The sequence below is a fragment of the Phycodurus eques genome, chromosome 6 (assembly GCF_024500275.1).
Source record: "Phycodurus eques isolate BA_2022a chromosome 6, UOR_Pequ_1.1, whole genome shotgun sequence".
NCBI lineage: Eukaryota > Metazoa > Chordata > Actinopteri > Syngnathiformes > Syngnathidae > Phycodurus > Phycodurus eques.
Genome location: NC_084530.1, coordinates 31,050,448 through 31,334,908, shown reverse-complemented (window position 1 = coordinate 31,334,908; position 284,461 = coordinate 31,050,448). Strand labels below are relative to the sequence as shown.

At 47.5% G+C, this 284,461-nt stretch overlaps 13 protein-coding genes and 1 long non-coding RNA gene across 44 annotated transcripts in view; 7 read left to right on the top strand and 7 right to left on the bottom strand.

Moving 5' to 3' along the window:
* The window catches only part of doc2d (double C2-like domains, delta), a 36,513-nt gene extending 690 nt beyond the window's left edge, over positions 1–35,823 (top strand). Inside the window, exons 2-11 of one of the 2 annotated variants that reach the window (XM_061679731.1) lie at positions 1,660–2,038; positions 2,429–2,508; positions 3,921–3,995; positions 8,899–9,008; positions 15,673–15,799; positions 16,532–16,588; positions 16,882–17,006; positions 23,342–23,423; positions 24,531–24,627; positions 32,961–35,823. In XM_061679731.1, coding sequence (XP_061535715.1) covers positions 1,660–2,038; positions 2,429–2,508; positions 3,921–3,995; positions 8,899–9,008; positions 15,673–15,799; positions 16,532–16,588; positions 16,882–17,006; positions 23,342–23,423; positions 24,531–24,627; positions 32,961–33,100 — 1,272 coding nt within the window. In that variant the 3' untranslated portion in view covers positions 33,101–35,823. The remainder of the gene's footprint in view (positions 1–1,659; positions 2,039–2,428; positions 2,509–3,920; positions 3,996–8,898; positions 9,009–15,672; positions 15,800–16,531; positions 16,589–16,881; positions 17,007–23,341; positions 23,424–24,530; positions 24,628–32,960) is intronic. The other variant, XM_061679733.1, reaches the window with a different exon arrangement.
* A 6,196-nt stretch (positions 35,824–42,019) lies between these two features.
* Positions 42,020–49,492, top strand: tmem134 (transmembrane protein 134). 5 transcript variants are annotated; one of them, XM_061679263.1, is made up of 8 exons: positions 42,020–42,451; positions 42,742–42,977; positions 45,706–45,773; positions 46,564–46,650; positions 46,763–46,839; positions 48,076–48,120; positions 49,031–49,084; positions 49,171–49,492. In XM_061679263.1, exons 2-8 carry the CDS (start codon positions 42,786–42,788, stop codon positions 49,251–49,253), a joined length of 606 nt encoding a protein of 201 aa, XP_061535247.1. In that variant the 5' UTR covers positions 42,020–42,451; positions 42,742–42,785; the 3' UTR covers positions 49,254–49,492. The 5 variants fall into 5 exon arrangements, with proteins under 5 accessions (XP_061535247.1, XP_061535249.1, XP_061535244.1 ...); XM_061679265.1 differs by having other exon boundaries at positions 42,020–42,647; XM_061679260.1 differs by lacking the exon at positions 42,020–42,451 and having other exon boundaries at positions 42,659–42,977.
* A 1,894-nt stretch (positions 49,493–51,386) lies between these two features.
* On the top strand, positions 51,387–58,337 carry aip (aryl hydrocarbon receptor interacting protein). 2 transcript variants are annotated; one of them, XR_009768753.1, is made up of 8 exons: positions 51,387–51,545; positions 52,998–53,180; positions 53,253–53,441; positions 54,648–54,824; positions 54,902–55,043; positions 57,441–57,670; positions 57,749–57,976; positions 58,071–58,337. XR_009768753.1 is itself a non-coding variant. In XM_061679259.1 (7 exons), exons 1-7 carry the CDS (start codon positions 51,447–51,449, stop codon positions 57,752–57,754), a joined length of 1,026 nt encoding a protein of 341 aa, XP_061535243.1. In that variant the 5' UTR covers positions 51,387–51,446; the 3' UTR covers positions 57,755–58,337. The 2 variants fall into 2 exon arrangements, 1 of the variants encoding a protein (XP_061535243.1); XM_061679259.1 differs by having other exon boundaries at positions 57,749–58,337.
* Positions 58,338–58,430: 93 nt separating this feature from the next.
* Positions 58,431–63,913, bottom strand: cdk2ap2 (cyclin dependent kinase 2 associated protein 2). Its single transcript, XM_061679266.1, has 5 exons — positions 63,851–63,913; positions 62,221–62,367; positions 60,121–60,212; positions 59,219–59,339; positions 58,431–58,948 (listed from the first exon to the last, which is right to left on the bottom strand). The coding sequence occupies exons 2-5, from the start codon at positions 62,273–62,275 to the stop codon at positions 58,881–58,883; spliced, it is 336 nt and encodes a 111-aa protein (XP_061535250.1). The 5' UTR covers positions 62,276–62,367; positions 63,851–63,913; the 3' UTR covers positions 58,431–58,880.
* A 3,850-nt stretch (positions 63,914–67,763) lies between these two features.
* ankrd49 (ankyrin repeat domain 49) lies at positions 67,764–74,675 on the top strand. Its single transcript, XM_061679556.1, has 3 exons — positions 67,764–67,799; positions 69,561–69,786; positions 73,555–74,675. The coding sequence occupies exons 2-3, from the start codon at positions 69,571–69,573 to the stop codon at positions 74,029–74,031; spliced, it is 693 nt and encodes a 230-aa protein (XP_061535540.1). The 5' UTR covers positions 67,764–67,799; positions 69,561–69,570; the 3' UTR covers positions 74,032–74,675.
* Positions 74,676–75,936: 1,261 nt separating this feature from the next.
* si:dkey-117m1.4 (serine/arginine repetitive matrix protein 1) lies at positions 75,937–93,703 on the bottom strand. The gene is made up of 9 exons (XM_061679249.1): positions 93,392–93,703; positions 86,732–86,826; positions 86,405–86,486; positions 84,837–85,164; positions 83,491–83,559; positions 81,523–82,589; positions 79,183–80,009; positions 78,484–78,729; positions 75,937–77,788 (listed from the first exon to the last, which is right to left on the bottom strand). Exons 1-9 carry the CDS (start codon positions 93,490–93,492, stop codon positions 77,535–77,537), a joined length of 3,069 nt encoding a protein of 1,022 aa, XP_061535233.1. The 5' UTR covers positions 93,493–93,703; the 3' UTR covers positions 75,937–77,534.
* A 7,087-nt stretch (positions 93,704–100,790) lies between these two features.
* Positions 100,791–109,773, bottom strand: cntf (ciliary neurotrophic factor). Of its 5 annotated transcripts, none has more exons than XR_009768751.1 (5): positions 109,110–109,181; positions 107,342–107,492; positions 104,825–105,139; positions 101,670–103,714; positions 100,791–101,592 (listed from the first exon to the last, which is right to left on the bottom strand). XR_009768751.1 is itself a non-coding variant. In XM_061679253.1 (4 exons), exons 2-4 carry the CDS (start codon positions 107,444–107,446, stop codon positions 103,571–103,573), a joined length of 564 nt encoding a protein of 187 aa, XP_061535237.1. In that variant the 5' UTR covers positions 107,447–107,492; positions 109,110–109,181; the 3' UTR covers positions 100,791–103,570. The 5 variants fall into 5 exon arrangements, 2 of the variants coding, with proteins under 2 accessions (XP_061535237.1, XP_061535238.1); XR_009768752.1 differs by having other exon boundaries at positions 100,791–100,960; XR_009768750.1 differs by having other exon boundaries at positions 100,791–103,366; positions 103,453–103,714.
* si:ch211-113e8.11 (uncharacterized) lies at positions 108,868–111,732 on the top strand. Its single transcript, XM_061679252.1, has 2 exons — positions 108,868–109,137; positions 109,281–111,732. Exons 1-2 carry the CDS (start codon positions 109,052–109,054, stop codon positions 109,888–109,890), a joined length of 696 nt encoding a protein of 231 aa, XP_061535236.1. The 5' UTR covers positions 108,868–109,051; the 3' UTR covers positions 109,891–111,732.
* On the bottom strand, positions 109,959–118,520 carry zfp91 (ZFP91 zinc finger protein, atypical E3 ubiquitin ligase). Of its 2 annotated transcripts, none has more exons than XM_061679250.1 (12): positions 117,883–118,520; positions 117,613–117,653; positions 114,328–114,462; positions 114,115–114,154; positions 113,708–113,821; positions 113,534–113,632; positions 113,264–113,446; positions 113,132–113,182; positions 112,930–113,008; positions 111,788–111,902; positions 111,600–111,699; positions 109,959–111,513 (listed from the first exon to the last, which is right to left on the bottom strand). In XM_061679250.1, the coding sequence occupies exons 1-12, from the start codon at positions 118,290–118,292 to the stop codon at positions 110,640–110,642; spliced, it is 2,241 nt and encodes a 746-aa protein (XP_061535234.1). In that variant the 5' UTR covers positions 118,293–118,520; the 3' UTR covers positions 109,959–110,639. The 2 variants fall into 2 exon arrangements, with proteins under 2 accessions (XP_061535234.1, XP_061535235.1); XM_061679251.1 differs by having other exon boundaries at positions 114,115–114,145.
* Positions 118,521–121,191: 2,671 nt separating this feature from the next.
* Positions 121,192–161,460, bottom strand: rbm47 (RNA binding motif protein 47). 7 transcript variants are annotated; one of them, XM_061679236.1, is made up of 7 exons: positions 160,653–161,460; positions 131,240–132,107; positions 130,820–131,147; positions 130,467–130,490; positions 129,904–130,113; positions 127,149–127,330; positions 121,192–123,883 (listed from the first exon to the last, which is right to left on the bottom strand). In XM_061679236.1, exons 2-7 carry the CDS (start codon positions 132,074–132,076, stop codon positions 123,635–123,637), a joined length of 1,830 nt encoding a protein of 609 aa, XP_061535220.1. In that variant the 5' UTR covers positions 132,077–132,107; positions 160,653–161,460; the 3' UTR covers positions 121,192–123,634. The 7 variants fall into 7 exon arrangements, with proteins under 7 accessions (XP_061535220.1, XP_061535221.1, XP_061535223.1 ...); XM_061679237.1 differs by lacking the exon at positions 160,653–161,460 and adding an exon at positions 160,006–160,096; XM_061679239.1 differs by lacking the exon at positions 160,653–161,460 and adding an exon at positions 143,525–143,638.
* On the bottom strand, positions 160,040–237,366 carry LOC133403871 (amyloid beta precursor protein binding family B member 2-like). 9 transcript variants are annotated; one of them, XR_009768743.1, is made up of 22 exons: positions 237,281–237,366; positions 222,686–222,918; positions 221,691–221,757; positions 216,829–217,822; positions 207,530–207,777; positions 205,408–205,533; positions 204,255–204,326; positions 203,900–203,950; positions 201,154–201,239; positions 200,784–200,844; positions 196,045–196,191; positions 194,754–194,881; positions 185,812–185,926; positions 185,210–185,297; positions 185,055–185,135; positions 183,278–183,393; positions 182,890–183,069; positions 182,287–182,516; positions 178,815–178,967; positions 172,162–172,621; positions 163,026–163,156; positions 160,040–160,126 (listed from the first exon to the last, which is right to left on the bottom strand). XR_009768743.1 is itself a non-coding variant. In XM_061679235.1 (18 exons), exons 4-18 carry the CDS (start codon positions 217,799–217,801, stop codon positions 182,346–182,348), a joined length of 2,643 nt encoding a protein of 880 aa, XP_061535219.1. In that variant the 5' UTR covers positions 217,802–217,822; positions 221,691–221,757; positions 222,686–222,918; positions 237,281–237,366; the 3' UTR covers positions 179,517–182,345. The 9 variants fall into 9 exon arrangements, 1 of the variants encoding a protein (XP_061535219.1); XR_009768741.1 differs by having other exon boundaries at positions 178,815–178,964; XR_009768744.1 differs by having other exon boundaries at positions 178,815–178,923.
* LOC133403874 (uncharacterized) lies at positions 160,889–168,819 on the top strand. Its single transcript, XR_009768749.1, has 2 exons — positions 160,889–161,676; positions 168,038–168,819. It is a non-coding gene; the product is annotated as an uncharacterized LOC133403874 (long non-coding RNA).
* A 1,522-nt stretch (positions 237,367–238,888) lies between the features above and the next one.
* Positions 238,889–254,734, top strand: haspin (histone H3 associated protein kinase). 4 transcript variants are annotated; one of them, XM_061679585.1, is made up of 15 exons: positions 238,890–239,506; positions 243,425–243,562; positions 244,080–244,202; positions 244,383–246,111; positions 246,810–246,948; positions 247,035–247,087; positions 247,196–247,381; positions 248,657–248,742; positions 248,854–248,916; positions 248,987–249,078; positions 250,917–250,996; positions 251,184–251,272; positions 252,762–252,904; positions 253,009–253,111; positions 254,305–254,734. In XM_061679585.1, the coding sequence occupies exons 1-15, from the start codon at positions 239,343–239,345 to the stop codon at positions 254,495–254,497; spliced, it is 3,381 nt and encodes a 1,126-aa protein (XP_061535569.1). In that variant the 5' UTR covers positions 238,890–239,342; the 3' UTR covers positions 254,498–254,734. The 4 variants fall into 4 exon arrangements, with proteins under 4 accessions (XP_061535570.1, XP_061535569.1, XP_061535567.1 ...); XM_061679583.1 differs by having other exon boundaries at positions 247,193–247,381; XM_061679584.1 differs by having other exon boundaries at positions 238,891–239,506; positions 244,083–244,202; positions 247,193–247,381.
* A 5,383-nt stretch (positions 254,735–260,117) lies between these two features.
* fam184b (family with sequence similarity 184 member B) lies at positions 260,118–283,666 on the bottom strand. 3 transcript variants are annotated; one of them, XM_061679579.1, is made up of 18 exons: positions 283,262–283,666; positions 278,691–278,879; positions 276,993–277,616; positions 276,089–276,224; positions 274,132–274,280; positions 272,035–272,580; positions 269,711–269,818; positions 268,948–269,249; positions 268,316–268,439; positions 267,152–267,259; positions 266,039–266,165; positions 265,690–265,820; positions 265,512–265,627; positions 264,321–264,683; positions 264,114–264,231; positions 263,284–263,394; positions 261,827–262,191; positions 260,118–260,855 (listed from the first exon to the last, which is right to left on the bottom strand). In XM_061679579.1, the coding sequence occupies exons 1-18, from the start codon at positions 283,409–283,411 to the stop codon at positions 260,783–260,785; spliced, it is 3,840 nt and encodes a 1,279-aa protein (XP_061535563.1). In that variant the 5' UTR covers positions 283,412–283,666; the 3' UTR covers positions 260,118–260,782. The 3 variants fall into 3 exon arrangements, with proteins under 3 accessions (XP_061535563.1, XP_061535564.1, XP_061535565.1); XM_061679580.1 differs by having other exon boundaries at positions 274,132–274,277; XM_061679581.1 differs by lacking the exons at positions 260,118–260,855; positions 261,827–262,191; positions 263,284–263,394 and adding an exon at positions 263,461–263,528.
* Between the last annotated feature and the right edge of the window lie 795 nt (positions 283,667–284,461).

Below are 284,461 nucleotides of genomic sequence, written 5' to 3'. Positions count from 1 at the left end.
TCCCGACGACGTAGGGAGAAAAGGACTCGGCTACCCGGCGTGAACTGCGCCCATCGTTCCACCAATCACAATCGTACCTTGAATGGTGCTCACAAAACATTCTCCCCGAATAAGAGGCAAAATGTTATCCTCCTCAAAATAAGCAAAGTTCGGGCTTTCTTTCCCAACAACGCCAAATAGATATCGGCGATTTGCAGTCCACTCAGCCGGGGGGAAGCCTCCCGACTTGCTCGGAGGCTGTTGCGTCACCACTTCCAGGTATGGGACGGCCGCCGCGTCGGTGCGAAGGGCCCTTAAGAGTGATCCGATCTTGAGATTTTCGATTTGCCACCGCAAAGATCGCATCGGGACACCCCGACTTTGAACACCTTTCCCAAAAAGTGTTTTGTTTTGAAACGTGCAAATGCTGCCTTTATTATGCCTCCTGTTCCCCACGTCAGTTGTAGTTTAGCAGAATTACACAGATGCTCTGTATTGAGTGAAAGCACTCAATTATCGTCTTTACACGCGATTTGTACACGGACTAATGAATGGCATCGCATCGAACTCGAGCTTGAAAAAAAACATCGGTTTGATGTCACTGACGCGGACGCATCTCCGTCTTTGACCGTCTTCCGCTCTGTTAAAAGTCCCGCGAGACATAACCGCCGTTACGTCAAATAGCACGTCATCCCGGACCGGGACGGGATTCACAACGGCCCGGCAAGTTGAAAGTCCGAAGTGCGGAAGCAATCGGGATTTCAAATCGAATCGAACCGTATCGAAGGCAATCGTAAGCCCGCCGAACGGAACCCGTTCGCGTCGGTCCATTTAAAATGCACCGGCCTCGCGTACGGTCTGGCATGTATAGCGATCCGTACGGAATCGTCTTTTATCGGAGAGATGCGCGGCCCGATATATCTTTTGTCTCTCTTGTCTCTCGGCGTTTGCTGTGGAAGAAGGCTTCGGAAATGCCTCATCATCGGCTGGCCGGTCTACTACCGCACGCGTCGCCGTCCTTATTACGCCTCCGAAACCCCCACGCGCTGACGTGCCGCACTTACGGCGCCGTTTGATCATGCAATGCGCTGAGGGCCAAAAGGGCGACAGGTGTAAATGTCGCCTTCGCAGAAAATGGAAGGGGTTGAACTTGGCACAGCAGGGAAATGCTGTGTTTCATCCTCAACATGTTGTCGGTCAATGTTTCTAAGTTGGACTTCATCACTGAACATCAACCGTAATTGCGAGGTTTTCTCGAAGCATGAAGAAATCAAACGCTGTGATGGCACTGAGGAAACGAGGAAACGAGGCAGACATGCTAATGACTCAGTTGGACTCGCTGGAGCGCTGTTTTGTAAATATGGCTGAGGGGAGGCCCCTGCAAGCGAGAGGACTTTCCGGTCAGTCCGACTTGGCGGTATTCCTTCAAAGTGTGAGTCACGCTTGAAGTGGCAAACGTCCTCTTTTGGCATTGGAGAGCTCACAGTTGCATCGCCAGATGAAAACCCAAACATATTTCTCTCTCTTTTCTTTCCTGGTGGGTGTGGAAGATGCGCTTTGAATTTCAATGTCGCGTCCTACAAAGTCGCTCGCTGCGAAACGTCGGCGTTGTTTTGTTCGGGTCTTCCGGGGCCGATCCCGGACTCCCCGTCGATTCATTCGTCTTCCTCTCGATTTCAGCCCCGTTCGGCAGCCCGCATGAACGTCTCCAAACCGCCTTCCGCCTCCCACCTCACCATCCCTCCTTCCTCCGCTTCCACGCCCTCCTCGTCCGCCTCCTCCCCGTCGGCCCCGCCCCCTCCCTCGCCCGTTAAGATTTCTATGCAGGAGCACTTCGCCATCAACGTGTGCCCGGGCCCCATCCTCCCCATCCCGCAAATCTCAGATTTCTTCCCCCGTTTCCACGACTACCCCTGCACGCCGCCGCCTCCGCGGGAGAAGAAGATCCTGAGGGAGGAGACTTTCAACGGGGACATGGGCGGCGGCTTCCGAGAAGGCGAGAGGCGAGGGGACGACAGCGCCGACGGGGACGGAGTCGCTGACTCCGACGATGACGACAGTGAGTTTCTTTGGAGTGTGTGTGTGTGTTTGTTCATTTATATGGAAATTAAAAAGCACTGCAGCAGAAAAACAACACAGCTAGCTCTAAAACTTCCAAATGGAGAGTCATCTTTTTCTCCTCAAGATCACGTTTTCCTCTTGAGAAAACAACATGTGCTCGCGGCGTCATTTGGGGGGAAGCATTTCCCCTGCAAAGCGTGTGCCCGTCTCGCCGTGCGGCCCCGCAGCGCAAAGCTGAAAAAGTGGCAATTTCTTTCCGCTCGTTTCCAAAACAGCGAGCGACCAGACGGGCCAATTCGTATTTAGCGCAATGTGACTGAGAGCTTTTCATGACGGCTCAGTGCGTCGAAGTCCCGCCGGTAATTGCTGTCGTCTTTGTGGTTTGCAGCCTATTTGGGGACGTTGGAGTTCACGCTGCTCTTTGATCAGGAGAATAACTGTCTTCATTGCACCATTCACAAGGCAAAGGTAACCGCAACTTCCAGTGGGTGCATCTTCCTCCTCCTCCGAACCTCCCCCCCCCCCCCCAAAACGCGCTAACCCCAATTCCAACGACGTCGGGACATTGAGCGTACAATACAATGAGTTGCCGATCCTTTTCGACCCATATGAAATTGAATACACTACAAAGACAAGATATTTCACGTTCGAACTGATAAACGTTATTGTTTTTCATTTCTCGATGTAACATTGAGAAATGACCTTCGACACCTCAGGCGGCACTGCATTAAAATCCGGCACTTTAGAAAACCAGTGTCAGTGAACACATCTACAAATGCAAGTTCAAACTCTACCACGCAAAGCGACAGCCGCATCTCAACAACAGCCAGAAACGGCGCCGACCAGCTTCTCTGGCCCCGAGCTCGTCTGAGATGGACTGCGGATGCATAGTGGAAAGGTGCGCTGCGGTCTGACCGGTCCACGTTTCAAATTGTTTTGGGAAATCATGGACGTGGTGTCCTCCGGCCCGAAGAGGAAAAGGACCGGCGTCAACTTCGAAAGCCAGCATCTGTGATGCTACGGGGTGTGTGTTAGTGGCTATGCCAAGGGTAATCTGTGAAGGGACACGTTTCGGAGCAACATATGCTGCCATCCAAGCGAGGTTTTTTTCAGGGACCTCCCTGCTTATTTCAGTAAGACGATTTCCAAGCCACATTCTGCACGGGTTACAACAGCGTGGCTCGCTAGTAAAAGACAGCGCGTACTAGACTGGCCTGCCAGCAGTCCAAAGCCGTCTCCCGTTGAAAACGCGTGCGGGCGCAAAATACCACAACGGAGACCCTGCCCGGACTCTTGAGCAATGCAAGTTGTACATGAACCAAGAATGGGGAAACACTGACTTCCCGAAAAGCTTCTTGAGTCCTGTTAAGAGGAAAGGTGACGCAACGCGGTGGTCGACGTGCCCCTGGCCCGCATTGAACAACGACAGCTTGCAGGCATCACATGCAAAAGGAGAGCATATTTGCGAAAAACAAAGTAGTGTATTCAATGGGATACAGCTGGAAAAGGATTTGCTCATCAATGTATTTACACAACGTCCCAACTTCTTTGGAATGAGGGTTTGTATGAAAAATATCACGCTCCATAGCTCTGTCGACGCATTTGGAACAAGGACGCCAGACTCCGATGTCGCGTACTGTCGCACGAGTTGAATTATGTAAATCCCTTTGAACGAGTCCCTCGAGGACAACACCATGGAGTCGAGCGCCGTCACAAACGGTGGCACGCAACGGCAGCGCCCACCAGCGCTATTGCGATGTTTGCTGTCTTTTTCCGACCCCGTCGTTTGCGCGTCGTGTCCGAGGGCACGATGACGTCGCATCCGTCGCTACGGTACAGTACGGTGATGTCTTTGTGTGTGTGTGTGTGTGTGTTGCCAGGGACTGAAAGCCATGGACTCCAATGGGCTGGCTGATCCGTACGTCAAGCTTCATCTTCTTCCCGGGGCTAGCAAGGTCACTGCTCCAACCTCAGCTCATAACACGCGAACATGTTCCACAAACAAAAAAGGTGACACGAGCGTGTGATTTGACCTTCGCCAAAGCGTCACACGGCGGCAGGCAAATTTTTCGCTCTGCGCTCGGCTCTTCCTTGTGGCGCGTTGTGGGATACGTCGCCTTCGCGAGCGCAAGCGCGTTTCGTTTCGTCTCCGGCTCAAGCCGGCGGGAAGTTACGGCGTGGCGCGCTTTTGCCAACCTGTTGTCGGCTATTTGAGCTCAACGTGGACACGAATGAAGTCGGGCCACGATAAGAAGGAATGAGATCTGAGGCGCCGACCGTCGCGAGGTCCGCACGAGGCGTCCCTGTCCTCCGCGCTCTCCCGCGTCGGCTCTCGCGTCCTATCGCCGTCCACGTCTCGCCGTAGCGCTGTGACCTTCTTTGACCTTGAAATACAAACTGCGTGAGGCGAGAAGGGGAGAGGGAGGGAAAGGGGGAGAGCGAGAGAAGGCATGCAGCGGCGGGTGGTTGTCATGGAAACAGGGAGGATCGTCCCACGGCTCACGTCGACGGGAGCGGAGCGGCGGGCGGGCGGGATGCGGAGAATGCGTCAACGAGGAGTTAAGTACCCGCGGCCCGCCGTTAGTCGAATATCCAGCGGACGGCGGACTCACGCCGACTCGCGCCATCCCCGGCGTAAGTCGGCCACAACCCGTTGGCGCGTGTTCGCCGCCTCGCGGTTCGCTTCGCTCCCGTCCTTCGGCCGGCGTCGCCCCCCTCGAGCGAGTTACCGCGCCGCCCGTCGTCGGCCTGTTTGTGCTAATCTGTAGATATCGTTTCGTCGGTCGGAACGGATCCGTGTCGACCGCTAACTGTGAGATAAAGATACGAGAAGTGCCCCGAAACACACACAGATAGAATTCATTCCAAATGAAATGAACGTCAGAAGAAGGGCGTTGATGTTTTGCATCTCGCCCCGCCCGACACGTCGCGTGTGAGCCGACCGCTTTCGGTGCAGCAGGAGCCCACGTGAAGAAAGCCCACAGAGCGCAACGAGTGGAAGGACGCTCGACTCTTCTGTGGCTGAGATGCGTTTGGTTCACCGGATGCCCCCCTCGAATGCGTCTTTTAGAACAATTACTGTTGAATTTGCGTGTGCGTGTGTGAGTGTTACAATGTGCGCCCCCCGCCCCCTGCCCACCCGTCGGACGCTTATGCTCCTGACGCCGTATGACCCTCCTCAAGTGGGGGAGTTTTTCAAGGATTTATTTGAAGACCCTGTAAAGTCGATTCAGAGATTTGTTCTGAAATGCATGATACACGCTTGCTGATAATTGGTGAAAATGGGAAAAATTACGTACTACTGAATGTCAAATCGTTTTTCACCTGATTTCAGTTCCTGATTTTTTGGGGGCGCGTACAAAACAGCTGCCCCTCGGGCGTAGTTGGCTGACCGGCATTTAGTTTTGTTTCATGTTTTGTCTTGTTTTTGTCCCTTGGCGGGGCTGCAACAAACTATTATTTTAATAATTGATTAATCTGTCGGCGGCACGGTGGGCGACTGGTTAGAGCGTCTGCCTCACAGTTCTGAGGACCCGGGTTCAATCCCCGGCCCCGCCTGTGTGGAGTTTGCATGTTCTCCCCGTGCCTGCGTGGCTTTTCTCCGGGCGCTCCGCTTTCCTCCCACGTCCCAAAAACACGCGCGCTAGGTTGATTGACGACTCTAAATTGCCCGTAGGTGTGAATGTGAGTGCCAATGGTTGTTTGTTTCTATGTGCCCTGCGATTGGCTGGCAACCGGTTCAGGGTGTGCCCCGCCTCCTGCCCGATGATAGCCGGGATAGGCTCTGGCGCTCCCGCGAACCGCGCGAGGAGAAGCGGCTCAGAAAATGGATGGATGGATGGATGGATTAATCTGTCAATTATTTTGGGGATTAATCCATGAATCAGATCTTTTTTTTTTTGGTACGTTTCCTTCCTTTTATCGTACGTGCAAATCAGTCGCCTTTTGGCGAAATTCACCGTTTTGAACTCAAAATTGGCCATTTACGTGAATCGTATAGATCCGATGAGTTTTTCCTGGGGGGGTCGTCAGAGGCTGTTTCGGACTCCTTGAACGCTGGCAGCGACATTCGTTCCACGCATCCACCATCCACACACACACACACGTAATTGTGAATATTATTCTCCGGCGGACTGTGCGCTCGGGACCTGCTTTGGATGCGTCACCGGAGTTGCCGAGACCAGAAAAAACACTTCCGCCGCTTCTGCTGTTAAGAAGCAACGGTACTTTCACTCTGTTACAACGATGTAAATGTCGCTCGCTACTTTTATTTTTCAATTATTGCTTATTTATCAACTATTTCGTGCGCGACACTACGACTGCGACTTCCGCATTTGCGCCAATCCAATGTAAGCGCTAGTGACGTTTACGTTTATCACGAATCAAACGACACAAGAAAGTCACGTGACCGAACGCAACGTCTTCTATTGGGCTTCCCGGGCATCGGTATTCACGCGAGATAAGCCAGCCCGGCCGACGGTCGTGCCTGCGGGGCGGCCACGTTGGGAAGGTCGTCGTTACCGCGAAGGCGACGGCGAGCGGCTCCCGTTTACATTTAGACGAGCAAGAACAACAGCTTGCGTGTATTGTTCGTGATTTTCAGGCGCGGCCTCGTAACCTCGGCACCGCTCGGCTCGCAATCGCATTCTCGCTCTTCGCCTCTTATGCCTTCCATTTAGATCGAAGAAGTATACATTTCAAAATGTGCCTCTTATCATGCTACTCATTATCTCAATTTAATGAGTCAAGTCCAGATAACTCTCCATTTACCAAATGTTGAAGGAAATCTTAAAAATAAATACATAATCATGAATAAATAAATGGTGACGTCATTCTTTACCGATGAAAAACATCCGTATTTTGTTAATATACTCCCAATAAAGTGAATAAACGGATAAAAGCTGCTATCCTGCCTTTTCACGGATGTCCACTGGGTGCCCGATACTTTCTTTGCGCGTCATCATCATCATCATCATCGCGCGCATTGGTCACACCGTGGAATCTGCTGCGATGTTGGTGTGCTGTACTATACAGTCAATCAACTGTAATATTAAAAGTGACCAGCAGAGGGACTTGTTTGGCCGTGCAGCATTTCCTATTTAGTGCGCGAGGTCCGTTCAGGGACACTGCGTAAATAGGAGTGAATATGTTCTTTTGTATTACAGTACATAATTGTAAAAACGGATTACTCGGAAACTTTGTATTTGTACGAGAATGCTTTAGTTAAAACGCTGCATGATCACACGGTGATCATATGCAATATATTTTGTTTTGTAATATAAGAATAGATTCAATCATTTTGTCAGCCAGCGCTGCGAGGAATGCAAAGTTATCAACGCCCATTCCCCATCGTTCCCGTCCTAGTGTGACAAAAGTTCTGTTTTTATCGTAATTCCTCATTTTAAACAAGACCATTCAAGGAACACATTTTTTTTGGAGCTTGTAGGCTGAAAGATGCAGCCGGCTACTCGCGTGGACTGAATGGTGGCGACGTTCCGTCATCTGAGTGTCCCGAAAAGGCCCCTCTGACGGCTCTTTCTGTTTGAGCCACTTTTGTGTCCGCTTGGTCCATATTTGGCCGAGACCGCCCCCTTTCCTCTGATCGCTTGCTTCCCGGTCTGTTATGTCGACAGCGCTGGAGAGGCGCATTCTGATCTTCGCTCGCGATGTAGATAAGCTCGAGAAACCCCTCTCGGCTTCGGGCCTCTCGGCAGAAAAGCGTCGGAGCGGAGCGTAAGCGAGGGGAAACCCAAGCAATTGGCATATTGCCAAGTTATCTGTCGCAGTGAGTGAGTGAGTGAGTGAGCGGGTGGCCCAGACCCGGCGACGTCGTCTCAAGGGCGCGTCTGCGGACACACGCCACTGAATTGACACCGTTCCGCCTGCGCAATAACCGTCATTTGATTCGTACGACGCTTTGCGGGTGCCGGTTCGATTGTAGGACAATATTGGGCCATCTCGAAGGATACGATCCGAAATCGATTCAGTACTTTTTTCGGGCCAAACGTTCAACCGGTGTGACTGAAATCAATTCGTGGATACTTGACATTGCAAGTGAAATGTCCTAAATTCCTGTTGCTTCTTGTAAGGGGGAGGAATGATGCGGGAGGAAGCCCCCGCATCATTTGGTCTGGGCTTCATCTTCATCTAAATCACAAGGATAAACAAACAAGAGTCTGCTAAAACGAATACAACACAAACAAGTTGAGCTTTTTTCCATAATTTGCGATATTAAACGATTCAAACGTGTCACATAACGTGCGAGATAGTATCTTGTCCGATACGAAGGATTGCACTCCGTTACGTAGGCGGAGGAGACAACCTTTTGAAATTCAAATCTGCCAAATATAAAGTGGGGACAGCCTTAACTGATTCGGCTCAAATGGAAGCTGCGAAGACGAAGAAAATCGTTCTGATAATCCGAGCCGAGGTTTCGACAAATACTTCGGTTTGGAACGTCCCCGAAAACATATTTTTCCGCGTTGTCGGCGTCGATTGCGCAGCGAACTCGTCAGCTGGATGAAAACATCCCGAAGGCAAGCGTGGGAAATGAGGCCGATCGACTGGGCGACAAGCTCGGAATGTTCGTCGTGATTGCGCCGCTCGTCAGGCTCTCCGCCTCGCGACTTTGCCGGGGCGGCGGACGGACAGGTGGGAAGAGGGCGGCCTCCTGGCCTCTCACGCTCGCTCAACAGCTGTCCCGCATCTCCTCCGGCGTCCAGACAAATTATTCCCATGCGCTCATGTTTTGTTTTCAATCCCTCGTCCTTCTTTTCCTCTGAACTGATGAATTAGCGAGCCCGCCCTTTGCACCTTCCTCTCGTTCCCCTTCACACTCAAATTGCTCTCTTTCTACAGGCGAACAAACTTCGCACAAAGACTCTGAAGAACACGCTGAACCCGGTGTGGAACGAGACTCTGGTGTATCACGGGATCACAGCGGCCGACATGACCACCAAAACGCTCAGGTAGGCGCTCGGCTCGCGATCAGCGCCGCCGCCCGGGCGGACCGCCGTCCGTTTGCGCGCGGAGGCCGGGGTGAGATTCCCGCCGTTGTTCACGCCGGCTCCGAGATCGTCTGCGTGTGGGCTGCCCGAGGTCAAAGGTTGACCTCAAAACTCCAAAACACTTTTCAGAGACTTTGCCTCATGCAACATTCCCGTATTTGCGATGACTTTTTTCACTCACGCGCCGTGCTTCCGTCTCCACGCGACACACAAACGCAGCCGGTCAAGTGTGTGCGCGTGTGCGATCCGCGGAAGGACTGCACATGCACGGCTCCTCCTCTGGATCCAGACAAAACGCACACACCCAAACAAAGCTCATCTCCCGCAGTCAAAAGCATCGCCGCGCCGCACACACGCACGCACGCCAACAGCAGCGGGAACAGAAATCCCTCCAACTGGAGAAAGCCCATCTGACCTCTATCCAAGGACACAGACACAAACAGCATGGTGGTGCTGGCTCCAAAAAACAGGAGGAGGGGGAGGGGGAGGGGCGTGTCCACGGTCAAGCGACAGACGAAGAGAGAGAGACGCGTGCTTCCAGAGACCAACAAAGTGGGCGGGCCCAGTCTGACTGATGGGAAGTGACAGATGCGGCCTCCTGGAAGAAGAACGTCAGGATGCGCCGGTACGACGGGGGGAGGCCGCCGGTGTTGCCACGGTGACCTTGAAAAATCACTTGGCTACTTTGCTGATTTCTTGATTGCAAAAGTCACAAAGATCACAAGTCACTTTTCGAGTTACTTTCAGCAGCTGCCGAGTGGCAGGAATGTGACTTATCCACAGCACGAAAAGAGGGTTAGCTTCACTGTACCTCGTTACTTGGTAATATACGCCACGCGGGTTACACAATGATGTCATCAACATGAGCCCATTCAGTGGATACGGAAAGTATTCAGACCCTCTTCAATTGTTCAGTCTTTGTTATATTGCAGCCATTTGCTAAAATCATTGAAGTTCATTCTTTTCCTCATTAATGCACACGCACAGCACTCCATATCGACAGAAAAAAACGGAATTGTTGACATTTTGGCTGATTGATTCAAAAAGAAAAACTGAAATATCAAACAGCAACACATAAGTATTCAGAGCCTTTGTTGTGACACTCATACATTGAACTCGGGTGCTGTCCATTTCTTCTGAGATGGTTCTACACCTTCATTGGAGTCCAGCTGCGTTTGATGGTACTGATTGGACTTGATTAGGAAAGCCACACAAGACCTTGCAGCTCACAGTGCATGTCAGAGCAAAGGAGAACCGTGAGGTCAAAGGAACTGCCTGAAGAGCTCAGAGACAGAATTGTGGCAAGGCACAGATCTGGCCAAGGTTACAAAAACAAAAAGATTTGCTGCACTTAAGGTTCCCAAGAGCACAGCGGCCTTCTTAATCCTGAAATGGAAGACGTTTGGGTCGATCATTAACCTTCCTCGAGCTGGCCGTCCGGGCAAACTGAGCCGTCGGGGGAGAAGAGCCTCGGTGAGAGAGGTCAAGAAGGAACCCAAAGATCACCGTGGCCGAGCTCCAGAGGTGCAGTCGGGAGATGGGAGAAGGTTCTAGAAAGTCAACCGTCACTGCAGCCCCCCCACCGGTCGGGGCTTTATGGCGGAGTGGCCCGACGGAAGGAAGCCTCTCCTCGGCGCGAGACGCGCGAAAGTCCGCGTGGAGTTTGCTAAAAAACGATGATGCGGCCAAGTACGGGGATATCCTGGACCAAAACCTTCTCCAGAGTGCTCAGGACCTCAGACTGAGCCGAAGGGTCACCTTCCAATAAGACAATGACCCGAAGCACACAGCTAAAATACCGAAGGGAGTGGCTTCAGAACAACTCCGTGACTGTTCCTGAATGGCCCGGCCAGATCCCTGACTTCAACCCAATTGAGCATCTCTGGAAAGACCTGAAAATGGCTGCCCAGCAACATTCACCATCCAACCAGACAGAACTGGAGAGGATCTGCGAGGAAGAACGGCAGAGCATCCCCAAATCCAGGTGGGAAAAAGACTGGTGGCTGTATGAGCTCAAAAGGTGCTACTGCTAAATACTCAGCAAAGGCTCTGTGTGATTTGTCAGTTTTTCTTTTTTCATAAACCTGCCAAAATGTCAGCAATTCATTTTTTTTTATGTCAATATGGGGTGCTGTGTGTACATTAATGTGGGGGGGGGAATGAACTGAAATGATTTTAGCAAATGGCTGCAATATGACAAAGAGTGAAAAATTGAAGGGGGTCCGAATAGTTTCCGTACCCGCTGTAAGTTAAATATTCGTATAGTTGAAGCCACATTAAATGAGCTCCTTAGTGCAGACTTGACCTGCCAAATACAGGAGATACCGAAACATGTAAACAAGACTCTGAACTGGCACGAAATAGGGTGACTTTAAAAATGGATTCCCACACAGTGACAAGACACCTTTTAATAAAATGGAGTAAGTAACGTAATTCAAGTCCCTTAATCTTAATGTACCTTGATTCCTTTCAATAACTTTTGCATTAATCAAACACCAAATATGCTAATAAAGACAAAAGAAAGTTGGTGTATTCGCATGTATTTGTCTGATCTTTCCGTATTATGAATGTGTAAAATTGGAGGAAGCCAGAGTACAAAACCTCAGAACCGCCAGGCAGACGTGTTAACCACTTGTTGACGGACGGACGGGCGGACGGGCGGACGGGCAGAGTGCAGCAAGCCAGCATTTGCGATGTTGTGCTCAGGGGAAAGTGCGCCTCGCTCATTTTGTTGTCTTAAAAGCGGGACCGACGCCGCTCGGCCGGTTTGCACTCGAGAGTTTGTCGGTGGCTTTTCCTGGCTCCGTCCCCCCGTCGACGCACATGAGCGTGTACGCGCACACTTGCTCCCACCCGTACCCGTCGCCGCGGGCGGGCCCGCCCGCCAAGATGCCCGCGCCCCTCCGCTTGCGACCCGTCAGTCTGACGGGGATCTGACGAGGTTCGGGGCGGAAGGAGCTTCGGAAGCGCGCGTGCGCCTCGGCGATGCCCGTCCCTCGGCCCCTCGGGATCGCGTGATAAACGACGAGCTCCCGGTCGGGTTCGCCGAAGCGTGAGAAAGGCAGCCAGCGGCTTGCCCGTCTGACAAAAAACGCAGCTGGACGGATGGTTTGCTTCTTCAAGACTTAAGAAACCACGAGGGCTTGCAAAGAGTCATTCGTTCATTCGTTCGTTCGTTCATCCATCTGCCTTTGGGCTTATCCTCGTGCGCCTATCCAAGGTGACTTTGGGCGAGAGGCGGGGTACGCCCTGAACCGGTCGCCAGCCGATCGCGGGCCACATAGAAACAAACGACCCTTCGCACCTACGGGCAATTTCTTTCCAGTCTTCGATCCACCTGGCACGCGTGTTTTTGGGATGCCGGCAGGCACGCGGAGAACATGCAAACGCCACGCAGGCGCGGCCGGATTTGAACCCGCAACCTCACAACTGTGAGGCAGATGTGCTAACCGGTCGTCCGCCCGCATTGTTGACTCAATAGTAACTATCATTGGTTTAATGAAGTAACTGTAATCTGACCACTTTCGCAGATGCAGTAACGAACGCGTGGCATCGCTCATTCATCAAGAAGGCGGCCATTTTGGGGTTTTGACCCACATCGCTGGAGATGACGCCGTCGATGGAGAGAATCGCGCTTGCGGGACCGACGTGACTCGGACTTCGATCCGCTCGAGGGCCGCATGAGATGTTTTTTTCCTCAAGTTTAGATTGGCCACGTCACTTATGAATACAGTTCCCCCCCCCCCAAAAAAAGTTAAATATCTTATTTGAATCCTACACTAATTAGTTCTTTTAATGCTATTATTTATAGTGAATTGAATTCTAATGAGCCAACTACGTGTATGATAGCTGGGATTGGCTCCAGCCCTGCTGAGGATGAAGCGCTACGGAAAATGGATGGATGGATATGCATTGCTATGTATATATATATATATATATATATATATATAAAACACAGTAAATATGAAGCACGGGACTTTGTTTGGAAAAGGTATTTTTTGCGACGACGTCATTTCCAGATCAGATCCGAATGCAATTCAATCCGCGTCAGTCACCGCAACTTCGAAATGATTCCGACAGCCGTGACAGTGATCGCGTGGAGTTGAAATCATTCCTCTCACAGCAATTTCTGCGTGTCCCGATGCGCGAGGTGAATTCGGGGGCTTTCGTTGCTAAAATGACCATCGGGAACGCCAAGGTGCTTTGACCAAGCGCGCTTGTGTTTGGTCTTTCTCTTGCTCTCTTTCCTCCCTTTCTTCTATCTTTCCACCTCTCCGTCAGACTTCCTCAGAGACTCGTACTGTCCCCTGGCACGGGGCGACGGAGGCAATGTTAATACTCGATTTGGTGTCCAAATTGGCCGGTGAGACATTGGGTCGTGTCCCGCGCAGATAGGGGCTGGAGGTTAGTTGGATCTTTGGTCGGGTGCTTGAGAAAGACCACTACCGCTTGGTTTTGGCGGCTTTAAAAAAGACAAAAACAAAATGAAGAATTGATGTTTGTCGGCAGGTTCGGGAGCTTTGGGTTCCCGCGCTTTTTGAGGATGTCGCTGCGGAATAATAAATAAATAACTTGCGATTGGCTCTTTCCAAGCCTTCGAAGCCAGACAAAAAAAGGCAAAAGGAAAAGGAACTCTCATATCCAGTTTCAAGGTAAACTTTCAGCCTTTATATATTTCGGATTGCTGCAGAAACCCTGAAACGCTGTCTTGCTCAAAGCTACAGCGGGGTCCCGCCAATGTTTCCCTGGAATCCGTCCCTGTTTGTACGTTTTCCGATAGCGGAAAAGCAAATGTATATTCCCAAGCCGTAAAATAAAAATGTCTCATCCGGCGTTCCCGTTTCAGATGAGCCTTACCGACTGTTCCCGGGTTTTACATTCATATTCATTTGCCTTCCCTGACTCGAACCCTCTTTATTTACGATATTCTGATATTCCCGCTCGGGACCAGCACCGGCACTGGTGAGCTGGGCACGATAGGTTCAAAGTTTGAATTTGAATAATTCGGAAAAGCTGCATCATTTTTGGGGTGCCAGGGAATTTGTTAGGGGGAGGGCTGCTGATGCCCCGCAAAACGACGACAAACGTGACAAAACACCGTAATAACTCGCAGCCATACGACCCTGAAAACACGCGGTCTCGTCTGATCTCGGAAGCTAGCGGCTGAGCAAAATGACCGTGCCTCTTCGTCAGAAATGGAATCGGCCGCAACGTACTTCCATTTGCGTATCACCGTCACGCCGCCGTGAAAGACGCGTTCGGTCTCGCGGGTTTTCGAATCACGTTCCTCTCCGGTTTTTGGGCCTAATTGCTTCATCGTCCGAGCGTGGTCGCTAACTAATGGCGCGGCCGCTCACGCGCATCGTCACAAAAGAGCCCGGATAATCAGTAGCCCGTGGCGCCAGGCGGACAACGGGCAGCGCGGGGAGCACTGGGAGGCATGGAGCGCTTTTGAGAGAAAAACAACAAAGCTTGAAAATAAATGGTTTTGATCGTCGACACGGCCGTGCCTCGTTGACTCATGGTGGCAGCCCTAATTCAAAGATGTGACTTCATGTGAGTAGGTTGGGTAAAATCGCAAAAGCAGTGTTGATGACGTAAAAGCAAATCTGTTTGGCTTTCAGATGAAATATGTGGGGGAGAAGGCGTGAGGATATTCATGGAGGCGCTCTGCCCGGAACTGGTGTGACATTGCGCCGCGATCTTCATCTGGAGGCATATAAATCAGCAGAGCCGCCGTCATGAGTCAGAGTTATTCCGGGGCTCACGGAGCCACACGGCCGAGCGTCCGAGTCGGAAGGGGAGACCTGTAGGCGTGTGTTTGTACGAATATGAAAGCGCCGCCTCCATCAGCACGAAAAGGAGTGCTTGGTGAACCAAAACCAGCTAGGAGGAGTTTAAAAGCTCATCCCAAATGACTCTGGCCGAGTCGCGACTCGCTGCATGGACGTTGGCTCGACAATCGCCTCGGTTTGCTACGTATGCTTCTCAAAATAACTTGTAAGACTGTGACTAAATGTGAAAATCAGAACCTGCGAGAGGGTTTTCGTGCGCCCTACAACGGCCTTCCGTCGGGGTACCAATTGCCACGGTACCGATTGGGTCGAGCCCGACACGCAACATTCGATCGGTCGAAAAAAGACCGTCGGGTAGGAACCGCGAAGAATTCTCCTTTTCTAGAGCGACGGTCGGCAAGTCGACGGGAAGATGATGCATGGATTTCCTCCATTGTTCTCGGTTTACTGTGTCACATTCATTTTCTTGATTATTTCCAAAGCCTTTGCCAGTAGACCAGATGGCGCGTCGCCCTTCCGCAGCTGTGATGAGCTGAACTGAAATGTTTCACGTTTCGTACTAAACCTGTGAAGCCTGATTCGATTGGCTGTTTGAATTGAAATGGCTTTTGAACAAGCAAACTTGTCCCCTCAAAAGCTCCGAGCAGAAGCCCACCACGAGACAGCTGGCGCAAGCGTGCGAATTTCTTCCATTCCATTTCTTCCCCCAATTCCCACAACCGGTTTCTCAGCGAGTCGTCAGTCCGCACGTCCGTCCGAGCATCCCGCAAACGGTGTGTCCCACCTTGACAGAATAACAAAGGTCTATTTTGGTGTCCCGTCTTGTGTAGGCTGTGCGTTTGCGACATGGACAGACTCGGCCGAAATGAATTCATCGGTGAGGTGAGAGTGGCCCTGAAGAAGCTCAGAGAGGGCGACAACAAGCGTTACAATATGGGCTTGGAGAGAATTGCACAGGTATACGCTGTACCACGCGTATGTGTTGCCGTGACATGCACCACACCAAATTGCAGCTTTCTATGGACCATGTACCGAGATGTAGACTATTTGTTCCCGAATCGTAAAATGATGGACGATTATTCGTCGTAGAAGCGTCGGTGATGATCTGTCGGTCTGTTTAGTGCAATTCCGATTACAAAGAGAGCGCACAGCGATCCAATTTAGGAGTGCAGGAAGATTTTTCGTTTGCATTTTCATCTGGATTTGAACGGTCTTCATCAGCGATTCCGATCCTCACGTACGGGGACCGCTAAAGAATAAGTTGAATTTTACTTCCCTTCAATACATTTGCCTTGAATCGTTTATCGAAGTCCACTTTTGAATTGAATCATTATTTAAATCATCAGCATTTTTAAAACGTTCTATCCTCAAGCACAGTGTTTCTGATCAAATTGTGCGTATTGTACAGTTGCTCACAATAATCGGAACTGTACATTATCGTTTTTTGAGCAACTCTCGGGCCGACTGCGTTCCCGTATGGCGGCGGTACTTGGAGAGCTGCTGGTATTCTTTGTACTTATTATTTTGAGACTGACCAGCGGGCGAAGATAAGGTCGAATGCTCCTTCTCTCGCTGTCATCATTTGAGCCGAGTCGATTTCGTGAATTGTTTTGTCCCGATTGTTCCTTGAGATTGTATTACCGTAGCGCGTACGGCCGATGACTCACGCCCGTGTTTCTCGGCTTCCAGAACAAAGAATCGAACAACCCGGCGGTGGAGCCGGGAGCGCCGGTGGCAGAGGAGGAGGTAGCGGCTTGATCTTTTTATCATCACTCATTTTCTCTCACGTAGTGCATGCGCCGCAGTCTCTCGTCGACAGCCCGTAGGCAAAATGCACGCCGGGGAAACAGCGGGCGCCACTTAGGGCGACCTGACCCGTCCGGTTGTTATCCAAACCCTTCTGGGGCTTTTAGAGACAACGGCGGAGCCTTTCCCACAGCACGCGCTTCATGCTTAGCGTTCATTTGAACTGTGCCATTCCCGAGCGACGCGCGTGTCCACTTCAGTAAAAGGCGCACGCGTGTGTTCTTTGCGGGCAGCGGGGACGCATCCTGGTGTCGCTGTGCTACAACACGGAGAAGGGCTGCCTGCTGGTCGGGATCGTACGCTGCGCCCATCTGGCCGCCATGGACTCCAACGGCTACTCTGACCCCTTTGTCAAAATGTGAGTCGCACGGGCAACCCGCCTCCCTCTGCGCATTTGCACACGGAAACCGCATACTGAATTTGGAGGAGATACCCACGACGTTATGTTATGTCTGCGTTCGGGGTCACCGGTGATATGATCCCGATATCAAAAATGCGAAGTGGACAAAATAATCCACAGCGGAAAAATAGACACTTTGGCCCTACTTTGAAAAAATACTCAAATTAATTAGAGGTGTAGGTTTTAGCTTGTCTCAAAATCTATTTCATGATTTGTATTATTTTTTTTGTTCATGTCATTTTTGGAAAAAAAAAGAAAAAAAAAAAACAATATAATTTTTTTAAAAAAATCAAAACTTCGAGTTTTGAACGAAATCCTTTTTATTTCTTCCTTTTCATGTTTCCTTCCAAAATAAATAAGCAGTCTATAAATCTAGTTGTCCATCCTACCAATAGTAGAAGTCTAAATGAGTCCCAAAACCACATTTAGCCACTCAAAACAAAGACTTTTGGACTATTTTCCGTGTCTTGACTTTCTTTGGGATGTGTGAAACGATTGCTTTTGATTGGGTTTTGAAGCTTGCTTTCAGTGGAGGTGAACTGAAGATGTTTGAAGAGGAAGCAACGGCGTCAAAATGCACCTGAGACGAATGACACAGTTGAGTGCAAAGCCGTCTTTTTCAAACTTAAAACCGCTCGGAAACTTTTGAATGCCAAACCGCCTGTCGTCCTTCTGTGATCGTCTCGCACGTGGCAGCGATTTGGATCGGCTCGAGCCGGTGTACCAAAACGCAACCGCGGGCGCAATATTCAACTTCTTCTGCCATCTGGGACACAATCAATCCAAAGCGAGGATCGTCATCTCCGCCGATACGTGAAATCAAGACGTTGTTTTGCCTGCCCTCGGTGTGTTTCTTAGCTCTTTTGTTTGCGCGCGGCCTTACGCAAAATACGCACAGTGACGTTTGTGGGTGTATGGCAAAAGAGAAGAACTTCTTTCATTTGTGTGAAAACGTGGATACAGACTTTATTTTCAAATGGTAGAGTTTTTCTCTCATGTCATACATCTTTCTCCATGATCCTTGGAGCATTTTACTGAATAGCAAACCGACAGATTCCAACATGTAAATATGGCCCTCTGTGGTGTTTTTTTAAACGGCGCCGGATGCCATTCGATAGATGAGGGTTGTTTTAAAAATGAGTTTTTTCTCAACGAATCGGATGACAAAAACATGTTTACATTTCCATCCCTTTCTTCAAAAACAGGATCTTTTTACAAAATTGACTGCGGAAAACGCAGTCAATTGAAATTTTAAATTGACCATGATTAAGGTACAGTCGGTTTGGTCTGGAACGTGTCAGAAAATCAGCAGAAAGTAAAAGAATGTTTTATTTTGATTCAACACAAAAGATAATCCATCTGATTATTATTATTATAAATATAGTTCTTCATATTTACTGTTGAGATACTGACTGAGATACTGAGGATTTGGACAATGGAAGTTAAACAAGCTGCCTAAACAATTCATCGCTTATCAGAAATTAGTGAATCATTTGATCGTCAACGAGTTGATGAATCGTTCGTTGCACCTCTCGTACATATGTTTCAACCCTCATGAAGAGTCCGGTGAGTTTCAGTTTTTTTCTCTGGAGATTTGTCAAATAGCGCAGTGTGATAAAAAAGCGAGTGTATGCGTAAGTGTCCCGACAGAAATGTGCAAACTCGGCAGCATGTCGCAATGAAATCGGAAGCCAACTGTCGAAGCGGTTGAGGGCGAGGGGGAAGAAGCTGTTGGAATGTCTGCTGGGTTTAGTTCGCATCATTCGATAGCGCCTACCTGAGGGAAGGAGCTGGAAGAGGCGGTGACCAGAATGCAGGATTTTGCGTGCCGTTGTTTTACTTCTGGCAGCGTGCAAGTCCTCAAGAGTGGGTAGGTGGGTACCGCTCATTTTTTCGCCAGCGTTAACTGTCCGTTGCAGTCGGAGTTTGTCCTTCTTTGCGGCAGCACAAAGGACTGATTCGATCCCTGCTGTGTAGAATTGTGATTCGCGATCGTAGTCCTCGCCAAACTTTCGCAGAGTCGTTAGCAGCAAACTGTTTTCCCAGCTTTTCTGCATCATTTCGCTTTGCAAAATCGATTTCTTTTGTCGGCTGGTTTTTTTGGCCTGATCGTACAGGGCTCTGTCCCCACTTTGATAGGCGTCCTCTTTAGCCTGGGCAAGTTGACCAAGTTTGGCAGTGAAGCCCGGACATGCCCGGCTTGTTGTTATTGAACGTGCGCAATGTCTTAGTTGGCGCACACACACGCGCGCGCACACACACACACACACACACACACACACGTCTTCACAGAAGCTGATGGAGGCTGTAACAATGTTTCAAAGACACTCCAGTCTGTGCAGTCGAAACAGTTCCATCTTTGCCTCATTGGTCCACTTCTTCACTGTTTTCATCACAAGCACTTTTCAGTTTGTGCCTGTATGTTGGTATTAAGTGAATTAAACAGTGATCAGACAAGCCCAAAGCTGCACGGGGAATAGCACGCTACGGGTCCTTCAGCGTGGTATCGCGGTGGTCTCGACGAGAATGTTGTCTTGCCTGGTGGGACAGTCAATGCACTGCTTGTATTTTGGGAGTTTGTGGTTGAGTTTTGCTTTGTTGAAGTCACCCAAAATAATGAGGGGTTAATCTAATTTTTTTTAAGATCGTTTACTTGGTCAGCCAGCGTTTGCATTGCGGCGTTCGCGTTAGCCCGGGAGGGGATGCGAACGCCGGCGAGGAGAATGCGTTACAGTTCGAAAACAGCGACTTCAGGTCCGAGCTGCAGTGTGTGCGGAACATCAGTGACACCGTTTTTTGTCGATGCAGAAGCGTATCCCGCCACCTTCTGTTTCCCCCCAATGGCTCGGCGTCGTCGGAAGCTGGGACGCGTTCGCAAAGCCACGTCTCCGTCGAGCAGAGGGCGGCAGAACGTGCAAAATCTTTGCTGGTCTTTGTGAGGAGGTGAAGCTCGTCCATTTTGTCGGGCAGAGAGCGTCGATTTGCGAGGTGAATGGACGGAAGTGGCGTTGGAAATCCTCGCCGTCAGAGCTCGCACTCCGGCACGCTGTCCTCTGTGGCGCCGTCTTCGTCTTCTCCATGTGCGACAGAGCGCAGTCGCTCCGCTCGTGAGCAACTCAGCGACTTGTGAAAGTTGGCGAACGAGGATTCGGAGTAGACTCCCGAATGTTTAGCAAGTCCTCCCTCGTGTAAGTAAGCCGCGTAATGTTTCCAAAGACAAACGGAAAAGACAGAAACGTGGACAATACTGGAGCGTGCGTTACCGAGGCGTCCACTTGTGGAGCCGCCATCTTGTTTTTGTTTTTTTTTATGCCACACGTGAGGAGGATGGATTATAATCGGCAAAGGAAAGACGCTCTCTAACACAGAATTCACACACAGATATGTGAACAATGTTGGATAGAAATAGGCCTTTTGTGTCCAGTAATGTTCATTTATGGCCGAGGTTACCATCCATCCATTTTCTGAGCCCCTTCTCCTCACGCGGGTCGCGGGCTTGCCGGAGCCACGCAGGCACGCAGGCACGCAGGCACGGGGAGAACATGCAACCTGCACACAGGCGGGACCGGGGATTGAACCCGGGTCCTCAGAACTGCGAGGCTGACGCTCTAACCAGTCGACCGGCGTGCCGCCCGGCCGAGGTTACGTTCCGGAAAATCACGTAACAGACGAAATCTGCGATCAATTGTTTCGTACTTGTTATTATTACTGTACATAGAACAATGATTTGTGTTTCGCTCGTGAAAAACTGGAGCAAAAACTAAAGTGTTGCATTATTGGGCACTATTCCTTTTTGCTTTTAATCTGCAAACTCTTCTTTTAGGGAACTAATAGGATAATCAAGGACAACATGCAATACTTCTCAGATGTTTTGACCTCCATCTCATTCAGTCAATGAAATCTCGACTTCTTTTTGCGCTACCTCACATTGAGCTCATCTTTTACGCAGGACAATATTGTGAGTTTTGCACCCCTGCATCAGCGCTTCCCAAGCACCGACCCTTTGGTTGTCCCAGATTCTCAACCCGTCTCTTAGCTTAGTCTTAACAGTTTACTAGTAATATGTCAATTCACTTTCCTCTTACTCGGCTGTGCATATTTGCCGTTCTATTGGAAAACATGGCACGGTACGAGACAAATATGAAGAACTGCTGTGAGTCACAGTTAAGCTTTTCTTTCAGTGTAAAACCAGCAGAAATGGTTGCAAGAGATCCCCTGAACATCTCTTTCAAAAGTGTGGGAATAATCCTTCCTATCTCTCAGGACCAGCCTCCTGCGTCCGGAAATCCAGCACAGTTTGGATGCGGCGTCGCAATTGTCAATGTTCATTGAGCGTTCGTTTGTTTTGGAAATTGGAATTCCCCATCTGCGCTGCATTGGAGGCCGTGCCAAAGGAAATCCGTGCCTCCTCCCCGAGCTTCTGCCTCACCAGCGCAATCGCTGCCGGTCGTTGGCTGCCTTTCGCTGATGACTTTGCACCAGATCTTTCTTGCAAACAAAGTTTGTCGTTTGAAAGGACAGTTTAGTTGCATTGGGGGACCCGAGGGCGAACTGCGCTTGCTTCCAATTGCTTATGTGATTAGTATGCCTCTCCCTCATCAAACTGAAGGATTGAGAAGAGAATTGTCTGCGATACCTGCTTCCTTTGCTGTTGCTGGCACAAGCATATGGTGAATCACATTTTTGCACCACCTTTTTGTCGCTCCGTTATCGCGTTTCTTTGCTCCGATTCGCTCGCCGCGGTGACAACCCCGACCGAGTCCATGCCACGCATGCGCCGTCCGTCACTCGCGGGGCGGACGTCACCTCGGCTCGGAATCGACACAGACGACTCCCGTCGCCGTCGTGCAGCCGCCTGCTGCCTCTTCGCTGGAGCGCCGACGCTCCTCCGCCCTCGGCGCGATTACGATCTCGCTGTGTCTTTTTGGGTCCAAAGGACTTCGAGGTCAGAATTATCTTCAAAAGAGTTATTGTAAACTTTCTGTTCCATTCAGCAAGGTGTATTGTCAACTAAGAGATAAAAAGTGGAAGGATGAATGACTTCCATTCCAGAAAAGTGCGAGTACAACATATTTTGGGATCTCCGGGACTCAAAGGGACCATTTACTTCCTCAAAAATGGCTTGATTGCTGCCTGATTGAAGTTTGAGATGTGAGGAAGAAGGCCAGTCATCTTGCTGCTTTGTGCACACGAGAAAAATGAGGACGAGTACATGCCCGCTGGCCTTTTCCAAAATGGACAGAAACCACCGACCAACGGCAGCTCGTGAAAAGCCGAGATCGCCGCCTGCGGACCGGTGGTAAACGTGTGCCCTGTAACTAAAAGGGTCATCGTTTCAACTCCGCCCGTCTGTACAGTAATCCCTCGTTTAGCCACAAAGCAGCGGACCATAAATTATTTTGCTCCTACAAATTTCATAGCTCTACAAAGCTCCCCGTGCTCTTATTAATCTTCCCCATACTCCTATAAACCGCTACCATACTCTTAGAAACACTTTCTATACTCTTAAACACCTTTCAAACGCTTAAACATTCAGCAATGCACAGTAGCACTGTACACTAGGTACCTTTTAATATGTTTGAATGATTGTTTCTTTTTTTTTTTACAGTTTTGTTTTTGGCTAAGAGTCGTTCATTTTAGCACAAAAAATATACAGCATACACTTGAATATGGCAAAAAAAAAAATCCACATTGCATTGAATCCACCACAATAGGTGAACCGCGATATAGCAAGGGAACACTTGACTGTATTTCTTCATGTAGCGGTTGGACGTTTATATTTAGTTTTCAGATCTTTTCGTTTTTTTCTAACGCCCAAATTGTTTTCAGGCCATGAATGAAATGTTGAACACCTGTAGCTGCAAAATTCTCCACATTTTCACACAAACTTCAGCTTGCTGCGTCGTGGTAAAGATGTTGACAGGGCGGTTTTCGTCAAGGTCGTTACGGCCGCCATCTCTTTTTTTCTCCGGAAGATAATCGGCATCTATTCGAGGTGAGGTGTTTATTCAAGTAGATGGTTCATGCAAAGATGACTTGTGTCTATTGGTGTGGAGGCCAGTATGCGGTGGCAAATACAAGCTGTGTTTTATCCTCATTTCTCATATAGTTCGTCCATGGCTGAGGTCCCCTGAATCCTACTGCGTGTCATAATGCTGTGTGATTATTCTGTCCACTAATGGGCGAAGGGTTAAAAAAAAATTCGTTTGACGTCTGCGTGCAGTAGTCCTACTTCTGTACTGATTGCCCATTAAGTATTTCGAGGTTTGACAGTCTTCTTCTCGTCTTCTAAGCATCTTGCAGCCAGACATGGGGAAGAAGTCCAAGTACAAGACGTCAGTGAAGAAAAAGACTCTCAACCCTGAATTCAATGAGGTACGCGCCCATGCAAAAGTCTTGGAACCGTGAGGCCAATGGGTTCATTTTGGCTGTCAACTGAAGACATTTGGGTTTGAGGCGAGATCAACATTCAAACTTTTATTTGCTGGTACATACATCTGGATATGACACCCATCTTAGAATATAGCATTATCTGTCGCGAAACTTGCAAAGGTGTTGTAGCAGATACACTTGACATCTATTGAAGTGACATTTTGTTGATATCAGTGAACCAATAAGCCTTCGTCTTGCTATTCCGAGCGTTCGCCAGTTGTTTCGGTTGTTGTTGGGTATGACCTTTCTTTTGCAGGTCAAATGCATGCTCTCTAGGGCTTGGAAGGACGCAGCCAGTCTAAAATCGTAAACTTCGCGTAACGCCCAAAATAAGCAACGACTGAAAGAGGCCACAGTGGAAGCCTGGAAACTCCAACAAAATAAGAATGTACAAATTTGCGGATGTCACTGGGTCCCAGGCTTGATGCCGTTATTGCAACTATTATGTCTTCACTCTAATTGAATTTTAAGTTAGCATGAGGTTTTTTTCTTACAAATCCTAATGAAGTGTAAAATGTCAATAAAAACAGAATATAATGATTTGCGAATCCTTTTCTTCCTATATACACCACAAAGACAAGATATTTCATGTTCAAAATGATTGTTTGTTTGTTTTTTGCGAATGTTTGACTCAATGGCCCAACTTCATTGGAATTGGCCTGATTTAAGTCAGAGGTGGGAGGTGGCAGAACCAGGGGGCACTGGGGGCACCCCGCTTTTGGGCCTGCCCCCTTTAACACGTATGTTTCACAGCCGCCCTTGTTTATTGCACTGCGTGGTGCCAATCTGAGCCTATGTTGCTTATCGGTAGCAAAATGACACATGAACAAGTGAGCACGGTTGCTCTCTTTGTTGGAGGTGCCCTCTGAGCTCTGTTGAAACTTGTATCAGAAAGAGAAATTCACCGGGAAATAATAGCTTCTAGCAAGCCTTTTCATTATTTCTGATAAACACAAATAAAGAAATGATTAAAAAAACAAGTTTGTTCCGACATGTGATCAAACTGTTGTATCTGAGGTAGAAATGTGTTTGTGTCTTTATTGTGCACAGGAATTTTCCTATGACGTGACTCTGGACTTGCTCGCTAAGAAAACCCTTGAGATCTCAGTGTGGGACTACGACTTGGGAATGAGCAACGACTTCATAGGTAAGCTGGCAAACTACACGATATTGCCAAATGTATTTACTAACATGCGTTGACTCACATAATTTGTGAATGGAGCCCTATGGGGGGCACAAGCCAGTGCAAACTGTAGGCCGGTCCCAAGCCCGGATAAATGCAGAGGGATGCATCCGGCTTCAAACTTTGCCAAACAAACATGAGCGTTCATCCAAAGAATTCCATACCGGATCGGTCGTGGCTCGGGTTAACAACTTCGTCAACCTGCGGGCCGCCGGTGGAAATTCCGTTACTGTGGGTCGAAGTCGAAGAAGACGACGAGGTGGAAAGCGGGTTCTTCGGCAGAAAGAGAAGAGGAAAGCACAGAGCCTAGAACGGAATGTGCGGACTTTAAATGTTGGGACTATGAGAGGAAAATCTCGGTAGTTGGTTGACATGATGATTAGGAGAAAGGTTGATATATTGTGTGTCCAGGAGAGCAGGTGGAAAGGCAGTAAAGCTCGAAGTTTAGGGGCAGGGTTGAAATTATTTGACCACGGTGTCGATGGGAAGAGAAATGGAGTCGGGGTTATTTTAAAAGAAGAGTTGGCTCAGAATGTCTTGGAGGTGAAAAGAGTATCAGGTCGAGTGATGAGGCTGAAACTTGAAATTGAGGGTGTTACGTGTCATGTGATTAGCGGCTGTGCCCGACGGGAAGGATGGGACCTGGAGGTGAAAGAGAAATTCTGGAAGAAGCTAGACAAAGTAGTTCTGAGCGTCCCAGACAGAGAGAGACTCGTGATTGGTGCAGATTGTAATGGACATGTTGGTGAAGGAAATAGGGGTGATGAAGAAGTGATGGGTATGTACGGCATCCAGGAAAGGAACTTGGAGGGACAGATGGTGCTAGACTTTGCAACAAGGACGCAAATGGCTGTAGTGAACACTTTTTTTCCAGAAGAGGCAGGACCTACAAGAGCGGAGGTAGAAGCACGCAGGTGGATTACGTCTTGTGCGGACGACGTCATCTGAAGGAGGTGACCGACCGTAAGGTAGTGGTAGGGGAGAGTGTGGCTAGACAGCATAGAAGAAGACTCTGGCGGTGGGGGAGGAAGATGAAGAAGACAAAGGCAGAACAGAGAACCACATGGGGGGAAGCTGAGAAAGGAAGAGTGTTGTTTGGCTTTTTGAGAAGAGGTGAGACAGACTCAGGACAGGAGGATCTTCCAGAAGACTGGACCACTACAGCCGATCAGAGAGACAGGCAGGAGAGTACTTGTTATGTCTTCTGGTAGGAAAGGAGAGAAGGAAACTTGGTAGTGGAACCTTAAGTTACAGGAAACCATACAAGGAAAGAGGTCAGCTAAGAAGAAGTGGGACACTGAGAGGACCGAGGAGAGGAGAAAGGAATACATTGAGATGCGACATAGGGCAAAGGTAGAAGTGGCAAAGGTCAAACAAGAGGCATATGATGACACGTATGCCAGGTTGGACACTGAAGAAGGAGAAAAGGATCTATACATGTCGGTCAGACAGAGGGCTCGAGATGGGAAGGATGTGCAGCAGCTTAGGGTGATTAAGGATAGAGATGGAAATGCGTTGACTGGTGGCAGTCGCGTGCTGGATAGATGAACAAAAGACTTTGATGAATGAGGAAAATGAGAGAGAAGGAAGGGTAGGAGAGGCAAGTGTGTTGGACCAGGACGTTGCAGTGATTAGTAAGGGGGGAGTTGGAAAGGCACGAAAGAGGATGAAAAATAGAAAGGCAGTTGGTCCTGATGACATTCGTGCGGAGGTATGGAAGCATCTAGAGGAGGCTGTGGAGTTTTTGACCAGCTTGTACAACAGAATTCTAGTGGGTGAGAAAATGCCAGAGGAATGAGGAAAAGTGTACTGGTGCCCATTTTTAAGAACAAAGGTGATGTGCAGAGCTGTGGGAACTAATGAGGAATAAAGTTGATGAGCCGCACAACGAAGTTATGGGAAAAAGTCGTGGAGGCGAGACTCAGGACAGATATCGTCTTCTTCATTCAAGATATCTGTAACGAATGATGGATGTTTCGAGACAGCAGATAGAGCTCTCTAATTCACTTTTCCTTAGTCAAGACTGAATTTCAGCTTTCTGCAATGTTACTTCGTCACGGACACTTTTACCATTCGTGCGTACAGTGGTTTCTCTTTACAAATAATTCAGTCGCAGATATCCGCTCGTGAATTAAAGACATCTACAACTGAATTGTAGATTCTGTAACCCCAGTTTGAGGTACAGAATCTACTGTAGCTGTTAAATGTTCGAAGGGTCTTCTTAGCCAACATTGGTGTGCGACCTCACAAATGCGCTTCTGGAAGAAAGCTCCAAAATTCCCATAAAGACACTCCTAAACCTTGTGGAAAACCCCCAGAAGAGTTGAAGCTGTGATAGCTGCGAAGGGTTCACCAATGTGATATTCAAACCTATGGATCAAGATTAAATTCATTTGCGAGTCAAACCAAGTGAACGAATACTTTTTGGCAACGCAGGTACGGCTCAGTAAATTAGAATAGTGTCAAAAAGGTTCTTTTTGTTTCATTGCTTCATTTGTTTACAGCAAATGAAAACCCAAAATTCACCGTCTCTAGAAATTACAACCCCAATTCCAATGAAGTTGGGACATTGTGTTAAACACAAATAAAAACAGAATACAATGATTTGTAAATCATGTTCGACCTATATTTCATTGAATACACTACAAAGACAATTACAAGATATTTAATGTTCAAACTGATAAACTTTGTTTTTAGAAAATAATCATGAACTTGGAATTTGATGGCTGCAACACCTTCCAAAAAATCTGGGACACGGTCATGTTTGCCACGGTGTTACATCACCTTTTCTTTGAACAACATTCAAGAAACGTTGGGAGCTGAGGACACGAATTGTTGAAGCTTTGTCGGTGGAATTCTTTCCCATTCTTGCTTGTTGTACAGCTTCAGCTTCAGCTGTACAACAGTCCGGGGTCTCTGTTGTCGTATTTTCCACTTTGCGTCGGTCCATCTTAGATGAGCTCGGGCCCAGAGAAGCTGACGCCGTTTCTGGGTGATAAATGGCTTTTGCTTTGCGTAGTAGAGTTTCAAGTTGCACATACGGACGTAGCGCCGAACTGTATTGACTGACATTGGTTTTCTGAAGTGGTCCCGAGCCCGTGCGGCGATATCCTTTACACGTCGATGTCGGTTTTTGGCGCAGCGCCGCCCGAGGGATCGAAGGTCACGGGCGTTCAATGTGGGTTTTGGGCCTCGACCGCTTCCATGCGGTGATTTCTCCAGATTCTCTGAACCTTTTGATGATATTCTGGACCGTTAGACGATGAAATCCCTAAATTCCTCGCAATTGTACGTTGAGGAACATTGTCCTTCAACTGTTGGACTATTTTCTCCCGCACTTGTTCCCAAAGAGGTGAACCTCGCCCCGTCTTTGCTTGAGAACGGCTGAGCAATTGAGGGAAGCTCCTTTTCTACCCGATCACGGCACCCACCTTGTTCCCAATGAGCCCGTTCACCTGCGGGATGTTCCGAACACGTGTCGGATGAGCGTTCCTCACCTTTCTCACTCTTTTTTGCCACCTGTCCCAACTTTTTTGGAACACGTTGCACCCATCAAATTCCAAGTTCAATATATATTTGCATGAATATTATTTTTTTTAATATAAAAAAGTTGATCAGTTTGAACGTTAAATATCTTGTCTTTGCAGTGTATTCAATGAAATAGAGGTCGAACATGATTTGCAAATGATTGTATTCTGTTTTGATTTATGTTTAACACAACGTCCCAACTTCATTGGAGTTGGGACGTTGTGGAATATTACATAAGAAATGATCAGGAAACAATCAAAAAGATTTTTAATGTAGAAATTGCAGGAATTTTCCCTCTGAAAATCTGTATAATGTTTGAGTACTGAAAAAAAAAAGGACTTTTCTACCATATTCTTATTTACTGAGATGTAGCTGGAAATTGGATGTTGAGGGTAGGGAGACATGAGATGGGAGAATGTAGCAATTAGGAAGATAGCTGCGCAAGAGTGAATGAAAAAGACAAATTTGAGCAAATATCCAAACGGGGCCGAGCGTGGGTGGAGGATGAGACCGAGAGGGAAGTAAAGGATACATAAAAACCATAAATAGAAAAAGTGCAGGGAGCGAGAGCTAATTGTGATGCACGAGAAGTCCTATTGAGCTAGCAAAGGAGGGATTAAACATATAAAGGAAATAAGAGGCTTAAGAAAAGATTTTTTGGGGGGGCTCTGCAGTCTTCATGCGTTCATCTCACGGACTCGCTCTTGCTAACCAGCTTTGGAACGGCCCGATGCGGACATCCCGAGGATCAGGCACATGAGGGATTCGGGAGCGATCGGAAGGCAGCGGGGTGGCACGAGGAGAACAGGCGACCGCCTCCCCGGGGAGCCGCAGGTGTTCACGTCAGAGCCTTTCACGTGTCGGGCGTGCGCAGCTCTCTGCTGAGATAACACCGTTTTTGTTGAGTTCGGCCTGACAGCTGTTTTTAACTCATTTTTGGGGGCGCAATCCAAAACTGATATCAGTTTTCTATATCACATCAGGTTTTTGAACAAAGTGGGAACAAAGGAAATACATTCCTACAGTGGGTACGGAAAATATTCAGACCCCCCCTTAAATATTTTACTCTTTGGGATTGTTTTTTCCTCATCAATGTACACACAGCACCGATATTGACAGGAAAAAACTGACTTGTTGACATTTTTGCTGATTTATTACAAAATAAAAAGTGAAATAAGCCATAAGTATTCAGACCCTTCGTTGTGACACTCATTTAACGCATTGAACTCGGTCGGGCGCTGTCCATTTCTTCTGATCATCCTTGAGATAGTTCTATACATTCATTGGAGTCCAGCTGTGTTTGATTACACTGATTGGACTTGATTAGGAAAGCCACACCCCTGTCTGTATGAGACCTTACAGCTCACACTGCATGTCAGAGCAAAGGAGAATCAAAAGGTCAAAGGAACTGCCTGAAGAGCTCAGAGACAGGACTGTGGCAAACCACAGATCTGCCCAAGGTTACAAAAAAATAATCTGCTGCACTTAAGGTTCCTAAGAGCACAGCGGCCTCCGTAATCCTTAAATGGAAGACGTTTGGGACGACCGGAACCCTCCCCGGAACTGGCCGTCCGGCCAAACTGAGCCATCGGGGGAGAAGAGCCTCGGTGAGAGTGGTAAAGAAGAACCCGAAGATCGCTGTGGCTGAGCTCCAGAGATGCAGTCGGGAGATGGGAGAAAGTTCTAGAAAGTCAACCAGCACCGCAGCCCCCCGCCAGTCGGGGCTTTATGGCCGAGTGGCCCGACGGAAGGAAGCCTCTCCTCGGTGCCAGACGCGTGAAAGCCCGCATGGAGGTTGCTAAAAACACCTGAAGGACTCCAAGATGGTGACAAAAAATAAGATTTTCTGGTCTGATGAGACCAAGATAGAACTTGTTGGCCTTAATTCTAAGCGGTATGCGTGGAGAAAACCAGGCACTGCTCATCACCCGTCCAATACAGTCCCAACAGTGAAGCACGGTGGTGGCAGTATCATGCTGTGGGCGTGTTTTTCAGCTGCAGGGACAGGACGACCGGTTGCAATCGAAGGAAAGATGACTGCGGCCAAGTACGGGGATATCCTGGACCAAAACCTTCTCCAGAGTGCTCAGGGCCTCAGACTGAGCCGAAGGTTCACCTTCCAACAAGACAATGACCCGAAGCACACAGCTAAAATACCGAAGGGAGTGGCTTCAGAACAACTCCGTGACTGTTCTTGAATGGCCCGGCCAGAGCCCTGACTTCAACCCAATTGAGCATCTCTGGAGAGACCTGAAAATGGTTGTCCACCAACGCTCACCATACAACCTGACAGAACTGGAGAGGATCTGCCAGGAGCAATGGCAGAGGATCCCCAAATCCACGTGTGAAAAACGTGTTGCGTCGTTCCCGAAAAGACTGGTGGCTGTATGAGCTCAAAAGGTGCTTCTGCTAAATACTCCGCAAAGGCTCTGAATACTTACGGCTGTGTGATATTTCAGTTTTTCTTTTTTCATAAACCTGCCAAAATGTCAACAATTCTGTCTTTTTCTTTGTGTGTACATTAATGAGGAAAAAACTAAACTGAAATGATTTTAGCAAACGGCTGCACTATAACAAAGAGTGAAAAATTGAAGGGGGTCTGAATACTTTTCGTAGCCAGTCCGTCCATTTTCTGAGCCGCTTCTCGTCACACGGGTCGCGGGCCAGCCGGAGTCTATCCCAGCTATCATCGGGGAGGAGGCGGGGTCCACCCTGAACCGGTTGCCAGCCAATCGCAGACTTTTCGTACCCACTGTATGTAAATAAAACACATCGTTACAAGCTTTGAAAACTAAAGGCCACCGGTCGAACAAACCTTCCCCAGACCTTCGTCGTTGCAGGTTTAGCCATTGTTGCCTGCCATTCAGGTTCATTGGCGGCGGCAGAAAGACGACCGGTAGGGAAACGAAAATGGAAGAAGCCTGCCGGGTAGTTAACCGCTAACTGTGGCTGAGCTGGCCAATCAATCTTCTCGGAAACACGGAGACCGTCGTGCGCGAAATAGCAAAAGTCGGCATCCCGCCGAGCCAGCGAACGCAGCGCGCAGCTCTGCAAAAGAGCAGCTGAAATTCCAAAAAGGACTCTCAAAAGAAGCAAACGTACGTCGCGAGAGTCCACAGTCAGCAAAATCAGACTGCTGTTGGTGACGGTGAATTTGTGTTACAATGAAGGGCAGAAATCACCTTTACGTACATCAACCCTTGGCCACCAAAGTGAAGAATTCATTGTTTCAAGCGGTTCACAGTGTTTTTTACGCTTGCAATGCAGCTCGGACCGTTCGACTTTCCAAAGCAAAATGTTGCTTCGTGCGTCGAACGTACCGTCACGAGAGACGCTATGATTGCGACAGTTTGACCAATCGCTCAGTGTCCTTATCTCCTTTCGTATTGTTTTGCTGACATTCAGATTTTGAAACAAATATACATTTTACATTGTAGTTTTGTGAGATGTTTTGAGTAGTACATTTTCTTACAGATTAATAATTAAATGCGTACATAGTGCACATTTATGTCACTACTTGACATCCACGTACTCGCCCGAACGAGCACATACGTGACCACTTACGTGTGTAAACATGGACAGACACACATTAAACACATTAAACGTACATGCCCTCACACATACACGCATAAATCCACACCATCACACCCGCCATGTACATGAATACATATCGGAGAGCCGATGCGATTTCGACTTTTGAGAGTAAATGTAAGTGTTCTCAAAATTACATGATATCTTATTTACCATACATTTTAAAAAAATCCAGTCTAGCTTTGTTAAAGCGCCATAAACCTATATTGTGTCATTCTCTAAATAAATCTGTCACTACATTATTGGATGTTTAGCAATTTAGTGCCAAGACATCCTATTGAATAAATCGAAACTGAAATTAAAACTGTCAAAAAATAATCATCAAGAAGGAAGTCAAGGAGAGAAAATCTACAAATATGAGCGTTGTTGTTTCTCGTGGCGTGCGTTTGTTCGGGCTGAGACGCAAATGTTCCTGACGAAACCAAAATGTTCTTGGCAAAATATCCAGAATGTTCCTGAGAGGCGATGATAGCAGGTCGATGGCATTTCTGGAGAAATCAGAATATCGCAAATGTACTTTTTAAAACGAATGAGTCAGTCGTCGTATGGAGGATCGATTAATGACTGACTTACGAGAGCAAGGATTACCCAGGTGCCTTGCAGATGCTCGACGGCCTTGAAGTTGCTTCTGCTGGCGCCGAGGGAGGAAACACGAGGCGCGAAGCACACCTGCTCTTCTGCGAGCCGGGTGTCAAAGTCAACTTTGCCGTCGCTCGCTTCCTCGCGGCGACGGCCCCCGGGCTCGGGGAACATCCGCGCACCCCCTTTGGGAGTTTTGTTGAGAAGCTCCCTGAACGGGTTCAGACGTCGTTGGTCTCTCGCGTGAGAGCGGCAAGGGACGTGGAAATGGAATGCGTTCCCACAGTCCGTTTCGGAGCCGAGAGGTTTTTGGCCTGCTGGTTTTGCGCAGCGCCGCCGTTCTACGATTTGCCGACATTTCCCGCTCCTTTCCGCGTGCGACGGCGGCCGAGGGAAAGGCCGTATCGTAACCCCGCGTGGCAAACGACCGTGCCTCTCTCGCGGTCTGTCGCTCCGTCACCCGGCTGGCTCGTCCCCTGCATATTTGTCACCTCCCGCCCCCGGCGCGCCGTCGCTTCAGCCTTTCGAGCCGACCTTCTTTGGGTCCCGAATCCGGGTTGCGTCCTTACCCTGTGGTTTGTTTGGGCCTGTGCTTCCAGGTGGCGTGGAGCTGGGCATCGACGCGAGCGGACAGAGACTCCGACACTGGTTCGAGTGTCTGAAAAACAAAGGGAAAAAAGTGGAGTGCTGGCACACGCTCACACAGCAAGGAGCCCCCAGCGGCGACAAAACGGACTAAATGGCAGCCCACACACACGAAAGATAGCGAACACGCAATACGAATCGTGTGATCGTCACGAAGCCGAAAGCCATCATTTCATCCTCCAACAGCGGCGATTATTTGGAAATGATCTTCGTTCTGACACCGGTGATGTTAAAAGGTCTGCTAATTATTTTGGGGAAGGTAAACCAAATTGCCCTCGTGAGTGTAACAAATGCGTACACACAACGTCGTCATTTCGACCTCGTGGATGTCGTCGCGAACGAAGCGCTGATTAGCATTCACTTCGCGAACGAGGCCGGCAGCCGCGTGACTCTTTGGGCCCGATTTACTCTTCAAAAAATAAGATTGACTCAGATCCCAAATTGCTCCCTCGCCGGAACATGTAGCGCGCTGCGAGTCATCTCGTAAGCTCGCGACCTTTTTACTCACGTCACAAACAGTGGGTGCTAAATGGCTTGTGCGCTCGCTCTAACACGCAGGTGTCAAACTCACGGCCCCTGGCGCCAAATCCGGCCCGCCGAAGCAAATCACTTGCGTCAACTTCCACGACTCTTGCTAAAACCTGCACCAAAATTTGAAAATGTCTTCTGTAACAAATAAGCAAGCGTTTTTTTCCGTGACCTCTCTACGGTAACTTGACGGGAGGTGTGAGCGTTTAACAGTAACCCGGTTTTAACGGTAAAGAGTGCTGGAATCCGACGCCCCGCCTCGGCAATATCTTTTGTATTTCGTGATGACCGACTGTCAAACATTTCACAAGAATCGTCCACGCGCCCTAAACTGGAACTCGCATCATAAAATGAGGCACGCGGAGCTAAACTAATCCATTTTGCTCACCATTAACTCGGGGTGTAACGGTTTACGCATTCATCACGAGTTTATTGGGGTACCCGCACTCCAAACCAGCTGGCAGTAAAACTGTTTGCTAGCCGCCACAAAACACAAGAAGAAGAAAAGTCGGCGTCACGGCGAGTCGAGACAACAGACGGACGCAAGTAGCGGCCGCGAGACACATTCGGATCGGCTGCGGGAGAAAGTTTCATGTTCGCCGTGGAGAGCGTTCGAGGGGCGGATCGGACGAGGTCGGTGCTGTCGGACAGCTGTGCGCTATGAGCGCGGCAACGCGCCCGACACGTCAATGCGTATCGGACGGCGTCGACGGCGTGTGCCGATCCACGCCGAAGAAAACAGCAGTTCGCCGACGTCTTTAAGAAGCCACTCCGTCTCAAATCAGACAAAGAGCTATTGGCAATGGGCAAATCCATTTCTGCAGCTATACTTCGAGTATTTACTTCAAGGTGGAAGCAAGTCCGGCGGCAAGTCATCGTTACCCGGCTGCGCACGCCACCTCAGCCCCCTGCGAGGAGCTTTGATAGCTTTCTCAACAACAGATGACAGACATAGCGACTGCAACCGGATCTGCCTTGACTACTGACAATGTACACAAAGTATTTTGTCCCAAAAAATGAATTACCTCAAAATACAATCAAGCTTGAGTACAAATGCTCTACAGCTCATATCAAATGATCGCTCTATATCGATTGTAATGGACACTCTAATGGACACTTTGTTGGACAAACTGAAGAAGAAATGAAAAGAAACTTTTCCTGTTGTACCGAACCCGTCCTGAAACGTAACCCCAAAACTGAGGTACGCAGAACCGTGACGTCTGTGGACCGTTACACCCGTATCATTAACTATACGATTTAAAGCTACTCGTCTAAAGAGAGCAATACGTGTAATTTGTAATATTTTCATTTGAATCTTTTATTTGCATGATTTCACGTTTGTCCTTTTCAAGGAGCAGCGGGGCAGCGCACTAGCACCCTCTGTTGACCGGCCGGCACTGAATAATACGATGAGGCGGTGAAACATTCTTGTGGTTTCGCAGTCGAAAGGGCAAAGCGTATCAACAGCGCGGCCTCTGACAAAAACGCGTTTGACACGCCTGCTCTAACTGCGCCGGTGGCAACGGCTGTCCAATTGGATTTTGCGCTTGAGCTTGGGAAGATGCTTTTCACAATGGAACATTTTGGAGAACACCGCAAACGCAGAAGGAAGTGAGGGAATTGGAAGGGTTGGTGGAAGAGAGTGCAAATATTAGTCAGTTAAAGAAAATGCATTTTGGGGAAGTCAGGACCTGCAAAAAAAAAAAAGCCCACGCTTCCTTTGTGTGATTAAGCTCACCCTTTGCGTACGAGTACGTGTCGGTCCTGCGTAACATCGGGTTTCGAACGCCAGAAAAACTGCCCTGGAAGAGGCCGGCGGAAATCACCCGCACGCATCGAAACGCAGACCTGAAAGGAGTTTGGCCATCGGTGATGTGGCATGACTCCTTCTTGTGGCTGGCGAGCAAGTCAGCCCTTAGATCACAGGTGTCAAACTCAAGGCCTGGGGGCCCACATCTGGCCTGCCAGGTCATTTCATGTGGCCCGAGGAAGCAAATCATATGCGTCGACTTCACGTTCCTTGCTAAAATGCTAAAATTACAAATTGTTTTCACTTTTAATAACATTGCATCTCAATATCTCGCTTTGAAAATAAAGATGAACAAACTGTTTTTCACTGGCTACTCGCCATTTTTGGGGGTTATGTGGCTGATGCACTATTTTGCCAAAAGTATTCGCTCACCTATGTATTTAAGGGACAGCCCTTTCTTAATCTATATGGTTTAATATGACATCAGCGCACCATCTGCAGGTTTATGTTGAATTTGTGACCATTTTTCCAGAAGCGCATTTGTGAGGTTACACACGGATGTCGGACGCGAAGGCCTGGCTCTCAGTCTCCGCTCTAATTCGTCCAGAAGTAGGGTTGAGGTCAGGACTTTGTGTAGGCCAGTCAAGTTCATCCACATCAAACTCTCTCTCGTGCGTGCCTTTATGAACCGTGATTTGTGCAGCAGGGATGACCCCTTCCTCTTCCAACATGTCTGTGCACCAGTGCACAAAGCAAGGTCCTCTCATCCATAATCTCTCATGGATGAGAGAGTTTTGTTTGGATGAACTTGACCTCAACCCCACAGAACACCTTCGGGATCAATTAGAGCGGAGACTGAGAGCCAGGCCTTCTTGTCGAACATCAGTGTGTGACCACGCCGATGCGCTTGTGGGAAAGTAATCATAAATTCCCATAAACTCATTCCTAAACCTTGTTGAAAGCCTTCCCACAAGAGTTGACGTTGTTACAGCTTCAGAGGGTAGACCAGCATCATATGAAAGCCTATGGATTTAAACGAAAACCATATGCGAGTCAAGGCAGGTGAGCCAATACTTTTGGCAATATAGTGTATGTTAAGCCAATTCCTCGGTTGTTTGTGTCGGATTATTTTTCTGAAAGTGACCAAATCAACCCATTGTAGAGTTACCAAATAAGCAGATTTGCGGGGTTATTTGGACCTAAATATTATTCCTTATTCCTTATTCATTGAACCAAGAAAGTTGGCTTCAATGAATAGCCCAATGTTTGGGGTCAGGTTGACCCAAGTAGTAGTCAGTCCCTTTTTGACCCAGTAAAATGAACCCAATTTGGGTTAGCTGTAACCCGTTTTTAGAGTGTGCACGACAGCTTCGCGCGCTGCCTTTTAGAAGGTGCAAAATCAGCCATCGCAATTGGTCTCAGGGTTATGAAATCACACGAGAGTCGCCTATTTCATAAAGTCCTCAGTGTGCCCCGTTAGTAAATCCGCTTCCACGTTTGTTCGCGTAACTCGTCAAATTTGGCCCTCTTAGCACACGCAAACATTTAGTAAATCGGACCCATGGTGTCAATACACCCTCGCTGGCTTGTTCGTAACGCGGCAGCGTCAGTACACGAGCACAGAAGGATCCAGTCGGTGGATTTGTTCCTTGACCATGTCGGTGTTTTGAACGTTTTGTCCTTCATTGTCTTTGCGACTCTGTAATCTGTGTGCGTGTGCCTCCATTTTCTGTCCGCGCAGCATCCGTCTTCACATCGTGCCCCATTCGGAAATTCACAAGTGAACTTCAATAAGCACAGTGCGCGTGTGTCCGTCGATGTGTGCGCGTGCGTGCCAAACAATAACGGGACGGAAGGACGAGAAAGCAGCTCACCCGAGAGAACCCCTCTGCTGCCTCCGGTGGTTGCAGGCGTGTTTATTTTGCGGATTTCGTTGGCGTGGGGCCCAAATCTGAAATGTCCAAATTTGGTCCATTTCTTCTTCTTTTTTGCTCTCTTCACAAATATTTGTCAGTTCCCCACACGGGTGTGCTATTTTTGTCATCATTTTATCTTGTTAATGACTCCAAAAACATTTTTTTGTTGTTTTTTGCTTTCCTGAACAGTGACAGTTTTGTAGGAACAAGGTTTCCGCCCGACACCGGCGATTTGTTCCGGAAAGAACTGTCAATCGTCTCATCGTCTTGCAACTTTTGAGGCAGCTGCACAATCTAATGAGATCCAATTCAAAATGTGTCTCTCGCAAAGTCAAACAACGATCACTTTTGAATAATTCTTCCAGAGAGGAATTCATTGTTGGAGTTTTGAGGTTATAGTCAGCCAATGAACCAAACAACAAACGCACCGCAATAAAATGCATTTCGCCAGACGAACCCGGGCCTCGTAATTTGACCGGCAGGGACCGAGGTGGGAGATTCCATAATGGCACTACCCCCGTTACAAAAACCATGTCCGTTTATGCTGGAGTTTTCAGTGACGACCCCTTGCTGGTGTATTTGTCAGTGACTGCTTGTAACATTTCCCCTCTAATGAAACCACAAAAGCCGAGCAGCATTTTGCTTCAGCGCTCGCGTCGGCTCTCTTTAGATCGGGCGCCGAATGAAGTGTTTCTGCCTCGGTGCTTTCACTGTGCTGCGCGCCCATCGACGTGCGGAAAGATCGATGTCTGAGAGGTGAGCTTTTCATTGTGACTTCAAGTGTGCAATATCAATCAATAAATGATGCAACGTTTGTTTCCTGCAGGCCAAGATCATGCATTTGCAAATGGCTGCTGTCACTTGACTGTTCACAGCTCCTCCAATGCACCTTTGTAAAGTATGTTCTTGGACGCCCATGACATAAGGACTTCTTTTTACAATACCGCGGAATACAGATGACCCGAAGTCTCTGTCAAAAACGTTTGAAAGTTGGCAGTAAGCAAAAGCGTCCCCAGCTGAACGCGTGCGTGCCGACTGCGTGCGCGCGCATATTGGCCGGCCTTCGTTCGGCTCTCATTTCTCGACGCGGTCCCGACTACGGTTGGGAATCTCTGACGTGAGGCCCGTTCGATCCGGATCTAGATGCGCGGGTAGCGATTCGATTCAAAAACGATAGCCCTACATACGATAGCGCAGTGTTTCGATACGATTCGCGATTCGATGCGGAAAAAGTGCGATGGTTAACATTTGCAGGTGTAGATGCTAATGATTAAGAACCGTGACTTGACTTAACCCATCCGTCCATCCATCCATCCATCCATCCATTTTCTCCTCACGCGGGCCACGGGCGTGCTGGAGCCTATCCCAGCTATCGGGAGGCGGGAGGCGGGGTACACCCTGAACCGGTCGCCAGCCAATCGCAGGGCACATAGAAACAAACAACCATTCGTGCACATACATTCACACCTCACGGCAATTTAGAGTCTTCAATCAAGCTACCACGCATGCTTCTGGGGTGTGGGAGGAAAACGGAGCGCCCGGAAAAAAGCCACTCAGGCACGGGGAGAACATGCAAACGCCGCACAGGCGGGCCGGGATTTGAACCCCGGGCCTCAGAACTGCGAGGCAGATGTGCTAAGCAGTCGGTCAAACGGCTCCCGGGGCGCTTAAGTTGCCCCCCTGCTCCAGTGTGTTCCACCAACAGGTGTGTGTGTTCACTGTGTTGGGTAAAATGCAGAGAACAAAATTCATGTGCTGGTGTTTGTGACAATGGAGATGGTTCTTCTTCTTCTGAAGAAGAAGAAGAAGAAGAACTGCAGGCCTCCCTTGCCTCAGTTAAGGTCTGAGTTCGTGACAACAATAAGGAAGAGACTGCAGGGCAAAAATGGCATTCATGGTGAAAACCACTGATGAGCAAAAAGAACATAAAGGCACAACTTTTGCACACAAAAAAACTTTTGGGGGATTATTATATGGACTGCCGAGACGAAAGTTGAAGGCGTGTGTCTCGTTACATCTGGCATAAATGTAGCACAGCATTTCAGAAAAAGAACAGTCAAACATGGTGGTGGAAGTGTGATGGTCTTGGGCTGCTTTGTTCCTTCAGGACCTGGACAACTTGCTGCGACTGATGGAACCATGAATACTGCTCTTTAACAGAAAATCCTGAAGGAGAATGTTCAGCCATCAGTTTGTAAACTCAGGCTGAAGCACACTTGGGTTCTGCAGCAGGATAATGATCCAAATCACACCAACAAGTCAACTTCTGAATGGCTTAAAAAAAACTCAATGAAGGTTTTGGAGCGGCCTAGTCCAAGTCCGGACTTGAATCCGATTGAAATGCGGTGGCACGACCTTCAAAATGCCGTTCATGCTGGAAATCCCTCCATTTGTGCTGAATTCAAACAATTGTGCGAGGAAGAGCGGGCCAAAATATCTCCACAGAGATGTGAAAGACTCGTTGCCAGTTCTAGAAAACGCTTGATTTCAGTTGTTGCTGCTGAGGATGGCCCGACCAGTTCTTGGGTTTAGGCGGCCAGTACTTTTTCACAAAGGGTCAAGGTAACTTTTTATTCTTTCTTTAATAAATGAAATTACCATTTAAAAACATTTTAAGTTCACTTGGGTTATATTAATCTGATATTTACATTTGTTTTTGATGATCTTAAACATTAATGTGGGAAAACTTGAGGAGGCCCGTGCTTTTCACACGTACTGCTTTTTTGTTTGCATTTTATATTTATTGCGGCTTGCTCACAGACCTTTTGAACTTCAAGCGGTGACGAAGAGCTGAGTTCGACTGGAGATTATTGCGTCGGCTTCGGGACATACCAGGCTTTGCGTGCTCTCGGTCATTTCTTTTTAGGGTCGCACAGTACCAAGACCGGAACGTATAAGTGGACCGCGATGACTCGAGTAGAAGCGTTACTTCGCCGAGTTATAGCCCATTCAATTACCGAGACGTACCCACCTTTGCCATATTGTCTGCATGCTTACAATCTGCGGCGCACATTTTCCGGCGGCGGACTTGAGACAAGGTACGTACCGTGACGTCGCATTCAATGTTTACAACTCCTGGGGGAACGCTTCTTCGCTATCGCTGCGACCGCTGAAGTAGCTTAACTACTGAAAAGCTATTTGATGTTGAAAGAGTGCCGTGACGGAGAAATGGAGTTAAACCAGTAGAGTCGCCACTATCCACCACCGCTGTGTTTGGTTGTACCTGCGGAGCACAGCGCGGGTTCTTTTACGAGATGAAAACCGTAAAGCCTCAGGCCGCCGATTCCTAGCTTCGCGTTATGCGGTCCGCAGCCCTACAACCGATGTATCGAAGGATTCCCGGCGGATTTTGTATCGATAACGGAGTCCGCTGCCGATACAGTCCTATCATCACGTGCTCACGTCGCGTCGCTGCTTCGCCGAATGAATTCAAGTTGTTTCACGTTGTGACTTTGGAAAATAAATGACGACAGCGTAGCAAATCATTTGAAATGATTTTTTTCTTTTGGTTTCAAATCAAACATGTTTTGGTTTTTGTTTGTCACTCAAAGTATGCATCACAACGAGCGCGGATGTGCGAACCCCGGCATCGGGAACTATTGGACTTTTCGAATCCGGTAGGCAAGCCGTGGATAAATCCAAGAAAAGAAATGTTTCCCAGGAAAACAACGTTCGACGCTCCGCTCCATTAACTGTATTAAAATCAAACGTCGCTTGCGCCTCACAGATGACAGACAGCTTTTCCAAGGATATGCGTGAAAATGAAGGTGAGCTCTACAGCCGTGATGTGCCGACGCTTTACGCTGAGGTTCACGAGCAAAATTCACCTTCTCCAGGTCAAATTGAAGAAAGTCTCATTGGCTAGTATTTCGCTTGTATGCGGGATATTTTACGTTGTCGAGTGAAATAGTTCTTTTCATTCCAAGTTGACACGCGATCCGATGATGGCGGAACACAGACGCAGGCGGCCATTTTGGTTCGGCTTCAAGCTCATCGATACGAGGAGGACTCAAATAGACATTGGCTTATTTCTTTGAACTTAAGCTTCGACCGGAGCGTTCAAATGTTGTTGTTTTTTTAACAGGCGCAAAATAAAATGTTGTGTTCCTTGTAGTAGTTCGTCGATTTCATAAATGCCAGCAAAAGGATTGTGTAGGTGTGGCGGGTTTTGGACCTGGTCGTGTGTGTGTGTGTGTGTGTGTGTGTGTGTGTGTAAGGAAAGGAAAACAACGCGCATCTTGTTCAAATGTAGCAAAAAAAAACATGCTCTTACTGTCTCAAATCCAAATACTTACACACTTGCTGGAATGACCCCGCCCTCCCAAAAATAAAATACATTTTGTGAATTATTTTCCACAGTGCCATACGTAAAGCTAAAAGGCAAGATAATATACACGGATGAATAAGGGTTTCATTCACCATCAGCAACATTTTGAAAAAAAATGTCGAGCAAATCAATGCCAAGCAGCCAAGTTCTTCTCATATTTGAAATACTGCAACGCAATCGGATATGTATGATGCAGCCCCCAAAAATGAATGACATTGAACTTCTTTGACTTCTGCACCACTTCATAACACGCGATCGGGATCGATGATGGGCACTTTGAAGCACAACGCATCAGTGCCACCCGTCCGCCCATTTTCCGGCGCGCTTCTCCTCACGAGGGTCGCCGCCGTGCTGGGCTTCTGTCCGAAAAACATTCTGAAAACCTCAGCATTGAGTTGACCGGCAATCGAGTGGCCATTTGTGACGTATGCGACACGTCATCGCCATCATTTCGGCCCACCCCCCGCGGCTGCGTTGAGCTGATCACGTGACAGCTGCTCGAACTCGACGGCACCGGGCCGGCAGGCGGGCCATAACACGAGGCACACCTGCACACTCACTTGACGTGTTTCAATTTTTCCATAAACGGTGAAATTGTTGAATAGAACCACGTGCTCCAACTTGAAAAGGATTTTAAAAGTAGAATGTAGCCCCAACAATGAGAACAATTTGGAACAGCCTTTCCGGTAGTTCCTTTTTGTCATCATTTGAATTGGAGTTGGCTTCGAGAAGAAAGAAGTCGTCGACAAAACGAGGGGCCCCCTCGATCGATAAGTCGATGCTCGATTGAGCGCACTCCCGGACTTCCACCGGGCGTCATCGGGCACGAGCAATCGATAGCCGGCCGGTTAGGGGAACGCGACGGGAGCCAGCGAGAGAGTCCCAAGTTTCGGGACGAAAAAGACGTTTGACGCGCTCCGAAAGGTTAGCACCTCGTTGACTCGAAATTGCGGGGAAAGGTGAGCCTTGAGAGAAGGAACGCGTGTTGCAAGACACGAAGGAAGCTTTCCGGACGAGCGAAAACAAAGGCAGCTTATTAGCCTTCCCGTTTGCGCCAACACGCCGACATGATTTCGAGCCCGAAAAGTGACGATTGAGCAGCTCTTAAGTCGATCGCAAGGGACGTATCGTTTCAGTTCCTTCTATTGCATCGGAAGGCTTTGGCGTGCTCATGCGTGCTAATGAGATCGGTTTCCCTTTTCCCACATCCGCAGTGAGCCTCGAACCGCAAGCCGTCGGTGCGTCAGAGGTGATCTCCATGGCAACGCAGTTCACCATCGACGACGCCTTCGTGCTGGAGGTCGATGAGGACCGAGCCGCGTCCGGCGTGGACGCCGAGGGACGCAAGCCTCGGGACAAGGACAGAGAAGCCGAGCTAACGTTCGGCCCTCTGACTTTCTCCAAAGCGCAGCCTCACCCCTCGCCCGAGCACAGCAACCTCAAGTATCAGGTACGACTCTCGCGGACCTCGACTATCGGGTACGACTCTCGCGGACCTCGACTATCGGGTACGACTCTCGCGGACCTCGACTATCGGGTACGACTCTCGCGGACCTCGACTATCGGGTACGACTCTCGCGGACCTCGACTATCGGGTACGACTCTCGCGGACCTCGACTATCGGGTACGACGCTCGCGGACCTCGACTATCGGGTACGACGCTCGCGGACCTCGACTATCGGGTACGACTCTCGCGGGCCTCGACTATCGGGTACGACTCTCGCGGGCCTCGACTATCGGGTAAGACTCTCGCGGGCCTCGACTATCGGGTACGACTCTCGCGGGCCTCGACTATCGGGTACGACTCTCGCGGACCTCGACTATCGGGTACGACTCTCGCGGGCCTCGACTATCGGGTACGACTCTCGCGGGCCTCGACTATCGGGTACGACTCTCGCGGGCCTCGACTATCGGGTACGACTCTCGCGGACCTCAACTATCGGGTACGACTCTCGCGGACCTCGACTATCGGGTACGACTCTCGCGGACCTCAACTATCGGGTACGACTCTCGCGGGCCTCGACTATCGGGTACGACTCTCGCGGCCCTCGACTCTCGGGTACGACTCTCGCGGGCCTCGACTATCGGGTACGACTCTCGCGGGCCTCGACTATCGGGTACGACTCTCGCGGGCCTCGACTATCGGGTACGACTCTCGCGGCCCTCGACTCTCGGGTACGACTCTCGCGGACCTCGACTCTCGGGTACGACTCTCGCGGACCCTCGACTATCAGGTAAGACTCGTGGACCTCGACCATCGGGTACGACTCTCGCAACCTCGACCATCAGGTACGACTCGTGGACCTCAAGTATCGGGTACGACTCGTGGACCGCGTGCACAGTGGCATGAGAAAAGCACGTGAAGCCTTTGAAATTTCTGCTCATCGAATGGAGTCTGACCTTCATCTCGACAGTCTGCTTGAACCAAAAGCACACACAGAATGATGTTTTCATATTTTTATCGAAAATGACACGGAAGCATTGACTGGACGGGGAGGCAAAAGTAAGTCAAGACCTGGGTTGAATAAGTGGTTGACCCGTGACCTTTTGGCAGCAATAACCTCAAGCGAACGTTACCCGTAGTTGGAGATCAGACGTGCGCAACCATCAGGATCAATTTTGGACACTTCCTCTTCAACAAAACTGTTTCAGCAGCTCAACAAGACTCCTGCAGGAAAGTCTGCTGCGCAAAGCTCGCTCGAGGCCATGCCGCAGCAAGGTTAGCGTTCCACTTTATATAGAAACTTGTATAAAGCTAGAGAAGGTTACAAAAGTATCTCTAAAAGTCATCGGTCCGTGGTTCGACGAATTGTCTCTAAATGGAGAAAGTTCAACAGCGTGAGTGGCCGTCCTGTAAGGCCTGGTACACACAAAGACTTTTCAAATCTTAAAAGATTCTTTTCATCTTTGACAGGCCCCACACATAAAGATTAAAAAATCTGCCATCTCACAGTTTTGATCTCATTGTGTGCGGTGCGCTCCAATAATATCAACGCACAACACCGCACACATCGAGATTGCGTTCACACTCTGAAATCTAAATCCCGCGTAATCACACGTGAAGTCACAAAACCGAAGAAGAAGAAACGCTTCCGACTTTGCGGCAATCTTTACCGAAGGTTCCCGCAGCTCAGAGCCTTGTAAAATAGCGTTGTCCTCAAAAAAACGACTTGCTTTGGAAAATACTTCTGGCCGTCTGGGGAACCCATTTTATGCTAAAAAGAAAAACGACATCGTGCTTATTTTGATTGACAGTCCTTTGGTTTTGTTGAGTCAGGATGCTTCTTGATTGGCTACATTTTGTTCCACTTCAATTTTTGGCGTCGTGACTCAGGAGAAGTCGGCTCTCCGCCACACACATGAAGACGTTTCGTCCAAAATATTGAACACGTTCATTATTTAGGATCGTCGACACCGACCTGTTTCGGCCCAGTCTCTGTGTGTGTGCGCCAGGCCTAAAGATGACCGTAAGAGCACACTGCAGAATCCTCAATGAGGTCAAAAAGAACCCTACGATGACAGCTGAAGACTTACAGAAATAAGTGGCACATGCCAACATCTCAGCTGACAAATCTACCATACGGAAGGCATTCAACAAGAACGGGCTCCGTGAGAGAACACCGAGCTGGAAGCCGTTGCTAACAAAAAAAACCCATTGCTGCAGGTTTGAAGTTTGCTAAAGAGCACTTGGATCTTCCATAGCACGACTGGCAAAAATATTCAGTGGATGGATGAAACCAAAGTTGAATTGTTTTAGAGGAACACACAACGCCATGTGTGGAGGAGAAATGGCACAGCACACCAACGTTAGCATCAAAACTTGATCCCAACTGTGAAGCATTGAGGTATGGGCGTGCTTCTGGACTTCGGGGCCTGGACAGCTTGCGAACGTCAGTGGAAAATACATTGTCATCATCAAGACGTTTTGCAGAACAACAACAGATTGGTTTCAGAAGAAGAAAATACGCATTCTGGAGTGGCCCAGTCAAAGTCTTCACCTCAACCCCATTGAGATGCTGCGGCATGACCTCGAGCGAGCTTTTCACAGCAGACATCCCTGCAGGAGTCTTGTTGACCTGCTGAAACGGTGTCCAAAATTCATCCTGATGTTTCCTCCCACCGTTTCCACTTTTTGGGACAAAAAAAGACCTCTGTGATTATCTTCTGTTCTGTTCTAGAATCTGGAAAATGAAGATCCGCTTACCAACAACGGCAATTCCTCTTTTAACAACTTCTTCAAAATCAGGTTGGTCCAATCTGTAGCACGTTGACAATGTCAGTGGAACCACTTGAGTTGGAACATTTATGTTTCATATATACCACATATTTCCACTCAGATTAATTTTTTTGCACTACCAAATAAGTGTAAACAGAAGTTATTATATTCAATAAATCCAGCCGCACGCCCGCCCCAATGTTTGAAATAGCTTGCAAACAATCATGATCATCAGTCAGCGAGTGACATGGCAAGAAATAAAGTAAGCAAGCCTCCTCTGAGTCTTGGCCCTTGGGACATTTTGACCAAAGTACTGTCACACGCATGTTCCGAAGGCACCCCAGAACTGTCGGTCGTCTTCAGGACTCGGTTTTGAAGTTGCCGCTTGCGTCTCAAGCGAATCAGCTCCGTTCGCCCGCGGGCAAAACGACTCGGGGCGGAGCTCGAGCGCGTCTACTTGTTGAGCTCCGGGTCTAGACCGGAGAGTGTCCACTGCCAGCCGAGCGCACGCGAGTCCCACTCGGATAATAACGTCAGATGTCTTTTCCTTTGCGAAGGCAGCGCTTCATCACCGAGCCGCCAAATTGCACTGTACATGCAGGCGATGCAAAAGTACGTTAAACATATGTCTCCTCGAAAACATTTCAAGAAGTGCGTATTCAACATGAGCTGTGATGCGGGTTACCGTGACAACCCCCCCGGGGGATGTTTTTCTCCGATCCGCAACCCCCACCCCTTGTTTTGCACGCCACAGGGTTCCGCTGAGCATTTCTTGTGAGTTTGTGGTTCTTTGACACGGTGCCATGTTGTTTTTGCACAGTGACCCCGCCACGCTGTCTTACTGCAGCTCTCAGTGGTCCTTCAGCACCTTGAGTTCTGTCACGCACCTTTCAGCACGTTGTTGCGGGTGAGGTCGCAAACACGCAGAGACGCACGCACACGTGCACACGCGCGCACACACGCACACGCACACAACTAAAGATAGCCCGTTGCTGTGTGTGCGTGAATTTGTTGGGCAGGTGGCTGTCGCATCCGCTGGTGAAGAAAAACCAAAGAGTTGTCCTCGCTTCCTTCCTTCTCCTGGTCACTGGAGTTGGTAAGTTTGATGTATTGCCATTTACAGCCCCTTTGAATTTCGGCCATTCTACAAACAAAATCGAACTCCGTCATAAAAGACTAAATGTTTAACCTGATGATTAATGTTTCAGTAACAACCGTTTGTTCAATCTGTGTATAGTACTTATTTATTTTGCACGAATGAAGTGTGTTTTTTTCGGACTTTATAAAAACATGGCTGGCCCCCGATTGGGGAAAGGCTCTGCGCTTTTGATGATGGAGGAAAGGTCCGCGTGCGTGGACAACCGAGGAAGAGATCACGCGAGGTGTGTTGTCGCGGCGCGGGTGTAGCGACGGCGACCGCTAAGACGTCAGCCGGCCGCAGAGTGTCCTCTGCAAGGAACTCGTGTGTGCAGTAGAGTGTTGCAAATGTGCTCCCGCGCCCTCCTCGCTACTCAGCCGCGAGGAGGGCAGATCGCCTCCCCCGCGTCTCGCGACCGCCGTCGACACCGTAGATATCATACGTGACACGAGATGGAGCCCGGATTTTGAGAGAGGATTGGTGCGACGTGCAGATTGCAGAAGAGTTCCGCGACGGTGCCCACCCTCCGCTCTGTTCATCTCGACTGAGACTTTGGGGCATGAGCGCACACACCAGAGTCAAAACACAGCGATTTTCATGCACTTTGTTTTGTTCCGAATGTCAGGCGTGGCTACGATACCAAAAACAACACCCTGCATTGAATATGTTTCTTCACTCCAAAAAGACCCTCGTGTATCCAATATTATATTTTAAGCACCCACATCTAAATAAACGTATTTATTTACATATAGGTATAAAATAGATGCATTTTTGGTGGAGGTAGATCATTTTCCGTTCGGTCATTTGAAAAGTGCGGCCCCCCGTGTTGTAGAAGATGGCATGAACGTGCCGCGCAAGGTCAATCAAGAAAAAAACTGCCGAGCTATTTTAACGTGGACCGCGGTCCGGGCTGCACCCCGCCTCTCGCTCAAAGTCAGCTGGGATCGGTTCCAGCCCCCCCCCGCGACCCGAATAGGATGAGCGTTATACGGAACAGGCGGACGTAGGCGGCACGGTGAGGTTAGGGGTTCGAATCTTGGCTCGGGACTTCCTGTACTTGAAACCAATCGGTGCTCGCCGAGTGTGTTGGTCCACTTCATTGTACATTCCCACATTGACGCCCCGCCCCCTTTCATATTTGCTGCTTATCTCCTTACCATCCTGATAATTCTCATATGTACTCTTTGTTGGCAGCTCTTATTTTCACTGGCGTTCTCATACATCTGAATCCGAGTTCAGGTAAGAAAACTAAAATGATCTGTTCGGAAGGACTGAAGCACTGTTTTTTTTTCCGCTGACAACATCTACAGTAAAATAACGACAGACAATATGGACTTGAATGTAAAAAGTCTCTCGTCTGTTCCAAAGCAGACGGAAATTCCTCTTTGACAAACAAAACAAAGCGCACGCACACACCGACACACAATGTTTCCTAAATTAACCTCGAGGGGTCAGACATTCTGCTTTTGTTTGTTGACTTAAAAACAGAAAAGTGCAAAATTGTACCGGCATTAGCAGATAGCTGGCAACCCTTTATTGCTCAGTGACTGTTTTTTTGTCAATGTCTTTGTGTTCTCCAAAGTGTTCTCTGCCAATTGTCGTACTCGAGCGGCTCCGACGACCGGAGACAAATTCCTTGTGTGTTTTTTGGACATACTTGGCAAAATAAAGAGGATTCTGATTCAATCAATTCAAATATGGTATCATCTATTTCAGTACTCTTACATTATATGGATTCATTTAGCACTTGGTCAAATACATTTCAGAGGTCAAATTCCTGTGTCATTTTCATGGTTAATGAATAATATTCTAGTTTCTATATTCAATAGCGAATTTCTGCTTCTCATTTGCTGTAAGCTATACTCACCAGTTATACATAATACAAAGACCATGAAGTATTTCACCCTGTGTGTGTGTGTGTGTGTAGTGCATCTTTGAGTTTTACTTTTTGAACTTTGAACTACTTGACGAAACGGAGCTTTTGACACGCTTCGAATTTATTCCGATGTACCTCCATCATGTGTTCTCAAGGGGAACATGAGGGTAAAAACTGATCGCATTCATATGGAGTGTGAATTGATAAAGGAACCCCAGGAAGTGATCGGAATGGAATGTGAATACAAAGTACGTTTTCCGTGTGTCTCGGCAGGCGTTTCAAGTGCCATCTTCTTCGTGCCGGGATTCCTGCTCTTCATCCCCGGAGGTAAAGAGAAACGCCTTCTTCTTTCTTTTCCATTCCAGAAAGAGTCGAGTGGACAATAACGTGGCTGTTTGACGAACTCTCTCCAGTGTATCACGTGATATACATCAGCTGCGCCGTCCGCGGCAGAAGAGGCTTCAAGTTGTTCTACCTGCCTTATTTTGACAAATGAGATTTCCCCAAACACGACATGAACCACTTTTGCTTTGTTCTGTTGTCAGTCCAGTGCCAACGTATCCTGTTTGTGTTTCGGCGGTTGTGATGACCGCTGACGATGAATCATTCACTTGCTTGCCCTTTTCCACTACTGGAAACTGACTGACCTGTGTACGTCCGTGGACATATTGTAGAGTATTTTTATGCTATGTGAATACAGACTATGAAATGGCAATAAAAACATTTGTAACTTTTCATCTCCTGTACCCGTACTTTACTTACAGTGTAATGAAATGCAGGAAAGCAAGGTGTGCAGCGGTGATTGGTTTTAGCGCTGGTTTTGCCACACAGTTGTGAGGTTCGCGTTCTCCGGTCTTGACGATCCCCTGGTGCTCGGGAGGTTTTTCTCGGGGCACTCCGGCTTCCTCCCACATTCCACCATGTGGATATTGTTGAGAAGATTTCAGTAATACAAAAAATAAGAATGATAAAGGCCAACTTGATGCTCATCCCACCCCTTAATCCAATCCTAATTGGCCGAGGGTGACGCTCACCCATCCAGATTGCTGCATTCAAAAGCATCCATGTCGGTTATTTCAATTGTCCATAAGTGGGAATGTGCGCGTCAATGCTCGTTTGCGGTGTTGGGAAGACGACTTACCCTGTTGAAAATATAATCGTGTATTTCAATGACTTTTGCAAACTAACATAACTAATTACCTTTCATTACATTTTGTTGAATTTTATTTTTTTCATTATTTTGAACATATGCATCAACAGGACCCTTGGATGTTTCCTAAAAAATAAAATACAAATTAAAACCATAGACCGTCATTTTGGAATTAAATCGCATATTTGTTCTTGACACAAATAATACCCTGATTTTTTATTTTTAAAACCTACCATTCCATGTTGCCCTGAGAAATGACAAATGTGCACAGTTTTGACAATATCGCTTCATATGACAACCAGATAAGTGAGTGTTGCAAAACTTCTACAGATGAAACTGTTCAAAAGCCAATGTTCGTTTGTGTTCAAAAGTGTAACTCAAAGTAATAGATTGCACCACAAGGTGGCGCGTGGAGGTCACGTTTGAGACGATGCAGAATTGCACGTGACCAGAGAGCCAATCACAAACGTCGGCTTTAGAAGGGAGAAGTGACATTTTTCCAATGTAACTAAAATTGGAATCATGGAAATTTCCAAAAGCAACTGTAATGTAATGACATTTTCTCCCAGTAACGTAAGGAATATCAATTACATCCATTTTGTAATGAAATGAAATCATCTCATTCCATGTAATTAGTTACTCCCCAACATTGGTTGGTTGTCTTTCTATGTCCCACGATTGGACGTTGACCAGTCAAGGATGGAGCGCTCCAGCTCAGTGGCGGCCCGCTTATTCGGTACTTGGGTCTTCACCGCGAATTAACCTGATTCAATCCACCTCGTAATACCACCACCATCACGGCAAAATTTTAGGAACCATCTATACACAAATGCAATATAACGGCATGCAACTGCGCCACGTACGTCTTCTGGTGCAGTTCAAAATCAAACAAATAACATGAGAAAAACAAAAGCCCAAATTAAATACTGTACATCACGCTAGTCATCAGAGGTGCTGATAATTAATATGCGCAGATCACCACACGTGTTTTGCTGGTTGAATTTGGCTATATCCAATTTTGCTCCGACCAACCAATCAGAGGACAGAAAATCGCTGACGTCATCGAGGATGTGAGTATGAATTTGATATGAGATCAATAGAGTTTAAGTTACATTGGCCAGCATTCCTGATTCTAAAGGCCCTTGGCATATATTACATCGACATGGCAAACTGAAAGCAGATTGGACCCAAAAAAAATGTAATGTTAACGTTCACATCAACTGGAGGCACTGCAGCCAAGAGAAATACTACGAAATGGAGCACAACAACACAAATAGATGGCTTGATTAAACTTCGGTTTTTCTGTCCCCACTTGTGATATTTGCATCAAGTGACTTTTCCAACAAACAAAAACAACATCAAATTGGACAATCATTTCTACCGCGACACACCTGGTGAGGGAGAAACTGTGACTGCAATACCGCCTACCTGTAGAGGGCGTTGCTCGGCCAAAACGTGACAAAGTCGAATCGGCTGTCTTCGGCAAACATCGTCATCTGCCGTCAGTTCAGTGGCGACTCCGCTCGGTCTCGGTCAAGGATGGAGGAAGAAGCACGAAGGCTTCTCGAAGAAGGGATCTGTAAAAAATTGATTAGCCCGGGTAAAGGACAGCTTTCGACCTTCCCCGATGGAACAAAGGTGACATTGAAGTAGTTTGCTAGTCGCTGGCTCGGATGTCGGGCTTTGAAAAGGTTTAGCAAACTCGACCGAGCGCGTTCGCTAATGCTAGCTTGTTGTCGTATCTGCTCCCATATCGGCTAACGCGTTTGAATTGTTTGAGGCGACGTCAACTCATTTCGTGTTTCAAGAGCAACCGCCACCGCACATCGAAGAGCCTGCGTGTTCGTGCTTCGTGGTTTCAAAATGTTCGATCAGTTTACCTTCTTTTTTCCGTCTGATGGACGGATGTGGCCGGGACAGAATGGCGTGTGTGTGTGTGTGTGTTGATCACTGTTGATTGGTCGGTTTACTGTGCCAATCAATTTTCTATGCTTGTGATTGGTCAGGATAGACAGCAGACGCTTCGTCGGCCCTCAGTTCATATTTTCACTTTTTAATAGAAACGCTTTCCATATTAAAATATCGTGGAAAACGTTTCTCACTGCTTGTCCTCGCGCGGATCGCGGGCGTTCTGGAGCCTATCCCAGCGATCTTCGGGCGAGAGGCGGGCCGAACTGGTCGCCAGCCAATCGCAGGGCACATTAGAAACAAACAACCATTCGCACCTACGGGCGGGTTAGAGTCTTCAATTAACCTAGCATGCATATTTTTGGGATGTGGGAGGAAAGCGGAATGACTGGGAAAAAAAGCCACACAGGCACGGGGAGAACATGCAAACGCCACACAGGCGGGGCACGGAAATGACGCATGTCCTTCAAAACGTGTACAAATGTTGGGACAATCACAAATAAGGGGGATGACGTGCATTTCCTTGTCATATCGAAGCGACGGCTCTGTTCTTCTGTTGTAATGCGTAATTCAAGTTTAGGGGGCCGCCAAAGGTTACATACTATTGCTTTATAGTGACTAATAGTGTGCTAATCTGATGGTGCGGAGAGTTCTCAAGCAAGTAAGTGACCAGTAGTAATCAACAAGAGCTATGCAAATAATGCCGCGTGACGAAGCTACAACAGTGAGTATAATAAAAATGCACTGTCCCAACAATGATGTGCAAAAGTCAACTGTTTAACAAGTCAATGGCAAGAGGGAAGAAGGTGTTGGAATGTCTGCTGGTTTTAGTTTGCCTCGTTCGCCAGCGCCTTCCTGAGGGAAAGAGCTGGAAAAGGTGGTGACCAAGATGTGGAAGGTCCAAGAGAATTTTGCATGCTCTTGCTTTACTTCTAGCAGCCTGCAAGTCCTCAAGAGTGGCCAGGCGGCGTGGATCGTTTCTTGTGTGATCTTCTTCTTTTAGTTTATAGGTCATTGGCCTTCTGAAAAGTATTTTCCTGTGTGTAACGGATCTGTATAATTTGAGTTTTACCAGCAGAATGACACTGTGGCCTGTACAGTTTTTAAATTGTATTACATTTAAAGAAAGGAGGACCTCAACCGTTATTTAGCAACTGAATAACCCGCTGTGCATTCTTCCAGGTGGTCTTCCACTACCGCACCAGCCTGTGTGATGGCACTGTGCTGGATGACTCCAGAAACATGGGGGGCTGCAGCAAACCCATGGAGCTCATCTTGGGCAAGAAGTTTAAACTAGCTGTGTGGGAACGAGTGATCATCTCAATGAGAGAAGGAGAAATTGCCCAATTCACATGTGACACCAAAGTCAGTGAGCTGGCTTAATGGAATTTCAGAGGCGTCGCCGTCACAGCTGAGATTTTCTGCTTTTGTTCGCAGCACACCGGACTTTACCCGCTGGTGTCCCAGTCGCTGAGGAACATCAGCATCGGTAAAGACCCGCTGGAAGGCCAGAGGCATTGCTGCGGCATTGCCCAGATCCACTCCCACCACTCGCTGGGCCACAAAGACCTGGACCACCTTCAGGCTAATCCACAGCCTCTCATCTTCACCATCGAGCTGACGGAGGTGTGTGAGCTGGGACACGTTTGGGGTTTCGAGTAGGGCCGGATGATAATTCAATATCAATACGTATTGCGAGAGGCACGTGATCCACGTCAATGGAAAATATGTCCGATAGAAAAAGGTTTTTAGGGCTCAGCTCATTTCTCTTTTTGCGGGGTCGCTGTCGATGTATATTGAGCAAAAGTAGAAGCCGGGAAGAGAATTGAGGTCTACCCTCAGTCTCTCCACCTGTCACGGCCCAGCTAAGCAAAATTGGTTACGGCATCGCAAACTCCCCCGTCCATTTCGAACGTTTGAAATAACCTGCCGAGTCGCACGCACAGTGTGATTTCATCTTCAGCCGTCATGTCTCAGAACGTATTTAAAAACAAAAAAAGAACCCCTTGCGCTGAAACAACAACAACAACAAACACGAGGGCGACGGCGCGAGAAGAGATTGTTCACAAGAGGGAAGATAACGTCGCTGGTTTGGCAGCAGCTAGGGATATTTGAAGTCCGACAAGAGACCGCAGATCCTGTCTGCAAACTACGCTTGATTATTGTCCCTACCAAGTCTGGCAAAACGACTCATTTCTTTGACAATGGCAACCGCTCTGGAGTGAAGCAGCGTCAAGCCACAGACCTCGACATTCGACTCGTGTCAACAGCGATTGTGAAAACGTGGAAGAAGACCGATGGGAGCTGTGACAACGCGAGAGATTGCGTGGTTTCCGAAGACGAAAAACACGGTGGCGCCCCTTACGCGGTCTTGGAAAAAAACAGCTGCTACAACTATAAAGTGGTCACTTTGTTCTTCTCTTTTTTCCTTCGCCAGCTTTGCTAGCAGCAGTAACTTACAGAGAGCCACTTGCTATCCACGCGCAGCTCCGTCAACGCCAACTCGTCTCGTCGTGGAGAATCCGAGCCAACGCGTCGAGCTGCCGCTGAAGAGGGAAAAAGCCGATTCTTCCAGCTCAAATGAGGATTTGCTTGATTCGACAGAGATACAGACGAGTGTCCTCTTTTCAATCGACGAGAAATTGTCGATCGATTATTTATTTTCAATGATTCCATTGAAGCCCACATTTAAATGGTTCCAAACCTTAGATTCTGCAAGTGCGACGACTGTAGTACTATTGGGCGTTAGCGTCGCGGCAGGCAGGCGCAGCGCGTGCGAAATGTGCCGCTGAGGCGCCGTGTGTGTGTGTGTGCGTGCGTGCGTGCGTGCAGGTTCTTCCTCCGGGCTCGTTCCAGCTGGACGTGTGGGCCATGACGGACGAGGAGAAGCTAGCCTCGGTGCCTCACATCCACGAGGAGGGCAACGAGCTCTTCAAGCAAGGCCGAGTGCAGGAGGCCACCGACAAGTACTACAACGGCATTGCCTGCCTGAAAAATCTCCAGATGAAGGTCAGCGAGTCGCGGCTCACCGGCGTTCCCCGTCGACACGTCGTCTCTGACGCGTCCCCCTCGTGCTTCTGTTTCAGGAGCATCCGGGAGATGAAGCCTGGATCAAGCTGGACCATATGATCACGCCGCTTCTCCTCAACTACTGCCAGTGCAAGCTACTCCAAGGCCACTACTACGAAGTCATCGAACACTGCTCGTCACTCGCTTTTAAATACGAGGGTAAGGCTCACATCTTTGTCGCTAGACAGCCATTCAGGGGAGACCTACAGCAACGAGACGCAATTGCAAGTCCACCTTGTGTCCTTTTTTAGCTGCGTTCATGCAAATGTCATGAAACCCCCCCCCCCAACCCCCAGCACGGGGACTTCAATTTCGGCTCTTTCAAGACATCAATAAGAGACTTGTCATCTAATTGTACATATTGAATTCAGCTTGGCCACTTTTGGCCAATTGAAACCCATGAAAATTACATTTCGTAATTGTTTACTCGATTGGTTTAGCGGTATAGAATCAGAATCATCTTTATTTGATGTGATTTGTTTTTTTTTTATTATAAGGATGATGAATCATACAATTTGGGTAAAACGGCTTTTGATTTTAGACTTGACACTTGAAAATTGTCGTTTTTAACAAAAATGTCTGGGCGTCCCTGCTAAAGCTACTGCCCCCGCGACCCGACCTCAGGTAAGCGCTAGGAAAAGGATGGATGGGGAAAATATGTTTTCCACAATGCAACCTTTTTAGTTTCCAAAAGAGGTGTTCAAAGGCTTTCTGCACTGCATTACAGCAAACGAAGGATGCAATTTGGATTTTAACAAGCGGAAAAGAATTTGCATTTGAATTTGAAAAGTTGAAGCTCCCTCTGCTGGCTGTAGAAAGACGACTGTTAGCGCTAAATAAAAAGGTGGTAATGAGAGTATATGATGTAAAAAGAATAATAATAATTTTTGAGGATGTTTTAGAACCTTGTGCCCCAAAATGTAATATGAAGGGTTAAAAATAAAAAATGAATCGATATTTGATCAGGTTATTGGAGACATGTTATGAGTTGAAAATGAAAACAAAACAAAAACAATTGACGATGAATCAGTTCAAACTAGTTTTCCATCTTCAAAAGGGAAAGAAGTCCAGACTTATGGCATGTTCTCTTCATCCATGTATTATGGTTTTATACTACTACTACTACTAATAATAATAATAATGAACAACATGCTGATAGGGGTCACGGTGCCCGACTGGTTAGCACATCTGCCTCAGCCTGCGTGGCGTTTGCATGTTGTCCCCGTGCCTGCGTGGCTTTTCTCCGGGCACTCCGCTTTCCTCCCACATCCCAAAAACATGCGTGGTAGGTTCATTGAAGACTCTAAATTGCCCATAGGTGGGAATGTGAGTGCGAATGGTTGTTTGTTTGTTTATGTGTGCCCTGCGATTGGCTGGCGATCAGTTCGGGCCGCCTCTTGCCCGAAGATAGCTCGGATAGGCTCCAGCACGCCCGCGACCCGCGTGAGGAGACGCGCCACAGGAAATGGATAGATGAACATGCTAATCAATGTAATAAGCAATGTTTACATCATAAGTAAACATTGACATAGAGAAATGGACCAAACAATCAAACCAACATGGACAAGTACCAAATATTAATAAGATAAACAATCGATTAATAAAAATTAACATGAAAATAATATTTTTATAAATGCTTGTATGCATTTTTAAAACCATTCCAATTTGCCTTACCAACGTGTATGTGGCCAAGCTTTTGGCAAAACATGCCAAGGATTGACACTTACAAAGAAACCAGCGTAGCAGCTTAAAAAGTCCACTGTGACACAGTCAAACTGTTCTGGCTTAAAAGGGACACAGAGCTTCCTTTCTCCTTGTCCTAACAGCCAAACTGGACCAAAAAAAAAAAAAAAAAGCCATTGGCCATTGTGATGAATTGCTTTGAAACGGGACACTTTGCTTGTGCCATTAAGTGATGTACTGTGCAGCCTTTTTCTCTAGTGAGTGCCTACGGAAAACATCCCAAATATTGGCCCGACTTTTGATATTTTTTTTTTTCCCTCAGAGGTTGAAGTGGGCAAAAAGAAAGATGTCTACATCAATTTTCGTGATGATTGGTCATAGGTCTCTGTCTTTCTAACGTTACAAGACGTAGAGCATTCAGCATGCTTGCTGTAGGGCTGAAAGGAGTTCTTAATTTGAGCACCTCGATTTTCTAAATAAATAAAATAAATGCTCAGGATGCCTCTGAGAAGCATTTTTTTTTCAAATTTGTAATGCTCAAAGGGCGCAGTCGTGGCTTAGCTGTCATGGTCGCAGTATCAAATATGGAGTCCCCGGTAAAACTCAGTCACAATGATACGGCAGCTAGCCAGTTGGCTCAGACACGTAGCACATGCAGATATTACTGATGCGGTTAAAAAAAAAAGTAAGGGTGTTTCAAAGTGGCTCCTCACTTTTAAACAGTAGTCTTAAGTTCAATGTGAAAATCTCATTCGTTTCGTGAATTATGATAGCTTGCCTGAGGATTAGCGGTACAGAAAATGGATGGATGATAGCTTGCTATTATTTTGCGTAACGACGCGCGGCATGACATCGATTTGCCGTGCGTGCCAGACAACGTGAAGGCCTTCTACAAGCGCGCCAAGGCCCACGCCGCAGTGTGGAACGAGACGGAGGCCCGAGCGGACTTCGCCAAAGTGCTGCAGCTGGACCCGTCCCTCGGACCGTCCGTGGCCAAGGAGCTGCGGGCCATGGAGGCGCGCATACGCACCAAGGAGAAGGAGGAAAAGGGCCGCTACAAAGGCCTGTTCGACTACAACGCGGCGCCGACGACCGCTACCACGGTGGGTTCACGTTCGCCTTTTGTCCTTCCTCCGCTGGAGAATTCTCCACATTCAGTCTTTTGCTCTTTCTCTCGACAGGGTTGAAGAGTGAAATGAGAAGCAGATACCCGAGATAATTTCGAGGAGAAAGCGTAGGAAACGCACATGCTGCTGTTTCCCTTTTTTTCCCCTTTGATCCACTCACAAGACCAACTGCCTTCTGTGACACACACAAACCTCTCTAAGCCTGCTCCATTTCTCCCTTTGAGTGTTTCAGCTTCATCATCGAGTCTCAGTTATATACTCCGACACATAGAACGCCGACAAGTAAGTAAGAGCCGCGCAAGCTTTTTTGCAGTTTCTTGCTGCTTTCTTATATTCGATGTTATAATCCGAGCTAAATTGGGAATATTACTGACAGGCACAGCTCTCTCGCACCGGACCGCTTTCTCCAGGTCGATATGGTAGGCAGATGGAGACGTTGTTGACAATCATAAAACACACTTGGCTGTTGCTTTCTTCTGTATTTCCCATGTAAACATTTGTGTTTGAGTTATTTTTGTGCAGCAGTGTCTCAGCATCACCTTCCGTCTGAAAACGATTGAACGTGAAGCTGTGGACGGGTCGCACGTCACTGAAGCGGCAATTGTGTCATCCAAATAAATAATCCATGTGTTGGCCTTTTTAACGTGGTCCATTAATGTAATATCAACACAATTACATGAAACTTTGTCCCGTGGGAAAGGAAGACATTCCAGGTGCTGATGTATTTCATATCATTTAATTAAGATATACATACTGAACTGCAAAAGTTTGGTTTACAAAATTGCCACAATAACAAATTGACTTGATGTACAGTACATAGTTCTTGTTGAATGTTGACTAGAAAATAGATCTGATGCAGGTGAGCAGAAAAGCAAATGGGCTCTATACAAGATGCTCAAATGAACAAAGGGGGAGGGGGGGGGGGAAAAAAAAACTTGGCCACGTTTTGTTTTTAACTTAAAGGAGACATCACTTGGTCTTCCTGGCTGTGTTGACCAGTATAAAATTGTTTCATTTGTACGCACGACTCGACTTCAAATGCCCACATGCCATCTGAAAAAAATGGAACTTTAAAGCGGAGGGCCTGGCGGAATGACAAGGAAACAATGCAAATGCAAAAAGCCAACCAGGAAGGATTAAGAAAGAAACAAAAGTTTTCAAACAGATGATGGGTCGGGAGGAAAGGTTATGTACGGGCACTTCGTTCCGTCTCTGCCAGACACTCTCGGACCAGCGCACGCGCATGGATGATACCTGGAAAAGATGACAGACATTTAAGCATGTCAGAATAATGGGATCCTTTTCCAATAAGTATTCAGCCTGAGTCTCCCCTTGTGTGGATGTCACACACTTACACGGAATTAGGGTTGGTGCTTTATGTCCGCGCCATCAAAAGTGCACGGACTTTGTTTTCACTCTGAACAAATTCAGTCCAAAGTCATCTGCATAAAGTCACTCGGGACTCACGGACTCTCTTACCGCCTGGTCGGGCTGCCGTTGTTCCAAGTAATGTGGCATAAATACCTCTCTTTAGCCTCTCCATAGCACTTTTGCTTCCAGCGTACGTGGGTCTGATCTCCCGACTCATTTCCTCAATGACTGACAGAAGTTCGCTGTAGGTTGACCCTTGAGTGACCTTGATGGGCTGATCAGGTTTTCATACAGAGAGATGCAGCAAAACATCAGCAACGTGCACGAGTCCCCTTGGAGATCTTGACTTCATTGCTTACAGGACGAGTTGTACAAAGTGCTACCTTGACTTGGGAGTTTAATACGAGCGCATCCATGACTCGGCATCTCATTGGCCGAAAGATTTGGCTCCGCCTCTACAATCACAATCGGCGGACGTCGTCTTCTGAAGGTTTTTGTTTTTTTTCACCGCCTATGATTTATTTTTCCTTTAATGATTATTGATTTCCTGGCAGGCGGCACGGTGGGCGAACCGGTCAGCACCGCCTCACAGTTCTGAGGTCGGGAGTTCAAAATTCCGGCCTCGCTTGTGTGGGGTTTGCGTGTTCTCCCCGTGCCTGCGTGCGTTTTATCCAGGTACTCCCACCTCCCGAAAACATGCACGGTAGGTCAATTGAAGAGTCTAAATTGTCCGTTGGTGTGAATTGTTGTATGTCAATGTGCCCTGCGATTGGCTAGCGACCAGTTCAAGGCATACGCCGCCTCTCGCCCGAAGTCTGCTGAGATTTTTCACTGCAGTCATACCTCAAAGTTCGGCTCGCAACATACGGAGGAATCGACCAAGTGACGGCTTCTAACTCGAGAAACTCACGGTCGTCGGGACACCCCTGAAGTCAAGGCGCCGCTGCTTGTGCAAATTGTCAGCCGTACACCGACGTTCAAAACGGTTAGAACGTCAGCCGTCTCGTTCGGCCTCGCTGAATCGGCGGGGCTGCGCGAGCGTGCCGCTACCGTACCTGCACGAAGCCCATGGAGGGCGGGCCGAAGTCACTGAAAGCCGGCCGGAAATTGGACGACGACGGGAGGGAAGGAGAGGGCACCGAGGAGCCTGGAGGGGAAAAAAAACAAAAAAACATTCATGACAAAGAAACCAATCGGTTGAAATAAATGGACACATTTGAATCACATATTGCGTTCCGGATAATGGGGAACTTTAGTCGGTGCACGATTTCCTGGTACGCACGCGCCGCAGCTCGGCAACCAAAACGGCGGAATCGGACGAAACGCCGTTGCTCGGACTGACGGGAGGCAAATTTGCACACAAAGCGGATTGCTGTCTGAAGATGACGGCTGCGAAAATGTGATCCAACTTTTCCACTTTACCTTGAGGTCTGTTTAATATTGGCCAGGTTTATTTTTTGTTAGTTTTTCTACTCTTTTGTATTGGAATGCAAGTTAACATTCCCGTCTGTGTCAATGATTGGATATGGTTGTCCACTAAAAATCAATGCATTTGAAATGAACTCATGACGAAGCATCGAATTAATTTCATTCATTTTTTTAATGGAGTCCTACCCCTTAAACAAAAACACCACCACCCATTTTGTCCCATACACGCCGTTGTCACTCATTGAAGTGACACCGAGGCACAACGAAGACTCAACTGCTCCTGAAGAGTGAGAGACATTTCAAGGGCAAGTACTACATTATGGAAAATGGACTTTTGAATAGTTTGTGTACAATTACACGAGTCTCTGGAACACCTGTCCACCCCCAAGCAAGAAGATCTTTTGTGAGCTGCCGGCTTCCCAAAAAGTGTCCGTAAACCGTAAGCCGCCCCGAACTGTGCCGAATTGCGACGCCGTAATTGCTTTCACGAAGCTCGTGGCGGGCATTCATTCGCAGTCCGGACGGAGACGGCTAAACATCTCCGCTAAAGGTCCAAGGAAGCGATCCAAATCTGCTTCTGCCGAGTTATTTGGCAGCCGCGACGCACCCTACCAGGCATTTTACATCAAGTGTACGACAAGAAATATGAAAATAGGAGTGGAACTGTGAAGGGTTAAGTTATGTAAGAGCACAAACAATAGTGTGTGTATATTCATCAAACTAGTGAAGTGTAAAACAACTTCTATTCAAAGGTCGAGACTCTAAATGTGCATTGCTTAGTCACAGCAGATAGGAGGAAGGCTACACTCGGTCCGATGACGTAAGAGCTGTAATTGGGTGTTCGCAGCTATCGCTACAAAATGGATGATTTCAAATCCACATCAGCAAGCAACATTTGAAGCGATTCACGCTTTGTGTCCATCATGCCAATCTACTGAATTCCAAGCTCACAAGGCAAGAAAATGTTCCTGCTGGATTTTGGGGGGCGGAGGAGCAGACGCAGGAGCAGGCGCAGGCCCAGGCGCAGGCCCAGGCGTCACATACCGCGCAGCCTCAGCAATGTTCACACGAGCTCCAATTGGCGTTTCACAGCAAATGTGTGACAAATGCAAAGCTCTAGGGATTCTTTTCACTTTTATCCTTGTTGGGTCTATCATCAACTTAGTAGGTAGTCTCCTCCTCCAGGGGATACAAACTGCTCAGCAGTTTCAAAATGTTCACGGTTTGGTTTTCAATTCTTCTGAAGTTTTTTTGTATTGATCAATTTTGAGAAGGACTACGAATGAAAAGAATTTGGAGTTGTTCAGCTGTCAGCTAGTTTACTGTTTTAAGTTTTTGCCGTGATATTGTTTCAGTACCGGAATTGAGATACTTTATGAAGTGGCGATTTTGGCATTGTGACAACACTACGTGGGAAATTGTCCAATTTGACGGGAATAATTGTTACGCACCACAGATAATGTCTTTGTTCATCCATCTATGTCAGCAACATAGAGTGACAGGCAGAACAACGAAAGGATAATTGACGAACTGGACCAAGATACAATGAACTTATGTATGAAGCTGTTGCCGTTTCGAGCAACAATATAATAAACAGCCGCGTTATTTTGATAAGTATTGTTGCTGAAGGCATACGATTTGAAAAAGTGAGCGCGTATGAAGTATGCGATGATTCCTGGCAGTTGCGTAAAGGACATTAAGGGGCGAGGGTTGGCGTTCAAACAAACCCGGCGGCGTGTGGTTGGAGCCGGACGGCGCAGGAGCGATGGGCTTGTAACTCATGACGATGTCCGCCGGCAGCTCCCCGTACGACGCGCCGCTTCCTTCGTTCCGGTGCTTATACAGCTTTCGTCCTGGAGATGAGCTCCTGAGAGCTGAACGAGAGAGCCACAATCAAATGACGGCACCGCCACCCGCCGATTCGCCTATTCGGGAATTGTTTTCTCTTGGGGTTTTTTTGGGGGGGGGGGGGGGGGAACCAGTCCTGAAAACAATTAGTGGCGGGTTATCTGCACACACAAAATAACAATTCAACGTAGCAAGTAGCAATCGTCGTAGTCGCAAGAAGGGCTTAACCCTTTAACCTTTCATCAGAAAACCTGAGACAAAATATATACCTGACACTATCGCCACTCAATTCCAGCCAGCCGTTGAAAAATGAAGTAGCAGTAGTAGAAACAGTAGTTTCCATCGTCCTTATGGATGGACAAAGTGAAACTGGCAAAAGGCTCCAATTGTGCAGGAAAGGAAAGTCCAGCAAGCCGTGACCGTCCGCATTCACCAGAAATGAGCACACACGTCCTCCTGATCGTTTTCAGACAAACGTTTTGCACATTTAGGCACAAAGGCCACTTTACAATTTCTGTGGCAGCACCATTATCTCTCTTCTTTCCATTTACCCCCAAAAAAGGTTTCAAATCACACTGAGAAGAGGCGGGAAATGGAAGGTTAGCACTGCTACTGCTTTACCAAAAGCCAAAGCATTTCAGCAATAGTTTTCATATGCAGCTTAACCTACTAGTATGCTCACTGTTCTCACTCGTAAGGCAATTCAGCACACTAGTAGAATGACTGTTTCTTATTATAAAGATTGTTTTCCACTACTGTATAACAACTTTGGCATACTAGTAGAACAACTACTTGTAATTAGTACTAGATAAGTGCTAGATGTTAACTAGTAGAACTTTACACCAGTAGCTACTAGTGTTTTACACTAGAACTTGTAACACGTAGTTGTCATCAACAATCTAATGGAAGCTGCAAATAAACACTCTGCTCCGGTCAGTATTGAAGACTTTGGAACATTTTAAGCTGAGGGGGCAATGTCGTATTCATTATGACACTGCAACAATAGACATGACAAAATATAAAATCAAGTATTTTGACTAACACACTCTGTTTATATTTGGGGGGAGGGAGGGTGGGGGGCTCCTGTATTGGTAGTTATTAGACTGTGCCAGTGTACCTAATGAAATGGCCGCAAAGTGCATGCTGGGAGTCTAACGACGAATGTCCTTCCTTCGAATGTTGTCGTGACAACGGACATCAAATTAACCCCATAAACACAAAGTTCCAGCGGCAATGTTATGATGTCGAAAAGTAGTTTGGAGCGTTTTTGTGTGCGGGGGTAACGTGAAAGCCAAACGAGGATCTTGAATGAAACAAACGCTAACGTGAGCTTAACGGGAAGTTGCCATGCTAAGTGGAGCTAGCTTTCGCCGGCTAGCACAACAATGTGAGAAGGACCCGGAAAAATAAAGCAAATAAAGCCACGTCGGGTGAAACAAACGCTCGCGAGCTACACGTGTGTCGATTGAGAAGAGCGCAAAATATCACAACACTCTGTTCTGTGAGTACCTTTGGAAGTAGATCGAATATTCTCTGCGGGACGCGAGAGCCCTTCCCGTGAGTAAAGGAGTGCGCATGCGCAGAAGGAAGACGAAGCGGAGCACCTTTTTCGTTTTCGTTTGAAAGCCACACCATTGGTCAACACATTGACCAATGGCGTGGCTCTAAACAGGAAGCAAATGATGAATGAAGTGACAAAGGACTTCTTTGGCAATGTCTCCCAAACGTTTTTTCATTCGAAAAACATAACCCGAAAAAAAAGAATGATTATATTATATATTATATTATGATTATGTCTATTTTGTCGCGGTCTAAAACGCCCAGTCCAGAAGAAGATTCTTGTAAAGAAATACAAGAAGCTTGAAAATGTTTGAAAAGTTTGACATTTCATCCAAACTTATCACGCCGGTGTGCTTGACGGCAGAAATGTCAAAAGTGCTGGTATTCAATACCGAGGTAAAAGTACTGATACTTGTCCAAAAAACGACTCAGGTCAAAATAAAAGCACTGAAGCCACGCCGTTACTTAAGTCAAAAGTCAATCGACATTTTTCAACCCAATAATCAAATACAAAAAAAGTGAGCTTTTTGTATCGCTCCAGATGATTGGCACGCGTTCTCTAGGGGTAACAATGGACAAAACAAACACGAATAAAAACGGGGAGGCTTAAATTAAAAGATGAGCATTTAGTTGTACTATTAAAATAAAATGCAGTACAACAGAAGTCAACATAAAAAAAAGCTAGATTTGTTTGACACATACTCAGACGCCAACAAAAGTAAGAAGGTGGAAAAAGAAAGCAAAAGCGCAACAGACCCACCGGGGGGGCTGTTGCAGCAAGCAGCTCAGGCGAAAAGTTGACCCCGAGGTGAGGGAAAGCCTGATCGTTCCGTTCCAGAGAGCTGGCCAAGAGGAATTCAGCGGTAACGGACTCTGTCCAGCTAACCTGCTCGCGAGCAGGTAAACCACGCTCGATCCTGACTTTCTACTTCGAGTGGAACGGACGTTACGCTGTCAGGAAAAACAATTCCGCAGGATTGCAAGTGATCGATGTCGAGATCATTGATATTTGACATATTCGACATTTCGTCACGTCGTGACCTGACGAGCATTGATCAAGAGTCACAAATAGTTTTTGCATTCAGTCGATTTTCCTCAAAATGGGAATCAACACATTTTTTCATTTGATCTATTTTGTAAGCATTTCTCTTAGACTTGGCTGATTGATTGAATAGTAACACAATTAAAGACCTAGAACCATTTGCATATTTGTAATAATTGGTTATTTAATCGAACTTCATTCTAAATCATTACATTTTAAAAGGAGAACACATTTGATTGATGTAATGACTCATTTTACATTTGTATTCATTGATCTAATTGTGATGAGGCTGAAAATTTGAAATCGAGGGTGTTACGTGTCATGTGATTAGCGGCTATGCCCCACAGGTAGGCTGCGACCGGGAGGTGAAAGAGAAATTGTGGAAGGAGCTCGACGAAGTCGTTCTGAGCAGAGTCGTGATTGGTGGACATGTTGGTGAAGGAAGCAGGGGTGATGAAGAAGTGATGGGTAAGTCCGGCATCCAGGAAAGGAACTTGGAGGGACAGATGGTGGTCGACTTTGCAACAAGGACGCAAATGGCTGGAGTGAACACTTTTTTCCAGAAGAGGCAGGAACATAGGGTGACCTACAAGAGCGGCGGTAGAAGCACGCAGGTGGATTACGTCTTGTGCGGACGACGTCATCTGAAGGTGGTTACCGACCGTAAGGTTGTGGTAGGGGAGAGACTGTGGCTAGACAGCATAGAAGAAGACTCTGGCGGTGGGGGAGGAAGACGAAGAAGACAAAGGTGGTGGAAGCTGAGACGGGAAGAGTGTTGTTTGTCTTTTTGAGAAGAAGTGAGACAGGCTCAGGACAGGAGGATCTTGCAGAAGACTGATACCGGGTATCGGGCCAATACCAGCCTTATCGCAAGGTATCGAATACTCGCGGAGGCAGCAACCGACGCCTGAGTCGGGTCCCGGGGAGCGGGCGGCGCCCCCCTGGCCGCTGGCTCGGCCCCCCTCGCGGGCGGAGGGGACCGGGCCCGGCCTTCCTCGGCGCGCCGGCGCAGCAACTCCGTTCGCCAGTTGACTATCGTGCATGCGATTATGGTGTTCGTTCACCAATAGGTTCCGTAGACCCGCTGTAGTGCTGGGACCGCTAACGATAAAACAGGTTCTATGAAGAAATCAACTCGCGGTTCTTACGGGTGTTTAGACGCTGTAGTCTAAAAGCGTTTCCCCGCACCACTCATCAGTCGCCCTGCTGCCTTGCTCATTTCCCACATTCTGTCCTGTCCTTTCCTGTCCTCTCTCATCGTGTCCTATTGGTTAGTCGTTGCATGTCCTCACTGGGTGCGTCCCGCGTCCACCAGCCTGGCTGACACGAACGGGTACTTTGAACGCTTCGCAATTTCCAGGTCCAGTTGGGGAAAAGGCTTCACCGTTGTTCGGCGTTCTCTTGGTGACGAGCAGTGTCGCGTGTGCACAAAACGTGCCTTTTGGAATAATGGGCAAAAAGTTCAACCCTGCAAGACATTTCCTCACATGCGTTTGGGAGATTTCTTTGTTTGTGTTTGTTTTTTTGCGAACTGGAGCTGGACTTGGATTTGTTTTTTCCTAACGTGAGGCTTCTATCTTGCCACTCTACCCCACAGCACAGACGATAAGAGATTGTTGCCACGTGTACTCAACAGCCAGTACTTGCCAGAAATTCCCGCAGCCCCTGAAATGTCGCTGTCGGCCTCAGTTTTCGTCTTGTTGAATTTGAATCCGCTTTGGAGGGGAGTCCAGTTTTTGGTAATGTCCCTGTTGTGCCATATTTTGTGTCTTTGCTGTGTTCCAGGGTGAATTTGGTGCCTTTTTGTACACACATTCAGAACTAAAACAAGAGCAATCTGTTGTAAGCTGACAATGGCTTTTTTTTTGGTTTTGTTTTTATTTTTTTTTAGCTTGATGACCTTTCATGTGATATGTTGACAAATTGGACCTTGAAACAATGCAGAAAGTGCAGCAAGCCATCTTTGCTTGTGAGAAAAAAAATCATCTTTATTCAGCATTAGAAAGATGTTACCATTTAAGTTGTAAATAGCTTCTTTGTGCCTGTGCATATTTAGAACATCTATTTTGTAAAAACATTTTTGAAAAATGATGATTATTAGCAGTAGTCGTAGTGTTTGTCAAGGGCGTCGCACCCGTGAGGGATGTGGGTGTCGCAGACCGGCCACTTTTTCGACACCCACACTTTTCACACTGTCCACCTCTTCAATTTTGAAATAACACCGTGGGCCTGTCAAAATGTGTCAAACGTTATTTTTAGTATAACAAATGGACAATGCAAATGGCCCCCGGGCCGTAGTTTGGAGAGGTGGATGGGTGTGCACACTTGTGTAATCACGTTATCCGAGTTGTTCGTTTTTACTTCCCCTCTGTATTTTTTCTTCAATGAAGTTGTCCGAGTTCTAGGTCATATTACTGGTGGAAAAGGCTTGGAAACGATTCGCCTTGCTCTTCTTTTTTAGACGACACAAAAAGAGTGGTGTCACACGTTTTATATCCACTGTACATACATGGATGGATGGATGCGGTTATTTGTGAGTGAATTGAGACGACCATTATCATTTCAGTATGTATACTTTTTTTCCCCATTTTCTTCCGCGTATCCTCTTATGTAGCTTGGCTTAAACGTTGGGAAACACCATTTTAGATTGTCGCAGTTCAGATAATTACCGTGGGATGGCGCAAGCATCAAAGGCGGCGCCAAAACAACAAACGAAGAAGGAAGCGCCGGCAACTCCTTGTGGGTAATGTCGTCTTTTAAACTTGGTTCTCGTACAATTGGGGGTCTTAAAAACTACGTTTCCCGAACGCATCTAGAAACGCCTCGGTTTTGCGTTGAATCCCAAAAAATCGAAAGGTAAGAATGACAACTGTGTGCTCACGTTCTTTAACGAAAGTTCCTTTTATGACTGTAGGAGTCGCGTGCTCAGCATATTAAACTACGTTGTCGACGATGTGCGTGTTTTAATTCAACGCCATCAAACAGCAGCAGTCAGCCGTAAAGCCTCACTTCATTCCTGACAGGGAACCACACAGAACGTCGCGTTTCTAAAACAAAACAAAACAAAACAAAACAACAACAACAACAACAATGCATACGGGGCAGCTTTAGGTGCTCGCTGTAACATGATCGTGCACCCTGTGAAAAAACGGGAAGAAAGCAGGAACAGAACGGATTCAAAGTGCCTCCACCGCGTGGGAAGATAATATTCGGGAGAAATGCAAGTCTAGCAGCATTTCAATAACACTTGGAACTTCGATCACAAGTACTGTTGATTGTAATCTTGAAACCGCGACTAGTGGTGAACGCTCCTGTGTTTTGTCGAATACAGCGGTTATAGAAACAGTCGAAAGACCGTGTAAAGCAAAACAAAAGTCAATAAATAAATACAATAAATGTGCCAAATTGAAATCGTTTCCCAAATCGTTTACTGCTCTCATGGCGAAAAACCAAGCTCACGTCTCCGTGGTTACTGCCAGCCTTCCCAGTTAACATGGATATTTGACTTCTAAAGCCGTCAATGGCGGTGAATGTGTTAAACGGCGTGGGCCTTCGCTCGATGTGCTCGAACTGCGCCCCGCCTCAATCGGATTTCACGACCGGAGAAAACGATGGCCGCTCACGCGATGTAAAATCACATCGGGCGGCTCAACGTTAAAATTGAACAAAGTTTGGCCTGCGATCATACAATAAGAACACGAGCCAACTTAAGGCCTTTTCACATTGCACTTAGCAGCGCGGCGTCGACAAAAACCCAGTCATCGCGCGTGTGTTGCGCCTCAAGTCGAAAAACTTCAGCCGGGGCGTCCAACGGGGGAAGATTGGCGGAGAGGTGTTCGAGTGCGGACACAAACGGACCGACCGGCGTGACAAGCATCCGTGCAACTTCCTCCGCGGCCGCTACGCGGAATATCAGCGAGCTGAGAAAAGCTCCTTCGTGCGGTTGAGCGGCGACGTCGCCGGACGGCTCAAGTTTTTGTATGGCGGGGGAGGGGCGGCACCTGCCGGTCGCCCCGAATGCGTCACTCGGCGCTGTGTTAGCCACGCCCCCCAAATCACACACAAAAAAACAGTTTACCGCCGTATCGCCATTCGCCCGCGATTCAGTACGACCGAGCTCTTAAGCAGGTTTTTGTCATTCCGATTGAAGGTCTCCGATCAACCGTTCGCATTTGTGACGTGATCTATTCCCATCTGGCGTTTCCATTTAATCGGAACAGTCGTTTTGTGACACGCGCAGATTGATGTGACCGTCACGTGCTTTCTCGAGATGGAGGTCGGTCGTCTATCGAACGCGGTAAGACGCACTTACGTCAAAGACGGAGCGCAGCTCGACGCCGTGCCGAAAATGGATTTGTGATCGGTTCCAGCCCTGCGGGTCCGAATGAAATTCCATTCGGTTCATCTATGCTGGAGCATTTTCCTTCGGTTTGGGCTTCTAAAGCGATGAGAATAGGAATCCAAAACTCCACGTCAAGCGAGCGGTCCGGGCCGTACCCCGCCTCGAGCCCAAAGTCAGCCGGGTGACCGATGAGGGCGAGCACTCCAGAAATTGGGCGGACGGGTCTGCCTCCGTGCCCCTCTCATTGCTTTGTTTGTGGATTCTTGGGCACACAGAGGCGCCAGCATGGAGTTTCCAGACAATTTCAACCAGCTGGAGCTTCTAAATACACACAGCAAGTTGATCCCGCGAGGGGCTCGCAGCCTCTGGGCCGGAACCAAGGACGAAGAGGGAGGAATGGAGGGCGACGAGGCGCATAGTGAGGAGTGGTACCTCCAAAAAGAAGAAGGTCTCAAAGACAAACCAGCAGAGCTCATTCTTTGGGCTGCAGAAAACAACCGCGTAAGTGAGCACGATTGCAGCCGTGCGGACATTGGGAAGATGCAAACAATTGCCACGGCTCGGGTTCCGCCATCGTTAGACCTGGCCAACGTGTACGTCACGTGACACGTGCAAGTCGTCGCCTTCGAGTCGTTTTGTCAAGTCGCCTTGTTTTGAATGCAGTCGCCAACTGATCCAACACTTCTGAATTTATAACACCTCCCAGGACAATTCCACACCACTTCGAAACGCATTATAATGCTGTTTAATATCCGGGTTGTTAATCAATACTCGTTTTACACTCCAAACAAATTCAGCTTTTTTTTTTTTTTTTTTTTACAATTTCTTTCTTTTGTCGCATTCAGTTGTTACACTTCCAAAATATGCTATTAACAGTCTCCTTCCATTTTTCTCGACACTTTTTCGGATAACAGGTCAAAATGAGTGCGACCTTCTCTTAGTTGGACATCTGTGCGGTTTGTCGGCTGAATGCAAAAGACGATAAAAGCTCGCAGAACAAAGCGATCCGATTTCCGCGCGTTTGTGACGTTAAAAGTTACAAACGTTTCAAGTCGCCGCGCGAGCGCGCAGCGCTAACGCGTCGAAATTCCACACCGCTTCTGGAAAACATCTCAGCTGACTTCATCATATCCGATATCACGACTGGGAAGAATAGCCACAATACGAATGAAAGCTTTACCTCAAATCAATGATTTATTCTCAATCATTCCATGTAAGCGCGCATTAAAGTGGTTCCCAAGCTTGGATTCTGCCATATTTTTTTTTAATTCAAAGAATAAGACAAATAGAATTAGTTTATCCATTCCTCAAAAAATGTCCGAAATGCTCCCAACTTTAAACGCTATTGCTTCGCTAACCAATTCCAATACGTCATCAAATGGATGCACCGCGATGAGGAGCCAAGAATCGGAACAGATAGGCTGCAACAACGTCAAACTCACAACATTGATTTCTGAAACCCCGTAAGTGTTTCAAGAACCCAATAATCGCCTCCGCCTTAGCGGCTCGGAGCAAAAGTCTCGAAGCGACACAATTTTCAATTAACTCCCAATCTGGCACAATGCAAATTTCGTAAATGGACAACATACACTTTTACTGTAGCACGTGGGACCAACGTGGAAACGACCGCCTACAACAACAATTTAACAATATCTTTTATCACACGTGATGAACTGTTCCAAGAATTTCAAATAACAGGCGGAAACGTCATCCGTCCATCCATTTTCGCGGGGGCAGTAGCTTTCCCAGACTTCCCTCTCCCCGGCCACTTCATCCAGCTCTTCCACGGGGATCCCGAGGCGTTCCCGGGCCCAGCCGAAGACGTAGTCTCTCCGCCGTGTCCCCGGGGTCTCCTCCCGGCGGGACGTGCCCGGAGCACCTCACCGGGGAGGCGTCCGAATCAGATGCCCCGGCCACCTCGTCTGGCTCCTCTCGATGCGGAGGAGCAGCGCCTCTACGCTGAGATCCTCCCGGATGACCGAGCTTCTCGCCCGATCTCTAAGGGAGAGCCCGGACACCCTGCGGAGGAAACTCATTTCGGCCGCTTGTTTCCGGGATCTCGTTCTTTGGGTCAGTTCACGAGCGAGGGGAGATCGACAGGCGGATCGGCGCGGCGTCTGCAGCGACGCGGACTTCGTATCGGTCCGTTGTGGTGAAGAAGGAGCTAAGCCGAAAGGCGAAGCTCTCGATTTACCGGTCGTTCTACGTTCCGACCCTCGCCTACGGTCACGAGCTGTGGAAACTTCTTTTAATCCAAGAAATTAAAAGAAAGAAGAACACATGCATGGATTGGGATCTTCTCTTCTTGACCCTGTGCTTGCGTCGCCGGGGTCTGTTGGGGCGGGATTTTCTTGACTCCTTCCCGACCTCTGGCGGGGGGACCGATAACTGGGCGGGCCCCCCGGCGTGCGCCGGCGGTGGATTCGCTCAAGTTCCGCAGGCGCCGGAGCGGTGCCGTCCGGCGTCCGCCTCGGTCCCCCGTTCCGGCTGCCGGCGGGGCCCCGTGTTGCTCCTCGGGCCTGCTTCTTCTTCTCCTCTCTGGTCCTTCCGGCCGGCTGCGGTCGCCTTCGCCTGTTCTCGCCGGGCGGGCTGGGATGGGGGCTATGGTGGGTGTGGCGGTCCTCTCTCCCTGTGGTTGTCCCGCTCACTCACATAGCACATAGTCACGCCATTCACTGTAAATATTGTTTCACTAGTCACATCCGGGCACACACACGCGCGTTTCGTCGGTTTCTTGGGGGGCTGATCGTGGAGTCGGGAGAGTGCGGGTGTCGGACCGGGTTTCAGGACGTCGGCGCTGTCTCCCGGTGTAGATGCCTTGCTCCTCTGCCCTCCCTGACCCCCCCAGGACGTTGACGCATTACACACACTCGTCCCCTTTCCTAGCGCACTTCATATACCGATCTCTGGAGGGCGGCGGGATTTGGGTCGGCTGCCTGGCAGCAGTGCCCATCTTAAAAACTTCACTGTGGCGAAATAAAACTGTTCCGGCATAAAGGGATACAGATCCTCCTTTCTGCTTGACCCAACAGTCGTACAGGGCAATAACAAAAAAAAGGAAGAGGAAGTGCAGATCAGTACTTTAGATCGGATGCGGTCTCGGACGGGGAGCCGGTGGAGTTGTGACAGGACTGATGTGGTGGGTGGAGGGGGGGCTTGTGCCGCAGTTTTTCTATCGACCTGCGGGGGAAACCGAACGGGAGAGAGTTGCAATCCTTCAGGCGGGAAGTGACTGATGGCTGAAGAGGGGCAGCTCTATCCTGACCACGTGCAGGGCTGCTGGCAACCCCCAAATCCTGAAAAATCCATCACCGAGCTATTTAAAAAAAAACAAATAAAAACTCTCATTGCTGAGGAGATCTTGACCTGCACTGTTGGATTGGCTTGGGCATGTTACTGTAAATTAGGGCTGGGGAAAAAAATCGAATCCACTTGGAACATGAGTAGACGCAGAATTTCTGCCTCGAAGCTCCGCCGAGACCCCAACAAAGTTCCGCTCGGAACCACGTTTGCGCCACCGGAACCGATGTTTTACACGGATATTTATTGCGTCTGGGCCACCGATAAACTCGACGAGTGTCTGGAAGTGATTTTTCAAATGCGTAATGTACAAATAACATGACGTATGAATGAGCTGAATAGTTTGCGTTTTGTTTTAAGGGCTAATTGCTAGCACGCTAATGCTAATCCCGAATGCCAACTGTTTAGCAAAGACTGATTTTGTCAGTGCCAACATGTGCAGCTTAAGGATAGAATTCAGGACTTCATGAATGGCGGTCAAATGTACGTTAGAATTCAAAAGAAATGTGTAAGTAGTTGTGGTTTTTGTGGGGAGGGGGGTTACTGGACGACTTGACGCCATATTTATAATGGATTGTTAAAAAGGTGAGATTGTGACAGCCCTTCTGTAAATGAACAAAAAGGTAAGGAATGAAAGTTGCCTTTGCGCGCGACAATGTTTCAGTACAGGGCCCGTAGAAAAACATTTGTCATGTACAAAAGTCCTGAGTTGTTGAACACTTCTCGATGTAAACACCACGAAAGAAAAGCTGGCGCTCTCAACTTTTGACCCAAATACGTCTTCAGTGTACGACAACAGCGGCAAAAGGAATCGACCTCGCCGTTCCAAAACCTCCGGAGGGGACCGCATACGGCCGAACGGCGCGCAAATCCCGCGGAGTCGATGGTTTTGCAGGCGCTTGAGAGCAATTCCTGGGCAGCCGGAGAGGGACCCTCCATTATTGATTAGCGATGCGATTTACCCCGCAGGTGTCCACGGTCGTCGGCTTGTTAGCCGCAGAGGCCTCGTTGGTGCGCAGCAGCGACGAGGACGCTTACACTCCCCTGCACCGGGCGGCCTACGGCGGCCACGCGGCCGCGGCCGCTTCCTTGCTGGCCGCCGGCTCTAAGGTGAACCCTCGCACCGTCGACGGTTGGACGCCCCTCCACAGCGCCTGCCGGTGGGGGCACGTCGCCATGGCGACCTTGCTACTTCATCACGGCGCCGACGTTAACGCGCAGACCGACGGAGGCCTGACGCCTCTACACCTGGCGGCCTCGCACGGCAGTTCGTCCAAAACCGGCTGGCGCCACACTTTGGAGCTCCTCCTCTCTCAGCGCCACCTGAAGGCAGGACTTGGCAGCAACGGCGGGGAGAGCGCCGGTGAGCTGGCCCGACGGAGCGGCCCCTATCACTTCCTCTTTGAGATGGTAGAAGACTGTGCCGGCGTACGTCCCGGCCCGTGAATGTTTTCTTCGAGAGCTTGGCGGTAACGCTGGAAAATGATTTGAAGAACGGCCCGCGCGGCTCTTGACAAACCCCGTATTCGTTCGTATTCGTTCGTGTTCGTTCATGTGCTCAAGATTCACCTTTCACATTAATGGCTCTCAATTGAACTCACACCGGTTGTGTTTTGACGCCGACACGTCCTTTCTGGGGAATTGCAAAAATGTCTTCTGATGTGCACAACCTCGAAAGACCTGTGGTGAAGGTTTCGTCTTCTTCTTCTGTAACCACAGGACATTTGGAGGTTGGATAAAAGCTCAAAGATTTTTTCTTGTCTCGGTGGTGAAAAAAAATGGAGTTTGCACTTTGTGTAACTTTGGAACTTATCACTAACTGTTAGTCAAATGATGTCCCGACATTTTATGTGACAAGTTTTAAAGTCGGCGTCATTTAGAATTGTGGAAAAGAACATTTGTGTCTTGTGAGAACGCAGTATGTGCAGGGCGATTAGTGTCTACATTTGCACTGCCCATCTAAATGTAGCATCTATCATTTCTGAACATTTGAAACAAAAATCGGGAAAACTACAAGCGTCTACGTTAAAGATGACCTGAACTTGTTGTTTTGTTTCGGAACATATTAAATTGGTTTGACGTGCTGAAAACGTGTGCAAAGACTGAGAATAATTTCGTACTGAATTGTTGAGCTACAGACTCTCTCTTTTGGCTGCATTTGTTTTGGGGCAGGGCTCGAAACCGCCCCGTGACGACAACGGGCTGCTTTCTGGCGTTCGTGCGGTTAGCCGTCAATCTCGACCCGCAACCCTAGAAATGCGTCTTTCCGCAAGTGTTTGGTGTTGGTCGGGCTCACGCAGTTGGACGCCAAGCGGCCAGGCCGGTACGTATTTGCCGCCGGCATTGGCGCCAACCTATACGTACGCCACGCGTAGATTCACACAACGGAGACTCTTCATGGAAAGTTAACTGTTTATTACGCTCGCTAGGAGTCCTATCTATAATCAATGACCAAAACGGCCTTCTATACAAAAGTTAGGATTGTGGTGGGTTAGGGTTACGGTTGAGGTTGAGGCCGGCTCGAAGCCGACCGAACTACGGCGCGGCGTGCGCGCTTCGGCAACCGTTTCCGCGAGCGGCCGATCGGGTTTCGCCGCCGTTCCAAATTTGAATCTCCCGTCGCGGCTCACGTTCAATCGAAACGCACGGAAGCTTTCGCGCACGGCGGAAATACATTTCCGGGTTCGCGAGCCGTGCCGCCGCATCGCCTCGGCTCAAACCCGACAAACGGTACGTCGAGCGCCGACTGTTGTTTAACGTCAATACTCAACTATGTTCCTAATGTCTATTATGCCCGTGGACGAAAAGGCCAAGCTTGCGACCAGAATGTACGTTGAAATGAACGCTTCCTTCCAAATAGCCACGCTTCCACTTGTTTGCTTCGTTTGTTTTCTGACTTGTAAAAAAAGTTTTCTAAAATGTAAAATAGTTTCGTTTTCTGAAATGTCACACTTTCTTCCCAGCCACCGTGGCGGAGTGCCTTCCGCTGTGAATTGGCGGCAAATAAGTGACGCAACTCCAGTGGACCCGCCCCCCCGCCAGCTATCGGCAGGGGGAAGGGACCTGGCCGGACCGCAAATAGCAAAAATCCCTCAAGAATTGACACCCATTATAATATTTAAAAATAATAATAATAATTATCCCCCAAATTCTTAAAATAAACCGCCAATAAGCGTTTTCAGGGGTGCCCCCCATAGGGGGAGGAGGGGGGGGGGGGCACTATAACTATATTTCTTGCAGAGTTCATGGACATGCTGCTGTGGTCTCCCCGTCAAAACTGGCCACAAAGGCTGTGTAAATTAGGAATTACAATTTCAAGTAAAAGATCAAATACACAACAATAAAGAAACGTTGGGCTTTAAAGTTTTATAGGACTTAGAAAAAGAAAAAAAAACACCAACCAAGGCATGTCAAACACTTTTTTTCTTTGACGTTATTTACAAAACAGGATTATATACAGATAGTAATGACTCAGAAATGGAGGCTACATAAAGTCTAGCGGTTTTCATAGTGAGAATATATTTGTTATTTACAATGTAACTGGCAAGGCTGGAGCAAGAAGGGACATTACAGACTGGGCAAAAGTCGCCATTAACTTCAAGTATCCATCTTCGGTTTTCACAGACGCTTTTGAATCACGACGGATGAAGAGATTCTTCGCTACGGCTAAAAAAAAAAAGGAAACGGACCGGAGGAGAATAGCACGCGGACGTCGCAAACAAACACGAAACACACAAAAGTCACTTTTCAGATTCTGTAACTGCTCACTTTTGAAGAATCTCCAAGGTCCCATAGTTGACCAAACCAACTTGTTTCTAGCATTTGGGATGCACTATTTTCTCTATGGTGCCCCAGTAAACATGTGAAGTATGAATTAAAATGGTCCACACATTCCTGAGTTGCAGACGTTTTTCTGCCAAGAGGCCTGAAATCAACTTAACGGAATTTCTCAAGCTTATCGACATCACGAGCGAAGATCTCCGCCTGCCTCTCCGCTCCTGCGCCGGCGCTGTCGTAATGACACACGCGGGTGGCGACCGATTAAGAGGAAGGGGGGCGGTCTTCGCTAAATATGGACAAAGCAGATACAAAAGTGGGTCAAACAGAAGAAGTCTCCGTCGGACGAGCCTTTTCTGGACACCCGGATGACTAAACCAAAGTCAAATTGACACTTGTATATCAAGTCCTTGTGAGAGAGTCACTCAATGGAGGTCGAAATAGTCAAAATACGCGACCTTTAAAACGAGTACGAGTCTCCGATTTACATACATACAAAGCGATATCCAGCTTATAGGCTGTCGCGCGTTTCGACCGCTGTGGATAACAAATGCGCGACAGGCAGTAAAACCGCAACATCGTTCCTCGATGAAAGGGACTGCACGAGGGAGTGCGGACGCACGCGGGTCCAAACGGCTTGGAGAAACCTTCTGATTGAGGACAATTCGACAAAACATTGCACGTCTCCAAATGTAACAACTACACGTTCCGACGCCACAGGAAATCCTCAACTTTCCACAACTCGAGCCCCGGAACTCCTCGAAAAATGTACCTGCCTCCTGAGAGATTGATGAGCTGAACCTACCAGGTAGAATAATACAAGATCTAACACTGAGGTCAACTGCGCGAAGAGAAGAAAAAGTGTTTGGGAGTCTTCTACGCTAGCAGCGGACCGACGTCTTTCTCCGTCCGACCTCTGACGCGACGCTGTCCGGAATCGATGCGGCGCCGCACGTCGGTCGCGAGACGACACGTCCGCGTCCGACACGGTCCGCGGCACGTACTCTCGTCCGGCCGCCGTCGCGGTCTTACCGGCAGGGAAGTAAAAAGGAGAAAAAAAATCAAGTCCTCTGTTCTCGAAAGAGCCGTAATGGCCGACGGCGACGATCGGTGAAATTTCGGACCGTCACGTTTGGAGTAAGAGCGGGAGGCACGCCGACCGGCCTCCCCTCTCAGCACACGACGAGCGGCAGCGGCTCGCTCTCACGCCGCTGATTCTTCTTCAGCAGCTGAATGCGATTGTGGCAATAAAACTTGATGGCCCGCCAATCCCGCTGGTTGCTGACCAGCAGAGGGCACAGTTGCAGGCAGCGCTCGCAGTCGGCCTTGGCGGGCACGCGGAGCTCGTTGATGTTTTGGGTCAGGTGTTCCTCCACCGCCGCCCGCTCCGCCTCGGACCACGGACGCTTCAGGACGCCGCGCTTCCCTGCGGAAGGAAGCGGCACGGAGCGCAAATGTTCAGCCCGAGGCGGAAAATCCACTCTTTCGACTGGAGTCGGACTCGGTTGAAAAAAACCCCGGAGGCTTTGTAAACAATGCGACAGTATTCGTCCTAAAAAAATTTAAAATACAAAAAAATCGACATTTTGGACCATCAATGGATTTTAGTGGACGACTGAATCGAATATTGTTAACTCTGGAAAAAGGCATTTCAGTACAAATCAGTACAAAATCAAACAGACCTCAAAGTTAAGGAGAGGTTTTTGGTTTTGTTTCAGAACAGTACTGCCTTGAAATGGTTTTGATCACGTGTGGCTGTTTTCGGAGGCTTGATCTCCGAGCACGAAAGCGTCGCCAGTCCGGACGCTAATCTGCTTTCAGAGCGAATTTGCCTCCCGTGGGTCGGCGCGACGTCCGTTCCAGGGTTCCTTGAAACACTTGACACTTGAAAATTGCAGACAAATTCACGTCATCTGTGACTTTTCAGTAAAGACGTGCAGCCTTCCGATTCTTTTTATTTCAATACGTGTATAAATCATTTCCAGAAGATTCGAGCAAGGCAACGACAACTTTTTGTGCTTTTTCATGCATAAGACTCCCACCTGTCTTGAAACCCTACTTTAAAAACACTAAAGCCGTTTTGAAACCCTGGCATAAAAGCCGAGCAAAGCGTCATCTTACCGGAGCCTCTCCTTCGGCTGATTGGCGGTAGAGGAGGAGGAGGAGGAGGCGGAGCAAGCGACTGGGCGTTTTTCAGCTTCTTGGGTCGGCCCACTCGGCCGTTGTTCTTGCCCTTCCTGACGTACAGCAAGGTCGGCGCGGGTTTGGCGGCGGGGGCGACGGTGCCGGGGGACTCGGGCTTCTCCTTTACCGGCTCGCCTTCCGATTCTCCCTCCGAGAACGAGTCTGCGGAGTTTCCCGACATAACTGTGAACGGCAGGAGGAGAGGAAAGCGGACGTCCTTAGTTACGCGTTAGATATTGCGGGGTTTCCCAACCATTATAGATCCAAGGAAGATATCTCACGGAACACCACCGATCAAAAAATGTCACAAAAAGAACATCTGAATCAATGGTATCGTCCTAATTGACTCCCAAATGAGCTGACTTCATGAACGCGAAGCTCTGATTCTGTTGGCGACAGGTGCATAGGAAGGTGCCGTTCGGTTCATTGTTTTCTGCCTGTCACTATACGTCGCTGGCAAAGATAGATGAACAAAGATACAATATTTTTGGAGACCAATTCGGTGAACTGAGACCATTTCCCACGGCACACCGGACGATGCCGTCGCACAGCGGTCGGGAAGCCGTGACCGAACATGGGACGACTTCCCTTTTAGCCAAAGGCGACGTCGGACAACGAGGCGTCTGTTCGGCTCACCGTCCAGCTCCAGGCAGATGTGGTTTAGGCTCATGCCTCTGAAGAGCACTCCGTCTCGCTCTCCGCACAGCACGACGCGGCCCACTCTGCCCATCAGGCCCGGATCCTGGCCGATGCCGGCGCAGTTCTGCGTCACGTGGTACTCCCTCTCCAGGAAGTGCTCCAGCCTTTCCGCCGCGCCGCCTCCCGGCCGGCCCGGATCCTCTCCCTCTCCGAGCAGCAGCAGTTGGGTCAAGATGGCCACCTGCCGTCGCACCCTGGTCTGGGTGAGGGCTCTGGGATTGCGAGTGCCGCTGGAGCGGGCCAGGCTGCGCAGGAGGTCGGTGCCTCGCAGGGGCGTGGCGGGGGAGTGGTAGGGCCTGGCGAAGACGTAAGGGTTGGCCGGATCCACGCCCACGTCTCGGCGCGTCTGCAGGAGCAGCTCCAGGCAGGGCTCGCAGTGAGGCGGCAGAATGAGGGGCTGGATGCGCCCGCGTTTGCCCTGGACGCCCACGCGCGGGAGGTGGGAAAGCACCAGCCGCTCAAAAGGAGACAGAGAGGCCTCCAGCGGGGTGAGGGCCGGCGGAGAGCCGGGGGGCACGGGAACGGGGCACCGAGGAGTCACGCGCGCTCTGTACTCGCCGACGGACAACTTGGAGACCTCGCACTCGCGCCGGCGGTTGTACAGGATGAGCAGCGCCAGGCTGGAGTGGCAGAGGAGGCGCCAGGCCTCGGCCGACCGCAGCTGGCGAGACAGCGACAGGAAGGCCGAATGCTGCAGCCGCCGGAGGTACAGAACGAGGGACGACAACGACGACAGGAGGGGCAGCATCTGGTGACGCCCGGAACTGCACAAAGAGCGGACACAAAAGTCTGACATGACTGCATTGGAATTCGAGTGTGGACTACGCCCGGAGGGACAAACGCACAAGAAAAATACAGTCGACCCCGCCCGTCAACAGAGTCGCGGAGTTGCCGTTTTGCGCTCAGGCCGAGGCCGATAGAAAAGGTTGCTACGGCTCCATCTAGTGGCCTCTTGGTGTCAAGCAGCCACGAGGAGCTCGTTTTACTCAGGCCGCAGCGTTGTCACCGCCCCGTGGCATCTAGAGGAAATGACAAAACTTTTTGCGTGCGACGTTAGCGGCGGGACGGCGTGCTCGCTCGCACACAAGGCCGCCAGAACGTTTTTTTGTTTCGTGACAGCTTGAAATAAACCGGCAAACCTTATTCTCGTGTGCAAATCGCTGCTTCCAAAAGAATCTTTTTAGTGCCTGCATTCCTTTCCTTTCCTTTCCCCCCCATAACCTCCTTATTTATGCAAAAGAGCTACTGGAGCTAGAACGTTACGAAGAACTATATTGACTGACACTGTGAGCGGTATCAACAATGGATTATTTTCATAGCACGACTAGCAACATTATTTAGCGAAAACAAAAAACGTCTTACGACGCAGTACAGCGCTACGCCGCCGCAAACTACAAGCGCTCTCTTCATCAAAACGCGGCATTATTATAGTTTTGCTTTTGCTTTGTTGCAGCCACAGTATTGAATTGTAACATTGGCTTCTTGGCGTCTCTGCTGGATTTTCTGTCTCCGAAAACTGCGCAATATTCGGCAAGTCATTTTTCAAAGGGGCCACGTGGGAATTGGCATCATCATCGAGGGCCACGCCGACACGACAACCTCGGTCGGTCCGTCCGTCCGACCGTCGCGAGCAACGTTTCACTGTTTTGACTCGCCGCAGTGAATTGTGCCCTTTTTGTGCCGTTATAATTTGGAAATCAAAAGGTCAAACGAAATGATAGGCAGTTGTATCAAAATGACACACACAGTACACATCAACATAGCAATATGTCATCATCATATGAAGTTCTTCCAAATAAAAGCGCATATCCTATTTTGTGCTTTCTTTTGAATTCCGGGTGTTGGGCCGCAGGTGTCAAAGTCAAAGTCCGGGGGCCAGATCCGGCCCGCCGTATCATTTGATGTGGCCCGCAAAAGCAAATCATGTGCGTTGACTTCATGTTCCTCACTAAAATGCCAAAGTTGCCTTCACTTCATAGTTAATACCGTCGCCATATTGCAAGCAGTTTTTGTCACCCACCTCCCCCTCAAATGAAACCGACTACTAGCGGAACAAACGGGTTTCTACTGGCTTCTAATTTCAAACGAGATACCCTTCAGTTTTGTGTGTATTTGTAATAATATGAGGCAATCATACATTTCTTCGGCTTCACGGTCCTAACCATGACGACGACGCGGCCCGAGTCGGGCCGATTCCGGCGGGTTGCAAAGCGCAAAGGAGTGCGCGTAGTGAGGCTGCAGGTGACACGATTCCTGATAAAGGCAGTCAAGTGTTACCTTAGCGAGTCTTTTTCCTTATCCTCGGCCCCGCTTTCATCTTCCACGTCCATCGCACCGTTCTCTTCCTCTTCCTCTTCCTCCTCCTCTTCCATTTTTCGTTCCCGCGTCTCCTCGGACAGCTCGGCTCTGAAGGACGGAGCGCACCCGACCCGGACTTCCCCCTCTTTGGGCCGCTTGACCTGCACGAGCTCCGCAGCCTCTTCACCTTCGTCATCGTCCGCTCTCTCTTTCTTTAGCCTCCTCCCTCCTCCCTTTCTGGGCGGCGTCGCAGCCACCGGGGGCGGGCTCCTCTTCAGGACCGACACCGCCACAGAGTTCTGTCCTCGCGGCAGCGGGGGTGGGGGCGACGCGGGCGAGGCGGGCGAGGCGGGCGCCGGCGATTGTTCGGCGGCGGTCGGCGGACATAAGGAGAGGTCCCGAACGGCGCTCGCTTCCGCCCGGCCGCGCGTGGCGGCAGACGTCGCTTTTGAGTCGTGATGAGCGGGGACAATTGCGTTATGCGCGTGCAAGCGGGGCATCCGAGTGTAACGCTCGACGAGGGCGGAGCACACGTCGGGCTGGTGGGCGTGGTGTTTGTCTAGATGGCGGCCCAGCGAGCGGAAGTGGCGTCCGCAGTAGTCGCAAGTTTGGCGCGTGGAGTCTACGGACACGCCTCCTCGGGGGGGGGCGTCCGGGTCGCCCGTGCCGCCCGTGCCGAGAGGAGCGGGAGCTTTGAACGCAGCTTTGGCGGAGGTGGACAAAGAGGAGCCGGGAGGAGAGGGCGCAGGCGGGCGGCATGACGGGAGCGGACGATCGGAGGCGGCGGGGGCCGGGTGCCCGGACTCAGTTCGATGGGGGGTCTTTTTCTTCGGAGGGGTACCGTGCCGCTTCTTGCGTCGACGCGGGGCGCGCCCGCGGAGGCTGGCGTTGTCCTCGTCTGCCGCATCGGAGTCAGTGGCGTCAGAATGCGAGATGGGCGAGGAAGAGGGGGAAAGAGACCAAGAGGGCGTGACGTAGTCCCGGTACTGCTGCCGCTGCTGCTGCTGCTTCTTTGGTCGCTGGGTGGTCGACGGAGCCTCGTCCTCCTGAGAGAGAGAGAGACACACACACACACACACACACACACACACACACACAAAGAGATCATGTTTATCCGTCCATTTTCTTTGCCGCTTCTCCTCACGCGCCGGAGCCTACCCCAGCTATCTTCAGGCCGGAGGCGGGGTACACCCCGAACCGGTCGCCAGCCGATCGCAGGGCACATCAACCATTTGCACTCCCATTCACACCTACGCGCAATTTAGAGTCCTCAATCAACCTACCGCGCATGTTTTCGGGATGCGGGAGGAAACCGGAGTGCCCGGAGAAAAGCCACGCAGGCGCGGGGAGAACATGCAAACGCCACACAGGCGGGGATTGAACCCCGGTCCCCAGAACTGCGAGGCGGATGCGCTAACCAGTCGGCCTCCGTGCCGGCGAGATCATGTTTATGGTAAAAAAAAGTTTTGCAACTTTGTCAATGGTCATCTACTTTTCAAGCGTTTACACGTACATACAATAAGAAGGTAATAGTTGAAGACGTCATAATGACAACAGACGATCGACCGGAGAAGAAAGATGGATTGCTCTGCTGTACGACTACGCGACGTGAAGGAATCCAAACAAAAAAACTCCAAGATTGCTGATTCAAACGGCGAGTTTGACTCGGCGGCCGTGGCCCGACGGTTAAGGTCGTCGCCTGCCACCGCGGGGGACCGAGGTTCGAGACCCCGAGCGGACCGTCCGCCGACATCCCCCGGACTCACGGCTGCGGTGTCCTCGAGCGAGACACGAAAACCCCGAAATGCGCTTCGGCCGGCCCCCGCTCCGGTGTGTTCCGCTAACGTGTGTATGTGTTCACTGTGATGGGTCAAACGCAGAGAAGAAATTTCGTGTACGTGCGTGCATGTTGATGACAATAAAAGGTGATTCTAATTCTAATTCTACCTTTTTGATGTTATTCTCTGCATCAGAGTTGCACTCCGGTTGCGGTGGAGACGCAGAACTGCGGAAACCCTGAGGAACACAAAAAGGGACAGCGATACAGATGTAATGCTTATTCGTGGTCGTCATGACATCAGTCGTCTTCGGGTGACATTTAGCCCCGCCGGCGCCCGTGGCGAAGTCTGATCAAGATTCATGGAGTCCTAACCAAAGACTTGTCATCATTATTATGGTTTTGGAAGAAATTGAGTGCACTCCGTCAATTGACTTCCTCTAGTCTAAATGAAAGTTGCGATCTTCATCCCGTTGAGAAAATCGAACCGATCCAATTTCGCGGAATCCGTTGAAGGAACACACGTCGCCCACTAACGATGGTCAGGTAGGTGTTGGGGCGCAGTCATCACCGTGGTAACCCCACGCCCTAGCTTTGTGTGTTTGTCGTGTGAACGTCTGTAAGAAGGTGTGCAGCGGTGTGCGAATACAGTGGACCCCCGCCAGACCACGATGAGCCCAAATCAGAGAGAGTATCGTTGACGCCCATTAGAATTGCATTGAAAATAAAAAGGTGAAAAAAATTTCTTTTGAACCCAAACAGTTCGGGGATGAGCGGAGATTGGCGTCTATTTGCAGGATTGGTTTCGGTTTTCAGAATTGGTCCAAACAAAGAAGAAGAAAGAAATCGACAAATGGGGGGGGAATACAAATGTGAAACTTTTTTTTTTTTTTTTTTTTTTTTAAATCAGCAAACGGGTGAATCTCATTTGCCAAACCGTGAGTACGCGGCGCTCCGCTGTATACCCGCGGCGGCCGGCCCGTGCTTCCGAGATCCAACACACACGCGACGTTCCCAAACACGGATGCTGAGAACCCACGAACGCCAACGTTCCGGTCCGTATGCAAATCCCAAACCCTTGCGGGTCGCATATGGCGCCGCTACATTTGTCGGCGGAGACCGTGCGCTCAGAGATTGGAGCTTTCAGGTGTCAATCTCCAAGTACATAAAGAATACATTTGGTGGTGATCAGAAAAGGCAAGGTCTTCATTACAGCCCAATGAGTGGAGAGATTGGGAGTCAAATAAATCCATTAAGTGTGACCACCGTGACTTTTTCCATTCGATCAAACCGCAATTCCCTCGGATTCTTTGTTCTGGTCTCTTGAGAAAAGGGTCACAGCGGAAAGGCTTTTGTCTTCTCTGGGGTGACAGTTAAACATGAATGCAAAATGGTGATTTCAATGAGAATCATTTCTTTTGGAGTTCTAAAGCGTGTTCGTTAAACAACAATGTCCGGGCTGAAGCCGAAGACGTTCACAGTTTTGGACATTTTTGAGTACTTGAAGGTTACTGACCAGGTTCTCCCCCCACTCGGTCAGGCTGTAGTCCACGGTGATCTCCTCCCCCTTGGCGATGTTTCGGATTGCAATCACCACCAGTCGAACTTGGCTGCCGCAGTGAACCTCTCTGATGCGACAGTTAGGGGAAGGCGGGAAGGCGCCGGTTACCGGGGCCGTAGCGGAGGCCACCGGGGCGGTCGCCGCCGCGGACCCGGGGGTCACGGAAAGGGCTCGAGCCGAGGTCGCCGGGACCGGGGTCGAGCTGCGAGCTGGCGCGGAGGCGGAGATGGAGCTAGCTTTGGATGCGGCGGAGACTTTGTCATGAGTCGGCTCTGACGGACCACTAGAGGAAAAGGCACCACGGGTACAATCTGCTGAGATATATATCAATGTGTGTGTGTGTGTGTGTGTACACGCACAGTGGAACCTGAATAAAACAGACCCCGATAACACGGATATCGGATAAAACCGACCGTCGGGACTGAACGGTATCTCCAAAAATAGTTGTCGCTTTCACCGCCGTTGACAAAGTCTGCCAGTTCCGGAATTGGCCGCTGCGGTTTACTGGCGCTGTGGCACAACGCAGCCGGAGAACGGGACTGACATATTTCCGGGTCACAGATTTACAATAAATAAACAAAAAAAGATCCAATTCCAAAAGACGTGCCTCCCGTGCCTATGTGGCAGCCATGTTGAATGTGGGACAATGACGTGGCAGCCATGTGATGATGCTTATATCTTTTCTATTGCGCTTGTAGAACGCAGGCAGACAAAACAGACCGACAGAAAGAGAGAGAGAGAGAGCGGCATGGCTGCAGTGTTAACTGTGAGGAGTCCAAAACAGTTTGGAACATGCTATTTTTGCTAAAGTAACAGTTTTTCGTCAAGCCGTTCGCCTTTGGAAATGGATTTGGAACGAGGAAGCGCACTAATTCCTCGCGGCTCATGAACGCGACTCGCCCACGATGAGGACTGTACGTCAACAATGTCCCCATGACCAAGCGCACCGGCGTGGTGCGTTTGGATAAAATGGGAAACTTTCAAACATTTTCAAGAATTTCTTTATATTTATTTGCAATAACTTTGTCGTGTACTGGGCATTTTAGCCAACCAAAAAAAAAAAAAAAAAAAAACTACTAAATGTTGGTTGTACTGTACAGTAATATAAGTGCATTTTTTTTAAACCCCCCCAATAATTAATATTAAAATAATGAATTAGGTGGGGATAAACCGTAAACGGCAATAAGTGTTTTCGGGGTTGCCCCCCCCCCCCCCCCTTTTCTGTCATTCTCCTGAGGCGAACGCATTCAAAGTGATCCCCAAAAATGAATTCAGTTCCACGAGTCGGTCGCTCTCGGTCTTCCGGTGCAGTTCTGTCTTTGATCGGAACACGTTCCAAAAACGGCCGCGTTACGTTCACCGAAGACAATCGGTCGCGCGCGTGCGGTCGTTTGTCGACACGCGCGCCGCGATTGAGCGGCCGCCGAACCGAGGTGCCATCTGCCGCTCGGCCAAAGTCGGCCGGCGCTCCAAAACCGACGGCCGCAATCAGCGTATTGCTAGATAAGTGCAAGCACGCATACCGGTTGTTGGGAGACGCTTCCGTCTTGTGGAGAGACGCGTCCGCCGTGGGACGTTTGGTCTCAGCTGCTTCCTTTACGTCACCTGGGAGAATAACAGCACTCCTTATTGGAAGGATTACAAGTACGCCAATAAACAAGTACACGCACGCACGCACACACGCACACCATTCCTCTCAATCACACGCACAGTTGTGCGCATGTAACCATCACATACACTGAAACACACGGAAGTAGGTCACACTCCATTGCACAAGCTCCGCCTCCACAACGATTCCACTGACAGATGCATCCAATCGCACACATTAAGAAAATGGCACGTCCACACACCTCTGCAGCGCGCGCGCTCGGGGTTGATCTCCTCTTCAGCGGCCGTAACGAAGACTTTCACGGGCGTCCCTTTCCGTTTTCTTCCGCAGCCGCGTCTGGAGGGCGCGCACGCACAATTATCAGTTAATCATTGGGCCCGCTGAGCCAGCTTCACACCGATCCGATCAGACAATGATCAATAAGGTGACGAGTGCCTACACAGCCAAAAAGACGGTAAATCGACCGGAAGCACTTCGGCGGGCGCACGGGGTCGGCCTTCCGCGTCTTTCCTTTCTTTCGGGGCCTGGCTCGCTCGAGCGTTCTGTTATTTCCGCAGCACAACGCTCGCAGGAGCAGCCGCCGGAGAGATTCCGGGCCAAACGCAAGCAGAGGCCATTTTCGGCGTCTACGAAGCGAGCAGGATCGACATTTATTTCACTTCGCAGTGGTCCGAATCCAAAACCCAAGTTTAAAGGAGTACAAAAAAAATAAGTAACTGAGTCCGTCGTCGTGTGAACACCTTCTGCGAGGGCCTACATCCGGCAAGGATGTTGATCTTGATTTCGGACTGCTTCTGATCCCGCGTCTCTCGACGGGGTTTCGCTGTGTGTTTTTGTCACTGCGTGCGTGACATGGAAACCCGTTTCGAGATGGCCATAAGAAGATTGCGCGTCGGATTGTTACAAGGCATGCAGAAAAGAAAAAGAAAAGAAACAAAAGGGAGGACAAGAGAAAAGCACGCGTAGAGGCAGACGCAACAGAAACAAACGTCTTGGTATCGATGGCATCCATTCCCATCCGGACTCGCCGCGCTTTGTCTTTTTCAACCCTCGACATTTGGAAACATATGCGCTTTTTGAAGAACAGTAACAAAAGCGAGGCTACAACCGTGTTGAAAGTGTCAGAATCCAACCGCTTCACTTCCTGAGCACGACGTGCCTTTGAGCAAGGCACTAAACCCCCAACCTGCCCTCATGGTGCCACGCCCTCACACTCCCGCAGAGGTTGATCCCGCGACGAAAATCCCAGCCACTCCCGCTCCCGCTCCCGCATGGATCGCTCCCAATCCCGAGTGAGCAATGTTGGCCTCCGTGCTCAGGGGAAATGTTCAAATATCAATTTGATTAAAGTTCAAATGAAATAGAACCGCATCCCAGTTTCCACCCCCGTCAATTCCCGGGGACTTTGCGATCACGACTCCCGCCCCCGATGACCTTCGCTCCCGCTCCTGCCCAATCACGTGATCGACAGCGAAGTTCACGCGGTGGGATTCCCGAAAAATGTCCCGTCGGCACACGGGCACTCGTCGTCCGACCGTCGGCTTTTGCGGACCGGTCGCGCTGTCGTGTACATAAAAGTTGTGTTCTTTTTGTTTTGTGTGTATTTTAATAACGGTGCTACGTTTGATGTCAAAATACTTCGGTGCGGGACTTTGCGCAACACGACTGGAGCCGATCAAATCATGCCCGACTTCGCCAGATGCGGGGCGCGCCGTGGACTGCTTGCCGGTGAGTCAGGAATTTTGAAAAATGTACTTTTTGTTTCTTTTGTGGTGAAAAAAGGTTGCCTTTTTAGGGAAGGCGTTTGAGTGATATCTGGAAAATCATTGAAATTGGCGTTAAAGGGCGCCACCTCATTATTTCTCAACATGCCTCCGGGACCCTTCGGCTTCGTCTGCTTCCGGGGGACCCTTCTGCTACTCGCCCGACAACCTTCAGTTCCAAATACCCACCGACAAACTCGCGCGGGCCAAAATTCCGACGGTTCTCCGAATCGTACGCCTCGAAATGGGCGCGAGGTTTCGAACGCCGACACTTGCCCTAAAAACGCCACTCAAATCGTGCAAATGTCGTTTTAATTCGTGAGAAGAACAGTGCGGGCAGTAGAATAGGTCACGCGGGCCTACTTTGGTCATCCATCGTTTCATCCTGAGCGTCTTTGTTCCGGAGGATTTAAGAGGCATTTGAAATGTTTTTTTGAGAAACGCCCAATTGTCCCGTAGCCCCGATAGGGTTGTGACGTCGCAAATACGACAAATCAGGGATCCCCGCACGTGTGCAGCATTTTGAGCTCTCTCACCGGCGGGTGAGGCGAGACGACCTCGGAAAAATAGTTGCGCCTTGGAAGAATCCACCTCGGGTCAAACTGACTGACTCAGTGACTGCCTTCCATTTTCTTGTCAAAGGCAGAACAAAGTGAAAACGATCCCGTTCGCGCTGTCGGCTTCTTAATCAGGTTTATGTCAAAACAGGCCCGAGCGCTTGACGGCGGAGCCCGATAGCGGGAGACCCGTAGGAACTTTAAACCCTCTATTATGTCTTTTGCTTTGCACGAGACGTCTCCGAAGATGACAATATTCCATCTTTAGGCTTTGTTCCCATTTACACATATTTATATACATAAGTGAAATACTAAACGCATTTCAAAACATTCGATGATATCTATCCTTGTCATGACTTGGATTCGAACAGGAAAACAAAATTGATGTTGCACAAGTTTGAACGAACGAAGTTGGAAAAGCAAGTGAAAGTAAGCTACGTCTGTGCTCTTCTGGAAAGTAAGCACTTTGGGATTGTCGCAAATCATCGACGTTGTTCAGATTTCATCACTTGGGCCGTCGGCAATACGAATGAATGCCCGCAAACACGGACCAATCAGACAGCCAGAATCTCAATCAGAATCATCTTTATTTGCCAAGTATGATTCTGATTCTCACTCGCTCACCTGTGCGCCTCAATGTCGTCGTTGTGACTTTTGCCTTTCCCTTGTGCGCCTCCAATGTCGTTGTGTTGTGACTTTCGCATTTCCCTCGTGCGCCTCAATGTCGTTGTGACTTTCGCATTTCCTTTGTGCGCCTCAATGTCGTTGTGTTGCGACTTCAGCATTTCCCTTGTGCGCCTCAATGTCGTCACGTTGACTTTCGCATTTCCTTTGTGCGCCTCAATGTCGTTGTGTTGTGACTTTCGCATTTCCCTCGTGCGCCTCAATGTCGTCACGTTGACTTTCGCATTTCCCTCGTGCGCCTCAATGTCGTTGTTGTGACTTTCGCATTTCCTTTGTGCGCCTCAATGTCGTTGTGTTGCGACTTCAGCATTTCCCTTGTGCGCCTCAATGTCGTCACGATGACTTTCGCATTTCCCTTGTGCCCCTCAGTGTCGTTGTTGTGACTTTTGCATTTCCCTTGTGCGCCTCCAATGTCGTTGTGTTGCGACTTTCGCATTTCCCTCGTGCGCCTCAATGTCATTGTGCGACTTTCGCATTTCTGTTGTGTCTTAATGTCTTTGTGTTGTGGCGTTTGCAATAGCTGTGACCAGTCTCGGACACCGTATTACAAGACTAGATAGCGACAATGGTTACATATTGATTGTAATTCATTTCAATTTGGCTGTGTTCCTTTTTATTTCGGATGAAATGTTCAAAAATATTAATGGGCACGGAGATGCACATGGTAGTTCTGTTGAATTGGCATTAGGATTACGAGGAGGTCCTTTGAAAAATGTCTTTCGTTTTAAGTTTGAGAAACCCTGATCTACTTCCTGTAAGCCGCAAATGGACGTGTCTAATTTCCTTTGACCTGTAGAGGGAGACACTGTTCCAACTGTCACTTCCTTTGACACCTGTAGAATAACATTACAGAGCTGCACCAGCTGTTGGCACTCGAGGCGACACGTACGGAGCGGTCCGGTCGACCGACCGGTCGACCCGTCGACTTGCGCTTCGATGACGCGCTGTCAACTTTCTTGGGTGTTTTTACGTACGACTTTATTACCTGCAAGTTTTCTTTTCTGTCTCACGCTCTTCATTGATTCCGTCTTTCTTCTGCCCTTGCACATTTCTCTCCCTTCTCTTTAACCAAACACACACACACACACAAAATCCACTCAAGACTCACATGTGCATGAGCAAACACACGCACAGCTCACAGTCCACATGTTCACACACACACACACACACACTCACACACAAACACAAACACACGTACCCTCCCCCTCTCTGGCCCACATGCACACACACACGCGAACAGGCACTCAATGATGCACACACACACACACAAAAACACACTCCTCCCTCTCTCTGGCCCACATGCACGCATGCACGAACACACACACTCTCACACACACAAGCACTCACTCAGTGACACACGCAAACACACGCCCCTCCCTTTCAGGCTTACAGGCACGCAAACGTGCGCACGCACACGCACACGCACGCGCACACATACACACACACACAAATATCCTCTCTCTAGCCAAGCTTGCATGCACGCACACACACCCTCCCCCTTCACTAAAGCTCACAAACACACACACACACGCACGCACGCAAGCACACACACATTTCTCTCTCTCTCAAATAACCAAACCCACAGTCTCATGTTCCATCTCTGGCACACACACACACACATGCACACGCGCACTTTTTCCCTCACAAACACGCAATGGTGAGCGTAGACCCAATCTGCATTTTCCCGGACGCATATATAATTACTGTGATAAATTGTGTCGTCATGTTCATCAATACACAACTATTCATTCTCCTCTCCCACACGAACTAATATGACATGTACCGTACATACACACACACACAACCTCGTCACGTATGCTCGCTACACGTATGTTCAGATTAAGCACAAACAGATCCAAACTCACTCTAAGCGTTATGTACACTTGTTCATACACGTATACACAAAAACACATCAAACACACACACACACAACCATCCTCACTCTCACATACATATATACAATCCCACCCACACACACCATGCACACACACGCACACACAACTTTTGCTTTTAGCATGGCTACACACATGCATGCACGCACACAAACACACACACACACACGCAGTGTCCTTCCCTCTTTCATAAACAAAGTAGATGCATAAACACTATCTTCTTCCCTCTGTATGACAAACACACACACGCACTGCCCTTGTCTAAGAGACACACAAACCTTGTCTGTCTCACCCCTTTCACACACACACCTCACTCTCTTCCTGACTGCAGAACACACACACAAAAGCCAAACAAATACACATTAACACAAAAATACACACCAAACACACAGCATATGCGCTGGCTACCAAGCCCTCTTTTTCAGTTTCCAAGACACAAACACACACACGCACACGCTCACCCTCCCCTTCAAAAGCTTGCACGTACAGAAGACACACACTCACTCACACGCACACATACACTGCGTCACACACCCTCCCTTCTCTTTTCCTCTTAAACACATACACACACACACACACTGTACGCTAGCAGCAACACACACCCTCCATCTTCCCTTTGAGATACAGACCCCCCCCCCCCCCACACACACACACACACTCTCTGGTCTTGTGTGTGAATCACAAACACACATTGCTCACCAGCACTTGAAGCCAAACGCACACTCTTCAGGTCGTACTTTTTACATTGTTTGATGCTGAATTTGTCTACACACACAACGATGTAACAGGTACGCACTACACACGAAGCATACAATTGATTATTGTCCCTTCTGATTATGCCACAAACAGTCCTTTAAAGTCTCACACACACACAGCCTCCCAACACACATATACATGCAAACACACACTCCTCCCTCCCCTTCCTTGTGCCTCAAACACACTTCCCCTCTATCTGTCTCACACACACACACACACACACACACACGTCCTTCACATCACACATCTCTGTGTGCCTTCTGACACATGGCAAACACACCTATAGTGCCCCCTCCCACACACACGTTCTGCACAAACACAAAATAACACTTGCTCAACACACGTACACACAAACACTCCTCGCTCTTTGTCACACACTCCTTGCACACTGCTCCCCCTCCCATCTCGCTCCCACTTACACACACACACATACACATACACACACACACACACGCACTCGTGTCTGTCTCTGTCACGCACACACTCGCTCCCCCTCCCATCCCTTACACACTCACTCCTCCTTTCTCTGCTCTCTCACACACACACACACACACACACTGCCCTCCCCTCCCCCTTCTCCCCCTCTCTCACTCACACACATTTCCATTACTTGCGAGGACATCACATTGACTTGCATTAGTTTCTTGGTCAGCACAGCCACTGCCGACTTGACCTTTGACCTTGCCCACTCTTAACACACGATCTTTACCTTCTTGTACGGTCATCATCGTCGTCGTCATGGCAACTTGCTCCGGGACCCCAAAAGACGTGATGTGTAAACAGATGGATGTCCCCATAACATAGGGAAAGCCACGCACGCACGCACGCACGCACGCGCACGCACAGAGCTGCTCCTTTCTCTCACGCTCTCTCCCCTCCCTTCTGTGTGTGCGTGTGTCCTTTTCTCCTACTGGCCACACGCGCACACGCGAGTAATAGCAAATGATCGCAAACATTTCTCAAACTTTTTTTTGGTTCTTTTTAACATACGTACTGTGGCTTGAAACCGGTCAAAGTAACACCTAACGCGCGCGCGCGCGCGCGCACGCCTCCTCGGTGTTGCGTTCGATGTTGGTCGTAAAAAAAGGAGCGAGCAAAAGCGACTTAGCGGCCGCGTGCTCGTTCGCAACTTGTTGTCATCGGCGAGGGCCACTCTCGCGCGTTACACGCCCACACCGGGTCTCGCTGTCATCGGCGAGGGCGAGCGTTAGAAACGGTGTTCGGGCGCAACGGCGGCCGTCTCACTCACCCCCGCGGCGGCGCCGCCGCTTCGACGCCGTCGCCGTCGCCGTCGCCGTCGCGGGCGCGCGTCTCCCGGTGCTCGTGGGGCGAGCGCTCGCTCTCCGCCATGTCCGCAGTCGAGCTTCCCTCGCCGGAGTCGCAGCCGCTGTTCGGCGGCTCGGCCGGCTCTCGCCAAGGTTATTAGCGACGAGTCCACTGCGGCGGGGCGGAGGGGGTGCGCGGCCCGTCCGCGGGGCTCTCGCTTTCGCATGTCCCGACGACTCGGTGAGCCGCGACCCGCCCGGGCTCTTCTTATCAAACTCCGACTCAAAGCAGCACACGACGGAGGCAAAGCAACGAGTCGTTTCCTCCAAACGAAGGTCATCGTCACCCCCGTGACGGAGTGGACGCGCCCACCGAGCGGGCGGGGCGGGAGTGCGCAGCATCTTCCAAGTGCTTCGCTAGTACACTTTTCATTGACTCGTCACAATAAAATGATGGAAACGCGTCAACGGTCCCCGAAAAATCCCATTCAAGACGGAACGCTCGCCAAGGCACGCGGCAAGCAACGCGTATTTGTTCGAGAGCGCGTGTTCCTTTCGTCAACAGGTCGTCAAGCCTCCAGCCATCACGTGCAACGGTTCTTCAGAATCATTTTGGATTCATTCAATTCAAATACGCAGACGGGGTTCGACATAAAGACATCTTCCACAGTTCGAGGCGCATCAAGAGATCGGATGATTTTATTGACACGAGTTTTCCCATACCGCGTCTCCTCGCGCGGGTCGCGGGCGTGCTGGCGCTTATCTCGGCTGACTTCGGGCGAGAGAAGGCGCACGCCCCGAACCGGTCGACAGCCAATCGCAGGGCACATACAAACAAACGACCATTCGCGCTCGCATTCGCACCTACGGGCAATTTAGAGTGGTCAATGAAACCTGCCGCGCATGTTTTTGGGGGATGGCGGAGTGCCCGGAGAAAAGCCACGCGCAAAGTCCACACGGGCGGGGGGCCGGGGATTTGAACCCCGGTCCCCAGAACTGTGACGACGACGACGACGAGCATGATGATGATGACAATGACGGTGACGGTAATGACAGACGATGACGATGATGTCGATGATGAAGACAAAGACGATGACGATAACGATGATGAGCGTGATCAGGACAACCGTGACGATGATGATAATGATGACGACGATAACGACGATGAAGACAATGATGATGATGATGGCGACGATGATAACGACGATGATGATGATCATGATGACGACGAAGACAAAGATGATGACAATAACGATGACATTGACGTCGATGACGATGACAAAGTTGATGACGAAGACAATGATGTCGATGATGAAGATGACAATAATGATGACGACGACGACGACGACGAAGACAAAGACGACAGCGATCCGTGCGCGCTAGGAGCGTTGTCGCTTCTCTTGGCCGGTGGGATCAGAATCATCTTTATTTTGTATGTCAAAAAAAAAAACAAAGAATTTGTCTCCGGTAGTCGGAGGCGCTCGAGTACGACAACAGACGGCCGATTGACAGAGAACGCTTTGGAGACATTGAGAAAAACAGTCACTGAGCAATAAAAGGTTGCTCGTAATCTGGTAATGCCGGTACAATTTATTGATTTATTTATTTTGAAAATTGTGCAAAAGGATGCAGAGTCCTCCAGCAATTAGAGCAGTTGGAATGACTAATATAGCAATAGTCCAGTGAGACTACTACAGTGAGTGCACGAGTAATGTTATCATTGGCCCGACACAAATGTGACAGCAAACCCGAGACAAATAAATTGCCAGCATGTTGCAATGGAATTGTAGGTCAGCTGTTTCAGAAGTTGATGGCGAGAGGGAAGAAGCTGTCGGAATGTCTGCTCCTTCTGGTTCGCATCGATCGGTAGGAGCCGGAAGAGCCGGTGACCGGGGTGCGGAGGGTCCCAGAGGATTTTGCACGCTCTTGTCTTAGTTCTGCCAGCGTGCAAGTCCTCAAGGGCGGCTAGGGGGGTACCGACAATCCTTTCAGCAGTTTTCATTGTCCGTCGCAGTCGGAGTTTGTCCTTTTTTGGAACAGCACCGAACCAGACTGCGATGGAAGAACACAGGACTGATTCAAACTGTCTCAGCAGCTCCCGTGGCACGCCGCGCTTCCTCAGAAGCCGCAGGAAGTACATCCTCTGCCGGGCCTTTTTGAGGACGGAGTCGATGTCGATCGCCCACTTCGGGTCCTGAGAGATTGTAATTCCCAGGAACTCGAAGGTCTTGAGGGTTGACGCAAGGCAGCCGGGCAGCGTGAGGGGCAGCCGTGGCGAAGGATGCCTCCTGAAGTCCACGACCATCTCTACAGTCTCGAGCGTGTTGAGCTCCAGGTCGCGTCGGCCGCACCGCGGCTCCGGCCGCTCCGCTTCCTGTCGATATGCGGACTCGTCGCCGTCCTCGATGAGGCCGACGACAGCGAGCGGTGTCATCTGCAAACTTCAGGTGTTTGACAGCCGGGGGCGCTGAGGTGCGGTCGTTCGTGTAGAAACACAAGAGCAGTGGAGAGAGGACACGACCTCGGGGCGCCCCGGTGCTGAAGCTGCGTGCGGATGAGGTGGCCTCCCCCGGCCTGACCTGCTGTGTCCTGCCCGTCAGGGAGCTGTAAATCCACTGGCAGATGGCAGGTGAGACGCTGAGCTGGAGAAGCTTGGAGGAGAGGAGTTCGGGGATGCTGGTGTCGAACGCTGAGCCGAAGTCCACGAACAGGATCCTCGCGTAGGTCCCTGCACTGTCGAGGTGTTCTAGGATGAAGTGCGGTCCCACGTTGACCGCATCATCCGCAGACCTGTTCGCTCGGTAGGCAAACTGCAGGGGGTCCGGCGGGGGACCCGTGACGCTCTTGAGGTGGTCCGGCACGAGACGTTCAACGGACTTCGTGACCGCAGATGTCAAGGCGACAGGCCTGTAGTCATTTAGACCCGAGATTGTAGGTTTCTTGGGGACCGGAATGATGGTGGAGCGTTTGAAACAGGACGGTACTTCGCACAGTTCCAGAGATCTGTTGAAAATCTGAGTGAAGACTGGCGCGAGCTGGTTCGCGCAGACTTTGAGGCAGGATGGGGACACAAGGTCCGGCCCTGCCTTTTTGTTAATCGTTTGTTGATTGAAGATGCGTCTCACATCCTGTTCGCGGATGGTTAACGCAGAATTCGGTGGTGTGATAGTGGAAGGTGGTGCGGCCGGGTGGGTGTGGGGTGTGAAAGTGTCCTTTTCTAATCTGCAGTAAAGGTATTCAAGTCGTTGGCTAGTCTGCTATTGTTCTCGGCTTGGGGGGATCGTCGCTTGTAATTGGTCAGCGATTGGAATGCACGCCAGACTGATTTAGAGTCGTTAGCGCTAAACCGTTTTTCCAACTTTGCTGCATAGTTCCTCTTTGCAATGTTCATTTCTTTCGTCAGCAGGTTTCTAGCGCGATTATACAGGGCCCTGTCCCCACTTCGATATGCGCCCTCCTTAGCCTGGCGAAGTCGCTCAAGTTTGGCAGTGAACCACGGCTTGTTGTTATTGAATGTGCGAAATGACTTTGTTGGTACACAAACCTCTTCACAGAAACTGATATAGGATGTGACAGTGTCCGTATATTCATCCAGGCTGCCGGCTGAATTTTCAAAGACGCTCCAGTCTGTGCAGTCTGAACAACTTTGAAGTTCTATCTGTCCTGTAACAGACAAATGTGAGCGGGTATACAGAAAGAGCTGGTGATAACCGCTGGCGACTTAAATATGTCCGCAGACCTCATGAAGGGTGCCCCAATCGCGTTGGAGGAGCTGCACCAGTAGTTAGCAGCAGTCTGAGCAGGCCTAAATGCACAGTAGATGACGTTCTTCCACCAAATTGTCACTTTGCCGTGCGCATCCCAAAGAACGAAACTTCGCTGCATCGGAACGTCCAGCTTGGCGCAGACAGGTCTGCCAAATTGGCAAACACGCAGTGAGGCTTGCGTTTCACATTTCATCGAAAATGACGCCGGTGTGCTTGGTCATGGGGACGTTGTTGATGTACAGTACTCATCGTAGGCGATATATATATATACATACATACATATATACATATATATGTATATATGTATGTATATATATATGTGACCCCCTGCAGTTTGCCTACCGAGCGAACAGGTCTGCGGATGATGCAGTCAACATGGGACCGCACTTCATCCTAGAACACCTCGACAGTGCAGGGACCTACGCGAGGATCCTGTTCGTGGACTTCAGCTCGGCGTTCGACACCATCATCCCTGAACTCCTTTCAACCAAGCTTCTCCAGCTCAGCGTCTCACCTGCCATCTGCCAGTGGATTTACAGCTTTCTGACGGGCAGGACACAGTAGGTCAGGCCGGGGGAGGCCACCTCATCCACACGCAGCATCAGCACTGGGGCGCCCCAGGGTTGTGTCCTCTCTCCGCTGCTCTTCTCTCTCTACACGAACGACCGCACCTCAGCGAACCCGACTGTCAAGCTCCTGAAGTTTGCAGATGACACCGCTGTCATCGGCCTCATCGAGGACGGCGACGAGTCCGCATATCGACAGGAAGCGGAGCGGCCGGAGCCGCGGTGCGGGCGACACAACCTGGAGCTGAACACGCTCAAGACGGTAGAGATGATCGTGGACTTCAGGAGGCATCCTTCGCCACAGCTGCCCCTCACGTTGTCCAGCTGCCTTGTGTCAACCGTCGAGACCTTCGAGTTCCTGGGAATTACAATCTCTCAGGACCTGAAGTGGGCGAACAACATCAACTCCGTCCTCAAAAAGGCCCAGCAGAGGATGTACTTCCTGCGGCTTCTGAGAGAGCACGGCCTGCCACCGGAGCTGCTGAGGCGTTCGACACAGCGGTCATCGAATCGGTCCTGTGTTCTCCCATCACAGTCTGGTTCGGTGCTGTTCCAAAAAAGGACAAACTCCGACTGCAACGGACAATCAAAACTGCTGAAAGGATTGTCGGTACCCCCCTACCCGCCATTGAGAACTTGCACGCTGCCAGAACTAAGACAAGGGCGTGCAAAATCCTCTCGGACCGTCAGCACCCCGGTCACCGGCTCTTCCGGCTCCTTCCCTCAGGTAGGCGCTACCGATCGACGCAAACTAGAACTAGTAGACATTCCGACAGCTTCTTCCCTCTTGCGATCAACTTCTTAAACACCTAACCTATAATTCCATGACAACAAGCTGGCAATTTTTTGACTTGAGTTGGTTGTCACATTTCTGTGGGGCCAATTACGTATGACTCGTGCACTCACTGTAGTTGTCTCGCCACGCTGCACTATTTGCATATACCGGCCACTCGTCCCAGAGTAGCATCTGCTCCATTTGCACACGGATTGAGGAGTATCTGTAACATTTGCACAACCGACATTGTCCCAGATGATCGCACTATTCGTCACTTTAAACCGCATCCACTCCTTGAAGTCTCGGCGCCCTTTGCACGATGGTCATTGCGCCGGACTATCGCAATATGAGTCGTTCGAACTGCTCTAAGTGCTCGAGGACTCTGCATCTTTTTGCACAATTGTTTTTTGTCAATGTCTTTATGTCCCCAAAGTGTTCTGTAAATTGACTGTCTGTTGTACTAGAGCGGCTCCAACGACCGGAGACAAATTCCTTGTGTGTTTTGGACATACTTGGCAAATAAAGATGATTCTGATTCTGATATATATATATATATATATATATATATATATATATGTATGTATATGTGTATATATATACATATATATATACATATACATATGTATATATATATACACATATACATATACATACATATATATATATATATATATATATATATATATTGGAAATGGATTTGGAACGAGGAAGCACACTAATTCCTCGCTGCTCATGAAAGTGACTCGCCTACGATGAGTACTATATATATATATATATATATATATATATATATATATATATATATATATAATGTCCATCCATTTATCCTCACGCGGGCATGCTGTAGCCTATCCCAGCTCTCTTCGGGCAAGAGGCAGGGTACATCCTCAACTGGTCGCCAGCCGATCGCAGGGCACATAGAAACAAACAACCATTCGTATTCACATTCACACCTACGGGAAATTTCAAGTCTTCAATTAACCCCCTAGCATGTTTTTGGGGATGTGGGAGGAAAGCGGGGTGCCCGGAGAAAAGCTACGCAGGCACGGGGAGAACATGCAAACTCCACACAGGCGGGGCCGGGATTTGAACCATATATATATATATATATATATATATATATATATATATATATATATATATATGCTTTGTTACAAAATATATTTTCAGTTACATATCAGATGCAGAAATACCTGGACATAAACATACTGTAATGGAAATTGGCCTCCCAGTTTCAATACTTTTGAAGGGGAGTACACACACACACACACACATACACACATACACACACAAACACAGTAAACACAATTTGCACTGATGACAAACACTCACAAGCACGTGCCACTAGTGCACTTCAGCAACACACTATTACAGTCTCACTAACTGCATGCAGACACAACTACACAGTTCCACTAAAGGACACACACTCAACAGCACACAACCACGCACACTGCATTCATTTCCCTTTCATTCTGCACAGGCACATATTGTGCTGCTGTAACACACCGCGCACACGCACACAAACACGCACACTCTCACGTGCCTGCGCACACGCACGTGCCTGCTCTCTCTCTCTCTCTCACACACACACACACACACACACACACACACACACACACACACCCCTCCCCCTATCTCTGGCAGGCACACACACGCAGTTACGCACACACACACACACACACACACACACACACATTCATGCACACTCCCACCTACGCAAGCACGCACGTTCCCTGTCTCACGCACACGCACACACACACAGTATCCTGCTTGCTCTCCCCCCTCCCTCTGTCTGTCTGTCTGCCTGTCTGTCTTTCACACATGCGCGCACACACGCACACTCCTTCCTGCCCTCGCTCCCCTTCTCTTTTTTCATCTCTCTATCTGACACACATACACGCACAGCAACAGCACACACTGACATGCGCGGAAGCATAGAAACACACACACACACACACACACAATTTCCTTGGTCTTTTTCTCTTACCCAGAACACACACACGTATACATTCACGCACACACTCAAACAGACCCCCCCCTTCCATTCTGATTGCCACTCCTTTCCCAACAACCACACGAAACTGAAAAGATGCAGGCACCCACACATCCGCACACAAACACACTGACAAGATTGTGGTTGATTTGCCTACGCGGGCCACATGAAACGATAGGGTGGCCCAGACCTGGCCCGCGGGCCTTGAGGTCGACACCTATGCCCGAAACCCTCCAAACAAGCACGCGCGCACGCAAAGCAAGATAAGGGAGGCCACTCGAATGAATACGAATGGGAATCTATTTATTTCAACCCATAAAAGTGCAAACATTTGTCTTCAAAGCATACACGGTGCAAAAGTCTTGGGTCACCGTCAGATTCTTTTTTTTTTTTTTGTTCGGTTGAGCAACGGGAAAGTCACTCGTAGCGCACAGACCTGCACCGACGCCAAACTGTGAAGAAAAGGGAAAATAAACGCCGGAATGCCGGATTTGTGTTTGCGTCGCGCACTTCCGGGTTCACGGCCAGACGGGCGACGCCCAACTGCCGCTCTGCATGTGTGACGCTTGCATGCCTTCAAATTGCTTTTGTGTTTTTCGCGTAGTCCGTATTTCCAAACGACGACCGTGAAATGTGTCATTAAAACAACAAAGCTTGCGGTGGACATAGTCATTGTAAATGGGGGGGGGGGTAAAAAAAAAAAGAGCAAAACCTCACGGTTCGGACTGATGGCTGCGTTGTGTGCAAAACGAATGATATATAATAAACGCTACGTGGCCCCAGGAGTTACTTAAACGGACACACCCAGGCCACTTCATTAGGAACACGAAAAACAGCGTTTGTGCCGTGACAAAAATCGATGAGACTTTTTGAACGAGTCGTCACCGAACAATGTGTTAATTACCGCGATTGCGGTTTGCTGCGGCGGTTACAATTTTTCTTTGGGTACAAAATATGAGGAAGAATGCAACTGAAAGCCACGTCATCTTTGCGAAGACATTTTTTTGGACACGGCTCCTGGAAAGCGCAAGCGAGAAGAATTCCTTCCGTACCATGAGGAAGGGTCACCCGGCAGTGTACCAAACTACATTTAGGAAGGAAACACACGACAGTAATTGCGCACCGAGAAATCAAGAAAAGGCATCAATACATCAAACGTACCATATTTTCTTCAAACAAGTTCGTCAGCAGAGCAGACGACGCTACAATGCGAGGACAGCAGAACAACATGAGCGGCGGAAGTCGGAGGCCGCCCGCAGACGCGCGGCTTCAAAGTCGAGAGTTCATCGTGCGGCATTACGGTCGCCTCCGAGGAAACAACGATGACGACTTTGGGGTCTTTGTTGTTTGAGGGCTGGAAGTCATTAACTCTTGGGTTAAATACAAATTGGAATCGGGCTGTAATAAAATGTTCGTTTTGCCGCTCGTCAACATGCATCGCTGTCGCGCCGACCAAAACGAGGATCGATCGGCGGCCGCGCCGGCGAGGCGGAAACGAACTTCGCACCTGCTTAGGAAAGCGTGACCACGAGAAATGTTCAAATTTGTTACAGTAGTTTAAGTTTCCCGCGACCCTCGTGAGGGCAAGCGGTACGGAAAAGGGAAGAGTGGATAGTTTACACTTTTGTCGTGTACTCTTTTAGAAGTGTTCGTTTACAAACATTTCGGTACAATTTTATTTTTTCCCCAAGTGTAACAGATTTGAATTGAATCATACCTACACTACACTTAATTATTTTCCTATATTCAAGGGCAGCGTTACAGTGGCTTTAAAAAAACGATCAAATACACCTTTAAGGACTAAAACCTCTGCCTTGTTTTCTGATGAACACGTGGGTCTACTGTGCTACTGTATTTTAAAGTTGGTCATGATGACGGAACTTGGAGAGCCAAGTATTTTTTGGAGACCGCCGGCCTAGACATACATGTACCAGAATGCTCGATCACTCGGAATGTTGTGTAAAACAACCCCAGTCTGCGTGTCGTGGATGTTTTTCCACCAGTTTTCATTTACTACAGCGACTCAAATTCAACAATAAAAAAATCAATAATCAAAAAAGAGGCCCCCAAAATAACATTTTGCCTGGGGCTCCACGGACGCCAAATCACGATTCAGTGTAATGCCATCGTGTAAACACTAGAGCGCGCCGTGACGCACACTCCCCCCGGTGGCCTTTTTTATGCCGTCCCAAGGTGCTAATGTCTTTGGAATGATTTACAGCCAGTGTTCAACACTCCTTGCAATACAGCCCAGTCCTAACTTGCCGTACTTCTTCTCGAAAGAAAGAATCTCAGTATCGCTTCCCTCGGTTTTCAAACATTTCCCCCAAGCGGAACAGTTCAGTTTGGCACGCCGAGCTACGGTTCCGCTCGTTAACTCCTGATCAGGCTTCCATTTCCGTTTTAGACCGCATTTTATGGAGGCCAGGGACGGGCAAAATCTGGTGCTCGAGGGCCACGTTACATTTTTGGAAGTTTGTATGGGCCAGGTCACTTATAAATGCGCTAAAAATGATGATGATGATTTTTTTTTTTTTTTTTTAAGAGTTAAATAGCTTATTTTAATGATACAATAATGAGTTGTTTTAATGCTATGATTTATAATAAATTGAATTCTAATTAACCAACTAGTTATTTAACATTATATATATATATATATATATATATATATGTATATATATACACACACACACACACACACACACACACAGTGTATATTTACTCAAAGCATTTTCCGTCATTAGGGTTGCTGGTGCGCCGGAGCCTAAAGTCGCCGATTTCGGGCGAGCCGGGGTACACGCCGGACTGACCGCCGGCTAATCGCAGCAATATACTGCACAGCATTTACAGTGAATCGCCTGCTTAATGACACAAAATACATTCAATAATCAATACATTTTAAGCGAGCAATTTTAGGGGAAAATAACATGCGTTAAATGCGTACCGAAATGCACCGAAGCGGACCCTCTGTCTCGGTGACACGGACGCTCGTCTTCACAACATTCTCGTGCGCTAAGCCGCACGTAAGCGCCCCTCTCCTCTGCGGCGTCGACGCCGCCGCCTCATCTGCGAGCGCTTCTGGCGCTCCTCGAGCGAGCGTTCCTCAGAGCCCGGAAGGTGGCGACGGCCGTCTTGGCCCAGAAGTCCACTTCTGCGTAGACGCGGAACAGCCACAGCTTCAGCCCAAAAACGCCGGGGTCGTCCGGCTGCGGACGAGAGGCACCGAGCGCGTCACAATCTTTTCAACGCTTCGCCCGGTACAAACACTTCATTACTGGACTGAAGTAACATTTTCAGGTATCCGTACTTGAGTATTCGCTTTTCAGACCACTCATGCCAGAGTAGCATCTGCTCCATTTGCACACGGATCGAGGAGTATCTGTAACATTTGCACAACCGACATTGTCCCAGATGATCGCACTACTCGTCACTTTAAACCGCATACACTCCTTGAAGTCTCAGCGCCCTTTGCACAACGGTCATTGCACCGGACTATTGCAATATGAGTCGTTCGAACTGCTCTAAGTGCTCGAGGACTCTGCATCTTTTTGCACAATTGTTTTTTGTCAATGTCTTTATGTCCCCAAAGTGTTCTGTAAATTGACTGTCTGTTGTACTAGAGCGGCTCCAACGACCGGAGACAAATTCCTTGTGTGTTTTGGACATACTTGGCAAATAAAGATGATTCTGATTCTGATTCTGATTTTAGGTCGACTCCCTACATTGAAAAACAGATATCTGTAACGTTCTCCTCCTTACTTTGTCAAAGGAGGCTCGGTATTTCACTTTTGTTAAGTCCGCGGACGACAACATGACAGAAAAAAAGACGTAACTAGAGAGAGTTGAGATCTGGATTGATCGAGATCTTGTGGACTCATAAGGCGAGAAACCATCGACGGCGGCGACGCGGAAGAACGACAACCTGGGAGCGTTGACGACGACAACGTGCCACATTTGGAGAAGAAACGAAGTCGGCCGTAGACACGCCCGCTGTCGGGTCCGCTGTTCTACGAAATTACCAACACCGGTCTAACTGCCGCGCAGTTGCGCCCGATTGAAATGCAGAAGCTGGCCTGAAGCAAAACTGTGTCTCGCCACTTCTTTTCATTTTGTGCATTATAAAAGTGAAAAACTGTTTTGTGTGCAGAGGAGTTTTTGAAAAGTCAAAAGGCGGATGGTATTTACGGTGATACTCAGGACAAAAAAAATATATGTTTACATTTCACATTTAAGTCTGGACTATTTTATTATTATTTGAACTTTGACTTAAGGCCAAGAACGAACGACTGAATGAATGAGCACTTTTTTTGAAGTACCTCCGAGCCGTCGCTCGAAGTCGGCGTGAGCGCCGCCGGGCCGCCCGCCGCTTTGACCAGTTCTCCGGCGACGTTGACGAGAGACGAGAGCCTCTCCTTGACCGTTTTCCTCAGGGTCTCGTACTCCCCCGTCCCGCCGCCCATCTCCTCGTCCTCTTTGGCGACGGCGCTCTCCATCAGGCCCCGGCACCGCAGCAGGGCGGCGTGCAAGCGCCGCAGCTTGTCGGCGGCGTCCGGCCGGGCGGAAGGAGGCGCGACGGACACCAAACGACCGTCGCCCGCTATGACGTCGGCAGCGAGGCGCTCCCGCTTTCTCTTGATCGGGAAGAATTACAATTTAGAAAAAAGCAAAAGAAAACCGCGCTCGCGCTGGGGGAAAGCTTTGCCGCCCGATCGGACGGTCGCTCGGCGCCACGTGGAGACGTTCGCTGAGCGGAGCGGCGGTCATCGCAGCTTTCACATGAAATTGCTTGACCGGATCCGAGCTAGGTCTTTCTCTGCAGGGGAACCCCCCGGAAGGGAAATCGGAGCACGTGGCTACGATGACGGTTTGCACGGCCGTCTTACGCTTCTTAAGTTCTGGGTTCGAATCTCAGCTTCCTTCCCGTGTGGCGAAGGAAGCTGTCCCTCGCTTACAACTTATATATACTTATATATGTATATATATCGCGTCCCTCGCTTACAAGACGTCGAGGGCCGAGGACGAGTTCGTTTGGAAGACAAAAGAATGCGCGGACGGCGGAAGACGGCTTCCTGCCCGGGCATCGGGGAAGAAAGCACACCCACATCTCTTGACCAAAACTCTCCGTTATCTCGCCGTAGCACGCGTCCTCGTCACGGCTCCTTCCGGCTACTCGCGCAATCGTCCGAGACGGCGCCAGTCGCGGCCGCGGCTCGGCCGAACTTTAAACATCGAGACTCGTCGCGTAAGAGGGGCCACTTTAGCTCCCCGAAGCGGCCGAGTGCGCCTTTTAGCCAGACCCCGATGTTCAAACGGACGTTATTCCAGTTGCGCAAGTCCAAAAGGGAATCGTAGATTGACTACACACACAGTGGAAAATTCCATGACTATTTTTTGTTGTATTTGGAGGAGTACAGTGGAAACCCAATGAAAACACGCAAGTCACCATCTCAAGAAATTGCAATATTACATAAGAAACAATCCAAATGACTTTGGAACACATCAATTCAATAGGAAACGACAATTTGAAACGTGTTTCATGAATTTCTATGTCATACATTTCCCTTTTTGAACGGAACCGCCGAAAAACTCTTGAAATGTGTCGCGCCGTCCCCGTTTAAAACTCTCTCTCACCGAGTATTTACGGCCTTTGCGTACGTGGCCGACCGGCAAGAGGAATACGCCCTTCGCGCACTCGGTTCGTTAAAAAGAAAGGAAGCGTGCGGCCGAGAAGGGCAAAATCGTCACCGTCCCGACGACCTCGACCTGACTGTCGTGATCTACCGTCCAACGTGAATGACCTCCACCGCTCGTCCCGGTGAGGGTCAGGGCCGAGCCGCACCCGATCCCGGCGGACGTCGCTCGAGACGGGGTACGTCCGACTGGTCGCCGCTCGAACGCAACATTGGTCATCGAGGCGGGTGACAAACTCGAAGAGATTTAAAGCCGCCCTTCCACAAGTGACGGCGCGAAATCTCAATGTTGACACTAAGCACACGATCCCACAGATCAAATCGGATCTCACGCACTACAGGAAACAAGCGGCGGATTACGAGACGGCACGCTGCGATCACAAGACCGAAATATATCAAACTCACGTTTATGCGGACAATTTCCGGTGTTCGATGAACCTAACGTGCACATTTCGGAAATGCGGGAGGAATACTGACGAAAACGCTAACGGCACACGGGAAGGCCAGCGCCGAGATTCGAACCCGAACCTGACCACTGCGAGGCGGCGGCTGTGCTGACCGCTCTCCACCGTGCCGGCTTGAAATGGGAGAATACACGAAGGATAACTTGAGCCCGTCGGGGCGAGACCGGCGCGCGCCAACTAAGTCGGACCCCCCGACCGCCAAGGGGGCGCCCGAGATCGATGCGCCGTCAACAGAGCCTGGACTCCGGATGTCTTGGGGTTTTGGTTGACTTTGGGGGGGGGGGGGGGTTGGTGATGAGGAAGAACTTAAGATTTCACACTCTGTTTTTGCAAATTGTCAGTCATTGAATGTTTTTTAAGCCCAAAATAATGAACACTTCAAACTGGTTGATTTGCGACTTTAAGTAGCCCTAAATGATGTTCTGTATCTCGCTTGGAACGTGCAGGCAGCGCTTGTCTGTTTATTTGTCTTTCAAATGGCTCAAGTGGCTGACCATTCGTGAGTTGGACTGGCACAACAACCCCCAAAGCCCCCAAAGCCCCCAAAGCCAAATGGCGCTGAAGGTGGCGTGGGCTTCGCTCCGGACAACGCAAACACAAACACTCGTGGAAAATGTGCTCCTTTTCCAAGTACTCCATCAAACACGCAGACAGAGTGGAAAAGGTGAGCCGTACTCACATAAAGTTCCAGTAGGTTGGCGCTCTCCACGCGCAGGAGTTCGGCTACGGCCGCCGCTCGGGCCGCGGTGCCGCCGGTGCCGCCCGGATCTCGCCGCTCCGCCATCCGACCTCCTCGCCGCAAGCCTCGCTGCGCCGCGAGAGCTCGTCGTCTTCCCCGTGCGAGAAAAGGTTTCGTGGGCGTGGCTCGGTGTCGGCCATCTCCCCGCCCACTCCCCCAGGAACGCGGAGGAATTTGGGGGCGAGTCACCGGGAGACGCGTCTTCATTTCTGACGCGCTCCCTATTGGCTCCATTTGACCGTAATAAAACAACTCGAAATTGGGGAAGCCAGTTCGTCATATGCATCAAAGCGTACATGTTTAATTCCATTCTAAGATTAGGATTTGATGCCCTCTATTACACACACATCGCGATAATCGGGTCCAACTCGAGCACTTCCTCCCTTCCGATCAAAGTTAGCGAAGGCCATCCTGTCGGATGTCTCCAAAACATCGCCCGTGAGCGGACCGCATCGTTATCGCAATGTTGAGAGCAAATGACTAAAGCGGCTGAAGGCTCGCATGCGCCAAGCGGACCAGGAGAAGCGCCGCCGTGCTCTTATCTCAAGTAGGCTCGACTATTGTAATGGTCTTCTGACCGGACTCCGCCGAAAGAGCACTGAACGGCCGCAGCTCATTCAGAACGCCGCGGCTCGGGTTCTGAGCACAACAAAGACGTCAGATTGGAAAGTCTGGACACCGGCTCCCAGTCAGCTTTAGAATAGACTTTGAAGTTCCGCTGCTGGTCTATAAATCACTCAACGGTTCAGGTCCCGAATACATGAAGGAAATGCTAAAGAGAATAGAAATCCAGTAGGGCTCTGAGATGAACGGACTCGGGTCAAATAGTGGAACAAACACAGTGACGCGGCATTTCACTGTTCATCCATCCATCCATTTTCTGAGCCGCTTCTCCCCACGCGGGTCGCGGGCGTGCCGGAGCCTATCCCAGCTGTCATCGGGCAGGAGGCGGGGTACGCCCTCAACTGGTTGCCAGCCAATCGCAGGGCACATAGGAACAAACAACTCCTCGCACTCACAGTCATGCCTACGGGCAATTTAGAGTCTCCAATTCCTGCATGTTTTTGGGACGTGGGAGGAAACCGGAGCGCCCGGAGAAAAGCCACGCAGGCACGGGGAGAACATGCAAACTCCACACAGGCGGGGCCGGGGATTGAACTCGGGTCCTCAGAACTGTGAGGCTGACGCTCTAACCAGTCGGCCACCGTGCCGCCTTTCACTTATCATCCTTCCGATTGCTGATTTTAGGGTGTGCCCATTTCTGAAATGGGTTTCGCTTGCACTATTTGACTTTTTGTTTTTATTTTTTTAACTATTTAAGCTTTTGATTCTGTGTACTTCGTTTTCTTCTTCTTGTCTTTTTTGAAATGCGCCATAGAAATAAACTCGCCTTGACGCCTGCGCAGTGGCGCCGGCACACGAGGGTGCAATACCAGCCTCGCACTGTAGATGTCAGTCGAGGCGCGTGGAGTTGTAAACCGCAGTAGGACAAGAAATGAGCAGCTAAGCTAACAGCAGCCTAGCATGTCCCATTGAACGAGGAAATGGCGGCGACGATGACTGCCGTTTAGCAGCCCCCTTTCTCGGTCGGGCAATATTGCTCGTGTCAAAGTTGCCATTGATAGGTCACGCACACGACGGAGATACGACATGAACGCTCTTGTCGGATACAGCGGCTCGTCGGACTCGGACAGTGACGAAGACTCACCTGAGAAAGCCCAAAGCGGCCGTGGGGGGTACGTCCACTCATTCCCGACGTATGGCTCTCGTTTAGATGAAGTTTAGTCGATGCTAGCTTTCAAATGGCACCGGGTGCACAGCACCTCTCGTGGTGGATCACTTCCGTGAATGTGGCTTTTCTTTGACCGCCTGGAAATAGAGCGGATGTCGCCGATTGGGCCCCGCCGGACAGGAAGACCCCGAACTTCATGCTGGAAAGCGGTTCGACTACCAGCGAGTCTGATGGATCCGACCGCGGCGACCGGGAGCCTGGCTCCTCGGTCCGTGGAAGCGGAAGCCAGCCCGGCCCGCCTTCGGCCTCCTCCGCGACCAGTCCTCGCAAACTGCCCCCTCCGAGTCTGCACGGCCGCTCGGAAAGCAGCGTGTTCGCCAACCCGTTCAAAGCTCAGGCCGAGCAGAAGCTCAGCGCCTTGCAGCAACACGTGCCCCTCACGATGCAGGCCAGGCCGTCTCACATCGGCGGCAAGAGGATGTGCCTCTCCTACAGGAAGAGTGGAAGATGTCGATTTGGGATCAAGTGCAAGTTTGCGCACGACAGCGATCTTCAGACCGCGGTTGCTCCCAATGACTCTCGCGCAACTTCCAGCGACGAAGCGCAAGTTGGCCCCCGGGAGCCCCCGCGGGACGAGGCGGGAGGCCGGCGGGTGAAGAAGCGGCGGGTGGGCGTGAGCGACGCGCTGATCCCTCCCAAGAAGGCCATGAAGCAGTACACCATGCTGAGGAGCAAAGGACACCACAACATGTACTGATGGAAAGATTCCGCCATTAAACAAAAAGACAAAAGTCTCACTCGTCTGGGCTACCAATAAACAACGAGTGCGTTGTTAAGACATTTATTCACATCCTCGAAATGAAAAGTCGGCATATCTGCGCCCTTAACCGCAAAGCCTGCAGCACATTTGCCCCTAAAAGCCCAAACTGTAAACAACTCATTCCTTATCTGTACAGGTTATGACTTCTGCTAAATGCCACGAACAATGCATGATGGATTCATTAACTTATTGAATACAAGAACATTACATATAAACACATTGGCTTTCACCCTGACAGTAGACTTTGTTATAGACAAAACAAGATGTTTAACAATTAACAGAAAAGTTCATCTGAAACACAAACACGTTAAGTGGCAGCCCTATTGTCAATGGTCATATATAGTGTGGACTTATAAATAAACAAAGACGGTTGCTAGAACTCTACAGTGTGTTCTGGGTGTAATTCACTTTTCAAGTTTGTATACAAGACCGGACATTAAATGTTCTGCATACTTCGTAGTGCCTATTAACAGTAAGAGCTTTACAACACTCAACCAGCAAACTCACATAAAAAGCGTTTACAGGAATACTATGTACAAAGTTACACACGCACGTATGCTTCCCTGATAAGCTATTCTGGAAAAGCTAACATATGACCGAGAGATCCTACGTTAACCTTCGAACTTCGTATGACACTTTTGGTGTAGGTGACATCACGTCGGTCGGTCTCAAATGACGATACGCGTCTACGCGTCTCGCTCGGCGCTGTCGGATAGGGCGCCCCCTCCGCTGATTTGCTCCCAGGCCGCGCCGCCCGCCCCTTCTGTCGGAATCGGACGGAAGGAGTTCGCCGGCGGGGAGGAGGGAGCCGGCGCGGGATTGTCCGGGCTGAAGGTTTCGCTGTTGGACGCCTCCTGGGGCTGGGGCGGAGACAGGAGCGGGGGGCCGGAGTCGGTGGTCTGGGACTGGCTGACTGGCTGGAAGCTCATTTGGAGGATCTGCCCTTGGCTCTCCCGCTGGGAGGAGTAGGACTGAAGAGGCCGGAGCCGGGATTGGCGCTGGGCCGACGGGGAATGCGTGCTAAATTGCGGCGGTTGTTGAATAAACTGGACGGGCATCTGGAGCTGGACTTGAGTCTGCGGCCGGTGGTCAGCGGGCGGCGGAGGGTCGACGGGGGAAAGGGCAATCGTCACCGGCACCTGCACGGTGTGGAGCGCCTGCTCTTGTCCCAGCAGAACCACCCGCTGACCGACTTGCGGGGTCACGCGAGTCATCCGGGAGACCTGAGCCGCTCGCGAACCGACACGTCCTTCCCGGCCCGCCGGCTGAGCTTGCCCCTCGCGGCAGTCTCCGCCCCCGACCTCCGCTAGCACCGGGTCGGCCGGCGGCTCCGGCGAGGTCGCGGGGGTCGTGATGAGGGCGCCGGCGTTGGCTGCGAGCGCCTCTGCTATGAGCACCTCCGGGTGACTCTTGGCTTTATGGGCCACCACGCAGTCCTTCTTCTCAAACTTTTTGCCACAAATGGAGCAGGAAAACTGATAGCTGGCGTCGGCGTCGTGCTTCTTCATGTGCCAGTTGAGGGATGCCTTCTGGCGACAGGTGAAGCCACAGATCTCGCACCTATTATAGCACATTCACACATTTCAGGAACCTGCCGGTGTTATAGAAAAGTCCACGCAAACTGCGAAAATGACGGCGGCACTAACTGGAGGGGCTTCTCTCCTGTGTGGATCATGCGGTGCACAGCCAGATTGTGGGAGCTCTTGAAGGCACGAGCACAGAACTCACAGATGTAGTCCCTCTGATCTAAAAACCACCAAACATGAATGGTAAGACAAAAAAAAAAAAAAAATCATCAGCCACACGGAGTACATTTAACACACAAACAAGTTACCTGTATGGTGTTTGGCATGACGAAGTAGCTGCTTCTGAAGTCGGAAAAGTCTTCCACAAGAAGGATGAGGGCACACGTACTTCTTTTTGAGCAAGTGCTGGTATTTGATATGGTGCTGGTGTGCCGAACATAGCAAACACAACAGTTGGAATGTTAGGCTAAATAGGTTCTCCACATTTACACCTACGTAGAGGGTCCTTGGGATCCTCCGGCGGCGGCATAACCTGTATCTGTACGCAAGTCTGAACCGACCGTCGTCGCTGCCACCAACCTTCACGAATGCAGTACTAAAGTCATAATTACAGCCAATAATTGGATGAAAAACACTTTGGGGTCATAACTGAAACAATCATAAAAAAAAAGAACAGCTGGAACTACTAATCATGCTTTCTGGTGCTGCGTAGCTGCGCCAACGAAATCATTGTGCACCATTCGCAACCTCGAAACGCTGTTCTATGTCAAACTCAGGCCCTGGGGCCAAATTTGGCCCACGATGTCATATTTGGCCCGCAAGACCATATCAAATGTGCCCGTGTGCCCGTGTGTGTGTGTGTGTGTGTGTGTGCATATATACACGTTCTCCCCGCGTGGTTATTCTCCGGGCTCTCCGATTTCTTCCCACATCACAAAAGCATGCATGGTAGGTTAATTGACATTGTTGTCGGTTCCACACCGCCGACATGTTTTTAAAATTATTATTATTTTTTTAAATAACTTTATTGGCTGTCAGATATTTCCAATACTATGTCAAAAGACACGCGACAAGGCAACAAATAAACTAGCTTTTGGATTCAAATATACTGTGCGCGATGGCGATGCGGAGTAAATGTCTTTTGCCAATGATGACAAAGCCGATCAGCCACTCGGCCTAAAATGCTAAATATTGGCCGATACCGAACAGCCCGATACGATCGTTGTAAAGTCCAATTTCTAATGTGCAAAAAGTGCAGACTTGCTGGTTTTATATTTTTGGTCTTAAAAATACAACTGTATTCAAATGGAGCAAAATCAGGATAAAACTGATTTGTCACTGTTATGATGATATTACATTTTCATAGTGTTTCGTCTCTTTGCCCAATCTAAAGTGTGACATGATGAACAAATCAACAGTAGTGAAAAGAAGAACGTTGGACTGCATTTACCTGCAGGTAGCGAGGGTGAGCCAGGACGGTGCCACAGCCTTCCATTTCGCATCGGACGTATTGCACGGGGGGCTTCTTTCTGGATGGGGAAAGTCATCAACGCCACCAGGGCTTTCTTCAAACTTGAACTGATATTTATGCACGTGCCAGGTCAAACTAATAAAGTACAAGTACAACCTTGGTAACGACCACCATGCCATACCTTCTTTTTGGCAGCCGTGGGGTTTTATCATCTTTTTTCCGTCGACCCCTCCTAACAGAGGAAGAACAAAGTGAGGAAATGACATTTCCAAGAAGGAATGCAGTTTAATGAGCGCCTCTGTCTGCATCTTACTTCCTCGGCCCGTCGGGGTCGTCCGCCAAGTCTTCTTCTCGCTTCACTTCCATCTCTGGACTCCCCAAGTTGTCTGAGCCCTCCATTTTGATCTCTTCCACCTCCTCTTTCTTGGGTGCCTTCTCTTTTTCTCTCTTGTCCTTCTGTCTCAGAGGAAGCCGGCGCTTCGGCTTGGGTGCGTCCCTGCAACAGAAACGAGACGCTGTCCGTTATGGGACAAAGTCAACGCTGAACACAAGTACAGCCGTCGCGCCGTGTTCCAACACATACAAAAATCTTTCCGCCTTGGGGTCGTAGCTCTGGTCATTTAAATCGTCTCTGAAAGGAACATCTTCATCACTGCTGATGACCTCTTCCTCGTCTGCTTCACTAAAAAAAAAAAAACAAGCGTCGTGAAGACAAAAAGGATATCACGCTTTGGGTAAAAAGTCGAGTCAAGTTTACCCCTGAGGCTGCGAGGCTGAGGCTGTGTTCAAGTCACTTGGGTCACTCTGAAATTGAGGGTCCCGCTTATCCACACATTGACTCCGAACAGCTTCACGCTTCTCTTCTCCATTTCTACAAAGAAGGGAAGCAACGCAACAGTTCAATCACCAGATGCTGTATGTCGTGTCGCCTGTAGCCATAAATGATCATCCCGCAACACAAGCGCACAATCGAATGAGATCCAACCCAACGACTGTGCCTTTCAAAAGATAACGGTTTGCGGTTGTACGTCACAGCGGGGTACGCCTGCGTCGCATACTAACGACAGCGGTCCCAAATGCAACTAACGATTACTCTTGTCAAATATCATAAATATTACTCACACTGTAAATCTGATCTCATTTAAAGGAGCAGAATAAACTTACATGTCATACTTTTCTTGAATGTTTGCCTCTCCTGAAGCAGCTAAGAAACAAGAAGGCAGCAGTAAATACAACTTCAAATCCATTGTCTTTAATCAACATTCATTCTTTTTTCCCCCAGTGATAAATCTGTTCGTCGAGTCTGTCAACGACCGTGTCACATTAGGAGCAGCGGCTCCAGTTGAACGGCGGTAAGGCGGCCTCGTCATTACTTGCCGTCAACGGGTCGCTCGCCGGCTCGATTCTCGATTCCGAGCTCCGTTTTGCACAGCGGCTTGGCAGAGCAGCGGACGGCCCTGCCAGATGGCGGCTTGGCTCCGCTCTGGGCTGGAGAGAGCCAGGAAAGAGGAGCTGGGGTGCAGGGGGACGCGGTCAACATTATTATTATTATTATTATTATTATGACTGTCGCGTCACAGTTTGCCATATACACTGTACACTGATTAAAAAGTTGAGGACCCCCGCATACTCCCCCCACCCCATTTCTTCCCAATATTTTTTTTTTGGGGGGTGGAACAAGAAGTCCTTTTTGCCTAACTTGCTGCTCTCCAACAAGGAGCTTGAAGGTGAAAATTCACAGCAGGTGTCTGATCCTTGAAAGGAGCAAAACGTTTCCTGCTTCAATTCCAATTGGCATTGAAATGTTCCTCTTCATCATGCTGTTCCCATTTTGACATCATGAGACCCCGATGACAGCTCACAATTGATCAAGACTACCTCAGCCCCTGTGAGGCTTTGGACAGGATCTTCTCAGAGGGGAGTGACCACCGAGGTTAGAGAGTCACATACTCCTTCACAATCACTCCCTCGCCACAAAATAGTGAGTGGCCTATGTTGCGGATTCATAATTCTGTAGTGCTATTTGAATGTGTAGTGACTGTGAGTATAGGCTATCCCCCACACAGTGCATCTGTAAAATATGTCGTTATTATTATTACAGTCTGGCCAATACTAGATAACTAGCAACCCTTTATGGCTCAGTGACTGTTTTTTTTTTGTCCATGTCTTTCTGTCTCCAAAGTATTCTCTGTCTATTGACTGTCTGTTGTCGTACTAGAGCGGCTCCAACGACCGGAAACAAATTTCTTGTGTGTTTTTTGGACGTACTTGGCAAATAAAGAGGATTCTGATGCCGATATGTTCTCTCTTTCTTTCTCATGAAACAGTAAATGCTGCGCAGTGGTTGAGTCATGATGTAATTGGACAGGCTGCCCACTAGATGGAGCCGAATTCCATTCAAGCCAATAAGCAATGACGTGTTGTCCCAGTTATCGCGTGGCCGTTATTTGCAACAGCAAAGGCGAATAACCGGATTCCGTCGGTGCTGCGGAAAATCCTGAGCGTGATATTGATTTTACAACAAAATCTTCTGTTTCTCACCATCAGCAACAAGTGCAGATGGAGAACAGCATACCAAATGTTCTTAAATGCACCACGTGCAACAGAAGAAAGTTTGGGGTCAACTTGAGCGTTTGCGTGACTGAGGACACACATTTCTTGACGGGAAACTTTTTAAAAACGAATAAGACAGTTTCAGATTAACTCTCTCGCTCTCTGTACACGATCGATTTCAAATGCAAGCAAGTCTGTCAAAGATGTGAGAAAAGCATCTCGGGTTTTTATTTTGAAGTCTTCAAATAATGGAGTAGAAGAAATGTGATTTAAGGTTAAAGGGCATCTTGCATAAATAATATTTTGACAGTAACATTACGCATTATATTGTTTACATACTGCATACACGTATTGCCTAACTCTAAAAATAAATTCATCACTTAATGATCTTTTACATGTTTTTTTACTTGAGTTTTCCTCTCTGTTAAATACTAAAGGACAAAGTAGTGGAAAACATATCTCTCTTGTTGTAAGCGTTATTTTAGTCGTCATTTAAATGAATTGGCCATCGGAATTGTTTTATGCCAAATATTGGAATCAGCATCAGCCCCCCAAAAATAAATATCAGCTAGTTATTATAATATATGTATTAGTTCAATATGTAAAGCAGAAGGTGCACCAGCTGATGGTGATCTGGTACATTGCAGTGACATAATTAACGATGCACCCGAGTAGTGTTGGTAAACTATTTCCATTTGCCAGATGAGTGAAAGACGCAGTCCGCTATATCAAAATCACATTCTATAAAGCCAGTAGGGGAGGAGCGAATGATTCCCAACGCAGTGCCATCAGCAGGTTGCAACAGAGACACTGGAAGAGTCACAGAGAGTCGCAGAAGTGGCTGTCCTTGAAGAAGTGACTCAAACGGCGGTTGTGAATTTTGCCCGTAGTTAGTCCTGAAACTGACCACTGGGACACCAGCATTGGACAGTTTACAGAAGGTCAAATTAAGTTCACCTGCGAAGGTTATCGCAAATTAAGTTCATCAGTTTTCACCCTGTCCCTACACAGGGTTTGGCTATATGAAGCTCTATCGTTCTACAAAAAATAAATAAAAATGCTAAAATGGTGTAGCCTTTACCATAAATTCCTTAAACTATAATAGAATCATGGTGCTTGACTGGTTAGCACATCTGCCTCACAGTTCTGAGGACCGGGGTTCAAATCCCGGTCCCGCCTGCGTGGCTTTTCTCCGGGCACTCCGGTTTCCTCCCACATCCCAAAAACATGCGCGCTAGGTTAATTGAGGACTCGAAAATTTCCCGTAGGTGTGAATGGTTGGTTGTTTCTATGTGCCCTGCGATTGGCTGGCGACCGGTTCAGGGTGGACCCCGCCTCTCGCCCGAAGATTGCTGGGATGGGCTCCAGCACGCCCGCGACCCGCGTGAGGAGAAGCGGAACGAAGGTGAATAATACAATTCATGATTTCCCATCATAAATACAAAACATTTGAAATTCTGTCTTTTATTTTGACTAAAATATGTCTGTCCCTTAAAGTTGCTGTCGTGAGCGCCACATTGACCATTTTCAGATCAAGCAAGTTTCTTCCAAATCGGATTATCGGTGTCATTTTGTCTTGTCACTCAAGCACATGCGACAAGGCAGAGAGAAGTCAGACATTTTGAGAACTGGAAGAGTAAGTTTTGTCCTCATTTGTACCCTTAAGTCACATAATATTTGTATTGCGTGTCATTACCAAACGACTTTTAGTGTTAATATGTGTCAAGATTTTCCTGTAAAAACTTGATAATCATGTAAAATATTGTACAGGACTAGCTAGCTGAAAAGACCATTTTAAGCTAACTCTACCAACATAGCACAGTTAGCTAAAAACTTTGAAATGTGATTAGCATCACATAGTGCAGTGTGGCGGGGATGACAGAAAGGGAAATCAAATAAACACCCATATACTGTATTTATGATTTTAACCCACACAATTCTAGAATAGGCGGAGATCAACTGCCACCCAAAACAAGAAATTAAAAAAAGCAAAAGGGGGAAAAAGCGGACACTCGGTGCGTGTGCGAGTGGCGTGTCGCTGACTTGTCGAGAGTACCGTGCAGTGGACATTGCAAACTTGTTTTGGTGACTTGAAAAGCATCCGATTACCTTCAGCATCCGCGGCGGCCGTCTTGGCTTCGTCGGCAGAGCTGCGCACAGGAGAACACGCTGTCACTTTCTTTTTGTTTACACACAAAGCATGCAATAAGATGGATTCATCAAATGAAAAGTCAACGACAAGTGAGCCAGGTAAGTGGCGCCGTGCAGAAGCTCAGGTCCCCTCGTTGACGTTAAACGTCGTCACCCCCCCCCCCGCCCGCCCGCCCGCCCCCAAAATAAAAATAAAAATAAAAAAAGTCCTAATTCAAGCAAACTTACTGTACGCCGTCGCCGGCTTCCGCTTTCCTCCGTCGGGAGTTGAGAAGTTTCCTCCTGCGCTCGTCTCGGTCCTCGTCACTTTTGTTGTCCTTGAGCCAGGCCGGGACGGCCCTAGTCGAGCGGTCCCGTAAAACCCTCCCGGAGCCGTTCACGGCGGAGTCGCCGGATGCGGTCCGGGTGGCCGGCCGCTCCCTGAGGCCTCTACGCGGGGCGACGGCCGTACCGGGGGCCGAGGTCCGCTGCGCGGCCTTCCGCTCCGGCAGCTCGACGCCTTTGTTTCCATCCTCGTGTCGGTGGCCGCTCGGTTCCATGCCCGACAAGACGCTCGAGGCCGTCTTTAATTTCGCACGAGCACCGGACGGTTTACTTGGCAAACGAGGAATTGCGCACGTCGAGCAGGCGGCAGACATTTGTCTGTCGAGAGGCCTTCCCCCGAATGACGCGCATTTTCGGAAAATGCGCCAGGGTCGTCGCCAATTATACTCATCGATTTATTGATTCCAAAATGCAAACTTTTCTTCACGATCTAATCGGCAATAACCCGATAGAACCTTAAAGAAGCAGCCGCCGTTTTGGCGTTCTTAAAGCGGTAGTCGACTTACGTGCTTTAGCCGCCCCGCAGCGCGACCATTTTGTGCGTCTCCTTTAAGCCAAACAAACCGAGGGGGAGGGGCGGTGACGAGCGACGCCGCGTTTTTGCAGATGCACAAATCACCTGGATTCCGTCGGCCCGTTCAGCGGGAGCTCACAGCCTCATTGCAACGATTAGAAGATCAGCCAAAAACCGCAGCAACCGCGAGGCGGACAGCGCGTTGTGGGAATTGTAGTTCAACTTGTACTGACAGTTGCGATTCCCCCCGCTTTAAAAAAAAGAAGCAATTATTCTTTCACGGTTTATAGGAATGCTATCTTTAACAATAATATATGGTATCAATACTGACCAAAGGCATATTAGATTAAAAAAAGATATATGCCGACATTGTAGTTCCCCAATATATACTGTGTACTGTATAAATTATTGTATTTTGCCCCGCAATATTGTGTTGAATTCGCCTTTCAAATAACGTTTTGTTTTTTTTGTTTTTTTTTACATTACTATCGTGGAGCCAAAATGGCTGACAATGACAACCCGCATCAACCGGCGCCTTTCAACATCATTCTTACTACAGAATTAGCTAACGGCCACTAGATGGCGTCATGATCTATAACATCACGTGACTGTGGACCAAACGCAAACGTAAACCAGCAGCAGAGGTGGCAAAGATAAGACTTTGGTAAAAATAGAAATGCTCATTCAACTCCGGTACTTAAGTAAAAGTCAAAGAAACAAACAAAACCCTACAGACTTTATAATGCACTACAGGTGTTGTTTGACTTTGCCACAGCGAGTTACTCACATGGTTTGTTTGCAGCAGTTTTTCACCCGTCGGTCAATCCCTCAATGGCACACACAACCCACCCCATTTTATTTTTTTTTTAAATCCGGGTTTGGGACGTGGAGTGATGATAACTTCCCAATAGGCCTCGGTGTTTTTTCAAATCCGACAGAAAATGAAGCTGGTGCTTTTTAGGCTGGCAAAAGACACAACGCATTCATCGCGACTCATTCTTGTAACCGACATCAAACAGTCCTCTTCAAACAATATATCATCGGTGGTTGATTTGAACTCTCTCTTTACATCTTTTTATGTTGTGTCATCATCCGTGGGAGTTGAAAAAAGGTAACGAGCCTATTTTGACAACGTAAGGAGTAGCAAGACAGTACAGATCTGTTTTCAAATGTTGAGAGTAAAAAGCACTTCATGACAGCAACAAAGTATTTGTACTTGGTACAGTTTGTCAAATGAAGTTGGGAAATTTGCCTTGAATGTGATTGAAGGTATGCTGGGAATGATATTTGATTCCTCTCTTATCAGTTTTCACAATCAGCGGTTTTTTTTTTCTTGCGGTTTCTCATGTCAACACCAAACTGTAGTGTCAGCTGACAGGTGGCGGCGACGTTGTGAGACAACCTCTTGCACCTTTTGCTCTATTTCTGTTCTGAAATCCTCCCTGAACCCGGACGCGGGCTGCATGCAGCATGTTTCTAGAGCAAAGTTGACCCACTGCGGAGGACTTGATGAAACATTCGTTGAAGCGCTTGATCATAGTTGACGTACAAAGGCACGCGTTGTGTGTCCATTGACCAAGGTTGGTGCCAAAGTCTCCTGGCTTGCCAAACATTTATGACCCCCTGTACTTTTTAGAACCTTCCACAATTATGGTGTTCAAAGGTCAACTGTAGCTGTCATCGTTTATACTTTTTCCTCCATCTTTTGGGGGCAATTGTGGCCTCAAGTATAAAGTACAAAAGAAGATCCCATTTTCCACAGCAGCTTTCCGGTTGTATGAACCACAACAACAAAAACTCTTATAACCAACGTTTTCGGAAAACCCCAAGTAAGACATCGACATATGGCTTGAGATTTCAGCTCAGTAAAATTTGTTGCCATGAACCCCACGAGGGGGCGGCACGGCGACCGACCGGTTTGCACGCAGGTGTCAAACTGGTGGCCCGGGGGCCAGATCCGGCCCGCCGCATCATTTTATGTGGCCCGCGAAAGCAAATCAAAATTGCTCATTGTGTTCTGGTGGAATACCATTGAGATTTTTGCAAGCATTTTTTGGGTTACCAATCCCCCTTTGAAAAGAAATGTAATAGTTGAAAAAAAATGTTTTTATAGGCTTCTGATTTCAAAACGGGCTATTCATCAATGTGTTGTGTATACTGTGTGTAATGACAGTATAGGAGGTCATCTTTCATTTACCTATATGGGTTCACAGTTGTAGCGGCCCTCCGAGGGAAGTCATAGCTACGGTGTGGCCCGTGCCAAAAAGGAGTTTGACACCCCTGGGTTAGCACATCCGCCTCACGGTTGTGAGGTTGCGGGTTTCAATCTGGCCCTGCCTGTGTGGCGTTTGCATGTTCTCCCCGTGCCTGCGTGGCTTTTCTCCGGGCACTCCGCTTTCCTCCCACATCCCAAAAACATGCATGCTAGGTTCATTGAAAAGTCTAAATTGCCCATAGGTGAGAATGTGAGTGCGAATGGTCGTTTGTTTCTATGTGGCCTGCGATGGCTGGCGACCAGTTCGGGTTGTAGCCCGCCTCCCGCCCAAAGATGGCCGGGGTAGGCGCCAGCACGCCCGCGACCCGCGTGAGGAGAAGCGCGAGGGAAGATGAATGAATAACAAAAACGGCTAAAGTGTATTTAGCCGTTTTTGAGAGGCAAAAAAGGAAATGTATGATTATGATGAAGAAATGACACACCATTGCTTTTGAAAATGCTTTTATTTATCTATTTCTTACTATAAATATAACAAGGCAGGGAAAACAAAGTAAGTAAAAGTAATACAACCCCTCAGATAGAAGTCAGTCTTCATAGGTCTACAAAGGTAAAAGCACACGTTGGCAATAAGGCACACACTACGAAGAGTTTGTACAACTGGCTTGGATATATCGGAGCTCCACACAAGTGAGCACGGTTGTCGTGCGAGAGAAACGCCAGGAGAGCAGCCGTTTGGAGTGAGAGGCAGAACCAGGAAGTGACTGTTGTCAAACCCAAAACAAACATGTTTTCATGGCTGTTGGACCACACTTGTTTTGATATCTTGGCCAAGGCTGAACTCCAGTTTACTTTAGCAGAGTTAAAGACCACTGCAATCTTGTTGTCTTGGCTTATGATAAGATGGAAGCTTAAAAGACACACTCGCAACACAAAATCCAGTTCAAAATTGTAAAAGAAAAAAGAAAAGAACAACAACAAAATCATCACACAGAATACAATAACTTGAACGCGTTAAACTATTGGACACTGGCAAGAGAAAAAAAAATCTACTTTTGTTACTCAGACTTTAAAAATCCCTAAAAAATGTTAATAAAGAAAAGTTTTCGAATATATTAGACCTTTCCTTCTCACTTCATGCACAGCATATGTAATGCATATATTAATTCAATACATCCTGATGTTTTGTCATCATACAAGGAAAAAAACAAAAAACTAATCACCAGTTGCGGACTAAAAATGGTGAGTTGGACCAAACTAACTTTAAAAAAAAAAAAAAAAAAAATCCTTTTTTCATCTGCCTCCTGTTCATCATCGTTGGTTTACGTGCATACGTCTTTTGCGTGTGTGTGGGAATACAGCTCGTGCTGCGTAACCTCGGATCTTCATAATTTGGGTTGCGAGTTGAAAAAGCGTGGGGGAACTCTGACTTAATATTAATCATCACTGTAATCCTCCTCCTCCTCATCATAAGCAACAGCTGCGATAATGCGCTCAAATGAAAATGGCTATCGTGTCACGTGGCTGCTGCGCGGTATCGGGTCAGGTATCGCTCCAGTTGTTCGCAGCTTGCTATCGCACGTGCAGAGTTTCTTTTTAAAAGCGCCGATTAAAACGGCGATAAGTGTGACCGCGGACGACTGATGAGTGACAACGGAACATCTCTCTCCATCTGCTGTCGTAGTTTGAAGGCGGCTCAAGAAATGAAGAGAATGTTGTTTTGTGGATGGACGAGGTAGCTTTGTCCCGTTACCCCAATACTGCAACACCACAAATCCACGAGACTTGTGAGCCATCCTAAATCCAGAACCATTTTCCACTCTGTTATGAAAGGCACAGTGTAAGTGTAATTAAGAAATAAAAAGTAGTTGTCAGGCACGGTGGCGAGGCCTCTTTTTAATATCCTCAGGCTGGCGTGTATGCCAGCTTAGTTGGCATGTGTCCACTGATGTCCATATAGAAAAGGCTTCTAATTTCTCCGCATATTTGTTCACCTTTCACGTGTCAAATAATAATGATAAAAAAGATGATAAAAATGAAAAAATGTTCAGTCTTCTCCTCAGTGTGGGAAACCGTGTACGTGATGTCACCATTAGAAAAGCTGTTAGGTTTGGTTATTATCTGTCCCCCCCCCAAAAATGGGGACATTTCTTCAAATAATCTAAGTGTGTTCAAATGTTCGAGCAACGACACTGAAACAAGCGAAGCAGTTATAGTTCACTGAACACAGCACTCGAAAACCTTCATTTGAAAAGAATCGCAACAACACAAATACAGCGAAACGAGCCAAACCAGTACCAACCGGGCATGTGCTGTATGTTTGAAGCAGAAACATTCAATCAGCATGGACGGACAGCATCACCGACAGCACTCCGCGAGGAAAGAACGCTATAAAACAACAACCCTAAAACATTCATGAGTATATGCAAAGCAGTTGGCTTCAGTGGTATCCTCTTGTGTCAGTAGTTCTGAACTTTTTCTTCTCCCACTTTTAGTCAAAAAGGTTATCTTTACCCCCTAAAACATCAAGCTAAACCTACAGTAATAGAACCTTAAATATATGTCTTCTCTTCATAAATACTTTCATGTACCTTCAGGGTTTTGTTGCTATAGCAACCTGATGACGGGGCCGGGGGTCAATGACGAGACGGCGTCGTTTTGTCGTTTTGCTCGCAGTCGGCCGTCCCCGCACGGAGGTCGCGGCTCGCCTCTTCCAATTTGCATCAAGAAGTAATAGGTGGGGCACATCGTTTCACCATGTGCTCAGAATCGTATCTTCAAGCGTCACTCTCACTCGTGGCTGTGCTCGGAGGTTCCCCGAATCCGCAGAGATTTACTTTTAAGGCGTGCCGTCGAGAAGTTACAGCGGTGGATCAGTCACGGGCAGGAGAACGCTCGCGTTGACTTCACGCGGGCCGAGCCGCCGCACGTCAATACTGGTAGATGTCGTGGATGGGCATCTGGAAGGCCGTCGCCGGGAAGGCTTGCGGCACGGCGTAGCCGGCGTAGCCTCCGTACGTCGCGGCCGCGACCGCCGCGTTCTTCTGCAGCGTGGCCAGAGCGGCCGTGTTGGCCGCGTAGTTTGCGACGGGGACGTATCCCGCGCCGTACAGGCCGCCGGCCGCTTGGATGCGCGGCACGTTGTGCGCCACGGCGTAGACGGGAGTGATCGGACGACCCTGGGGAAGGACGGCAAAGACGATGAATGGCGGAATATAAAAACGAGCCCACGGGTGTCAAACTGGCCCGCCACCTCATTTTGTGTGGCCCACTAAAGCAAATACACTTTTGTCTACGTACAGTAGATTTGTTTGTTTCGTTTGGGAAGAAAATCTGGGCAGAAAATGCAATTGCTCGAATCTTCAACTCGTCACTTCCGAACAATAGTTGTATAGTAAAATATTTGGTTGCCGTAGCTGATTTCACATTCAATTGCGTATATCAGGGCTGCGCACAAATCGGTGGCGTCTCGAATTGGGATTGGTGTGCATGTGGAAAATCACCCGTTGACAAAGAAGTTCCGGAAGGAAAATATCTGATCGCATCCCCACCTGAATGGGATAAATGTGAGCGGGATCCAGCTAGCTAGCTGGAAAGGCGGCAGCTCTTCCCAGCCAGCGAGGATTCCGGGCACCTAGACGGGCACAAACCTGACCCGGGTTCTACCTTTGACCACGATACGGTGAGGGATCCTGCTTAAAGTAAACCATTTTAAACTAAAAAGAAAAACATTGCCGACGGGAGAAGTGGCCAGCAAAACGCGTAAAATATCTCCTGGTTCAGTAGATATTTTTCAAGTTATCAAATTGGATTTTTCATTTGTTGGGCGATGACATTATCTTTATTTGGGAATAGTACAAGGACTAACGATTCGATTTTGATTCGGAAGTCATTTGTTCCTGTCAACATGAATAACGAATCGGGATTTAGTGGGCGCTGCTTTCTAGCGAATATGTAATTATGTAGTTAGCGGTGAGCGTCGCTCTCTTCGGCTATTCCGACAGCCGCAAAATAGTCGTACCGGCGAGAGGAACGAGGGCGGCGGGGCCAAGTGAAGCTCCATCCGCATTGCCAAAATCTCCCGTCCAATAATACGTGAGGATCAAATGTGTGATCACGAGAACATTATTCAGAACACACGCCGACATCAGGACACTTGTGTCGCTTTACGATAAGTGTCGTAACCCTTGTGGCAGTACTTCAAACCGCTGCACTACGCTCCTAACGCGTGGAAATATTTGACAAAAAATGAGACGAGAACCACAGTCGCTTAGTCGATACAACAACAACAGAAAATCACAAGGGAAACAGAAACAGTGAAATGCTTGATTTTTTTTCAGCCTGGCTACAATAGCCGTCTTACAACAAGAAGACAAGATGAGACCGGCCGGCTCGTTGAAGAGAAAAATACACTACGTCCCCACGAATGATAACAACTACATTCAGCGTCATGGTCAGTTGTATTTTTCATCATTTGTTTTTATGCCGGTCTGTCGAAATATGTCTTCACGTGAAACCGGTCCGTGGCGCGGAAAAGGTTGGGGACCGCTCCATTGTGATGACGTCACTGATTAATTGACCGCGACTCGACTTTCATCACGACTACAAGAAGTCATTCAGCCGCTAATGACGAGGTGATTCCATTAGAACTTTTTGTTTTCGGTCATAACGGCGAGGGTTGGGCATCGTTTGAATTTGAGCGATTCCGGTTCCAAACGATTCTAGATTTTAGAGGGCTGAGTCAAAAAAAGTTTGCATGGTTTAAAGAAAAGGTGTCCAAATGATGAGCATCCATTTTGTTAGCAGCCTGCTGCATAGACTAAAATGAACATTTGACTCGAGGGTCTTTATAACCAGTATGAATATCAAACCAGGCAGTATGTGTGGAACTAACCCAATTGACTTAATATTCATTAATTAATGTTTCAGCTAAAAGTTAAATATAGCATTGTTAAACTAGTTATTTGGGACTGTTTCACGTCAAATGGTTTATATGCGCTGTGTGTGTTATATGTTTATATATAGTTTTAACTTGACTTCCTGTTTTCAGCTTGTGCCTTTTATTTTGAAGGGTCCGCATCGGAAGTCAGCATTTTGGCATGAAAAGTAACTTCACACGGTACCGGTGACTTTATTTATTATTATTATTTTTTTTAAATGTATATATATATATATATTTTTTTTTTTAAATGGATGGAACCAAATGCTATAAAACGCTGATTCCTTTCCCTACCCAGCGATGAGGCGCAAGGTTAGTGTTTGTGATACTGTGAGACAACGTTTATGTGAATTTTGTCCCAATTCATTGTGATGTAAAGTTGCTACGGTGGAGTTTTAGCCAATGTTAAATTAAGCTTTTTTTTTTTTAATCATCGACGCTTACGTTCTTGGTTTGATACGCTAAAATATACGCTAAAGACCATCAGTGTAAAAGTGCAAGCAACCGTTGACCTTGTTAGCGGTCTCAATGTTGGCATAGACGTATTTTATTGTTTCACTCACCTAATTGACTGAGAGTTGACTTGAGTGAAGCTCCGCGCGGTGTAGGCGGAGGCTCAGAGCGCGTCAGACGCTACACGTCGGGAAAAACTCCTTTGCATCGTATCATCTTTTTCCAAGTGTTGCACTGAGGCGATTGTTCATTAATTTTAACAAAGTTAAGACACACTTTTGCTCGCCGCCGTCGGGCACAAGCACGTCATGGTGCGCGTTCTTCTTCGCTGTTTTTCGCCACTTCTTCTACGCGGCTGGAGGACTAGGGAACCGAAATGTAGAAATTTGAACGGATCAAGGAGAACCGGAACGTTAGTCGCGGTTCCAATCGGTTCTCGAGTCTCAATGCCCAACCCTGATAACGGCCCTGTGAGGCTAAAATAACAGCCGTCACTTCACAATCTGACAATCAGCTATCCGTTTATCCCATGTCTTCATTAGCTGATCCGTTTTCTTGTCGAGGGGTGCCGGAGCCCGTCCGAACTGACTTTGGGTAAAAGTTGGACGACGGCCGCCCATCGCAGGAGACAGACAACCGTTCGCGTGTCACAAAATGGGAACTGAACGTCAATGCTTCCCAGAAGAGACAACAACAAAAAATGAAATCAGCCCACTTATCAACTGTCGAAACAATATTTGAAGTGTAAAAGAGAGTTAACCACCTTAATATGAATACACAAAAACAAAAGATGTGAGCTGAACAACAACTCTTTGATAAGCTGCACTAAAGTCTTGAGCGATATGTTTCAACAACACTAACGAACGACAAGCACTGCTAAATGAAGAGCTGCTCTGACAGGGTCGATCAGAATTCTGCATTATTACTTCTGTACTCTTGACAACGCCCTGAAATAGAAGGAAGTCTATAAATAAACAGCAAGGGAAATATGCAGTAAGAAGGAGGAACTAGGGCAAGTCTGTAAAATGTGGCTGCACATCCCTCATTCGTACCTGAAAAGGTGGCGGGGTGGAGACCGGCAGAACGGCGGCGGGAGCCGCGCCGTGTTCAGGGTGTTGCATGGCCAGAGGGTTGATGAGATGCTCCACCGCGTGCACCTTGCCCTCCTCCATCAGCTTGGCCGCGGGGGCCGCGCCGAACACCGGGTACTGGCCGGCCAGAGTCGGCAACGCCACTGCAATCGGACGGAGACGTGAGCCACGGTTCGGATGACGGACAGAAGAAGAGAAGAATACTACGCGTCGTCTTTCTAACAGCAGAAGACCAGCGCATTCGGTACATCCACCCATGCTCAAAAAGACAAACAAGAAATACTACAGAAATGAGAGCAACGAGAAGAAGCTGAAGGACAGAACGAATGTTAGGAGGGAAGACTAAGATGAGCAGGTCGTGTTGGAATGGGATTGAGAATAGGATGGTGCTCAACTCTGGATTAACCCCAACACACGCACACGTACACCCCAGAATGAACACGTCGTCAGTCCTTGTTGCAGGTGGACTAAAGTCTTTTCAAACCGCGGCTGATCCTGTGATTCCACACCCACTGAACTCCAGATTTCGGAAGTTCATACGTTTTTTTCGGTCGTCTTTTCCCCTAAAAGGAGTGAAGTAACGTAACAAAGCTTCCGATTAGCAAATAGCCAAATCTTTGAATGTCAATTTAAGATAAGAAATAAGTGTATGTGGTGGGCGAAGTATCATTTGCGCCTCGCTTCTCCATGCTAACGGATTTGACACAAAAAAACAACATTTCTATTTCAGAATTTGACCGTTGATGACTCAACAACGTGTGTCATTTAACCTCGCCTGCAACAGTTGCCTCCGTATTGCCCACTGGGGCAAGCGGCGGTTGCGCTTTTACCACGGCCACGTTGCAACCCCGATTGGGTTGCCGTTGGCATTGTGAAGCTAGCATGACATCGAAAAGAAGACAAACGCAACACAGCTCAGTGCTGCGTGTGGATGCTATTCGTAAACAAGAAACATGACTGTCTTTAAATCTTCTCGAGGACATCGCATTTTTTCAAACAATTCTATAGTATCCCCAAGTACTCAAAGGTTTTGGTTCAAAACGCGGCTCTTTTTTTGTTTTTGTTTAGATAAATCGAACCTGAGCTGAAGAAAAAGGAAACAACTTAACACGCATCAGCATGGTTTTGTGTCGAATCGAGTAGACACGTACTTGTTGCACTCCATTATTGATCGGAGCCAAGAATAAAAGGTCACACGTGTAAAACCAACACGACTACTTCCAGGCGCTCTCTGCAGTTGAGTGAATTCCCGTTGGCCCTTGGCCACTGTTCGAGGAAACGTTTCTCTCATGTTATCAACAATCAAGAATGTTAATACTTTCATTTTCATCCGTAATTGGTCGTAACATTTGAGGCAATTCATTTCAAACAGCAGCAAGTCCCGCAAAGAATAACTGAACGTACCGTTACGTATGCTCGCCAATGTTCCGTTACTGTTTTCCAATAAGAAATCAGAGGTGTGGACACATTGTAATGAATTAAGAGAAAAAAAAATGTCTTTGCCTTGGGAGACTGCTTAGAATTTGGATTCCAGTCTTGACTAAAAGTGTCGTGAGGTGAATGGCCACAGAGCACAATTTTCACTTTGCAAAATGAAATTGGAATTTGTATGATTGGGTGTGATTGGATGTGAAACTTCAATTCGGTCAAAAGCTGGATTTGCAAATATACAAAGAAAGGTCATGGAAGCACAGGTCTCAGTGCACATTATTTACAACCACGATCAGACAAACAACAGCGCCCATTGATTCATTATTTGTTAATCATAATAACAAGAATTCATTTTTAAATATACTGTAGTCTTTTTTGAAAGTCACTGTTTATTTTTCATAGTCAGGAAAATGCTCCAATTCACATTTCCAAGGGATTTAATTTGACTAGCATGTCGCTACTACTGGACTTCCCGGATCCTATTTGATCATGTTAACGTTGCTTCCAATGCAAGCCACCCCGTGAGCCGTGAACATACCGTTCTGTCGTAACCTGACACTCCAGATGGCCTGTTTTACAAAAGTTTGGTTTCACAAATCCACGTGGGAAAGAGCCAATGGAGATTGCTTGGAAAATGATGGGACAGGTGTTTCCTCATGATATTGCGCTGCAATTAGTAGAGTAGCGGGTGCTAACCTGACAGGTCGGCAGAGTCAAAATAAGTCTTCTGTTGTTCAGTTGTTAGTTGTTTGAGTGGCGAAATGTCTTTCTTTGAGGACCAATGCTAACCTTTTGGATGCATTGAAACCGAAACACAACCCACCTCCTCATACTTGATGGGTGATTCGATTTGGTGGGCTAGATAGATTTGCAATATTACACACCCTTTTTCTCCATCCTGCAGCTATCTTGCAAGGTTATTAGCAGAAAGTTCTCATCAGTCCGAACATTCCATGGGACAATTTTCTTTTTGCCTTAACATTAAATAGCTGATCACACAAGAAAGGACACATTCTCAGAATCATTTGACAATGGCGGTCCTTGAGCACATGTCCATCCAGCAACAACTATTATTTTGATTGAGAAAGGAGTTCTTGAAACCACACAGAAGAAAGACAGAAAGAATCAGTTCTTACAGTTCATTGCAGAAATACATGTCATGAGCATCAATGTCATTGCCTGTATTGTGTGCAAGAACAGAGCAGGAAGTGGAAAGAGATTCAAGGGTTTAGTCGAGGCTTTTGAGATGGGTGAGGGTAGGGATGGCTAAGTCTATCTCACTGACTTGTGCCTGGTTTGATGGCAACCGGGTTGACGGAGGCAGCGAGCTCCAGACTGGGCATCAGTTCATAGGACTTTTCGGGCAGCTTGGTCTTACCCTCGTGGTAGCGGCTGTAGATGCCACGACCGGCAGAGTAACCCCCCAGGTACGAGCCCCGAGGACCGGGGGTCCGGTTACCTGTGGCGGCGCGACCACGACCTCGCACGGTACCTGCTTGAATACAACGGGTCATCGGATTACTGGAGTAATGGTTCGGGACTTTCTATGGAAATTTTGGCGCTAGAAAAAAACATCTTGGCGGGGCACGGTTAAGATGTAATTGCGGTGTCCATGTCAGCAATGTTGCTTTCAGTTCAGTTGCTATTTGAGGGCCACATTATTCTCTTTGGGGCGCAATGTTCAGACTCCTAAATTGCATGTTGCTGCCACGTTGTGGATATTCATCCATGAAATGGCAGAAGGAGACAGAGCAGCAGGAAAGGGATGTGTGTTAGAAAATGTATAGTTTGTCACATAGCAAGAAGGCTCATTGTTCATTGAGAGAATGAGTAGAAATGAGCGATTACCATTGTTCAGTATCAATGAGGATCCTTTGGAGAGAAAACCAAAACACAATGATTGTTGAAAGTCAAATAGATTTTTCTGCTTCCACCATATTCAATCAGTCATCAAAGGTCCACACAGGATTAACATTTGTGACGTCATCACCTTGTTGCTGACTTTCATGATTTGAAGGACAGACCTTCATTAATTCAAGTTTATCGTGATCAACAGCGAGCTTGGCTTAAACTTAAATTGTTCATTGCATTCATGTGATTGCAAGTTTTTACCAATGAGGTTCCCCAAAAGAGTTTTTGCAGCTACCTACATTTACAAAAAAACATGAGTCAACCGATGTCTGACAAGAAAGAGTTCTAACCTTTGACAAAGTAGTCCCTGTTGGGTCCGATGAGTGTGCTGTAGGGATAACCGTAGTAGGCCAGTGTGTAAGGGTCACACTGGTAGACATAGTTCTGCTGCGGAGCTTCCGGAGCAGCAGAAACCCCCTTCGAGGCCTTCTGGCGAGAGTACTGCTCTTTATCGACCGGCTTGGCGAGCGTGACCTCAATGCAGGAGCCCTCCACCTCTGTTCCATTCAGGTGGTCCATGGCCAGCACGGCATCGTCGCGGGATGCGAAGTGAACGAAGGCATAGTCACGGATTTTCTTCACTCGCTCGACACAGCCCGGGTTCCACTGACTAAACACCTGGTCGATCAAGAAAACGCGGTTGTTGTTTCTTACAGTTCTGCCAGTCGACCGAACTAAAACGTTCCGTGACAATTGTCTAGTGAACCTACCTGTTTAATGGTTTCCTCGCTGGTCTCCATCATAAGATTCCTGACGTAGAGTATTTTCACTGTCTCCATGACATCTTCATCCACATCAATTTCTGGCTCTGCCCAGTCCACTGCAATTTGGTGACCCCACAGCTGAATGCGCCCAGGCATCAGTTTCCGGCGGGCCATGGCGGCCGCACGGTGCGACTCGTACTCTACGAAGGCAAAGCCACGGTTCTTCATCTTGTCTGCGGCGCTGGCGTAAACGATCACATCTAACACGCCTTCTGTCACTTTGGAGACCTCCTCCAGAATCTCCTCACGCTTTTTGGTCTTGGGGATACCGCCGATAAAAAGACGGCAGTTGTCCACAGAGGAGCAGACCCCGAGGAGTCGCCCGGGCCGCACCTCGTAGTTGTTTAGCTCCCGCACGGCCCGTTTGGCCTCGTGTTTCTCGGTGTACATGACAAACGCGTAGCCTCGGTTCTTGCCGTCAAAGTCCATCATCAGGCGCATCTCGTAGATGCGTCCCACAGCCTCGAAGACGGGAACGAGCTCATCCTCGTAAACATCCCTCGGGATCTTGCCCACAAAGATCTCACAGCCCCGCGGCGGAGATGGGCCGTTCCAACCGGGAGGCGGCCCGTATTTGCGTTGGCCGTTTTCCTGGACCATCCCGTAGCCGCTGCGCTCCATCAAGGCCACCAGCGCCGGCTCATTGGGAGCGCCTGCGACGCCCTCGGGAATGTTGGTGTGTCCGAGGACAGCGTGGTGGGAGGCAGTGGCAAATTTGCAGGGCTTGGAGGGGGCAGTATTGGTGCTCATAGCTGAAGAGGAAGCTGAATCTTCGGCTGTCATTCTGACAAAAACAGCCAATTAGAGGTGTGGCCTAAGGAGGGCAAAGAGATTGGGAGAAATCATTTTTGGGTTCTTGACAAATACTTGAAGTACATTTGCTCGTATTTGGTCTATAATTCTGGAATAATAGTGGAAGATGATTGGAAAGATAGGAAAGAGGTCGTTTAAGAGGCTTAAAATGACCATCTAGAAATGCTCAAGCTGTAGCTTTACAACCTTGTTTTGTTCGCTTGCTAATACTCTTTCCTGATCTCTGACCCCCATAAGAAAGATTGGCAAGTCATTTAACCCTTCAACTTTGGTTCAAGGTTCACTGAGGTCCGCTCGGTCACATGCTCGCTATGACTGAGGGGTGGCGGCTCCGCTGATCTTACGTGCGCCGCACCTTCATGCACATTAACGTGTTTGGCACACTGTAGCTCCAAGAGGGTGTTAGATATACAACCGCCTGCTCATTAGGAATGTAACGCTACACAGTGTGTGTAAATGCGTATGTGCGTTCTCTTTATTAATACTGTTCCCGACCCATAAAAAGAACAGAGAACAATCAGCTTCCTAAGCGTAAACCTCTTATTTCTCAACACTAGCGGCATTCAGAAAGCAAAAATCCACAGCACTCAGTCCCTAATCGCCACAATGTGAGGCAACCAATCATCTCAGACGGTGCGTGTGTGTGGTTTGCTTCTTTCAATTGTTTGGACATTTGATGGCAGGAGCGAGGCAGTCAACAAAGGTAACAACAACAACAAAACTACAAAGTCAAGCAACCATGGCAACGCAGGCATTCATTTGAAGCGACCCAATAGCCCATAACCAACACCCGACACGCACACCTGATCGCTAGCTTCCTTACTCAGGCTACAAACTACCAGTACGACAACTCTCTAGATTGTAAATGATGCTCATAGCAAGGCAGTCTAATAAAATTGAGATTCTTTCGTGAATGCAAAAGGGCAGGAGCCGAGAGTGATGAAAGCGGACGTTGCTTATTTCCGCTCTTCAGTCATTCGCTGAGCAGGAGGTCAAGATGACATATTGTTACACTCTTGCTTTTCTTGCTAATTAAGTGAGTGAGCTTTATAAACCGAACACAAATAACAGTCGATAGGATTATTAAAACGCAAGGAAGGGGCGCTTCTCAGACAGTGTGGACCCTTGACATTAAATCTACTCCAATCAGGACTCACTGCGTGCCTGTGTGCGTTGTGTCGGGTGAGAGCAGCAACAGGTAGATGATTAACCAACCTATGGCCACAAATTGTAGCTTTGTCGGCTTTTAGTCAAATGTGAGCAGCAAAACAACAACAACAACAACAACAAGATGGAAGCCAAGAAGACACACACACTCACTCACTCCCGCCTCATCGGTTCAGATTCCGCGACACAACGGGAACGCGTCGGACCTTGGAGGTGAGCCGAAAAGTCTTTCAGCGGCTCCCGTGCTTGAAAGGTTGTGAATGAACGAGGGGAAAAGTTAAAGGGTAAAGAGTCGATTGGCTAATCTGCGAGGTTAAAGAGTCACTGCGATGACTTCGAAAGATCGTGTTTATAATTGATGGAAGCACCTGATTCGAACGACACGTTGTTTTACGAGCGCAGAAATGACTTTAATGAGCATCCATAAACCTGGACTACACTGTACATGAGGCACTGACACAATTCCACACAGTAGAAAGAATAAAGAATAAGAATATACTGTATAATCACTCTCTCTGAGTTACAGGAGTTTAAGGCTGGGCATCATTCGGAACACACGCGAAATTGATTCCGCCTTTACAAAGATTTCAATGCCACACTGACTTAAAAAAAACAAAAAAACCTTAAAATTTCAAGTCAACAAACCAATGAAATGTTTGAAGTTTTGCTTTTGTGACAGTTGGCTTTCCCGCATTTCACAACAAACAAACTAAAGTCTACAGAACTGTATTGCAACTCGTATTGAACCCCTGATGGAAGAAAACAACTCAGCAAATTGTTTTCGAGCAAACAACTGGCTTGCGTCATTGTGCTGACTTTCCAACTTAAGTGACCCAAAAATACAAGTTTTATTTTTGTACAGTGTAAGTTTTGACACTGAACAAAGCAGTTATTTGCCTACGGCAGTAAAATCAATGCCATTTATAAATGTATTAGTGTGGTCGTAGTTCACAGTGGTGTAGAACTGCACTGCATCACGCTCAGCTGTTTCTCATTTCCATTTTGCATAATCAAACAAAGCAGGATAAACACGATACAACTCCTGTATTGGCTCTGTTCAGGTTGTGCAGTTAAATCTCCGGCTGAGGTGTACGCAACGAAATGTGTCGGCAAGTCGAAGAAACAAACGTGTCCGTGGAAGAACAATGCATCTCTCGCTTTGTATCCGAAATTGCCACCGCAAAACAGGTTCCTCGAAGGAACAACACACAAAACGTTGTACTTCTTGAACACATATCGACACAGCCTCAAGTCGCACTGGTTCAAGTTTCTCTTCCTGGGTCGAGCAAATGTCAATCGAAGTGAGGCGAGAGAGGCAAGGTGAAGTCCTGATAAAGAAGGAGAGAAGAGGAAGGGGAAGCCGACCACGACGACGAGAGAGAGGATAGCTACCGATGTCGCTCGACAGCACTCCGCCGCCGCTGGGCCGTCTGCTCCGAGGAGTGCTGCTCCACCTCCATGAGAGACAGGTACAGCGCGGCACTGAGCTGAGCGCGCACGAACACTGCGAGCGTCAGCCACCGTCAGGGCGGAGCTTCCACAGGTACTAACGCGTGTGTGTGCCCGAGAGAGCGACAGATGGCTGATGGGAAATGCAGTCGCCTTTTTTTGCTTAGAGATGCACAAAAGGAAAGGTGGAGAATAACAGGAAGCTCGAGGAAACATCCTCGTGTTTTGGGGGCTTTTATCCGACAATCTTTTTTGTCCTGTCTGCACACTTTGGGCACGCAGGCTTTTTGTTTCTGTTGTCGGCTTAACTTAAGCAAACAACACACACCTTCCTGGGCAGCTAAGAGAGCGCGAGAGAGAGAGAGAGAGAGAGAGAGAGAGAGAGAGAGTGCAAAGTCTCAGATGAGAGGACTCGCTCTCGTAGTTTCTGTGCAAAAAAAAGAAAGAAAGGGGCCTCAAGAGCAGGAACAGAGGGAGTGAAGGACAAAATGGAGACGATGGATGGGGTGAACTCAAGAGAGCCAGATTAAAGTCTCGGTGTGTGGTCAACAGTTTGCCTGAGTATCAGCTGCTATTGAAACTGGCTCCACTCCTTAACGACCGGGAAAACAAGCGATAAGGAAGACTAAACAGCACCGAGAACAAAGAGGAGAGCTGAGAATTTCTTGAAATGGACCAAAAAAAAATCACCTTCTCTTCATCGGGGCTACATTTGGACTTTTTGGGGCACGGAGGTCAAAATTCCAATTCCAAAAATAAAACTGTCCGACATTAACACGAGCCGATCGAAGTTAAGACGCAAGATGCGTCAGGTCTTATGGGTGTGAGGGGAATTTCAGGACCGTCAATGGTTAACTTTTTAACCCCCCAGGAAGAACTAACCGGCAAATATTTACCAATCACTGACGAAATAATGCTCACCAATTCCACCGCCCACAAGTTGCATTGTTATATAAATATGACTCAAATTGAAATGTGAAGCGCTTGCGTAGAGCTCGGTCAATTGGGTGATCGCCCAATTGACCAAACATAAGCGCAATTGATCGTAGTTGTCTCGTTGTCACGTTATGTGCGCAATTGTTGAAAACCTTCGTTACTGGCCATTATGAACACAGCAACACGACTTTTCTAAGCCCCGACCGACTCGGTTTGTTGTAAAACTGTCACATTTTAGTGTAGTTTAACATGTGATTTTAATACAAGTTTAGTGGTTGTTATGTTATAAAGTTGTCAGATTTTTTTTCATTACGACTAAAAGTAGCTGAGCCGAGTTAGTTTATCGCGTTAAACCGCAAAGCTAATGATTCCTTTTGAGCATATCTTGTTATGAGAAAGACACTTTTAAAGCTCGAGTGGGACAACAAGTTAAAGCGAGTTAAAGTTGTCACTGTATGACTTTGTTCTCTGTTGAGGACAGGGCCACACACACACACACACACACACACACACACACACACACGCGCACGCACACGCACTCACGCACACACGCACACACACACACACACACACACACAGGAATCTGCCGAGCAGACAAAAAGGCAGGAATAAAGTCAGCAATAAAACTTTGCTGGTAATCAGTATCTTGGCCTGTGAGCCAGTTTGGTTCTGCAAGTCATCCACTAAAGTAAATAAGTAGCGTGTCACGTGTGGAGAGGTCGCAGAGAGCGACGTGACCCGCAGGAGGGCCGTGTTTAGGCTCACGCCGGACCTTCCAGGAAGCGCTTCCCGCCGGTCGTACGCAGACGCGGAGAAACAGCTTCGACTCCTTCAAAAAAAGACACTTTCCTGTTGTGATTTCCAACAGCTGACAAAAGACACGCAGCACAGATCTTGTAGTAAGAGGTGATGATGAAGTCCAAGAGATAGTTTGTGTCTCTTGAGCGTTATCCAAGTGCCCGAGTGAGCGAGCGAAACAAGGAGAAGGAAGAAGTGCGGCTAACCCTTCGAACGCACGACGTCCGCACAGCCGAGGTTGACGCGGGACGACTGGCGACGCTCGCGCTCATCATCTTTTGACGAGCCTTTTCTATGCTTATGTGGTCTTTTTGTCAAACAGAGTACGGCTCCTAATCGGGTCATTTTACAGAGATAGCCACGTGCAGTACTGTGTAGTAAACATATTAAAATTAAAATAATACCGAAAATAATACATGGAAGCCGTCACCTTATCGTGGTGGAGGAGTTTGTGCGTCCCAATGATCCTAGGAGCTTCACGCCCCTGGCAGGGTCACCCATGGCAAACAGGTCCTAGATGAGGGACCAGACTATGATGAAAGATGTTAATGGATTGAGGTTTCCCTTGGCCGGACGTGGGTCACCGGGGCCCCCTCTGGAGCCAGGCCTGGAAGTGGGGCTCGCAGGCGAGCGCCCGGTGGCCGGGCCTGCGCCCACGGGGCCCGGCCTGGCACGGCTCGAAAGGGTAACGTGGGTCCCCCTTCCCGTGGGCTCACCACCTGTGGGAGGGGCCGCAGGGGTCGGGTGCAGTGTGAGCCTGGTGGTGGCCGGAGGTGGGGACCTTGGCGATCCGATCCCCGGCTACACAAACTGGCTCTCGGGACGTGGAACGTCACCTCTCTGGCTTTTTTTATGATTCCACCATGCACACCTTGGGCTCTGGTACCAGTCCTCTCGAAAGGGGTTGGACTCTCTTCCACTCTGGAGTTGCCCACGGTGAGAGGCGCCGAGCAGGTGTGGGTATACTTATTGCCCCCCGGCTCGGCGCCCGTACGTTGGGGTTTACCCTGTCGGAAGAGAGGGTAGCCTCCCTCCGCCTTCGGGTGGGGGGACGGGTCCTGACTGTTGTTTGTGCCTATGCACCAAATAGCAGTTCAGAGTACCCACCCTTTTTGGAGTCCTCGCAGGGGGTGCTGGAGAGCGCTCCTGCTGAGGACTCCATTGTTCTACGTGATTGGGAGGAACGGCCCCCCCGATCAGAACCCGAGCGGTGTTATGTTATTGGACGTCTGTGCTCATCACGGATTGTCCATAACGAACACCATGTTCAAGCATAAGGGTGTCCACACATGCACTTGGCACCAGGACACCCTAGGTCGCAGTTCGATGATCGACTTTGCGGTCGTGTCATCGGACGTGCGGCCGCATGTCTTGGACACTCTGGTGAAGAGAGGGGCGGAGCTGTCAACTGATCACCACCCGGTGGTGAGTTGGCTCCGATGGTGGGGGAAGATGCCGGTCCGCCGTGGCAGGCCCAAACGTATTGTGAGGGTCTGCTGGGAACGTCTGGCAGAGTCCCCTGTCAGAAGGAGTTTCAACTCCCACCTCTGACAGAACTTTGCTCACGTTCCGGGGGAGGCGAGGACATCGAGTCCGAGTGGAGCTGTGGCCGTAAGGTGGCCGGTGCCTGTCGTGGCGGCAATCCCCGAACCCGTTGGTGGACACCAACGGTGAGGGATGCCGTCAAGCTGAAGAAGGAGTCCTATTGGGCCTTTTTGGCCCGTGGGACTCCTGAGGCAGCTGATGGGTACCGGCTGGCCAAGCAGAATGCAGCTTTGGTGGTCGCTGAAGCAAAAACTCGGGCGTGGGAGGAGTTCGGTGAGGCCATGAAGAAAGACTTCCGGATGGCTTCGAGGAAATTCTGGTCCACCATCTGGCGTCTCAGGAGAGGAAAGCAGTGCACCGTCAACACTGTGTATAGTGGGGACGGGGCTCTGCTGACCTCGACTCGGGACGTTGTGAATCGGTGGGGAGAATACTTCGAAGACCTCCTCAATTCCACCGACACGCCTTTCCATGAGGAAGCAGAGTCTGGGTTCTCTGGGGCGGGCTCTCCTATCTCTGGGGTTGAGGTTACAGAGGTAATTAAAAAGCTCCTCGGTGACAAGGCCCCGGGGGTGGATGAGATTCGCCCGGAGTTCCTAAAGGCTCTGGATGTCGTGGGGCTGTCCTGGTTGACACGCCTCTGCAACATCGCGTGGACATCGGGGACAGTGCCTCTGGCTTGGCAGACTGGGGTGGTGGGTGTGTTCCAACTGCAGGGGGATCACACTCCTCAACCTCCCTGGTAAGGTCTATTCAGGGGTGCTGGAGAGGAGGGTCCGTCGGGAAGTCGAATCTCAGATTCAGGAGGAACCGTGTGGTTTTTGTCCTGGCGTGGAACAGTGGACCAGCTCTACACCCTCGGCAGGGTCCTTGAGGGTGCGTGGGAGTTCGCCCAACCAGTCTACAGGGTTTTGTGCCGAAATGAGTTTCCTCCGCAGGGTGTCTGGGCTCTCCCTTCGGGATAGGGTGAGAAGCTCGGTCATCCGGGAGGATCTCAGAGTAGAGGCGCTGCTCCTCCACATTGAGTGGAGCCAGATGAGGTGGCTGGGGCATCTGATTTAGATGCCTCCCGGACGCCTCCCCAGTGAGGTGTTCCGGGCACGTCCCACCGGGAGGAGACCCCGGGGAAGACCCAGGACACGCCGGAGAGACTACGTCTTTCGACTGGCCCGGGAACGCCTCGGGATCCCCCCGGAAGAGCTGGATGAAGTGGCCGGGGAGAGGGAAGTAAGCGGTAGAAAATGGATGGAGGGATGGAAGACATTGTAGGCGTGGGACAGTATCAGATTGTGACAGTACGATAACCTTGAACAAAAATCCTGCGGTATCACAGTATGACGGAATTTAAATTCCAGCTCTAAAATCTATTATTTTGTTTTTTTTGTATTGAACACAATCTATTTTATTGTTAAACATAATCTGGAATATTTGACACATTAATAAACATGTTCCACGAATAAATATGAAAAATATGTTCCATCAGTGGTGAGCTATTTTTAGAACAGACCTGCTGGCGACTCGTGTTCCTTGGGGGCTACCTGGTGCCTGCGGGCACCAGCATGGTAAACAAATGTCAGTATTTACCATTAAACTAACTATTTTAGGCTTTTAACTGTTTTTCTACTCAACACATTTAAAGTGGGAAAAACCCAGAATTGCTACAAAACAAGACAATGTTAGTTAAGTTATGTACTAACAAAAGCAACAAAATCTCCATCCAGATAACGTGTCTCCAGGTAAGAAACACCGAGTGCCTAAAGCGTTGAGGAGATGATGTGGTGTCTTCTGTCTGTGTGGAAATCATCTGGCTTGTTTTGGAGAAGGGAACTGGTAGCAACACTTCCGTTAGACACACTGGCACCTTCGTTTTTCCCAGAATTTGTATTGTCAATAAAACTGAATTGTCTCCTTTTCCGACCGGTGTCACTCGTTTCCCTGGTCTCTGCCGCCGCCGCGCAAGCGTGTGTGTGTGTGTGTGTGTGTGTGTGCGCGCGCACTGCTGCCCTTCCCCCTCTGTTCAGCTGTGAAGGAGAGAAAAAAAATAAAATAAAAAAAAATAAAAAGGCAGCTCGGCTCTCATTAAGTTCACAGAAGCTGAATGTTTAGCACGTCGCAGCTAATTACGTATGAAATGACGTGTAAAAGTACTGGTAATTGTACTGGTAATTGGTAATTGATAGCGTCGCGTCAATTGAAACCTTGACTTTTCAAAACCGCAGCGTACCTTCATCACGGTCATCGGCCCATACGTAATCCATTGCAGCGGGCGGTACGGCGGCCTAGCGGTTACACATCTGCGCCGCAGTTCTGAGGATAGAGATTCGAGTCTCGACTGCAGCCATAAGCGCTTCTCGCCCGTTTTGTGGGGGGCCGCGGCATCCTTAAAATGAATCCCAGCACCCCTAAACCTCTGCATCCTTCCTTTGTTGCATTTGCTTGTTCTCCTCCAGCTTGCGTTGGTTTTCTCCCACCAAAATACGCATGTTAGCTTCCTTGAAGACTCGAAATCAAGGGTGTCAAACTGGGCCCGTTATGACTGTGAACCCGTATGTGTGTATAATCATCTCCTATTATTACATATTCACAGCAAATTGATGGATGACTACTTTTGAAAGCACAAGCCAGTCAAAAATGTTTTTGTTTCAACTGTTATTTATTTTTCACGAGGGCATGGAAACAAACAAATGCTTGCAATATGTCAATGTTTTTAAAAGCGAAGACATTTTTCGATTTTGGTATTTTAGCAAAAAACAGGAAGTCGATGCGCATGATTTGGGGGCCACATAAAATGAAGTGGTGGGCCGGATCAGGACCCCGGGCCTAATTCAATAAATAGCAGTTGATTAAACATACGAACTTCGTAGCGAAATGGAATGAAAAAGTCGACTGACACATTACGGACGCCGTGCTCGCCATTGAAAAAGGAACATTCAGTCACTTGATCGTTTCATCTGCAAAGTGACAGAGATCGGCACATTCCTCTGAATGACGCCGCATTATATAACTTTAGACACTTTGCTGCACAATGTCAAGAAATCCTATACAAGAGCAGGGACATTTTGATCATAAAGATACTATTGGTTCATTTTGATGTTACAATCGTGATTGTAATACGCAGGCATTGAGAACTGCACTGCCTCATACTGAAATATGACGACGATGTTCTGTCAATCGACCGTCTGTTGTCGTACTCGAGCGGCTCCGACGACCGGAGACAAATTCCTTGTGTTTTTTGGACATACTTGGCAAATAAAGAGGATTCTGATTCCGATTCTGATCCCAGCTGTCTTCAGACAGGAGGCGGGGTACACCCTGAACCGGTCGCCAGCCAATCGCAGGGCCCATAGAAACAAACAACCATTCACACCTACGGGCAATTTAGAGTCTTCAATTAACCTTCCATGCATGTTTTGGGGATGCGGGAGGAAACCGGAGTGCCCGGAGAAAAGCCACGCAGGCACGGGGAGAACGTGCAAACTTCACACAGGCGGGGCCCGGGGATTGAACCCGAGTGCTCAGAACTGTGAGGCAGATGTGTTAACCAGCCGGCAAATATGACGACGTACTGCATAAACACGATCTACTTTGATTGATTTTGTCCCGCGCAAAAGTTGAATCACACAGTAATCCCTCGTTTATCACCAAACAGGTGAAATCCGCAAAGTAGCGACCACATATTTTTTTGATTATTAATTATTACTCTAAAGCTGTATGAATCTCCCCAGACTCCCATACTCTTGTAAACACTTGATATACTCTTAAACACCTTTAAAACTGTTAAAAATAATGTAATACACAGTAGTGCCATACACTATATACATTTTATTCCTTGTAATACGGTTGAATGAAGTTTTCTTTGTTTTATTTAGTTTTTTTGGCTAGGAAGCATTTATTTCACCACAAAAAAATATGAATATGCGATATGAATCTGAAATCCGCAATAGGTGAACCGCGACATAACGAGAGAACGGAACGAAGTCTCCCGTGTGTATTTGCCCGCTGGCGTGTTTGTCGTGCGCCCACGTAGCTGGCACCATCATTCCTCCGGCTCGCTGGAGCTCAACGGGCGGGGGAGTCGGGGGGTGCGGAGGTAACTGTGCCCACGTGTGACGAACGGGTGCGGAGCGCGATGCACGTAGGGAGACGAACGACCGGCAAAGAGGGGACTAACTGCCCCCCCATCCCCCCCGCCCGCCCCCCGCGATCTCGCCAGGCCTCCCTTTGACGCTCGAACGTCCTTCGCAAGTGAAGGTGACCTGAAGAATTTCAGGTCAGACGGAGTGTGTGCGCGACTGCCCGCAGCCCGCAGCCCGCAGCCCGCTCCCACTTCACCGCCGAGGGATTGTTCCGCTTGACTGACCCGAAGAGCCCCCTGCTTTTAGGAGCCTCGCTGACACCGCCACGAAACTGTAGCCTCCGTTGCGAACTAAGAAGAGAGCGTCGGAATTGAGCCGCCGCTTGAACTTGAACTCGAACTCGAACCCCGATTCAAACTTTAGTTCAGATCTCAGCAGTTTGTGTCCTGGACCAACACACATGACCAATCATAAGCGCTGCTTTTGCTTTGGCTTTGCCTTTCCTCGAGCTAATCAGCTGGCCCGACCAAGGCGAGGACAACAACTTGAAGACAATTATTCGAGCTCGCCCCCGAGCGGTCCCTGAGAACAAACACTTGAAGTGAACACTTTGGAAGTGTGCGTGATGACTTGAACAAGTTCATTTTGCGTTTTTTGTCAGTGTCCTGCAACATGACTCCTCCCCCTTCGCCATCAAACATTGGCTCGCCCAGTCCACAAACACTTCTTGAGATGTGTGTGTGAGTATCCGCGTGTGTAGAACGGCAATTGCACTCAACACAATGTTGACGGCCTTTCTCGCAAAGAAATCACAAGAAAAGTGATTTTGTGGCATGTTTGGTTTCGTATTAAATGTAGATTACACTGTTACACAACACGCACACAGAGATCCGCACACACATACACAGTTATGGACAGAGCTCTTTCGTGGGGTAAAAGTCCACAGATGAAATGATGACGAACCCGGAAACCTCTTGGTGACTGTGCTTTTTTCAACCCCCACCCTAAACAAACACACACACACACACACACACACACACACTCATAACACAGTCTCCTCATGCCACTCCACTGGTTCCACTGGTTCCAAGCCATTGTGATCTCCAGTCCAATTCATCATCCACGTTCGCAATCATTTTCCGCAGACCGGCGAAATGAGGAAGTCGGTCGTCTCAATACAACAGAACCTTCTGTATGCAATACACTAGATACCCGCACTGTCCAAATTCAAAAGCAGTTTATTTCATTACCCTGTCACAGTTGCTTACTGAAGCCTCATTGAAAAACGTGCTTGAGAAGCTTCACTCAAGACAGCTCGACAAAGTTCTTGTCGCTATGTTGCGCACAGATTCTAAATTGCGATGCCAGCCAAAATATTTGAATATTGCCACTCAGAGACACTACGGTTGAAAGACAGAAAACTTGAAGGTGAAAGTCACCTCTGTACCTGTGGGCCACACTGAGGGGCGCAGACGTTAAACAACCGGTCGAAGATGGAGTTTTTCTTCTTGGTTTTGCCGACGATCGATGCAGCGAAGCAGAGCGGATCCCGCTGCTGGCGCTGCGAGTGTGGAGGAAAGTAAAGGTGCTTTTGTGTTTACTCATTCTCAATGGGCAGAAAAGAGAGGTGGGGCCATTCAATGCAGGTAAGCCCCCCACAGCAACACACACACACGCGAGCACCACCTATTTATTCTCTTTAAGCTCCCAGCTGATAAGGAATAAGACAAAGACGAGGGCAAGGTAGAAAAGGGCAGAGGGTGTGACGAGTGGAAGCAATCAGGGTAAAGCTCATCAGAGAGCGTGTGGATGTGTTTACAGCCCAATCTCGCCCTCTCACGACAATGATCAAGTTAAAAAGATAAAGGTGTTTTCTTAGCGCTTTTCAAGTACAATCGCCGTTTTTAAAAACTATCCCCTCTCACATGGACAAAAACAAAAGCAATGTAATGCGCATGCCAGGAGTTGGCAATGTCACTGTCAAGAAGCATCGAACCCATGCGCACCAAACAAAGTACAAATACCTTGTTACTGTAATGAAAACTAATTCATTGCCAGCTCTCTCTCAGTAAACACGTGTATTTGACTTCAAAAGCCGTCAGTGGCAGTGAAGGAGCCACGGAACAACACCGAAGTAGCAATTCCCCATCAACCGGTCAATTGACTTTTTCTCTAGCTACATCGATCCGTAAATTTTCAGATTTTACACTCAAACAATAATGACAATATATGATTGACAATACACACCCGCAACCAGTTTGTTCAAATGAAATCCTCCGAATCCCATCGGTCCCCCATTTCTTCTTGTGTCCCCAGGGCTCTGTCTTGGACCTCCTCCTCTTTATCACCTAGCTCTTGGCAATATTTTTCATCAATTCAACTTACACTTTCACATGGATGAGACCGAGCTCAACCTGTCCACCAAACCCACCGCCACCATTTCTCCTTCCACCCTTACTGACTGCTTCTCAGAACTCAAACATTAGTTCTCTACAACTCAACTGTGATAAAACCAAAATCCTACTTATAGGTACCAAGTCCAAGCTAGCCAGACTGACATTTTTTCCTTTACACTTGATAATTCCTCTGTTTCTCCACTCCCTAACGTGAGGAGTCTGTGTGTCATCCTCAACAGCACATTCGACTTCCAATCACACGTTGACATCATGCAAAAGAACCCACCGCCATCCCCAAAGAAAAACACAATGGACACTGAAATACCTAGAGATTAACAAATGTTCTAAGAAATATCGACTGGAAATTCGGCATTAATTGGTTTTTGTGGTCCAACAGAATCGTAACAAATGAAAGTGGCCTGGATAAAAGGGATGATACCCTTAAGATCATATTTATTGTACAAACCTTCAAGCTCCAGTCCAAAAGAGACACTCCCCAAAGCTTTGTGGCTTGTCAATATACAGTTTTGCAAATTCCATTTTGGCCAGTTTCACGTTATTTATGTTATGGGCAACACAGTCAAATACAATTTCCTATTTCGAGTTCAAATCTCTTGCTGCACCGACAGGCTCGTCCTTAAGTTCACTTCTCACATGGCGATCATTCATTGACCGCGAGGATCACTCATAAGCGGGCTGAACGTCGCCACAAGTCATTTTGACAATTCACTTTCACTGCTAACATGGCGCTGCAACACCGATACACACAATGACATGAAACTGTCTGCAATACAGCCCAAAGACATTGCATTCCAGTCATTTTTGTCAGAGACGCACAAGGAATGTGTGGACGTTCAAACGCAACCTTAAACAATCCTTAGTGCACAAGCACAACACTGTTATCACATGCGGTGCAATTGCCGCATTGTACAAGTGGTACATTAACCAATGGCTCTGTTAATGAAGGACAAGCCATCACTGATTCTCCATTTTTGGTAGGAACACACACGCACGCACAGACACGCACACACGGTGCAAAGTTTGCAAACGGAAGAAATCTGTGGTCTCGTCAACATGGGGAAATCAGGAGTGAAGGCCGAGCAAAGCCATAAAGCCATTTAAGAGGTGAGGGAGAGCCCAATTCAGGAATACACAACCAGTCAAGACAAGCTCATGTGTACAGAGTGATATCACGCACAAGTATTTTAAGAGAAGTGGCGAATTTCTCTATTTGAGCTGCAAATGGAAGAAGTTGACATGCAAACGGGTATGGAGGTGATGGTCAACATGCTTGGGCGAAGCGCCCGTTCGGGTCCGCTGTGAACCCGCACGGGAGGCTGCACGCAAACCGTGGGACAACCGTCAGTGTGTTGAAGAAGAAGAATTGCGCCTCATCAAATAACTCAAAACACATTTTGCATGCTGATCTTTATTGAATGTATGTAGTGATTTTGTCAGATTCTCATTATGCTGAAATTGTTCCACCAAGTACAAAGAGCTTTGTAGGAGATTAGATCACCTACAGTTGTTTGTACATTGGAATTTCTTGGGTTACAAGACCCTGAGGTCATACAAAGAGTGCTTAACTTCTTTATGCGCTTGTGTGGCAGTTGAGAATGTTAAAGAAGCGCATCCGCGACGTGACTCAGCTTCACATTACGCTTTTTGTCATAGCAAAGCTAAGTACAACCCCAATTCCAATGAAGTCGGGACAAACATAAATCAAAACAGAATACAACGATTTGCAAATCATGTTCGACCTAGATTTCATTCATTGAATACACTACAAAGTAGTGTATATATAGTACACTCATGTTCAATCAAACTGATCAACTCGATTGTTTTGATCAAATAATCATGAACTTCGAATTTGATGGCTGCAACACGTTCCCAAAAAGCTGGGACGGGCTCATGTTTACCGCTGTGTTACATCACCTTTTCTTGAACTGAGGACACGAATTGTTGAAGCTTTGTAGGTGGAATTCTTTCTCATTCTCGCTCGATGTACAGCTTCAGCCGTTCAACAGTGCGGGGTCTCCGTTGTCGTATTTTACGCATCATAATGCGTCACACATTTTCAATGGGAAACAGGTCTGGACTGCAGGCAGGCCAGTCTAGTACCCGCACTCTTTTCCGACGAAGCCACGCTGTTGTAACACGTGCAGAATGTGGTTTGGCATCGTCTTGCTGAAATAAGCTTGGGCCTCCATGAAAAAGACGTCGCTTGGCTGGCAGCATATGATTCTCCAAAACCTGTATGTACCTTTCAGCATGAATGGTGCCTTCACAGATGTGTAAGTGACCCATGCCATTGGCACTAACACAGCCCCCGTACCATCACAGATGCTGGCTTTTGAACTTTGCGTCCATAACGGTCCGGATGGTTCTTTTCCTCTTTGGCCCGGAGGACACGACGCCCACAATTTCCAAATACAATTTGAAATGTGGACTCGTCGGTCCACAGAACACTTTCCCACTTTGCCTCAGTCCATCTTAGATGAGCTCGGGCCCGGAGAAGCCGGCGGCGTTTCTGAGTGTTTTTGATAAATGGCTTTTGCTTTGCATAGTAGAGTTTCAAGTTGCACTTACGGACGTAGCGCCGAACTGTATTGACAGACATTGGTTTTCTGAAGCGTTCCCGAGCCCGCGCGGTGATATCCTTTACACGTCGATGTCGGTTTTTGATGCAGTGCCGCCCGAGGGATCGAAGGTCACGGGCGTTCAATGTCGGTTTTGGGCCTCGCCGCTTCCATGCGGTGATTTCTCCAGATTCTCTGAACCTTTGGATGATATTATGGACCGTAGATGATGAAATCCCTCAATTCCTTGCAATTGTACGTTGAGGAACATTGTCCTTCAACTGTTGGACTATTTTCTCCCGCACTTGTTCACAAAGAGGTGAACCTCGCCCCATCTTTGCTTGTGAACTGACTGAGCAATTCAGGGAAGCTCCTTTTCTACCCGATCGCGGCACCCGCCTGTTCCCAATGAGCCTGTTCACCTGTGGGATGTTCCAAACAGGTGTTTGATGAGCATTCCTCAACTTTCTCAGTCTTTTTTGGAACGTGTTGCAGCCATCAAATTCAAAGTTCATGATTATTTGCTAAAAACAATCAAGTTGATCAGTTGGAACATTAAATATCTTGTCTTTGTAGTGTATTAAACTAAATATAGGTGGAACACTATTTCATTGTAAATCACTGTTTTCTGTTTTTATTTATGTATAAAAAAAGACGATCCAACTTCATTGGAATTGGGTTTGTAAGTTAGTGAAAGTTTTGAATTGTTAGACATTGTAATTTCATTTCTAGTGGTTGAAGATGTTACTTTAAATTGCCTGTATCGTAAATAAACGTTTTATGATGCAGACAGTATGACTCCTTCACCTCGTTTTGTATGGGAAGTTTCAAAATCAGAATACATTTTAGGTCAACCGACTTCCTAAAAGATTTTGTTCGCCCTTAGAGGTTCCACTGTGTTATAAAACAGTGATTGCCTCAACTTAAATCATTTTACAGAATGTGTTTTCAGCCATTTATTATAGTATGTTTCTGTCCATAAAAGTTATGAACAGTCCATAAAAGTCCATAAAAGTTATGAACAATCGCGGAAAAATACAGTCGGCGACTCAAACCTGGACATCGGGCGACTGACCCTCGCACATTAAACCAACTTGCTGCAACGGAAAAACTGCCTAAAGCAACATTTTGGGGCACCAAATATATACTACTTTATTATTCATTATTGAACCACAAACAACAAGGCATGATCGTCACGGGAACAAAATCGGATAGCCCTGGCTGCTTTAGCTATATTCTAATCATACAAAGAGAGGAAACGGGCAAGAAATAACGGCGAGAGTTTGGATATCCGAGAGGCGCCGAGTCCATTCGTTGACTGCACGCGAGCAATTCGACGGCAGAGAGACTCTCCACGCTTTGCCGCTTCAGAATATGACACTGCGAGGCAGACGCGCTAACCGGAAACGTTTCTGTCGGGAAAGCTCATGTGGCATTTTTGGTTCGCCGTTACATTTGCAATGTTGCATCGACGTTCAAATTTGGAATCTCAGCTGAAGTCGCGGCCGACGGTCGGCCACTCGTGAAAATTTGTGGCAGAATCCCGCACACTGTTGTTCAAAATTGTGAAAATAAAAGTGTGATTACTGAGTATGAGGACACGCGTTTGCACAGAAAAAAAATGCTGTTGATGCTAAAATGCCATGGGTGGTAAAACAACACTTCCCAAAAGGGAAACGTGTGTTGTGTTCAGTTATAACACTTCCTCATTCAAAGGTTTCACCTCACATCCTGAACCAGGGTCAGCCAATCGCAACGTATGTCTCGCTTATTATGAACAAAAAGGACCCAGCATAATCACAATGCCATTCAGCCCCCCCCCCCCCCCACACACACACACAGAGAGAGGATCTTACATTTTTTCCCCTCTACCCTGATGAGAGTAAAGTCCTCTTTTGTCAGCTGACACTCCAGTCATGTGTCTTGCGACTAACCAATAGCAGATTACACATAATCACTGCCAAGGTCAAGGACAAGGAAGGAGAGGGAAAAAATAAGTTAGGTAAGCTAAATGACTCAGATAAAGCACTAAATGCATATGACTCGTCTAACCACCGACCAGCTCACCGCTGAGGCGTCAATATGGAAGACGATCACGTGACAGTCCGCGAGCTACGAGACAAGGAAACCTGAGCTGACGCGACATGGCGGTTATACCACATAATCTTAACAATTTAAAGGTGAATTTATAGCGTCGCTATTTGCACAACATCCTCCACCAACACATCAGAGGACAAATTGTGTAACCCTGAGACAACCCTTCGGGAGAGCAGATCCAGTTTGAGTGATGTGCGCCGAGGGTCATGGCTAACGAGGCATTAATATTGGTCACATTTGCACATTTAGGAGCCAAAGAGAGTGGCCTATTTGCCATCAAATGAACAGCCACACATTAAAAATGGTCCCCAAAAAGCTGCACTCTTTTTACGCACACAATGTTTGGCCATCATTTTTTTTTTTTGGGATTTCTAGCAGTTTGGAGAGACCTTTTTAGCCATTGCAATTTCTTACTTATTTTAAAGGCTACTTCATTGAGGGCCATATTCTTCTGGCATGCACACAAGCCCTGTTTTTTATGTGCCTGGCATGGACACTTTCAAAGTATGCAGATTCTTCCATAATGACTTCTGACACACCCACCGTGCGTAATCAGCTCACGTGTGCGCAACAGCCAATGATGTGTGACTCATTGAAGTCTGAGGCTCGCTGCAATTCCTAGAACGTGGAGTTTTCTTAGACATGTGAATGCCATAGAAATTCATTTGGAATATATATCCCAAATTGAGTTCCCTCGAGGATACGGAAGTTCATTGTTGTCAGTTAGATGTGCTGCTGATGTTCCCACCGCTCCAGCACACTTTGTATAAGAGCAATTTTTCTTAGCTCTTTGACAAACAGTAGACCGGCTCTACACCCTCAGCAGGGTCCTCGAGGATGCGTGGGAGTTCGCCCAACCGGTCTACATGTGTTTAGTGGACTCGGAGAAGACTTTCGACCGTGTCCGGCGGGGAGTCCTGTGGGGGGTGGGAGTAAGGGGTACCGAAAACCCTGATACGGGCAGTTTGGACCCTGTACGACCGGAGTCAGAGTTTGGTCCGCATATCCGGCAGTAAGTCGGACTCGTTTCCGGTAAGGGTTGGACTCGGCCAAGGCTGCCCTTTGTCACCGATTCTGTTCATAACTTTTATGGACAGAATTTCTCGACGCAGCCGAGGCGTAGAGGGGGTCCGGTTCGGTGGCCTCAGTATTGCATCACTGCTTTTTGCAGATGATGCGGTACTGTTGGCTTCATCGAGCCGTGACCTCCAACTCTCACTGGAGCGGTTCGCAGCCGAGTGTGAAGGGGGATGAGAATCAGCACCTCCAAATCTGAGACCGTGGTCCTCAGTCGTAAAAGGGTGGAGTGCCCTCTCCGGGTCAAAAGTTCTAGTATCTCTGCGTCTTGTTCATGAGTGAGGGAAGAATGGAACGGATCGATGCAGCGTCTGCAGTGACGCGGACTTTGTATTTTACATTTTCAAGGAGGTCCATCTTGGTGCTTTCGTTTAATGAAACGGTGCCATCTATCCGTCCGGGCAAGGACTACTGCGGCGCAGCAACTTCCGGCGGATTACGAGGAAAACCTGGCCATCCTCCGCTCCTACTGCAGTAAAAAGATTGCCGACAATCGCATCCAGCCCGACCACATCGCCAACATGGACGAGGTGCCGCTCACCTTCGACTTCCCGGTGAACCACACTGTGGAGAAGAAGGGGACCACCACGGTAGCGATACGAGAAGTCGGCTTTTACTGTTGTGCTTGGTTGCCAGGGTAATGGACAGAAACTGCCACCTATGGTGATTTTTAAGAAGAAGACGCTGCCTAAAGAAAGGTTTCCAGCCGAAGTCGTCGTTAAGGCCAATCAAAAGGGCTGGATGGACGAGGAGAAAATGAGAAAGTGGCTGAGTGTGGTGTACGTAAAGAGACCGGATGGTTTTTTCCACGCGTCACCGTCCCTGTTGATCTGTGACTCCATGCGCGCCCATCTCACAACGATGCTCCCCGGCAACGAGACTGACTCTGACAACGACGAGAGGGAACCCGGCGTGTTTGACGGAGAACTTGCCCGGCTGTTCATTTCGGAAACAGAAGATGAGGACTTGGATGGATTTGTGGATGAGGATCGATGAAAACGTGAGTACATTGTTAAATATTTCAATAAAGTACAAGCGAACTTAGTTTTGCTCCCGCTGCCTTTTAAAAAACATTGTTTTAGCGTGCATGCATGCTACCGTAGGTTTCAAGCTAGCGTATGTTTTACCATGCCTGCGCCCGATAATATAATACGCTGCGCCTTATGTATGTGTTAAATACAGAAATAGACCCCGTAACTGACACTGCGCCTTTTAATGCGGTGCGCCTTATGGTCGTGAAAATACGGTACATAAAGTGAGATTTTTGTATCTCTTCTACCTTGTCGAAAATGAGCAAATTATGGCTACTTTCAGTTCAGGGTTTTAACGGTTTTGTTTTGGCAGTGGGCAGATGAATGTGTTGGAAGTCTTATATGTTCATGCTCAAACGTGACATCGTTTACGACCAGCGAGTCAGACTTCAACAAGCTATCTTTCTCAAAAACCAACATGGTTCATTCATTGCAGGCACTTTTGAAAAAAGTGCCCAGAAATATTCTTACCTATGAATAACCTCCCAGTTTGGAGGTCCCTCGTTGTGATTGTACGACGTGTGTGCAGCACAACGTGCAGGCATCCGTGTGATTTCGGTTTCCACAAACATGGAGCACGCCGACACTTTGCCCCCACTAGCTTAGCATCGCAGTACGCACATAGGCTCATCGGGCAGTGTCGTATCTACGATGTCTTTGATCAAATGCGCTGAGCGTTCAGTTTCCCGTTCTTACGTGGCGTCGTCGCTAACTTTAGAAGGTTTTAAAAGTAACGAGCTCATTTCAAAAAATCTACGGAGGAGAGAGTGCAGGTATTTGTGTTTAAAAAGTGAGGAGTAAAAGTAAAAAGTCGCCAGAAAAATAACTACTCAAGTAAAGCACAGATACCTGAAAAATCAACTTAAGTAGAGTAACGAAGTACAAGTACTTAGTTACTTCCCACCTTTGGATCATTCCAATCCCAATGAATGTTTGGAGTTTTTTTTTTTTTTAAATGGGATAATGATCTTTCCAACGACACCGTGAGCGCTTTGTCACCTTCGGTACAATCTGGATCAAATCATTTTCAAAAATCAATATAAAGCACAGACCAGTGAACTAAAACGGAAAATAATTTTCTGTAATTATGATTGATTTATTTTTTTAAAACTCTTGGCATGCAGGTGAGGCTTTGCCTCCTCTGGTTTATGCAATTCGACAAGTAGGTCTTTTGGTTAACCCTCTTGATAATTGGCATGTGCAAAGTGTACGATCGCCTCGGGCGGCACGAATGCATTTACAATGTCAAGTTACCGCCGATGTCGAATTCTGACCGCGGTTTAGGATGTGTTAAGGTTAAGATCAGGGCGGGTTAGGGTTCGTGGGCTTTATATCAACGCCGATTACTTCTTTCCCTGTCTGGAAGCGGTAGGGCGTGTTCTACCGGGGTACGGCAGCCAATCGTATTGGTTGGTGAGACTCACCCCGGGCCTTGAGTTTCATACCCGTGCTCTACAGAACACTTCATCGAAGGTAGGAATATTGAAGTACATGTACTTTATGGTATCAGAAATGTGTTTAACTTGAATGATATATCATACATTTCTTTCTTTCTGGTCACACATAAATGACCAAAATAGGGTAACTTAAAAGCTTATGACCTCGCTTCCTTTGTTTTTAGGTCAATCGAATTTAGTACATTTGCATTTAATTCATGAAATGTTCCACGTTAAGCTCATTGAGTGTTCCCCGTGAGTAGAATGCCCCTTTTATGAATCCCCTGAGAACGTAAGATCACGATGTGATGTACGGTTGCAACCAATCTTGACTTTTTCATTCTTTTTTTTTTTTTGGGAGAGGCACTTCATTCTTTTCAACACAGTCGCCCCCGCAAACAAAGCAAGAAAGATGAAAATAAGACGGTTGGATTGCAGTATTAACTCCGTCTACATCCGGATTCCTGAACGTGTACACAATGGCTAAGCTGCCGAGCGGTGTCGCGAAACAGGGATTTTATGACAAGAAAGAGAAAGAGGAAAAACAGTTCCACCTGTTCCTCATCTTGCGAAGGATGGACTGAAACAATTCACAAAGCGTAAGACGAGGCATTGCAGCGTGGGTGACGGCTTAAAGATGAAGTCAAATACGGATGAAGTATCCGTTTCATCGACGGTAAGGGACACGTGATTTGTTTTATCTGCGGTCATTTCCTCATTTTCTTTTGCAACCGCCTGTACAAGCGGCAAGCACGTCGGCAATAGCGTACTGATACTAACAGGCTGGTCCGGCACCAAAGCAGGCTTGTCGCAATGACAGAGACATTCCGCTCATTACAAGCCTGTCCGTGATCAAAACGGGTTTGAAGCAAGCTGCAATTATTACATATTGTTGCTTTAAGGCTGGAAAAAAATCCCTCGTTTTCGGAGACCAAACTGAGCTGTTAAACAAGACCATCAAGTCCGCAGACAACTTAACTGTTTCCACCGCTAACCTTTGCGTCACAGAGCACGCCCCTGTCGCCGAGCAACTTAGATGACGAAGGATAACGATCACGAACGGTAACTTAGCGGAGCTATTCGAGTCTTTCGTGAAACCCAATACGGAAAAGTGCACTGCGCCGTCGCCCTTTGCTCTCAGTAGTCCTCTATAAATGCTCATGGGAAAAGTGTTCCAAAGAAATTCATATCCTGATAGTTTGGCCCGTAAAGCCTTTCAGGGATAAACCAGTTTACAAAACAACCCTTCTGATACGTCTTCCTATTGTCGGAGCGGCAAACATTTGCTCAGAAGTCACACTGTGGTGACAAATCCCAACCGAGCCTCCTCTGCCCTCTTCTGAGGACAACGCCGTGTTACATATATCAACAGGGTTCTTGTTCTGCCTCCTGCTTCGGAGAGCTTTGAATGACGTCGAAGTCATTTAAGGTCACGACAGGTTTTACGCAGCGTGTTCAGTACGTACGGGTAATAGCTTGACAATCACACGCCCGCAATTGGGACAACTGCCCCGTTGCGTGGAGCAGCAGTCACGCGGCAAAGAGATCGGCCGATCAGGTGTGTCGTGCGTGAGTGTGAGGACAAGCGAACAAGCTAATATGTCTTCTCTTGATCAACAAAGAAAAATCAAAAAAATCCTCCTCCCCGTTCGAAGGAGGCAAAAGGAGGAGGGAGAAAACAGTGAAATGAAGCATGATAACAGAGTTAGCATTAGGAGGAGAGCGGAGAGGAGGATTCAGCTGTGTCACCACGCAGGGGGTGGCCCGGGTTACGCGGGGGTCAAAGGTGAGATGACGCAAGACGGGGGCACGCGGGGAGAAGGGCTGTTGTTGCAGCCTTCGCAACGGGTGGATGGCAGGCACCTGTTTACACACGCACGCACAAACCGCAGCCGTCACAGAGGAAGACGCTTGCGCAATAACATCTGAGGAGCAGAATTTTCGACGCAATCATCCCAAAGTAGTAAAACGCCACATTACGCCCACGATGTCCTGGGTGAACGAGGCGATTCGCGATTCGCGGGCGCAACTCAGAACTGGACGATATTCGAGCAATAGAAGGCACAGCAACACAAATGTAACTATTGACACACTTGCGAATATTGTGAGTCCGTCTACAACACATTTCACAAACATGGTGAAGTGAAAACATGGGAGTTTTCCACTTACAAATGGTCGGGGTTACAGGATTTGGCTTCGTGGTATGGAGCGGTAGTATAAGGGCAGGGTATTTTCATAACATTTATTCATCAAACGGCACCGTTTCCAAGTAAGCCCCCAAATACCCGTTCGATACGAAGCGCGGCTCTCGTTACTGAAGACAATCCCGCTAAATCCGAAAAATGGGCATGGCGGGCAGCTAGTGGCTAGCAGTCCACAGGTTTGGGCTTCGAATCTCACCTCCGGCCTTCCCGCGCGGACTTTCTATGTTCGCCCCGTGCTCGCGTGCGTTTTCTCCGGTTACTCCGGTTTCCTCCCGCATTCCAAAAGACTCTGAATTGTCCATCGATGTGAATGGCCGATCGTCTATATGTGCCCAGCGATCGGCTGGCGACCGGTCTGCGGTCGACCACGTCTGTTACCCAAAGTCAAGCTCGCCCGCGATCCCAATACGGACAAGCCTTACAGAAAACGGATGCGTAAATGATGGACATGAACTGTTCCTTTCGAGGAAACAGGCCCCGGGGAACGTGGACCAACTCCCTCGCGTGGTTTATGGACAGCGATGGACATCAACGCCCGCCAATGAGGCCAATGCGGGTGGATTTCAGCAGTGGCGAGTAACGTTGCCTTGCCCACTTGCCACTTTGGCAGGTGGAGTTTGATGTCGATATTTTAAAATAGGCTCACCAAGGTCTGTGTGTTGGTTCAGACTCAGAAGTCTGATATTTATGGTGGTTCTTGTAGTCTTAAACATTGAGGGTCTTGTTTTGAATGTGCATCGAGGTGATTTACAACCCCAATTCCAATGAAGTTGGGACGTTGTGTTAAACGTAAATCAAAACAGAATACAATGATTTGCAAATCATGTTCGACCTCTATTTCATTGAATACGCGACAAAGACTACAAAGATATTTCATGTTCAAACTGATCCACTTGATTGTTTTGAGCAAATAATCATAAACTTAGAATTTGATGGCTGCAACACGTTCCCAAAAAGCTGGCAGAGGTGGCAGAAAAGACTGAGAAAGTTGAGGAACGCTCATCCGACACGTGTTCGGAACATCCCACAGGTGAACCGGCTCATTGGGAACAGGCGGGTGCCGCGATCGGGCAGAAAAGGAGCTTCCCTGAATTGCTCAGTCGTTCACAAGCAAAGATGGGGCGAGCCTCACCTCTTTGCGAACAAGTGCGGGAGAAAATAGTCCAACAGTTGAAGGACAATGTGCCTCAATGTACAATTGCAAGGGATTTAGGGATTTCATCATCTACGGTCCAGAATATCATCCAAAGGTTCAGAGAATCTGGAGAAATCACCGCATGGAAGCGGCGAGGCCGAACACCGACATCGAACGCCCGTGACCTTCGATCCCTCGGGAGGCGGCACGGCATCAAAAACCGACATCAATGTGGAAAGGATATCACCGCGCGGGCGCAGGAACGCTTCAGAAAACCAATGTCAGTCAATACAGTTCGGCGCTACATCCGGAAGTGCAACTTGAAACTCTACTATGCAAAGCAAAAGCCATTTATCAACAACACCCAGAAACGCGGCCGGCTTCTCCGGGCCCGAGCTCATCTCGGATGGACCGACGCAAAGCGGAAAAGTGTTCCGTGGTCCGACGAGTCCGCATTTCAAATTTTTTTGGGAAATTGTGGACGTCGTGTCCTCCGGGCCAAAGAGGAAAAGAACCATCCGGACCGTTATGGACGCAAAGTTCAAAAGCCAGCATCTGTGATGGTAGGGGGCTGTGTTAGTGCCAATGGCATGGGTCACTTACACATCTGTGAAGGCACCATTCATGCTGAATGGTACATACAGGTTTTGGAGAATCATATGCTGCCATCCAAGCAACATCTTTTTCATGGAGGCCCAAAGCTTATTTCAGCAAGACAATGCCAAACCACATTCTGCACGTGTTACAACAGCGCGGCTTCGTAGTAAAAGAGTGCGGGTACTAGACTGGCCTGCATGCAGTCCAGACCCGTCTCCCATTGAAAATGTGCGGCGCATGATGAAGCGTAAAATACAACAACGGAGACCCCGGACTGTTGAACGGCTGAAGCTGCACATCGAGCGAGAATGGGAAAGAATTCCATCTACAAAGCTTCAACAATCAGCGTCCTCAGTTCCCAAACGTTTCTTGAATGTTGTTCAAAGAAAAGGTGACGTAACACAGTGGCAAACATGAGCTTGTCCCAGCTTTTTGGGAACGTGTTGCAGCCATCAAATTCTAAGTTCATGATTATTTGCTGAAAACAATCAAGTGGATCAGTTTGAACATGAAATATCTTTGTAGTCTTTGTCGCGTGTTCAATGAAATAGAGGTCGAACATGATTTGCAAATCATTGTATTCTGTTTTGATTTATGTTTAACACAATGTCCCGACTTCATCGGAATTGGGGTTGTACATGTAAACGGGTTGTAAATATAGTTCTTTAATCTAGCTATAATAATATGAAACATAATTATCCAACAAGAAAATTGCAGGTAGGTAAAATGGCTCTTATCTCTGGGGAACCACAAGCCTCAGTGACTGGTGAGCAAAAAAGTTAATGTCAAGCCATGTTTACGGATAACAGGAGTATAAAAAACAATCTAAAGATCTTCTGAGGACAACACTGTGTTACATATATCAACAGGGTTCTTGTTTTTACAACAAATCCCAGAAAAACCGTATAAAAACAAAGCCCTAAAGTCAAATGACGTACGCGAGAATGACATGACAATCAACTCGACCCGTGGCCTCTGCTTCCATTGTCGGTCGTTTACAAAACTGCCGTCTCGCGCCGGATGAATTCTGAAGACTTTAGCTCAGTTGGCATCTAACACCATCGGTTTTGGTTCTTTGTTTTTTGGGGGGTTTTTGTTATAATGCGACCGCAAACGTGAGCAATATGGACAAATGTGATGACGAATTTGAACCACGGGAAAAAGAAGTACAAGCAGTATGTCTTCATGTATCGACAATTATCAAACAACAAAAAAGGAGCTCGCAATCGCCACTCGTCATCAACGTTCGGGTTGAGATCACAATTTGAAGTTATACCTTTAACTTCTTTTAACACTTGTACGGACATTAAGAATGTTAAAAATCACAATGCACCGAGTGCCGGGCCATATATCGTCGAGCTTTATTCGATCCATACTTGATTTATGCTCGATAAAGAAAAAGGCGATCGCCGATTTTATTTTCGATACGTTTCGCTACTCCGCGAAACTTCGGCCGACATAGAGGAGAAGATGCCGGCCGTAAATAGATCCAAAGAAGGGCACGTCCGTCGTTCGGAAGCAACCGTAGTCTGCAAAACGTGTTCCGATGAAGCGCGACGCACGCGTGACGTGAAAGAGAGCCGTGACGACGCGTCGCTGCCGGAACCCGAACGCGACAACGCCGCGGACCGCGTAGCCATCGCGGTGGCAGTTGAAGCCTTTTGCAGTTTGCTCGCGACCGGATGAATTCCATTTGAATCAAAATTCTGTATGAAACATTTGATTTCTTGCAGCTACGTGCCGCCGGTGTCTCATACTCGGTGGAACATGAGGGGGAGCTACTGAGGGAGGCGGAGGTGCCGCCAAAGAATGCCGCCATTGTGCTTCCCAGGTATGCGTGCGTTTGTCACAAACACAGAGCGATGCTGAGGAGCGATCCGATCTTCTTAAACAGCACAAGAGAAGCGACTGCTGCCTTCCTCGCAGACCGCTTTTCTTTGGCCAACGTCCGCAACACTCTCGGTGGATTAGCTTGATGGCTTTGTCTCGCTCTCTCGCTCTCTCTCACGCGCGCCCACCGCACTTCGTGTTCCGTTTCCCATCGTGAACACGAGATGGTCACGTGACAGTCACGTGACACGCAGCCGCTATCCTGTTCCCGTGCCGAACGATATCAAGTCTTTCAAAATATATTTACAAACGGCTCTCGCACACTGGCTTTTTCCCCTCCCGAAACCCGATACGGCTCGAAGGCAATCGCTGATACCGCGCGAAGGGAAAAAAACACTGGATCGGAATTCCTGCCTCGAATGACCGTGTCCCTCTTGTGATCCGGTCAGGTGAGACACTAAGTCTCTTTGTGTTTCCACATACAATAAAGCGTCATCAGGTCTGACCAGTACTTCGACACAAGTGACACACCTCACACGCAAAAGTGTGCCACGACTTACGGCATTCGCAACGACGCCGGCCATCTTTCGGGATGTTCAATAAAACACACCCGCAAAAAGGGGGGGTGTAATCCCCTTTTGTAGCCAGAAATGAAGGAATTGGTGAGAGAGATATTAAAGGGGGAAATAAATGTTGTCTTCAGGAATTCCTTTCCTAGTTCAACAAAAAGTTCCTTGTTTGAATGTTTCATTGAATATAGATATAGGCAACGTTGGAAACTGCTCGTTGATTAACTGATCGAGGTTACCGGGATACTTTTGTTTCCTCAAATCATTTTCAAAATGTCAGCCACTTTGAAAATGCTCAATATTTGTCAATAATAGCTCCCAACATAACTTCTTAAGTTTGATCTTTCTTGCGACTGAGACCTAAAATATATATATATATATATATATATATTTTTTTTTTAAATCACTTTAGCTCACTATTTGACCAGAGTTATGAATAATTTGGGATTTAACCCAGAGCGACATTAACAATCGGCAACAAATTCCGTGTGCGTGGAATAAACTTGATACTAATACGAACGAGTTCAAATGAACGCGCGGCGTCACATCGACACACATACAGAACGAGCCGATCTCCTTTGTACATCAACAAAATGGCCAAGGCTAAAGTGGCGTCTTGCTTAACCAGTTTGAGAAAAACATAAGCACGAGATGACTCGACAAGACAACACACGCACGCCTCTGCGCAAATAAATACAGCGGCCGTCCCCTGACCTTGTAGTGAAGGTTAGCGCCGTCGGCCGGGTCAGTGCGAACGTTGGAGCGCAGCTGAAGAAATGTCCTTCCAGAAACTCACTGCGTTGCGTGTATCTCTAGCAACCGGGCGAGAAAACACAGCGCCGTCTCCGAATAAGCCCAACGGTCCGTCACGTCACGTCACGACACGACACGACACGACACGTCACGTCACGTCACGACACGGCACGACGCGACGCGACACCGACCTGGGGGATGACGGGATGTGTCGTTTCGCCTACTTTTTGGGTTCTTCTTCAGCCGACGTTTTGGGACATTTGACGGTCCGGGCCTCACGTTGTCATCTTCGCGTCCTCGTCCGTCAGGTTCTGCGCCGTCTCTCGTCGGGCGTCCGGGCGCCTCCTGTCTCGGACGACGGGGCCCCCACCGCCACCGGCAGCACAATCAGAAGTGTTCCCCGACAACGCTAACATACAACGTATCGAACACGGGCAGACTGAAAAAGAGGACGAGCCGGAGTTTCTGTTCCTCTTTGGGTGTTTTTTGGGATTCTGACTCAGATCCTCCGTTTGCCTCTGCTCCAGTCACGACAGCGCTTCTTGTAGACGCAACAGCGGGAGACGAGAAAAAAAAGCTTTTGTTTTGTTTTTTGGAGAGGGGGGCATGAGAGCCCACAAGGTCTACAAACGGAGGAGAGAGGGAGTACAGAAGGTGAAGGAGGGAGAGATGGAGGGAGGAAGGCCAGCGGTAATTAGTCAGCCTGTACCTGACTCTCACTGACATAAGCCCCGCATTCCTCGGAAGCGGGGAGGGGAGGAGGCCGAGGAAAAAAGAGGGGGAAAAGTTCCAGCGCACTTAATGAACCCCAGGAAGCCATCAGACGACCCTCGCACACCAACACTCGCACACGCCACAAAATCGTCCTTACAGCACACCATCGCTGACGTTCAGGTGGATGCGCGCTCACGCTTCTCCGTCCGTCGCTTTTCTGCTTCCGTTCTGGGCCCTTCTTCCTCTTTCTTCGTCTCGCTCTCGCTCTCGCGCTCTGGCCGCACCTGTGCACGCCGTGCACACCGGCCGCTTGACGAAACTCACCAAACCAGAATGGGACTGCCCAAACCATCTCCGTCCCTCCCCTCTCCGCTATCACTCCGCATCGGGAAATGCTATCCAGACGCCGTGCTAGCGTGTGCGCGCTAAACGGCACAAACCTGAATTGTAGCCGCGAGAGCGACATTCCACCTGAGGGCTGCGCACCTTTTAGTACAAAGCTTTGACTCAGGATCCCACAATGCTGTCGGCTACAGGTGAGTTTGACTCACTCGCTGATGCTTCCCCGCGCCGCACGCCGCTTTCGCGCGTTCCTATCCGGTTCCCTCCCGTGACGTCGAGCCGCCGTAACGCCAACTTTCAGCAATAACAACTCACACGCTCTCGCCTTTCTCTCCCCCTGTTGCGATCCCCGTTTGAAGACGGCCGCCGACGACCGCGGGGGGCGGAAGGGGAAGAATCCCACTTATGCGCTCTCTCGTTCCTCTTGGGGGTTTCTGCAGATTTTCAAGCAAGTAAACCGCCGCATTTTGAAACGATTGTTATTATTTAATTGATTCATCACGGGAGTGTGGGGAAAAAGTCCAGATTTGCTGACAGGGAGGGGCGTTCGACTGCTGTTCCTCGATCAACTCCGGGTGAAGCGTACGAGTTAGTTAATTCCATCCATTTTCTCGACTCATCTTGGGGCAAAGGGTGTAATCGGACTACGTCTCGGACTGCTCGGCAGTCGATTACAGTGCGCGTGCGCTACTCAGGTGAAATGTCGGGCTGAACTTTCCAATGTCCAACTGTTCTTTGTTTCTGAACGTTCTGCATCACTCGCAGGAGCTGAGGGGCAAAATCCACAGCAGGTGTTTCATCGCAATGGCCATTTATTGGGGTCTTTCATTACACCATCAGTAAGTCATTCATTATTTCACGTTCTATTTAAACTCCCGTTTTTTATGGCGTTGTTGTATTTGAACGGACGAGCCCGTTCCACTCGGCCGGGGCCAGGATTTCAACCCGCAACCTCACAACTGTGAGGCGCGTGTGCTAACCAGTTGCTCACCGTGCCGCCTTTAATCAATTTGAAACAATCGAACACATTTTTAACGATCAATTATTATTTCAGCTCTGTAGAATTCTGCGCTTGCAACTTTCTTTTGCTCACAAAACGAGGTCCACGAAGGCGAGTTCGGCCGAGTTCGTCGGAGTCCCGACCTCGACCCAACTGAGCACGTCTGACCGGACTCGGAAACTCGGCGGCTATGAGGCAGGCCCCTCGCAAATGTTTCCGCGCGCGGACGGAGAAAGAAACTCCACAGTCACACGCAATCCTGCTGATGAAAAGTCTTCCCGGAAGAGTGGAAGCTGTTGTCAAGGAGAACATTTTCATCCATTTGTACTTCCCGTCGTCGTTCCGGCCAGCTGTCCCAAAGCTTTCGTGTACGTCGTATTCAAGACTGTAAGATGCGAACGGCCCTGACACGGCTTAAGAAAATTCTATTGGTAATGCGCAGTATTGGACGTCATTTTGGAACCCGGGCCTTCACCCGCCTCTATCGCGTCTCAATTATGGCAACCATTAATCAATGCTACGCGACGTGCGCTGTACAATCACAGTACACGGCTGCGCGACGGACACCATCTGCAGCAATTCAGAATCCATTTTTATCCAGCAAAATTCAACACGACATTCTCATTCAATTGAACATCGTGTGCAGTTGCAAGTTGACCGGAACAAGTTTTGCTCCGACGAACCGATCAGATGACGGGAGAAATGGCGGCGCTGCCGTGGGCGAGTCCCGTCGCCAACGTGGTCGAAGTCACATCGGCGAGGCCCGGCACTACCGATTGCGACGGCGCTCGGCAGACGAGATGGACTCGGCGGCAAATAGAGGTCGCGATCTGATTCGACGTGCGCTCGTGCCGGAAGCGGCGCAGCCTCGAGAAATGCCATTTCACGGAACAAATACAAGAATCGAGTTCGGAAGTGTCGGTCAGTGTTTCCGATCGCGATTGGGCCAGCGGAGAAGGCCTCGCTGGTCCTGGCAGCTTCCCGCTGTCCAAATTGCAGCGGACTGTACGTCCAATCAAATTCCAGAGTTTGTTTCTCCTTCCGTGCCTGTTGTCCGTACGCGTTTTCGACATCACTTCCGCAAGCGCTCTTTCATCTCACCGTCGTGCGTGTTCGATCGCGCGGAGACCTTTCGACACGCAAACACTCCCCTTTCATTCAGCTGAGTACGTGCGTCCGCTCACTTACCTGAAGATCTCGTAGGAATAAAAGCGGGGCGGGGCCACGCGCTTCCTTCTTCCTTCTCTCAAGGTCTCGGCAAACACCTTGTCGTCATGGAGACGAGGGCAGCCAGAGCAGCTCCGAGCACGAAGGCAACGCTGCGGACGGAAGAGAGCGAGCTGGATTTCTGTTTGGAGCGGCGACACATATACACGCGCATAGGTCGGCGCGCGCGCGCGTACACGCACTGCGCGCGCGCGCGCAGTAGGGAACTTGTGTGAATAGGAAACCGAGATTGAGTCACATGTGCTCACACGGAGAAGTAACGTTTCAACAGAGCGGCTGAACTCTGCGCTGGGAGGAGGCCGAGGCCGTTGGACGTCTTGCTCAATGCGCAAGTGCTTACGTAACACACATTTATTGACTTGAAACATCAATTAGGCCTGACACGAGTAAATGAGTAACGATGCGATATTGACACCATGACCGGTGGACAACGCAGTTCCTCCAAAGTTGCCATCGAGACTCTGTCATCCTTTCACTCACAAAAGAGTCGCTGTTAAACATTCCTACTTTCACAACACTTATTGTGAACTTGTTGTGCCACACGTCATACCGCCCTGTGCTTTCATCCTAATTTAAATATCCACAAATTGACTACCTACAGGGGTTGCTGTCCAAATTCAAGCCCCCTTTGAAAATAGGATTGCGTTATTATACAATATTGTAGTCTGCATTTGTTTGTAGAAGAATGATATTCCACAGTGAGGATGATATTCCATTTTGTCCTCATTGGCGCCAATCCCACCGGACTTTGGGGGAATGGCGGGACAAAACCTGGACTGGTCGCCAGCCTTCACACACTCGCGTTCCCACCTCGGGACAATTTAGAGCCTCGGACGTTTTGCGACGTGGGAGGAAGCCAGAACGTGCAAACTGCGCAGGTTTGTTTGGGTGACTTTTCACTGGAACTCGGAAGCTCCACGGGATTTTTGTGGACTTCCTGGTTGCGTTATGAGGAATCCCACTCGTGTTCTCGGCAGGGAACACGCCCCGCTGCGACGTGATTGGCTGGTGCTTTGCGGGAAGGCCACGCTACGCAGACGGAACCAGATGACGTTCCAAAAATGTATCACATTTTCTACAAAATCAAAACAATCAAGTTCGTCACGGTTAGGTTTAGGGCGGGTTACAACGGGTCAGTGGGCCGCATATCCTAGAAGACCAGTGGGATTCAAAATATCGCTTCCCGGATTGTACCATTTCTGATGACTTAGCTCACGGTCGATCGAGTCAGATTCGTAGTGCTGAGGTAGAGGTTTGGAATTTCGGCTGTCCCGTGTGAAGTTTGCACGTTCTTCTCGTGCCGGCCTAAGTTCTGTCCGAGTACTCTCAAGGGACTAAATTGTCCGCAGGTACGAACGTCAGTGTGAGCGGTTACGGGACGATACGGCGACCGGTCCGGGGCGTACCGCGGCCCTCGTCCCAAGTCCGTCGGGATAGGCTCCGGCTCACCTGAGACCTTAATGAGGACGAGCGGGAGAGAAAATGGCTGGAAAGTCGTGGCTATCATTTGACTATTGTGTAAACATGCCGAGCGTAGTGCCTACGCGAAAACAGAGTCGGAATTCAGCCGTGCTCCCTTGAAAAGGGGATCGGAACGACGGCAATACAAACATGAACGCACACGCGCCCTTGAGGAGAGCGTAAGGCACAATCTTCGGCCGTGAGCCGTCGGTCCCTGTTGCGCCGCAAACGCTACAGCGGCACCTGAGACTAAAAAGAAACGAGGTTTCTCACAAATGCAAAGCCTGACACTCTTCATTCCTGACTTTGCTGCATAAAGAGACACGCCGCAGTGATTCTCAACTGCGGGCTGCGGAAACCAAAAGTCGGTCACAGAAGAGCCGGTAAAAAAAAGACAGACGCCGATCGGTTTCCAACCGTCCCGAATGGTGAGCGGTCAACTAGATCGCGAGGTGGCATAATCACCTGTGGTCACGCGGACACTGGAAGGCACTTTTAGTTCGTACCCTACGCGTGGTTTTCGACTGCGCTAGCGTAGGTTAGTGTTAGGCCAGGTTGCGTTCCAAATTCAAGATATTTCACGGCCGTTGGAACACAACTTTATTGTAAATGGAAGGAGGACACCCTGTACACTGAAAGATGAAACGGGCATCCCACGTTGGACTGGACACACATTCGTCAGATATCGTCTTTATGTATTTGTATTTTCCCACATTCCTGGCGATGAGACAGAAAGTGTGCAAGTCGTTGCCTCACTGTCTTCAGAATCAGAATCATCTTTATTTGCCAAGTTTGTCAAAAAACACACAAGGAATTTGTCTCCGGTCGTCGGAGCCGCTCGAGTACGACAACGGACGGTCGATTGACAGAGAACGCTTTGGAGACCTAAAGACATTGACAAAAACAGTCACTGAGCAATAAAGGGTTAATAGTTATCTGGTAATGCCGGTACAATTGGGTTTTTTTTTTTTGGACAATTGTGCAAAAAGAAGCAGAGTCCTCCAGCACTTAGAGCAGTTCGAATGACTAATATTGCAATCGTCCGCCGCAATGAGCGTCGTGCAAAGGGCGCCGACACTTCAAGGAGTGTACGCGGTTTCGAGTAACGAGTAGCGCGATCATCTGGGACAATGTCGATTGTGCAAATGTGCAAGTCCTCACGGGCGGCTAGGGGGGTACCGACAATCCTTTCAGCAGTTTTGATTGTCCGTCGCAGTCGGAGTTTGTCCTTTTTTGTAGCAGCGGCAAACCAGACTGTGACGGGAGAACACGGGATCGATTCGATGACCGCCGTGTCGAACTCTTGCCACACATCTTCTCTGCACCTCCGACGACATTTGCAAGGCGTCTCCGGATAAGGCAAAACTGCCGCTTGACGCGATGATAAATAAATCACACTGTTCAGTGCTGCACTTCCCTGCCTTCTATACTGATTCGTACAAGTAAGAATATAAAATATTAATGTTGCACTTTACAAAAAAGAAGAGATCAGTGCCAAGATATACAGTAAGAGTCTGTGTAACGTTTATTTGTAACGTATTTTTGATATTTCAATTTTACTGTATAGATTTTTGAACATAGTAGTTATGTTACTCAGTTTCTTAAAAATGTGCTCCGAAAGCCACTTTGAACATGTACACAGAACAGTTTCAAAAATATGTAACTGGACATGTTTGCAAAGGTCACTTTGAAAGAAAACAAAGTTCTGATCCGGTACTTTTCCACAAAAGCGACTGTCACTAAACGATGCGCGGTCATTTGAAGGGCACTCTGAGCTCGCGTGCGGCGTCTCATACATCGGAATTGGCTTTCGATGAGTGAGACGCATCGAATCCGAACTGATTATCATCGCTCACGCACACTCGAGATTTGCCCTTGTGACGAAAATGGAGCAAACGCTTCCAGAGCTGCCCTTCGACGTGCACATCACACCCTCGATGAACACCGAACGCGGTCGCATATTTGAGCGATATCAAGCCGTGAAGCGTTTCCCAAGCGGACACGGAGCAGAGGCAGATGAGGTTCGGCCGCCCCCCGGACGGACGCGCCGGGGAGACGCCTCGGGATTCGCCGGAAGAGTTGGCCCGAGTGGTCGGGGAGGGGGCGGTCCGGGCTTCCCCGCTTCCACCGCGGACGAGCGAAAGAAAACGGACGGATGCTTCCCGACATTCATTGAGCCGAGGCAGATATTTTATATTTGACACAAGCGAAATCTCTTTTTCTTTTCTCTCTTTGGCACGTTGGAAAAGTGGTCGGGAGTCGTCATCAGGTTCAAGACCTCGTTGAGGCTTTTCGGATGTAGGGGTCCTAAAGTGAGTGTATAACCCAACCCCAGAGATCGAAAGGTTGAGCGACGCGTAGGCGCACGCCGTCAAACAAGAAGGCGCCAAAAGCGGCATTGAACAGCTTCCACTAAAGATTAGATGACCTTTATTGAGAAAATTCCAGGTCGGCTTACGCCCGCACGACCCGCCATCTCCTGCTGGGCCGATTATTGAATATGAGGTTACACACACACACACACACACACACGCACACGCACACACACACACACACAGAGCAAGGGGAGTCCTGTTGCGAGGCCACATCGCTGACGCGTGTTGGACGGGATTATCCCTCCAGCTGGACTCCCACCCGTGGACGAGTGAAGCTCGTTTGGATGAAAATCACGGCATCTTTTTTCCACTTACTGTTTAAGCCCTTCTTTTCCAATAAATAAACTGTACTTGTTTTTCTTTGTCTTTTTTATAAACTCAAATGTCTTTTTAAAGGCTCAATGTTTTTGTATTCCAATATTTTGTGGGTCACTCACGCGAAGCGGCACTAATGAAGAATGGCTGCTGCTGTCGTGACAGAGGAACAACATACTCATCGTACATACTGCGTATATTCATTCATCTTCCATTGCGCTTCTCCTCACGAGGCGAGAGGCGGGGTACGCCCTGAACCGGTCGCCAGCCAATCGCAGGGCACGAAGAAACAAGCAACCATTCGCACCGACGGGCAATTTAGAGTCTTCAATCAACCTGCCGTGCATGTTTTTGGGATGTGGGACGAAACCGGAGTATGCTGTGTGCGAACGTATTTATATAGAGATATATATAGAGAGAGAGAGAGAGAGAGAGAGAGAAATTCCAGCATTAATTTGACCTATAACCTGTCAATTGACAAAAGGGGTGTGTAGACTTTTTATATCCACTGCATAACTCCACCCGACAAGAAAGAACGAAGAACCACTCGGTCTCCGCACCGTGCAAATCTATTTGGATCAAATCCAAAATGAATGTCACCGCGTCCGCTCATTTATTGAATACTATCGACTGGATCAAAGTAAGCGTTACTGCGTTAAAAATGTTGAGGTGCCCTTGAGCAAGGCATGTTCTACTGCAACAAGTGAAATGGAAAAGTGCATTTTGGATTCTTCAGTGCGGAGATTCCCAACGACTGTGCCGTGAGAGATCATCCGAACTAAAAAAATGGTCTGAAAACGATCATTTGTTTCCTCCATAAAGGTGACGCACGGTGACGCTTTTCCATGAGATGGCAGAAGACGCCACGACGAACCTGTGAAACCAAACGTTGCCACGCGTACAGCAGAATCAACAAAGTAAGCAGGCCACCGCCGAGTCAGAGGAGACCGGCGATGAAACCTTTGAAGTTTTAGTGGTTGGTGACACTGTGGTGAGATTTTGCTTCGACCGTATGCAATGTCGCTTTTGGGGAGAAGTGGAACCTTTGCGCTGTGCTGCGGCGCTTCGGACAGCAGGTGGCGGCATCTATTCCGCTCGTCGCCTCAACGAGAGGAATGCAGAACGTCTCGAGAGGCCACAAAGACCATTCTTTGCAATTATCAACACCGCTAGAGAGCGATATTCGCCTGGCATTCTATTGATTACTTTTGGTGTATGATACTTTTTCCCTGTGCTGCGCGATACTGAGAGTTGCCTAACGGCTTGTCATGCTGCCGCAAACGAAACGAAACAGTCACGCAGTAGCACAGTATAGCCTACAGCAATACAAATGCCGACTGCAACGGTAGCAAACGTCAACATTATCTTTGGGGGGAAAAAAAAAAAAAAAAAAGATGATTTTGAGATGCAGGTTTTGTACGGTGTCTCGTGAGTGTACCAATAGCCGACGTGGCCAAAGTGTATTTTCCAAAGCACAAATGCACACGTGTGTGTTTCACAGCAGGACGGAATTATCACCATGTTCTCTTTTTGCGGAACAAATAAGAGGACAGTGTTCCCTCGCCACTTGGCGCTTCACGTTTTGCGGCTTCCGTGCTTCGCGGGTTTTTCCAAAATATTCATCAAAACAAATAAAAAATTCATCCAAAAATAAAAGTGAAAAAATACAGCCCTGTCAGCAGCCATATTTGATCAAAGAGGGCAGAGGTTACGCTTCTGCGGCACGCCATTATGGCGTGAATGAATCTACCGAAGAAAGAGGACGCAAACATCCGCAAAACCGCTTCGATCGGGAAGCCAAACGTGCGGTGATAGGAGGCGGGGTCGTGTCCTCGCACGGGGGAATTTTGAAGCAAAAGAAAAAACAAAGACCACAACTCCCCATCAGCACGTTTTTCTGCAAGGCAAAACCAGCGACACCGTCGGCGCCTCCAGCAGAAGCGTCTCCGAGACGAGAGCTTCTCCTCCGCCACCGACGCAAGCCTCTTCGCCTCTCGGCAACGTTGACCAATGGGAATTACTCCACAAGATTGAAGCAAATACCTGGACTGTTGTAACTGTTGTAATGTCTCAAATATGTGAAGTATAAATACGGTTTGCATATTTTAAACATTTAAACACATACACGAAAATCCTACTCTGCGGTTTTTCACCTTTCGCGGGGGGTTCTGGTCCCCATTGACCGTGAAAAAACAGGGATCACCGTATTGTCTCGCGCGTTGAGGAAATCAGGCATCCAAAAAAAAAAAAAAAGGAAGAAAAATCTTCACCTAATGTGTTGTCTAAAATAGTGTAGCTCTTCTGCTCGTTATCATATTGTTGCCATGGCATCACAAAGTCTCGCCACCGCGGTCCGGCACTCCACCGCGATTGGCTATAAGAGGAAAGGGAGAAAATGAAGCGGGACAGTGCGGGGGAGCAAAAAACGAGTTTGTGGCAAGTGTCGAACGTTTGTACCTGTGGCGGAAGGACAAAGGTCAAAAAGAATTGGAAGCAGCCCATCGTCACTTATGCAGACGACGCACGCTTCATCTCCTGCACGGAGCTTTTCTTGCAGAACCAAAGCTTCCCCCGCAGCACGCGCGCACGCACACACCAACACTGTTTGATAGTCATTCATTTTTCCAATCTGCGCACCCTTACGGTCCGTTCCAACCGTTCGTGACGGCTGTCAAAGCTGATTAAACCCACAATGAATATGAATCCATTTTTAATCAGAAGTGAGCGGTCCTTGGAATCGAATCCTCATCGTCAGGTCGTCTCGTCGATATTGTGCGCGCGTGCACGCGTGTGTGTGTCGGACCTGAGTGAAGCAGGTCACAAAGTGGTGGACCGCTGCCCGTGAATTCGGAATATGGCTGCATCCGAGAGAGGGTTTCATTGCGACCGTAAGAGCCAAACTACCTTCGGCAGCCCGCGGCCCGAATCTCACACCACAAACAACTCCGGGTGGATTATTTCAACCTGGATAATCCGAGTCCTCGGGTGTCGCGCACGACTTCGCAAACGATACTGGCTCAATGAGGCCACGGTTGGTAAAAGTCGAGAAGGTCCACAGAAGTTCGCTTTCGTCTGCAGCAAGGATGTGAAAAGGAGAGGGATGAATATTCATCTCACGTCAGCAGCTCCTGGAGGACAAGGAGGAGCTCACCTCTCCACTTCTTCCACCCGGTGAGATCGAGCTGAGAATAATTCGTCATTTATCGCATACGTGCATACGTCGATTCCCGTATAGGATTTATCGCATAGGCAGTCGGAGAAGTGCGGCGGTGTTCCGAAATTCGATGAATATAAAGCAGTTATTTCTCATGATCTTAGGGGTAATATTTGAACACAATTTTTTTGACTGGCTGCTGATTTCTAAACTAGTTATGCATTCCATTTTTTATGTTTACGTGTGCGATAGTATGAGACGATTATTATGGGTTCACAATCATGACAGCCCTCCGAGGGAAAACATTATCCGAGACACGAAACGAACGTGACCTGGAACAGGACAAGCGGTTTGCAAAATCAATTATATCGTTGTATAATATCTCTATATTGCGCAGGCATCTGTAAATTGCCAAAACAAACTATTACTCGGCACCTCTGATAACTTTAAAAAGCTGCTTACAAAGTGCTTCGACAGACGGAAGCGAACGCAACAGTAGGACAGCGACGCCGTCGTCATATCGAAACGACGGCGCCGACTCGATGCGAGAAGCAAACAAACCCGAGCGAGACCGAGAGGCTCCGTGTGGAACCAACAGATTGTTTGGGAAATACACACAAAGTCCAAAAGATCAAATATGCAAATGCATACCAAGCACACATCTGCCGTTAAAAAGACGTGACGTGACGCGACGGACCCGATGACTCCGAAACGTTTTTTCTACGCCTCGCATCCGTTTAATAACTGAGCTCCATTTATCGAAGCGCATCTTTGAATGAACTGGAACGTGAAAAGTAAACTAAGAAAGGATTTTTCTTTTGCGCGCCGTGATCACGTGAGAAATCATTGAGTTGCCCCTTAAATCAAGGAAATGCATTCAGATGCCCATCGTGAACGCACGCCGCCAGTCTCCCTGCCTGCACGATACAAAGAATTCAGTCTGTGCAAGGCGACAAGAGGGATTTCGATGAGCTCCGTTTCACACATACGAGCGACCAACTATTGAATAAACCTCCACCCAACGCCGGGTGGAGTTTTTTTCTGGGTGAAGCCCAGACTTCCCTCCCCCCGGCCACTTTCCGGGGGACCCTCCCGGTGGGACGCGCCCGGAACACCTCACCGGGAGGCATCCCAACCAGATGCCCGAGCCACCTCATCCGTCTCCGGGCCCCTCCCCGATGACCGGGCTTCTCAGCCGTTCTCCAAGGGAGAGCCTCCCGGACACCCTGCGTCTCTTGCCGCTAAATCCGGTATCCTTCTACGCCACGCATTTGAATGCAACACAGCTGCACGCCACTGAAAACTAACGACAGCCTAGCGCTCGGCACACTTTTAAAGGTTTGGGCGCGCTTGCGGCTTCCTCTGACGTTCCAAAAACATGCATGTGGTGTTCTAATTGTCCCTAGGTGTGAAAGTCAATGGTATCTGCCTTGTGATTGGCTAGCGACCGGTCCAGGGCGTACCCCGCCTCTCACCCAAAGTCAGCCGGGATAGGCGCCAGCTCACACGGGGCCCGAAATCCCGACAGGCCGTTTGGAAAATTGCAGGGTCGGATGAGGTTTGCTGATCTTCTTCATGATATGTTTTTTTGTCACCGTATGAGTGTGCATCGACAAAATGACTGTGGCTCATGTGGAAAACGAAAATCACGAAAATCTTGAATCTGACATGATGCGATTTATTATGAGTAGCAAATTTCGACAATTGTGATAGGTTGGCGAGAAGGGGAAACGAAACAAACGCTGCGGTCTAAGAAAAGAGACAGTCGGCCCTGTTGTGCGTTTGTACTCACCGCACGTTTGCGCGACTCCGCGCAGGACAGGAGCACGTGCTTGGCGGCGAGCGCTACGCTTTTGCCGGCGCCGACCTCCCGCCGGCGGGCTCGTTCTCGGGCCTGACCGTGGCCCGTGCGGCCACCGCGGCGGCGCCGATCGCAGCGCGTCGCAACTCGAGGGCTCGCAGGAGCGACTGAAACAAACGGACGTGAAAAGTGAGCAACAAATGAGACGGAATTTGTGTTGTAAATAAAGATGAGTGTTGATTTGAGGCTCAAGTCCTGCAGATGTGCGCATCTTGTCTGAAGCGTTCTTCAGTCTGGATGAGCGGGACTCCGTGATCGAGCACGTAAAGGTCACGGCGGTGTTTCCTCCGTCCTCGTCGTCTGACCTCGGTGACCCCGCGGACGCCGTCCACCGCGAACACGGAGCCGCGTGACGACTCTCGTTGACAAGTTCCTGACAACACTTCAGCAACTAAATGGGATGGGTTGAATTAACAGAGCTAAATCATGCTAGAATAAGCCCAACTAAAATGAGCAAAACTCGGATTATTGGAGCTCAGTGTGTATAAGCCAAATATAACTCAACTAAACGTTACAGTTAGTGTATATAACACTAACATGATAGGAACTAATTAAGATAAACTAAGAATATCTACAGATAAGAAACGCTAGTTAGCTCACTAACCGAGCTGTCTTATGATAGCTAGCTAAATAGACAAGCAGATAATAAGGAAGCGCGCGTGACGAAAGATAAGCTGAGTTGAGCTAAAGCAAGCTAAGCTAGGCTGGCTAGCTAGCAGGGAAATGTCCAAGCTCTTATATTTGCTCACTTTTGTTGGCAGTCAGAGAAATTGTAAACGGAAATCCATATACGATATACTGTACGTGATTTTTAAGAAACATTTCCTTTTCTCGACAGACTGGAATCTGCTGCTCGTGGTTTAGTGTCCCGGAGCAACCGAAAGAAACTGAAACTCAGCAAGCACGACGACCGGCCCGCGCCTTAAAGTGGGCGTACGAGCGCACGCACGCAGACCAAATCAATGTCTGTTGGACAGAGGGAGCACTTTCGACTGCACGTCAAGATAGTCCAGATGCGACGACTTGGACAATCAGCCCAGCCTTCAAGCGATGTATCCGATGGCTTTGTTTGCATTCACGGAACACATGAACAAGGAGATCCATCGATCAGGAGACTGCTTTAAAGTTTTATGTCTGAAATAGAATCTGAGGGATTTAGATCTGATTGATATGGCAGCGATTACTTCTGCGTACTTCTTTTTTACAGAAATCGTGTTTCCTCAGATTTAAGTTTACGCCAAACATCCCTCAAATGTATCAATCTTTTCTGAAAGAGGACAATAACGATGATAACATTCACTTCTACAAATTTGCAGATAGCAGCAAAAACGCCGATGACTGCTGAATGGTCAAAATTGGAACTAAACCTTAATTTAGATAGACCATCCGGCAGTGTCTTTTCTCTATTCATTCCCGTATTTAATTGAAAAAGGACACAAATGCAGCTAACCCACCAGCTCAAGTATGTTGCCTATATTTAATCACGAACACACCTCTCATGTACCATACTAAGACCATATTTCATTATCTGTGCATTTGCTGTGGTTTACATTTCTTTTTTTACGTTTATTTGTGTTGTTTGGCCTGACGCGGGTGCGTATAGGTCACCCATCAATGTTTTCGATAACATCAAGTTGGTGTTGACAGGATGGCGTATATCCGATCTGTGCGTTTTCTACAGTTGCACTGGCAGATGACCGACACGTATCGGATTTGTATCCACATTACGAGGCCTAATTCTGATCTGAGGATATCTTATTTATTGCAGGGTTCTTTTTTTTTTCTATTTACGCTGCCATGACAGAAGACGAATATTCAAATTGTGCCACCAACAGCAAAAAATTCTGTGTCGGAATTGTGTGACTTGAACCATCAAGTGTGAATCCATACTTAGTGGTCACAATTTTTTTTCCCCAGTGGAATTTGTGTTACATTTCTGAATTGTACAACAGCTAAACCATTTAAATAACTTCATTGCATTGTTTTTCATATTTGTTGAGCATTTTTTAAATTGCTTAAGTGTCGGTTGAGAAACACCGTTGAACTCATTTACTGCCAGCCTTCCCAGTTAGCATGGACATTGGACTTCTAAAGCCGTCAATGGCAGTGAACGTGTTAAAAACATCTTGCATATGCCAATCTGTGTACATTTTCAAAGTGTGCCTAAACAGATGGAGTTTCTTTGTCATTTTTACTGCCTGCAAGCCATCAAGAAAGAATTTAAAGGAAAGAGAACGTCTTTGTTGCTTATGTGAGCGGAGACTGCAAGCATGAAGTTCATGTCGGTGTATTTATGTGAATAAAAATATATGCCTCCCTAACACGTTTTAGATTGTAAAGAACACATTTGCACAACACAATTGTTCACCTCAATTGTCGCCAATGTGTCTGCCCCGTTTTGAATTTGATTTGATTGATGGTTGGGAAGGCCAGTATACTAGTCTGTCCTTGTCGTCTTTGCCTTTAAGTCCCCCAGGTTCGGACTGCGCTGTACCGCACGTGCTCCGTGTGTGGCGAAGAAAATGAGCAGCTGGTGGATCAAGTGTTAGAAAAATCTAGCACTCCCCCCAGACTGCTGCCATTCAGGTCAACGCACAGCGATGTGGCTCTGTCACGAAACGCCAGCAGCGGCTCCATCACCAGTTCTTTGTCAAACATTGTCAAGCGCAACATCAAAATACCGATTTGTTCAGCACCACTCAGAGGCACTGCAGTTTGAGCAACGTGAAAAAAGAAAACAAGCAGGTGGCATTAAGTAGCCAACTGAAGTCAAGGCCAAAGGCGGCGAGCATTCTTCCAATGCAGATGCGCTGTCCCGCCTTCGCCGTCCACAGCCGAGCGCGGCCGCCGTTTTGCTTCGAGCAGCGTAAATAAATGCGATTTCACGGCCAGTTGCATTCTGTCACTCGCACCGATTTTGCCTTCTGTATTAAATCATCGGGAAGGCATTTCAACTGACAGTGATGGCGCAGTATTGGATTTTCTCCAAGGCATAGAAGCAAATGCGCTTGAGATGAGGGCACTGTCGATGTTTGCTGTTGTTCGCTCGATGGAACTCATTCGCAGACCGAGGGGGCGTTGACGAGGAATGTCTGCTTTTCATCAATAGTTCAAATGTGAGATCGATTTCTCTTGATAGAGGTGGATGTTAGACTATTGTGTTTGCCCAATCAGATTTCAGCCTCTTCTGTTCGGGCTCGCTAACCTTCAGAATCAGTAGTGCTGGCCGACGTAACGATATTAGCAATGGGACTGTGCTTGGAACCAATTAGATTTCCATTTTGTCCGAACAGGGCCATCGATGACGTCAGCATTTTTCTGTCCTCTGATTGGTTGATCAGAGCAAAAGTAATTGAATAAATCAGCATCTCTGGTTATTATGCCATATGTTCTGAAATGTTTTGTTTCTTTTATGTCATGTCATGAGATAAATGCTCCAGATGATGTCGGTAGCACAGTTGCATGCTGTTATCTCGCGTTTCTGTACTTGCGATGTGACAGCGGGAGTATCAAGAGGTGGATAAAGTCGGGTTAAGTCCACACCGAGGACCCAGGTGCCAAATGTACGGCCCGCCACGGCATCTCATTGACTGTAAACAAAAGTGCTGAGAGTACCAAAACCTTCACAAATAATCATTCACGGCACCAGATGTTGACACAATTACAGGCGGCAGTGCCCCAGAGCATTGTGGGAGATGAAGGCTCTGGTCCACTGCTACGGATGAGCCAGATTCCATTAGGGAGCAAGGGGTGCAGGAGAAGGACGCTTATGGAGTCAGCGATCACGTGAATGGATACAAATAAATGGCATCCATCCATTCTCCATAGCACCCGTCCGACTTTGGCCAAGAGGCGGGCTACGCGCCATCGCAGGGCGCATAACAAATAACTCGAAACGCCTATGGACAAGTTTGAGCACGGGGGTCAAACTGGAGGCCTGCGGGCAAGATCCACATCATTTGAAAGCACGTGGCCCGCGAAAGCTTCGCCACAATTGGCCTCACTTCCGTTCAAAACGAGCCATAAAAACGATAACAACCAAATGCAGAGGCAATTACGTTACGCAGGGGGGAGGGTAACGGGGGTCCAAAACAGGACATACTCTAGATAATGTAGATTCGGGACAAGAAGTGGAACTGCCACATGCCAAAGTCTGGAAACAACCTTAGCAAAGCTCAGCTTCTGGCTACCAGTGTGTGTGTGTGTGTGTGTGGGGGGGGTTTAAAGAAAAAAAAAAAAAAAAAAAACAGCAGCCTCTCCCCAGCTCTTCTGTTGCACTTGTGCAGTATGTGTACTTCATTTTCTTACAAGACAAACTATTGACTTTGTACTTGCGCCCACTAACTCTGCCGAATTAAGATGCTAGGAAAATGTATCATGTGACTTGGAAAACAAATGCTAAAAAAAAATGCATTATTAGTTATAATTGATTGCAGTAGTTCAATAAAAAAAAATACAACTCCCAAAGTCATTTAACTTGCTGTCATAATATTCATTTAAAAAAAAGAAAAACAAAACAAACAAAACAAAAAAGTGCTTGTACAAATGTCTGTGCAGTTTCTCAGTCATCCAGCTGTTGGTCATCAAAAAGGTTGAATCAAGGAAACAAGTTGGTTTTGCGCTTTTTTCTGAAAATGCTCCAAATTGGCGAAGGCAATTCTGATGTTAGTCTAACAATACATTTGATTCACGACACACACTGGAATATTTAATGATTACATTTGGAAATAACTTCCCCCCCCCCCCCCCCCAATTATAGAGTACGTCTTCACAAAATCGCCCAAACTGTCAACTTAGTTAAAAACAAAAATCCTGAATCCGTTTCATATCTGTTCGCTAGTGTGCACCTTTATCCAGATATAATTCATTCTGTGATCTACAGTAAGTAATCCAGCTAGTTCTGTGTGTGGCGCTGATGAACGTACAGTATAGCTTTCACTGTGCTGCTCCCTCAGGGCGAATGGAGACACAACAGCCTGCGGGTTCTTCAGGCCGGAACCCTCTCCGGTCACCGACGGCCGCTCGTCCCGACAAGCGGACGGCGGCGGAGGGCGCGCGCGTGCGTGCGTGCGTGGACGAAGCACGGTCGCGGGTGCGTGTTGGGTGATGTGAGTGTGATGCCGAGGCGACTGCAGGGTGCTTGGGTGTCTGCACAGCGCGCGCACACATGCCGAATGCCAAAAGAAAGACACAATTTAAATAATAATACAACAAATATGTCAGACCGCAAGGGCAATTTGTTTCAGATGTTGAAAGACTAGACTAGAATAAAATGCAAAATAACAACAATATTAGTCTGGCAATGAGGAAATTCCAGTTTTACAGCAGCAAAGCAGACAGTAGCAGCACACAAGAATCATATTCAAAAAAAGTGTATGTGGCAAATGTACATGAATAATATATGCAGATGTCAATGGAAAACTGCACATGAATAACAGAAACTAACCATTTGATCATGCAAACGGCAGCAAGTATCGTCATGGACATTGTCTGTAGCAAACAAACTGTACAAATATTAAAGTATATGTAGGTGCATCTAAATCCCTTATAATATCGAGTTAGACCCCCCCCAGTGACGCACTCCAAAATGTCCCGCAGCAACCCATGGCGGAAATGCTACGCTGTAAAAATCGTATTTGCTCTTTTTCTCTTCATTTCAAAGCAGTTAACGAGTCAGGGCGCACATTGCAAATTGAGCGTTTTCATATGTGGGAAGGCTGCATTAGGCTTCCTTTTGTACCTGTAGTGCAAGCCGCGGGCCAGCTTCTAGCAGCCTGCGGCATAAATGCAAAAGAGAGGGTGGGGCGTACTGAGTGCGGGTGTCGAAAACGTGCCCCAAAAAGCTGCGATACCCGCATCCCGCCCCTGACAACTACTACCACTGATAAGACTACGGATGATACATTGGCTTCGTATAGAGCTTTTCCAGATATGCAAAGACGCAAAGAAACAGTCACAAAGTTTCTCGTCATAATGCCCAGTGGATTCGGAATTATGGGGGGAAAAAAATGGTTTGCTCCACTTTCTGCTCATGTCAATGTCCCATTTGTGAACATGCCGCAACGAAGACCCTCAAAGTGTTTTAAAGATTGTCATCTCGCAACGCATCGGTTCCGAATGTGGAAATTTGCTCAGTGCTCGGGCGGATCTACTCTAGTTGGACACGTACCCGGGTATGATATAGATTAAAAACAATATAAATGTGCACGATCGATTTTAAAGTTGAACCAAAGTCATTGTTGTATTTTGTTTCTCAATGCATGAAATTGGTTTGAAGGAAAGTGCTCGCTTAAAAGTGTCTTTCAGCACATCTTTTGGCCAGGTGGAGCCCCGTGACGACAACGGGCTGGGCCTTCCACTTTCTGGCACGAGCGCCGTTGACCGGAATTGCGACTTACGTATCCTAATAACAGCTCGGCCATCTCTAGCACAACTACATCATGCAGTTAGGGGGGCTCGACGGCGCACAGAAAAGAGTCACTGCTTACGCAAACGAAAACACGCACCCGGTTCGTTCAGTGTCACGTGTGCTCGTATACGTCTCCTTGATTCCGTTTTCCCCTGCGCGTTGTAGTAAGTCGTACCTTCACAACAAATCCTCCATCGGTTTCCGGGCGGATCCAACTAAGATGCAAACAGTCCAGGAAGTGCTGGCGACGGCCGCGGCCAAAGGCCTCCTGAACGGACTCTTGCCTGGACAAGCAAGGGCGGAGGAGGAGGGAAGCAAGATGAATCTGCTGGCAGGTTCAGACCAAGAAGGGGACAAAGGTCAAGGAGAGGTCAAGGGTGTGGGAGGAGGACGCAAGAGGAGAGGGCTGAAGAAAAGACGCAAGCGGAAGATCGAAACCACCCCCCCCCCTGAAAAAAAAGAAATAAATGAATACATAAAAATGAAGTACAATTTTCGGATTTGATGATGTCTTAAAATAAAACGGCTCGTCGAGAATGGTATCGGCACAAGTTGGCGATTTGAGAGCAGACAGATGCGCCAAGCACTGCGGTCCGTTTCAAGATGCCGTTTATTCTCACAATTGCTTACATCGAGAACGCGTACAAATCAGTGAGCGGCAAACAGGAGCCCACGCATCCACTGTCGGGGAATGGCGTGTGTGTTGTTAGGAGACACCGGGAGTCCTCTGCGGCGCCTCCTCTTCCTCCTCCAGCAGAAGACTCCCAGTGCTCCGTGTATAGTTGCACATTTTGTTTTCTGCAAAGCGCAGCCTGTTGCGGAGCGTTGTGAACACTGAAACAATCACACAAAGTGAAACTTCGCCGGCCTCCGTGAATAAAATCAGTATATACCTTTATAAAATAGAATAAATAAAATAAAAATATTTCTGTTCAGTACATACAGTCTTCTCTGGCTCGTCCACGGGCATGCAAGGCTTTGTAACGACTCTTGCCATGAAAAGAATGCATAGATAATCGCTTATCAGGCGTCAACTTCATCGACAACTCTGGGGGTCATTATTTGCTCTCCAACTTTCTTATCTACAGGTTATATGTTACACTTTGGCCATTGGGTAAGTTCAAAAAAAAAAGCATTTCAATAAAATAATAGAAAAGTGAAGACATTTGAAACGAAAGGGATAGCGTATGACAACAATAAATGGCAAATGTTACCTTACATGGAGACTTTTATATACATTTGCCAACCCGTTCACATTTCAATATGGTCCGGAAAAAAGGAGGCGATTGGGGGGGATTTTGCTTTTTTCCTTCTCACAATGTGAACGAAATGATAGCGACAAGTACAAAAGCACACGGCTGGGGTCCTGAAAGGGAGCAGCATGTCCTCCAGCATGTGGATCACGGAGCGGCGGCGCGGCGGCCACACTGCGGGCCGTGAAAGCAGCTCGGGGGGCCGAACGTCAGGCCCCCCCATCACGTGCGGCCTCCTCCATCGCGGCTATCGTGCGTCATCATCCGAGCGAGCGCCGACGAGTACGTGAGGCCGAGCTTCAGGTGAAGGGTCACCGCTTGTCTTTGTTCTTTTGACCATCCAGATCAAGCGTCTGCCATTTCTCGCTCCTTCAGTATCGTCTCTCGTGTGTTGCTCGTTTAGGAACGTTTCATGCGGGATCATGTGACACGATCATGTGACACGTTTTGGTTGCCTCGCGTCGTCGATTGAAGTCATCTTCATTGTACTTCCCTTCCTGCCGTCATTTTGGAGTCTTCCGCGTGTTCATTAAGAGTGAGACATATACACGTAGACACCGCCTTGAGCAGTTTGGCCCGTTGCTACCATACGTCTTTGTGTCCGCCATATTGGATGTGGCAGAGAAACTGAGGCAGGCAAAATTAAGCGACAATCTTCAAAGTAATGAAAATTGAATTCCGCTCATTCATCCACTGCCATACATGCTAATATATTTACAAATTAGGCACCAAAAACAACGTGTGTCACTTTTAATCTGATAATTACCGAAAGCACCAAAGCAATTTATGTAATTTCTCTCATATTTTCATGAGTGTTTGCAGCTTCCAATATATGCAACACTGCCATAGTGACGGTAAATACGGAAATATTTGTAAGTAAGTACTCTATAATAACCAGATCCAGAAATGTATATGCGACGTGGATTTTCGGAATAAATATCACTAACGTTTACATTTAATTTATTTTGACTTATCGTTATTATCTGAAGGGATTGATATCAATTTCACGACGAATAACGGCAACCATCACGGACGGACGAGACGAGCAGCAACGCGTTCCTCTCTGACTGCTTTTGCTGCCGTTTATCTTTGGGAAGCCTACATTGTATGAAAGGGGGGAGAACAAAAACAAAACAAAACAAAACAAAAAAACCGAACAGATATTACCGTCATTACTTCAGGGCAATTTAGTTTTAGGTTGGAGGCTGGTTTCACCACCGAAATTCACAATATTATGCGCATACGGGACAATAACTATTGGGCAAAAAGTCCGAAAATTCTATTTGATAGCCATTAGAACAGCCAAATCCAATCAAAGTTGTTCAGAATCACTCGCACGTCAATCACGATTCCCTAAAATGTTTGGCATCGCCTACAGAAGTTGCAAGGCGGCGGCTAGCACTACGTATCCCTTTATGAAACTACTCAACTCACTCCAACATAGTGCCTTGGCACCGTGATGCCACCAGGTGGTGCCAAAGCATATTAGTGCTTTGGCTTTTCAGCGAATAATACAGGAGTACAGATAATCCTCAACGTAACCTGCAATAAATCTTGAAAAGTAGTGAACAACCGATGGGCACTAGAATAGCAAAATATCCCACAATGCATCACGCTGATACAGAGAAAAGGATTTTCCGTTTCTGGGGTCGTGACTGCTTTTCAGCATGAGAAAAATTCAATAACTGTGGCGCGAAAATATCTTCGATAGAAGTAGAGCAACACATCACAAAACAGATGGTCGAAAAGTGCTTCGTGTGTATTCATTTTGTAAAACACGTGCAGCTTAAAACAATACAATATTACTCTGTTTATTCAATCTATATTTCATACAGAAGGTCCACCAGCAATCTATTGTAATTATGAGACAACATTAACGTCCAAGTAGTGTTTGAAAATTATTATTTTTCATTTGACTGATAAAAACCCGACAGTCCACTTTACTCCGTTTGCTATATCGTGATTAGTGAGTAGTGAATGATTCCAAACAACTTTTATTGGTCAGTTTAAAACCGGTGAGTTTGGGCTGGGACGGTAAAATGTTCGGTTCATCTCCGAGCACCTTCAGCGATCCGTCCACTTTCACCCGAAGCGCAAGCGGGCGGCGACGTAAGAGTCGGCGCTCAAGGCGGCGTCTGCGCATGTTTGACGTCTATGGGGGAGGAGCCGTTAAACGCAGACAAGCCGGGCCAAAATGGGCACGCGAGACGGGTCTCCGTTCACAATCGCATCGAAAGCGCTCTCGCGTTGTCTTCGTCGTCGTCGGCTGGATTGAGTCTTGCGGTTTGCTTTCGGCAGGAAAAAACTAAACAAAACCAAACTCTGGAGGGTCTTAGCTGTGTTTCCATGGTTACAGGAGTCTATGGTACTTTCTACAGCGATGTGGGTAGTTACCGTGGCGACCGGGCACAGGGTACGGCCGAGGGAGTCGGCGGCGCTCGGCGCTCTCCCGGTCACTGCGGCAACTCGGCGACGGGCCGCTTCTGCTTGAGGGTGTCGATGAGGGACAGGACGCCACGCTTGACGCTGGTCGACACCCGGCGGGACACCGAGTCGCCCGGCGGCGACGAGCCGCACGCCTTCTGGGAGAGCGGCCGCGCCACCAAGCACTTCTGGTACCGCAGCTGACAGGACGAGGATGAGGAAGAGGAGGGGACAACAGAAAACAATGTCAATGACAGCTGAGCGCAGCCATGTCCGTGTGTGTGTGTGTGAGACACTGATGACCCCGGTCATTGTGAGTTAGTTGACGTGCGTGGGTGCCAGTGGAATCTGTCGGGTTGAACCCCCCACGCTCGCAGGTGATGTGTTCTAGGGTCCAACTTTCACCACATTAAATCCACCCAAAAAATGTAAGGGCTTTTTTTTTGTTTTTGTTTTTTTAAAATATTTTTTTAAATGTCAAGAGCAAAAATAAGGTAACCAGCATTGATATCAAGTTGAAAAAACTCAACACTCCTTGATTGGTCAAGGCAGCCATCTCCACCAGCAACTCACCATGCAAGCGGCCTGAACGGCCTCCGACACGCCGCCGGCGTTGGGCTCGCACCAGAACACGTGACAGTCGTAGCGATGGCCGCCGGCGTCCATGACGAAGGCGAACGTACGCACGTCGTGTCCCACGCCCATGAAAGACAGGAAACGGACGCGGCACTCCACCAGCACTTCCTTTTCATCCTGCTTGGCAACATGCGCCATTATGTTGTACACAAAGCAAATATCAAGATTCATGTCCAAAAAAAAAAAAAAAGACAGGTGCTGCCTCTTAATAATTGGAGCAGATGAGCTTTGGCTGCTCATCTTAGATTCATAATCGGTTCTTCTTTGAATGGATGAGGTTGTTAAATATTTGGACATTTCAAGCTCAGTCTGACGAGTGACTGACCTCGTCTTTGCTGATGGTGACCGTTGCGTCGGCCACGTTGAGGGCCACCGGAGTCCAGTCCTCCTTGTTGGAAGTACCCACTAAACTGCCGATGGCTCCGTTCAGTATGTCCATGCCTGCAATCGGAAGGGTAACAGCCACATTTGAAGCGCTGTGTTCCCTCGCCACATCGCGGTTCATCATTGGAGCCCCGCTAAGTCGCACTTCGTATTACTTACGAACATTTCTGACATATAAACGCTTTTCATGTTAGTTCAAACACTTTTCATTACGTCGCCAAGTCCAAACTTCGGACGCCTTCAGTGTAGCACCACTTTGTGCCCCAACATGCCGGGCAGCACTGTGGGATACTGGAAGAGTGGCAGCGTAATTAAGAGCAAGAAGAAGAGGCGGAGACGGTGGCCGACTAAGCTCCAATATTAGTTATTTTTCCCACAGGGCAGAGAGAATTGTATTGTTGTGCTCTATTTCCATGTTCATAGTTAGCGTAGCGTAAGGCGTTTCACATTATAGTTTGCATTAAACTAGCAGACTTTTATTCGACTAAATTATACATTTTTGTGGAAACATTTTGCTGTTTAAATATACCATTTTTAGTTCTCTTTTGTTTTTGTGTCTGATTTGCTCAGCAAACATCGCCTGGAAGTGACGAACAGCTTGCAGCAAGCAAGCGCTGCCTCTGATTTGGGGAACTGTGCGAGCGAGAACGAGCACATAGGAAGACGTTGAGTGCGTGTGACAAATTCAAACATATTTAAAGCTTGTAGGAGTGGTAAGACTATCAAAAATGTTTTCATATGCTGTCTGCACAGTGCCATGAAAAAGTATAGATCCCCTTCTCAAATTCTTAGATTTTTCGACAGTTTCCCCACTTTAATGTTTAAGATCAAACAAATGTAAATATCAGACAAATGTAACCCAAGTGAACTTAAAATTCTGTTTTTAAATGATGATTTCATTTATTAAGGGAAAAAAAACTATTCAAATGTGCCTGACTGTGTGAAAAAGTAATTACCCCCCTTGTTAAATCATGAATTAATTGTGGCTAATCACAATTTTTCATTCATTTTCACCGATCACACCAAAGCCTGATGACCTCCAGAACTGTTCCATCAAGAAATCGCTTAAACAGAATCTGTTCCGACAAAATCGAGTCGGACAAAAGACTGAAAAAAGGATAACGATCCAAAACACACCAGCAAGTCAACTTCTGAATGGGTTAAAAAAACTAAATGAAGGTTTTAGAGCAGCCTCGTCAAAGTCCAGACTTGAATCCGATTGAAATGCAGTGGCATGACCTTCAAAAGGCTGTCCATCCTCGAAAACCCTCCATTTTTGCTGAATTCAAACAGTTCTGCAAGGAAGAGTGGGCCGAAATATCTCCACAGAGATGTGAAAGACTCATTGCCAGTTCTAGAAAACACTTGATTTCAGTTGTTGCTGATGAGGATGGCCCAACCAGTTCTTAGGTTTAGGGGGCCATTACGTTTTCACACAGGGCCAAGGTAACTTTGAACCGGTTTTTTTTTTGTTTTTTTTTACTTAATAAATGAAATCACCTTTCAAAAACAGCATTTTAAGTTCATTTGGGTGAGATGTGTCTTACGAAACTATGTAAAACTCGAAGAATTTGAGAAGGGGGCCAAATAAGTTTTCACGGCCCCGTATATCTCTGATGTTCATCTACAGCAGGTATGTATCCCTCGCGATAAACGCGAGTTCACTGAAATAAATGAAACTAATCTTGTGCGTGCGTGTTTTTGAGGGAAACACCTACCTATAGGTCTGGCCACCGGCATCATTCCAAGATAGAGCACCTGAAACTTTTGCACCAGCTCAGTCTTTGGTGTGGGGAATTCTGCAAAAGGTTTAAATGGCATTTAAAGTAAATGGTTCGGTGCCGAGTGACGATCGTGCTTTTGAAGAACCAACCTTGTAAAGGAAGATCTAGTCCCGCCTGAATCCTGTCCTGAAGAGAGCCTCCTGCCATTGCTTTGGCATTCTTTCGCTCTGTCATAATCTGAATGTGGGAGGGATGGATAGATCGATCGATCGACAGACAGACAGACAGACAGGCAGGCAGACAAGACCGCATATTCATATCCCTGAACCTGTCGTGTAATGTTTTGCACCACTCATAACTCGCATAATCTAGATTACGGAGGTGTCAAACTGCGTCTTGTCGCAGGCCACGTCGTAGTAGTGACGGTTTGTTAGGACTGTGAAGACCATATAAATGAATAAACGCCTCTTTTTTTTTAATCACAAATACGTAACAAATTGATGGATAACTAGTTTTGACATCAGACGCTAATGAAAACTGTTGCACTATTATTCATTTTATTTTCAAAGGGGGTTGTTGACAAAAACGGCTGGCAATTCTCAACATTACTAACGGTTTAGACAATTTGCAATATTGTAATAGGAGGAATTTGTATTACAATATTCCGCTGAAATGAGCATTGTGCAAAGGGCGCCGACACTTCAAGCGAGTAGCGCGATAATCTGGGACAATGTTTGATGCCACGGCTTACCCGGGAGCAGATCTCATGGAGGCTGGTGGCGATGGCTTTGGCCAGCGTGTCACAGCGGAAGACGTGACATTTTAGGATCCTCGTGTTTTTATCCCGGGCCACGTACGCAAAGTCCCTGTGAAAAGGAGAAGCATACAGTACCAAATGTATTCGGTGGAAGGAGTCAAACGAGAAACGTAACTGGCCATCGTATGCACAGGTGGTAAAAGCGGAAGATGAGATGGAATCCCCGCCTCGCAGTTCGAACAGCTTCCACTCGATTGATCAAGATCATTGATGAGGGACCTGGTTTACAATCGATCTTCTCATTCAGTGCTTCTCAAACTTTTTATACCACGTTCTACCTCAAAAGTACCACTATCATTATAAAAAACCTCCGTAGTGTCAATAGCTTTAATGCTATTAATTAGTATTAGTATTAGCTAAACGTATTGATCATTTTTTATTGTAAGCCACTGTAACATTATGCAATTTGTACTGTAACTGAGCTTAAAGAAAATACAAAAAGTACTTTAATAATGATGCAATTCAAATGTATTTCACATAAAAGTGAAACAAATAATGTCTATCAAAAACAATGATAAAAGATTAAATGCAGATGTATTCTACTTCAAAGTTAAATACAACTGAATCGTACTTAACAAATGTACTGTACCTAAAAAAAGGTTCAAGACACTGTACAATGTTACCGTGTCTTAAACTTTGAGACGGTCTCAACCTCGAATTCAGTGATTTTCGCGTACCATGAGCGTGAGCCAACGTGGCGCACTCTGAGAGTTCATCCAAAGGGTTTTCGTGCAGAGGGAACAGAAAAGGCCATTTCTTATATTGCTCCCACAAAAGTGGACCCGTAAAATTGTACCAAGCATCTTTGGCCCAAGCACCCGCGAACGAATGCGTTATAACAACGTGCGACTTATGTTGGGACTGCCGGCACTTTAAGACAGATGAGAGATGAGCTGACCTTTATTGGTCCAATAGTCACACACACACACACACACACACACACACACACACACACAGGCCAGGTAGATGGACCCTCGAAATGGATTGCGCAGCGTGACGTGAGAGCGAGATGAATGGAGCGTCCGAAGGGGACGACGGCCCGCTGGGCCGAGTGGAGCTCAAAAGGCGAACACGGTGGTGAAGAGCGGAAATCCACAAAGAATTCAAGCCCGTTACAATTGAATTGAAAAATATGGATTTCAAATGATTGTTACTTTGATTATTATTTGAAACCCAAAGAATTCTTGAATAAGCACAGATAAACCACCACAAAGCGTTTTGGGAGCTGGTTCTTCCCCCCCAAAAGAAAAAACAAAAAACAAAATGAAGACATTTGGAAAAAAATTGAAACAAAAAAAATAAATCCCTGTCACGAGGTAACACGGAGGCAGCAAATGTACGTATTGTACCCCCATCGAGAAGAAACGCACAAATGTGCTGGCAAATATACGCAATAAAGGTACATTGCAGTCAACTCTTTGGAGCTTTGTGCTTCAATGTGGACAACGGAAGAGGAAACGCAGGTCTGCCCGTTAAAAGGCGGAAAGAGTCTGGCTCCTCTGGGAACATCCTCTCATTCCTCTCTGACTGTGTACATACTTGAAAAAGATGAGACGCACAGACAGAAAAGGACAGAGGTGGCCGCCTTCATTTCCTCAAGGTCTACAATGTGTTCACGTTATACAATGTCACTTTGAAGAGGGGGGGGGGGGGGGGGGCCCAGAGGAAATGAAACAATAAGAAATGAAGATAATATCGAGACGAAGAAGAGGAGGAATGCCTTTACCTCTCTCTGCATCCACGGAAGCCAGGAGGGAGAATGAAAAGGTTAGGAGAAGACCACAGTTTTTTAATGGCCAATTGTCACAGTAACATTTTTATTGATTGTCAAACACGGATGCCTTTTCTTGGCAAATATTTAGAAACTAATTCCTATACCAAAAAAAAAAAAAAAGGGAACAGATAATATTCATCATCAGAAAAAACAAATGCGGGAAAGTGAAGAGTAGGACCCTACATTAAGCAAACCACAAGACGGCAAAGAAAAAGCATCGGAACATGTTAAATGTGCATTAGCATCTTTAAATAGTTGCTGCCAAAAACACAATTGGAATCAAAACACACACAACTGCATCACACCTTGACACACGCTTTACTCATACCGTTTTTAGAAAGGATATTTATATTTCATATGAGATTTTGAAATGAGACATTGTTTAACAACTATTAACAATTCAAAACAGGTCGCCAGTGTCTTAACAAAAGGTTTCTGACATTCTTCCATCAAAAAAGACCAACAATAAAGAATTGCTGCACGGCTAAAATCCGCTTCAGTCAAACTCTGGTTGAAACCGCTCGGCTTTCTGTCTCGTGCGAAAGCAGAGTATGACCTCTGTTACCATGACGACGCGGGGTGCAGCTTGCGCAAGCGTTCAACCCGCTGCGTCCAGACTGCAAATGAATCGTGCCTGCGTCGATCCGCCGCCGGCTAATTGTGACAACATAATTCACAGAATTCATAACGGCTCGCTCACAGACATTTTTAGACATTTTCAGGTCAAAGATTTACTTGGTTGTGTAATTTAACACTTTGGGATCAGCAGGCATCCCAAAGACCCAACTATGTGTATGCAAACAATTAAAAAGTACTGGTTCCCCTTAAATGTATTTTTCAATGTGTTGTGGAAAGCCATCTTCAAAGGAATTCCAGGAAATTGTGAACAAGCAAACCAACGAGCAACAAAAATAAACACATGCAAGTGAAAGCACAACATCCTTGGAGGAAACGTCCATTTATTGGGAAAAATAAATTCCTCTGGAATAAAGTTGTGCAGTAAAAAGGAGACAAAGACAACCATGAATACAAATCCAAACTTGTGGTTTTCCGGGAAAGATGTGCAGAAGAAATGAGTCAGAGAGGAGAAAAATTGTTTAAGAGCGTACGTGAAAATCACATGAACTGTAAAGTAGAGAAATAAAAAAAAAAACAATAATAATTTTTTTTTTTTTTAAATGAGGGGAACTTTTTCAGTCAGAAGAGCGCTAAAGATAAAAGTTCGAGAGTGTGTGCGCACGTGCATGTGTGTGTGTGGGGGGGGGGGTTATCTCATTTCCAAAACAGTCACCTCATCACATGCCAAAATGTCAAGCTTGATGTGGGACTCAGAAATGTCTTTTGGAATAATGAGTTGAGCGGCAGCTGGTAGACGCACAGACGGCACGCACGCAGACGTGCACCTGCATGTGATCAACCCTGCGGGTTCCTCTTCCTCCAGATCGCTAAAGAACGTATGCAATAATGCAATATTTACAAAACAAACAACTGCATTTTGTATCTACCACAGTAGCAGACAGACCCTCATTTAGTCAAACCCTACCACATACTAGTTGCTGTAAAAGAACAACAAAAACACCAACATGCCCGGAATCAGAATCCGTTCAGATCATTTTTTGCCCCTTACTACTACGACAAAACACAATCACGTGGGAACAAATACTCACAATGGTTTTGTAAGAAACCCTTGAGACGCTCTGCGAACGAGCGCGGCATGCCGCAGACCCGGCCGGGAGTAAGCGGAACCCCGCCTCAGTCCGCCTCATCCCCCTCTGCCCTCCTTCGGCCAAGCCCCTCCCCACGAACCTTCCTCCTCCTCCCTCTCCAGATGTTACCGTCGTTTCCGAAGAGGAAGAATGCGACAAATAAAGTTGAAATACTTGAGGAGCACAAGGTCCATCATTTGTCTCACAAATCGGGAGGGGCAAGCGCCTTCAAAAAGTGTGCGTGCGTGCTTTCAAACTCTGCAGTCTTGCGTTATGAGTGTCGCGGCAATGTTGCCGTGACGACATCCAAACTCATGAGGCCTCTTTTTTTACTGTAACTGCAGAGCACAACTTAATTCGTTTTAAATGGAGTTGTTTGGCTGCCAAAATTGCGAAATGAAATGTTTGCAGCTATTGAGCAACGAAGTGGTGGGCATCTGCGCTGCATCGTTTTTCCTGTGTGACAGAGCTGCAATCGTCACATTTTTAAAAAGGCAGGCATTTTAGATTGTTTTCGTCGTTTAAAACAAACATTTGAAGTCAAATATTTAGTAGGCATTGGCATAATTTGTTCATTGATTAGGAATTCTCTCAATTGTGTGCAATTGATTGGTGATTACTTGCGTCTTAAAGGTAGAGTTTGCAGTCTCAAAGAAAACTGTCACATACAATATTTTAAAACTGTCTGGATGATCTGCCAGTAGATTATTATTAAAAGGATTTTAAAAAATAAATCGTCCCTCTCTGACCCCATTTTATACCTCAAATTCTATTTACAACTGGTCACAGCACAAGAAGAATATCCAATCGAAGAATTTAGAGACGAGGCGTGACCAAAGAGTGCGTCAATCATTTTATCGTGCACACTTAGTCTGCCACACAGCAGCCTCGCGCTAATACTTCTGTTGAACTCCAGTTAGCAAAAAGTTCAAAAGAAGCAATTGGACAGCTGGAGCCAAATCAAGGGTGAACCTGTCTGATAGGTTTATGGTGTCCAATATGCGGATGGCCGCATACGGCTGGGCTTGGTATACCATCGTCAACACGACGTCACTGTTCCCACCGGGTCGTCGGGTAAGTCGATCACCACTCTTACATTTTTAATTGATTGCACATTCCCCAAAAATACAAGATCAAACGGGTAACATTTCGCGTTTTATAACTTTCTAACACGAATAAGCCTCGGGGCCTGGCTAATGTCCGGCTTTGGCCAGACACGAGGGCGGCGGGGAGTGACGTGAGGCTACGTTCAAAAAGTCTTGCTAGCACTTTGAAAACTGCATACCCTTCCTTTAAAGGGGACATATTCTGAAAAACAGACTTTTTAATTGCTTTTATGCAAATAGTTGGCTGTGTGTGAAGCGTAAAACTAAACGACCAAGCCAACCATTTCTTAGCGGTCTTATTCCAAAAAATTCATTACATTGACACACTGATTACATCATTGAATAATTTGATTTATATAAAAAAAAAAAAAAAACGTAAAAGACAAGGAATCTCCAAACTTTGGGATCATTTCCCATCACCAAGGAAGATAACGTATCGATGTTAGCTAATGTCATATGGCCTACTATTGCTAGGTAGAAAGTATTGGTATTCCGTGGATGTTGGAGCGGAGCCAGCTGGCGCCCGCCTGGGTCCCCCGCTCTGGCTGCCGGTGGGGGCGGTGGGGCCCCCCTGTCGCTCCTCGGGCCTTCTTCCTCCTCTTCTCTCAGTTCCTCGCGTCCCGCTGCGGTCGGTCGCCTCTTCCTCTTCCCGTGGGGGAGCCGGGCTGTCCCCTGTGGGCTGCGGGGCCTGCTGTGGGGTTTTTGTCCCTGCCTGGTTGGGGGGGGGGGGGTCAACCTCCCACACTCGGGGGTGGGTAGTGGGTGTTGGCGGGAATGTGGGGGGAGTCCCGGGGTCGGTGCTGCGGCGGTTTTCTTCGTCGGTGGTTGTCCGGCCGAATGGGCCCTGCAGGAGCCACGCCTCTTAATCACTCACTTAGCACACACTCACTGTATATATTTTTCTCACTAATCACATCTGGGCACATATACATATCAAAGGGTTCCTGTGGGACCGGTATGGGATCGGGAGTGTGTCGGACCGGGTTTCAGCATGTCTGCGCTGTTTCCCGGTCCGTGCGCCCCGCCTGCCCCCCTGGATTTTAAAAGCATCGCACACATTCCCCATGTTTTAATGCACCACATACACCCATCTATGGTGGGGGGGGGGGTTTGTGGGTGAGGGGGATTTGGCTGTTAGGCAGCAGTGCCGGCAGCCCTGCCCCCTGGCCCTCTTGGCCAGCCGGGGACCTGGCAGTCATAGTAACAGAGGGCGAGGTGGGTTCTCACTTGCATGGTGGTGCGCCTGGATGACTGCTTGGCGTTGGGGCAGACCTCTTATGGTCCGCGGCTGCTCCCCGGGTCCCCTCCCCCCACATTACCATTCCCTTCCCTTGTCAGGTGCCCCTATCCGCCCTCCTTTCCAACAAACAAGGGACACTCTCCCGCCCTTGGGCTGGGCGGGGACTGATTACATTGCGGGCCCTACAGTTGGGGGGGGTGTATCTGGGGGGCTTGCAGTGGGTCCCTGCGGCCCCCACCGGGTGGCCAGTTGTCGAGGAGCCTCAGTGGGGCCGGCGGACCGCCCCGGGTCGCTCGGCCCTCAGCCGGGCCGCTCTCGGTCGGACTCCTGGGCCCGATCCCGCCCCTCGATTGATCGGGCGGGGTCCTCGGCCTCTGCGGTGCGGCCACAGCAATTGCAGGACACTCGTGTCGGTCTTTGCGCATGTAAAACGGTGTCAATTCACTTGCACGTGTCCGCAGGCACACACCCCTGGGACTCTTTCACCGGGTATGGGGTCACGCACTTACTGCGACAAATAACTCAAATATGCAAATCGCTTGGTGTATCCCCTCACTTATACTCTCGTCCTGTCGACTTTTCTATTTTGCATGATTAATCCCACCGCACTTCAGTTGTACAGCCGGGTTCACGACCCTGGTCCCGCATGCTTCTCCTCCTGTCCTTGTCCTGTTCTATCTTGTCCTGTCCTTCCCTCACAAGGTGGAGCGCTACAGCCCCATGCAACACTCATATTTAATGTTTCCTTATTGGAGATGATGTAATGACTTACTTCTCTCGTCCTGTTTACAATGAGTACTTTGTCTTTTGTCTTAATTTCTCTCTCCCCTCTAGAAACTTTGTTCTGTTCAACTGATCGACTCTGATTCTCAATAAACTTCAATTATAATACGAAGAAACCACAGCGGAAGCTTAAAAACTCCACTGTGACACAGTAAAACTGTTCCGGGATAAAAGGGATACAAATCTTCCATTCTGCTTGACCTAACAGCCAAACAGGGCAAAAAAAAAAAAGAAAGAAAAAAAGAAGGTATTGAGGCTCACCCCAAGTGGTCGAGGATAGACACATAAAGATGCAAGCCGCCGGTGCACTTTCAATCGCCTTATTGAACAAACACGTAAGAAGAAAACAAAGACAGCAGCTGCCCGCAAGTTGCGCCCAGTCACTCAATGCGCACACACGCTAACGGCTTAGCCCGTCAACAGCCGGCTAACTCTACACTCTCGTTCGCTGATACCCGTGACACTCACCCCACCTTTTAAAGCCATACACACTCAAAAACACAGATACTGCAGGATGACAACCCCAAGTGGACAAAAACAATACCTGCAGCTCACATGCACGTTATTGTGTTTAAGTACGCAAAATACATGTGTAGAGGACTACTCGATTCATATATGGAATAATTGGTAGAATTCTAAAAATATTCCCTATCTGCAGCCCTACACGAATGTTGGGCGAAGTTGTCGACGCGGGCCGTTTGTGTTTGCAGACGTCTCCGCTGCACGTGCCACACGCACGAATTCGCCCCCCCACGAGTGAAAATATGAATGATGCTTTTACTTTGGCTGCTCGAGAACAAAGTAGCCACTTGCCTTGGCGCAACGCCGGCTCCGAGCAGTGAGACAGAACTTCGTCCCCCAATTACGAAACCGAGAGATTTCGACCAGATTGTAACGAGTGGGATGTGACGTGTCCTGGAATTGATCATCCTTTGTGGATTTTGATGAACTGAACAATGTCAGAGATTTTATTCATACATCTGGGAACTGTCTTAAATCTTCTTACGCTGCACTTTTTTGTAACGTGTGACATACACGAGCAGGCAGTACATTTTATCTTGGTAGAACACAAATCGTAGTGCCTTTCTATTTGCAAAGTTGTGAAGGATATCAACCTCACTGATTTGTACCATTTTTAAATATCTGCCGTGGTACTGGACCTCAACGGCGTTTCTTCCATGCAACAACAGGGCTGGAACAGAGATATCTTGAAACAAAACTGCTCTCTGATGTTGTCCTATGTTTGCTGTGTCACATTTTCTGTTATTGACTTCATTGGTAGAGTGACAGTGAGTATTAAGTCCCTTACTGTTGCACACAGCGCCTTCTAGTGGTTATCTTGCTGCACCGCAACAGTGTCAGCCGGGTCAATAATGATTGGCTGCGAGGTTTGTTTGTGTTTGGATTGTCCTTCACCTTCGTAAGGGTATACAAGAAGTAAAACCTTAGTTGAATAAGCATAAAATAGAAATCAAAGGTGAAAGGGTCAAATTGATGAGATGTTCTGAGCTTGGATTTCAAATGAATTAGTGAAGTCGACTGAGCTGAGATTTGAATGTGTTTATTCCATAGCTGGCCCCCGTGCGCTTTATGGAAAATTGACAGAGCTGCGTGCCGAACATCGGGAGACGTAACCAATTTGCATATGTAGTATTGAGGTTGTGAACATCAGTGTCGAGCTGGGAAAAAAATCTCGAAAGGGCAAAGAAAACTGAGCTGACGGAGACAGAACTTTGTGGAGGAATATGCAGATTCTCGATTCATTTATCTCGAAAGTCGATTAAGGTGTTTGAAGACGGCGCTGCATGAGCAGCACGGTCACCGATCCTGCAAAAACGTTTTAGCAAAAGAAAAAGCTTATGAAGGTGGGAAGGATACGCATCTCCCCATATGACATTACAATATATGAAGCTGCAATAAAAAGCTTTAAGGCTTTTCTGATTGACAATACTTTGCAATTTACAGATGACGCCAATGGACTTAGATATTTTATTACTGACGAGGTGAACGTGGCTCTTCCGAATTTAACTCTCGTCTATAAAGACTCCAAGGAAACTTAAGAAAGATAAGAAATTTCCGATGGATAGTCCAGTTTTGAGCATGATTTGCTTTTTAACGTAAAGATAATATTTACATTGAGAGATAACTTTTTTAATTCTAACCATTTTGAAATATGATCTAAACCAGTATTCGTTTTGGCCTTCAGTACAGGGAAATCCGCCTGCGAAAAAAATACGTTTGTGTCATCTGCAAAAATGAAAACCTACCTGCCATTGTCGCGGCCAACGCCCCAGACGCGGATGCTGGCGATTGGCTGAGAGTGAAGAACACTGCGGTCCATCGGGTCCACCAGGTTCAACATATCGTTCTCCAGCAACAGGTACATGTCCTTCCCCTACACACACGCACGCACGCACGCAAGCGGATTCATTAAGCATGTAGTTTCAATGTCGCCAAAGGGTGCGAGCTGCTGTATATGAAGGTTTTGTGACACGCCCCTTATCAATTAACCCGTTAGGTTGAATGGACGCTATAGACATAGGCCAACACACAAATACAACTCAAGACGCACTCCAAAACCAAATCGAAAGTGGGGAGCAACGCCTTCTTCTTTTGTGTGTTCACTTCCTGTAGGTGTGCTGGCCACGTGTCCCAATACTTGTCCATAAAGTGACACAACTACGCTAATAAGTAAGGATGGCCTAAATTTCTGTCACCCAAAGGTTTTGGCCAAAAATGGCCCCAAAGTGTATTTTCGCTTTTCGGCCAAAAGAGTTTCGCCGCCGAACCGACGACGAGGCGGCGTGCTCCGGGGGCGTCCCGGTCTCACAGTTTAGCGGCTACGACGCTCATTCATCAGTCTTCATTAGGGCTGGCCATAAAACAAGACACACCGATCTCTGGAAAGAACCTTTTCTTGGTGAAGATTTGAGACGCAGTCAATAGACTTCCAAAGATTGCGTTCGTCCACGTTTTGACACACGGTAATAACGCGAGTTGACCCAATCGTGTGTCGACAACGGCACCACGCCGAGTTTGGTTGACGCACATCAGCAGAGAGACGCAACTGGCGCCGACGTTTGCAGCCGACAGGGAAACTACCGCCCTCAGTTTCCCAACCAACACAACTCCACGCTGTCCAACATTTCCGCCGTTTCCCGTCAATGATGTCATCGCCCATCTGAAATCAATCTCTTTAATGTTCAACGTCACGATCAACTTTTGACAGAAAATACATATTGAAATCAAAAGGTTAAGAGTTAAATAAAAAAAAAAAAAAAAAAAAAAAAAAAAAAAAAAAAAAAAAAGAGTGATTTGTTTTGTATTGTGATATATATCGATATCCACTGACATGAAAACAAATAGAATTTTTTTGTGAGGCCAATGCACAGTCATAGCCATAAATGGAATTTGACTAACAATTGGCATAAAAATCTCTTGCGGTGTTTCGATTTCTGGCCAAGAATTTTTATTTCAGCGCGTCGCGACTAATAATAGCAAACGGTGTCCATATTAACAGGAATGAAGTACAACCATATTGGCTGGCTTCAGGCTCACCTCGCCCCAGATGCCGACCGTGTCTCGGATGTCGTTCTTGCAGTAGGACAGCTGCCGGATGCAGTTGTTTACAGCCACGCTGCTCTTGCCCGGCGCCAAGTCCTCCTCGGCCATCTCCACCCAGCCCAGAGAGCGCACTGCAAAACACTGACACACGCACGCAAGCAAAAATGACGAACACAAACTCAAAACTGGCGCCACGTCACATTTCTGCAGCGGGTGTTTTAAACAACAATAGATGGCGTCACGTGGGCAAGCCACCACAAAGGCCAGCTGCGTGCCCAAAAAGGAAAAAAAGTGATTAAATTGACCTTTTATTCATGGTCAAGAATCATCACGTTACTGAAAAGATTGCATTTTCCATTGTGAAATGTTTTAATGGCGCTAATGAGACATTAGGTCTACAAACCTAACAGAGTGGGTTTATTTTAAGTGGGAGTTCGGACTTGCGTTGTGCACCAACCACCCTCTCGTCTTTGTTTACGCTGCCACAGTTACAACCTCAACCCTATTGCAGATCATGCCAATTCCACAATGCGATGGGTGACAAACGTTCATCTTGGTTGACAGAGCCAGCCGTGCGCGTTGCCGTCAAATATTTATTGCTCGTTCAGACGGGACCATCCCAAACAAGAGAATGATGTTCATCTTGCAATTTGTCATCCTTTCTCCAGATTATTTTGACTTCGTAGCATTTACTTTTTACTTTGATTAACAAGCAGAATTTAAAGATGCCTGACAGCAATCAATAGCCGAGTGCAAACATCTCTGCAGACACATGTACAAGATAAAAATGTAAAGATGACAGATGTACCAAAGGGAGCCTGTGCAGAGGGTGCACTGGTTGACCCAGTTTATAAAGAAGAGCAATGTGTCCTCTCTACATTTTCTATGCCCGAATGTTCGGGTGGGTGGGCCTGTTGAGCGTTTGGCTCACTCAAACACGTCCGCAGTTAGCAGGCAAAAGGTGGCGGACCCGAGGCACACGTCCAGCGGTCTTGAAAAAAGTACTTACTTACAAAAGGCAGACAAGGATCATGGAAAAAAATCTAAATACTAAATTAACAAGGCCTTGGAAAATCAAAAATCAGAGTAACAAGGAAACACAAATAAACAAAACACTCACCACTTGAGAATATGCGACAAAATTTAGGACAAGTGATGTCAATGAACACAGACTCAAAGAAAGCAGGGAACTACAACCCCAATTCCAATGAAGTTGGGACGTTGTGTTAAACATAAATAAAAACAGTACAATGATTTGCCAATCATGTTCAACCTATATTTTATTGAATACACTACAAAGACAAGATAGTTCATGTTCAAACTGATCAACTGTACTGTTTTTAGCAAAATCATTAACTTAGAATTTGATGGCTGCAACGCGTTCCCAAAAAGCTGGGACGGTTCATGTTTGCCACGGTGTTACATCACCTTTTCTTTGAACAACATTCAAGAAACGTTTGGGAACTGAGGACACGAATTGTTGAAGCTTTGTCGGTGGAATTCTTTCCCATTCTCGCTCGATGTACAGCTTCAGCCGTTCAACAGTGCGGGGTCTCCGTTGTCGTATTTTACGCTTCATAATGCGTCACACATTTTCAATGGGAGGCAGGTCTGGACTGCAGGCAGGCCAGTCTAGTCCCTGCACTCTTTTATTACGAAGCCACGCTATTGTAACACGTGCAGAATGTGGTTTGGCATTGTCTTGCTGAAATAAGCAGGGACGTCCATGAAAAAGACTGGCAGCTTATGTTTCTCCAAAACCTGTGCGTACCTTTCAGCGTGAATGGTGCCTTCACAGATGTGTGAGTGACCCATGCTATTGGCACTAACACAGCCCCGTACCATCACAGATGCTGGCTTTTGAACTTTGTGTCCATAACAGTCCGGATGGTTCTTTTCCGCTTTGGCCCGGAGGACACGACGTCCACAATTTCCCAAAACAATTTGAAATGGGGACTCGTCGGTCCACAGAACACTTTTCCACTTTGCCTCAGTCCATCTTAGATGAGCTCGGGCCCGGAGAAGCCGGCGGCGTTTCTGGGTGTTGTTGATAAATGGCTTTTGCTTTGCACAGTCGAGTTTCAAGTTGCACTTACGGATGTAGCGCCGAACTGTATTTACTGACATTGGTTTTCTGAAGTGTTCCTGAGCCCGTGCGGTGATATCACGTCGTTTACACGTCGATGTCGGTTTTTGATGCAGTGCCGTCTGAGGGATCGAAGGGATGGATCGGTTTTCGGCCTCGCCGCTTACATGCAGTGATTTCTCCAGATTCGCTGAACTTTTTGATGATGCTATGGACCGTAGATGATGAAATCCCTAAATTCCTTGCAATTGTACATTGAGGAACATTGTCCTTAAACTGTTGGACTATTTTCTCCCGCACTTCAAGAAAGAAGTGAACCTCGCCCCATCTTTGCTTGTGAATGACTGAGCAATTCAGGGAAGCTCCTTTTCTACCCGATCACGGCACCCGCCTGTTCCCAATGAGCCTGTTCACAGGTGGGATGTTCCAAACAGGTGTTTGATGAGCATTCCTCAACTTTCTCAGTCTTTCTTGCCACCTCTCCCAGCTTTTTTAGAACCTGTTGCAGCCATCAAATTCTAAGTTCATGATTATTTGCTAAAGACAATCAAGTGGATCAGTTTGAACCTTACATATCTTGTCTTTGTAGTGTATTCAATTAAATACAGGGTGAACATGATCTGCAAATCGTTGTATTCTGTTTATGTTTAACACAACGTCCCAACTACATTGGAATTGGGGTTGAAAAATACAAGCCAACTGACGAGATAACGAGGCACACATGGAACGGACGCGAGTGGCTGGAGGGAGCTGATTGGTAGACGCGGGGGGGGGACACGCTAATGGCCGCCAATGCAGGACCAGGAGAAGAAAATCCAGCTTCACAGAGCGACTGACGTCTGCCCGTCATAGCGTGCCGACTCTGCATTTGGAGCAGGGCAGGCGGTGCATGGCCGCGTGCGGCAGGTGGCCCCGTTTGTCTCGCTTTCAAACCAGCACGTCATATACTGGACACTCTCCAGTCGTCGGAGGCCGTTTCCTTCTCGGCTCTCTTCTTGCGGCGGGCCTGTCTGACTTCCTGTCTTGCTCTTACTCACTCACTGCGCAGGGATGTGGGGGGGAGATTTGTCTCAAAATTATTGACACAAATATATCTGTGATTTACTCCTGTTTTTTAGATCCACAAATACACTATATCCGCAATTTACGTTTTTCAGAGCCACAAATATAGCCACGATTTACAGATGTTTGTTTTTTATGTTGTGTGTGCATTTATCATGACTTATTACTTGTAAATAGTCAATTCCGCTTGTGAATTGTTGAAGGTGCGTTTGTGGATCAGCGAGCACGCGCATTTATTTTTTAGACAAACGTAACGCAGTTTTTCAAGCTATTCACACACACAAGTTGAGAATATAATATTCACCCGTGTGGGAAGGGCCGTCCCACCGTCCGCTAGGTGGCAGTGTCGCCGTCTCCGTTGACGACTTGACTGCAAGTCATTTTGATTGGAAACCGACAGTCTCTGGTCCGAGCCTACTGAAATTCCCGGGAAACCGACCGTGGCTGAACAAGGTGGACAACCGGCAGCCTCGTCATTAATAAGTACAAGAAAAAGAAATCGACTTCCTCATCCGTCAGCAAGATACAAAAACCAGCTTTTTATTACAATAATACAAATTCCTGGAGTGTTTTTGACATACTTGCCAAATAAAGATGATTCTGATGTTTCAATAAGCACAGTTGGCTCACTGACGCACAAACACACCAACAATTCACAAGCAGAATTGAATATTTACAAATGATAAGTCACGATAAATGCACCCACAACATTGAAAAACACGGGTCAATCGAGGATATATTTGTGGAGCTGAAAAATGTGTAAATGGCGGCGATATTTGTATCAATACTTTTGAGACAAACCCCTCCCCATACAGGGAGTGCCACTAGTTTGTCATTCGAACGCTCTTTTCCTTTTTGCGTTAGTGATGCTTGAGCCAGAAGAATTCTAGTCGCTAATTCAAATGTTATTGCGGTCATAAAGATTGATAATTAATTGGGTGGAGCGCAGTGCAGCTGCATACATTTTGGTTGGAAGGCAGTACCACCACATACGCGTACCGCTTCAAAAATGAAATCACGGATTTCATTGCAGTACAGAGGAAATATTTCAGATGCAGACCACCACAGTACTCAGTGGGTGGGGAACTGGCCGGGCCAGCAAGGCTTCCTCTGCTGGCCTAAACACCATTAGATGCACCGACCTAGATTTACAACCTGCACTTGAGTATTTGTTCTGTGAAATTGTAATTCATGTATTTTTTAACGTTTCCCCCACTCCCCCCCCCCACCCCCCCCCCCCCCCTTTTTTTTAACGTCCCGTCAGAGGTCAGCTCGTATGTGTGCTGCCATGTCAATCTATGCCCACGGCCTTCACAATCAGTAGTGCTTTACTTTTTTTAATTGCGACATGATAGTGGTGGTATTCAGTTGGTTAAGTCCCCGCCGAAGCCCCAGCTACCAAATGCGAGGCCTGACACGGGTTGAACTGAATCTGAAAGAGCAAAAGAAATGCAGACAGGACGCATCACTGAGGGGCGCAATCGAACACGCGTCTAATCCCTCAGACACAGGAAACAAGAAATTGGTAGCAACAGGAGACACCGCTGTATTTGTGCTTCAACGTAAGGCTGTGTTTGGTCTTTACCTTTGATTGTGGATCACTGTCGCCACTACTGGAGTCGTCTTCTTCCACCGCTGGACGGTTCCTGGAATAAACGTCAAAAGCAGATATGGAATATAGTGACGCTGTTCTAAGACGAGCAATGAGGTATCGCCGTGGCGACCGTTAGATCCACTGAGCACAAATCTACCAGAGCCGTCATTACACTGACAGACACCCATTTCCTGATCGGGAGAGTCAATTTCCTGTTTCGTCGGAAGTTATTTAAGAGCGATTAAGGGCTAGATAGGAGAAACTGACCAGATGCCGATTTGCGCATCGGGTAATTGAGTCACAAGAGCACAGAGAGGATTTAAAACTACGGTGGTTTTGTAAAAGTATGATGATATTTTACCTTAACTTTAGTGACGCGTAGCGAAGGGTTGCACCCTCAAACTCCTTGAGGCTGGGGTCAGGGTTCACCGTGGCCTCCTGCAAGTCCTGGTGCGTGGAAGCAATATAGTCAGAATGTGGAGAAACGACCAGAAGACCTTAAAGCCCCCTTCACACATGGAAGCACAAATATTGTGTGCCGAGGTCAGTGGCTTTCATAATTATGCTTAATTAGAGGAAACGTCTGCGTCTCGGCAACTACACATCAGCAGAGCGTACAGGCTCGCTCAATCAATGTGCTACACAGTATAAGGAGATCAGGTTAACAGTACTGCTTACCGCTTAGCTTGTTTCTTGCTATGCGTAACATGGAACAACATAAACATAAACTACCGGTCAAACGTTGGAGAACAACCCAATTTTTCCAATTATTTTTTTGTTTTGTCTTTCAAATTATGCAGTTCAATTGCTCATTTTACTCCGAAATGAAAGCACATAAATAAACTATTCAAGTTACAGAAGAAATCAAGGAATCAATCTACATACAAAAATGTATACTTAACCTTTGACTCATGAAAGTCGCCACCTTGGGCAGCTAAAGAAGCTGAACTCTGGTGGGCATTATCTCCAAAATGGAAAGCAAATATAAGATATTATATATATATATATATATATTCATGTGGTTAATAAATAAGAAAGTCTATTGCATGTAGTATACTGTGCATATAATATATTGTGTTGTGGCAGTAGTATATGAAAAGAATGAAATGTTGCAATACTGAAAATGGAACGGAGACTAAAGGGGTCGGTACAAATAAGTTCTACTTCTTCCTACTCCCTTTCACACATGTATGAGGAAGCGAGTTAATCATTACTAGTGATTGGGTTAAATACTGTTTCCAGGTCCCCCCCCCCCCCTTGTCTGTGTTGTCTCCATAGGGGATTGTTTGTTGTTTCCCTTTTTTCCCACAACAAGTATTATACTTGGAACAAGTATAAATGTTTGTTCTTTTATTTAATACATGCATGTTCGGAATAAACAAACAACATATGATTTTTTCCCCTGCGGAAGTTCCCACAGCTGTGAGGCTATTCATTGAGCTTCAGCTACTTGACTTTCAATTAAAAAAATAAAAAATAAATAAAACTTGGAAAAAACATTAAACTGGTCTGAAGGCTCAGTGTCAAGACTTGAACTTGAAAGTTCAAGAACTTGAAACACAAGTGTGAAAGCAACGCAAGCTACACGCAGTGCCACAACAGAGCCGGCAAGGACTTTCTGAAGTATATTGGATTTCCATTTCCGAGATTATGCCACAGGTGTTTTCAGCTGTTCTGAGTCATGAGTCAAAATTTTAGAATGCATTTTGGTTTGGCGATTGATTCCATGTTTTCTTTTGTAACTTGAATAATTGATTAGTTCAGAATCAGAATCATCTTTATTTGCCAAGTATGTCCAAAACACACGAGGAATTTGTCTCCGGTCGTCTGAGCCGCTCTAGTACGACAACAGACGGTCAATTTACAGAACACTTTGGAGACAGAAAGACATTGACAAAAAAAAAAAAACAGTCACTAAGCAGTAAAGGGTTGGTCGTTATCTGGTAATGCCGGTACATTCTGTGCCACGATTGCGGAGTAAAATGAGAAATTGATCTGTATCAATTTCAGTTTAAATAAAGATGGAAAAACTGGGGTGTTCTAAAACGTTTGACCGGTAGTTTAAATTCAATTCCAAAAGAAGCGTGTATGTTCCTGGACTTTGTTACTCGACAAATCAAACATGATGTTCTGTACAACATATTGGCTTAAATGAAGGCAATTTGAAACATTACTGTTCAGTCTGGTTTCCAACAAAATAAGCTAAAGTGTTGTTGTAGTTTAATAGTATATGGCCAAAAAAAAAAATTAAAAAAAAAATAAAAATGGTCTCAAATTCCTACTGTGCACATACATTGTAATTTAATGTTTTTTGCACAAACAGTGGCCAAGGGCATTTATTTACTCAAACGCAGTGAGTACCAAGACGTTTGAGGAGGCCTCCATTTGTACAAAATGCATGTGGAAGAGCTGTAAGCTCCACTTGCATCATTTGCAAGTCAACGCGCTACCAGTCTCATTATCGGGAAAATATTTCCACAGCGAGTTTGCTGCATGGCTCAAGTCAAAACACGTGATTGGCAATTAATCAATTTCGAGATCAAACTGTCATTGCCGAGTGCTAAAGTCAACGTTTCGACTCGTCGCGTCATCACCTAATTTGCGATGCGCTGATCTTCACCAGGCCATATGGCAATTTGATGTGTGCGAATATTCGGCTAAAACCTTTTGACCAACAGTATGCATGTGGGAGAAGGGCTGAAAGGACGCAAACTTGTCACAAATCATGACACACCGAATACCAGCATGCATCCAAAGTGCATAGCGGAGTGCTGTGGCCGGATGGAGCGACGGCAATGGTGCGCCTATGTGCAGCGGGACGTGCTCAGTCATCAAGCAAAGGGAGTTCGTTCACACGTAGAATGCAAACACGTTCATATCTATGCAGCAGGAAGGTGGAGCGAACAGGCCGGAAAGAAGCACGTTGAGTGTGTTGCTGCGGCCACGCTCATCAGGGATAGGACACGACACTGCGTTCGGCTGGTTGATGTTAGCGCTTCAGCCCACGCATGCTGTCCGGGCAGTTAATGGCGAGCAGCTCATTACAATTAATTCACACATTCACAGTTTGGAGTGGCGATAAGGCTCGTTGAATGCATGATACTTGCCTTCCACACCTCACTATCAATCTTTCCGCCAAAATCCCCCCACATGTGCTTCTACAAACGGCGTTTAAAACACAAGTGCACATATAGTTGGGGGTCGAGGTTGAGAGGGAGAATCAAGGGGGAGAGACAGAACAAGGCTGTTAACTAACTTGCTCACTGCACACTGGTGTTTGTTACAATGAGGAGCAACTCTGGGAAAAACTATTAAGCTCAAAAAAGTTTCTCGCTCCTATTGAACATTCACCTTCCCTTTTAGAATTAGTAAAAGATGAAAATTCATGACAATCAGCAAGAACTTTGGAAGTTGAATTTCAGTTTTGAAAGAAGGGCAAGAGAGAAATTCAGCGGTTCCCACCTTGTCTTTGTCTTCTTGATGCTGGGGGGTAAACTCTTGATCTGACACCCCCTGTAGCGATGCGGATCGAGGCTGGACAGCAAAAACAAAACAAAAAGGACAAAAATAAGATATACACACTATCGGACCAAATTTCAAAAGAAGAAAATAAATTCGAGTAAAAAAAAAATTAAAAAAAAAAGGTAAAAAAAGGTGAGCAGGTGGGGGGAGTGCGTGTTATGGTTGGAACACACGCGACACTGTCTTGATTTTCGCATTTGCGCATTACTGGACACAATCAATAACTACGGTGGCGCTAAAAGCAAAAAATCTCAATAAATGAATGCTCCGTGAGTTCAAATCTTCTGTCCATCCATCCATCCATTTTCTGAGCCGCTTCTCCTCACGCGGGTCGCGGGCGTGCCGGAGCCTATCCCACCTGTCATCGGGCAGGAGGCGGGGTACGCCCCAAACTGGTTGCCAGCCAATCGCAGGGCACATCCAAACAAACAACCATTCGCACTCACAGTCACGCCTACGGGCAATTTATGGGGCAATTTAGAGTCTTCAATTAACCTTCCATGCATGTTTTTGGGATGTGGGAGGAAACCGGAGTGCCCGGAGAAAACCCACGCAGGCACGGGGAGAACATGCAAACTCCACACAGGCGGGGCCGGGGATTGAACCCGGGTCCTCAGAACTGTGAGGCTGGCCACCGTGCCGCCCCAAATCTTCTGTCAAACCGTTTATTTACTTTTGAACGGCTACATTTGTCTGCTCGGAACGTGAAAAGATGTCTCTTAACGTAGGATGCGCATGATGATGCACCGAGAGGCCAGGAAGTAAAGATGGACACCTCCAGCGTCACATCATCCCGCCAACATCAGTCAGTCCCATCCAAGTCAATGTTTTATCTCGCGGCCGCACCTCTCTGTCAATCTGCTTTCCTCGCCGTGACCGAGCGTCACTCTGCACGACCCACCTCGCTCTTAGTCTACGACGCCACTGGATTATTGACAGTCTTCTCTCATTGCTCGCCTGTCTTGTTAGGTTGTTCCTTGTTGTCAGCTGTACAGGAAACTATGGCTCACGTCATTAAAACCGGTTCTCACTGCGCGTTCAGGTCGCGTCTATCGGGGCCAGGTAAAGAGGCGCACGCCGGCAGGTTACTTACCAAATAGCAGCTGTTGATGAATCCACACGTGGGCAGGACGCGCTCGTGGAGAGGCTCCACTGAGCTGTCGGAGGTGGTGCTGCCCGAGCGAGCCGAGCCCGTGAAGAAGACCTCTGCCTGACAGGACTACAGACGCGTACGGGCGCACACAAAAGCCACGTGCACGAGCACAAGCAAAGTGGTGAGACAAATGAGCAGCGGATAGCTCCTGCTAGGACTTTAATAAGCCTTTAAACACTCACTCATCACAATATTTAGAAAAAGTGCAGTCTAAAGAAGTCAAGATCAAGTATAACAGCTCAGGGGTGTCAAAGTCCTTTTTGTCACGGACCACATCGTAGTTAAGGTTTCCCCTTGGAGGGCCGGTACGACTGTGAACAGTCGTGGAAAAAATGATTAGACCACCCTTCTTTCTGTAGTTTCTTCTTCATTTGTAATACCTGCCTAACTAAAGGTACATTTGTTTGGACAAATGGAACCACGACAACAAACAGCTCATCCGAGTTTAATTGAAGAGCTGACCTCTAGCCATTTTCCATGGTTTTCTGGATAATAACCAAATTCACTGGAATACAATTAAGCTCAAGCATGTCAAAAAGGACAAAGTATTACAGAATCTACTGCAATTTTGTTGTGCTCGTATTCTTCAGGTAATACAGCTTTAGTGATAACAGATATTAAAATGAACAAGAAATTGAAGAAATAAAGTGTGGTCGAATATTTTTTTTCCTCCATGACCGTATTGAATTGATGGATAACTAGTTTTGAAATCAAAAGCCAGTAAAAAATTGTTCCACTACTGGATTATTCAACTTATTTTAAATGGGTCCTGGGTAACAAAAATGCCTTCAATATCTCAATGTTTTTAAAAGTGAAGACAATTTGCCTTTTTGGTATTTTAGCAAAAAACATTAAGACGACGCACTTCGCGGGCCACGTAAAATGATTGGCGGTCCATGAGTTTGACACGTATCAAAAAGTCTGCCTTCAAAAGTCATAATAATTGTTCAGTTTTGATCGACACTGTCAGCAGACTAATCATTTCGGAATGGGTTTATTATTGTAGTGACGAACTGCACCGCAAAGTACTGAGAACCGTTTCAAGTATTTCCCCCGAGCCCTGCTGCGAAAAGCAAAAAACCCTGAGTTATTTACACGGCCACAGTTTTTTAGAATTGTCTAGATTGATACTTTGAACTAGAACTATAGCACAAACTATGAACCTCAAACACTTTAATCAATCATTTAAAAAAACTCATCTTAAAACTTTACCCTTAAAAATAACTTGCTTACAGATGATTCGATGCAGAAAAGAAGCACCGAGAACTCCGTCATTTGTTAGCCTGAGCAAAAACATACACTCACCGTAATTCCTGCTAACAACCCGGCGAAACTTAGCCCCTACGCATCATACAAAAATGATCCCTCAGCCAAGATGTACCACTTCAACGTACTTCCTTGACACCGATTACTGACTGCGCTATTAGTCAGGGCTTTGCCACCATCTTGTGGCATAATAGAAAGTGGACAAAAACACGAATAGGTGAGTTTTTCCTGCGAAACACTGAGGATAGGTTACGCAGGGGGCAAAAAAAATGTGAAAAGGTGAATCTGTCGTTAATAAGGCGACCAATATACAGTACAAGTATTGATGCGGTACTGCAAACTAACCACAACAATAAACTGTCAAGTTAGAAACCCATCAAAATTCAGCGTCATCATCATTAGAGAAGCATCATTCATAAAGCTCTTGCGTCACATGCTAGATGGCGCAGGTGTACCTAATGTTACGGCTGCTGAAATATAATCTCACAAATGCATATGTTGTGGAAGAATGATGACAATCGGGAACTACATTCCATTCAAGGCATGCATTGTTGACTCATCACATTCAGAAGCTAAAACTAGAAAATCATTTGTTTCACTGCATTTCGTAATTCTCAAAGGCTTATCCATTGTCTGTCCTGTTTACTTTTCTGTAAGATTGAAGCTTCATATGTCATACGGTCCCTCAGCCCAACTATTATTGTCATTATTTTCAGTATTAAAGAGAGTTAAATGAAAGAACTGTCTCAGTATAAAACATCAACTTGGCAAATGTTCGCATGGCCCAGTCTCTCACCTCTTGGTCAGGAGTGGGGGAGGGGCTAAGCGAGCCCAGCAGCTGTTTACGCGGTGTCGAGCTTGTGGTGTCGCCCGGCGCCTGGGGCTCCGCCTGTCCGGGGGGTGCGGCGCGGGTGGCGGGTCTTTCCCACTGGGTAGCGCCCGTAGGAATGTGCCAGTAGTAGATACCCGCCATGTCTGTGATCTTCTTCCATCCGGGCGGCAGGTCCGGGTCCGTTTGGAACGACTGCTCATTCCAGATATCTGCTAAGGAAAGGAAAGACGTTACCTAACGGCAATCAGTGCAAACGGGTGAATAAACTCCCAGATGATCAAATATGCCGTGCCTTCGAAACACATTGCGAATAATTTCAACAGAGAAAAAGTAATTGCAAACATACAATTTCCATTTGAAAATAAATAAAGAAATGGTGTACGCACTGTAGTACCTGTGTACCTGCATGTGCCTTTAAGAGGCAGGACCTGGCGGGGTGGCGTGAGTGTCTGGGTGCGAGCTGTGGTCGACAGCAGCTATATCGTGACCGTTTTTTGTTCGGCTGCCGTTCAGTGAATGGCTAAAAAGTGCATCGTGGAATGTGGTTCTCCTTTCTCACTTGCGAGTGCATTGCAGCGAGTAAGTAAACTGAACACCCATAAAGAAAACGGTTTCTCAAAAAAGAGGCACAGCGGGGGCGGGAACATTGAAACGTGATATCGTGGGGGAACACTGTACTGGCCAGTAAGAAACTCTCAGTCTCACCTACAACTCAAGAGCTTAACAAGCTCTGAGCAACAACTGACCAGGCTTGTTTAGTAACTCATTTTTGTCCAAACATTTGTTTTATTACCTTATAATGGACAATTCGAATTTTTTTTATTGCAAGCCAAAGCCATACGGAGACTTATACTAAGATGACGAGTTTTTGTAGACGTCACTTGGAGGTGCTGCTAGTAAGAGCAGAAAACAAACGTAAGCTTGTTTTACAGAAGATTACTGTTTGAAAAGCTTGCTCTCCCTTGTGCAGCATTTCTTTCCCTCGGCAAAACTAAAGGGAAATGACATCATTTCTGCAAACCACAGCCTGAATGCAGAACACGTGACGGCAGAGGACATCTGTTTTTTTCATTTTTTGTTTTGTTTTGTTTCATTTTTTGGATGGCCAAAAAGTTGACTTGATTCATTGCAGATGTCAGAGCTCGGTATTTACACTTAGATTTAAACATCTCAGCAGTATAAAGAGCACATCTACACAGCGTGGAGCAGATGGCTGATGTAATTCATTTGACGGAGACACATTTGGAGGAAATACGGCAGGCACCGAGATGACACAAACACACACACTGACGTGGTGGGGGATGAAATGCAAACTTTCAATCACTGTTATAAAAGATCCCCTCGTCTGAAAGTAGTGAAAGTAACATTGACACACTCGTAGCTGGCTACAGCAGTTTGTTGCAAGTGAACTTAAAGGTGGCAAATCACTCAAGGGATAGACGCTCATCCAAGACGTTATTAGGTACACCGATCAGATAAGATCAAATACAACTTCTATCAAATGGTTTTATCAAGCAATGCGATGATGCAATGTCCGAAAAGTATGCATTCATAACGCTTATTATTATTATTATTATTATTATTATTCCTTTGCAATGCTTTCCTTGGGCCTATCATGTTGCTAAATAAGCTAATTAAAATATTCTAAACACATTTCAGAATCATCTTTATTTGCCAAGTACAAGGAATTTGTCTCCGGTAGTTGGAGCTGCTCTAATACCACAACAGCCAGAAAATACCTTTGAGACATAAAAACACACTACGGAGAGTCACGGAGCAATGAAAGTTTACCAGTAATGTGGTAATGCCGACAATTGTGCAAATGATACAGAGTAACTCCAGCAATTTAGAGCAGTTTGAAATGACTAATAGAGCAATAGTCTGCTACAGTGACCATTGTGCAAATGGCGCAGATGGAAATTCGCTTTTAGCTAAGGCTAGTCCCATTTGTTTTAATTGTGCGTTGAAATAAATTAATGAATTAATTCCTTTTAATACTTCCCCGTGTGTGTGTTAATTGGGGACTACACACACAAAAACTTGGCGCAAGGTGCTGACGTTTCATATGACATCGCGGCAGTGGAGCGAGTTATTTAGCTGTTAGCGCATTAGCTCGCAAGCTAACTCGGACAAGCAAACATAATAAACGGTTCACTTTCCTTTAAGTGTGTCTGTTGTGTGCTACGAGCTGCACGTGGAGCATTGGACAGAGCCAACACCGGTCCGGCGGCATTCCACGAGCCCACCAGCGGCTGATGGCACGGCCGTGCCGCTCTCCATCGGCTCATCACAACAGTCTCCGGGGTAAAACTGCGATTCGTAGTTCTGCTTTTCAATGTGTTTTTTGAAGTGCAAAATGCTAATTTTGCTTAATTCAAGCCTTGGATATACAGTATGTAAACACAAACGAAGCCTAAACATCGGATATTGTCATCTTTGGCAGCTCACGAAGACATCTTGTGTAAAACAAAAGACATTGTAGATGTTCAAAGTCTCGACGGGTGCTTTGTCTCAGTCTCCTGCTGTAGGCCTTCGCCAGTTACCAGAGCCAGAAGGAAGTGCCTTGTTCTATTTTGCTGGATGGGGGAGTTGGTTGCGCATATACGCCAGTTTCAATATGCAAAATGGCGGCGTCCGTCGTTGACAATTGATCACTGATTGGCCATTAGCTAGCGAATCAGCACGAAAGCAAACACACAACAAAGAAAAAGGCATTATAAAACTCGTAAGGCTCATAAAAAGCATTGTCAAGTTTAGTTCCTGATTGTATGAGTGTCCTCAAGGTTAGCAGGCTATAGGTGCATTTTATTTCACATAACTGTGGTTGTGTATTGTATGGAAAACAATGACTTCTCGGCCATATTCACGCTAACGCAAGGTAAAATGGTAATCCAAAGCGGAAGTTGCCCGCGTGGTCGTCCTTCTGATTGGCCAGTAAAGCATCGACTGTTCGTCACTTCTGTCTTAAATTTATTTATCGGTTCTTTTTTTACAGTGTAGTTTTGTGTTCAAATATCTCAATTACATGCAAATACATTAAGAACCTGGGTTCGAGTTGAGTGAGGACTAGCTACAAGGAGACACTAAATTAATTGATCGGTGAACTTCGGTGGTCATAATTCCCTTCAAAAATATTGCATTGTATTTTCCATGTAAAGCTACCGGTAGTCATGTTAATGAGCTATAACAAAACCCACTATTTTCACTCAAGGATGACAGACAGCATTGCCAACACGTTATCGTCAAGCTGACAATTACACTCACCAAAAGGGTACAAGATTTTAAAGTAGCATACTCCCTACTTACTACTGTAATGTATGTACTGTATAGTAGTTGCCATGCAGATGATGCAGCTCAAAACAAGGACAGGCTCAACAAACCTGACCGAGTGAATTTGGTTATGAAGGAGAAAAAAGAAAGAAAAAAAAGTTCCATGACAATATTATGAGTTCCACGACTGAAACTTCATCTCACAACTCTGGCCTACTCTGTTTCCAGTAAGTGGATCGGAACTTTTTTCCTCCATCCTGTCATATTGTTTAATGTTATGATCCGATTTGTCTGTGCATGTGGATGTACACACGGGCAAGTACGCCCTCACATGCGCTCCCAAAATTACAGAGACCCCCAACAAAGCTTTGGTTAAAACTTGAACCCAGGCAAAAACCCTATGGTGTACTTGCCAATAAAATGAGGGACAATGATGACTGACGAAGAGCAGCGCTGACCTCAAAATATCTGTCATACTAAATTATTCACTCTGCTCTGTCTCGCCAAAAGCTCCTCATCAAGATCCTCTACAAGTCTGCTCCAATGCTCTTACAGGCTTTTACAAGCGTGAACCTAAGGGAAGCTAAGGCTGCTCAGAGAGAAACGTGATTATCGGACATCAATTCCAGCCACAAAAACCTTGTTCTTGACTTTTGGTCCTCTATCAAAAGAGATTATATCAATCTTGTGCTGATTTGGATTCATGAAGTGCCCCGAGGAAAGTACTTCTGGCAGCAGTCTATCTCTGGCAAAAAAAAAACGTCAGAGCATCTACTACAAGGGACACTGCGCGTGTCAGCAGAGAGGGTATTGGTGTGATAGGAGTAGAAAAGTGGATGTGGATTAGGCACGTAAACACGGAAGCGCAGAGAGCGGGGGGGGGGAGAGAGAGAGAGAGAGTGAGACAGTGAGAGAGATAGCGAGTGGGCGATAAAGTGAGTGCGCATGAGAGAGAAAGTGAGTGTTAGAGGGAGAGTAAGTGAGATATAGAGAGGGAGAAAGAGAGAGATAGTGGGAGAAAGAGAGATGGTGACAGAGCTTGAGAGTGGGAGAGAAAGTGAGTGAGAGTGATGGAGAGTGATAGAGTGGGAGAGAGAAAAACGGTGAGACAGAGCGAGAGAGAGAGAGAAAGTGTGTGTGAGAGGGAGAGTAAGTGAGAGAGAGAGAGAGTGAGAGTGATAGAAAGGGATAGAGAGAGAATGGGAGAGATAGAGTGCGAGAGAGAAAGACGGTGAGACAGAGCGAGAGAGAGAGACAAGAGAGCGATAAGAGTGTGAGAGCAAGGGAGAGAAAGTGAGCGAGTGACAGATAAAGCTAGAGAGAGAATGTGAAAGAGAGAGACAGAGAGAGAAAGAGAGTGAAAAGGTGTGTAAGAGCGACAGAGAGAGAGACAATGAGAGAAAGAGAGGGTGGGTGAGAGAGAGAGGAGAGAAAAAGTGAAAGAGTAAGAGAGCGACAAAGAGAAGGTGAGAGAGAGAATGAGAGAAACTGCGAGAGACTGTCAGAGACGGAGAGCTCCAGCAGCCTTGGCTGGAAGGCTGCATCGTGCTTCAACGTTTGCAGCGTCACCCTCTGGCACCATCAGCCCACGCGGGGTCGCAGGATTCAGAGTCTTAGCGTGACGCCGCCGAGGCTAGCCGTGAGCACGCTACCTGTGGTGCTCATACAAATATGTGCTCCTTTCTATTTAGCCACATTAGCTACAGTTAGCATCCAGCCGGCGAGTTGAGCGTAAGGGGAGAGCTTGTGTCGCAAAACTGAAAAAGATATATACACACACACACAATGTTTGGTAAATGCCCACACACAAACACACACCCTGCACTAATCCGATCAATAGACACTTTATAGCAACAGCATGCACACGAACGGCAGACACAGAAAACTGCCTGTGTCATAAAACTTGGAGTCCCATTCACAGCTCAAACTAGCCCACAGTGACAGAGAGACCGATAACACACCTACCCTCGTAATTGACAATGACAATGGCCAGCATGTAGTCTTTCCCCAGCATCATACTGTAGTTTAGTTTGCCAGCTGCCTTATACGGCAAGAAAAGCCAGAGCTGTTGCCAAACACGCACAACCCTAGACAGACAGGAGAGAAGACGGTGAAGGGGGGCGCATTGCAAGAGAGGGGCTGACGAGGACTGGAGAGGCGGGGGAGGGGGACACGACGAAAGGGGGAGAGAAGGCAAAAGACGGAGGGGAGCGCCACCAACAAATTCAGATTCACTCGCAGGTCTGCTTGAAAAAACATATTCCAAATCCTAATTTTTGCATTCGGATGAGAATGAATCAAAGTACGTATTTTATTCTGACAAACGCTGCAATGCTTTTGTTTACTTCTGTTGCCATTTTGACGCATTTGCAGTTGTAGCCATGGTTCACGGAGATCAATACTCTCACGCAGAGCACGGATGTCCCCGGGACGAGAATCTCCGCCAATCGAGGCGTCCCATTGCCGTGAGGAGCTGCACGGATGTTCATGGAAAACTGCGACCGCGGCAGATAAATTGGATAACGTTATGCAACATTCATTCAACACATCGTGCTAGATGATTGACGAGAGCTTGCCAGCTACCGCTAACTAGCAGCTAAGCTAACGAGCTGGCTTAGTAGAAGCAGATGTAGCCAGTTAGCGTGGATTTACACATTTTACATCACCGACACCAGCGTACGACAGACCACGGCCACGATACGGGAAGGGATCCTGGTTCAAGGAAGCCATTTTCAGCTCAAAAGAAGCGTTTTGCAACAGCTTTTTTCAGAAAGGGAAAAGAAGTTGCTAAAACGCAGCAGCCAAAATGCAGTCGCGTATTCTTTCTGGTGTTGAAACAAAATCTGAAAACCCCCAAAGATTGCGACCAGGACTTAACCAGAGGGCTATCGATAGCGAATGGGGATTTAGACGGCGGGTCCGAGCTCTGTAGAGGTTACAATATTCAGTTTCAGTTTGCCCTGCATGCAAACACACTAACAGGCTGAACGACACTCAAACATCTGTCACATGGTTGCCCTAGCAATCCTTAAGGCCTCTTTATACTCACGCGCTGCCGACAACGCCCGCATTGCATCAAGTGACCGTCGAATTGGCCCGTGCGGCCCCTCTGCGTCGCTTGACGCGCACGCGGCAAAAATTGATGCTGCGCGTAGAATGCCGCGGAGATCGTCTCCCGTGATTGGTCCGTTTTAGTCACATGCTGTGATGATGTAATCAGCGTTCCTCTCGGTTCCACATAGCACATACGCCGCCGCCGCCTTCTCGATGGATTTTGCAGCATAATTAAACGTATCATCTGGTCATCTAGGTCCATTTGTTCTAGCAGACACTGTTCCACGGTCGCCATTGTTGTTTCTTTGTTCCTTGTTACGGAAAGGAAAGTAAAAACGGCTACCGGAAAAGGCCAGAAAACTCAGCGGAAACTCCACCCTGTGGCGTCCGAGCCAATACCAGCCGTAGCGACACCCCCTTGGAGGAGAACTGCAGCCCACTTTCAAAACAGCGCGCGTGGGTTGCGCTCGAGTATAAAGGCAAACTGCGTGCGGGATAGCCGCAGTGACGTCAGCGCGGTCGCCATCCGCATGAGTAAAAAGAAGACTGTAGGCCATCTTTTATGCTAATCAGAGTTGAGGTGTAGCGATGAAGATTAGAAATCTGGATGTTGAAGCAATCGTGACGCAGTAAAGCCAAATATTCAACTTCAATTCTGTGAGTGTTGTAGAGTGTTTTCAGACCATGCACCATTGTGTGTGCGGTTTTGGCTCCCCAGCGCGAAAGCGATGTCATAGAGGCCGTCGAAGCCGCAACATCCCGAGAGGATTCTGACACACACCGGGGAAAAACAACACAGCTTTGTCAGCGTTAGAGGGAGGCAGATGAGAAGTTAAATGTCGATGAATTCACCAAAAATATTAGACATTCTTCAGAAAACAAAACAGGATGCATTGTTTTCATTTCCATCAATACTACACGTTGCCGACTGCAGAGGGAATCCTCAGAGAAATATGAAATCTAGAAAGTAATTTAGTTTGTTTCAGAAACAAGGCAGCAACAAGACACCAAGCCAAGTTGATGCTCATCATACATGAAACACATTAAACGTGCAGATGTTTTCAAGTCACGAGAGGCAAGATCTACAGGATATTATAGTAAACGAAAATGAACGAAATAACTGAAAAAAACATGCCGAAAGAACAACAACCAACGTGACATCCGCAGCATTTTTAGGATTGTGTTATGGTTGTACTGTTTAATTGAGCTATATCCATGCAGAACTTCTCAATGGCAGTGCTGTATTATTGTGCTCAATACAACACAGCCATGGAAAGAGGAGGTCAGAACATTCAGAGAAATTATCCTATTCCTTTTTAAAATAATTGATCCCTTGGGGTGCTGGAGAGGAGGATCCGTCGGGAAGTTGAATCCCAGATTCAGGAGGAGCAGTGTGGTTTTCGTCCTGGCCGTGGAACAGTGGACCAGCTTCTACACCCTCGGCAGGGTCCTCGAGGGTGCATGGGAGTTTGCCCAACCAGTCTACATGTGTTTTGTGGACTTGGAGAAGGCATTCGACCGTGTCCCTCAGGGGGTCCTGTGGGGGGTGCTTCGGGAGTATGGGGTACCGAACCCCCTGATACGGGCTGTTCGGTCCCCGTACGACCGGAGTCAGAGTTTGGTCCGCATATCCGGCAGTAAGTCGGACTCGTTTCCGGTGAGGGTTGGACTCCGCCAAGGCTGCCCTTTGTCACCGATTCTGTTCATAACTTTTATGGACAGAATTTCTAGGCGCAGCAGAGGCATAGAGGGGGTCCGGTTTGGTGGCCTCAGTATTGCATCTCTGCTTTTTGCAGATGATATGGTTCTGTTGGCTTCATCAAGCCGTGACCTCCAACTCTCATTGGAGCAGTTCGTAGCAGAGTGTGAAGCAGCTGGGATGAGAATCAGCACCTCCAAATCTGAGACCGTGGTCTTCAGTCGGAAAAGGGTGGCGTGCCCTCTCCGGGTCGGGGATGCCAAGTAGCTCTCAATCTGACCTGACCTACATCAGACCTCCTTAATCAACTCACATTCAAAGTAAGTAGGGTTCAAATTTTCAATGTCAGAAGTGTTTGGTTTCCTTGAAAGAAAAAGAAAGACACTCAAGAGGAGTTGACAAGGAACATGGAGCCAATAATCGCACCGTTGACATGAGTTACTGCTGTCATCTTGGGTCAGAAAGGCTTTGTTGCCGATGATAAGAACAATAAACCACCGAAAGTTTGAAGAAAGAAGACAAAAGAAGTCTATTGATATTAGTAGTAGATAGTCCAATTGAATACATTAGAACGTAAAATGTGCTATCACACTTTTCTGAGCCAAACTAACCACAGAAACAAGACGCATGAAGCCTCTGGAAAAAGATCTTATCAAGATGGGCAAGAGAGAGCAACTTTTAAAATGAATTCCTCCAGGGGGATCAAACTGGAGCACATAATAAAGTCAAGCTGCAACTCAGGAACTTGGACCTTGTATGATGCCCCGTGATTCATTTCCGACCAGTCCAGGGTGTACCCTGCCTCTTGCCCAAAGTCCGCTGGGATACCTCACCAGAGACCCGAACCAGGACAAGCCGTATTGAAAAATTGATGAAATAAAATATGAGGATTATCGGAATCTAAAATAACCTAACTCTTGGGAATATGAGACAAAAAGCAAGCGGCAGTAGAGAAAGAAGTTAAGAGAGAGATTAGGGCTGCTACTCAACAACACACACACACACACACACACACACAAAAAATGCGGTCTAAATGGCTCACCACCCTCTTGAGGCTATGGAAGAACTGGCTGTCCCAGAGGGATTCTGGGGGATTTACTGCAGGCTGGAGTGTTTGTTATTCTATTGGAGCAATGTCCCAAGTTGGGCATAAAACTAAAGTCCCTATAAATGGATGAAAGGCCCAAGGGACAGCAAATCAAAGCAAACCTACAAAGTCTACATCAAAAGGTGTGCGTACCTGTCTCCCCGGGGGAGTTGCTCTCCTGGGACAACGTGGTCCAACTCAACTCTTCATCACTCTGGTTCAAGTTCTGGATCCGGTTCAGAGCGCAGTCCGTCTTTGCGCCGGTCCTCCTGTCTTTCTTGGTCTCTGGAGAGGACGAGGAAGAGGAGGAGCAGGAGGCTGCCGAGAGGAGGGGTGTGTCCTCTGGGCTGGCTTGTCTGGGTGGGAAAGGCGGAGGGGGCACGGGGGAGTCCTTGGAGTGGAGGTCTGAGACGATCGGCAAAGTTGACGAGGTATTATTCACTAGAGACTCGCTCTTAATCAACAATAACGGTTTCTTCTCCTCGTTTTGGTGCTCCTCCGCCGCCTCGTGGTCGTCCTCAGCCTTCATCAGGGACATAAGTTCCTTCTGGGAGAGGATGCCGATATCGCTTTGCTCCACCTCACCGTTCAACAGATAAACAACATCTCCCGTGTTGCCGTTGAGTTTGAGATCGTGGGCCGTGTCGACATTACAGCCACTCCCCGATTCTGACCCGTGGCCCGACTTGGGGTCGGTGTTACCGCTTGGGTGCACCTCGGCATCATCCCCCGCGTGACCTTCAGGCTCCTCAGGTGTGTTAACGCTCATATCATCCGTTATGCTTTCAGAATTACACTCAAGACTGAGGTCTGTTGTATTTCTATTGTGATCCTGCCCGGCTTTACGGAGCTGGTTGACCCCGTTCTTGGCCAGTTTGGGATTGTTGGGGGTCAACAGTTGTGAAGGTGACGAATCGGCTGACGACGAGGGCGGCACCGCCTCCCCGAGGCCCATGGCGGTCTGGATATTTGTCAGTGCGTACTTTTTGCGACACTTGGGCGGTGTGGAGGAGCCCTGTTTGATGACGTCACTGCCGAGGACCTGGTTGTGGGACGAGCGCAGGCTGAGCGAAGTGGGGGGCTTGGCCAAGGGGCCGTTGCGATTGCTCACGTCTATCGACATCATCGTGGCGGTCAGATAGATCCACTGAAAGAGAAAGGACACCAACAGGTAAATGCATTTGAAAAAGCCTCCGCAAAGGCTTCAACTTTTGTTACTGGGGCAGCACGGCTCAGGCGGTAGAGAGGTCGTCTCCAACCCGAAGGTTGTTGGTTCGACGCTCGGTCCCTGTGATCAATTTCCTTGAGCAAGATACCGAACACCCAGTCGCTCCTCATGCTTCATCATCAGAATTTGGCGAATGAGGAGACAGCACAAAAGCGCTACTTTGCACTGGAAACTTTTACATTTGTTCCCTTGAATCTGGATGGAGCTTTACATTCATTCCATTAAGATCCATAAGTACAGTACAACAAACAAATGAGTCTGACCCAGAGACTTGAGCATCAATTGGGATTTTCCCAAATCAAATTTCCACCCAAGTCCAATTTGGATCAAATCAAAATTCAAATTGGTTTGCCATTAAATCTTCTGACCCGACATCAATTTTGCAACTTTTGTTCAAATCGAGATCATTTAGATTTTTTTCTATAATGTTCACCTCTAATTTTTATTTTAGGCATTTCATTAATCCTCTTGTATTTTTCATATGTATGCCCTTTCCGAAAAGGACAAAAGGTCACTCAGCAGCAGTGGGAACTTTGAAACTTCTTTAACGCTGGACTTCGCCCACGTGCTCAATGTAAACGTCAACTTCGGATGGAGGGAAACCCTAAAAGTGTGTGTATTCTTGGAATCTGGATTCCCTGCGTGGTATGCAACACAAATATACACAAGAGTGTGAGTTGTGTTTCCCCTTCATTCCTCGGAAGTGTGGGACCAGACGTGGGAACAAGTCATTGCTTTGCAAGTCTCAAGTCTTTGCCCTCAAGTCCCGGGTCAAATCGCAAGTCCTATACTTTGAGTTTCGAGTCCTTTCGAGTCATTTTACCAGCAAAGTAAAAACATTTATATATATAATATTTGTTTAATAAATATGTACATATTATATACTGCATTCATACATTATATTTTTAAAATCCATATTTATTCAACAAAACCAATTTGATGAGTGCATTAAACCTTTATAAGAAAACTAGGAGACTGATCAAAATTTTGCACCTTCAAAACCAATCATCAAGGGGGGGGGGGCTTAGTTTATTGCCCCTTCAAAACCAATTAGTAGTAGCTTTTCACTTATTGAAGTGACATTAAACAGACCTGTCACAAATAAGAATTTGCATCCAGTAGTGCTGCAATTAGTAATCGAGTATTCCATTGACAATTCTATCGGAATAATCAAGTATAGGGATAAATTATATTTTTGCTTGGTTAAAGAGCAATTATGAATACACAAGAGAAAATGAGACATTCACTTAATAATGAAGGACCAATTGGTTTCTTCTTTTAGATAACAGTATTTCTTTTTTAAACTCACATTGGGCATATAGCAAGAAACTGCATTTTCCTATCTACAAACATTTACAATGAGTCAATTTCAAACAAATATAAAGCGATATCAGTTTAAACTTGGTATTTCTTGTTAGTATCAAAACATCCATCCATCTATTTTCTGAGCCGCTTCTCCTCACTAGGGTCGCGGGCATGCTGGAGCCCATCCCACCTATCATCGGACAGGAGGCGGGGTACACCCCGAACTGGTCGCCAGCCAATCGCAGGGCACATACAAACAAACAACCATTCGCAATCACATTCACACCTATGGGCAATTTAGAGTCTTCAATGAACCTACCATGCATGTTTTTGGGATGTGGGAGGAAACCGGAGACACGCAGGCACGGGGAGAACATGCAAACTCCACACAGGCGGGGCAGGGGATTGAACCCCCGTCCTCAGAACTGTGAGGCTGACGCTCTAACCAGTCGTCCACCGTGCCGCGTATCAAAACATAAGGCATTAATTTATAAAAGGAGGAACACAAGTTTGTCATCTTGTTATAAAGGTACAATTTCATCGAACTATAGCATCTCAGTCAGAACACTAGGGGGCACTACGTAAAAATATTACATCAAAAAGAGGCAAAGAAAACGACGCGCTGAACAAAGCAAACATCGTAGGATCTGTAGACGTGCTGGGGAAAACCTGTAGTTGTGAGAGTTTAAATTTGATCTTTTGCGACATCAGTCATGTATTTTTTCTGACACACCTCATATAACCAATTATTTTCCAACAGTAATTACATGCACTGCATGATACTGTGAAAGTGACATGATGAATATCAACTGTTTACTAGCAATATTTATATTTTTCATGGCACAACGCAGATTGTACTTTAGCCGTCTATAGTGGTCCTTTCTCATGTTGTATTCATGTTTGCATCTGTGCTGACAAAAGTCAGCAGAATTATGTGCAGTTCTTATACAAATTTGGCATTGTGCTGTATAATTAACTTACAGAGCCCCTCTAAAGGGACATGGGGGAAAAAACTAAAGAAACGTGTTTCTCATTCTAACGACAAACTCTCTCGTTACAATGAGAAATGTCTACCTGTGAGTGGTAGCTTATTTACACACACACACACACACACACTATCAAACATGGCTCAGCTATTCTATAGCCTATACTGCTATATTTGTGTGATGAAAGTTTACATTTATACTCACCTTAGCTTCTTTTAGTTGGTCCATGACACTATCAGGTATATTCCTTGTTTTGAGGAAAGAGAGCAAGGCCTCTTCTGTTGCCATTCTCTCAGCTGACATGCGCTGGTAGCAAGTTGTAAATAAGCTACTGTACAGCTACCCGAACGCAGGAAGCTACCGCTAGCAGGTAAATAAGCTAGCACTCACAGGTAGACGTTTCTCATTCGAATGAGAAACCTTCTCGTTCGAATGTGAAACAAGTTTCTTCGCCCACCCCCATGTCCCTTTAGGTGCTCCGTATTAACTACACATTTATTGGGAAAAAATATTCTTATTATTATTATTAGTAGTAGTAGTAGTAGTAGTAGTAGTAGTAATAGTAGTATTATTACTGTGTGGGTCCATATGGGACTGCTTCTGGGTCCGGGCGTGGATCACGCCAATTAGTGACCTCTGTTTCAAATGATGTTGCCATGATCGAGCAAGCTGTTTAGCTCCTTAGCTCGCTAGCTAGTTAGCTCCCGGGCTAGCGAACAGAATAAACAATTAACTTTCCCTAAAGTGTCCCGGTTGTGTGAATCTACGGGTCCAAAGCCGTTCTGCCACCGGCTAGCTGCACGACGGGTGTTAGCACAACAGTGAACATTTATCCAGTCCGGAAAAAATGTCTCCGCTGTACTTCTTGAAGGATAACCTGCCCTACTCTGCCTCTGATTGGATCGCACCAAGAGAGGACTCATACATTTAGTGGATAATGACTCGCTGAAGCACTTCAGCAGCAACACACACACACACACACAGGTAGGTAAGCAATGCTGTGTGTGCAGATTGATCATGTTTTATGCGTATTCTCAGACACGGGACGCACATCAAACTAGATCCCTGCTTATTGATGTCTATCCCTAGGCAAAGAAAATTACTATGTAAAGTTTAATGTGAGTCAGGAATTATTACAGTAACTGAGAAATCGACATTTCTCATGTGTCGGCCAGCATTGCATTGAAACGTTAAGATGTATTTTCCCAAGATTAAGTAGGTACCGGTAATAGCGCCGACCCCAAAAGCTCGGCTGTCCATTGTGAGATATTGAAGTTTCCTTTTTAAAACATTGACTCTTTTGGCATCAGTAGCTGTTGACATACGTTTACCCTATACCCTCGAGCAGAATTTGTATCTGTATACTTAAGCATTGAGCAGCGGGGGTGCGAGCCTGGGGGTTCTCATTTCATGTAAATCCCTAGCACATACACAGCATGTGTGAAACCATGTGTGTCACCAGTATGCATCCGTGTGTGCGTGTGTGTCTTGCGTACCTGACAGGAGGTCAGTCATAGAGCGGCGCTGGTCACGTTTCAAGGTTCAACACGCTCGGCTGCACATCTGAGCACCACCCGGGGGGGGGAAAGCAAAGGAGGAATCATCAGCAGAAGAATGTCAAGAATCTTCTTGAGTCTTGCGGTGCCCTCAGAGAGCAAATTCATCTGTGTCAAACCTCACGACAGCGCAGCGCTTAATACCACATTGAAAAATATAGAGGATGAAGTACCAATCAATCCCAGGTGACCTCGTTATTCCGCATAACGTGCACAACAAAAATTACAAAATACAAAGTGTCCCCCTGCCAACCACAATCAGAATCATCGTTATTTGCCAAGTATGTCCAAAAAACACACAAGGAATTTGTCTTCAGTCGTAATAAAGCCGCAATAAAGCCGTTTGCCAGCAATTGAATGAAATAATTTTCTGGCCTGTATGAAGAAACGCTTATTATTGCATATCGGTCCATTATTCACTCGGCATTCACTTAGTAGTGAATTCCTTTTGGATATCCAATATCTAACTGACAGTACAGTACTGAGTACAGTGCAAACACACCATTAGATTCGTTCATTTGGTTAATTCTATCATGATCATATATGACAAGAATGTGACTAAGTGGCGTACTGACCTCCAACAAGGATGAAGTGTTAATAAAGAAAGAAAATGTGCATTTTAGGGTTATTATGATTATTACGATTACGGTTCTGGACTGTTATGCTACTTTGACTGAAAATAAATACATTCCTACAGTGGCCGAGAAAGCCACAACTTAATGACATTAAAACTACGACACAGCGACATCAAGATAAAGCGGAAGTGAGTGCCGGACTTTCTTTTAAAAGATTCTGCTAATGAAATTAAAGTCAGAATTAGGACGAAATACCTCACTCTACCCATATCACTAAAATAGGCAAACACGCACTGGCATGAAAATCAACATTGCACAGTCTACCAATATGGAGCCCGTAATGTTGAATGAATTGCTCACCTTGAATATTTTGTGGATTTCACCAAACCACAGGGCTGCCGTTTGCCCGTTGCGGTGTTTCGTTATTTCGGTGACTGATTGGTCTCGAGAAACAAGCTGCTTCAAAGTTCAAAACATTCCAACATTTGCTCTACTTACCAGTTGCCGAGTATTATGCAAAATACAGACGGAGCACGTCCATGCCGGTCATCTGCGTTTCTCTTTTGTGAGGGCCTAAGACAGGCAGCGGCGTCCTGAGGGAGGGACAAACATAAAAACCGGATTTATGAGCAAGCAAGAAAGAGGGGGGCTGAAAAGGAGAGACAGAGATGACGCCGGAACACCGGAGGGACAAATAAAGATGCATTAATTATTCACAGCCGCCATCAAACATGAATATGTGTGGGTTTGCGTGCGTGCTGCTGTGTGACGGGAAAACAAGACTCATTTGAGTATAAAGCTCAGTGTGTCTCGCTTTGCTGCAGAGCCTTCGCTAACTGGAACTATCATAAAGTTGATGTCACAGGAGGCTTGTGAACTCGGCCCCTCCCACCAGCAGCTCTCCACCGCAACGCTTCCTAACAATCGACACTGCATCGTGCACACTGCACATTTGCAACACCACCAGCCTGCCGCTGCTCGGTTGAACCGCAAAAATCCCACAAATCTCCACGAGATCCTAGGGTTACAGTTTATATAAAAAGTCATGGAAGCTTGAAAGTGTCTGTAAAGAAAGGCAACATTTAGATCTTGGACCACATCTAAAAGTTAAGTGGCATTCCAGAAAAGACAAATAAAAAACAACAAATACATAACATAATACAAATACAAATATTTACTTTCGTGCTCACATATCTTGCCAACTTATTACTGTAGTGAGTTTAGTTCAACAACAAAACAAAATGCAGATTCCCAGCATGAAGACTCAGACCGTGTGATCCTCGAGGGCGCATGGGAGTTCGCCCAACCGGCGGCGTGGCGCGTCAGCGTCAGAAAACAAGTGCAAGCAGTGGACGATCAAACTCTTCAGGGTCACTGCACATGTTTTGCAGAAAGTCCTCATTTGTTTTTCTCCTCTATTTCCAAACTATAATTTCATTCATTATGAGCAAGTATGTATGAGCATATGCAGGAAAAATTTATTTGGCTCCATGTCATTCCAGTATAATGGGGTGTCATGGGATAAACTTTTGCTTTGTTTCCCACATCAAGCCGCAGGGAGAAAACCACTTCCGAGTTATAAATTCCAAAGCAGCAGTTTCAAATTAGCTAGCTGTGGCCAATAAAACGAGTTACAAAGACTAAGAGGACTTTCAAGGGTTACGTAACGTTTTTACACACAAATACCGTGCTTACGACTATGGCACTGGACTCCGTATTTAAGGCTATTTGATCAGAGATGGGAGTGTGGATGAGCCCGACGATTTTTACTGACGCAAAAACAGACGAGGAACATCCCTTTTTTCAGGCTTCACACAGTTGAAGATTAACCGTCAATAAAATAATGCAACATAATAATGCTTAGCATGTCATTTCATGCATTTTTAACTATCTTCAAGTAGCAAAACTCAAGTCAGTGACACATCGAAAAGAATACGAGGCTTTACACGATGAGGATTTTTGGGGCCGATCAGCAAGTTTAAAAAAAACAATAACCGATCACAAAATGGAGCAATGTGTCTATTTACATGGCTTGTTCATTTATTGTATATACTCGTGTACTGTATACCGAGTATGGTACCTTCAAAATTATTCTCTAGCATTTTAGAAAAAGGTTAAAACAATGACCTCTAGGGGGCATTCAAGGATTGGCTACTGACATAAGCTTAGGTCAAATCAACATTACAACAGACAGAAATAATGGGTGCTAACTTACTGAAATAAAATTACTTTAACAAATACTGTTAACTTTCTCACTGTCTCGGCTATCAGGACGGGTGTTGTCCAGCGTTTGCGTCGGTTTGGCTTTTCCTTCCCCCCCACCCCCCCGTGCTGCGTTGCTTGAACGCGCCGTGCTCCTCCTCGTGTACATTCTTGTAGAGAGAGATGTTGTACTGGATCTTATTAGATTGCGCAGGTGGACCTTATGCTCTCGCCAATTAGAGTACCGCACAAGGGAAACGTCATTGAAATATTGACATCAACATTGCATTCTGGGACTAAAATGATAAGGCACGTGTGGTCCCTTGGACCCTGCTGCAACAAGTGAGCGTACCATAAGCGTGTGAGAACATACGCCGATTTATGGGGACGTCTACCTAACAAAAAGCATGAAACGTTCCCCGGCATACATTGCTGGTGACCCGGGATTCCAGCTCTGATGTGCTACTCCAGCCCTTTATACAAATAAACACGACCAGAGGAGGCGATGTGCTTCCTGCAGCGAGAAACTAAAAGGAGAAAATCAAAACAGTGCAAACTTGGCAGACTTTTATCAACAGAATTCGACAGTGAGGCTTGGAGCACTTATAATAATCGCTTGGTTTCAAAAGAAAAGATAGAAAGGCACCGATGAAGCGAAGCTCTCCGCTAAAGTTGAACAGTTCTAAACATGTTTTTGATTGAAAAATGATAGTGCCAGCCAAGACTGTTCCACTGCATCCCTGTTAGTTAGTTAGTTAGTTCGAGTCATTGGCACACTGCAACGTGAGTGTTGTACACAGCACTTTTTTCACCGTAGCTCCATCAGCTGGATGTTGTGAGTACTGCCCACACTTGGCAATAAATGATTCCATCCACCCTTTAAGCTGATCTTGGCCTAAATTGGAAGGGATTTATTTGTAGCCCTCTGCTCAGTTTCATGTATTTTTTTTAATTTTCTAATCCTGTTAACAAACCGACCGTCCTTAGCTTGTGGAGACGTGCTTGTGATGGGCTTGTGAAGCTACACATGAGTTTGTTAATTGCAACGTGCAGAGAAGCAGGTTCAGCGACTTGGGTTCGCTGGTCTCCATAAATTGACTCAATTGTAAACAGTAAACAACTGAAGAGCTCACACTCCACCATGTTAAACTTCCCGGTCTATGAAGACAATCAGGGGCTCAGAGTGTCTTCAAAGATCAATAAATTTGCATCCTTCGTGGGAGCGGCTGGTTACTGCCTAAAAATGATGGAATGTTTCCGGACGCATGCTAACAGCTGGAAATTGTGTATGATGTAGGCGCATCCTCAACAAGCCAAAGCCAGTTTACAATTTCAAAAGCGACACTTCAATGTACTGTATTACGCGTCCTTGCAGACATTTAAGCTGATATCTTTATGTGACTTATTGGAGGCTCTGCTGCTATGCATGAAAGACACTCAAGTTCAACCAAGGAGAGTAAACACTTCAAATTTATCGCTGAAAGTTTGCACTTTGTGGTGAAGGTCCAAATCCAGAGTGCTGGGAGGTGAAGTGAAACCAACTAAACACTCTCCATTTTCCACATCATGACAGCCGCTTTTAAAAACAGACCGAAATGAAAAATCCAAAAAGAAGTTTCCACAAGCGGGTGGAGCAACAGTGGTGCATCAGCAGAACTGCATTTATGCTGTAAAACTGGAACTTTGAGTCCCCTTCTGAGTAATCCCTGCTGTGGATAAGGGGGTCTTGGTGTAATTACAGGGCCCCGCTGTGGGCACAGAACCACTGGCACTCAGCACAAACAAGCATCGCAAATAGGAGGGTGACACGAACACGCACGCTTGTAAACAGTTCAATGTGCAGTGCAGGCCAAAGCCCAGACAGCCACACGGGGGAGGGCTGGTCATCAGATCCGGGTTGTGTCGCAGCAACGACTGACTTCTGACCCCTGCCAAGTCTGCTGTTGTTTGTGCGTGTGCCAATGTGGCAGTTAAGTCGGGGGATTGCCTGACTGAAGGGAACAGCTGCAACGTGACCGCCATCTTGTTTCATTTTACGTGTGCACCGACGTTGACCAGACCTTGGACCCAGCGTTTACATCCAAAGAGCTAGTGGATTTCTGCAAGCAGTTTGATCGACCTCGCATCCTTCCTTCCTTCCTTCCTTCCCTCTCGAGGTTCACATCATTGCAGTTCTCCCACTATTCCCAACAGACTAGAAACATTTCCTTTTGTCTACAACAGAATTGCTCTGCAAACGCTCATAAAAGCCACCATTTCTTTCTACAGCACTAATTTACGGCCTCGCTGCTGCCAGTCTCTCTCCGCAACTGGTGACAAAGCCCCTCTGCTACCGAAAAGATGGACAAGAAAGCAAAACTGCGGCAGGAAGAGGCCCAGGACATAAACGTCCAAACTGACAAATTTCTGAAAAATGAAACGGGGTCTTTTTCTATGTTTTGAGTTTGGATGTGAACGTGGAAAGCCAGTTACACAAGCGCAAGCAAGCTTCCCAGATCACTCTCGGCTTTGTGTTCATTGGCTGCGGCGAAGGACGACCGGTCCTCGACATTTGCACGGACGCCACGAACTCGACAACACGCGGAAATTAGCCAAGATGAAAACATTCCTGCCGCCATTATTGCAATAAACGTATGAACAGTAAATAAATGGATGAACAGTGTTGAGGAGTTACTAATTACACGGAACAGGATTACGTAATTTAATTACAAAATGTACGTAATTTTAATCATTACATTACTGGGAGTGCGTGCGTAATTGAAGTGCAGGTTATTTTTAGAGATTTCCATGATTACAATTTCAGTGACATTTGAAAAATAACAGCAAAAGCTCAGATTTGTTTTCGCATCACTTCCTCCTTTTAAAGCAGATGCTTCTGATTGGCTCTCTCTGGTCATGTGCCATTCTCAAACATGACACTTTTCCAAATATGTCTACCTCTAGTTTTGAAAAGGTTAGACTCATAGTTACACTTTTGAACACATCAAATAACATTGACTTTTTAACAATTTCATCTTGACAATTTTGGACTTTTGAATGGAAATCTGGTTTGCTGTATGAAGCCATAATGTCTAAATTGTGCACATTTGTCATGAGGTCAACATGGTATGGTGGTTTTCCACATGGTGTACTCATATAATGCAACACACATTGTTTATGATGTACTTACACTTCATGTTTTGTTTTCGATCTATTATTTGTTGTGGTTCTTGCCAAAATTATGATCTATGGCACAGGTGTCAAACTGGTGGCCCGGGGGCCAGATCCGGCCCGCCCCATCATTTTATGTGGCCCGCGAAAGAAAATCAAAATTGCTCATTGTGTTCGGGTGGAATACCATTGCGATATTTGCAAGCATTTTTTTGTTACCAATCCCCCTTTGAAAAGAAATCTAATAGTTGAAAAACATGTTTTTATAGGCTTCTGATTTAAAAACTGGTTATTCATCAATGTGTTCCGTATACTGTATGTAATTACAATGCACGATTACAGTAATCTTTCATTTATATAGGTTGTGTTGGAAAATGTATGTCAGACAAAGATTTGCCAAAACAGGGTTCACAGTGGTAGAGGTCCCTCCGAGAGAAGTCATACCTACGATGTGGACCCTTGACAAAAATGAGTTTGACACCACTGATCTATGGTTTGAATCCACTTTTTCAGAGGAAACAGCCAAGGCTCCTGATGCGTTCATTGAAAATTATGCAAAGTTTCAATCAAACATAAATTAGTTATGTTACTTTAAGTAATTGAAATAGTTACTCCACTATTACATTTTCAACAGGGTAACTTGTAATGGTAACCAACTAAATTTCCAAAGTCATCTTCCCAACACTGTATATGAATCAAAACTTTGCTAGATACAGACGAGGTCGAGAGCAAAATCCACACTTTGATGGAGAAGAGTTATGCACAAACGCAACGATCATACTGTTTTCTGGCAGGACACGTCAAGTACTCGGCATGCTGACATTTAACACTTAAAGGTTTGTAAAAGACATGCGTATTATCTCATTTGTCACATATACAATGTACAGAGAGATGTACTCTTTCTGCATTTGTGAATAATGATCACATCTTGTGAAGGATACTTAAAACTTACTACATATTGCGAGTCACACTGCTCAATAGTTATAACATTATTCATCAAGTACAGTCAACAGATAAAAAAACAGGACCGCCTGAGGAATGGAAACAGCTACCCTTTTACAAAAAAATTGTCCCACAATTACTGAAGCTTGACAATACAACAAAGCAAGTACACATGGAATGTGTGTGCATGTGTACCCTTGTGGCTTCAAACACAGGAAATAATAAGAGACAAAATGGCACTACGACTGAGACTGAAGTCTAAACAAGCCATTTTGTGTAAGTACAAAACCACGCACAGGTTCAGCGTGCTGCCTCGGCTACTATACATTGTGGTGCACGGAGTGTGAAGGAAATACAAAAATAACTTGCATAGTCAACCTTCAAAATAACACTCAAGGACTGTTTGCATGAATGTCCCGTTGTGTGTGTGTGTGTGTGTGTGTGTGTGTGTGTGTGTGTGTGTGCGCACTGTACACATTACACTTCCACTGGTCTGGTTTCTCTGTGGGCGGGAAAGCTGGTGAGAAAATGACCACGTAGCAAAAGAAAAGCAGAAATTTACAGGGCGTGCCAAAGAATCTTAGGTATGCTTTTTTTGGAAGACGGGGCTGCATGACAATAATGGTTTAACATACAAGCCTGAGAATTAGTGGTGAGGATGACCACTTGCGAGCATTTAACCACGAGCACATGCAACAGCTTATCAGTGCGTGATGAGGCTGTCACTGTGGATCGTTATCGTAGTCTCAACACTGCCATGACAGTGGCACGGGAAGTTGCTAAGCGACTTTGAGGGAGACCCGAAAACGTCCTTCGGTCACAAACAAGGTGGCTTACAGTAAAAGAACGCACGTTCCTGGACTTTCAAGCGGGTGATGTGGAGGGGACATTTGGGAAACACTTTCCTGCATTTTGGAACTTCGGGAGCAAGTGAGAAGGGGGGGTATGAGAGTATGCTGTTAACCCCTCACTCTGTTCCCAGACAAACCCCCTATCCCTTCCAGGCCTCCTCCCCGCTTAATCCAGCCTCTTGTTTCCGGAGGCTGGGGTGTGTGTGGGGGGAGGGGGGGGGGGGGGGCGTTCAAGGGAGCGGAGGAAAAACCACACCATGAACACTGACACCAAGCTAAACATACTGCTCGAAAATATGTCCCAACTCCCGCCATTTAAGACAGCTCCTTTTTGAAAGCCAGCATTCAAAACAAAGGAGGAGGAGAGTGAAAAGTCAGAAGAAAAAGAAGTAGTCATCACAATTTAGGGACATACCCTATGTACACAGATATTTTTCAAAACATGTTTTCTTAGTGTTTGGGGTCAAAAGAAATCTACGTCCACCCAAGTACAGGGTTTTTAATACATTATCTGTACACACGAGAACACGTTTGTCGAGAATCGAGTGCATTTTGGCCAATCAGAAGCCTGAAAAAGCAACAGCTGACTCAGTCGCACATTCAGACACTTCCATTCCTCGACGTATGTTTAAAACCCGCTCGAGTAGACGGAGCTCGGGAAACACAGTTTGTGATAAAGTCACAGTTATCTCTGTCATTGCATGAAATGACAGGAGTGCACATTCGGTGAGAACGTCGTTACATGTCATTTTGTTTCATAGAAAAATATGCATACAATATTTGAAACTATTTGTGTATGTGTGGAAATGGCCTGGAACAGACAAGGATCTTCCCCAAACCGCTCCCCTAATTTCAGAAGCACAGAATTGTTGAAGAAAAATTACATTAAAGCTGCAGCGCAGAACTTCTACTTGTTTATATATAAAATAAAAAATAAAATAAAAAAAGCCACAAACAAAAAATAATCATACAATAATTACTGTGTAAACAAAAACAATAATTGCCAGGAAGAAACTCAACACGCTTTCTGAGCATGTCTATCAGTCAGTTCTTTTTGTAAATGTAAATAATATAGATATGAACAATGGATTCACTGTAGCAGCCCGGCTAACCGACATGCCTGTGTGACGGCCATGTTGGGGAGGTCGACATTCCCACAGAAGGCGATGCATGGACAGAAATATTCGTCGTAACTTGCTCATTTCTCAACCAATTTTCATGAGGGCTATTTTTTTGTGTCAACGCCAAAGTAAATGCTATCCATATATAGCATTTAAAAATATATATATATTTTTTTATGAGTAAGTTAAAGGGACTCCTCGTTCGAGTGATGTTACGAGACGTGCCGAGTCTTCGAGGCGCGTGTCAGGTATTGGAAGGGGCCAAGCGCGTATCGAGGCGGGCTTCATTTAGGGGAGGAGCCGGAAGTGATGACGTCCGAAGCCTCGCTGCCCGGCTGTACCACCTGGCAGACGGCGCTCGAGTGAGTTAGAACCGCAGGCGGGATTGCGTCGTAATAATAATAATAATAATAAGTATTATTGAGGCTTATCAGTTACACTTGTTTATCAAGAACTGCATTTTCCACCGTTTCTTATTTTGTTCAAAGGTAAGGTGTGTATTGTGTTGCAAGAAAGTAGGGTACAATAAAACCTCACTGGGAGAGGAAAAATATGTAATCTTGCTCTTGAATAACTTAAAACAAAAATGGTGATAAACTGTGATTTCTTAATAAGGACTTTCAAAGTACTCTGCCCGCTTAAGTCCATGCCATCTTTATGTCTAACCCGTGTGCATGTGAAGCGTCAGGAAATGACAAATTACTCGAAGCAATAGCTGAAGCGTTGCTCTGCTTCATGAAGCTTCATCTCGCCATCGCTACGGCAAGTTCCCACGTCCTCGTTCTACGTAAGCATATGCAGCACAACGTGTCTATTGGCTTTCTTGCCGTCCACACGTGGAATGTGCTGAGGACTTTGACCTTCCTAGCATAGCGTCGCCGTGGGCACGGAGCTCAAAATTCGCCTCGCATCTACCTGTACATATCTGAAGTGAATCAGTTCAATTACGTTGTTGTTGGGTTTTTTCAGCACCGTCCAAACCATACATGCGCAAAACGCACTCATAATAGGGAATTTGTGTCTATCCCTAGTTAATACTGACTGGTATTAGGAACTGTTCATAATTCCCTCCACTTTGACCAAGGCCCCAGTTGCAGCTGAAGAAAAACAGCTCCAAAGCACTATGCTTCACTGTAGCTAAGAACACAAATTTCCCAAATGCATGCGGGAAAATGTGTTATTGTGCAACCACATTACCTCAGTTATTTATTTATTTATGTTTGGGTGTTGTAATGTTATTGGTCATCTTAATGGTGGAAAAGGTTTTATTAAATTATTTATCTTGGCATTTGAACAGGGCTGTGTTGACCTTTTCTGTCATTGTATGTGGAAAATCAGAACCTTGGTTGTAAAAAAGAAAATCTACTGGAGTTCGCCCAATGTATACACAAGGGGTCACAGGTCACATCGTAGTTATGGCTTCCCTCTGAGGGCCGTTATGAAGAATGTGAACCCATATAAAAGGAATTATCACCTCATAATTACACGAGAAACTGATGAATAACTCGTTTTAAAATCTGAAGCCTCTAAAATATATTTTTGAATTAGTACATTTCTTTTCAAAGGGGGGTTGGTAACAAAAAATGCTTGCAATATCTCAACGTTATTACAATCGAACACAATTAGCAATTTTCATTTGCTTTCGCGGGCCACGCAAAATGATGTGGCGGGCCAAATCTGGCCCTCGGGCCACCCGCGGCGTACATGGCTAAAAGCGGAGAAGTGTGAGGAAGCAGGGCAAGGAATCGTCATAGCCTGACAGGATGTCCGAGGGGTGAAGGAAGTCTGGGCATGAACAACACACATCTGTGACTGCGTTTATTTTTGCATCGCCAATGTTGCCTTGCGCTTCAACATTTCACCACAAAGTGCGAAATGTCACAAGGCTTTATCGTCAGCGCAGACTTGTCTAACGTGACACGGAAACAACCGGGAACAAAAGGCGAAGGGGATCCCGATACGAGAGGCCATCGAAACGGGTACCGCGGTAAAAACGAGACGTGATGAGGAAAGAAAGCGGATCAGAGCGCTAGGGTGACTCATCAGAAAAGGAATGTCCTGTCGTTGCCAGAGGAGCCACAGACACCGCCGCAACGGTCGCCCCCTCTGCGGCGCTTTCCGTCATCCAGTCCCCTCGCTCTTATTCTTTATTTTTCCACCGCGGCCTTCTTTTGCTCCTATCACACCGACCGAAGGCTTCTTCAAGACCTCCTTTCCATCTATGTTAGCCTCTCAGTGGATAGTCAAAATCCAAATATGTTGATATCCAGAGTTGCTCAAATGGATTGAACACAAATCCTTGTGAGAAATGAGGGTTTACAAATAACAACCGGAATGGCACTCAATCGCAATTTGCTCATCTCCTGCGTATGCCTTAAATCAAGGAGAAAGGAGACAAAACAATCCGGCACCTCTATCTGGATCTGCACTGAGATTTGACCGCTTCTTTCTTAGTTCCACAGCAATTGATGGAGCAGTTTTTGAGGAAACAAAGTGATGAAACAGTCTCCTTGGCAGAGGTAGTCCACTTGACTTCATCCAACAAGAATGTGCTCTCACGGAGGATTTAGGCCTTCTTTGTCACAGCTAAAATTTTGAAAATATTTTTCCCCTAGTAAATAATGGAAACGGTATCGCCGACATACAGTAAAGTCTATTAGGGCTGCAACTAATGACTACTTTATTTATCCATTCATCTGTCGATTTCTTTTGACTGATCGATGCATCGTGTTGAGCATTGTTTTCCAAAGTTAAGGCAGATGTTTGCAAAGGTCTTATTTTTGCGGGGGGGAAAACTAATCAGTCTGCTTCACAGAGGACGACAGAAGTCTGAGATGATTTACTGCTGAGAGGCTAAAATTCCCAAGATTTTGACAACTGTCAGTTAAACAAGGTCTAAATGATTATTTCTTATCAAAATAGTTGTCAATTAATTGCTGCACCTCTAAAACCTATATTAAACTATAAGCAACATTTTCAAATCCGAATGTGAAAGTCAGTTAGCCTCTATTAATGTTAAGACAAAAACAATTAACGCTCACAGGATGCTCTTTAACGAATAACAAATGTTTTGATACCTCCTTTATTAGTCTCCTGATCTGATATTTGATATTGGCGCGATATCAGCAAAAAAAAAAAAAAAGTATCGGATTATACGTAAAATCTCCAATCGAAGCACTCTCATGCAAGCGGTCCATTGGGGGCTCGGCTCCGGCAGCGCCCGACCACGTCCGCAGCAGCCGTGATCCCGACGACGGCTCGCTAACGAAGTCGTGAAGTTGTTGCTTGCCGAAAGTCCTTCATTGACCCTCCAGTTGGAGGTCAATGTAAAACAAAACACACATAGCAAAAGAATGACACCGCTTGTATGTTCAAATACAACCCAGGCCGGATTTATTTTTGTCCACAAAAATCTCCAGCTCCAAGCTGTCGTAGCACACAGATACTGTGTGGCAGAAGCAGTCAGGCTGGCTGAATAACTTTGGGAGCCCTTCCATCCCACAAGTCAATGCAGAGCTTACCGAAACAACATCTAGACAGCAACAACTGATGCCAGGAGGCCAAAATGGCACACACTAATCCATACAGTAAATAGCCTCCTGCATGCTTTCTAATTAGCGGGGTTCTGAAATCACTTGGCAAGGTCTACTTCCACCGCCCTGCTGATTCTGTATGCATTAGAGGCGCCCACTAATAGCTGAACATTTGCCAGTCAGCATAAATGTTGCTGGAGATCCCAGCCAGGAGGAGGAGGGGGAGGAGGAAGAAAGCCACCAACATGCAGCAGAGTCGCACAGCAACCTGATGCCTTGACACATTCTTTCGTCACTTTCCAGCGTTCATGTGGTAGGACGCCTTGCGCGAGGGAGCGAGCGAGCAAGCAAGCAAAGAAAAAAGAAAAACTGACGGAGGGCATAAAATTAAAGTCCACAAACCCAAGTCATGCTTCAACAATTGATTATTATGCCTGTCAAATAATGATGGACAAAACAAAAGCAAGAAGAGTCTGATTTACAGTGAATGGTTCTGATTGTTTCTTGTGTCCTTATACCTGAAGTCAAATATGTTTGCCCCATAATTATACATGTTGGCTCTAGCCATGCTTGTACTACTGAACGTTTGCTTGAAAGGAGTCGGACTCCAGAGAGCAAGTGTTGACAATGAGCACTCGTGCTAAAACGGCAAAGCAACGCATCTGCTTCGTCGACGTTCTCGTGATCCATATCAAATAAACGAAACCGAACAGCCGGGACCGAGGAGACGCTTCCGTTCGTATGCTACCGTTACTTTCTCATCAAATCACACTTTTACGCCTTGCAATCCCTCATCCTTGGCGCTATCACACAGACAACGCCGAAGAGAAAGCACAACGCACCCGAAGGGGTCCTTTCAACGCTCACTGAGCTGAAGTCGTAATATGCCGGTGGCGGCATACGTGATTTCGGTTCGAAGGTTTTGCGACCTTTATGACCTTCGCCTTTTCCGGCTCGACAGTACATATAGAATACAGAATATGCTGCTGCATATTGAAATGCTCCATTTCCATTGTGGATTTATTCCAAAATAATATTATCCAACGCCAGTTGTTCAACACGATGACGTCCGAAGGAGCTCGTCAGAAGAAAGACTTGACAATCGCTGGGCAGCCCATTTGGAGCGTTTAGATGAAAACTGCCAGCTCTTGGCGAGACTATTTAGGCAGATGGAAGCAGAAAATGGCCCCCTGTCATTTAGTGTCCCACCCTGCAGAATGAAGGGAGGGGGGGCTTCTCTGTTCAAACACACCTCACGGGTGTCTGCCCCACTGCAGCAGCCCCAATGCGCACACATTTTGCGGCCGGTCGATCAAGCAGCCACGTTGCTTTTTTGCATTTTGACAAGCTGTCAGCCTGCAAGGAATCGACTCTCTGCTGTCTTGAATTCAGCATTCTGTCCGGTCCGGTCCGGTCCGGGGCTTCACACACACACGGTACAGTACATCCACACAGTTTGGTCAGGGGCGGACAAGCCGTATTGTTTCACAAGGGAAGCGGGGCGGCGATAACGGATCTCCGCGTTCTTTATCCGATTGCTCGCACACACGCACGCAGCAACACGCACACTCCTTTCTCGTCAGCCGCTGTGCATAAGCTTGACCGCACAGTTCAAGTACGGCCGACATAATTCAAGCGTAATACACAAGCACGGCGGCAGCCGGCACGCGCTGCTATTTTTGTGGACGCAATATAGCTCTGTCACTAAATTGTTGCTGGTAGTAAACAGATGCGCTTTTATCAGACGACGGCAAAGAGTCGTGCGCAGCGCTTGTTGTCACCAAAGGTGGCCTGTAAACGCCTGAAGGACTCGTTTTCTCCAAAGTCAGCCACTCTTGACGCATCGACAGTTTACAAGGCCAGTCGGTGTCTTTTACGATGATGTTAAAAGAAAAGGAAGACGAGGGAGGACGGCATATCAACTCAGAGCATTTAGTAATGACAATATTTAGACACACACACGTCGGAGGCAGGTGTGGAGCAAGGCGGGGCTGCGAGGACGATAGCGCACCGTTTTACCATTTCACGGACAGCGACGCATTTACTCGTTTGGACCAATCCAATTAGCCGTCGGTACGTCACTGAGGGGGCCTTTCATCGGGCCCAACATGCGATTCCAAAAACATGTAACCCACAAATGCTCCTAATCTACAAGGATTTGTTTGCTCAACACGTCGTGCTTTTTATGCTCCCGATTAGAAAAAGCTTCCCCGATCCCGCCATATTCTTCTTCGGACTGATCGTAGGCCTTTTCGACTCTACAGATAATGGAACCGATCCGTCCCAGAGTTTCCCGAGGAAAATAGAAACAAAACAAACGGGCACGTTACGCCTTATCTGGAGATTGCAAGCGGATAGGCTGGGAACGATTATTGCTGGCGATGTCCAGTCCAGACCGCTCGAGTGCCAAGCAAGGCGCGCAAAGTCAAGAGAATGTGTGTTTGCTTCGCAAAGACATTGTTTGACATATGGTAGCGTTACTCTCTTGAATAGAACAGCGAATAGGTGTGTAGATATTGTGTGATATGGACTATCCAGTACACCTCAGTGATATTATTCTTGCATCTCAAACTACTGCTAGGAACTTTTTGTGATCCCAGCCTCAATCAAAGATCCAGGCGTGGTTCCACCAAGGTTTCTTCCTGTTCACCCCCGTGACAAAATGCTTACTAAAATGGCAGTGTTCCATTTTTTTTTTTTTTTTGCATGAACGAGGAGCGTTGCATTTGTTGTGAATTAGCATTACATAGAGAACGTTCAATTCAAGTGATGTCAAACACATTTGTGAAAGTGGAACGATTACAAAAAGATGCAAACATTCAAAACTAATGACACATGCTTCCTATATTGTTTTTCCTCGTGGAGAAGATGATTGAGCATTGACGCAAACATAAGATGAAAACAAAGCCGATACTTGTGACCACATACTTGGGCTTTCCCTCATTAAGTGACAAGCGTCTAAAACATGATTGGCTAACGGTCATTGAAGCAGCCTCCGAATTCAGCTTGTTGTTCTGAGGGAAGCAAGTCAATCCTCGTTGACCGTGAGACAAAAGCCACGCTGGGTTCCTAGAACGCCCCATCTGAGGCCCAACGCGATTCCTTTCTCCGCGAAATGAAGGAAAAAGAGAAGAAAAGCCACAATTGCTTCCTCACCTCGCGTCGACGTCCTGCCGGCTGCTCTCGGTCCGCCCTTCTGCTTCTCCTCCCGGCCGGCCAGATGCCGCTCTCCCCCGGCAGAGGGAACCCGGGGACGCTGCTCCGGAAGCAAAAACAAGCCGACATCCTCCCGTACGCTGGACACGCCCCTCAGGCGAAATCATGTCCGAACCTTTGCCGCCGTCAATGTGACCTGTGACCTGTGACCTGTCTCACGTTCTCTCTTTTCCACGAGGGAAGGCGAGAATTGTGTTCGGGTGCAACCGAGATGTGAAAAGCTCGAGAACGCTTTGGCTGGCTCCAGTCCAGCTGCAACCGGGGGCAAATCGTTCTAAATAACACACAGTGTTAGCACAAAACATTCGGACTTCTGCCACAAAGCAAAATCAAGCGATCAATAACGAAATCCATGTTTGGCAAAGCTACATTTTATTGTTGTTAGCAGGTGTGTGCTGCCTCCCATTTAACGTCACAGCCAAACCACATTAGCATCTAGCTACATTTCACTTGTTTTCTGTTTTCGACTTCCCTCGAAAAAAACATTTGTTTTCTATTCAGTTCAACGGGTTACATAAGTCACATCAATGGTGGAAAACGTTTTTTGTTTTTTTTATCATAAAAATCATTTTCAGAGCAGAGGTGGCAGATGAACTCACATTGATTCTGTTCAAGCGGAAGTACTGATTCCACTTTGGTACTTACTGTAAATAACAATAAAAAAGTCAAGAAATTTATTTAAACGGATGGAATGGGGAATATCTTGCCTCTCCCAAGCTGTTTGGTTGACTTTCATCCATGTCGCTGCTGTAGCCTGTGAGCGCTGACCCCAAAAACAAGAACCCGTCACATCAGTGCGCTGCAAACATTTCATCATCATTAGTTGATGATCAAATCTTTGCCCCCCCCCCCCCCCCCCCAAAAAAAAAAAAAAACCGGTGAATTGGAGAAAATTCTATTTACTGAGATGGATAAAGTCCTGGCAGCACGGTGGGCGACTGGTTAGAGCGTCAGCCTCACAGTTCTGAGGACCCGGGTTCAATCCCTGGCCCCGCCTGTGTGGAGTTTGCATGTTCTCCGCGTGCCTGCGTGGGTTTTCTCCAGGCACTCCGGTTTCCTCCCACATCCCAAAAACATACATTCATTGGAGACTCTAAATTGCCCGTAGGTGTGACTGTGAGTGCGAATGGTTGTTTGATTGTATGTGCCCTGCGATTGGCTAGCAACCAGTTCAGGGTGTACCCCGCCCCCTGCCCGATGACAGCTGGGATAGGCTCCAGCACGCCCGCGACCCGCGTGAGGAGAAGCAGCTCAGAAAATGGATGGATGGATAAAGTCCTTTCCCTTTGAGCCTCACTGTCCCCTGGACCGAGAGCTAGCTCTCTGACGTCTCTGCCTTAGGCCTACTATGCAACTGCATTTTAATGTTGATTATGATGGCGGTACTTGCAAATAGCAAGTTTTTCTCCGCGCAAGCACTTTCTTCGACTTTCTTCCAGGCGCCAGTACGTGTGCGCAATCAGTGCAGTCTTATGTTGCCATCTAGCGGCCATTATATGTCGTCAGCTCTCACTGTTTGTTTTTGTTGCGTTGTGGATCAGCAACATACGGTAATTGTCTTTTGTAGTTTTGCAAAAAGGCGACAAGACTGGTTAGCACATCTGCCTCGCAGTTGTGAGGTTGCGGGTTCAAATCCGGCCTGGCCTGTGTGGAGTTTGCATGCTCTCCCCGTGCTTGCGTGGCTTTTCTCCGGGCGCTCCGGTTTCCTGCGATTGGCTGGCGACCGGTTCAGGGTGTGCCCCGCCCGAAGATAGCTGGGATAGGCGCCACCGGGTGAGGACAAGTGCTACGGAAAACGGAAGTATCGATGGATCGTTTACTCCAATCCGGCAGGTGGCGCCGCACACAAGTCTGTCCTCCTTGTCGACCAATCAGCCGGCTGACGGTGACGTCGTGGGTTTGAAGGACGAGCGGGCGGGCAACGCGACAATATGAGCTCGAGTTGAAAGCTGGCGACATTCTCGGAATATTTGCAAATCTCGAGCAAGTGTTTTAGTCCACAATGAGCAGCGTCGTTAAGCCAATATTTCTGAGGACTTACGGTAGGAAAAGGCGCAGGTTAACGGCCTGGTTTTCACCGAAGAAGCACAAGCAGGCCTTCGACAGCTCCCTGTCGACACACAGCGACGATTCCTCGTTTGAACCCGACAAAAAACACAAAATCAGGTAAGAAAAAACATCGTTTGTTGTGGCGCGAGGGACAACTGCGCACGACGAATACGGAACAAACACGAACATTGCAGCGGTTCTCAACTGGTGGGCCGCGGGCCAAAAGTGGCTCGCACACGGGTTGTCAAAAAGGGATGAAAGAATCATTCACACTGTCCAAACTGGTGCAGTTGCTTCGGTGTGCAGCCTTCGCTTACTAGAAGGAAGATCAACTATTTATGTTGCACTTTCCTAAGAATAAAGAGATCAGTGCCAACAATACATTTTTGTACATGCAGTTACAGTATGTCCGTCCACGGAGTTCTTAATACGGTACTCTGAAAGACACTTTCAACATGTAAGTGTGAGTAGTTGTTTTTAAAAATATGATATTTATATGTTTACAAAGACTGTTTGGGAAGCATACGTCTTCTTTATTGGCAGCACGGTTTGCATGTTCTCCCCGTGCCTGCGTGGCTTTTCTCCGGGTACTCCGCTTTCCCCCCCACATCCCAAAAAACATGCGCGCTAGGTTGATTGAAGACTCGAAATTGCCCGTTGGTGTGAATGTGAGTGCCAATGGTTGTTTGCCTATATGTGCCCTGCGATTGGCTGGCGACCAGTTCAGGGCGTGCCCCGCCTCTCGTCCAAAGTCAGCTCAGATGAGCACCGGCACGCCCGCGACCCGCGTGAGGATAAGCAGTACGGAAAATGGATGGATCTTCTTGATTGTTCCTTTTGTAAACGTTGCTCGCAACTCAGCGACACAAAAAAATATGCGGGTCCCGAGCGACAACCGTTGCGAACCGATGCATTCATGCAATAGACTTTTTGTCTTCGTCATCCAGCCATCGTTTATTTCAATTTCCCAATCTTTATTGAGCTAAGGCACCCATTTTTCAATCGAAAAATTTCACAGCTCACCACCAAACAAAAATGTCACTAAACGTTTGAATACTGAAATAATGAATTTCTCGTGTCATGTAACTCACAAATGTACTTGTTGTGAAATGATTTGACCACAAAGCTATTATTCTGTTGTATGAATGGCAAAAGGTTTGTTGGACCTTACGCCAGCTAATGGAAGAGCGTTTAATTGTTCTGCCTGTCACGATACGGCGAAGGCATAAATAAATTTTTATTTGAGTATCTGTTATATTTGCTAAGTGTTACCTGGTATCTTCATCTAGACTTTGTAATTCATAGACACTGTGAATAAGATTTCTTTCAGCTTCTTTCACTGTCTGTTGTTCAACTTACTTGGAGACACCCATCATGACCTTTCAATGCTGCTTTTTTTTTTTTTTTTTTTTAATCTTTAGACCTTTTTTTTACATAAATGTTCGATCACTTGTGCGTACATTACTTGGTTTTAAGGTCACATTTCAGTTCACATTAGGAACAGTAAGGGAATACAAATGATAAACAGCTTGTGTTTTATGTAACAAGGAAAATGTTTAATGGTATTTAAAATTTAGTATTATCAATTGTTTTAATTATTTTATAAAGATAATTTTGGGGCAGTAATTGAAATGACTGAAAGCGAAGCGTCGTCCGATTACCGGAGAAAGCGAGGAAGAGCTGTCATTTACTCTACAAAGTCACAAACATCCACTTCAAACGTCCAAGAAAGTGATTGTATAACTATGGGGAAAAGTCACACTCATACTTTTAATGGAATAAGAGAACGCGTCTGAAGATTTTCAACTCCCGTTTCCATGTCGGTGTTGTTCGAGCAGAATAATAATCTTGCGCAGAGAAGTTTTGACATCTCAGCTCCGCTTCCCATTGTTCATCTTGAGACGGCAAGCTATCTGAAACCCAATCAACAGCGCCTGGTTGTAGCCAAATAGCGCTCTCCATTTTGCCTCCGTTGCTTCGCCATTTCATTGAACCGACGATCGGTTCCACATAATCGGCAGAGTTCCTAACGATCGATTGATCGAGAAATGAACTATCGTGCCCATCCCTAGTTTGCAGGTTCCTTTTATTGTTAAACGCTAAATGTCAAGTTTTGCGCGAGGTCTTGGGTCGTCTCTCCTTCGTGTACACTTCGCATTTGCTCGATGCCAGTTCACAAGTTTGATGTTTTGCCAAAAGCTTGTCACTAGCCATGACGTCGGCTTGCCAGAACCTGAGCTGTTCTGTGTTTTTCAATGAACTAGGCACGTGTTAAGAGCGCAAGGAAGTTACACTTCTTGCGCCTTACCTAATATGTTCGGTGTGGTAACCTTGCCCCTTCGTATTGCATAATTGGGCCATTCATCATATTTATGATGGCAAACTACTTTGGAACACAAGTCGAGAAAAATTGCGGCAAAGCTTTGTGGCAACATAAAATGACATGAAGGGCCAGATCTGGCCCGCAGGCCTTGAGTTTGACAATGGTGCTTTAGATCTAATGATAATAATAATAAGGGTAATACTGTATGATCATATACATTTGTTTGTGGCGGGCAGCCACAAATGAACTTTGGCCGCCACTGATAGATTTTGGCTCCCACTGTGTGGAGATTGTGCCGCGAGTCTGCCAATCGATAACCACCGCTTTCCTTTCTGATACACTACAGCGCATATAGTCCCTCAAAGTCCCTCAAGTATCAATTTGAGATCCCCGCGCCACCCGAGCAGGCGTAATGGCCGTCTGGTCATAGTACACCAAGTGCTGTTTTTGTTGTATTTGGGCTTGGAAATGCCACTCCCTGGTGGGCAGAGCCTACGTACCGTTGTCAGGATCTTCTGAGTTAAGTATTACGTTGTGAAAAGACTATTACGGGAAGCCAAGCAAAGGCGGTGCGGCGTTGGTACGAGCACACCAATGTCCTTAGTCGTCAATCTTTGCCAACTGTGGGCCTGTGAAGCCCTTTCAGATACTTTTGTGATTGAGAGATACAAATAAACTTGACTTGGCTGTCATTTTATGTATTGCATGTTTTTAAAGCAGCCACATTGACAAAGAAAATCAAGTTGTACTTGTTTGTTCACAAAAAACATTTTATATTCAATTCACACTTTTTTCTTAGACCCCAACCCATTTAGTTAAGGTTATGCTGCTGTGACACTAATTTAAGTACAGCGTTTATGGAATAATACTTGTACATGTAAACAAACATATGATTGCCAGCCTGTTGTTACGCTTTGCTTTGATTTGAAAATATTTTCACCGGCTTTTAAAATGATTTCAAAGAAATGACCGGTTTTGTCAGCCACTGCTTTTTGCAGACCAATTTCATATTCACAGTAAAATCGTTTGCGGATGCTGTATATAACGCGAGTCAAGATTGGCCGTGACTTTATTGCCAATAAGACTGCATCGTGCCTGGTCGTGCTGCGCGAGAAGCTGCCACATGTTGCCTCCCGCTCCCTCCCACCCCCACAGAGGTTGAGCCCACAGTCGTCCCTCCCAATCAAATCCCAAATATACTGTAACTGCATCATGGTTTCACTCTCGTCATGGTTGCCACCCCCGTCAACTCCCACAATCATGGGTTCCACTCCTGCTCAATTTGTTTTCCTAGTTCCCGCTCGAAAAATGGCGGTCTCTATGCTTTGCCCCCATCCCCTCCAAAAGGGGGGTGCGACCAAATCAAAGATAGTGTAGAGCCTTGTATTTTATTTTACATTTTATATTAATGTTCTTGTATTTATGTAAGTGAGTGATTGTATTTTTTGATTGAAAGGTTTTAATTGAGTTGTAAAGTGTTGATTCAAATTGAGCACCATCCCGTTTGGTACGGCATGCTTCCTCTTCTCATCACGTTATGTTGTATTTATGGAAGTAAGCGATAATATTTTTTGATCGAAATGTTTTAATTTAGTCGGAAAGTGGAGATTCAAGTTTAACACATCCCATTTGGTGTGGTATGCTTCCTCTTCTCATCACGTTATATTACATGAAGTATCTTCACATTTCTAAGTGTGCTTTTCAATTTTTAGAGCAAAGAATTGTTCTTCCAAAGGAAAGTTGGCCCGGCCGACTGGGAGGAAGGCGAAGGAAAACGTCGGCGATGAGGACGTTTTCGGCATGCCCCTCCTCTTCTGTCCTCGGCCTGCTCCACGGGCCAAGACGACGAGGTCTGCGCACCAACACGCACCTTTGACTAATCGACTCCTGCTTTGACTCACATTCATTGGAGTCATGTTAGATGCTTACTCTCCGTCTAGCTCTGATTGACAATTTGGATTTGATACACACATTTTCAAGTTATTTACAAGTTCCGGGGTTTTCAGAGCATACAGCGACACGCCTGCAGCGTCTGCGAGCTGAAAGAACGTCTCAATTCTTGACCATTTGGAAGCATTTTGAAAAACTGCGATTTATTTGAATTCATTCATTGTCTGGCTTGTTAACAATAATTTTCTGAGATGTGTCACATTTCCAAGACTTTTTTTTTTTTTTTGGGGGGGTCTGTGTGGTTCAACGTTAAGAGAACCTCCAAAAATGCTTGAGATATTAAATGGTCCGAAAAAAATGTTGTTGAACTGAAATTGTGCTGTTACTGGTTTTATTTCGTTGAATGAAAGCCACAACATGACCCGGCAGAGGTTTTGTGTCAAAATTGTTTCTACCTGACCTTTGTTGATGCACCAGCAGGACAAAAGTCACAATTAGGCAAAAGGAGCGGCAGCATCCGATTACCAGAGAGAGTGACGAAGATCTGTCGTCATCTGCAAAAGGCTGCAAAAAACCACTTCAAATCAATACAGCTTCCAAGTAGGTCCTTGTATTAGTGTGTAGAAAATATATACTGGGAGAATGGGATCTAATGGGAGAAACGTTGATGGATGAATCGAGTCAAATCCCCATCCCTGGTCTGCACGTTCCTTCTGTTGTCCGCTAAATGCCAAGTGTTGAAAAAGGTCTTGGGTCATCTCTCCTTCCTATTTTCCACAGTCTTCCTCATCCTTCGCTGGGCTGCAATGTGACTTGTCGTCGGCGCCCCGTCACCACTAAACTCAAAGTGTCAAAGGCAAAAGGCGATGTTATCAACTCTTTTGATGACTTTATTTCTGAAGAGGAAAGTCAAATCTGGCGTGCTGACAGGAAGAAAATGGTCCTCCTATCTATGCTAGATTCAAGTGTGGAGAATTCCACCAGCAACTTGGACAGTAGCCCCGGACCGCCCCCCAGGAAGCCCATCTTTTGCTCGACGCCCTCAGCGTGCCTGTCGAGCAAACGCCCCCATATTCCTCCCTACCCCGTCACCGATCGATCCCCGAAGCCCACATCCTTGTCCGTCATCTACATAGGCTGCTCGTGCCCAGAAGACCAGGACTCTCCGAGGCAGCCCTGTTGCGCACCACCCACAGTGCTTCACTCCGACGAGAATCAGCGGTCAAGTGTCGGTGAGCCGACGGAAAAAGCACACCCGCCTTTCCACGAAGGACATTCGTATGACCTTTATATGCACCCGAGGAGTATGAACGAGACAAGTAGAGACTGCAAGGTGAAGAACAACAACTGTGCGTCGGGAAGCAAACATCTACTGACTGCACACAGAGGAAGCGCAAGCTGTTTTGTGTCCACAGTGGAAGACTTGCTCTCACTGACTGAAGTTCTGAAGGAGAAATGTTTGACCCAGCGCTGCACCGTGCAGGTGAAGCGATTAGACAGCCTTACTGTCAGTCAACTTTGCACTAAGACGTCCTACTCATCCCGCCTTGCTGATCTTAGCTCAGCTCGCAGAAGGACAACCACTGAGCAGAGTCCCATTTTCATTGATATTTTATCAGCACAACAGTCAAACGGGTCTAATTTAGCTACCGCTGAAGATGAAGCCGGCAGGCGGTCAACCACCAACGACGAGCCGGATTCCCAAACTTCAGATATTCCCATCGGCCTTTCGCTATCGGCAGGAATTGAATTCACGGAAGAGTCGACGTCGGCGCATACTGTTGAATCCACGCCGCACAGCAACAGCAGCTTTGAGTTATTCAGTTGTGCACAATTGGAAATGGCAACAGGGGAGCAGGCTGCAGATGATACATTTCAAGGAAAAAAGTGCAAAGTTTTGGTTGAACGATTGGAGTTGGAGGAAATGAAAAGAGCGAGCTCCCAAAGATTGTCTGAAGGCCGATCGAGATACAACGTTGACACGCAGTCCAGGGCACAGAGCCCCTCGACGGCATTGGTCCAAAAATGCCTAACTGACAAACCCGCCGTAAGAATACAAAGACTGACTTCCACACAACTGAAGGAGCTGCAACAAAAAGGCAAACAGTGGAAATCACTCACAAATGCTTCAGATTTGTCCGATGAGGACCTGACGAGAAGCAAGCACCAGACTGAAACAGACTCTAATCATGATAAAAAGATTTCATGCGAGGGTGTAGAAAAGGGCCTGTCTGATTCTGACAGCTTGGACAAAGAAGCCTCCAAAAAATGCTCTAAAGTTGATCAACAAGCTTACGGGCCGGTTGGTAAAAAGAAGGTGAAGAGAGAGAGCCTTTTACCGGGCCAGCCGGCGACCACCCGAAAGGCATGCGTCAGCGGTCTGAGCGTGAGTCGCTGGAAGAACGACGGCAGAATGCGAACGCCGCGCACGTTCAAGCGGAAGAGCGCGAGGAGGGCTGCCGACTGCACCGGCAACCATCTGATCTGGGCTCAACCTGACCAACTGCAGGTGAGCGTGACACGGCGACAACAGCCGTGAGCACATTTGGAAATTGTGTTTCATGCGTTAATGTCATTAGAAGACTTACGTGCACACACACTACAATAGTTACCGTTCAAGGTCACAGATGGGATTCCACAATGGTCTGTATTAGGTCCTGAATTATTCCTATATTATAGCAATGATATCTGCAAAGTCTCTAAAGCAGTGGTCCATTTGATACTGGGCCGTGCTTCAATTATTTAAAAAAAATATAAATAAATAAATGAGGTGGAGCCTTTTTTTAATACAATTTTTGTTAAAATTCCCCAAATATTCTCTATTATAACTCCTCGCAAACGGATTCAAACACCACTGCAAAATAGAATACAAATTCAAATAGTGCTTAACATAATCAGACATGAATTCTTCATAAAATCAACATATTTGAACCCCTATATAAAAATCTCTTCAGTCAAAAGTTCATTTCCTACATGCAAATTTGTGGTGTATTTCTGTAAATTCTCATAATGTCTCACATAGTTCAACTCCAAGTCTGTCAATCCCTGTTAGTTTTTGAAAAATCCTCGTTTCTGAGGATGGTGCCTTAATCAGATTGGCACGGTCCTCACGTTAGCTGTTCAACCGAGTAGTTGGAAGACTTTCAAATGAATCGAGCTGATGCCGTTTCCTCAGTGACTAACTCTGGTATCCGTCCTCGCGTGCAGCAGCTTCAGGGGCATACGATGACTTTGTCCACCCCGGAGAGGACGAGTCCGCTCAACCCGTCGTCGCCGCTGGCCGGCTTCACGCCGCGCACGCAGCACTGGAATCGGCTGAAAGCCGCCCTCTCCGTGCACCGCAAAGGTAGGGCTCATACGGTACTGGATGTGCTCGTGCTTGTTTACTCTTCATTTAACCACTTAAAAGCGCTCTCTTCGGACCCTCTTTAGTGCTGCTCACGCCGCAGACTTCTAAAAAGCCGAAGCCAACAGACATCAACCAGGTATGAATGAAGGCCTCGGCATCTCTTGACACCACAGAACCAATACAAAATACATACAAAAGAAAACTACCAAATAGCGCTATGCGTCTGCCCCCCCTCCCCCAGCAGCTCATGTATGACGCAGATTTGTCAGATGCCGAGAAAGTGTACGCTGAGTGCGGCCAGCGGGGTCCGCTGCCCTGGAAGGAGTGCATTTCCCCACTTCAGATGAAACGATGCGTCAAGATTGGGGAGGGGACCTTCGGTGAGGTCTTCTCCACCAGCAACCCGTCAGGAGAAACGGTTGCTCTTAAAGTACGTGTGCACATACAGTGTGCATGATTGATTGCTACCAGGTGAAATTTCAGAATGAACCAAAAATGCACTACACCCTTTACAGTTAAATAGGCTCTAAGGAGATGTGTTTTGTTTCTAAATACATGAACTATGTTTGAAGTGTTGAAAACATATGCAAAGACTTACAAGAATATAGGGGGCGTATACTTTCCCTCCCCCGCAATATAAGGACAAAGTGACGTGCTGTTCAGTTGTGAGTTAGCTGTGCTTAGCTTCTGTAACAAGGCCCATTTGCCACTCCAGCCGCTGTCAGGCGCGGCGTTCGGCCGTAACATTATGTCGCCGGCAACGAGGGTGTGCTTGTTTTGATGATTCTAGTCCACAATAAGCATTCCAGTTTGAAGTTGAGCCTCCTAATGTGATTTGACATGGTAGAAGCTATCACCCCCTCAGTATGGTGGCTTCCCTTTGGCGCATCCGTTCGACACGCCCGCAGCGTCGGAGTGCTGGCCCTAATTATTCAAGTGTTCAAGCCTGATTTCATAAACTTGATTCATTCAAATTCGGTGGGCTTGTTAACATTACTCTTCTCTGCGGTGTGTCGAATTCACATGCCATTTTTTGGGGGGCCTGCTTATTGCCACTTTAATTTGATCTCTAAACTTTTGAATGCAGATGTTCATGTTTCATTACTTTTTGCACTGCTCTCTGTTCTCTAACAAGTCGCTGAACACGGACAATTTTCAACGACATCCACTTCCTTGCCTTTCTGTGACTCTTGCAGTCTCTCTTTTGCAATCTGCTCACGAAACTGTGAAACTCTGAGCGGATTGGCCGCTTCCTTCTAAGAACATCCCAGTTGAAGCCTCGCAATGGCGAGGTACTGTTGATCAATTGTTGTGATGTTGTCTTGGTCTCATGATGTCAACATGTGAGCAGCATGTTGAAGAGGAACATTTAAATATCGGTCCTAATTGAACCAGGAAATGTTTTGGTCCATTCCTGGATCAAACACCTGCAGGGAATTTTCTCCTTTTTGGAGAACAGCAAGTTGTTCAAAAATGTACTGAAACAGTAAAAGAAAATGGAAGTCAAATGAAGTTCAACTGTAGGTTTGAGTTCATTTTAAGGTTCATCCTGAAATTTCACCCAAAAGCTTAAGCCTAACATTATATTCAGGTGTAAATACGTGATTTAGTATCACTATAAAATATTTGAAAAGCTAGAAAGACTCAAATAAAAGTGTTTGAAATTGATGAATGAAGCCTGAGGAGACTCTTGCTGTCCTTCCAGGTCATTCCATTGGAGGGCAACGAGAAGGTGAATGGGGAAGACCAGAAGACCTTTGGGGAGATCCTCCATGAGATTATTATCTCAAAGTAAACTGTCCTTTTATTTGTGTCACACTAATATAAGCTCCACCCTAATTTTGTAGATGTGTCATGATGATGTTGAGCGTCGGGTTTGTAAACCATATTGTGTTGTGACAGGGAGTTAAGCAGCCTGAAAGAAAAGCACCAGAACCAGACCAGCAGCTTCATTGGACTTAATGAGTAAATGCACTCTCGGCTTCCTTGTGCTCGTCTCTGTGCGCCGGTTGACGTTTTTCTCGTTCCCTCACAGTCTCCACTGTGTCCGAGGCCGCTACCCTCCTGAGTTCCTGAAGGCCTGGGACGCCTTCGATGGGAAAAAGGGCTCGGAGAATGACAGACCAGGTTTTCCTTGTTCTCGCTCTTTTGCATCCAGCGACGTGAACACACTCAAGTCTATAATGGCTCTAACACAATCCTCAAAGATCATTTGACTGAATATATTCTACTTGTTACAGGGGAATAATTCGAGGGACAATGTCTACAGTAGAGCCCGACCAATATTAGCCCTTTTAAAATAAGCAAATATTGGCTGATATTTTGCAGATGTTTTTCTTTTTTACACATTACAACATAAGACAATGACATTCAAATAAACATCTTGAAAACATCACACAATTTCTGCCGAAAACAGTCAAATGTTTTACCTGGAATTCATATCTTTATTCTTGTAAGTCTTGTGGAACCAAAACAGAAGTTATTTTAGTCATTATTTTTTTAATTTGTGGGCCGATTAATTTGTCGTCAGAATTCTGTTATGCCAAGTCTCGGAATCGGCCTCCAAAAATTCCCATGGGTCGGTATACAGTACAATGAATTGAGGAGTATCTGCAACATTTGCACAATCAACATTGTCCCAGGTTATCGTACTATTCGCTTGAAGTCTCGGCGCCCTTTGAACAATGCTCATTGCAGCGGACTATTGCAATATTAGTCATTCGAACTGCTCTAAGTACTAGTTTTCACTTAAACAATTTAACCAAGTCTTAATCAATTACATTTTCCCGTTTGTGAAACGACCCTGTTAGAAATTGTATATATTTATTGTCCTTAAACATTAAAAGTACCAAACCGCTAACAGGCGATGCATCGTTGCCAGCTTCCGATTTTTTTTTCCCCCGAACAACTTTTTCAAAACGGTACAAGCCACGCACAACAACTGGCGTTGTCTTCACTGAACAACGCTCACTGCAGCGGACTATTGCAATATTAGTCATTCGAACTGCTCTAAGTACTAGAGGACTCTGCATCTTTTTGCACAATTGTCGAAAAAAATAAAAATAATGTACCGGCTTTACCAGATAACTATTAACCCTTTATTGCTCAGTGACTTTTAAAAAAAAAAATTTTTTTTTTGGGTCAATATCTTTATGTCACAAAAGTGTTCTCTGTCAATTGACCGTCTGTTGTCGTACAAGAGCGGCTCCAACTACCGGAGACAAATTCCTTGTGTGTGTTTTTTGGACATACTTGGGGAAATAAAAATGATTCTGATTCTGTTTATCGTGGGCATCTAGTCCAGACCCACGTTGTGAAAATCTGTTTTACCCCTCCCACAAGCGTAAAACACATTTAACCTCATTAAGAGGCACATATTAATACGCATCGTAAATGTATTTGAACACAGAAAAACAAACTGCAAGCATAAAATGTGAAGAGAAAACTGTTTCTCGTGTCTTTGTACATGCCTGTGGCGTTTGGGGTCAGGCCTGGTCATGTCGGCGAGTCTTGTCCAAATAAAAGGCAACGCCTGCTTGCTTCTAGCTGTTTGTTTACTGTAAACGGTAACAATGCTATCAGGCGTATCCTTTCGTACTCTGTGGAAACTACAACAACAGTAATGCTGTAGCTATATAGTTCTGCCTCTTCTTCGCTATTAATTCCGCTATATGCGTAATGTTACGTGAGCAACCCGTTGGTGAATGCAGAAGTAGGTTGCGCGTATGCCGGATGACGCTACATCTGTTCTAGTAGGTCTCATTGCTACGCCGAATGCATCTTTGTCTAAATTCGGACTTGCTCGTATACTGTAAAAAGCCATAAACGATGGCTTCAAATGAGCAGGTTAGCGGCACGAAACATGACTCGCAAAAGAGCGGGGGGTCACTGTATTTGTCGTGTATTGTACGGTGAAAATTGTTTTACACGTTTTCCCCCGTTTCTTCTGTCTGTGTGTTGTGTAGATTTCTTTGAAAATGACCAGTTATTTATAATCCTGGAGTTTGAGTTTGGCGGTGTCGACCTGGAGAGCAGCAACCGAACGGTATTCACACGCAAAACTTTGGATTGTTTGTGTATTAATGTCCGACAGTCATATTATACTGTTTTTTTTCAAGACCTGCTGCTCTCTGTTTACTCAATGGTACCCAAAGGAGGGCAAACAACAAAACAATCCTTTGTAGGGTGAATCCTCTCAATCTCAACATTCCAACATCTCTTGTGTCCTGAAGTTGTCGTCGTTGGTCGTGGCAAAGAGCATCCTCCACCAGGTGACCGCCGCGCTGGCTGTGGCTGAGCAGCAGCTGCACTTTGAACACAGGTACATCTTTTGTTGGTTGCTTTGTAGTGCCAGGTACACACATTCAGATTTCTTGCTCCTGTTGAAGACTCTTCGTCTTTTCATTTCTATTGTGGTGAATGACTTGTTCGACAAACCCTCAACGCAGCCAGCTGCTTCTTTCTTTGTGTCTGGCGACAGTGCGAGCGTCAGGTCGCTTTCGAACGAGCGTTCCGTTTCACGTCACAATCGGTCTGTGGCTCGACCAAAACTTCCTGTTGACCACACGCTAGTGTTAACTTGTCACAATACCAAAATTAGGACGGAGATACTATACCTGCATAAAGTACTGAATCTCGATACCGATACAATACCATGGCAAAAACATCATAAATCAGTAAAAGCAATGAAGCAGCAAAACATGGCCCTTTAAATCTTTCGTCATTTTATGAATTCAAAAGAATATTCAGGAGTGCAGGCTTTTGTTTCCTCTTGATAAAATAAAACAATTTGATCCAGCAGCTCGGCATTTTTAAACAAAAATACAATTCTTCTCTGGTAGCTGCTGAGCTTTGTAGCCTTGCGTAAAATATCAAAATGACTGGACAAAGATTTTTGTCACACAACGTAGACTTATGAAAAGCAGCACAGTTTCTCGGGCTTGTTTGAATTGCTCGGACGTCGGGACGGCATCGGATTCTGACGGTATGATAACCTTGAACAAAAATAGCGCGTCATTACTGTATTTAAATTCCAGCTCTAAAATGTATTCTTATGAATAATGTGGGTATATATATTAAAAAAAAGAAAATTTCCACTTGAATGCAATCTATTTTATGTTCCATGCTAAGTTTAAATAAATCACAATGTTCCATCAGTGGTGAGCTATTTTTAGAACAGACCTGTTGGCGACTCGTGCCTGCGGGCACCGGGTTGGTGATCCCTGCTCTTCCATAGTGCTACCAAAAAATATAGAAAATACACAAAAAAAAACGTATATACAATTCAACTTTTAACTATTTTAGGCTTTTAACTACTAAACAAAGACGCTGTGGCAAAAACGACAACAACAAAAATGAAAACCTGTAATTTACAGTGTTGTGGTATTTGAAAGAAAACCTTGCCACTTCAAAACGGTGGTGTACCTTTAACACGGTAATCGGCCCATGTCTACTTGGACAGCCCATAATTGCCACAGCAGAAAAGGTGCTCAGGAGAGCCCAGTCGATTTTCTGCATTAGCGAAAGGGGTTAATATTACCGACAATCTTCAATTTGGGATCATTTATTCTTTCCGTGCCTAGTTATACGCTACTATATCCTATATGCTGTTTACTGAATCAGCATATTCTTAACAGTCGTCATTTGTCTTTTTTAGATCAATCTGCGTTATACTGTATAAACTTTAACATACTATGCAAGTATTCCTATGTTGGTGTATTTGAGTTCTTCTGTAGTTAATGATACATTTTCTTCTTTTTTTTTTGTGTGCATCAAATTTGTCATTGATGACTTTGACTCTTTGTGCAAAGGGACCTCCACTGGGGCAACGTGCTCGTGAAAACAACAAAGCAGAAGACCGGAAGCTTCCTGCTCAACGGGGCAGCCCACTCTGTGGAAGTTAAAGGGGTGTTCGTCCGCATCATCGACTACTCTTTGTCCAGACTGGAAATTGGTCAGTGGACACTCTCACGATCCGTCTCCTCCTGAGGGACTTCAATTTGTCTTTGTTTTGTTTAACTGAATGAAAGTGACTGCAATGAGCTGTGTTCTCCCCAGACGGCCTGACGGTGTCTTGCGACATTTCCAATGATGAGGAGCTCTTCACGGGTCAGGGAGATTACCAGTTTGACATCTACAGACGCATGAGAGAAGAGAATGGGTCAGTCCATTTATTGAACTTTTATTTTTGTTTTGTATTGGGCACATATTTTACATTTAGAAAAATCTCGACTCAAAATTAAACAAAAACAAAACGTTCTCTGTTATGTACTGAAATAATGATCTCATTTACTCATTAATGTTGGCAACAGGTGTTATCTAGTAAAAGAACATTGAATTATTCTACCTGTCACTATACGGCGCTAGCATAGACGGATGAACAAAGATGTATTATTTGTAGAAAATCAATAATTTTCAGACCAATTAAGTGAAACTGGATAATTTCCCACGACTCACCTCATCGCTCGTTAGAGTAGGCCAAAAAGATACTCCCAGTTCAGCATCGAGATTCTTTTTTTATTTTATTTTTTTCAATTTTTTCCCAGTTATTATTGTCGTTTTTTTTTTCTGTTTTGGGCTTATTGGTGGTGTAGCCACGCTTATTCAAGAATTAAAAAAAAAAATATATATTTTTTTTTTGTTAAATGCAATTATAATGGCCGTCAACGATCCACGGATTTGTATTTGCAGTCCAGCCCGGTTCCTATCCGCTGTATTGATACCCATTCTTGATACCACCACTTATCTGCACTCATCCTCATCCACACTAACAATCTCTTTGTTAAGGGTTCATAAATTGCCTGGATGCTGGTTATTAATCGGTTTGGTGACACTTTTGTTAAAAACTGCTAGAAAAGAATGATTAGATTGAGACTGAGAGCGACGTCCTGCTCGTCAAATAGTGAGGCCGCATGTACTGAAGCTTTGCCCCCTTTGTTAAGTACCGGCATGCCATATGAATGCCATCATTAACTTTACAATAAGGAAATGCAAGAAGTAAACCAAGTTATTCGAGGGGGCCAGGGGCCAGGCCAGACCACGAACAGCGAGAATCCATAGATCATTTTTAATTGCATTGAAGATTTTTTTTTTGTTTTTTTACCCAGAAAATTCTTGTATAAACCGCCAAAAAGCATTTTCGGAGAAAAATCCGCAGGTGCTGAACCACAAGTCGTTATAGTTGAGATGAAGCGACTCCATTCACTGTGATGCCGGCCGATAAAGCGAATACATTTGTTCAGTGCAAAATGTTTCTTGGGCTTCCTGCAGATCCCCTTGAAAATGTCTGAATAACAGACCAGGGTTATCGAGGCCATCATTCATAGAACCTTTGCCCTGTTTTGTCCGTGGCAGCAACAAGTGGGACAGCTACCACCCTCATTCCAACGTGCTTTGGCTCCACTACCTGTGCTCCAAGCTGCTGTCCATGAAGTTCCGCAGAGCCGCCAGCAAGGACGCGCGGAAGCAGCTCACGTGTTTTCGGGACAACATCCTGCGGTACGCTTCTGCGACCGAAGCGCTCCGATCGTGCCCCGTGTTTCAGTAACAATTCTGTCCGGAACAGGTCAGGGCCGGCAATCGTAAATCAAGAAGGTGTTCAATAGTTACGACCCAAACTCTTAGTGTGTGTGTGTGTGTGTGTGTGTGTGTGTGGGGGGGGGGGAACGACGCCGTGAATTGTGACATGGAACATAATATAGCCGCAACTTATTCAAGAAACGACCTGACTCAACAAAAGAAAAAGACCAAATAAAAACATGTCTTACCTGATGTTATTTTTTTAGGGAGGGAGGGGGGGGTGGGTTGGTAAAAGTAGCTTCCCCCAGATTTTCCAAAGCAAGTCATTTTTTGAGAACATGTCATTATTTAAGGCACCGGCAACCTTCGGACCCACTCGACAAACATCGCGTCGTATTCTGAACTGTCTCTTTTTCGGCTTTGTGAGATCATGCGAGAATTTGAGATCAGCGGCGGAAGAGAATCTGTGTGTGGTGTTCTGTGTTGAGATTATTGGAGGACACCACACACAGTACAACCAATACTGTTAACATCTTAAGATTTGAAAAGTCCTTGTTTAACATTTTAAGATTTGAAACCGGCCTTAGTCTGAATAAAAAGTTTGGCATTTCACTAAACGGTAGTTTAGCACTTGTTTTTCTTTGTCCTGATTCTTGAATTAGACTGGAAATGTGAAACTATACCATCAGTTTCCTTTCATCCATCCATCCATTTTCTGTACCGCTTCTCCTCATGCGGGTCTCGGGCGTGCAGGAGCCCATTCCGGCTATCTTCGGGCGAGAGGCGGGGTACTCCCTGAACCGGTCGCCAGCCAATCGCAGGGCACATAGAAACAAAGAACCATTGGCACTCACATTCACACCTGCGAGCAATTTAGTCTTCATTGAACCTAGCATGCATGTTTTGGGATGTGTGTGTGAAACCGGAGTACCCGGCGAAAAGCCACACAGGCACGGGGAGAACATGCAAACGCCACACAGGCGGGGCCAGATTGGAACCCACAACCTTAGGACTGTGAGGCAGATGTGCTAGCCAGGTGTCCAACGTGCCGCTCGTTTCTTTTCATTCATTCAAATAAGTATGCGCGGAGGATTAACAGGAGACTGGGGAGGATCATACAGCTTTAAAAGACCGTCTCCAATATGTGGTCGCGACTTGTGGGATTTCCACTTATTGTGGGGGTGGTCCGAAGCCTAACCCCCAGCAAATGTGACCGTGTTGAAGTGCCCTTCAGCAAGATACTGAAGCCCAAGTTGCTCCCGATGCTGTCATTGGTGGGTGAATGATGTGACAGTGTTTAAGTACTTTTGAAGGTAGAACAGGCCTATATTAAGTGAAAGTCCATTTTTAAAAAAAAAAATAATAAATAAATCTATTTGAAGTAAGTAACTTATTTCACTTGTTACTGCCTTTAAAACATTTTTTTTACTGTATTGAACTTCAAAAACTCATTGCAATTGTTTCCTCGAACTAACTCCGTATGGAGGGCAGCCGCCGAGCTCACCCACTTTCCCCCTTGTGCCGCAATGTTGCCATGGAAACCCCATTCAGTCAATGAATTGTCTTTACATTTTTATTCAACGAGTTGAATTAAATCTGCAGAAGAAATATACATGTTGAAAAAGGGATAGGAAGAAGTCATTCAAACTTGAATTCCACACAACGGTCCTAAAGGGCTCCATGTTCAAAGTCATCATACAATCTGTCAAAACCCATGGAGACGGACGGCTCTCTTTGTCAAGCTGATCTGGTTAAGAAGGTGCAGCATCATTCAAAACAACAAGAAAGTAAGAATTGGTGTGACTGCTGATCTTATGGGACACACAACAGAAAGAATCTGTGGGTCAATAAACAAGGAAAAAAGAATAAAGAGAGAGAGTTCATTCCGTTCAGTATTTGGATTCCCCCCCAAATTTGGTCATTTTTACAATTCTGCAAACTGTTAACATTGGTTCTTATCGGTGCCTTTTTTTTTTTTTTAAATCAAAAGTCCTCTCAGTTGAAACGGTTTGTGGATTCTAGAGGACAATGTACAATTTTATTTTGTCGAACTTTTCCTGATTGTATATGAATTCTAAATGCATTTTATGGTGCACACAAATGGAATAAACTTTTTCCTCATGCTTACGATTGAGCTCTTCAAAGCATTTAAAAAAAATATATTTTTCTTGCATTCTATACGGTTGAACCACAATTTAAACTATTGTGGGGGGTCGTCCATTACAGCTGATTGTCCGTTACATTGAAGCACTTTTTTTCGGGGCCTAAAACACCCAGTACAGTACAGAGTTATTGTAAATAAATTAACGGTGAGGCTAACGAGATTAATTACGAACAAATTACTTTGAAAAATGTGCACATTTGAATCACATTTTGTGTTCCAAACAAGGCAGAACAGTGGACGATTTTCTGGTACACCGATTACACTGACGCACACGACAGAGCTCGGCTACCAAAATGGAGGAATTGGATCAAACCGCGTTGCTAGGACTGATGAGGAGGCAAATTTCGTTTTTGTTTTAAAAGAAAAGGCTACCTGATTGACCTCGGTAAGCATGCTTATGTGAAAATGGTGCAAAAACAATGAATTATTTGATTTAGTCGACCACTAAAAGCCACATTTGTCTGAGTCCCAGTCCTAAAATAATGATTGAAAAAAGCTTGCCAATGTTTGAAAGTTGATCCGCGCACACGTGGCTCGTTTGCTCGGGGGTGGGTGGAATGGCGTCGGAGTGGCCAGTCGACGGTTGCTTTCATGAGCTGGGAGGTTCGTGCGCGTCCTATTTCCAACTCAGTTTGGATGCCATAGAGAAAATAAAAATCAATCATACCGAACCAAGAACATCATGTTCCAGAGACTTGGAAGTATTCGGTTTCACATGGAAGATTAATTTTTGCCAAGCAAACCGTGACCTGGAACGGCACCGGGCTGTGCTGTCTGCGCATGCTCCGCCCTGACGTCATAATTCACGCACGTAAACATGGCGGCTTCCGACCAGAGCGCGTACGCGACGGAGATCTTGTTTCGAACTCACTGTACTTGTGACAACAGCTTTATCAAGCTGTTGTTTCAACACAAGTGTAAAAAGAATCCCAACTCTTGTGCGAAATAAGACGACTGATCACAGGGCTGTTCCGGCGAAATATAGCGCAGCGGACCGAAATGCGTGCTGTGAGCTGCGAAGCTCATGTCCCCGAATGGTCTCCACGTTTAACATGGCCGCCATGTATCTGCACTCTGTCACAACAACAGCTGCATGACCGGAAGTACGTCATCGTATCTTTGTTTATATCGCACCACAACGCCAGTAAACAGCGGTGGCCAATTGTGGAACTATCACTTGAAACTATTTTGGGACACGTTTCTGTCCATTAAATCAAAGTTCCTCTACTTTGTGAAATGTCCTTTCAACCATTGTGTAAGAAATGTGTTATGTAACTATAGCTGCCTCTCTTCAGTCATTTAATACGTTGCTTTTCATTTTCCGAGACGCACAACTATTTCAGTAATATTACAACTTTGTTGCAACATTCATTTATTAAAATTAGTTTCCTCATTTGGCCATTTTACTGTTGGGAATTTGCAACCTTTTCCCTGTAAGATTCATAAAAATGCATTCTTACCCTTTCACACTTTATTCCATGACATTTTTCTAGTAAATTGCCTGATATTCTCATAAAATTCCAACTGTTACGGCTTTCTAGTAAAATGATAACCTGGCTTGTAACGGTATGGAACATTTGTTCTGCTAAATAAGACGTTTGTTCTTACTTTGAACGTGACAGCTAAATTGTTGCCTCGTGACAACGTTTTCCACTGCAGTCAACGTTTCACTCGGTGCGTTTGTTCCGTCGGTGAGCTTTTTGTTGTCGTCGTCGTCCCACCCAAGGATCGGTTCCTGACCTCACATGACCTTCAGGAAAGGAGAAAAAGATGGTGAGTCAAAGAACCGCTGCCAACCGTGATGTTGTGCATGATTGTGGGATGATTTGTTTGCGCCTTTGTCATTTGCTCTCGGTGCTCACCGGCTCGGCCTCTTCCCTTGAGTGGAAGCTGGCCAGGTGACCTTCCCGTGCGACGCGCGACTCCTCGGCCGCCTGCCACATTTTTGTCTCCTTCTCAAAATAATAGCAAGAATCGCCGTACGGGATCTCGCCAGAGTCGCTCGCAGTAGGAGGCTAACGCCCCAAAGGATCATTTGTTGGAAAACGTGACGGGACGGCGAATGGATGCGAAGAAGCGTCCGTGCGACTCCCTGTCGACCGGCTTGAAAAACGTCCCCCAAGTCTTTGTAGGAACACGCTCGTCCGTCCCGGCGGCCTCGCGCTTTTCTGATTTCACGCCGACACGAGGACGACGTGCGTTTGCACACGTACGGCAGCGAGCATCGGGGCCAGATCTCCGGCCTCTGACGTTGTGGCGCCCATCCGCGCCCGCACGAGTCCACTTTGGAGCCGTTTGGGGAAGTCGTGTGAAAAAGCGACACACAAAACCCGCTTTGCCACCAAAGTCAGCCAAAATTCTTTTTTTCATTTCAAAGGCTCGGCTGCAAGTTTGTGCCCGTTGAACGTTTTGAGATGTTGGCAACGAGACGAGCTCGCCACAACATTTTGATTTCGTTCCAAATATGCGAAAAGCTTGCAGGAGAAAATCAATTTTGCCGCTTCTCCCCCCGAAAACTTGACTTGACACTTCCGATCCTATTCCCACCTGTCTTTGTTCACGTGACTCGAGTGTTTTGCAATCAGGCTGACAGCATAGCAAGCCCACAAAGAGGGAGGGGGGAGGAATCACATTTATGCTCCAGACCAGCTTTTGCCTTCTTTCAACATTATTAACCCAAACAATAAAAAAAACAACCCCCAAAAAGTGTTTTGATATTTGCTGGGCTTGAATTCTCCAAATCGCTGAAGTCTGTGCGTACAATGCCTCCGTCCTCTTCGTCCTCTTCCAGGCAGAAAAGTTGGGAAATGTTTGTGCAATCCCCAATAAGCACAAAATCAAGCTGCACAATACTTCACATTGTATCAAGTTGATGTTTCCCAAACACCCTAAAATGATTGGGGGACTTCGATTTGGGCGTTTAAAAAAAACATTTGATGCATATATTAGCTGTGATGGCTAATATTAATGAATTTGATGGCTGCGATAGCAGGTGTACAGTATTAGAAGTCATCACGGATTTCTTATCACCACGCATCCATCATGATTGAGCAACATTTTGCTCGGCCCTTGCGGCGCGGCGCACGTGAGATCGAGAAGCGGGCCGGCGATCCTCAGTTCTCCGACGAGCGCGTTTGAACTTTGACCTCTTTGGCTTTTATCACCTTCGCGCTATGTGACAAGGACCAAGTGTGAAATTTGCAAATGTGGGGGGTCATGTGAGCATCCCATTTCCACGGGATTGTAAAAATATCCTCAGTAAGTGCTCAATTACCCGCGCCCCCAGTGAGCATACGCGGAACGCAAGATGAATGAATGAAAGTGCTCAATTCGGGGACATCTATGAACTAATCCATTGTTCCTTTTCTGTTCTTTTTGACACGATTGCACATCTGAACCGACACCACGGAGCATCGGCCTTAACTGACGAGCACATCAAGAAGAATCGAGTACAAAAACCAAATATTTATTCAACGTGTTCGTCAAGACTATTGTACATATTTGCATCAAAACAAGCTTCATTTTGGTGCGGGAAGTGACAAATGTTTGTGTGTTCGTATTAATGAGGATCTTGCTTGAATACAGTACATCAAATGCCTCCGTAGTTGGAAGCGACACGTGCTTGGTGACATCGAGAGATTCGCCTTCAATACGCGTGTGATCATATCGAAGCAAATGCTGCATTGAAAAAAGGAAGAGCGCAAAAAAAAATAGAAAACAACATCATCACGGATGGAGACGTTTCGGACGATACAAACAAGATCCGGGAGGCCGAGAAGAGGTCAGGCATGTGTTTTGAGAAGCACTTTTTGGTTGAGCTTTGAGGCAATGTTGGAGATGGCCTTGCTGGTGACGAGCCCGCGAGTCCGTTGTACGAGCGCTCCGCCGATTTCAAAGGATTCGTATCGATGCGACGCAACCGCGCGGACATAGATTTTTGCCGACGTCCGCGCCACAGTATTCCGTTGACTCACACAGCGACCGGAGTGTGTCTTTGCACGCAGCTGTGAGCGGCGATCCGACAGCGCCGTCGTCGCGTCCCGTCCGCACTACGGTACTCGTCTGACCTTGTGAAAAATTAGCGGAGCTCCCAGTTGACGGTGCGCATGTAGCAGAAGCGATGATGTGTTGGGCGGCTTGTGTTTGTGCTCAGAAGGAGAAGTATTTGGTGAACCACTCCTGTTTTAGCCCCTCGGTGCCCCTCTGCTCCATACAAGGCCCCCTGAAACACAAACAAAAAAGCACTTCACCAGCTTTAAGTTCAAACTGTGTATCATTCCTTTCTTCTATTTTCAATTGGCATTCAAATATGCGATGGCAACATACATGTTTTTTCCAACTACCAAAACTCCATTTCAAATATCATTTAAAAGAGCCCAACAATCCATCGGTAACAAGACAAATGATCATACGAAAACGTAGAAATCCAAAACGATACAAATTGAACTAATTTTGGTAATCCTCGTTGAGCTAAAACAGGCAAGCTTCCGTCTGAATTCATGGCAGCCAGTCGGGGGGGAGGAATGTATCTGCTGTGTGCGCTTTGGCCTCTTAGTTAGGGGCAGCGTGGTGCGACGCATGCATAGAGCTGCTACACCTTTGCTAAAAAAAGAAGTGAAGCGTTGTACACAGATGAAGAAGAATATCTGCCAGTGAATATTGTCACATCACCTGTCTGTATGTGTAGAAATAGTCGACCGTTAGCATTAAACCGGCGATAAAAATGGGGAAAACAATTGAAATAGACGATGTGTGTCATTGTCATGCGTTTAGTTTTTCAGTCAACTCCACTTGGGGTGTCATTGACGAGTTTAAAGCACGCATTACATTTTGTAAACTATTTTGTCATGTTATTAGTTACTCCCCGACACTGATAATAGCCTACTCGGCTGTCGAAGTGATCAAAGTTGCACGTTGTTGCTTTCCGTCCTCACTCAAGTAAACGCTCGACCTATTTTTGCGTGCTCCGGTGTCTTTATTTAGCGCGGAAGAATAGAGGGCTGCTATTTCTTTCTTTCTTTTTCAAAGTGAGTCCGGAACAAAGTCGACGGTTAGAGAGCTCGGTTATAAATAATGCAGTTTAATAGCACGATGGCAAATGTAATCTTGAGGAAGCCAGTTTGACGCTCCGCAAGAAAAGGCGCCGATGCCGTCGGACGAGTTCACGCTCGATTCCAAAGGGTCGAATCCTACCTGATCGACTGCGCCTGCAGGTACGCGTGCGGCTCCTGGCAGGACGGCGACACGTAGCGAATGCCCGTCTGCTGCGAGGGGCAGACGGGCAGCGGGCCGGTGGGCGCCGGCGTGGGAGGGACGCAGGAAGTCCGGGATCTGGGGGAGCGGGGCAGGGACGGGGGGGAACGTCGGCCGAGGGAGGGGGAGGGGGAGGGGGAGGGGGAGGTGTGCTTGTGCGGAAGAGACGAGCTGGAGTAGCGGGGCGACGCGTGAGGCTGGGGCGACGACCGGTGAGGCAGCGTGGACGAGTAGGGAGGGAGGCGGTCCTGAGCGCCCGGGCGCGAGATGGCGCTTGCGCCAGGAGATGCCTCCGCGGGCTTCCTCTGCGCACACAAGACACACGGGCGCACGCCCCTTGTCATTCCAAATATTTTCCTTTTCTACATCCTCCACATTCTTTTCCGCCTGTATTCTACGAAATACCGTACAAACGCACACAGTGATTAATAGTGGCGCGACATTATTATTATGATTCAAGACAATAAATACATTTCTGTTTTTATATTTAGATACACATTGATATTTTTTTCCTAGTTGCTCTCTTTTCTTAATCAAATCATCCAAGATACCGCTGCTACTCATTTCTATTCACACTTTCAGTAGAAATAAGGATGTGTATATCTCAATATTTTGGACTTATTATATTTTCATATTAGAGTACTCAAATGTAATATGCTATGTATTACAGTGGAAAGTTGATGTCTTGAGTTCACATTTATTCATATCTATAATCTCTTTCTTCAGCTGGTTCGAAAAGCATTGTCATAGGGTTTCTATCTGTTCAGTTTCCATTTTCTCTATCTTGGATTTTTCCACCGAGTTTAGGTCAAATAGTTACAAAATATTCATATAATGTGTTAACTGTTCATCCGTAATCTTTACAATTTTATGATTCTCTATGAAATACTGTGGGTAATCAATTTGTCGAGGTTTGTTTCTAATTATACTGTTCGATATATTCCATATGCCCTTCCTGTCATTTTTATTATTCTCTCATAATTTGTTCCTGATCTTTTTTACAATTTCCCATGATATCCGTGAGTCTTTTTATACTTCCTGCCTTCATTTTCTACTTCTTTAATATGTATGATTTCTGATATATTGTTTTGAGTGTGTTGTTTTTCTTTTTGCAGGCATTCTGCAATGCACTTTGACGTCCACTTTATCAGACAGCAAAGTGAACGCAGGCGAATAAAATCACACGCGCTTGCAGCCCCGTGTAAAAAAAAAAAAAAAATGTAAATAATAATAATCAAAGAAAATTTCCGCACACACGCAAAGGGGTCCGTCCAGATTGGCCACTTCACTGCCTGCGCTCCAGAACCAAAACTCGGCTTGAGTCCAACATTCCCTTCCGGCAGGAAGGAGTACATTTGGATGAACTCGTTATGTGCAGGACACGCACGCCCACTCACCCTCATGGTCGGCGTGGCGCTCCCGGGGCGGGGCTTGTTCTCGCGGATTCTGAGGCCGCCGTTGTCGGGGGCAACGGCGGGGGAGTGCAGTTGCAGCTGATGCCGTTCTTCCTGGAGGGGCGAAAGAGAACGAAGGAGGCGTTTGTTCACAGTCGGCGTCGGCGTCGCGTGTCTGGACGTCGGGTTCGCTTAGTTGCTTGCTCGCCTCATCGCAGACGATTCAGCCAAAATAGTCATTGGGGCGCCTAAACCGGCACAAATGTAATCCTCGTAAGACGAGACAGTAAGTGCGAATCATTGCGGAGAACAAAATCGAGTCGAGTCGCCGCCAAATCTCAAGCGAGTCGAATCAATTCAGTACTCGGTTTAAGTCGACTTATACGCTCTCGCTCCAGTCGCAACATATGTTGGAGTGCTCGTTAAACGGAAATCATATCACTCATAAAGTTCAAGGACCAACAACTGAGGTTATGGTTGTTTTCAATTGAACTCAAGTTCATTTCAGAACAATCTATGCTGTTTACTTCGTGGAGAAAGCCGCCCATCCATTTTGCGTGGCTTTCTCAGCTGATTCTGGCCAGTCTGCTTTACCGTGAGATAGAATAGAATGATCAACATTTCCAGTTGAGAAGCTGTTGAACCTTTGAGGATTTGGAGGACAATTTGAAGTGAAACAAGGTCGCCGAACGACTCGTCGACGATCCAAATCGTTATCGGTGATAATTGACCGGTTGTTGTTTGTTTTATCGGTTGCACCTCGCGGCACGACCCAACCGGCATCGGCAACGGCATCGGCATCGGCAACATACCGGCGCGTGCGTGCGTCGTACCACTAATCGTTTAATGAGCTGCTCTCGTTCCGTCAGTCTCTCCTGAAGTTTCCCCAGCCGCGGGTCGTCGTCACATCGCGGCTCTCTCCTCCTGCATCGCTCCTCCCGCTCGCGCAACCTGGGGCAGTCATCATCATCATCGTCATCATCATCATCGTCATCCTCATCACGCCGTCGTCACGCTCACGTCGCACGTCCGGCACTTACTCGTTCTCCAGGGCCACGATGCGAGCCTGCAGCTGCATCTGAGCGCCGCCGTATTCGGACAGCAAATTCTGAATCTCCCTCTTGTGCTCCTTCCTGACCTCCTCCAGCTCCTTTGTCCTCCTCTCCTCCTCCTCCGGCTTCTTCTTTTTCTCTCGCTCCCCTTCCTCCTCCTCCTCGTCGTCGTCTTCCTTCTTCTCCTCCCACAGTTTGTGTGACTCTTCCAGCTTCTCCATCTCCACCCTCAGTTTCTCCACCTCCTCCTTCAAGCGCAGCGCTTCGTCTTCCAGATGGGCATCTCTGGTCTTTTGCAAATCTGGACCCGCTCCTTCTTTTGCTTCCATTTTGGGATTGGCCTGCATGGACCTGCGAGGAGAGAAATGGCTGGAAATACGCCTGCAAATTCGGTGTCACTTCAGATAAAATACTCATGCTAATTTCTTATATTCCCTCACTAGTCCCGACATTAGATCAACCTGCATAATATAACCGAGTACAATATGAAGCTAATGTGGAAAAAAAGAAAGACGTGATAATAATGTCCTGTTTAAATGACAATGTCAGAGGTAGAGGTACATCTCCAAATTAGAATATGAGAGCAAAGTCCATTCTTTTCAGTACTCCTAGATCATGCCGATTCATTAAACACTTCAATTCATTCAAATGCAGCGGCCCCGGGCATCCGAAGCGGGCCGACATTGGGTGTCGACGGTAACGAGGGCCAACGCTTTCCGATCCGCACCCACCCCCGATCTTTTGACGGATTGCGCTTTTATTACGGTAAATATGAAAACACAGCAAAAATGGCGCTTTCGTCAACAGACATCTTTCAATACCGAATACTGGGGGCAGGCACATCCTGTACGTATTCTCGCCGAACACTTGTCGAAACAGTAATCCTCGTTTCCGACCGCCCCCGCGACAGACGAAAGTCGCAAAGCAGCGATATAACCGTGCCTACATGTCCTTTATGACCTATTTTTTAAAGCCCTATGTATAATACCAATACTGGACGCACGTGAGGCGCAGGTATTATTTTTGCCCACTTGGGGTCGCCATCATCACGGCGACGTGCCGTTGTCGAAGTTCAAATCGTCGCACAATCCCGTGACATCCCGTCGGGGGGAAATCCGCAGGTCGGTGACCCCTGATTTGGATTCGTACCGCATTTCGTATCCCACCTTTTTGACTTACTTCTCCTGCAATTGCTTCTTGAGCGCAGCATTCTCTCTCTGCAGCTCCAGCGCGGCGCAGCGACTCTCGTCCAGCTGCCGCTCAAACACTTGGTTCTGGTTCTGCTGCTTGAGGTCCTAAAAGCAAGCGCGCGTCGATTGAGGCGGCCGGACAGGAGAGACGGAAATGAGCGCGTTACCTGCTGCAGCGCCGTCATCTGCGTGTGCGCTCGCAGTTGGCTCCGAAGGTCTTCGATCTGCTGCATGTGTCTCTGGGTCATCTGTCTGCTCCACTCCGTGTGCTGCTGGGTCAACTCCGCACGCTGCTTATCTGACGTCACGCACGCACGCAGAAAGTAGCGCACGCGCGACGAAGGAAGAGCACAGATCCACTCGGCCAATTGGTACGGGTAGCCTTCTGCTCGTTGCCATGGCGAAACGCATCCGCGGCAATAAGAACTCGGCCGTCGAACGCGTCATCTCCAATCACGGCGCGTCTACGCGCGCGCACGGGCTCGCTTGTGTCGAGAGACGGAGCGCACGTGTTACCTAACTCCAGCTGCTGCGTGGTCTGAAGTCTGTTCCTCTCAGACAGCACATCTTCTTTGGCTTGCCTCTCCAACGCTTGCAGCTGCACGGCGTGGCTGCGCCTCTCCTCGGCCGAACTTCGGGGCTCCTCCGGCACAACGACGACAAACAACGCACATATTCCGCTTTACGTCGTGGAGATCCGTGAGTGATTCCAAAATGTACGGTGACAAGTCGAACAATGAAACGCTCTTGAACAAGATGGCCCGAGAGACGGAATGCCGACAGTCCGCCCGTTGACGTCCGTACAACAGAAGAATAGCAAAGTTCAACGACACTGGCGCGGGTCGGCGCATCCGCCTCACAGCCGTGAGGTTGCGGGTTCAAATCCCGGTGGAGTTTGCTCGATCTCCCCGTCCCCGCGTGGCTTTTCTCCGGCTACTCCGCTTTCCTCCCACATCGCAAACAACATGCGCGCGCATTGATTGACTGAAGTTGATCGAAGACTAAAACGCCCGGAGGCGTGAATGTGAGTGCAAAAGGTTGTCACGTGCCCTGCGATCGGCTGGCGACCAGTTCAGGGCGTAACCCGCCTCTCGCCCGAAGGTACCCGGGGTAGGCGCCAGCACGCGCGTGAGGAGAAGCGCTAGAAAAAATCGGATATATAATGACGAGCTCGTCATTATTCCAGGATGCGAGGAACGGCGGCGGCACGGCGGCCGACCGGTTAGAGCGTCAGCCTCGCAGCTCTGAGGATGGACAAGGAACGGCATATTTGGGATTTGCCAATTCACATACCGTTGTTGCGTTGGCCTTTTGGCGGCAACTTGCGGGATCTCGGTGCCGAGGAACTGTCGAAGTGATTTGAGGGGCTTCGCTTGGACAAAAGTAGGTCTTTGACACCGCCTCGTGGCATCTATCGGCAATTACGGTATAAATAGACGCCGATTAGGAGCGGATTTTTTGCTATCCGCGACAGGGCGCCGCCCCCGTCTTGCGGGAATTGCAGGATTTTTGTTTGCTGGCGTGCGGTGGGATTTTTCAACTGTAAAATAGGTGCCTTGACTAAATAAAGGTTGGGAAACACTACAGATGCTTCCAAGTGTCTATTTCTATGACCTTGTGCGAAAGTACCTGCAGCAGCTCCCTCAGCTTCTTGTTAATCTCCTTGGTCTCCTCGACCTCCTTCCTGAGTTTGTCAATCTCAAGGTCGCCATGGGAATCGTCTTCGGTTTCCTCCTTCTGCGTTTGCAAAAAAAAACAAGTATCGCGAAATGAGGCCTCGTCGTCGACAGGAAATAGAAAATGGCAGAAAATACGCCCAAAGATATTTCTTCCACTGTGACTGTTGAGCTATTTAAATCCGTTTCGAGGTCATGCGTTTTTCTGACTGTGTGACTGAGGCAATAATTGTGTGTCATTTAGAGGGAAATAAATCAATAAAGTAAATAGGTTTTGATTCACTGCAGGCAAAAGTTGCTAGATTGCATGCAGTGGTCGGGGGGTGGGGGCCTTTTCGGCTTTTCTCCCGTTTCGTGCGCTGTCGGCGATGAAAGGCCCGGCGAAATGAGCTGATCGCAGTGACGCCTTTTCTTATTTGTATTTTCATTCACCCACTCGGCGGTCGGTGCCCCACCCGCTCAGCTCAGGAAAAGGGCTGAACGACAACGTGGCTCGGGGTGTCAACGTAATCTTTATCATCTATAACGCGGTGAAGGAAGAAAAAGCTAGCCCTGGACAAACTGGCATCGACGACCACAGACGGGGCCGACAGTCAGGATTCATCGCTCACTGTAAAGGCGACGCACAGTTCCCGAAGTTTCTGCATTATGTCGTTATGCTTTACGTCTCCAAAGTGTTCTCTGTCTGCTGTCGAACTCGAGCGGCTCCGACGACCGGAGACAAATTCCTTGCGTGTTTTTTTGGACGTACTTGGCAAATAAAGATGATTCTGATTCTGATTCTGATTCCGATTCCCACTGCATCATTCACCAGCACGCGACGACTCCCTTTTGGTTTGTTTTGTTTTTGTCCACTTTTGAGAGAAACCAAAGAGTTTGTGTCATCCAAAGGCGAAGACACACTTGACCTCCCGTTTTTAACAAACACTACTGTGAAACTGAAGCATTTGAAGTGTTGATGAGATGCTAAGTGCTCTAAATGCATTTCAAGCTCAGATGAGCATTTTCATTTACAGTGACAAAAAAGGGGCTGAAAACGTGACATTGTGATTTCCTACACTTGCAGAGACCGAAGGAAATCAAGCTATTTTTGCTCTTTTCTGCAGATCGGGCTCACCTGCAGCTCCGCCATCCGAGCGTGCAACTCGCGCTCCCGGTTCCGCCACCTCTGCTCGCTCCCGGCGACGGCGGCGTTCATCTCGATGCGGAACTCTGCCCTGAGGCGATCCTCGCACTCCGCTCTGGAGGAAAGTCAGAAAAGTCACTACTGCAGAGAATACAGGAAACACTTGCGAAGCGGCAGCCGAGTGGAACTTTTTGCTTCGTTTCCAGCAGAGGAGTTACATCCAGCGGCCACTTCATTAGGTACACCTGCACCATCCGCTCACTCACGGGCTTCGAAAAGATGACGTTCACTGTCCGAGGTTCTGAAAATAGTTTTCACAAACTTTGGCGCCCCTTCTTAACTTTGATTAAATGAGTGATTTGTTTTCAAACTCCACTACCGTTGAAGAAACATTTTGCAGCGATGACACAGAATGTGTCCTTTATTCCCTTCCTTTGCTTCATTACCGCCGCGGCGTATTGTTTTATTGGGCTTTATGCAATAATCACAGTCAGAGAGCTAGAATCACCCAAAGCAGACACTTGATCATCAAAATGTGAACCTGATGCTCATTTGTCGCATTTGCGGTTTCTTTTCTTTCAATTACGATACGATGACGGCCAGTTTTTCTCGTCGCGTACTACCTGACGCGTTCGTCCGTGTCGCGTCGGCTCTGTTCCAAAAGGTTCCTCTCGGTGTTGAGCCGACTGTGTTCCAGAACCTTCTCCTCGAGCCGGTGTTTGTCTGCCCGGAGGGAGGCGATGTCTCTCTCTTGTCTCTGGCGCTGCTTCTCCGCCTCGTCCCGCATGCGAGTCAGACGGCTTCGGGTCTGCTGCAGGTCCTCGCGCAGGCGGGAGCACTGCGGTCCGCACGGGGGCGACGTCTCTGGCGCTGCTTTGTCCTTCTCTTCTTGACGCTGCGCAGCCGCCGCCTTCAAACGAAAGATCTGAACACACGAATGGAACGCCGTCGATTCCTGTTTATGGGCACGCATAATGGCAAGCGACAAATGTATCGAAAATACGGTATCGACGGTAATGTTTGCGCACGTGCCTTTAAGAGGCGGGGCCCGGCGGCGTGGCATCGGCAAGTGTGCGCGTGAGCGTCTGGCCGCGAGCCGTGGCCTAACGTATACGTACGCCGGAGGCACTTTCAAGTGACGGCCAGCCAAAGTCACACTGTCCGAAAGGCAATCGCGCAGGCGCCGAGATGCCAAGCAGAGCCGCGTCGGACTAAAAAAAAAAACATTCTCCAGGAAATGAAGGAAAAAGGCAAAATCTGTTCCCGGGTCGAACCGCCGCCATCATAAAACCTTCAGTTCCAATGAGAATTGACGTGACTTCACGGGTGAACGCCCCAAAATATTTCTCTCACGCCGAATTGTCCAACTTTGCGCTTCCGCTTTACCTCATTGTCTGCATCTTTGAGTTTCATCTCAAGTTCTTGTCTCTCCCTCTCCAGCCTGTCATGGAGCGCCCCGTTTTTGCGCCTCTCCTCTTCGAGATGTGCACATACCTTGAAAGAACATCCCATGCAAAGATATTTGTTAAACGGGGAAAAAGAGGACACACGACAAGAAGCTTTTGGCTGGTCAACCGCTTCTCCTCACGCGGGTCACGGGCGCGCCGGCGCCTATCCCGGCTGACTTCGGGCGAGAAGCGGGCACACCCCGAAACGGTTGCCGGGCACCTATAGACAAACAACCGCTGGCACTTGCGTTCACGCCTACGGACAATTTAGAGTCTCGAATGAACCTAGCGTGCGTGTTTCTGGAATGTGGGAGGAAACCCACGCACGCACGGGGGACAACATGCAAACTCCGCACAGGCGAGGCCGGATTTGAACCCGCGACCTCAGGCAGACGCGCTAACCGGTCGCCCGCTTTTGGCTCGTTGCTGTGAGATTCATTGAACCCTCACGCCGCCAACGAGAACATTTCCACTTTGCCTTAGATTTATTTGTTTCTTTCAGTTGTTCAAGAGAACACATTGCGGCTTTCAAAGGAGGAGCCAACGATGCGAAATCCGTCTTTCTAGAATGCGCGGGATCGGGGGTGGGCAATTTAGGGTCAGCGGGCCGCAAACAGTCTTTAGTCCCGCCCACAAAAAAAAACAAGTATTTACACTATGAAATGTCCTGTAATCATTTTTGTATTGTTTTATTCTTTTTGCCCCCTAAAATTGGGATATCAAAAAGTATTTATTCATTTTGAAGGTTTCTTTTTCATGTATCTGCTTAAATAATTTGTTTAAAATAGCAAAATAAATGAATGTACTTACCATTGTTTTATTTATGAAATAAAATAATTGGTTAATTAATTATACTTCAATGAGTCATTATGAATAAAAAAATGAAAAAATAGAATTCGTCGTTTTTTTAAATAAAGTTTTTAACAATAAAATGTGGGCCTTGAACACAAAAACTGCCCTAAATTACGCACGGACATTGATGGTGGAAGATTGCTCAAATTCAGTCCTTTTCCAAATGTATACAAAAAGCTACGAATACATTTTCGTGTCATTTCCAGCACGAAAAAAAAAACACGACCAAAAAACATTGAAAAAAAATTCCACCAATAAAATTATATTTGAACCAAAAGATTGGCCAGGGCATAAATCATTTTGGGCTAAAGTGATTGACTAAGATTCAAAATAGCGAGTGCACGATGGGAGCTCCATTGCGTGTTTGCTCACTCCAACATATTCCAACAACATATAGCGTACGTGTTGGAGCACAGCATATTTTCAAAGAACATATTTCCACAAATATACAAATTTGCATGATCGGAGTTGAAAGGAGTTTTGCCATAGGTGATACGGCACGACTCCTTCTTGCGACCGGCTCCGAGATCATTTTCGAAGCTGCAGAATGGCATCACTAAATCGATGATACGTTGCAATCATTTTCGTTTCTAGCATTTCAAAAATGCTTCGCACGAGCAGAAAGATCCGTTCTCCACGTCACGTCACGGTTACACGCAGCACGCGAGTTTGCGCCTGTATTTATGTCATTATTTAAAAAGGTCCTTTGGAGCCGAGCCCCGACCACAGCGAGATGACGCGAGGCTGATGAAGCTGGCCGGCTTCACTATTTGATTTTTGGATATTTATGAACGCACGATTCATGTCCCACGCCGGCCCACCCGGTGGCGCACCGAAAGTGACGGCATGGAAATGACGCATTTGATCTTTCGTAAAAAGCTCGTTAAACAAATGATTTTGCGTTTGTGGAGCAGAAAATAATCATACGACAATTCCTGTGTGAACGAAAACAACAATAATAATAATGGCCGTGAAGGAACAAAACCAAAAAAAGAGGTGCCTGCCGTAAAATGAACCACTTTCAGCAACGTCTGAGCAATGGCAATAATGGTGAATTTACAACAATTGCCTCTTCACCCCCCCCCCCCCCCCCCCACTGGCTGTCCTACAAAACCAAATAAAGATGTTGTGGAATGTTGTAGAGTCATCACCGCCTACGTCGTATCGAAGCGACGTTTTCTGTGGCTGTCATACGGAATTCCAGCGCAGCGGGATTCTAGCTTGAATTAAAGACGCAAAATTAGCCATCGCAATTTGCCTCCGGTTTGACGAATGGCACGGCGCAAGCTAAATGGACCTCTCCGCGCATATTCCTACGGCTTTGGCGCGTTTGGCGGATGGGGTTCCACGCCCTTCGGCCTGAGCGATCAATCGCAGCCTCGCGCCCGTTGCGTCGATCTGGAGCCTGACCTCTCGGTTGGTCATCTTCTCCGAGTTGAGAGCTTCTCGGACGCCGTGCAGTTCAGCCGCGTGTCTGCGCATCACCTCCTCGATGGCCTTCCGCACCTGCTCCTTCAGCCGCCTCCTGTCCTCCTCCGCCTTCTCCGCCAGCCTCCTCTTCTCCTCCTCCAGCTTCCGCTGCAGAGCCGCCCTCTGCGCCTCCGCCTGCTCGAAGTTCTTGTCCGACCGGGCGCGGACGCGGACCCTCTCCACGTCCAGCTCCTTGCGGAGACGCTCCGCCTCCTCCTCCATTTCCCTCCTCACGTGTTCTCTGATTCCGTCGGCCTCCTGGCGCAGCGCCTCCTTCTCCTCGTCTCGCTCTCGCCGCAGCCGGTTCCTCTCCTTCTCCAAATGGCTTTTTTCTTGCTCTCTTTCCCTCTGGACGGTCTCTCGCTCCTTGTCCAGCTCCGTCTGCAGTTTGTCCCGCTCCTCGTCGGCATGTTTTTGGATGCGACGCAGCTCTTCCGTCTGGGCCCTCACCATCTCGGAACGCAGACCGGACAGAGCCTCGGCGTGCTGTAAAAGACCCGTGGGACGCTTCATTAGGTACCCCCGCACGAGCTTTCCAATAGAAGCGCGGCATCAGTAATTCTGCCTTTACAAAGATAATCATGCTCGGTTTTGATCGAGGCCGATTTACACATGGACACGTGACTTTCGGAACGATGTTTCCGTCACATCTTGGTGAAAAGCCACAGAAATCCCTGTTTTCTTTGTGAAGGCAGTCAGCAGCAGTATAAATTGGACTTTCACCTGGTAAAAGCAATTTAAGATGCACACGTTGGGCGGCACCGCGGACATCTGGTTAGCACATCCCCCTCACAGTTCTGAGGTCCCGGGTTCAAATCCGCCGGCGTTTGCATGTTTCCACACATTCGTGGCAGGTTGAATTGTCCGTAAGTGGGGATGTGAACGGCTGTTTGTCTATATGTGCCCTGCGATTGGCCGGCGACCAGTTCGGGGTGTACCCCGCCTCTCGCCCGAAGATAGCTGGGATAGGCGGCGGCACGCCCGCGCCCCCCGTGAGGATGACTGGTACGGAAAATGGATGGATATCCCTGCCGTACACAGCGTGTCATGTCTCTCAGATGTCGTCAAATTGTGTTTTTTGGTCTTTGGTCTGAGGAAGAACTGTGGATCCGAATCAACCTTTGCCTCACTTTACGTTGGCTATTAAGGCCACAAACTCATGACAGTCTGCCCTCTCCGGAACTACATCGTGAGAGCGTGAACCCCGGTCGAGCGTTTGGGAGATTTCCTGGTTGCTTCAAATGTTCTCACCATTACAATCAAGTCACAATTCCGGGCTCGCGTTGCTGACGTTTGAACTGAATTGCATTTATTCGGACCGCGTGCGTTCTGACTCATCAACAGAATTCCAAGGATACGACAAAATAATAAGGTGCAGTGGAACCTTGATAAAGGTCTGGCTCCAGATTGTTAAGTCTCTATAAAAGTTTTTAGTTTTAGGAAATAAGTCAGAGAGAAAAAAATGTTAAGAGTGAAATCCACTGTTTCGCATTGAAAATTGAATCATTTTTCAGGATCGAGCAGGGGCACGTACTGTCCATCTTGGGACAAGGCATGATAGCGATATATTGTTAGAATCAAAAAAGAGGCTTGCCGAGGCCCAGTGGTTTAGTATGGAGAAAACCGTGAACGAAATCCTGGACCTGCGCCTCCACACAAGAGGGTTGTGTGTTGTGGAAATGGTTTTTTTTTTTGGTAGTATTGTTTTGTTTTGTCTTTTATCAAGCCATCCATCCATTTTTTTTTTTTTTTATGTATCCTGTTCAGGGTTGGGGCTTTTTATCCTTTACATAATCCAATAATTACAATCCTACAATTACTCTACAACACAAAAGGAGGGCAAAAAAATGTCAACAGATGGTGAGGTGCATACGTCAAGTTATTTAAGTCCTCTGCGCTCTGTGCGAACACGAATGGCGGTTTGTCTTTACGAACTGGCGATCGATCTAGGGTGCAGCCTGCCTCTCAAGGTCAGCTGAGATATCCTCGCGTTAGCCTAATTAGCGCTACAGACATTCTACGCGGGACGTGCGTCACCTGGCGGATCTGGCGCGCGTGGTCGTTGTTCCTTCCGCCGCTTTGGAGCTCCAGCTCTCTGTTCCTGCTCTGCAGACGACTCAGCTGGCTCTTCAGGTCCTCCGCGTCAGCACACACGCACGCCTTGCAGCCCGCATTCAGCAGCTCTTCTAAAACACATACCGAGTACACGCACGTCACACACACGGGGAAAAAAAGGCCATTCCCAAAGAGCGGCGACCGGTGACGTCCGCTCTCTCTGACAAGTAATGCACAGCTTTTTTGGAAGTGTGTTCAGTCCTTACTTACCGTTTAGAACCTTTCCACTCTCTGTAAAGAAGTGCATTTTATTTTGTAGAGGGACAATAGTTTGGGATAGAGTTGATACCGCCAAATGGGATGCTTTTGATCACTTGATTCAAAACTACTTCTGGAAAATGTTAAAAGTTGCCTTAGAGTCCTCCTGGATACACGAGCGTAGAATGTCCTGTACTTTGAGGACCGACCGCAGAGTCCCGCTATACACCTATTGCCCGATGTCTCTCAGTGTAACCTCAAGTCAGGTGTTCCTCAGGGCTCAGTTGTTGGGCAACTGCTAAAGTCGTAATGGGCCTCATTCAGTAGCCATGCATACGCACAGATTTATGCAAATGCGCACGTTTGACACACAAACTTCATCCATCCATCCATCCATTTTCTGAGCCGCTTCTCCTCACGCGGGTCGCGGGCGTGCCGGAGCCTATCCCGGCTGTCATCGGGCAGGAGGCGGGGTACGCCCTCAACCGGTTGCCAGCCACATCGAAACAGACAACCATTCGCACTCACAGTCACGCCTACGGGCAATTTAGAGTCTCCAATGAATGCATGTTTTTTAGGATGCGGGAGGAAACCGGAGTGCCCGGAGAAAAGCCACGCAGGCACGGGGACAACATGCCAACTCCACAAAGGCGGGGCCGGGGATTGAACCCGTGTCCTCAGAACTGTGAGGCTGACGCTCTAACCGGTCGGCCACCGTGCCGCGCACACAAACTTGTGATTTATCGTTATGTTTGTACTTGTTTTTGTTCATACTCTCCGAACAAATGTATACATGCATACACAGAAATAACGCAGGATCAGCCATCGTAAATATGTCAAACACACATCTTTTACCTAAGATGAACAACGGTCATTCGTAAAGGGCAAAGATCACAATGTCATCTGCGAGGATCACGCTCCGCGGGGATTCCAGTCTAAGCTTCATTGTGAGCAGGCACATACTGCCGCTCAATAAATATTTGATCATATTTGTTTTCTGACAACGACTGATTCATCACTCCATCCCTTGTTTCAAAAACCTTTCGTGTGAGCGTGTACCCAGTTCTTTCTCATCTGCACCGCGACTGCTGTGGCAAATGTTTCGACACGATAAAAATCTTGCCTATCCATTCCCTCCGCGTTGACCCACAACCATCCCATTTAGTCCCCGGAGGCCTGACACGGGGCTGTCGTGGCCGCTGGGAATGCAGCGTCGACGACCTCTTCGCGAGAAACACGAAGTTGCCGCAATTGCTTTGCTTTAGAGGGCCACATAAAAAGATCCGGCAGGCTGGATCTGGCCCCCGGGTCTTGAGTTTGACACCTACGCTAGTATAAGTGGTGGTTAAGTATTGAACGGTATTTGACCATGCGATGGCTTTTCCCAACTTCACTTCTCTGCTTCTGACGCTCAACTTGAATTTCTCCGCTCTCCGTTCTGACAATCAATTTGAGTGACGCATCGCTGCTCGCCTTCAAGACTTGAATGCGCAGACGTCGGCGAGCTTAAGCTTGACAAATGGAGCTTCTCTCGCAGCCGCAAACATCATCGCGCCCTTAGGGCCGCAATGTTGGAGTAAGCCTGGCGCTTACGTCAGAGTCAATAAATCCGATTTCGGAAGGACAAACACATCGGCCGAATGAGCAAACGTGATCTGTAGTATGAAGTCTGACGAAGTACCTGCTCGGCTCTGCAGCTCGTCTTCTTGCAGCAGTAGCCTCTCTTTGGCCACAGCCAGCTCCTCCTCTGCCCGCTGCGCCGAGCCCTCGGCCTCGGACACACGTTTCCGATCCAGTTCCAGCTCTTCCTCCAGGTTCTAGGAATGGGAAGACGGTGGCAAGCGTGGGGGCGAGGCGGAGCACGCGGGAGTGTCAAACCGAGACTTTGACAAAGATAAGCAAGCAAGTGAGCATTTCTACTTTTGACAAGCCAGCTCGCGGGACTTGAGCGGTCTGTTGGAGGGGATTATGTCAGCCGTGTGCTAGCTTCAGCGGGGCTTCTCGACGCTCGGCTTGGCGGCGCTAATGCAAGCGTTCTATCTTGCGCGAACTACTCGTTGGGACGTAGCTGCCAGTGGAAACGGCACTCGGCCATCACAGCCAGTCTCTATCTACCGTGGACCTCAAGCAACGGTCAAGAGACGCTAGGAAGCAACACCGTGTGCAACTGCAGAGTCCGAAATATAGTCGAGAGGAGTCAGAATTTGCCTGTCATCTGAATAGCCTACTTATTCTCGATCAGGGGTCTCAAAATTGCAGCCCAGGGCCAATTGAGGCCCGCGGGTCGATATTCAGCCGCTGCAATTACCCAAACCGTAATTGTAAACCGGTGTTACTAAAGCTACCGTACTTTTGCCGCAACCTCTCATTGCCATCAGAGTCTTCGTGAGGGTGAGCTGCACGGTCGTTCTGATGAGAGCTGCATCGTGAAGACGATCCTCAACTATTTTTCGGGTCAGCATCAAAACCGAATCATTTCCCCTTTGACGGTCAAAAGGGAGCATTAGCATTAGCACTTCCGCACCGTATGGGATGGCGCCAGCCGGTGTCGTTATGTCTGCTGACCGTATCCGAAGAACACGTACCTGAATACGCTCCTGCAGTTTGACCGTGTTGCGTTTGCGCTCGGCCTGCCTCTCCAGATGGTTCTCCACCTCGGCCTCGGCCCTCTTCGCTCGTTCTCTTAAAGCACTGTGCATTCCTTTCTTCTCCTCCTCCTCTCTCTCCTCCCACCTGCGCCGCTCCTCCTGCCGTTCGGCCTCCATCTTCTTCCTCATTTCTTCTTTCTCCTCTCGGAGCCGCGCCGTCGTTTGCTCCCACCGCTCCCTTTCCGCATCGGCCGCTCGCCTTCTCTCCTCCTCCCTCTGATCCCTTTCCTCCTTCGTCGCGTTCACCTCCTCCAAAAGCCCTTTCACTCTCTCCGACTCCTCATCTGGGCCCTTCTGCTCCGTCTCCTCCTCCTCGTCCTCGCTAACTGTCCGCCTCGGCTCGCGTCTGTCGCTCAGATCTCGGATCGTCTCCTCTGCCTCTTCCAGTTCTTTGCCCAGTCGCAGGTTTTCCTCCCGAGCGGCGCCGATCCGGGACTCGGCCTCTCGGAGCTCCTCCTCGGCAGCCCGGAGCCTCTCCTCAAAATCCCGTCTCAGTTCGGCTTCAGTTTCACGTTCCCTCTCCTCCGACTGCATGCGGAAGAACTTGAAGTCGGCTCGCACCTGGATGCGCAGGTGACGAGATGTTACACTTACACTGCCGTCTAATGAGAGCTGCGAAAGTTCTGCCTTTACAAAGTATGAATTACAGATGGCCGTGATAACAGGCAACGGGCATTAAGGTTTCTGTCGTTTGTCCGTCGATTAATCATATTTTGACAAATTTGGGCAGGTGCTGTTCAGTCAAGACTCTGGCATAGAAACAGGAGTTCAGAACAGCAACAATGAGCCTCCCGCTTCAAAATAATACAAAAAAGTTCACTTCGTGATGCTGGAGGTTCTCCTCGTGGTTTGACGACCGGTGCTCTTACAGGTACGTCTCAGTAAATGACAAGAAATATACTGTGTTCGAATTTACGTAGCTAAACATATTGTGCGACAGAAGCCTGCAGAGATGACTGGAGATGCAATTTAGTCTCCAATTCGTAGTGGAACTATGTGAGGCTTCAGGCCACGTGTCCCGTTTGCATTTTCCAGCGAATCGATCACATCCGCAGGCTTCTGTTGCGCCCTATTTTTCACTAAATGGCAAGAAATGTATTTGAATTTATTGAAATGTACCCGTACAGTATATACAGTATTTGTGAAGCGGCGCACATAGAGAGTGCTGTGTTCCTGGTGGGATACATCGTCCTACTGTATGACCGTGCATTTCTCGATATCATTCAAATGGCGGATTCTTTTGATGAAGTTCTCGTATTTGCTCTCGTTACGGTAGAACGTGCGTGGGTGCCTAACGAGGAGAGTGCACGTTGCGAAAGCTTTTTCCTGCGAGTCATTCTTGCATGTGCAAAAAAAAGGGATGCGGACCCGGCGCCTACGACACATTTCACAGAGTTTTACGTGATGATTCACGTGTGTGTTTTGTTGAGGCGCATGATGCAAATCGCACGCGACGAACGGGCGAAGTGCCACGCTGCTTGGAGCGCTTTGATTACAGCGAGTCAGCAGTAACGCGAGCACGTTAATTATGCAGCAGAGCAGCGTGGCCTTGGAAAGAGGTCGGCTCATTATCCTGGGATCGGGGTGCCCGAGTCGCTACGCGCCCACGCGGGCGCGCTTCGAGGACGCACGCACCTGCGCTCCGACCCTCTGCTGCTCGTCGAGAGACTCCCGCGGCTGGAGGAGTCGCGTCCTCAGCACTGAGCCCTCCTCCTCTTGACACGTCTCCATCAGGATGCGGTGCAGCTCCTCGTCGCGGGCGTGGTTCGAGGCCTGCAGGGCCGCCTCCTGCTCCTCGTTCTTCATGTTGAGGGAATAAATCACCTGGAGGGGATCGGCGACACGCAGAGGACGATTGCGTTTGAAAGATGGGAACGCATCACTTCGTATGACATTTGTTGCGTACAGTTCATTACGGTCATCGCATATTATCCAAACCGCGGTCAGATGATACACTGAATTTCCATGAAAGACGATTCACAATGAAAGTCAACATGACATGCTGCCTGTTGCAAAAGAGTTCGGCCACTATTTCTTTTTCATGATCTTTAGCACAGCAAAATGTGAAACACACGACTGCACACAACCGATGGGATGACGCGTGTGACAAAGGAAGAACCCTTTACATTTTGATGAGGGTTGAGGATACCTGCATTTATTGTCACCAACTGAGTCGCTATGGCAACAACGGAACCGTCCGCCGCCCAGAATCAGAGCAGGAAACCGCCTGCTAGCTGACAAATACAGTAGACGGCCTTTTTCTTCTTTTGCGCTGTGTTTTTTCTGATTCTCAATCAACCTCAATCCGAATACTAAGAAACCACAGCGGAAGCTTCGAAACGCCACTGTGACACAGTGAAACTGTTCAGGGATCCAGATCTTCCGTTCTGCTGGACCTAACAGCCGAACAGGGCGAAAAAAGAGTGCGCGGGGGGGACGCACAGGCTCCTATTTTCCACAGACGCCGCTCTGTCTGCGGTGACACACGCCGCCGCTTGACATTCCCCCGTGTGCGCGCGCGAATGCGAGCGTGCACCTGATGCGCATTTTGGCCTGCGACATCAATCGCTGATGTGACATGTGGCTAAGCTCCCTTCTCGCGTTCCCGTCGGCCCGACACTTCTGTCCAATCGTGTCACGGTGCCAAAACTTTGGCTCACGCGCTGAAAGGGAGCGTCTCGAGGGCGGGCTCCGAGGGAACGCAGGCTCCACGCTGTGCTCGGACGTTCTCCTCGGCCTCTCTCTTTATTCATTTATTTCTTGAGTCCTTTTAGAAAATGCTGGAATGAGGACAATTTAAGAGCACAACATTAAATCCCATATCCTCCTCACACCGTAATGAGAAAACAACCTCCACACTTGCTACACCAGGCCGCACGGCGAATGGGTGATCAGCACTTCTGCCTCACAGTTCTGACGTCACGGGTTCGAATCCTTTCATGTGCGGAGTTTGCGTGTCGTCCCTGTGGCTGTGCGGCGTCTCGCCGGTTTCCTCCCACATTTCTCTAAACAGGCAAGTTAGGTTCATTCCGGATTTATTGTTTGAGCGTGGAAGAAGTGTTCGCACTGTTGCCTCATATGAAGGTTCTGGGTTTGAATCTCCACCGACGGTCCCGTGTTTTTTGGCACGTGCTTCCTGTTTCCGTGGCTTACCTCGTGGTACTCTGGCTTCTTCCCAGTCGAACAACACGTATGCTAGGTACGTTGGAGACCGGAAGAGGTGCGATTGCGACGACAATGGTGGCGGGTCAGCTCTGTGATTGACACGTGATCCGTCCCGTCCCCCAAGGTGCACCCCGATTCTTGTCTTACTACAGCGGGCTGGAATTGACTTGACTCGAAACGAAAGAACGCTGTACATTAAAGGTCCCGTACTTTGGCTATTTCGACTCTCAAACACTGACTTCGTATAAAAGTGTCCATTTCATTTGAAACCTTGCTTTTGTCACACACGTGTCCAGAAAAGCCCCCCCCCCCCCCCCCTGACAGTGACTTCTGTTTGACCCAGTTTTGCATCAGCAATTGAGGTTCCGCCGTGCGTCGCTGGAGGGCGGCCACGCTTTACATTTACAACCTAAATTCTAATGTTCGTTCCACGAAATGAGATTCCTTTATTCCGAACAGTCTGTTCTCAATCCTCGGCAGCGCATCTCTCGGCCGCACCGCTTCGTGTGTGCGATGCGGATGTCGGCTTAAGGGTTCGGGTCTTCGACTATATTAGCAACGGGACTGTTACTTCAAGCGATCAGATTCGAAAGTCACCTCGCAGGACGACGATAGAGAGAGCGAGCCGATTTCGTAGTTTGTAGCAATTGGAATACGTTCATACATTTCATCATCGGCATTTCTGGTGAGCATGATGCAGTATTTAACTTCAAAAATGTATTTTGTCATGTTATTGGACAAATATCGGTCCAGATGGCGTACGTGGCACAGTTGCACGCTACTATATTGCAGTTTTGTACAGCATTGATGGTTATAAAAATGTGTCTTAACAATAGTATCTTGTTATATCACACTCCCCTATTGCACAGAACTACTGTCCTGGCATAACAAAGTACATATTCTCCTTTCTGCATCACCAAGCAGCCAAACAGGACAGGTTTAAAAAAAGAAAGAAAGAAGAGAAACATATGCGTATACACGTATAGATATAATTTTGCCAAAATTGAAAGCTTAACTCATGTTTGTATGGGAAAGAGGTTTGCAAGGTGGGAGCGTAAAAGGCTCTTTAGCCAATGGAGCTCCATATGATGCGTTTGTGCAACCTCACAGGGCGGCGGAGGCTGTGCTTACTGACATCCACTTCATAGTCAGCAAAGCAGTTCATTAATATTCTGTGCACAGTATAAAACAGCGCAGCTGAGTGAAAAGCTGGCGCAATAAAAAAAAAAAAAAAAAAGGGAGGAGAGGTGAGACAGAAAGACGCACTCTCTTGCTTGCATCGGCTCGCCGAGCACACGCGCACGCACACGCACACACCTGCACTCGTACGGGTGTGCGGCTGAATTACAAAGCGGGCCACACTTTGACTGTCAGTGGAAGCTGGAGACGAGCAGGACATCGCGTGGACAAAATTCGATCTGCCTATCAAAATGTTGCTACGAACGCACACTCCGGCACAGACAGCAGCGTGCTTCTATTTGGATGGCGGTGTAAAGTCGGCACTTTGCGTCATTGCGGGCGTGCGCCAAAAAAACAAAACATCCACAACAGCTGGCCCGACGCACTCACTTTGCACTTTCTTCCCATTGGCTCGTTCCCCCAAGTAAACACACACTCGCTTTATCTTTAGCGGCACACAGCAGAGCGGGCAGAGGGAGGGGGGCTAAGCTAAGCGTGAAGCTGCGATCGGTGGCGCAGGCGTGAGGAGCGCATGAGTTATGAAATGGAGAAGGTTACTACCGCTGACCCCATTTCCTGTTGCAATCCCCCCCCCCCCCCCCCCATAAACGAATACTGGGGGTCAGATGTCACAGCCTCGGTTCACAGAAGGCCCCTTAGTTCCTCTTGATTCTTAATTCCACATCTTAACAAGACATGTTGGGCAACTCAGTTCGGGGAAGGCCTTTTCGGTTCAAAGCGAGGGCCACGAAGGCTTGCGTGAACGAGTTCGGCGTGGAAGAACCGCATCGTTTCGAGTTCATTTGGAATGAACTCGAAACGTGCGAGGTAGCCGCGTCACGTTTCGGTTCCTCCGGCTATGTGTCCGCTGGGCGCAGAAACAAAAGCGCGGAGCGGCGAGTCTTGACAAATGTCAAAGGTCCTTAACCCGTGCGAACACGAGAGCTGAGCCGGCGTCTCGGCGCACTCTTCAGACCTTCCGTCAGTTGCTGCGGGCACCGGGGGGACGTCGACCGCGTCGTCATCGGTCACCGTCAGCGCTCAACAAGAGACGGGTCACGTCTCGCTTCTCGACGTCGAAAAGCGTCGGGAGATGCGGAACACGGTCGAATTCTGCCGCCGGGAGCACGTCTGCTTCTTTTATATGCAGACGCACACCGGACACTTTATTAGGTACGCTTGCACGAGCTAAAGAGATTCAAGACAACGCGTTTACATCAGGTCAATTGTCTACAGCGCTTTTCCTCTTACGGGTTGATTACAGGTGACTTTGGGCGAGAGGCGTCGTTCGCCGGTCGTAACCGAACGAGCAGTGTTCGAGCGGCGCACACGAAGGCCGCGGCCGAGATTCAAACTCAGAACCTCAGCGCCGCGGAGCCGATTTCGCTCGCCGCAAAAGGGAATCGCCGTATCGCTGCGGTGTACGACATAACCGTCAAAGGAAGAAATCGCTTGCAACGTGGCACACGATGCTACAAGCAAGGATGAGTATAATACAGTGTTATTGGACATCACGAGAGAAAACATCCCCCATTTTTGCTCCAACTGGCAAGTTGAGCCAATGAAGTGTCCAGTGAGCGCAGCTTGCCGCCATGCGTCGAGAGGAACGCGCAAATGCACTGCAAGTCAACACAGTACACCACTTGCACTGCAAGAGGAGTCGAGTGCAATCATCTCGAATCGCGGGCGCTCTCGTTGAGCGCCACGTCTGTCGTCTGTCGTCTGTCGTCTGTCGTCTGTCGCGTTCAGCCGCGCGTCATTTCGGTGCACGTTCGCATTGCCTGATAAAAGCGCAGGCGCGTGATGACGGCCGGGAGAGGCGGCGCACCGGCGCACCGGCGCGACGGCCCCCGCGCGCCTACCTTGGTGAGCTGCGCGATCTTCTTGCACATCTTGTTGTGCATCTGGAAGTCGCACTGCTCCTGCTCGACGGTCTGGAAGTCTGCCGCATTCCCGTTGACGGCGGAGCCCGGCCCGGGGCTCTGTATCGCCTTCCCGGGGCCCGACGCCATTTCCTCCAGCGAACGACTCCCGAGCGCGGAGGAGCCTCACGGATGATCCCGCCGCCGCCGCCGCTCGCACGCACGACCCCGCCCGAATGGTGTCGACTTGTCGCTCGCGCTTGTCATCCCTCCGTCGGTAGCCCGCCAACGGGAGCGCCCCGGTTGCGGCCCCCCGCTCCGACTGTCCTCCGGCCGGTGATCGCACGCTGGAAGTCCATCGGGGACGCGCTTGCCTGTCAGCCGGCAGGCCGGCAGATATTTGCGGCGGATGCGGGAGGCGGCGGACGCCGGGCACCTGTCTCCGGGCGGAGGGGGAGGGGCGTGCGCAACTCGCGCTGCTGCAGTGCGGCCCCGCCCCGCCCAGCCCCGCCCACCGCCACCCCGAGGGCGGGGGTCCGCTCGTGGAGATGATTTTACTCCATCAGTACCGACAAGTCACTGTCACGCTCGAGTGGAGACGCGTTTGCGTCGAAGAGAGCAAGGATGGAGATTTGCGCCCAAAACCGCAATTCCAACCGAGCTGGCTCAACGTCGACGGAAGCAGACCCTTTTCGACCTGTATGCAATTCAACGCAATATAGAAAATGTTCAAAATCATCAACTTTATTGTTTCTCTGTCGCCCCCCCCACACACACACAAATCTATCCAAGAAGCATGTTTCCCACTCTGTTACGTCACAAAACTCAGGGAGCGTTCGGGAAGGGAGGACCCTCGATCTCCGAGCCTTGTAGGTGGAATTCTTTCCCGTTCTTGCTTGATGTGGAATTCCAAAAATGACTAAACTAAAAGTTGAACGCATTATAGTTGATATGCATTGTAACTCGTCCGAGATGCCGAGCCTCGCTAAACGCAGCAGGCCCAGACACAACAGCCGGCTGGGGGGGCTGGTGGCAATCTTCGGATGATGGAAATGGACTGAATCTGACTGAAGGGCCTTCCTTATAATCCGTCCCCCGTCCCCCCCCCCGAGTTTCAGCCTCAGAGAGAGTGTGGGGGCTTGCAAAGAGCACGAGGACAGCCGGCCATCTCGCCCTCAACGGTCCGGGCTCTCCGTTGTG

Coding starts and splice junctions, on each gene's coding strand:
- tmem134 (XM_061679260.1), top strand. CDS start 42,699: ATGCGTGCTAATGAGATCGGTTTCCCTTTTCCCACATCCGCAGTGAGC. Junction 42,978..45,705: donor ACAGCAACCTCAAGTATCAG/GTACGACTCTCG, acceptor GTTCTGTTCTAG/AATCTGGAAAATGAAGATCC. Junction 45,774..46,563: donor AACAACTTCTTCAAAATCAG/GTTGGTCCAATC, acceptor GTTTTTGCACAG/TGACCCCGCCACGCTGTCTT.
- aip (XM_061679259.1), top strand. CDS start 51,447: ATGGAGGAAGAAGCACGAAGGCTTCTCGAAGAAGGGATCTGTAAAAAA. Junction 51,546..52,997: donor CCTTCCCCGATGGAACAAAG/GTGACATTGAAG, acceptor GCATTCTTCCAG/GTGGTCTTCCACTACCGCAC. Junction 53,181..53,252: donor AATTCACATGTGACACCAAA/GTCAGTGAGCTG, acceptor TTTTGTTCGCAG/CACACCGGACTTTACCCGCT.
- cdk2ap2 (XM_061679266.1), bottom strand. CDS start 62,275: ATGAGTTACAAGCCCATCGCTCCTGCGCCGTCCGGCTCCAACCACACG. Junction 59,340..60,120: donor CCTCCATGGGCTTCGTGCAG/GTACGGTAGCGG, acceptor AAACCTGATCAG/CCCATCAAGGTCACTCAAGG. Junction 58,949..59,218: donor TATGGAGAGGCTAAAGAGAG/GTATTTATGCCA, acceptor CATCTTTTCCAG/GTATCATCCATGCGCGTGCG.
- ankrd49 (XM_061679556.1), top strand. CDS start 69,571: ATGGAGTTTCCAGACAATTTCAACCAGCTGGAGCTTCTAAATACACAC. Junction 69,787..73,554: donor GGGCTGCAGAAAACAACCGC/GTAAGTGAGCAC, acceptor TTTACCCCGCAG/GTGTCCACGGTCGTCGGCTT.
- si:dkey-117m1.4 (XM_061679249.1), bottom strand. CDS start 93,492: ATGGCGGAGAGCGAGCGCTCGCCCCACGAGCACCGGGAGACGCGCGCC. Junction 83,560..84,836: donor CCGAGTGGGGGGAGAACCTG/GTCAGTAACCTT, acceptor TGTGTTCCTCAG/GGTTTCCGCAGTTCTGCGTC. Junction 82,590..83,490: donor CAGAGAATAACATCAAAAAG/GTAGAATTAGAA, acceptor TCTCTCTCTCAG/GAGGACGAGGCTCCGTCGAC.
- cntf (XM_061679253.1), bottom strand. CDS start 107,446: ATGGCGGAGCGGCGAGATCCGGGCGGCACCGGCGGCACCGCGGCCCGA. Junction 105,140..107,341: donor CCAACCTACTGGAACTTTAT/GTGAGTACGGCT, acceptor TTCCCGATCAAG/AGAAAGCGGGAGCGCCTCGC. Junction 103,715..104,824: donor CTTCGAGCGACGGCTCGGAG/GTACTTCAAAAA, acceptor TCTCGTCCGCAG/CCGGACGACCCCGGCGTTTT.
- si:ch211-113e8.11 (XM_061679252.1), top strand. CDS start 109,052: ATGAACGCTCTTGTCGGATACAGCGGCTCGTCGGACTCGGACAGTGAC. Junction 109,138..109,280: donor GCCCAAAGCGGCCGTGGGGG/GTACGTCCACTC, acceptor GCCTGGAAATAG/AGCGGATGTCGCCGATTGGG.
- zfp91 (XM_061679250.1), bottom strand. CDS start 118,292: ATGTCTGCCGCCTGCTCGACGTGCGCAATTCCTCGTTTGCCAAGTAAA. Junction 114,155..114,327: donor CGGCGAGCGACCCGTTGACG/GCAAGTAATGAC, acceptor CTTGTTTCTTAG/CTGCTTCAGGAGAGGCAAAC. Junction 113,183..113,263: donor GACCCCGACGGGCCGAGGAA/GTAAGATGCAGA, acceptor TTCCTCTGTTAG/GAGGGGTCGACGGAAAAAAG.
- rbm47 (XM_061679236.1), bottom strand. CDS start 132,076: ATGACAGCCGAAGATTCAGCTTCCTCTTCAGCTATGAGCACCAATACT. Junction 127,331..129,903: donor TGCCATCAAACCAGGCACAA/GTCAGTGAGATA, acceptor GTCCGATTGCAG/TGGCGTTGCCGACTCTGGCC. Junction 123,884..127,148: donor CCACCCCGCCACCTTTTCAG/GTACGAATGAGG, acceptor GTCCTTCCCCAG/GGTCGTCCGATCACTCCCGT.
- LOC133403871 (XM_061679235.1), bottom strand. CDS start 217,801: ATGATGTCGATAGACGTGAGCAATCGCAACGGCCCCTTGGCCAAGCCC. Junction 183,394..185,054: donor GCCGGTGGCCAGACCTATAG/GTAGGTGTTTCC, acceptor TTCCGATTGCAG/GCATGGACATACTGAACGGA. Junction 182,517..182,889: donor CCGTTCAGGCCGCTTGCATG/GTGAGTTGCTGG, acceptor TCGTCCTGTCAG/CTGCGGTACCAGAAGTGCTT.
- haspin (XM_061679583.1), top strand. CDS start 239,343: ATGAGCAGCGTCGTTAAGCCAATATTTCTGAGGACTTACGGTAGGAAA. Junction 247,088..247,192: donor AGCCAACAGACATCAACCAG/GTATGAATGAAG, acceptor CCCCTCCCCCAG/CAGCTCATGTATGACGCAGA. Junction 251,273..252,761: donor CAGCTGCACTTTGAACACAG/GTACATCTTTTG, acceptor CTTTGTGCAAAG/GGACCTCCACTGGGGCAACG.
- fam184b (XM_061679579.1), bottom strand. CDS start 283,411: ATGGCGTCGGGCCCCGGGAAGGCGATACAGAGCCCCGGGCCGGGCTCC. Junction 269,819..272,034: donor AGAAGATGACCAACCGAGAG/GTCAGGCTCCAG, acceptor TGTTCTTTCAAG/GTATGTGCACATCTCGAAGA. Junction 266,166..267,151: donor AGCTGAGGGAGCTGCTGCAG/GTACTTTCGCAC, acceptor GTTGTGCCGGAG/GAGCCCCGAAGTTCGGCCGA.